This window comes from Orcinus orca, chromosome 4 (assembly GCF_937001465.1).
Source record: "Orcinus orca chromosome 4, mOrcOrc1.1, whole genome shotgun sequence".
NCBI classification, from domain to species: Eukaryota; Metazoa; Chordata; class Mammalia; order Artiodactyla; family Delphinidae; genus Orcinus; species Orcinus orca.
This window is the reverse complement of record NC_064562.1, coordinates 133,003,894-133,292,251: the sequence shown is the minus strand read 5'-3', so window position 1 is coordinate 133,292,251 and position 288,358 is coordinate 133,003,894. Positions and strand designations below refer to the sequence as shown.

At 38.7% G+C, this 288,358-nt stretch overlaps 3 protein-coding genes and 1 long non-coding RNA gene across 34 annotated transcripts; 3 read left to right on the top strand and 1 right to left on the bottom strand.

The window, feature by feature from the left end:
• The first annotated feature begins 76,916 nt into the window (after positions 1 to 76,916).
• Positions 76,917 to 213,712, top strand: PDE5A (phosphodiesterase 5A). 2 transcript variants are annotated; one of them, XM_004265087.3, is made up of 21 exons: positions 76,917 to 77,313; positions 96,212 to 96,800; positions 107,542 to 107,631; positions 135,729 to 135,800; positions 137,464 to 137,553; positions 140,752 to 140,889; positions 143,180 to 143,247; positions 151,457 to 151,565; positions 152,985 to 153,072; positions 163,705 to 163,880; positions 167,072 to 167,131; positions 180,280 to 180,426; positions 185,103 to 185,228; positions 186,652 to 186,746; positions 194,928 to 195,015; positions 198,705 to 198,805; positions 200,491 to 200,568; positions 202,440 to 202,503; positions 207,778 to 207,852; positions 209,383 to 209,466; positions 211,625 to 213,712. In XM_004265087.3, the coding sequence occupies exons 1-21, from the start codon at positions 77,192 to 77,194 to the stop codon at positions 211,760 to 211,762; spliced, it is 2,598 nt and encodes an 865-aa protein (XP_004265135.1). In that variant the 5' UTR covers positions 76,917 to 77,191; the 3' UTR covers positions 211,763 to 213,712. The 2 variants fall into 2 exon arrangements, with proteins under 2 accessions (XP_004265135.1, XP_004265136.1); XM_004265088.3 differs by lacking the exon at positions 76,917 to 77,313 and adding an exon at positions 78,240 to 78,797.
• On the bottom strand, positions 117,053 to 284,479 carry LOC117199543 (uncharacterized). 30 transcript variants are annotated; one of them, XR_007476882.1, is made up of 9 exons: positions 284,201 to 284,479; positions 281,165 to 281,275; positions 251,391 to 251,451; positions 250,494 to 250,581; positions 216,023 to 216,115; positions 212,474 to 212,583; positions 176,218 to 176,344; positions 149,616 to 152,069; positions 148,252 to 149,460 (listed from the first exon to the last, which is right to left on the bottom strand). It is a non-coding gene; the product is annotated as an uncharacterized LOC117199543 (long non-coding RNA). The 30 variants fall into 30 exon arrangements; XR_007476883.1 differs by having other exon boundaries at positions 149,616 to 149,674; positions 284,201 to 284,422; XR_007476889.1 differs by lacking the exons at positions 148,252 to 149,460; positions 149,616 to 152,069 and adding an exon at positions 117,053 to 120,669 and having other exon boundaries at positions 284,201 to 284,421.
• FABP2 (fatty acid binding protein 2) lies at positions 254,874 to 257,907 on the top strand. Its single transcript, XM_004265086.3, has 4 exons — positions 254,874 to 255,015; positions 255,998 to 256,170; positions 257,195 to 257,302; positions 257,696 to 257,907. Exons 1-4 carry the CDS (start codon positions 254,949 to 254,951, stop codon positions 257,744 to 257,746), a joined length of 399 nt encoding a protein of 132 aa, XP_004265134.1. The 5' UTR covers positions 254,874 to 254,948; the 3' UTR covers positions 257,747 to 257,907.
• Positions 284,480 to 284,485: 6 nt separating the features above from the next.
• On the top strand, positions 284,486 to 287,655 carry C4H4orf3 (chromosome 4 C4orf3 homolog). The gene is made up of 2 exons (XM_012531353.3): positions 284,486 to 284,788; positions 286,280 to 287,655. Coding segments are annotated over exons 1-2 (207 nt in total). The 5' UTR covers positions 284,486 to 284,582; the 3' UTR covers positions 286,281 to 287,655.
• Positions 287,656 to 288,358: the final 703 nt, after the last annotated feature.

Below are 288,358 nucleotides of genomic sequence, written 5' to 3'. Positions count from 1 at the left end.
AGAAGAGAGCATTTAAAAAAAAATAAGGAATACGGGTGAGACATTTTACAGTTTCTCAGTTGCAAGGAACAGCACTCCCTTTTCTCATGATGCCAAAAGCTCCCTGCGTGGTGTACTGTGTCTTATTAGATAGAATGTGTCTCTCCCTACAGCAGAGCAGTGATGTTACTTTCCCAAGAGCTGATGGGGTCAGTCTGCCTCAGGGCACTCAGTGGACCACAGGTTATTACATTCCCAAGACTGAAGACCCTCCTTTTCTTTCCCCAGCACTTAATGCATCGTTTCTCTCTTTAGAAATTCAGCCTTCTTCCTCTGAGAAGTAATACGAAAGTCTGCTGAATTATGGCTCTTTCAAACTGGAGCTTGATCTATTTTTTCTTTTTTAATTCCTGGAGAGTAGATGGAAAAAATATGTTTAATTCACGATGTAACTTTGACCTCCATTTAATAGAATGGACGTTTGAAATTTTTGCACTGAAAAAAATTGTTACACAGTTATTTTAACTTTATTTCAAGAATACTAGACTCCTGTTGGATTGAAAGTTATGGGTAAAATTGGGGAATAAACGATTCATTAACCAGGAATTGTCACTAACCTAGTTTATTTTAAATACTGTAGATTCTACAAGAGAAAAACATTCTCCTCCAGTTTACACAGTAATGAATGAAATTATGTATGGTGAGGGATCATTTTTGTGGCTCACAACTCTGGAGCCTGTGGAGCCAGAATGGACAAATGAAGTGAAGGTGCTTTGATGTCTAAATTCCATTGATAACTTTTAAACAAAAATAACAGTAGGGTGAGTTGTGGAAATAGCAGTGGAAGAGAGTGGATGTCTCAAGAAAAATATTCACACAATTGTTTAACATTGAACTGATCAAACAAAATAAAATTGTGAGCCATTTTCTTCTAAGGAAAATAGGATGTTTACATTCTTAATTTTTCTTTTTATCTGAGTCCAAGTATGGAGAATCTAAGAGACTAAGGCTGGCTGGATCTCCCTATAATTCTCCTTCAGAGAAGCCTTCAGTGAGGAATTAAGAAAACCAATATTAGGGAAAGGAAGCTGTTTTAGTGGGAATGTGGAAAGCTGGGAGAAGGGGCTAATAATATAAAACAATAAAGTCTAAAAGGGAAATACGTCCAAAAATCTAAATTCTTTCTTTTTTACTAGCTACTTGACTAGCGTCAAATGACTCGACTCTAGTAAATTTAAGGCAGTAGTTTTTAATCAGGCATAAGCATCAGAATTACTCACAGAGCTTTTTCATAACACAGTTGCCAAGATGCCACCCTAGGCTTTCTGAAACAGAAACCCTGCAAGTGGGACATGGGCAGAGATCTTTTTTTGAAAAGTTCCCCCAGTTACTCTGAAGCATACTTCAGTTTAAGAACTACTTTTCTCATATAGTCCATATTTCCCCCAGGCCTCACCACTCTGTGCTTACAAACAAAACCACAATAACAACTCTGATCACCCTCCAGGTGTAATTGAGGGTCTCATCCACCCATTTCCATAGTCCCCAAAGGCATAGCACAGGGTTGAAGAGCACTCCTCCAAGATTTTTCTGCATGTCCTCCCTTGCTGAGGTCCTGGCTAGCAGAGTCACTTGAGAGTGGGACTTAACACTGGCTCCCTACTCAGAGTGCTGACTCCCATCCTGGTTCTTGCAAAGTAAAACCCCTCAAACCCAAACAGGCTTTGTTATCTCAGAACAAGGCTGTGTTATGCCTAGACATGGTGAAATGATGCTCCTTCACAGTCCAGAGGCACCGGCTCACTGAAAGACTGAGACCTAATCACAGAACTAGAGAACTACTCCCCTCCCTACACACCTCACCACCATATTAATAAAGGTCTATTTACAGCAGTTACTTTTACCACTAAATCATGTTCAGCTCTCAAGAAAAATTACAAGGCATACCAAATGGCAAAAAAACACAGTCTGAAGAGACAGAACAAGCATCAGAACCAGATATGGCGGGGATGTTGGAATTATCAGACCAGGAATTTAAAACACCTATGAGTAATGTGCTAAGGGTTGTAATGAATAAAGAAGACAGCATGCAAGAACAGATGAGCAGTCCTCAAAAACCAAAACAAAGAGAACAAAGAGTGAACAAAACAGAACAGAATATCCAGGGACTTAGGACAACTGCAAAAAGTGTAACATGCATAATGGAAATACCAGAAGGAGAAGAAAGAAAGGAACAGAAGAAATATTTGAAATAATAACGACTGGACATTTCCCCAAATTAATGTAATATGCCAAGCCACAGATCTAGGAAGCTCAGAGAATACTAAGCAGGATAAATGCAAAAAACAAAAAACAAAAACAAAAACCCTACACCTTGGCATATCATTTGCAAATTATGAAAAACCATAGATGAAGAAAAAATTCCTGAAAAAAGCCAGAGGGGAAAAAACACCTTATCTATAGAGGAACAAAGATAAGAATCACAGCCAACTTCTCTGAAGCCATGCAAGAAAGAAGAGAATGGAGCATAATATTTACAGTGTTGAGAGAAAATGATGTTTTTCCCTAACCTCTAACCTGCTTCATCACCTTGGCCCCTAAGCCACATGATAGGTGTCTTGGTGCCAGTGGAAACAGATTCATCTTGCAGTCCGTGTCACCATCAGGATTCATACTAATTCCATGGGACCCGTTAATAGAAGAGACAGCCTCCTGTCCACCCATATCCCTTTCCATTTCTATCTCCAGACACCCTCCTCTTTGAAGAGACTTTCCTTCTATGTAAACTACCTCACCAAAATAGCCTCTTTGAAATTTTAGCTGCACCTTTTCATCAAACACATACCAAAATTCCAAATCCCAGTTTAGGTTGAGATGAGATCCCTATTACACTAGTAATTCTTTTACGACAATACCCTTTCTCTCAAGTTACCTAAAATCTAGCTAAGTCCAAGGGGATCGCAAGGTCTTAGATTAAGTGAGTTGTTAAACCTCTGTGGTTACCCAGAAAATGCAGTTAACATCTGTATTTTCAAACCCAAGGACCAAGTGTCTTTTGGATTGCCCCATGGATAAGGGGAGGGAAAAAGATTGAGAAGGCGTTGGGTAGAAAATGTATACTCAGGTCTCCAATCTTAAAAACTATTTGAAAAAGTCTTTAAAAAATGATACAATGACTTTATCTACAAAACAGAAATAGGCTCACAGACATAGAAAACAAACTTATGGTTACCAAATGGGAAAGGAGGGGGGAGGGCTAAATTAGGGATTTGGGATTAATAGATACTACTATATATAAAAGAGATAAACAACAAGGACCTACTGTATAGCACAGGGAACTATGTTCAATATCTTGTAATAACCTATAATAGAACAGAATCTGAAAAAGAATATATATATATATATATATATATGAATCACTTTGCTGTACACCTGAAACATTGTAAATCAACTATATTTCAATTAAAAAAATAAATTACAGAAACAGAAAAAAATATTAAAAAAACAGAAAACAAAAAATTGCCTGTATCATGTCATCAGTTCCTGATCTCCTTGCCCCCTGCAAGCCTCCTCTGCTCCCTGCTTCACCCCCACTTCCCAAATCTTCTTGTCAGGGTTTTTTACCTTTGCAAGTGTCTCCACCATCAGCCAGGTGTTCAAGTTAAAAGCTAGTTGTCAAATCTGGCTCTTCCTTCTCCTTCCTCTCACCTCCCACAATGGATCTATCACCAAGTCCCATTATACTCTGAATTTCTATTGACTCTATTGTCTCTTTTTCTCCATCCCCACCATCTCTAGTCCAGACTTGACATCATGAAACTAATGCAATAAGCCACAACTGGTTTCCTCAAGTCCACTTTCATACCCTGAAAATTTTTCTGTGGTACAAATGGAGTAATTTCTTTAAATGTCTGCTTCCCTCCCTATTAAAAATCTTAAAATCTCCCTAAATCCTTTGAATGTCAGAGTCTTCAAATATAAATTGAGTATAATGACTTCTACACTGATGGTTATTTTAGTAATTTGAGAGAATGTAAAATATATGTATAGACAACATGTATATAAAAAGCCTGATACTTTACTTGGCATGTATCAGAAGTTATTATTTTTTTCTCTCTAAGGTAATTGAGGGCATTGGATTAAATGGAAAAACAAAAGTCCTTTTCAGCTCTAAACTTCTATGATTGTATGTTACTAAAAGAAGCTGGATGTACCTAAATATTAAATTTGATGCCATACTCTTGAGATTTTCTATTGGTAATAAAATACTGAACCAGATGGATACAGATATGACTCATAATAGGCTATGTCAAAGATGATAAAAATCACTCTTGTCTCCATATTACACTTTGCCAGCCCCAGCTCTGTCATCATTTTTCTCCTGGGTCATAGGTTGCTGAAGGGTTGCTCAGGCTAGGGAGTCAAAAGGGAAGAGTCAGAGCTTCAGATAAGTCAAGCCTTAAAACAAACTGAAATAAGAGATTTAATATAAGCACCACTCATCTTATCTTTGTCTCAAATGGGCAGGGGTTAGAGGGGACAATTTTCCAAAAGTGGAAGTGATGGATCATGTTTTTCATGTTAACCCTGAAGAAAGGAGAGAGGAACAGTCATAGGCATAACAGATGGTCTTCTTAGAAAGCTTATACTTCATAATTTAATCGAACTGAATTGAATTTAACCCCCACTCCCATTCCAGGTTCTCCTCCACAGGAATCTGAGGGTCAAGACACTGGGAAATGAGAAATTTGTAGTATTTCCTCTGGTTCCTAGAACTATTTCATGTCTTCTGAACCTGTATGTATATATATGGTAGCTGGTGAATGGGTTGGCTCCTAAGTGTGGAGTAACTACTAGGCAAGGGATGTGGATAAAGAATACAGAAGGAAAATGGTGTTTCTCAGCACCTTGAGATTCAAAATGGAGCTGTGAAACATACATCTATATGTATATATATATAGTAGCTTCTTCCAAATGCATAAGTCTATGTTCTGCTCTTTCCCTGATCGTCTTCTCCACATTCTAAACTCCTGCTTCATCATTCGTTTCTTGAAAGGGACCCCTTGGATCAATGACCTATCACATACTCAGTCATTCCTGGAATTTCCGCAGACTTGGGAATCACACCATTTCCTTTTCAATCTGTAGTAGATAAACATATCTCTCTCAATGAATGAAGCATGAGTTTATTTGCTTAAGATAAATAAATAAATGAATGAATGAAGTTTGAGAACTCCCCACAAAGTTGGTTCTTACAGCTTGAATCTCAGAGTCTTCATCTGTAAATTGTGGGTAGAATGCCTACCTTGCTGATTGTCACAGGAAACTGAGAGTTAGAAATGAAAAACCTTATACTCTGCTTGGCAGAGAGTAGGCAGTTATCTTTTCGCTTAATAAAGCTCAGCGATATCCCAAATTTGGAAATTAAATTTGCACACAAATCCCTAGGACTAGCATCATAAGGATTTTTTAAATAGTTCATAGCTCATGGTTCCAATATACATGTTTAAAAATGTCACATAATTGATGACATCCATTAGACTTCCAAGGACATACTTGGCTTTCTATTATGAATTCCAATACTTGAAAACCTTGGGGGAATGTCTTCTGTAATAGGGTATGTCAAATACAAGCTCTGTTTTTGCTTATTTATACTAAGTAGCCTCTAACCTCCGGTTCACTATGCTGTACGAGATTTATTTACAAAGTCTTCAGCCAGAGCTAGAGTTCCATGAGTTCTGAGTATACATGAACTTCCCTTTAGCAAATTATTTTGGGTCAGTTTCTCTGATGTGACTTTGATTTCAGCATGTTTGTCCACTTATGTTTAGAAACTACATAGTTATGAACAATTTTTTTCCAATGAGAGCTATTTTCTTTTAAGAGTATACTATTTAAAACAAAAACTAAATTTATTGAATACATTCCCACTTGAGTTATAAATTAAATTCTGTAGACAATGATCATTACATCTTAAGCAAGTCAGGAAGTTATATAATTTTCAAAATGTGTAGTGAACTCAGTTGACCCATATTTTGAAAAGCATTCAGATTTCTCCCTGTGGAATAATATGAATCACACACAAACCCACATTTACCTAGCTTTTTTAAAATGTAGGAAAACTCAGGTTTCTTTTGCTAAGTAAATTACATGTTATTCTTCAAGATAATTGTCGTGTGACTGCTTTAGTTGGCTAACCTTGTGTTCTCACCCAGATATAATATTATTTTAAAAGAAATTGTTTTTGTATGAGGTATGGGGTGGGAGATTCTGAAAGTACAAAAATCCGTATCCAAATCTTTAATATTTAATCAGGTTTTTTCAGCACATTCACAAAAAAAGCAAGGTAAGCATATTTGAAAGTTACATTCATTCTTTTAATTCATTTTGATACTATTCTTTGTAGAGCATTTATAATATTATTTCCAAAGTGACATGTTCACATATGAAACTTCATATACTGAAAATGCTACCTCCTGCAGAAATCTAACTCAACTATAGATTTAGTGATAAGCTGAGACATTGGCTTATCTTGAGACTATCAGGTGTGTGTAATGATAATGTAACCATAAGCACCTGTAGAACATTTTACACTATTGAAAGTGCTTTTACAGTATCATTTAATCACAAATAGTTACAGACTTCAATAAATTTTTTTGGATTCGTCAAAATGTAGAAAAAAACCCTAAATTTATATCTCAAATAACTTTTATTAGTATTTTACTGATAAGGAGATAGAGCATTTAACCAGAAGAAATAAATACAGGTTATGAACAAATATGTCGGAAAAACGTTTTTTCATTTAACTATAAAAGTGCATATACCATGACTACTATCAATTCTATTGAGTTTACTCTTTTGAATATATAACTACATTATAACTTGAATGGGTTCAACAAGGGCACTGGCCAGATGCCACAAAGCTTAGGGACTAGAGCCTGATGTGTTAAAGCTCAGTTAGGAATTCAACAAGAAAGAGCCAAAATCCAGAGAGGAAATGGAGGGTGCAAATCATTGTTCTTAAGAAGCACAGTAGTCACAGCTGGGAAAACCAAGTATGTGTAATAGAACCACAGCCTAGAGCAGGGCTGACCATGAGAGGCTGATCCAAGGGGGCAACAAACAGATCCAACTGGAATGGAACAGGATCCAAAGTCCTGGGATTACTGGGTGTGGAGTTGGAGTGTGAATTGTATGCCCTCATGGGTCAGCTGGTACTCAGTCAGGTACAGGAGGTAGCACTTACTTAAAGGTGCACATTAGGGAAGACGGATAAAATAGATCAAGTCTTGTTGGTCTTCACTTTGTGGTTATGAAACAGTAGGAATAGTGATGCAATTGCTGACTTCTTATTGATTTGGAATATTATTCAGACTGAATTTTTAGGAATCAGTTTCTGTAATTAACATTTATAAGTAATTAGAGAAATTAGAATGATTATTAAATATCTACTGAATTCCCAATAAAATTACTTTTAGGTCATTTTGAAGAGGATAAAGCTTAAATCCTCCATCCTGATTAATAGGAAGAATAAAAGTATTTCATAAAAGTTTTAGGCCTAGCACATTGACATGATAGATATTAAAAATTATTTGTTGATTGAGCATGCATTATTTCTGATTTGTTGCAGTTTGGGGTGACTCCTTTAATAGTCTTTTAGTAAGTGAAAATAAATACTGCATTTCAATATTATTTTTGTTTTGTTTTGTTTTCCTATTTACCTATGTGATTATATAATTCCAGCAAAGCCATTTGCAGGATTTTGAATTCTGATTTTAATTATACATATAGGGTCTTTTTTTGACTAAAAACTGTACTTAATTATCCCCTCTTTTGTTTTCACAGAGGATGTTTCTGCCTTATGTTAGTTTTGATCTTTAATACATACATTTTTCTGAAAAATGTTCTGAGATATTTTTGTGTCTCATGAGGTTAAGGGAAATAAGTCTCCATCAGAGGATGTTGGTTGATACAGGGAAAATAACATGGTAAAATAGCAGGTCAAAGGTAAGTTTTCAAAATGCACACCTCCATTGACCCCATGTGAATTTGTGTGATCCACAGAATCAAACTCTGGAACTGCTGGGAAGCAAAGAAACTACAGAGCAGGCAAAGGAGCAGAAATATGCCAAGGACTCAAGGGAAATTTCAGGCATAAAGAATAATGACATCTAAGGGCCTAAATAAAAAATCAAAAGTTGCACCTTATTGCATTTTGGCACCAGTGTGTGCCTTGAATTAAATATTTGAAATAGCATTTTATTCAGAGACAAGTATATAAATTAAAAAGTGAAATTAAAATGCCCACAACTAATACCAATATAGAAAATCCATTTCTTCTCCTCTTCTCCTGACCCCTACCCCACAGTAGGAGGTTGACCTTTACTATTTGTTGGCTCAGGAAGAGAAATCACACATCACCCCCAGAAGTTGACCTGACCAGGGCAGGAAACAGTTCTCCTGGGAATCATACAGCATTTATAAGTCTCTTGATAACTGCATCAATGGTGTCTAGGTTTGCCTCTTTTAGCTCCTATTTTTCTATGCCCTCCAAACCAGTGCAAGCAGAGAGGCTTTTTTCCTAGTCCCAGTGCAGCCCCAGAATGGCTGCTGTAGAAGTGAGAGATTGGGGGACATGATGTTGATTCAGTTAAGTCTGATAATCAAGACTGGATTTGTGAGAGGATTTGAGGACGTAGATTTCTCTTCTGTGCCCAGAACAATACGTTTTTGCACTCTTAGGTGCCGCACAGTAAATTTAATGGTAACTGTGTGCTTATTTGTATGTGGCTAGGTGTTTTCCAAAATCCTGAGAGAGTGCTGAAAAATACACACACACATAAACCCATACACACTTAGTGGAGAGGCAGAAAGACCAACTGAACTGTAGTAAAGCTTAGCTTAATCTTCAAACTAGAGAAATGGCATCACCATCAATTTAAAAAAAAAAAAACCTTCACAGTCAGACTGCCAGAAACCTCACCCAGGCCAAAGGTCCTCATCATGGCAGCCTTGGAGATCATCAGGAAAATTCTCTTAGAGACTTTGGCTGCTTAGCTCCAAGCGTCAGCAGGGACAGTGATGTTATTTTTTAATATTTTTTTAAAATATATTTTTTGCATTTGCTTTATTTATTTATTTTTTTGCTGCGTTTGTCTTCGTTGCTGTGCGGGCTTTCTCTAGTTGCGGCCAGTGGCAAGAACTCTTCGTTGCAGTGCGTGGGCTTCTCTTGTTGCGGAGCATGGGCTCTAGAGCGCAGGCTCAGTAGTTGTGGCGCACGGGCTTAGTGGCTCCGCGGTATGTGGGATCGTCCCAGACTAGGGCTCAAACCTGTGTTCCCTGCACTGGCAGATGGATTCTTAACCACTGCGCCACCAGGGAAGCCCCAGGGACAGTGATGTTAATCAACAGTTTGCTGTCCCGCCTTTGCCTCACCTTCACCTGCCACCACACCCACACATATACCCACGTGTATTCATGAATAGGAACTGTTTCTCTACAATCCTTAACACCTTCTGTATTGAGGTGAGTGGTCCCACATTTGTCTCCTTTCTGCTCTTTCCTCAGACCAGAGTGTCAAGATATGAGCATATGTACACAGAAACACATGGCAATCTCCTAAATATTCATTTGGCTAACAGTCCAGCAAATTCCAGTACTCTGAGGATTAACTAGTCACTTTATTTCTTTTGGAAAGCTCTACTATAACTGAAGCCCAACATTTTGTTTATGTTCCACTGTTTATCTTCCAAGGAACATGCTCAAATGTACTCATCATGACAAAGTACCTGCTGTGGAAATACATTTTACAATTGTGAGACATGAAGACTTTTTTTGGAGGAAGAAGGGTTATTATCGAATTTTTTAAGATTTTTGATCCCTTGTACGAGTGGACAAAATATAAGATTCTTAGAGATTTTAAACAACCTAACTTTAAGTAGTGTTTCCAGCCCCTCTTTAAAGTTAAGCAGATCTACCTTTATGTTAAATGGATTATTTGAAACCTGTAAATACAAACAAGTTTCATTTAATTGTTTTGACCTTCTCCTCCTGCAACAGCACTTTTTGAAGAACTGCTAACAAACAGTAAAAGAAAGATTTTCATTTCAGAGCCCTTTCTTTCCCCAACCGTGCTCTAGTGTGGGTTCTAATGAATAATGCAAAAAAACTCAGTGGCAGTAAGCCAAAAAGAGAATAAAGAAAAGCAAAGATGGAGATAAAAAACAACTCCACAAACTATCCCATTAATCCTTGGATGACTGGGAATTGATTATTAGTGAGCCCATTTTTTTTGTTTCAATTATTGACTAGAGAAGGCTGGCTTTGCCGAGCATCATAAAGCATGATTGAGCAAAGGCTCTCTCAAAGGCTCAAGTCCCTATTTTTTCCCTAAATGGATGTTAACACTAGAACTATACAAGTCATATAACGTTGAGAGAAGAAATTAAGATTTTAGTTTCTTCTCTAAATCTATTTTCATGAAAGTAAATTGGAAATAAAAGAACTCAGGGACTTTATTGCTTGTCTCAATGGCTAGATTTTGGGCATTTATATTTAAACAACTCTAATACGATGTAAGTGCTATATTCAAAATATGTGCTATGGAAGACAGGCAATAAATTATATCAGTAGTAATTAAGATGTATATTCTTAGCCTTTTTGACCCACATTTTATTCAATTATCAGCATTCAACAAATATTTGTTGAGCACATATTATATGCCAAATATATCCATCTAACAATGCCAACTATTATCTCCAATTCTCTTTTAAAACAAAGATTATTAAATAAATGGGGATTAATAGAGAGAGCAGATGATTTATTTGTCTTAGGAACATGAGAGGGAGAAAGAATTTAGAGACCTGGCTGGACCAGAGGTGTGATGATAAATGTTTAACAACTGGCTGTCCAGGGTTTAAAAAAAAAAAGGAAGCCCCATTTGTAGTGTTTGTTAATTAATGTGGTGTTAATACCACCACCACATTTGATTTCAGTCTACCAACCTGACATCGCTGAATGTGGAGTTGGGAAGAGACAAGCATAATCCATTCTCCTGATCCCTTATGAGCCACTCTAGCACATCATTGTTAGTACTCAACAGTGACTTTCCGGGGTCACCCTGAGAGCCTATCTGTGACTACATAACAGGAAGAACTGGGAGGTTAAATAGCTTTGCAAAGTGACTCATACATGCCCATAGATATATTTATATTTGCCTACATTGTCTTTATCTGTCTTCTGTTAGAGCATCCAGTCTTAATAGCTGTCTTTCTTTAGCCCTCTGCTACACTGAGCAACTGACCTCTGCTACCACAAACAGAAAAACAGCTTCTGCTATGGGAAGCTGGCAGTAACTTTGAGCTACTTCTGCAATATGTTCCACCGTTTTGTCACACAGTATTAAAAAGAGGTGTACTAGGGGATGAGATTTAATAAAATCAGTAAACGTTTCTGCTTCATCAAGGAAATTCTTAAATAAAACTTGCAGTTTTCAATGAGAATATGTTAAAATAAGGAATTCAATGACTATAAGCCTTAATTAGAGCTAAATTTCCAAAAGTTTACCCACTATTGCTTTTGTACCATCAGTACGAATGTCAAAACAATTTAAAGGGCCAATAATATCTTAGTTTTATCATGAAAATAATTTTTACCTTGCAGGCCTCATAAAAGCATCTCTGGGCCTGCTAGGGGTCCACGGACAGCACTTTGAGAACTACCACTCTAGTCTAAAGTCACAAATGTCTCTTGGTTTGGTTATTGCAGTAGGCTCCCCACATCCATTCTGGCTACCTTGTAATCTGTTTACCAACAAACAGCCAAAGTGGACTTGTAATATGGCAAATCTAATCATGTCACTTCCTACTCAAAACCCTCTTATGACTTCCCATTACTCTTAGGATTAAATGAAAACCCTTATCATGGTTGACAGAGCCCTCTATGATTTGGTTCCTGCCTTACCGCTGCAGCCTCATCTCCCTCTGTTCTCCTCTTCAATCTGTTTGCAACAGCTACGTTAGCTTCTTTCTGTTCTTCAAACACAGTAGATTCATTCTAGCCCCCAAAGTCTGCATGTGCTCTTCTTTGTATTTGTAATGCTTTCTCCACTCTCCATTGACCTGATTAACTGGACTTATCTTGCAGCTATCAACTTAAATCTCACTCTTAAGAGGATTTCCTTACCTGTCCCTTGTTAGATCCCCTGTCGTAAAAGCTCACCTTCTTGTAACAATATAATTACTGATGTACTTGTTTTTGAGATCTGCCTCCTCCAAGACCATAACTGTTCTCAAGGAAGAGACTATGTCTGTCATGCTCTCCATAACAGATTAAGGCTTTGAATGTTGTCTGATTTGATTGAAGGATGGTACCTAGTATGAAAAAGAAGGAATTGGAACTTCATCTACACATAAATGTCAGTCTTTCTGCTCCTTTGACTGTGTATAACACTGACCCTTTGGACCTCAACTGAGGGAGCAACAACCTTGAAAAGACTTTTATTATTTAAAAAACATGCAATCTGGAGGTGCAGAGAACATGTCCCTCATTGCCCCTAGGAATTAAGTTAGAGCCAGACCAGCATGGTTGTATTCAAAACTGAAACTCCAATAGTGAAGATTTTGTTATAGGGATAATTTTGTCACACCTAAATTTCTCTTTCCTTTAAGATAATGTCTTTCCAAGGAGATTTCTAAATTCTTCATTGAAAGAGACTTCAAACAATCTATAGATGTGTTTCAGCAAATATCTGAACTCTGGCAGTAAGCGTAGCTCAAATGTGGACTTCCACTACACATTATCCAGTCATTTTATTATCTCATCCATTCCTCCATTTTAGTAAAAATATTGAAGTATGTACTAGCTCTGAGTCAAGTCTATAACTTTTTGACTTTCCGGAAAAATTATCATACTCCCAAGCTTAACACCACAGTAAGTCTTACCTCTAGAAAATATTGTAGCTCTCCTTCTATTAAAGAAAAGTGTGCCAGAAATTAACTCTAGGAGGCTCAAAGTTCTTCTTTGGAGTATGCCCAGTGTGACTTGCATGTGTCTTATGCCAGGTGGATAACCAGCAGGTGACTGTAAACAGCAACCTAAGAAGGTACAATTAGAAGTTAAAAGTTTTATTTATTTTTGGTTGGTTCAAAATAAGGCACCAAAATAAGACTTCCCAAAATACACCTGTAAATATTCTTTATTAATTCTAGTCAAAATGAAATTGATGCATCTTACACAATGCAATGTATGAACAATTCATATTATCAGAATTCCTTGGTGATGAAAAGTGAAAGTTGTGGTTAAATGGCTAAATATTTTATTTAAAATGTCTCAACTACATTTAGAAGCATGTGAGACATTGTTTCCTTTTTGTATTTCCTGCAGTATTCCTCCCAAAGCTAGAGTTTGTTTTAAAAAGATAAAGATTAAACACTGCAGTGAATTACGTCTGCGCTCATGTGCAAACATCTTTTTCTTTTTGCTTGTCTTTGTGAATATTTGAAATCTAATATTTATTACATTGTGTTTGAAAAAGAGACAGGTTAAAATGCAGCTTGAACAAGAGAAGTTGGTAACTGTAAGAGATCTAATTACAACGAACCTCCCATAACTGGGTCAGCAAAAGGCTAGGAATGAATTTATCTGTAATGGAAATAGGAACTTTTCTGGAACATTTAAATAGCTGATACTGTGCCATTGCCTTGGATGTAATCAGTCATTTTTTTAGATTAAGTTTGAGAAAGGAATCCCAGGTTGAAAAGTTCAGAGCAGAAGGGGAGTATCTAGAGATGAGCTAGGAGTTGTGCTTGGAAAAGTAGACATCGCTGATTGCTGAAAGGAAGAAAGCAGCAGGAACCCCAATCCTGTAAGTGTGGAAGCATCAAGGAAAAATTCCATCCTCTGCAGCAGTTGGATGACATTGTTACTGAATGGTTTGGAATTTACCTATGTCCTTTTATATTTACTGTTTCTAATTTCTTTTTCTATTTGTACTGTTTGATTTTAGGCTGTTCACCCAACTGATGAGCCACATAGTGCTCCATAGTTCTATTAGGTCTCCTCTAAGGAAATTTTTGCTCACAATAATTGTAAGACTAAATGACTTATCTATGGTGTATTATACACAGATTTCTTGATCTCAAAAAAGCTGATGGCACAATTTGTACATTATCCTGCTTCTTGCTTTTGATTTTCTCCTTGCTTCCTTTAGGCATACTTTTCCCCATGGTTAGTGCCTTCTCCAGAGCTAGAGCAAGACTTCAAATTCATGCCAGTTATGTTATTAGATGAACACTTTGAGAAAGATATGGAAGATAAGAAATTACCAGCAAAAGTGAGGTTTTTTAATTATCTATGAAGATAATTGATTCATATTATACATTCTTTCTCTAGAATAGCATTGTCTGGTAGAACTTTCTGTGATGGTACAAATGTTCTGTATCTGTGCTGTTCAGTGCAGTTACCATTGGTGCAACTGAGTAACTAAATTTTTAATTGTATTTCATTTTAATTATTTTAAATTTCAATAGTCACTATAAATATAACTGATTCACTTTGCTGTACACCTGAAACTAACACAACATTGTGAGTCAACTATACTCCAATAAAAATTTAAACAAAATTTAAATAGCCACATGTAGCTAATAGCTACTGTACTAGTCAGCACAGCTCTCAAATATGCCTTTCAGTTATCATGCTCAGCTAGCTATACAATGTCATTTCATTAATTCCCAAACTACCAATTTAGAAACCATGATTATTTGACTTGAACTAGTATATCACTGACTTTTTGAACTATGAAGAAAATGGCTGATAATCAGATTAATAATGTAAAAAATTTATAGATCAAAAGATCAACTTTTATAGGGATAGGAACTCATTACAAGACCTAGTTTAGAACTATTAAAACTTTATAAATTAATATAGATAATAAATTTGTTAGATGATAATCACTTTTAGTATTCATTGATGTGAAGCAGGTCTAAATGGACCTTTACTTGGAAACACTCTTGTGATGGTTAATTTTATGTGTCAACTTGACTAGGCTAAGGGAAGACCAGGTCAAACTTATTTCTGGGTGTGTCTGTTTCCGGAAGAGGTTAGCATTTGAATTAGTAGACTGAGAAAAGAGATCCTCCCTCACCAAAGCAGGTGGGAATCATCCCATCAGTTGAGGGCCTGAATAGAACAAAAAGGTAAAGGGAAGGCATCATTCTCTCTTCTTGAGCTGGGACATCCATTTTCTCCTGCTCTTGGACATCAGACCTCCTGATTCTTGGACCTTATGACTCTGGGACTTAAACTATCAGCTCCACTAGTTCTCAGGCCGTTGGGCTCAGACAGAATTATACCACCAGCTTTCCTGTCTCTCCATAACGGCGTAAAGCCAATTCCTATAATAAATCTCCTATATATATATCTGTATATATTCTGTTGGTTCTGCTTTTCTGGAGAACCCTGCCTAATACAACTCTTTAATAGTTATTCATTTATTTGAACTGTATGCCAGACACTGGACTAGCGCTGGAGATTTTTAAAAAGACTTGCCTTCAAGAAGCTCATTTTTGTCCTAGAAATTAAATATGTATCTTTGACTTATTATAGTTTAATATTAACATAAATATTAATATATTTATCACCTTGAAGATATGCAAGGACATTAAACCATTTAATGTCCCCCCAAAAAAGCTCATTTTTAAAGATGTCACCAGCACTTTATCTATTGTATGTCATATGTTTCTGAGCTTTTTCCAGATTAGTACGAAGTAATGTTTTTTAATATTTCATTTAATTGTATTTCATACTGATTATTTATATGATTTATAGTTTATTTAATATATTAGCATATAGTATAGTATATATGTGTGTATAATATATATCTCCAATATTTAAAGTTTTGGCTACATTTTTAGGTAACAATAAATTTAAAACTTTCCAATATTTAAACCATGATTTAGTTTTATATATAGTATATAGCACTAATGTACTAGTGTAAGTACTATATTCCTCATAATAAGTACTATAAGTTTAACTATACTTATATAACCATAAGAATAACTACATGTATTAAAATAGAGATAAGTAATAGTAATTTCTCCTTTTAATTTCTTGCATTATTATTTTAACACCTTATATGTGCTATCATTAATAAAAATGATGAATTGATTTGCATTTAATGAAAGGGACTTAATATGTTAGCCTTTCCAGGAATATTGAGCATTGGCTATGGGGCCAGACTGCCAAATTGTTCAGTTCCTAGCTCTCTCACGTACTAAATATAACCTTGAACAAGTCATTAAACTTATCCGTGCTTCAGCTTCCTCACTGGGAAAGTAGAAAATAATATTTGCCTCTTCATGGAGTCCTTGTGAGAATTACCTTAAAAGATTCATAAAAAGTGCTTTACATAGTCCCTGACACATGATAGTGCTCAATAAAACTTTATCTTTATTATTATTTTTTTTACTGCTACTACTATTGGGAGTATTGCAAGACATAGATACATTTGAGACCCTGTGTCACCTACTTAGAGGAGATATTTGAGGAAGGGGAGCTTGCCAATATTCATGTATTATTATAGTATACCAGGTAGTATCTGTCTTCACAGAAACTAAGCCAGAGTTTAAATATCAGAAGATTTTTACTCTAGGTATCTAAATTTGTAGATAAAATCTTCAAATATTTTCATTTCCTTATAGAAAGTTAATTTACTTATATTTTTCCTCTCAGTACAAGGTTAGAAATTCCACACTTTTGTAATTTTGTACTTTATTTTAAAGAATGTATGTTTAACATGGAGTCATTGCAGAAGATGTCTCCCATGTTGAAAACAAATTTATTTTTCTCTTAAGGACATGTGTAAATGAAGTTTGAAAATGTAGTATTTACCCTTATGCCTCTAAAGCCAAGGAATGGATATATTAAAAATGTGAAAAACTTCTAAGAAAACTTTTCCATAATAAATACTGTCCTAGAAAGGATGTAATATTTGAGAAAGGCTATGATCCAAAAGCATGATCAGAAATTTTCAAATAGAGTATTGAATTAGATCTCTAAATGCCACCATGCACTCAGTAAACAGATTTAGCTGGCAATGCAAATCAAATTGGGAAAACTGAATATCTCAGTAATGCTTGCCAATTTCTCAAGCCTCAAAGATTTGTATCTTTAAATTCATGCTTAAGTCAGTATTATAGTATATGGAATGTTCCATGAGCTTAGTTGAAGCCCTACATTACAAGGTATGCACTTGTAATTCCACTCCTCAAACTATAGGCTTATAGGACATTTGAAGGAAATAATTGGCTCCAGATATAATCTATTTGCCCTGATTGATCTTAACTGTTTAAAAGTACATGCATAGAAAATAAATGGAAAGTAAATTTTAAAAAATATAATAATAATAATTGGCTACAAACTGGAGAGCTAAATAGGGAAATGTGAGCAGTAAGTGTGCTTTTGAACCCCTGTTTCTCTCTTTGCATTAATTTTGAGACCATTAGCTGCTATAACAAATAAACCTACAAATGTATGATAGCTCAAATACAGTAAACATTTATTTCCCACTCATATTAAGTCCAAAATGGGAATTCTTGGTTGACAGATGGTCTTCTTTGAGCAGAACTCAGAGACCCAGGTTTCTTCCAGTTTTGGATCCATTATTTTCAACATGTTGTTTCAATATGTCAGGCTAGTCTTCAGCTAATCAAAATGGGATGGAATAAATATCATCAAGTGGAGTGGTTTCCTGGACCAGGCCTGGAAGTAGACCAGGCCACTTCTACTCATATTCCACTGGTTGGAACTCAGTTACGTGGCCACACCTCACTTCAAAGGAAGCTGGGAAATATAGCCCAAGATATGCCCAGGATGACAGGCAACAGTGCCACCCTCCTCTGGATAATCTGTACCCTGCAGACTATAGTTTCCTCTCCTCAGTCACTAGTGCTCTCCTAGTTGTTTCCATCACCTCTTCAATTGCTGGAGGAAAGTAGTCTATTTAATTCACAGTTATGTGTCAGCCCTGGATGTGCATTTTAAAAGCAGAAGACTGGAGAATGATAACTCCATAAGAAGACAAATGGAGGAGTTTTGTTGTTTTCTTTGTTTTGTTTTTGGTTGTTATTTTGTGGGCTGGGTTGGTTGGTTGGTTGGTAAAACAGGATCAAAAAATAAGCAAGCACCTTAGTCTACAAAAAAAAAGACAAATTCTAAAACCCAGTCAATTTTTTTGGAAAATTGTGGGGGAGAGGATACAAATGAAAGAATAGGTAGTATAAATAGCATCTATTTAATTCTGGCTTTTTTCTCATGTCTTTAGCTATTCACAATGTAAAGTACTGGCACATTGGTGTCTCTACTGGTATTAAGTAAAAGATGTACCTCATCAAGTCAACAATAGAGACCATGTGTCTTAATTCCTACACTGAGTTAGCATATATAAAAGTAGAAATTGTAAGTGCAGTATGTTCCAAAACTGAAATCTTGACTTTCTTTCACAAACTTGCTCTGCCCATAAACTTTCCCTTCTCTGTATTTTTTTAAAATAAATTTATTTATTTACTTATTTTTGGCTGCATTGGGTCTTCGTTGCTGCATGCGGGCTTTCTCTAATTGCGGCGAGTGGGGGCTACTCTTCGTTGCAGTGCACAGGCTTCTCATTGCAGTGGCTTCTCTTGTTGTGGAGCATGGGCTCTAGGCGTGCCAGCTTCAATAGTTGTGGCACGTGGGCTCAGTAGTTGTGGCTCGTGGGCTCTAGAATGCAGGCTCAGTAGTTGTGGCGCATGGACTTAGTTGCTCCGAGGCATATGGGATCTTCCTGGACCAGGGCTTGAACCCGTGTCCCCTGCATTGGCAGGCGGATTCTTAACCACTGCACCACGGGAAGTCTTCCCTTCTCTGTTGATGAAACTTTATCCCAAAGTTGCACAAGACCAAAACTTTAGAGTCATTTTTGACTTCTCTCCTTCTCTCATACCTCTTATCCAAGCTTCTCTCTTCTCTTATCCAGGAAATCCTGTTGACTCTATATTCAAAATATCCAGAGTATGAACACTTCACTGCTGGTTTGAGCCTCCATCCTCTCTCACCTGGATTACTGAAATAGACCCCTAACTAATTTCATTGCTTTTACTTTTGCCTACTCCCCATCATCTAGACCTCCATCTCCCCTACACACACTCAGAGACTACTGTCAGCCCATGGGGTGGGGGAAAGAAGCAAAAGTTGAAGGAGTGAGATTAGTTAGGATCTGCTGCAGTAATCCAGATAAGAGGCAATGAATGCTCCTACCACCTTCCCTCTCAATCAGTCCACTTCAGCCTGAATGTCCTATAAATATTTCATTGTGTTTCCCATCCTCCTACACAGAATTTCCAAAACCTCTTAAACCAATTTTTCATTTTATTTTTTTTAAATTGAGGTGTAATTTACATATAAAATTATGTTAGTTTCAGGTATAAAACATAATGATTCGATATTTGTATATATTGCAAAATGATCACTACAAGAAGTCTATTAACATCCATTACTACACATAGATACCAATTTTTGTTTTCTTGTGATGAGTGCTTTTAAGATCTACTCTCTCAGCAACTGTCAAATATGGAACACACTATTTTTAACTACAGTCCCCATGCTGTGCATTACATCCCCGTGATTTATTTGTTTTATAACTGGAAGTCTGTATTTGTACCTTTTGAGCCCCTTCACCCATTTGCCAGCCCCCACCCCCCACCTCTGACAAACACAAATCTGTTCTCTGTGTCTATGAGCTTGTGTTTTTAAATATTCCACATATGAAATCATATTGTGTTTGTCTTTCTCCGTCTGACTTACCTCACTTAGCGTAATGCACTCAAGGTCCATCCATGTTGTAGCAAATGGCAGGATTCCATTTTTTTAATGACTGAGTAATATTCCATTGTATGTATAATACCATATCTTCTTTATCCATTTATCTGTCAATTAACATTTAAGTTGTTTCCATGTCTTGGCTATTGTAAATAATGCTGCAGTGAACATGAGGGTGCACATATTTTTTTGAATTGGTGTTTTTGTTTTCTTCAGGTAAATACCGGAGAAATGGAAATGCTGGATCACGTGGTAGTTCTATGTCTAAGTTTAAGAGGACCCCTCCATACTTTTTTCCACAGCGGCTGCACTAACTTACATTCCCACCAATGGTGCACAAGGTTTCTCTTTTCTCCACATACTCGCCAACACTTGCTATTTCCACGTCCGGTAGTTTCTTCATAACCATCTTTGCTGTAGACGTGTTTGCCGCAAGCATTCTTGCTGGAAATATTTTCGCCACATAACTACTTAGCCACAAGGCAGTTTTGCCATAATAGTTAAAATAACAAAAAATAAAAGAGGGACATTAAAAGGGACATAAACAGGAAACATCAAAAATGAATAATAAAATTAAAAAGACTATCGCAAAATACAAAATACTTGAATACATTTAAAATCTGTGAAGATTCTTGGCAATACTGTGCAAATAACTTATTTTATTTTGTGGTTTGTACCTAAGCACTTGTCTTCAAAGTCTTTTTTTCATGGTATTTTGTATCTTTTTTCTTTCTTTTTTTTTTTGCTTGTTGATCCTTCTCCTTGTTGAGCATCACACTTTTTCTTTTTCACTAAAATTTCTTCCTTCATTAAGATAGACTTTCCAAATACTAGAATGCATATTTATAACTGAGCTTTGTATTGTGTTGTGAAAGCCTTCCACACTGTTGTTTGTTCTTGGAATATTACGTCACATGTCCATTGAGAGACATTACAAAATTCTATGGGAAATGTGGACCTGGCCTCTTTCTCCTCCCATGTAGTGTGTTTCAAAATGAAAAACCAATTCTTGGTGTAAAATCATCATCATCTGTCATGCTTTTTGTATGTCAAACCAAGCTATCAACCAGTTATTTTATCTTTTACAGCAAAATTGCCTTACAGCCAACTAGTTATGCAGCAAAAATGCTTGTGGCAAAGATGCTTATGGCAAAAGTACCTAGAAACATTATTTCTTGGTTTTTAAATAATAACCATTCTAACAGGTGTAAGGTGATAACTCATTGTGGTTTTGGTTTGCATTTTCCTGAAAATTGGTGAAGTTGCATTTTCCTGATAATTGGTGAACTTTTCATGTACCTGTTCGGCATCTGTATGTCTTCTTGGAAAAATATCTATTCAGATCATCCTTCCCCCCACCCCATTTTTAAATCAGATTGTTTGGGGTTTTTTGCTGTTGAGTTGTATGAGTTATATATTTGGGATATTAACCCCTTATCAGATACATGATTTGCAAATATTTTCTGTCATTCAGTAAGCTGCCTTTTCGTTTTATTGATGGTTTCCTTTGCTGTGCAGAAGCCTTTTAGTTTGATGTAGTTCCATTTGATTATTTTTGCTTTTGTTGCTTTTGCTTTCGGTGTCAAATCCAGGAAATCATCATCAAGACTGGTGTCAAGGAGCTTACTTGATTTTTCTTTTTTGTGTAATATATAGTACTCTCTAACATATCTTATGATTTGCATAATTTTTATGTTCATTGTTTGCCTCTCTTCCAGAATGTACACTCCACAGAGCAGAGATTTCTTTTGTCATTTTTTCCTATTGCTACTTTTCCAGTGCCTAGAAGAGTACCTGGCACATAATAGACACTCTGTGAATATTTATTGTATGTTGAATGAATTTTTCTAGACAGCAATATATAATTTTAAAAATTGATGATCCTGTCAGTTTTAAGCTTTTCTAGGTCACTATTACATGCTAAAGAAATTTAATCAAAATTCTTAGGACCGGGACTTCCCTGGTGGCGCAGTGGTTAAGACTCCATGCTCCCAATGCAGGGGGCCCAGGTTCGATCCCTGCTCAGGGAACTAGTTCCCACGTGCATGCCACAACTAAGAGTTCGCATGCCACAACTAAGGAGCCCATGAGCCACAACTAAGGAACCCACCTCCCACAACTAAGGAGGCTGCCTGCCACAACTAAGAGACCCGGTGCAACCAAATAAATAAATAATTTTTTTTGAAAAAGAGAGACACCTAGTTCTAAAAAAACCAACTAAAAAATTCTTGGGACCAATATTTTTCAAGATGTATTTGATGGAAAATTAATTTCACAAAGTGCTCTTGCCAGACAAGTTTATAAAACATGGCATACCATACCTCCCTCTTGGAGATTTGCAAAGTCTATTAGTATATTATAGTCTCTGAGATAGTATGCTGTAAAGAAACCTATTTAACTCTAATGCAGCTTTTCTCAAATTTACTTAATGTAATTCTTTTTTCATGGAGCAGCTATTAACATCCAATGGAATTATTGCTCTGAAGCTTATATTGGGGAAATATTGCTCTAGACCAATGGTTTAAAAATAAAAATATCCAAATGGGATTTAACCCAGAAATGAAAGATGGACTCAACATATGAAAATCAATCATTGTAGTATACTATATTAACTAAATAAAAGATAAAAGCCACATGATCATCTCAATAGAGTCCCAGAAAGCATTTGACAAAATCCACAATTCTTTCATGATAAAAACACTCAACAAATGAGGAATAGAAGGGAACTTCCTCAACCTGATAAAGGACATTTACAAAAAAACAAAATCAAAACCTCAGGTTACATCATACTCAATGGTGAAAGACTGAATGTTTTCTCTCAATGATCAAAAATAAGAATGTTCACTCTTAACACTTCTGTATAACATTAAACTGGAGGTATTAGCCAGGGAAGTTAGATAAGAGAAAGAAATAGAAGCATCCAGATTGGAAAGGAAGAAGTAAAACCATCTTTATTTGAAAGTTACATGATTTGTATGTCACACAATTAGAACTAATAACCAAGTTCAGCATGGTTGCAGGATACAAAACCAGTTTACAAAAATGATCATTTATATTAATATACACTAGTAATTAACTAGGAAATGAACTTAAGAAAACAGTTCTATTGATAATAGTATCAAAAAGAATACTTAGGAATAAATCTAACAAAATAAGTGCAACGTAAGTACGCTGAAAACAACAAAATATCATTAAAAGAAACCAATGAATACCTAAATAAATGGAAAGACCTGTTCATGGATGGAAAGACTCAATGTTGTTAAGATGGAAATACTCCCCAAATTGACCTACAGATTCAACACAATTCCTATCAAAAATATTAGTTGACATTTTATGCAGAAATTGACATGCTCATTCTAAAATTCATATGGAGATTCAAGGGAACCAAAATAGCAAAAAAAAAAAAAAAGGCTAGAAAACTCACACTTCCGGATTTCAGTACTACAAAGCTACAGTAACTAAGGCAGTGTGGAACTGGCGTGAGGGTAGACAAACAGATTAAAGGAAAATAATTGAGAATTTTACAACAAATTAATTATGGAGCCGAGATTCAAACCCAGATCAGGCATGAAAATCCATGTTTTCCCCACTACCATTTAATTTTTTTGTTGTTCTCTGTATTCTCCAAAATACCTACCCCAGGATCATGTACCTAGTAATCAGTCAATAAGTAACCAATGCGTGAATGAACAATGCTTCTGGTGATGACAGCTATCTTATAAAGGAGTGAGTGGCATGTAAGGAAGGATAATTATATCTTTAAGTACAACCCACCACTTACCCTGAAGCCAAAGAAAGAAATTAAAAGCTATAGTTGTCCGTGTGCTGAATACAAAACACAGATTGGGTTTCTATGCTCTAACATCCTTCACCCTTCAGAATGGATTGGTAAGAATATAAGTAAAAATTATCAGCCTGAAATATAAGACACTAAAACTTAAGATCAAAACTAAAATTAGAATAACCAGGAGACTTTCACCTCAGATTGTAACTTTTCCTGCCAACCTATCATTTTCAGTGAGATTAAGATCAGTGTTGGCTGTCTGGGAGGGGGAACATTACATATACACTAATACACATGAATTCTCCTGGGAAGTCCTGGGAGGCACCGTAACTTTTAAGATCCCTGGAAATTTTTAGTCTTGAAATAGATTCACCAAGAAAACAATCCTGAAGAGTTTAACATCGTCAGTAACTAATGTGCACTCTCTCAAACCTGGCTTCTCTGACACAGAGAATGAAATGCTACCGCAAGCAAGCCTGACAGTAATAGTGTTGAAACACTAAGTGGCTTTCTAACACATTTAGCCTTGACAGTTATTTTCTCTTTCTCTTGTCTAAGTGGATTAGTCCGCAAGAACTCTGCACATTTTCTGGCTGCTGAGGGAAATACACACTAACCTATCTGCCTGCAGGCAGCCATCCAGGATGGATGCCCTGCAGATGGGGCTGGAGGGTGTACTTGTGACAGCTGTTTGACAACAGTGGGGAAGGATGTCCAGAGGAGATTGTGGGTGACTGCTAGGACAAACTTCTCAACTTCTCATTAGTCTCCTTTTATAGACTTAAGAGCTAACCACAAGCAGTTGCATGCTTTGATAAAAGTAGATCATAGAAATGGAAATAAATGCCATATTTGACACACATTTTAAGCTCATTTCTTTGCACAGTTGAATGTGAACCATTGTCTTCTATGGGGCAGTAATGTCTAACAGGTATTTTTAAAGGCTTTATATTTTATCTAACATTATTATATAAATTAAGCCATTTTAGGTAAAACAAATAGCATCTGAATATTGGTATTTCAATGTTTCTAACCTATAAAATCATCTAGAATAATTTGCTTCATTTTTAGAGCCTAAATTTTCCTGCTTATGAAAATAGCAATAATAAAAATCATCTTTCTGTTTCTTGTGTTACCAGGAAAGCTATTGTGCAGATAGTGTAAAATATCCCTCTGGTATGAATTTAGCCTTGAATGAATGATGTGGGTCTGAACTAAAAGAGTACAGGACCTTATAGGGTGCCTTCTTGGGAGCCAAACTTAAAAGGTTAATTTGTCTTCCTCTGCTTTTAGCTTGTTATGTCATATATGTATTTTATAAGAACCTGCCCAAGCCCTTTTGGAATAAAGTGAGGGTATAAATAATCAAATTTTAATTAAACAGTATAATCATTTAGTTGGATTTTCTTAAGCACATGCTAAGTGATTACAGGGATGAAACAAGGAAACAGTAGAAAATTTTAGTGTTTTATTTAGGAACAGCAGATTGTTAACCACTTAAAATGTATAGACCACGTACAGATAAATAAGGCTCTCCTTAACATTGGGGAGAAATTTTAAAATGAAAAAAATACTGGGAGTGAGAATCAAATATTTATTAATACACTTTTGTACTACATGTTATTGCCAGACACTATGCTGGTTGTTTTACATGTATGATGTATGTTCTATTATTACCACTATCCACATTTTACAAATGAGGAAACTGAGGATCAGAATGGCTAAGGACCTTGCCTGAAGTCACACTGGGAAAACGTAGCAGCCAGGGTTTGAAGCCAGACAGATTGGCTACGGGGTCTATTACACAATTAGGCTGCATTACTCCTCCAAACAGCACAAGACAGTTGTGTAAATAGCTCTGTGATTCTCAGTCCTGAAGGCTCAGTAGCATCACCCTGGAGAGGGGTGAGGGAAGGTTAATACACATTCTGACGTATGGGCCCCATTCAGAAATCATCACATATATTTTCTAAAATCCCTACAGGTGATTCTATTCTTGCACCCTATGTTAAGAACTACTGAAACAGATGAACCATCAATTTCAGTTTATAAACTAAAGAGCAGCAAGGACTTTGAAGGGATAGTCTTTTTTTTTTTTTCAACAAAAACTTTTCCAAATATTTATTTTCACTATTTCTTTTTTAAAAATTTTGATTGGAGTATAGTTGCTTTACAATATTATGTTAGTTTCTACTGTACAGCAAAGTGAATCAGCCATATGTATACATATGTCCCCTCTTTTTTGGATTTCCTTCCCATTTAGGTCACCACAGAGCAGTGAATAGAGTTCCCTGTGCTATACAGTAGGTTCTCATTAGTTGTCTATTTTATACATAGTATCAATAGTGTACATATGTCAATCCCAATCTCCCAATTCATCCCACCCCCACCTTTCCCCCATTGTATCCATACGTTTGTTCTCTACGTCCATGTCTCTATTTCTGCTTTGCAAATAAGATCATCTATACCATTTTTCTAGATCCCACATGTATGTGTTAATGTATGATATTTTTCTGGCTTACTTCACTCTGTATGACACTCTCTAGGTCCATCCACGTCTCTGAAAATGACCCAATTTTTTTTTTTTTTTTTGCGGTACGCGGGCCTCTCACTGTTGTGGCCTCTCCCGTTGCGGAGCACAGGCTCCGGACGCACAGGCTTAGCGGCCATGGCTCATGGGCCCAGCCACTCCGCGGCATGTGGGATCCTCCCGGACTGGGGCACGAACCCGTGTCCGCTGCATCGGCAGGCAGACTCTCAACCACTGCGCCACCAGGGAAGCCCCAAATGACCCAATTTTGTTCCTTTTTATGGCTGAGTAGTATTCCATTGTATATATGTACCACATCTTCTTTATCCATTCCTCTGTTGATGGACATTTACATTGTTTTCATGTCCTGGCTATTGTAAATAGTGCTGCAATGAACATTGGGGTGCATGTGTCTTTTTGAATTATGGTTTTCTCTGGGTATATGCCCAGGAGTGGGATTGCTGGGTCATATGGTAATTCTATTTTTAGGTTTTTTTTTTTTTTTTTTTTGCGGTACGCAGGCCTCTCACTGTTGTGGTGGCCTCTCCCGTTGCGGAGCACAGGCTCCGGACGCACAGGCTCAGCGGCCACGGCTCACGGGCCCAGCCGCTCCGCGGCATGTGGGATCCTCCCGGACCGGGGCACGAACCCTTGTCCCCTGCATCGGCAGGCGGACTCTCAACCACTGCGCCACCAGGGAAGCCCTATTTTTAGGTTTTTAAGGAACTTCCATACTGTTCTCCATAGTGGCTGTATCAATTTACATTCCCACCAACAATGCAAGAAGGTTCCCTTTTCTCCACACCCTCCAACATCTATTGTTTGTAGATTTCTTGATGATGGCCATTCTGACTGGTGTGAGGTGATACCTCACTGTAGTTTTGATTTGCATTTCTCTAATGATTAGTGATGTTGAGCATCTTTTCATGTGTTTGTTAGCTGTCTGTATGTCTTCTTTGGAGAAATGTCTATTTAGGTCTTCCACCCATTTTTGGATTGGGTTGTTTGTTTTTGTGATATTGCGCTGCATGAGCTGTTTGTATATTTTGAATATTAATTCTTTGTCAGTTGCTTCATTTGCAAATATTTTCTCCCACTCTGAGGGTTGTCTTTTCATTTTGTTTATGGTTTCTTTTGCTGTGCAAAAGCTTTTTAAGTTTAATTAGGTCCCACTTGTTTATTTTTGTTTTTATTCTCATTAATCTATCTGAGCAGGCTTTTCAAAATCTTTGGAATATAGGAATGATTAAAATGAGTGCAGTGTCACAGTGACAAATACAGTAAAACAGTTTGAGAATAATCACGACCCAAAGAAACCAAGCCACATACATACAGGTCCCAAGCTGTCACTCTCCTGTCAACAAAAGACATCACAGTTGCAGCAGTAGGAGTTAGATTCTATATTCAAGAGAATACAGAAATTTAAGTCCAGAGGTGAAGGAAGGCAGACCAAAGAATACCTCTCTTACCGCATGTGTAGGTTGCACTTTCCATTAATAGAAATGGAAAGAAGTACCATTGTAAGGTAGCCACCCACCAAGCTAAATATACAGCTGCATACTCCATTTTTACTACATGAAAAAGAATATCCTTTTTAACCTATGTTTTATGGTCAAAACTCTGTGAAATATCTTTAAATTTGTGATAGTAGATCACAGAGATTGAAGGTTAATTTATTAAGTTCATTTATTCTGTACTTAAAAACAAGACTTTATTTGGAGGAGGAGAGAGTAAGAGTAAAGGAGCAAAGAAGAGATTAAGTGAAAGAGGCTAAGTAAAGTAGTAACTTAAAACTAACATGTGTATTTACCTTGAGAGTTGTTGATTCCTCATGGAGACATATGATGCAGTGCCTTTCAGTGTCAACCCTCAAACCCTTTCAGTTATTTTAGTTCCTGGAGTTTTCCAGAGGCACAGAGGATTTAACAAATTACAGAGACTACATATGTGAATTATTCACTGGGCATTTTTGGTGTATTTCATTCATATCCACACTGCTAAATGCAATTGTGTTAGGTGCCAAATTCCTGAAAAAAAAGGTAGTTATTTTCTCAATAATGTTTAGACGCTTCAGATCTTTGGGGACATGGTGGGGGTATAAAGAAGTAAATTAATATCTGTGCTCAAAGGCTCCCGTGTTTATTCTTGCACTGATATCAACCTGATTTGCTAATGAGGTGACAATAAAATGGTAGTTATAGTTCCCTACTTATATTTCACTATGAGGTTCTTAACTTTAGGGAATAAACTGCTATTTGTGCCCAGAAACGCATTCTTTCACCTAATTTTATCTTGACTGCCATGTAGTAAAAAAAATCCTTAGCCTTTATGTGGCTGATTTTTTCCTTTCTTTCTCTTCAGGCTTTACAGTTTTTTGGAGCAGTTTTACTGTTTGAAACTATAAAAGAGCTCCTTGAGAATTTGGAGGACTAGCTCCATATCAATATGAATAAGCCAAAGGACAACATTCTGCATCATCCTTCAAAGACTTCTATTTGCGAGGTATTATACCAAGTTGTTTGATGCTAAGGGGAGACTCTACCAAATGATAAGAGAAGTGATAGCCAAAATAATAATAATAATAATCTGTCATTAACGATCATTTGGGCAGGTTCTAGGTTGTCATTTTCTCTAGCCTAAGTAGTTTGAAGAGGCAGGCTAAACAAATTAATACTCTGGGTAAGATTACAGAGCAAATAGTATTTCAAATAAATATTTGCTGGCGTGGTAAAAGCATCTGGTGATCTACAAGGCGTTGTTCGGGGGGGAGTGTTATCTGAGGAGGGTCATTGCACAGAAATCACGAGGGCTCATCTTTCCCTCTTAACCTGCACTCCGCAGCGTCTGAGCTTGCGCGGAAGACCTAGACTCCTCTGTGAGGCAGGTGGGCAAGTGTAGGTGGAGTCAGCTTTGCCGAGCCAACACCACCTGCAGAAGGGCTCCAAGGTGTCCATTTTGAGTCAAAGCTACGGAACACTGCCTTGGGTCTCAGCTCCATTTTCGAATTCAGCTTTAGCAGCCATTAATACACTAACTCTTTCTCAACATTTGTGTCTACTTTCTACCACTTGGAACTCAGAGAAGAGAGGGTGTGACTCATTGACTCCTAACTTTTTTGTTTTTTGAGTCCTAACTTTCAATGGCCACCTTAGGCAAGTTGTTTCACCTCCCTATATTTTTTAGGAATAAAATGCTCAATACTAAGAGTCCCTTCAGCTATTTCAACTTTACTAAGTAATACATTTTTTAAAGCCAGCTGCAGCTGGCCGTAATCAAAAGTAGTAGAATGTGCATGGATGTTGAGAAAAGGGAACCCTTGTGTACTATCGGTGAGACTGTAAATTGGTACAGCCACTATGGAAAACAAAATGAAAGACCCTCAAAAAATTAAAAATAGAGCTATCATATGATCCAGCAATTCCACTTCTGGGAATATATTCAAAGGAAACAAAAATACTGACTCAAAAAGATAACTGTGCAGCACCCTCTGCCCGCTCCCCCCCATTCATAGCAGCACTATTTACAACAACCAATACATGGAAATATCCTAAGTGTCCATTGTTGGATGAATGGATAAAGGAGATGTGGTGTATATATGCAATGGAATATTATTCAGCCATTTAAAAAAAAACAAGAAAATCCTACCGTTTTGTGAAAGCACAGATGGATCTTGAACACATTGTGCTAAGTGAAATAAGTCAGATAGAGAAAGACAAATACTGTATGATCTCACTTATAATCTTAAAAAACAAACAGAAAATGAAACTTACAGAAAAAGAGATCAGACCTGCGGTTACCAGAGGCAGAGGGTGAGGGAGGGGGAATTGGAGGAAGATGGTCAAAAGGTACAAACCTCCAGTTATAAGATAAGGACTAGAGATGTAATGTACAACATGATGACTATGGCTAACACTGAAGAATGATATGCAGGCATATTGTATTATTGTGCTTTGCTTTACTGCACTTCAAAGGTATTGTGTTTTTCACAAATTGAAGGTTTGTGGCAACCCTGCATTATCAGATGATGGTTAGCATTTTTTTTTAATTTTTATTTATTTATTTTATATTTATTTTTGGCTGCGTTGTGTCTTCATTGCTGTGCACAGGCTTTCTCTAGTTGCGGCGAGTGGGGGCTACTCTTCGTTGCGGTACACAGGCTTCTCATTGCGGTGGCTTCTCCTGTTGCGGAGCACAGGCTGTAGGTGCACAGGCTTCAGTAGTTTTGGCACGCAGGCTCAGTAGTTGTGGCTCACGGGCTGTAGAGCACAGGCTCAGTAGTTGTGGCGCACGGGCTTAGTTGCTCCACAACATGTGGGATCTTCCCGGATCAGGGCTCGAACCTGTGTCCCCTGCATTGGCAGGCGGATTCTTAACCGCTGCGCCACCAGGGAAGTCCCTGGTTAGCATTTTTTAGTAATAAAGTCTTTTTAATTAAGATATGTACATTTTTTTAGACATAATGCTATTGCTCACTTAATAGACTACAGTATAGTGTAAATATACTTTTACATGCACTGGGAAACCAAAAAATTCGAGTGACTCACCTTATTGTGATATTCGCTTTATTGCAATGGTCTGGAACCAAACCTGCAATATCTCCAAGGTGTGCCTGTGTAGGCAAGTTGTTGTGAGAGTAAATCCTAAGAGTTTGCATCACAAGGAGAAATTTTTCCCCCTTTTTTTCTTTTTTTGTTTCTCTTCTTGTTTTATCTATATAAGAAGATGGATGTTAGCTGAACCTATTGTGATAACCATTTCACAATGTATGTAAATCAAACCATCATGCTGTATGCCTTAAACTTATACAGTGATGTATGTCAGTTATTTCTTAATAAAACTGGGGGGAAAAAGTAGCCAAATGTGCATTTCTCTAAAAACACCACACTTACGTTCAGGTCTACAAATCTGTGAGACTTTAAAATAGGAATTAAAGATACAAAATAAATTCTCATCTACACTATTTCCTTCTATTCCTTTAAGATAGTAAATCAAATATTAAAATATCTTCTTTCCCATTAAAGGAATTTTACAATTATTATTTTCTTATCCCATTTAGGGTAAAGATTGCATCTAGAAAATTTAAAAGGTAAAAAAAAAAATACTTTATGAAAAGATATATGGATCCAGCATGTATTCATGAAATAAATACTCCAGGGCCTGTCATCTCCAAAGCCAAATCGCTGTGAATCAAAAACTCAAATATGATTGCAAACCATTGCAGCGACATATTTTTGCCTAAAAAGGAAAAGGATAGAAAAGAGAATAATTTCGTCTTTTGAACATCTAGATGTGCTAAATACTATGTTAGAGACATTTATATGTTTATGTAATTGAAACCCCTGCAACAGTTTTGTGATGTTGATATTTTTATCTCCACTTTTATAGAGAAGTCAACTGAAGTCCAGAGAGATTGAACACTTGCTCAAAAACACACTGTTAGGAAGATCTAGAGTTTGAATCCCTATCTGATGACCCCAGAACTCAAGTCTTTTCCAAATCATTCTCACCGTGTGCTGGCATGAGTTACACTGGGTGGTGGCAGTGGAAAGTGTGTGTGCACAGCTATGATGACAGCGTGTTTTTTCACTTCTGACAGGATAAACTCCCTTTATACTCCCATCATCTATGTTTTTTTTCAAAGAGCATCTATTCAGTCATAAGGCTCACATCCTCAGGAAGCAATTGTCCCATCATTCTTAGAGGACTGTTATTTCCTTAAATGTTAGGTGGAATGAGGTCACACATCAGGCCCATGGCAACCAGTCTTTGTTTAATGTTTGATAATGCATTTGTCTTAAGGTCAAATGGGATTATTACCAGAACTATACTGAAACATAAAAGCAAATGGAAAAGGGACACAAAACAGGGTTGGGTCAGAACTCAAAAAAAAAAGAAAGAAAAAAAAAAACCATCACAGAATGGATTTGATATTGAAAAGACAAAACCTGGGGAACAAAAAAGCAGTAATAGAAATATATTTTACAAGTGTCATAAAAATCTGTTTAAAAGACAGATTTCAGTTTTGCAAAGGAATGAAATCAAGAAAATGCTTGCTTCTTTGCTGTAGAGGGAAAAAAACTAGTAACAGATGACATCAAAAACACAGACTTCAATTTTACTCCTTCATATATTACATTTTATTGAAAAAAATAACATACATATAGGAAAGTATATGCATTAGCCTACATATACATAAGTATACATCTCAGAGAATTTTCATAAAATGAGCACACCTGGATAACCACCACCCAGATCAAGAAATAGTACATTTCCAGGATTCCAGAAGTCCTCCTCGAGCCCCTGGCAGTTCCCTGCCCTGCAAAAGTAACTCTCCTGACTTATAACACTATAGATCAGTTTTGCCTGTTTTTGACCTTCATGTAAAGAGATCATAGGGGCTTCCCTGGTGGCACAGTGGTTGGGAGTCCGCCTGCCGATGCAGGGGACACGGGTTCGTGCCCCGGTCCGGGAGGATCCCACATGCCGCGGAGCGGCTGGGCCCGTGAGCCATAGCCGCTGAGCCTGCGCGTCCGGAGCCTGTGCTCCGCAACGGGAGAGGACACAACAGTGAAAGGCCCGCGTACCGCAAAAAAAAAAAGAAAGAAAAAAGAAATCATACAACGTGTACTTCTCTGTGTCTGACTTCTTTCGCTGGACACTATGAGATTTCACCCTTATTGTTACATGTAGCAGTTGTTCATGTTCATTGCTAAATAGTATGTCATTGAATAAAGTGCAGTTTACTTATCCATTCTATATTTATAGATATTTGAATCGTTGCCAGTTGTGGCTATTATGAATGCTTAAGAATATGCATATTCATGTACCTGACTTTCTGTAGTTCACATATCTGCCGTATATGTACCAATGAGTGGAATTGCTGAGTCATTGGCTGTGCATTTGTTCAGTTTTAATATTATGAAAAGTTATTCTGAAGTTGCTGTATCAATTTACATTCCTGCTAATGGTATATGAGAGTTCTGGTTGCTCCAAACCATTGCCTGAGATTGGTATTGTCAGTCTTGTTCATTTTAGAAATTCTGGAGGGTGTGCAGTGATATCTTAGTGTGGTTTTAATTTGCATTTCCCTGATGACAAATGAGGTTGAGAACATTTTCACATGTTACTGGCAATTTGGATACACTTTTTTTTTTTGTCAAGTGTCTCTCCATGTAAGTCTTTTGCAACATTTTCTAATATGTTTTCTATCTTTTACTGATCTGTTGAAATATTTTTTTGTATTCTAATTCTGTTGGTTTGTGTATTGCAAATATCCTCTGCTTTGTGGCTTGCCTTCCTTAATATTATATTTTATCAACATAAGTTTTAATATAGTATGATTTATCAGTATTTTCCTTTTTGATTAGTGTTTTCTGTATCCTGCTTAGGAAGTCTTTCCCTACTCCAAGTTCATGAAGTTATTCTCCTGGGTTATCTTTGTAAACTTTTTTGTCTTACCTTTCACATTTAAATCTTAACATCACTTTGAATTGATTTCTGTGTGTGGTAGGAGTTTCCTTTCTGAAAAAATACCTGTTCTAGTCGGTCATCCAGGACAAGAGGTAGCACAACAGGAAAATCACACTAAAGTGAAAAAAACAATTTAATTGTAAAGCAGTCTTAAAATATTGTATATGTTTAGATTACTTGTACTTGAAGATGGGATCCTTATTTATGAAATATATTGGCAGCTGTCACTATGGAGTCAGCAGCTTTTTTCTGAAAGGATAAGAAAGAAAAATAAAGTGACTTTTTTTGGACACTAAAGAATACAAAGCCCCTAGTTATTTATGGTGGTGAGGGGGTAGGCAACTCCCTATTCAGAATGAGTTCAGGATCTTTAGCAAGGGTTTTACAGTCAAAAAGAACTAGGTTTATATTTCACTCCCACCACTTACCAGCTGTAACTGCTGCAGTTATCTAACTCAGTGTGTGTTCTCATCTGCACAATTAAAGTCATACCCATCTCCCTGGGTTAAAGGGAGGAGACAATTAGATACCATATATGTTTTATTCATTGTTGTGTCTCCAGCACTTACCACAGCATATGTCACACAGTAGGAGCTTAATATTGCACTCCCACCTGTTTACACTGTCATTATCAGTTATCTACACTCTATTTAGAATAAATAGAGGGGCTCCCCTGAGGGTAAAAATCAAGAGGTCATGAAGCAACTTCGAAAACATGAGACTGTCTACTTTCATAATTTGGTCAAAGCAAAATTAGTAAGACAGCTTAATGTTGATACTCAAGAAGAAAGTAGAATATCATTATTTTGAAATGTCCTTGAAAGGCCAGAAATAGAGTAATTAGCATGGCTTTGCAAACCCAAGTAGTGCTGGAAAGACCAATTTAATTTCTTTTCCTTATATATAGCAATGCTGATAAAGGGTAAACTCTTTAATCTAATCACTAAGGGCTTTCATTTCATCCTACCCAACATTCCTGGGAATATACTAAATTCTTGCTCCTCAAAGTGTGGGCCTTAGCCCTGTATCAGCAGTGTAAATATCACCTGGGAGCTTGCTAGAAATGCAGACTCTCAGACCTACTGAGTCAGAACCTGCATTTTTAGCAAAATCCCCAGGGAATTCTTTTTTTTTTTTTTTTTTTTTTTTTTTTTGCGGTACGCGGGCCTCTCACTGTTGTGGCCTCTCCCCCTGTGGAGCACAGGGTCCAGACACGCAGGCTCAACGGCCATGGCTCACGGGCCCAGCCGCTCCACGGCATGTGGGATCTTCCTGGACCGGGGCACGAACCCTTGTCCCCTGCATCGGCAGGCGGACTCTCAACCTCTGTGCCACCGGGGAAGTCCCCCAGGGGATTCTTAAGCACTCTAACTTTGAGAAGCACTGGACCAGATAGCAGATTAAAGTGTCTACTGATCTGATAACCCACACTTAAAAAATAAAGCTAGGAATGGAAGCAAGGATAGAAAGGAGGCGGGGGGGCGGGTGTCAAGCTGAAGAAATGGTAACCATCCTGTATTATAAGGTCAGTTTATTTGTTAGCAAGGCCATTTTGACTGCAAATCCCAGGAACTGGGCACTGCATGCTCTCAGCCAGGGCTATTTATCTTTCCATTTATCACCATTTTTTGGTTCTTTTCTACACACACACACACACACAAATCAAAATGATTGGATCTTACTTTTACTTTTGATTTCTATCTTAGCTTAAAGAGGACTGCAGGCAAACTGAAGGGAAATAAAATGGAGGAAAGGAAGGAAGCAAAGTCTCTAAAAGAAACTGCAGCTGACATGCTTCATGGTCTCTCATTCAGATACTGATTTGGCCAAAAACTGTTCTTCTCATTCTCTGACTTAGAGTCCTAAACTCAGAGTCCTAAACTCTTTATCTATACTTTCTATGTCCTCCCTTTGAAGAGAAAAACAGCACGAATGGATTGGGCTAAGGAGTTTCTACAAAAGTTTTTTTTTTTTTTTTGCGGTATGTGGGCCTCTCACTGTTGTGGCCTCTCCCGTTGCGGAGCACAGGCTCCGGATGCGCAGGCTCAGCGGCCATGACTCACGGGCCCAGCCGCTCCGCGGCATGTGGGATCTTCCCGGACCGGGGCACAAACCCGCGTCCCCTGCATCGGCAGGCGGACTCTCAACTACTGCGCCACCAGGGAAGCCCCTACAAAAGTATTTTTTGTTAGTTGGTTTGTAGAAGTAAACTCTGGTGAACTGAATAAAAGAAATGGGTGGCCCAGATCACTGTAGTGGTCTAAGAACCTAAAAGTTTATGAATTGCTAGGTGGTTAAGTCCATTCTATTAGTGGGTACCCCAAAGACTTACTGTTTACGGTTTAACTATCTTTCTTAAAGAATGTTGGTAAAAATAATGATGATAGTAACAATCATTAGTATGTATGGATTGGTTAATGTATGCCAGGCACTGTGCTAAGTGTTTTGGATATAGTCCCACATTTAGTTTTCTCAATAAGGTAGATGAGTTAGGGAGATTTTATATCAGTATTCATTTACTGAGTCCCAGTAGGTAAGAGGAAAGTAAAAGTCACAATAACACAAAATATTCACTAATAAGTTGACTACTTATAGAACGAATTCCCACTCAAACAAGCATCCCTTCCATTTAATGCCAGCATCCCAGTCCAGGAGCCAAAGTTTTTGTCTCTCACTTTCTTGTTAATTGTATCACACATCCAGCACCACAGTGAAAACCAAAAACAAAGTATAATTGTAGATTTTGGAAAAGGTGAAGTTGATAAAAAAAATACGTTGGGGGCTTCCCTGGTGGCGCAGTGGTTGAGAGTCCGCCTGCCGATGCAGGGGACACGGGTTCGTGCCCAGGTCTGGGAAGATCCCACATGCCACAGAGCGGCTGTGCCCGTGAGCCATGGCCGCTAAGCCTGTGCGTCCGGAGCCTGTGCTCCACAACGGGAGAGGCCACAACAGTGAGAGGCCCGCGTAACGCAAAAAAAAAAAAAAAAAAAAAAAAATGGAACACTGTTCAGATCACAGGCAAAGACATAAACAACTGAGGACCTGGCAGAATTTAGAATAGTTAACAACTGAAAAAGAGAAAATAAGCAAACTTTTAGCAGGTTATGTTCTTCATAAAAGAATAATTAATCAAAAGATTATGATCCTGCTGAAAAGCCAAATGTGAAGTAAAGATTGTCTGTCATGATATTATATAATTTTATCCCCAAAAGTATACCAAAAATTAATAACTGAATCATTCTTTATGCAAAGAAATAACTTTTTGAAATGTTAACTATGAATCAAGAGGAATTCATTTTCATATAGTTTAACTTGAATTTTTAAAGATGAATTTGCAAACTGCATGCAATTTGCTATGAATAATATAAGATGATATTTGAAGTGTATTCATTTTAAGTGGGTTTTCCTTTCAGTATCAATCCTGCTCAGGTAAGAAGGTTCTCCTATTTTATTATTATCCTTTTTTTAAAAATTGAAGTATAGCTGATTTACAGTGTTGCGTTAGTTTCTGGTGTATAGCAAAGTGATTCAGTTATATATACATATTCTTTTCCATTACGGTTTATTACAGGATATTGAATATAGTTCCCTGTGCTATACAGTAGGACCTTTTTGTTCATCTATTTTATATATATTAGTTTGTATCTGCTAATCCCAAACTCCTACTTTATCCCACTCCCATCCCCTTTTCCCGTTGGTAACCATTAGTTTGTTTTCTACGTCTGTGAGTCTGTTTCAGTTTTGTAAATAAGTTCATTTGTACACTTTTTTTAGATTCCACATATAAGTGATATCATATGATATTTGTCGTTCTCTGTCTGGCTTACTTCACTTAGTGTGACAATCTTTAGGTCCATCCATGTTGCTGCAGATGGCATTATTTCATTCTTTTTAATGGCTGAGTAATATTCCATTGTGTATATATACCCCATCTTCTTTATCCATTCATCTGTTGATGGACATCTAGGTTGCTTCCACATTTGGGCTATTGTAAATAGTGCTGCTATGAACATTGAGGTGCATGTATCTTTTCAAATTAGTGTTTTCATTTTTTCCAGATATATACCCAGGACTGTGATTGCTGGATCATATGATAGCTCTATTTTTTAGTTTTCTAAGGAACTTCTACACTGTTCTCCATAGTGGCTGCACCAATTTACATTCCCACCAACAGTGCAAGAGGGTTCCCTTTTCTCCACACCCTCTCTAGCGTTTATTATTTGTAGACCTTTTTTTTTAAAAAATAATTTTTTAAATTTTATTTATTTATGGCTGTGTTGGGTCTTCATTTCTGTGCAAGGGCTTTCTCTAGTTGTGGCAAGCGGGAACCACTCTTCATTGCGGTGCACGGGCCTCTCACTATCACGGCCTCTCTTGTTGCGGAGCACAGGCTTCAGATGCGCAGACTCAGTAATGGTGGCTCACGGGCCCAGTTGCTCTGCGGCATGTGGGATCTTCCCAGACCAGGGCTCGAACCCGTGTCCGCTGCATTGGCAGGCAAATTCTCAACCACTGCGCCACCAGGGAAGCCCCTATTTGTAGACCTTTTGATGATAGCCATTCTGACCAGAGTGAGGTGATACCTCATTGTAGTTTTGATTTGCATTTCTCTAATAATTAATTAGTGATATTGAGCATCTTTTCATGTGCCCATTGGCCATCTGTATGTCTTCTTTGGAGGATGTCTCTTTAGGTCTTCTGCCCATTTTTTGGTTGGGTTGTTTGTTTTTTCAATATTTATTTGTATGGGCTGTTTGTATATTTTGGAAATTAAGCCCTTGTCAGTTGCATCATTTGCAAATATTTTCTCCCAGTCCATAGGTTGTCTTTTTGTTTTGTCTATGGTTTCCTATGTTGTGCAAAAGCTTATAAGTTTGATAGGTCCCATTTGTCTTTTTGCTTTTATTTCTATTGCCTTGGAAGACTGACCTAAGAAAACATTGGTACGATTTATGTCAGAGAATGTTTTGCCTATGTTCTCTTCTAGGAATTTTATGGTGTCATGTCTTATTTATTTATTTATTTTTGGCTGTGTTGGGTCTTCATTGCTGCGTGTGGGCTCTCTCCAGTTGTGGTAAGCGGGGGCCGCTCCTCATTGTGGTACGCAGGCCTCTCACCGCAGTGGCTTCTCTTGTTGCGGGGCACAGGCTCTAGGTGCTCAGGCTTCAGTAGTTGTGGCACATGGGCTCAGTAGTTGCGGCTTGCGGTCTCTAGAACGCAGGCTCGGTAGTTGTGGCACACGGTCTTAGTTGCTCAGTGGCATGTGGGATCTTCCCAGACCAGGGTTCAAACCCACATCCCCTGCATTGGCAGGCAGATTCTTAACCACTGCGCCACCATGGAAGTCCCATGTCTTTCTTTTTTTTTTTTTTAATTTATTTATTTTATTTATTTTTTTGGCTGCGCTGGGTCTTCATTGCTGTGCGTGGACCTTCTCTAGTTGCGGCGAGCGGGGGCTACTCTTCGTTGCGGTGTGTGGACTTCTCATTGCGGTGGCTTCTCTTGTTGCGGAGCACAGGCTCTAGGCACGCAGGCTTTGGTAGTTGTGGCACACGGGCTCAGTAGTTATGGCTCGCGGGCTCTAGAGCGCAGGCTCAGTAGTTGTGGCGCACGGGCTTAGTTGCTCCACGGCATGTGGGATCTTCCCGGACCAGGGCTTGAATCTGTGTCCCTCGCATTGGTGGGTGGATTCTTAACCACTGCACCACCAGGGAAGCCCCCCCATGTCTTATATTTAAATCTTTAAGCCATTTTGAGTTTATTTTTGTGTACGGTGTGAGATTATGTTCTAACTTCACTGATTTATGTGTAGCTTTCCCAATACCACTTGCCAAAGAGACTGTCTTTTTTCCATTGTATATTTTTGCCTCCTTTGTCCAAGATTAATTGATCTTAGGTGTGTGGGTTTATTTCTGGGCTCCCTAGTCTGTTCCATTAATCCATATGTCTGTTTTTGGGCCAATACCATGCTGTTTTGATTACTGTAGCCTTGTAGTATTGTCTGAAGTCTGGGAGGGTTATTCCTCCAGCTTTGTTCTTTTTCCTCAGGATTGCTTTGGCAATTCTGGGTCTTTTAGGGTCCATATAAATTTGAGGATTATTTCTTCTAGTTCTGTGAAAAGTATCACGGGTAATTTGATAGGGATCACATTAAATCTTTAGATTTCTTTGGGTAGTGTGGCCATTTTAACAATATTAATTCTTCCAATGCAAGAGCATATGATATCTCTGAATCATCTTCAGTGTTTTATAGTTTTCCCCATATAGGTCTTTTCACCTCCTTGGTCAGGTTTATTCCTAAGAATTTTTTTTTGGGTGGAATTTTAAAAGGGATTGTTTTTTTACTTTTCCTTTTTGATATTTCATTGTTAGTGTACAAAAATGCAACCAATTTCTGTATGTTTCTCTTGTCTCCTGCTACCTTGCTGAATTTGTTTATTAGTTCTAATAGTTTTTGTGTGGAAGCTTTAGGGTTTTCTATATGTAGTATCATGTCATCTGCATATAATGACAGCTTTACCTCTTTTCTTCCAATTTGGATACATTTTATTTCTTTTTCTTGTCTGATTGCTGTGGTTAGGACTTCCAATACTATGTTGAATACAAGTGGTGAGAGTGGGCAAACTTGTCTTGTTCCAGATTTTAGCAGGAAGGCTTTTAGCTTTTCACCATTGAGTATTATGTTAGCTGTGGGTTTGTCATAAATAGCTTTTATTATGTTGAGATGTGCTCCCTCTATACCCACTTTGGTAAGAATTTTTATCATGAATGGATGTTGAATTTTATCAGATGCTTTGTCTGCATCTATTGAGATGATCATGTGGTTTTTGTCTTTTCTTTTGTTGATGTGGTGTATCACATTGATTGATTTGCATAAGTTGAATGATCCTTGTGACCCTGGGATGAGTCCAACTTGATTGTGGTGTATGATTTTTTTTATGTGTTGTTGGATTCAGTTTGCTAAATTTTTTTGAGAATTTTTGCATCTACATTCATCAAAGATATTGGCCTGTAATTTTCTCTTTTGGTATTATCTTTGTCTGGTTTTGGTATCAGGGTGTTGGTGGCTTCATAGCATGACTTGGGGAGTGTTCCCTTCTCTTCAATCTTTTGGAAGAGCTTGAGAAGTATCAGTATAAATTCTTCTTCATATGTTTGAGAATTCTCCAGTGAAGCCATCTGGTCCCAGACTTTTGTTTGCAGGGAGATTTTTTCATTTTTTTTTTAAATTACAGATTCTATTTCACTTCTAGTGATTGGTCTGTTCAAATTATCTATTTCTTCTTGATTCAGTTTTGGTGGGCTGTATGTTTCTAGGAACTTGTCCATTTCTTCTAAGTTGTCCAATTTGTGGGCATATAATTGTTCATAGTATGGTCTTAATGGATTTTTGTATTTGTGTTGTATCAGTTGTTAGTTTTCCTCTTTCATTTCTTATTTTGTTTATTTGGTGGTGCTCTCCCTTTTCTTCTTGGTGAGCCTGGCCAGGAATTTGTCAATTTTGTTTACCTTTTCAAAGAACCAGCTCTTGGTGTTATTGATTTTTTCAAATTTATTTTAAGTTTCTATTTTGTTTATTTTCTCTCTGATCTTTATTATTTACTTCCTTCTGCTGACTTTAAGTTTTTCTTGTTTTTCTTTTTCTTTAAGGTGGAAGGTTTAGGTTATCTATTTGAGATTTTTCTTTTCTTTTTTCCTTTTTTTTTTTTTTTTGAGGAAGTCCTATATTGCTATGAACTTCCCTCTAAGAACTTCTTTGGCTGCATCCCATAGATTTTGTATGGTTGTGTTTTCATTGCCATTTGTCTCAAGGTATTTTTTAATTTCCTCTTTGATTTCATTGTTGACCCATTGGGGTTTTTTTAGTAGCATGTTTTTAGTCTCCATGTAATAGTTTTTTTTTTTCTCATTTCTCTTTCTGTGGTTGATTTCTAGTTTCATGCTGTGTGGTCAGAAAAGATGCTTAAAATAACTTCTGTCTCCTTAAGTTTGTTGAGGTTTGTTTTGTGTCCTGCTATGTGGTCAATCCTAGAGACTATATCATGCACTCTTGAAAAGAATGTGTAGTCTGGGTTTTGTTTTCTTTTTTTGGATGTAATGTCCTGAAAATATCAGTTAAGTCTAACTGTTCTATTGTATCGTTTAGGATCTCTGTTGCCTTATTGATTTTCTGTCTGGGAGATCTGTCCACTGATGCGAGTGAGGTGGTAAAGTCTACTATTATTGCATTCTCATCAACTTCTCCCTTTATATCTGTTAATATTTTTTTCTGTATTTAGGTACTCCTATATTGGGTGCATATATGTTAATGAATATAATATCCTCTTCTTGTATTGATCCTTTTTTCATTGTATAGTGTCCTTCTTCATCTTTCTTGATGGTCTTTGTTTTTAAAGTCTATTTTGTCTGATTTGAGTGTTGCTACCCCACTTTCTTGTCATTTCCATTTGCATGAAATATCTTTTCCATCCCATCACTTTCAATCTATGTGTGTCCTTTGCCCTAAAATGGGTCTCTTATAGGCAGCATATTGTAGGCTCTTATTTTCTTATCCAATCTGCCACTCTGTGTCTTTTGATTGGAGCATTTAATCCATTGCCATTTAAGGTAATTATTTATAGATAGGTATTTATTGCCATTTTAAACCTTGTTTTCCCATTGATTTTATATTTCTTCTTTGTCCCTTTTTGTTTTTCCTTTTGTGGTTTGATGGTTTTCTTTTGTATTATACTTATGTTCTCTTCTTTTTGGTTTTTGTGACTCTGTTTTATGTTTTTGATTTGTGGTTACCCTGTTTTTCAAGTATGTTAATTCCTTCCTATCTCTATTTTCCTTAGACTGGTAGTCATATAGGCTCAAACACATTCTAGGGGAAAAAAGTCTACATTTTCTTACTTTCCTCCCCCACATTTTATGATTTTGATGTCCTCCTTTACATCTTCATGTTCATCCTTTTGCTGTTCATTGTGGTCATCACTTTCACAGAAATTTTTTTAATTCTTTTTTTTTTTTAATCTGAGTACTGGCTTATTTAAGTGATTTACTTTCCAAATGTGATTTTCTCTTTCCTATAGATTCTTACTTCTTTTCTCTTTAGAAAAGACCTTTCACTATTTCCTTTAGAATAGGTTTAGTATTGCTGTATTTTTTTAGTTTTTGCTTGTCTGAGAATACTTTTCTCTCTCCGTATATTCTAAATGATAATCTTGCTGGTAGAGTATCCTAGGTTGCAGGTTTCTCCCTTTCAGGACTTTGAATATATCTTGCCACTCCCTTCTGGCCTTCAATGTTTTGGTAGGGAAATCAGCCTTATGGGGGTTCCCTTATAATTAACTCTTTATTTTTCTCTTTCTGCCTTTAGAATCCTCTTTATTTTTAACTTTTGCCATTTTAATTATAATATGTCTTTGGTATAGGTCTGTTTAGGTTCATCTTGTTTGGGACCCTCTGTGCTTCTTGTAACTGGATATCTGTTTCCTTCTTTAGGTTTTGGAAGTTTTCAGCCATAATTTCTTCAAGTACTTTTTTGATCCCCTTTTCTCTTTCTTTCCTTCTGGGATCCCTATTATGTATAGATTATAGTGCTTTATATTATCCCCTAGGTCTTGTATATTGCTTTCATTTTTTTCATTTGTTTTTCTGTCTGCTGTTCTGATTAGGTGATTTCCATTATCCTATCTTCCAGATCACTTATTCGCTCTTCTGCATTATCCAGTTTTCTATTGATTGCCTTTAGCTCAGCTTTTGTCTCAGCAGATGGGTTTTCTAATTTTAACTGGCTTCTCTTTATAGTTTCTACTTCCTTTTTCCAGTAATCTGCATTTCTATCAATAGCCTTTCTCAATTCCTTCAGTATTTTCATTACCTCCTTTTTGAACTCGGGATCTGGTAGACTGGAGATGTCTGTTTCACTGTTTGTTCTTTCAGGGGAATTCTCTTGATCTTTTAATTGGGAGTGGTCCTTCTGCTTCTTCATTTTACTTATATTTCTCTGAATCTATGAGTTTAGGAGAAACAATTTTCTACTGTGGTCTTGAAGGGCTATTTTTATGTGGGAGTATTGCCTGCCACGTCTTTCCTCAGTGTGTGTTGGCCGTTATCCCCCTGATAAGGGGTATTTTTGCTGTTGTGGTGACCAGAGCCTGCACTGGATGTTGAGTGGGGCCTCATCTTTGCTCTGTGGTTGTCACAGCCCTGTCAGGAGCAGGGTCTGCTCCCCAGTTGTGGAATAGACACCCCCCCAATCCATTTCTGAATTGCAGTATGAGGTAAGCAGGACTAGAGCATTCCTGCTGGGAGAAGAGTCACTGAGTATTCCTCTGTAGGAGCTGTTCACCAGGAAGTGCACTCCGTGGTGTCACCTGTCACCCATTGTGTGGGCTCACAGAGTACATTGTGTTTGGAACTGCCCTCAGCCCGTGGTCAGGCACTAGGACTGCCATAGTTGTGCACCTGGACCTGCCTTGGGAGCTACTGAGTCAGTCCAGGCCCTGACCCTGCCTCTGCATACTTGACTGCAGTAATCCACTCAGATGTCCCACAGGCACTGAGTTTACAAAGCTGTCTGTGGTACATAAATCCATAGATCACACAGCTGCTGAGACACTCAGATTTCAGCCCTGCTTCTGAAGTCATGCGGCCCCTGGGAATCCACTAGGATTTCAGCCTTGCCTCTGTGTGCAACTTGATGGTGCTTGTGTGCTCCCAGATCTGGTAGAGGTGGAGCTTCACCCAGCGTGTGCACACCAAGAATGAGACTGCTGTGGCTGTCCCTGCCCCTCCCTTTGAGCGCACAACTTAACAATGGGGCTTCAATGGTGGAGCCAGGCTCCTTCCTGATCACACCCCCAGTTGTGGCTTGGACCACACTCCAGCCCCTTCAGGCTGTCTTCATGCAGCCAAGCCCAGTTCTCTCTCCAGGTCTGTTCTCTGAAGCTTGAGTTTCAGCACCCAGGCCCTGCGCTCACCAGCCACCATGAGGCCTCAGGCTGGGGACTGCAGTGAGATGGTCAGGACCTTCTGTGCAGGCCTCTCTCTGTTCTTCCCACTACCATCCAGCTGCTTCACTCTCCTCTGAGGCTCTGAAGCTCCCTTTCTGTCCCAGCTCATCTTACTGCTGGTGAAGGGCCTTCCCAGGGTGAGTGAAACTTTTCTCTTTCACAGCTCTCTCCTAGGGGCGCAGGTCCCACCCTGATTCCTTTCTTTTTTTTTTTTTTTTTTTGTCTTTCATCCTACCCAGTTACGTTGTGATCTGTCTTGCAATTTTGGTTGTATGAGATCTTGTGCCAGTGTTCAGTAGGTATTCTGTGAGACCTGTTCCACATGTAGATGTATTTTTTATGTATTTGTGGAAGGAGGTGAGGTCCACATCCTTCGATTCTGCCATCTTGATCTGGCTCTTATCCATTTTATATACAGGAAAACTGAGGCTTTATATGGCTCTATAAATTGACTAAGATCACAGCCAGACATCCATTCTGCAAGATCCAGTCTTAGTCCTTCAGAGTATTGCTACTAAAGTTAGGATTCTAAAATCATTTCTAATAATAAGAAGTTGAACAATGAAGCCAACAAAATGAGAAGAACTTTAAATTCCTGACCTCTAAAGTTGTTGAAAATAATATGATAATATAAGACATAGAATAGGACCTGGGGAACTCACTGAATTTATTATTTGGGGGTCAAGATGCATCTTCTTCCTTAGAGAAAGTGAATGCAACTGGTAATGAGAGAAAAAGTTTTCTAAAGATATGGTATTTGGTGGATAATTTAGTACAAAGCAAATCTGAAAGATGAGAGAACATCTATAACCATAAAACCATGTCATCCAAGCCCAATGCTACATTCTGCTCAAGTTTATGGACTGTGACCATGTCATTGATTGCACATCCAAATTGAAACAAATGATGCAGTACCTATGGGAACTCAGGATACAACCTTTCATTTATATACATAACTGTAGGTCCCAGACTACACAGGTGTACATGCTAATTGCAGCAGTGACAAATCCCCTCATGATATAAACTGCATGATAAATGGAATATCTGCTGGGCACCACATCATTTAATTCCAGTTGCTAGAATACATAGCCTTGTCTATTCTTACTTTTCATATATTTGAGGAAATTTAATCTGCTCAAATTTTTAGTTAGCTAAACATGATATCCTTGGGGGAGAGGGGAGAGAGAACAATTTTTTATGGTTCATTATCAGAGCTCCCACTGGCTCAAATTAAATGTAATTTTATTAAAGATGTAAACAACAAAAAGCAAGAAAGTTTAATGGTGAGAAAGATGTACTTGAACTGGGGAAGTTGGATGCTTTCCAATATCAATGTCAACTTGAAAACAATCTCAATCCTCTTAGTATAACAAAGAAATCGCAAGACACAAAATGCATACATAATTTGCTTTACTTTTTTTTAAAAAAAGTCACTGTATATTAACAGACAGAAATATGAATGCTTATTACTTTAGACTTCTAGGACAAAATAAAATAATTGTGTATAGTTGGTAAGATGAATTACATGGTGATTAATGTTTAGTTGTGCACATTTGCAAGGGTGAAATGACACTAAGCTGAATGTTCCAGCATGCACTCACATGAGGGTAAAGTTGTAATATTTAAGCTAGGATATCTAAGGTAAGGTTACATAGAATGGGTGGATTAGGCTTTATACAACTATACAAACGTATGATAGCTTGAAGAAGTCAGGGAGGTCTTTGAGGATATAACGCTTTAATAATAATAATAATAATAATGAAAATCATAGGCACACTACTATGGATCCAGGGTGAATTAATTGTGAATGAATGAATAAATGAATGAATGAAGTATTTAGTCAATGACTAAGCTAAAAGCCTACAAACAAAACTGAGAAATGCTTAAAGTGTATGAATGCAAGATCACTGGATGAATATTTATGTAAGCATGGGAAAAACAGAGCAGTCACCCCAACAGAATATATTTGAACATGTCAACAGAAGTCTCTCAAAAGCCCTAACACTGCAGAAAATGGCCTGCAGCATCTGGCCCTAACTTATCAGCTTGGAATATCCATCTGGGCAAATCATTGTCACCATTTTTTTGTGTAAACTAAAATAATCGTCTCCTCAACTAGAGACTAGAGTCCTGGCCACAGTCACAGTCACCTCATTTGAAAGACTCAACCAAAGGAATGTGTGTGTAAAGGTACAAACAGGCACCATAGCAAATGTCACTTCACCCTACCATATGTTCAAATAAATCATCCAATTTGTAAAACCCACTATCTATATTGAATACCATGTTAGGCAACAGAAAGGAATTTATAGTATGTTTATGAAAGTTTTCAAATAATACTAAGACAGGTGGGTTAATTACAGACAAAAACAAGGTGATAGCTAGTTACCAGGAGAGACTGGTTAAGAAAAGGAAAAAAATCTAAAGAGTCACAAAGGACAACAAATTAAACGTGCTATCTCAATCCTTAGCCCTACACTGTCATATAACGCTTACATATAGGATAAATAGGAAGATGGGAGCTAGAAAGCATTTTTCCCTCAAAGTTAATCTGTGTCAAATCAAGAGCTTTGTATTTGGGGGCCTTATATTGCCCCCAAAATTGGGAAACAGGAGAGAGTCTTGGAAGAATCTTAGGAATAATAAATAATTTAAAATATGCTAAGTCCTGTGAAACGTTAAAGATGTTTAGATAAGAGAAAAGAATAGCTGTCTTCTGAGAGTCTTAACCTCACATTTATTTCAGTGTAGAATAAAACAAAATATTTGTTTACTGATTTTAGATAGAATGGAACTCTTTATAACTCTTTTACAGGAGGATGATATTAAACCCTTATAACCACAATGAGCTACCACTTCATACCCACTAAGAAGGCTGTAATAAAAAAAGATGGACAATAACAAGTATTAATGAGGATGTAGGGAAATTGGAATCCTCATATATAGATCATGGAAAAGTAAAATTGTGCAATCACTTTGGAAGACAATTTGTCAGTTCCTTAAAAGGGTAAACAGAGTTATCATGTGACCCAACAGTTCCATTCCTTATATATACCTAAGAGTATTAAAAACGTATGGCCACATAAAAACTTGTACATTAATATTCACAGAAGCATTATTTCACAGTAGCCAAAAGTATCAAAACCCAAATGTCCATCGATTGAAGAATGGGTAAACAAGAAATGATATATCCATACAGTGGAATATTATTCGCTCATAAAAAGGAATGATATGTGCTACAACCTGGGTGAACCTTGAAAACGTTATGCTAAGTGAAAGAAGCCAGACATGAAAGACCACATATTATATATTTCCACTTATAGTAAATGGTCAGAATAGGCAAACCTATAGAGGTGGAAAATAGAGTAGTTGATCTGGAGAAGGGATGGGGTTGGGGAGTGACAGGGAATGGGGTCAGAGTTTCTTTTGGGGGTAATAAAAGTGTTCTAGGATTAGAAACGTTTTGGAATCATATAGTGGTGATGGTTGTACAACTTTGTGAATATAGTAAAAACCAGTGAACTGTACACTTTAAAAGCATAAATTTTATGATAGGTGAATTATATTTCAATGTAAAAACTGTATATGTGAGTAACTAATATTAGGAAAATAGTTATTATATTTTAGAAAAATAATGTTTTATCTAAACTAAACTAAACTTCTGCAGTTTAAAAATATTCATTAAAAGGATAGTGCACATCAGCTGTTCCCTCTTCTTTAGAAAAGATGAAATAAAAATAGTGGACTGAAATGATAAGATGAATTATACAAGGTCACTGCCTACATAGACTTCCCTGTACAGTGGAATAGACAACATGCAGACAAATAATTACACTACATGAAATACATGGGGGAAAAAATGAGAGATCTGTACAAAGTAATATAACATACAAGAGAGAAGGTCTATCTCTTGGTGGCATCAGTGCTTAAGGAGCTTCAAAGTTAGTATAAATTGATCTGCGTCTTGATGGAAGAGTGCATCTTCCCCAGACACACAGGGTGTGCAAACACATGCAGATACAAAGAGCATGTTGGCTTCATGGGTCTGCAAGTCATTCTGTTGGGCCAGAACTTATAGTTTTTGCAGAAGAGCTGATGTGACTCAAAAGGTTTTGTGTTTACAAGGAATGAAACTATGAGCTTTATTCCATAGGAGATGGAGAGCCATCAAAGATAATACTCAAGGGCTTCCCTGGTGGCGCAGTGGTTGAGAGTCCGCCTGCCGATGCAGGGGACACAGGTTCGTGCCCGTGTCCGGGAAGATCCCACATGCCGCGGTGCGGCTAGGCCCGTGAGCCATGGCCTCTGAGCCTGCGCGTCCGGAGCCTGTGCTCCGTAATGGGAGAGACCACAACAGTGAGAGGCCCGTGTACCGCAAAAAAAAAAAAAAAAAAGATAATACTCAAGGAAGTCAATTATTCAGATTTAATTTTAAGCAGATCATGCTGGCAGCAATGTGGGTCAAGGATTGGAGGACTACAAGGCTAGAGGCTGAGATATTCTTAGAGAGTAAATGGTTAAGGCGAGTAAATGATGAAGCACTATTGGCAGGAATAGAGATAAGGTGACCAGGTATGGAGACACTTAGAAAGGCACTGTGAGCTGAGGGAAGAGGAGGACTTGAGAATGACTCATTTCTGACTCAGGCAGGAAGATGTTTGTTTGTGTTGTTTCCATTTCTAATAAAATTACATTTAAATTGTAATGTTGAATTTGAAGTGTTTGCTCCAGGAAATCTAGTTGGTAGAATTTTGAGTTTTCAGTGAGGGGGAGAATGTCTGGGCTGGAGATATATATTTGAGTGGTCATTAGAACATTCCTGAACTAATGGGAGTGGATAAGATTGAGCAAGAAGAACTGATAGGAAAAAGAAAAGAGGGCAAAGGCCAGAAACCATTAGAAGCCTAGATTATGGATAAGACAGCACAGAGCCTGGCACACATTGCTCAGTAAGTATTTGTCAGATGAGTGGACAAGTGAACATCACATTTGCTCCCAAGGATAGCAGGTAGGATGAGGGATTGAATATGGAATCAAGGAAGAAGGATGCCACAGAATCTTCTTTCCTAGTTGTTAGTAGGTCACAATAAGAAATAACAATCAGTGCTCTACATTGGTTGGGCATAAAATTTTGGAAATTTTAAGCAAAGAGATGAGATTGCTGAGGAAATAAGTATGAATAAAAAAGAAGGCTGAAGACTGAGTTCTAATCAGGAAGAGGAGGTAGATCCAGCAACTAAGAGAGACAAGCAGCCAGTGAGATGGGCGTAAAGGGAGATGGGAGTGGTGTCTTGGAAACCAAATGAAGAAAACAGAGAAGGGGTAGTCATTGCTCCAAATGCTGCCGATAAGTCAAGATGAGACTGAGAATTTTATGTTGGATATGGCAGGGTAGAGGTCATTAGTGACCTTAACAAGTGCTCTTCCATGAAGCTGAAATGGCAGAAAACCTAACTGCAGTGGGTTTAAGAGAGGGTGCTGTGGAGGAGTCAAATATGTGGGTTCAAATAAAAGATCCAGGCAGAGAATGAGCAAGTGAAGAAAATAGAAACAGGTATGGAGTTCTAGCACACAAGCGAGTAGAGAAATGGCAGAGCTGGTGTGGGATGAGGAGTTCTTTTTAATGAGATGGGAGATATTCCACATGCTTTTAGCTGGTGGGAATAATTTAGTGCAGAAAGAAAGGATGATGCAGAAGAGAGAAGAGATCAGCCTAGCCTCAGAGAGGTTAAGGAGGAACAGGACCCAGTACACAAGCTGGGGGGTGGGGGGGAGGTGGTTGGTAAGAGCCATGCTACTGCAGGAAAAGCAGAGGATGTGGATCCAGATGTAGGAAACTCAGTAGATTTGGTAGAATTTAATTTTGCAGATAAGAAAAAAAAAAAATAGTAATAAATAACTTCTCAAGAACCAGGAAGCCAGGATAGTTAATTTAATTTCTGTCTAAAAATTGTGACATGTTAAATGTTGGCCTAAAGGAGACATAGTATTATTCCTTAAAAATAATACTATTATTTTCATAAAGTAATTTGTCTCTTAGTAAATGTAAGAATAAAATGCTATAAAAGTTTGAATATAGGAGGTAGCTGGTTTTTACATATCAAATAATATGACAGCAATTATATTGGAATCCATGTAAAGGAAACTTTAACACAACTGGAAGATTTCTAGGGTCACTTAACTATCCTGACATTAAACAGGAAGCCATCAATAGCAATATTTACTTTAGGAATACATATCTAAATCAAACTCAGAGGGGTACATTTCCTTGTAAAATAAACAGAAAATAAATGCCCTAATAGCTATCTTCCCAATAATAGTGTATTTTCACAAAACACTTTTAAATAATTAGAATTTATTAACGTACCTTCACAAAACACTTACAAATAATTAGAATTTATTTTACATAGTAGGCATTCAAAAACAATCCTTTTTAATGAATACACAGATGGATGAAGAAACATTGAGGAGTTTTCTGGATCCTATGAATAGTCCAATTATTCTTCAAAACATGAGTTACCTTCCCTTATATTGGGCAATAGAACATTGCCTATTTGGGTCCTAAAGCAAAAGAAAAAAAGTATTATAAGCTCTAAGTCAATTAGCTTTTGTAGAACTAATTAATATAAGGGATAAATTTATCTGAATAGAGTCATATTTTTATTAGATAGTGGAAAAAGCCTTGAGCAGGCAAGGTAATAGAGATTTCAGAAGGCACTAGGAAACATTTATTTTCTAAATTCAATGCTCAACGAATGTTGGATATGATTATAATTATCACTATTCATGTTTTCACTAACTTGTTTTGCAACTAAAGTTTCTTTACGGTTAGTGATTAGTTTTTCTTTACTGTAAATAAAGCAGTTGGGATACTGTCTGCACCTTATCAGGTGACAATGTGACTTAAACAACCTGGATTTTTATGTCCAACAGGGAAAATAATATTTAAATATTACACTTTGCATATATATATATTCAATAAATATTTGTTAATTTGGTTTAAAGATTGTACCTATTTCACATGAAGTAATAAATGTTTAACATAATAAACCATCAATCCAAGAAAAGGTTAGAAAATAGTTACTATAAAATCAATTGGAGGACTTCCCTGGTGGCGCAGTGGATGCAGGGGACATGGGTTCGTGCCCGGGTTCAGGAGGATCCCACATGCCGCGGAGAGGCTGGGCCCGTGAGCCGTGGCCACTGAGCCTGCGTGTCCGGAGCCTGTGCTCCGCAACGGGAGAGGCCACAACAGTGAGAGGCCTGCGTACCAAAAAAAAAAAAAAAAATCAATTGGAGACGATACTGTGATTATATACGAACAAATTCTGACCAACAGAACAGATGTCCTGCTACTTAAAAACATAGAATTATTGCTTTTTGCAAAATACATAAATACAAAGTAAATGTATAATGCAAAGAAGAAATCTCTCTGGGATGCCAAAAGTCAGTTCTCTAGCTTACATAAGAGCTGGATTGTTTTTACCCCTTTATACCAAATAAATGTACCATAAATGCTAGTTGGGAAGGAAAGCAAGCAAACTTAATCTTTTTTTACACAAAAAGTAAATGCTTTTTTAAAAAAGTTAATAATTTGATTATAGACCATAAATAATCACTTAAACAAATTCATTTAAATTTTAAAAGTACATCTGGTTCCTATTTTTATACTCAAGAGCATTATTCAAGGCACAAGCATACTTTTTAATTTGAGTGTAAGTGAAATGGTATTTTATAAGTGCCAATTAGGCTTCTCTGCTAGATCTTTAAACAACATGGACACATAATTTTAGGTTAATTGCTTGAGTCAGTCTCACTTTGAAATCCCATATTGATAGTTCTGTGATCATTTCAATTCAGAATGCTTGCTAAAAATTATATGTATTGCTGTCATCTTCTCAAGGATCAAATGTTCTTTTTAAGGTACCATAACAACTTGAAACAAATTTTAATGGCTCTGATTCTAGTGATTCTCTTTAACTGTACCTGAAAAGGAACTCATGGTCTTTTCTTAATTTGTTGGATTTTAAAAAATCAGCTAATTTTTAAAAAATTTTAATCATGTCATGTGTTAAAAATATGCAGAGGTTCTACAGCAATTCATACACAAATATATACCCATCTTCACTCTTCACCTTCCTTTGCCAGGTAAATTATTACGTGGGCTTCTTGCTATCACAGGAAACTTGTAATTTCACAAAACACACAATGTACAATGTTAGGGAACTGAAACTTGATGACGTAAGATGAACGGGTATATTTGAACTGGCAAGTTTTTAAACTAATGCGGTCCTTAGGAGGTGTTTATTTGGCTTGGCGGGGCCCTAAGTATAGACTTCTGGGTTTGCATAGGTCTTACTATTTTGATACAACGAGCAAGGACTATCTTTTTTACTTGTGTTATTGACTCAGCACCAGAATAAACTGTTGACAGTACATAGACTAGGATACTTTCAGCAGCAAATGACAGAAAACCCAACTCAAACTAACTTAATCAGATATTTATTGGCTTACTTAGCCAGAACACGAGAAGAAGGAGAGATGTTTTGGTTCCTTTAAACACTCCCACACTTTTAAACATAAGAGGAGATTGCAGATTTCTTTGTGACAGGGATGGGGTGGGGGGTAGAACTAACTCCCCAGAGATCAGGCAAGGTTAAGGGAGGGCTTGGCTGCTGTTTTTTTTTTTTTGGGGGGGGGGGGTGGAGGGGGTACGCGGGCCTCTCACTGTTGCGGCCTCTCCCGTTGCGGAGCACAGGCTCCGGACGCGCAGGCTCAGCGGCCATGGCTCACGGGCCCAGCTGCTCCGCGGCATGTGGGATCTTCCCGGACCGGGGCACGAACCCGTCTCCCCTGCATCGGCAGGCGGGCTCTCAACCACTGCGCCACCAGGGAAGCCTGGCTGCTGTTTTTAAATGCAGTGTTTTTTGTTCCCTTTCTAGAAACCAGCTGCAGCTTTAGGTCAGAGCACATTAAAATGAGCCACTTCTGAACAAGCAGCGCCCAGGCCCCAGGCCCTGCTGTGAAGGCCCCGGCAAAGGTCAGGGCTTGGTCCGCATGACGTTCCTTCCCGTGCTCGTCCAAGCGGTGCTCTGCCTCAGAGTTCAACTTGCATCAGGTCACCTAGCAGAGATCAGCCATTCCTGGGCTCAGTGAGGAGGTTTGTTCATTTCAGGTGCCCTTAGCAAAAGACTCCCAAGACATTTAAGTGGCCAAAGCTCATTGATTAATGAGGAGAGGTATGCCATGTATAACAGAGTTACGCAGTTCCTGGATCAGGAGCGAAGTTTGCTTAAGCAAAGCTTTTGTTACCATTAGCCTGTCGCATCCAGATTTCAAGACTGGAAAGGATTTGCCTCAAAGGGCACTCCAAAAATTGAACTGAGAAATCCCAAGGAAGCTGCCTGAATCTCCCTGTATATTCTTATTCAACATCATGTAAGGGACCAGACAAATCAAATTGGTGGTTTTTGCCATGTGGCTGACAGGGTCTTGGTGCTCCGGCCAGGTGTCAGGCCTGTGCCTCTGAGGTGGGAGAACCGAGTTCAGGACATTGGTCCACCAGAGACCTCCCAGCTCCACATAATATGAAATGGCGAAAGCTGTCCCAGAGATTTCCATCTCAATTCTAAGACCAAGCTCCATTCAACAACCAGCAAGCTCCACTGCTGGACACCCTATGCCAAACAACTAGTAAGACAGGAACACAACCCCACCCATTAGCAGAGAGGCTGCCTAAACTCATATATAAGGTCACAGATACCCCAAAACACACCACCGGACTCAGTCCTGCCCACCAGAAAGACAAGATCCAGCCTCATGCACCAGAACAGAGGCACTAGTCCCCTCCATCAGTAAGCCTACACTACCCACTGAACCAACCTTAGTCCCTGGGGGCAGACACCAAAAACAACAGGATCTATGAACCTGCAGCCTGTGAAAAGGAGACCCCAAACATAGTAAGTTAAGCAAAATGACAAGACAGAGAAACACACAACAGATGAAAGAGCAACGTAAAAACCCACCAGACCAAACAAATCAAGAGGAAATAGGCAGTCTACCTGAAAAAGAATTCAGAGTAATGATAGTAAAGATGATGCAAAATCTTGGAAATAGAATGGAGAAATACAAGAAACTTTTAACAAGGACCTAGAAGAAGTAAAGAGCAAACAAACAATGATGAACAACACAATAAATGAAATTAAAGATTCTCTAGAAGGAATCAATAGCAGAATAACTGAGGCAGAAGAACAGATAACTGACCTGGAAGATAAAGTAGTGGAAATAACTACTGCAGAGAAGCATAAAGAAAAAAGAATTGAGGACAGTCTTAGAGACCTCTGGGACAACATTAAACGCACCAACATTTGAATTATAGGGGTCCCAGAAGAAGAAGAGAAAAAGAAAGGGACTGAGAAAATATTTGAAGAGATTATAGTTGAAAACTTCCCTAATATGGGAAAGGAAATAGTCAATCAAGTCCAGGAAGCACAGAGAGTCCTATACAGGATAAATCCAAGGAGAAACACGCCAAGACACATATTAATCAGACTATCAAAAATTAAATACAAAGAAAAAATATTAAAAGCAGCAAGGGTAAAACACAAATAACATACAAAGGAATCCCCATAAGGTTAACGGCTGATCTTTCAGCAGAAATTCTGCAAGCCAGAAGGGAGTGGCAGGACATATTTATAGTGATGAAAGGGAAAAACCTACAACCAAGATTACTCTACCCAGCAAGAATCTCATTCAGATTTGACGGAGACATGAAAACCTTTACAGACAAGCAAAAGCTGAGAGAATTCAACACCACCAAACCAGCTTTAAAAACAAATGCTAAAGGGACTTCTCTAGGCAGGAAACACAAGAGAAGAAAAAGACCTACAACAACAAACCCAGAACAATTAAGAAAATGGTAATAGGAACATACATATCGATAGCTACCTTAAATGTAAATGGATTAAATGCTCCAACCAAAAGACGTAGACTGGCTGAATGGATACAAAAAGAAGACCTGCATATATGCTGTCTACAAGAGACCCACTTCAGACCTAGGGACACATACAGACTAAAAGTGAGGGGATGGAAAAAGATATTCCATGCAAAGGAAATCAAAATAAATCAAATATCAGACAAAATAGACTTTAAAATAAAGACAAAATAGACTTTAAAATAAAAACAAAGAAGGACACTACATAATGATCAGGGGATCAATCCAACAAGAAGATATAACAATTGTAAATATTTAGGCACCCAGCATAGGAGCACCTCAATACATAAGGCAAATGCTAACAGCCATGAAGGGGGAAATCGACAGTAACACAATCATAGTAGGGGACTTTAACACCCCAGGTCCACCAATGGACAGATCATCCAAATGAAAATAAATAAAGAAACATAAGCTTTAAATGATACCTTAAGCAAGATGGACTTAATTGATATTTATAGGACATTCCATCCAAAACAACAGAATACACTTTCTTCTTAAGTGCTCATGGAACATTCTCCAGGATAGATCATATCTTGGGTCACAAATCAAGGCTTGGTAAACTTAAGAAAATTGAAATTGTGTCAAGTATCTTTTCTGACCACAATGCTATGAGACTAGGTATCAATTACAGGAAAAAAATCTGTAAAAAATACAAACACATGGGGGCTAAACAATACACTACTTAATAACCAAGAGATCACTGAAGAAATCAAAGAGGAAATCAAAAAATACCTAGAAACACATGACAGTGAAAACACAACGACCCAAGACCTATGGGACGTAGGAAAAGCAGTTCTAAGAGGGAAGTTTATATCAATAAAATCCTACCTCAATAAACAAGAAACATCTCAAATAAACAACCTAACCTGACACCTAAAGCAATTAGAGAAAGAAGAAATAAAAAACCCCAAAGTTAGCAGAAGGAGAGAAATCATAAAGATCAGATCAGAAATAAATGAAAAAGAAACGAAGGAAACAGTAGCAAAGATCAATAAAACTAAAAGCTGGTTCTTTGAGAAGATAAACAAAATTGATAAACCATTAGCCAGACTCATTGAGAAAAAAAGGGAGAAGACTCAAATCAACACAATTAGAAATGAAAAAGAACAAGTAACAACTGACATTGCAGAAATACAAAGGATCATGAGAGATTTCTGCAAGCAACTATATGTCAATAAAATGGACAACCTGGAAGAAATGGACAAATTCTTAGAAAAGCACAACCTTCCAAGACTGAACCAGGAAGAAATAGAAAATATAAACAGACCAATCACAAGCACAGAAATTGACACTGTGATTTATAATTTTGCAACAAACAAAAGCCCAGGACCAAATGGCTTCACGGGCGAATTCTATCAAACATTTAGAGAAGAGCTAACACCTATCCTTCTCAAACTCTTCCAAAATATAGCAGAGGGAGGAACACTCCCAAACTCATTCTACGAGGGCACCATCAACCTGATACCAAAACCAAACACAGATGTCACAAAGAAAGAAAACTACAGGCCAATATCACTGATGAACATAGATGCAAAAATCCTCAACAAAATACTAGCAAACAGAATCCAACAGCACACTAGAAGGATCAAACACCATGATCAAGTGGCGTTCATGAACCCAGGAATGCAAGGATTCTTCAATATACACAAATCAAACAATGTGATAAACCATATTAACAAATTGGAGGGGAAAAACCATATGATCATCTCAACAGAGGCAGAAAAAGCTTTTGACAAAATTCAACACCCGTTTATGATAAAAACCCTCCAGAAAGTAGGCATAGAGGGAACTTACCTCAACATAATAAAGGCCATATATGACAAACCCACAGCCAACATCATTCTCAATGGTGAAAAACTGAAACCATTTCCTGTAAGATCAGGAACAAGACAAGATTGTCCACTCTCACGACTATTATTCAACATAGTTTTGGAAATTTTAGCCACAGCAATCAGAGAAGAAAAAGAAATAAAAGGAATACAAATTGGAAAAGAAGAAGTAAAGCTGTCACTGTTTGCAGATGACATGATACTATACATAGAGAATCCTAAAGATGCTACCAGAAAACTAGTAGAGCTAATCAATGAATTTGGTAAAGTAGCAGGATACAAAATTAATGTACAGAAATCTCTTGCATTCCTATACACTAATGATGAAAAATCTGTAAGAGAAATTAAGGAAACACTCCCATTTACCACTGCAACAAAAAGAATAAAATACCTAGGAATAAGCCTACCTAGGGAGACAAAAAAAGACCTGTATGCAGAAAACTATAAGACAGTGATGAATGAAATTAAAGATGATACAAACAGATGGAGAGATATACCATGTTCTTGGATTGGAAGAATCAACACTGTGAAAATGACTCTACTGCCCAAAGCAATCTACAGATTCATTGCAATCCCATCAAACTACCACTGGCATTTTTCACAGAACTAGAACAAAAAAATTCCCAAATTGTATGGAAACACAAAAGACCCCGAATAGGCAAAGCAATCTTGAGAAAGAAAAACAGAGCTGGAGGAATCATGCTCCTGGACTTCAGGCTATACTACAAACTACAGTAATCAAGACAGTATGTTACTGGCACAAAAACCATAAATATAGATCAATGGAACAGGATAGAAAGCCCAGAGATAAACCCACGCACCTATGGTCACCTCATTTTTGATAAATGAGGCAAGAATATACAATGGAGAAAAGACAGCCTCTTCAATAAGTGGTGCTGGGAAAACTGGACAGCTACATGTAAAAGAATGTAGTCAGAACACTCCCTAACACCATACACAAAAATAAGCTCAAAATGGCTTAAAGAACTAGATGTAAGGCCAGACACTATAAAACTCTTAGAGGAAAACATAGGCAGAACACTGTATGACATAAGTCACAGCAAGATCCTTTTTGACCCACCTCCTAGGGAAATGGAAATAAAAACAAAATAAACAAATGGGACCTAATGAAACTTAAAAGCTTTTGCACAGCAAAGGAAACCATAAACAAGACGAAAAGACAACCCTCAGAATGGGAGAAAATATTTGCAAATGAAGCAACTGACAAAGGATTAATCTCCAAAATTTACAAGCAGCTCATGCAGCTCAATATCATAAAAACAAACAACCCAATCCAAAAATGGGCAGAAGACCTAAATAGACATTTCTCCAAAGGAGATACACAGATTGCCAACAAACATATGAAAGGATGCTCAACATCATTAAACATTAGAGAAATGCAAATCAAAACTACAGTGAGGTATCATCTCACACCAGGCTGAATGGCCATCATCAAAATATCTGCAAACAATAAATGCTGGAAAGGGTGTGGAGAAAAGGGAACCCACTTGCACTGTTGGTGGGAATGTAAATTGATACAGCCACTGTGCAGAACAGCATGGAGGTTCCTTAGAAAACTAAAAATAGAACTACCATATGACCCAGTAATCCCACTACTGGGCATATACCCTGAGAAAACCATAATTTAAAAAGAGTCATGTACCACAATGTTCATTGCAGCTCTATTTACAATAGCCAGGACATGGAAGCAACCTAAGTGTCCATCAACAGATGAATGGATAAAGAAGATGTGGCACATATATACGATGGAATATTACTCAGCCATAAAAAGAAACGAAATTCAGTTATTTGTAGTGAGGTGGATGGACCTAGAGTCTGTCATACAGAGTGAAGTAAGAAAAAGAATAATGAAAACCGTATGCTAACACATATATATGGAATCTGAAAAAAAAAAATTGTTCTGAAGAACCTAGGTGCAGGACAGGAATAAGACGCAGACGTAGTGAATGGACTTGAGGACACAGGGAAGGGGAAGGGCAAGCTGGGACGAAGTGAGAAAGTGGCATGGACTTATATATACTACCAAATGTAAAATAGATAGCTAGTGGGAAGCAGCCACATAGCACAGGGAGATCAGTTCCGTGCTTTGTGACCCCCTAGAGTGGTGGGATAGGGAGGGTGGGAGGGAGACCAAGAAGGAGGAGATATGGGGATATACGTATATGTATAGCTGATTCACTTTGTTATACAGCAGAAACTAACACACCATTGTAAAGCAATTATACTCCAATAAAGATGTTTAAAAATAAAATAAAAATAAGGGACTTCCCTGGTGGTGCAGTGGTTAAGAATCCGCCTGCCAATGCAAGGGACACAGGTTCAAGCCCTGGTCCAGGAAGATCCCACATGCCGCAGAGATACTAAGCCTGTGCTCCACAACTACTGAGCCAGTGCTCTAGAACCCGCGAACCACAGCTACTGAGCCCGCATGCCACAACTACTGAAGCCCACCTGTGTAGAGCCCGTGCTCCACAACAAGAGAAGCCATGGCAGTGAGAAGCCTGCACACTGCAATGAAGAGTAGCCTCCGCTCGCCACAACTAGAGAAAGCCTGTGCGTAGCAATGAAGACCCAACGCAGCCAAGAATAAATTTAAAAAAATTTTTTTTAAATAATAATCCTCTTAATCAGTTTGAGTTTACCCTCTATTTTCTTCAGAGATCCTGACTGAAACAATTGTAAATAATCACGCAAGCCAGGTTCTCCAAAATAGTAACTCCTACCGGTAAAACCACATTTCATTTTGTGGGTAACCTTTCCTCTTAAGCACTTCTGGAATCAGAAAGAGGGTAGGGGGCTGTGAGGGGTTTTCCAGACTACAGACCCAGCTAGGCCCACGTAGGAGTGAATGAGCCTTCATATGGTTCCAACCCCAGCCTGCACGTCTTCCACCTGAGACTCCAGGTGTAGTGAATTAGCAACCCTGCTGTACCCCATCTGAATTCCTGACCCACAGAAACCATGAGACATAAAAACTTATTATTGTTTCTTTAAGCCACTACATTTTGAGGCACCTTGTTACACAGCAACAGATAACTAGTATACTTGTCCTCTCCAGTGTCTGTCCACTGAGGAACTCCCAACCTCTTTCTCTTTTTCCCTGTCCATCATCTCTGACACCTGTGAGAAGAGGTGGTACCAGCACTCACTGACCCTAATCACGCAGCAGAGCAGGGTGACTCATTTCTCCCATTTCCTAAGTCTTTCCTGGCAAGACTTCACAGCATAACACAGTGGTAAAGAGTGTACACCCTCTAGCTGAACTGTGTGGCTTCAAGTACTAGCCTAGCTCTGCCACTTACTAGCTGTGAGCCCTTGAACCAGTAATATAATCTCTACATGCCCCAGCGTCTTCATTTGTAAAATGGCTGATAGCGTTATTAGGAGGATCAAATGAATTATTATTTGTATATTGTTCCAGAGCGCCTTAAATATAGAAAGTGTGACATAACTGTTTGTTAAATAAAATAAGACAGTATGCCAGAAAATGACCACTTTCCTCACAAAGCAAAAGAATGGGTAAGAGTCACTGAATCCAGAAAATGTAAAGGATGGCATTAAAAACCTAGTCTATTCTAAAGTATTTCATTAAGGGTAACATACTAATTACCTGATACGACTATATACACATACTATTTTGCTAATTTGTCTCTGGCTTTCTAAAGCATAATTTTGAACCTCCTTACATAGACTGTGTGTAGCTTTCTCCCCTGCTCTTTAATAAATCTTGAGACCTGTATATCAGGTCTGGTATATAACCCAAGATTCTGACAGGAAACAGATGACACTCGGAGAATTTAATTGACTTTTTTTTTGAAAGGTGGAGAAGATTTTTAAAAGGCAATAACAAAGGATAGTACAGCTAGAGATGGCAGGGAGCCGTTAGCTCCCACAGGCTGTAAGGCAAGCGTAGTTCTATGGAGAGGGTTGTCTGGAAGGGACTTTGGCAGAGGGACACAGCCAACCAGGGCTGACCCAGTTGGGAGGTTACCAGGTGTTTGGTTACTTATTGCTGTGAAACAATAATCACGTATTGTGCTCACAATTTTGTGGGTCACTAACTCTGGCAAGGGCACAGCAGAGATGGATTATTTTTGCTTCACAAAAGCCTGGAGTCTCGGCCGGGGTCGTTTGAACAGCTGGAGATGTTTGAGACAGCTTGACAGGGGTCATATATCTGGGGCCTCAGTACGGTTGTTGGCTGGGTTCCTTGGTTCTTCTCCATGATATGTCTGCTGGGATTGCAATATCCTCCAAGATATTGTCTTCACTCACATGTCTGCCCCGGAAGGCTGGAACAGCTAGGGGATGGCCAGCATTGCTCTCTCTCCTCCGGCTCTCCCTACGTCTCCCTCCAGCAGGGAAGTCTCAGGGTAGTTGACTTCTTACAAGACAGCACAGAGCTCCAAGAGTGAGTGTTCCAAGAGAGACCTAGGTAGTGGGGGCTTCAAGGCTTCTTGTGATGCCATAGCCTCAGGAGTCTCCAAATGTCACTGCCGCTGCATTCAATTGTTCAAGCAGGCTACTTAGGCCAGCCCTGATTGAAGGGGAGAGGGGGATTGGACTCCACCCTTCCATGGGAGAAATAGCAAAAAAAACTGATGTCATGTTTCGTTTACCATATCGGGTCATTAAAGATTCTGAGCTCATTTTCCTCCACGCCTGCCATCTCTTTCTGATGCTCCCTGTAAACCAAGGCAGCCAATAGCCAGAGGGCAAAAGAGCTTGTTTTTCTTAATTCTGCTAAAATCTAATAAGCTGAGAAAATTTACAAATTTATAAATACACAAATTTATATTATACTTTTATAATTACATATATTATTAATATCAATACAGTCATATTCATATTACTTTTTAAAATTGAAGTATAGTTGATTTACAATGTTGTGTTAGTTTCAGGTGTACAGCAAAGTGATTGTTTTATATATATGTGTGTGTGTGTGTGTATATATATACACACACACACACACACACACACACATATATATATATATATATATATATATATTCTTCTTTCAGATTCTTTTCCCTTATAGGTTATTATAAAATATTGAGTATAGTTCCCTGTGCTATACAGTAGGTCCTTGTTGGTTATCTCTTTTATATATAGTAGTGTGTATATGTTAATCCCAAATTCCTAATTTATCCCTCCCTCCCCCTTTCCCATTTGGTAACCATCCGTTTATTTTCTATGTCTGTGGGTCTATTTCTGTTTTGTAAATAAGTTCATTTGTACCTTTTTTTTTTTAGAATCCACATATAAGTGATAGCATGTATGTCTTTCTCTGTCTGACTTCAGTTAGTATGATAATCTCTAGGTCCATCCATCTTGCTGCAAATGGCATTATTTCATTCTTTTTTATGGCTAATATTCCACTGTATGTATATATATACATATATATGTGTATATACCACATCTTCTTTATCTATTCATCTGTCGATGGACATTTAGGTAGCTTCCATGTCTTGGCTATTGTAAATAGTGCTGCAATGAACATTGGGGTGCATGTATCTTTTTGGACTATAGTTTTCTCCAGATATATGCCCAGGAGTGAGATTGCAGGATTATATGGTAACTCTATTGTTAGTTTTTAAAGGAAACTCCATACTGTTCTCCATAGTGGCTATACCAATTTACATTCCCACCTATAGTGTAGGAGGGTTCCTTTTTCTCCACACTGTCTCCAGCATGTATTGTTTGTAGACTTTTTGATGATGACCATTCTTCCTGGAGTGAAGTGATACCTCATTGTACTTTTGATTTGCATTTCTCTAATAATTAGCGATGTTGAGCATGCTTTCATGTGCCTGTTGGCCATCTGTATGTCTTCTTTGGAGAAATGTCTATTTAGGCCTTCTGCCCACTGTTTGATTGGGTTGTTTTTTTGATATTGAGCTGTGTGAGCTGTCTGTATATTTTGGAAATTAATTCCTTGTTGGTTGCATCATTTGCAAATATTTTCTCCCATTCTGTAAGTTGTCTTTTCATCTTGTTTATGGTTTCCTTTGCTGTGCAAAAGCTTTTAAGTTTAATTACATCCCATTTGTTTATTTTTGTTTTTAATTCCATTACTCTAGGAGATGGATCCAAAAAGATATTGCTGCAATTTATGTCAAAGGGTGTCCTGCCTATGTTTTCCTCTAGGAGTTTTATAGTATCCTGTATTACATTTAGGTCTTTGATCCATTTTGAGTTTATTTTTGTATATGGTGTCAGAGAATGTTCTAATTTCATTCTTTTACATGTAACTGTCCAGTTTTCCCAGCCCCACTTATTGAAGAGACTGTCTTTTCTCCAGTGTATATTCTTGGCTCCAAAGGAACTTGTTTATATGGTCCTTATAGGTCAGCCTTGTGGGGAACAGAGTAGGACCTGGAGGAACAAACAGAAGATATCCAGCATATCCAATGAGTCTCTTAATCCTCAAATACTTGTTTCAAGGCTTTCAAGCACTGTGCTAGAGTTATATAGGAGTATGTTCTTGAGAACATAGGAATGACCAAGAGGAGAGGATCATATAAGCCCTTCATTACCTACATTTGTATTTCCTATTATTGTACCTTTCATTCTTGCAGTCTTAATCTGTGTTCATATAGAACAGTGTTCTTTGGTTTGGGCTAGAATTTCATTCCCTACGTACCCTCAATTTCTGGTGCTTCAATATCCCCTCCAGTTAGACTCCCCTCCAACTGGAATCCCACCATTAGAATATCCCTGGCAAATCGTTCTTACACAGGGTGGGTAGCAACATGTTAGTCTGTGTGTGCTAGCATGCTGAGGCTTGGGATGCAGTGCATTTGTACCCCAAGAGTCTAGCAATGTCAGATACTATGTCCCCTTCCATCATGAGGTTCTATTTTAAACAAAAAAAAATTTTTTTTTGATGGAAGGCAGGGAATGGTAGAGTATCAGGTGAAGCCCTTAAAATCATACTCTACATCCTTTGCTGTTTAGTTTATCATTGGAATCAAATAGTTAATACCTTTTTCAGCAAAGACTAGTAAAGTAGCATTCTTCTTCTATACCTTCCAGAATTTTTTACTATCCAGTAATTTTAAAACATATTACAGTTTCTTCTTCTTCTTTTTTTTTTTTTTTTGCGATGCGCGGGCCTCTCACTGTTGTGGCCTCTCCCGTTGCGGAGCACAGGCTCCGGACGCGCAGGCTCAGCGGCCATGGCTCACGGTCCTAGCCGCTCCGCGGCATGTGGGATCTTCCCGGACCGGGGCACGAACCCGTGTCCCCTGCATCGGCAGGCGGACTCTCAACCACTGCGCCACCAGGGAAGCCCTACAGTTTCATTTTAAACTAAGTCTCATCACAGTTTTCCAGATTCCCCAAGTCAGAAAGAGCTTTTTTCTCCTGAACTATCCACATACTTCTAGGGACAGGTGGTGTAAGACACATTTATATTTCAACAGGATGTCTGACCCTTCTTGTCCTGAGATTAGGTGATTCTGAAGAATGGGTGGTAGGAATATTCTTATAATTCATTCCTCCAGCAGGGCAGCTAGCAAAAACTTAACAATAAAAATAATTGACTTTGAACCAGATAAAGATATCCCCCTTAAACCAAACTAAATGTATACCTATGAACTTCCTCTTAGCTGGATCCCCAAAACGCCTTCAGCCACTCCAATGATATTACTGAAGAAGTCCGAGGAGGAATTTTGGGTGGAAAGAGTCGGTTGTCTTAATCAGTCAGCAGTTAAATAGTTGCAATGATGTGGTCACATTGCTAGGCACCCACTCAGAGACTCAGAAGGGGTCCTGTAAATGAATGATCCTGGAAGCTTCTGTAACTTCGGGATAAATCCACCTCTGCCCCTTTTGCAGATGATTTTTCCTCAGGGGGAACCATTGCTCTTCTCTGCCTTTGTACCTAGATCAGGGGCATCCTGATTCAGCTTGGCACACTGTACCCCTCCAAGTCCCGCCGCCCCCAGCCGCCTCCCAATGCTAAATCACAGGTAATAAAGATACATGTTTTAGTTCCTCCTTCCAGATGTTCCAAATTCCTTATACAAATTCATTCCATCCCAGGGACCTTTTTTACTCAAGGGGTCCTAGGGCATGGCAGCCTTTTGTTTCAACTGTCATTCCCCCTTCAAACAAGGGAAACCTTCCTATACCACATGTACATAACTAAAGGCAAAATATCCCGTGATTTTTAGCAGAAGACCTGATTCAAAGAAACTGCCTCCTTTCTTACAGGTTGGAAGTGCTCACTTAATTTTTAATTTCCCCTCCTCAAAGTTTACCTACAGGTATTGCCTGCCTCAACAGGCACCCTGTTACTTTTTTTAGGTGACTACAGCAAATACATGTACATATATTTATCAATTACATACTATAATATTTTAGGTTATTATGTGGAGCATACACAATTTACTGTTCTCAAGGACCTTATAATCTGGTTGTTCAATACTTTACTTAACATTAAGCACCCAGCATGTGCCAGACAGTATTGTGGGAGCTGGGACCCAGTGGTGAATAAAACAAACTCAGCTTTACGGAGCTTACAGACATCAGGAATAAACAAACAAATAATAAATATAGAATATAATGTCAGAGTAGATAAGTGTATCAAGAAAAATATAGCTGTGTTTAACAATGGTCTGATCGTGTGTCCTATTTACTTACTCAGAAGACCCTTCCGAGGTGATACGTGAGCAAAGATCCACATCAAGTGAGAGGTTGAGCTGCAGCTCTGGGTTTTTTCAAGTCAGAGAGGGCAGGTGTGAAAGCCCAAATTTGGGAGATTTATTTTATCTTAATAACAATAAAAATCGTTAATGAGCTACAAGAGCAGTAAATAAGACATCAGAAACATTATTCGTTCATTCAATAAATGATTACTGAGCCCTATTATGTTCCTAGGGATATAAATATGAATACAAGGTCCTGGGGTGTTCAACTAAGACTAGCATGAATAAGACACAGGGCCTGCCCTCCAGAAGCTCATGTCTTGATGTGGAAATAAATTTCAAGTAGAGGATTACAATACAGGGCAATGGTTGAGCAGGTGCTATGAGAATACTTAAGAGGTATACCTAAATGAGCCTTGGGTGGGAAGTGGGACCCGTAGAGGGCCTGGGAGTGTGAGTTACCTGGAGAACTTAATCTCTAAATTAAATCCAGAGGGAACAGTAGGAGTTACCCAGAAGCCAAAGGGAGCAAATTTCAGCCTCTTGCAAAGTCCTGGGAAAGTGAGAATATGCTACATTTAAAGAAATGTGGCACTGGTGCTTCTAGAATAAACCAGGTTCAGATCACAAATGGCTTTATATGTCCCACTGAGAAGACTGTCCTCTATCCAGAGGATAATGGGGAAACACTAAAATGTTTTAAGAGGGAAGTGACTCCATCAGGCTTACACTTTGGAAAGATCACTCTGCCTGCAACGTGGAGAATGCATGGCTTCAAGGATAGAAGACAGGAAGTGGGCTGGAGAAAAGGGGATGGATTTAAGAGTCATGATGTATGATCAATCTTCAGGACTCCGTGATTGTTGGAAAAAGAGAAAATTACGAAATGATTTATTTACACCAAAAAGGTGACTTCAGAGAATAGCTTTGGAGTCAGTTTTGAAACTGACTGTGCTGGATTTGAATAGATGGAGTAAGGAGTTTAATAGAAAGGAGAGGGCTAGAAATCCCTTCATGTAGCTATTCTCCAGGTAAGAACTATTGAGCTCTAACTGTGTGCTGGGCACTCTGACTACTAAAGTATATTTATTATATCCCATAATGGAACAAGTCTATGTGAGCCATTGTTACTACTGTTACAGAGAAGGAAACTGAGGCATTGGGCAGTCACACAGCTGGCAAACAGGGTTGTGTAAATTTCCAATCCGGACGACAAAAAGCAGTGTCACTACTTTATAAACATTTCTCATTTTACCAAAAAGAAAAAATGTGTTTCCCACCAGATCATAGATGAAGTAATTTTGGCTATTTAAAATACACAAAAAAACAGGGCTTCCCTGGTGGCGCCTTGGTTAAGAATCCGCCCGCCAATGCAGGGGACACGGGTTCGAGCCCTGGTCCAGGAGGATCCCACATGCCACGGAACAACTAAGCCCGTGCGCCACAACTACTGAGCCTGTGCTCTAGAGCCCGCGAGCCACAACTACTGAGCCCACATGCCACAACTACTGAAGCCCTCGCGCCTAGAGCCCGTGCTCCGCAACGAGAAGCCACCGCAATGAGAAGCCTGGGCACCGCAACCAAGAGTGGCTCCTGCTCACCACAACTAGAGAAAAGCCCGCATACAGCAACGAAGACCCAACACAGCCAAAAATAAAATAAATAAATTTATTTTTAAAAAACATAGTAAAATATACAAAAAAACAAATTCACTCTCAGCATAAAATAAAAACACCAAAATAATGTCACTAGTGAAGAGGTGCAAAAAGTCTAATGCAGACTCTGAAAGCATTCAAAGAGGAATTTCCCAAAATGTTTTGAGCAATGGCAACACAGTTTATAAAAACATATGGCTGGGCTTCCCTGGTGGCACAGTGGTTAAGAATCTGCCTGCCAATGCAGGGGACACAGGTTCGAGCCCCTGTCCGGGATGATCCCACATGCCGCAGAGCAACTAAGCCCGTGCGCCACAACTACTGAGCCTGTGCTCTGGACCCCGCGAGCTACAACTACTGAGCCCGCGTGCCACAACTACTGAAGCCCGTGCACCTAGAACCCATGCTCTGCAACAAGAGAAGCCACCGCAATGAGAAGCCCATGCACCACAAGGAAGGGTAGCCCCCGATCACTGCAACTAGAGAAAGCCTGCGCCCAGGAACGAAGACCCAATGCAGCCAAAGATAAATAAATAAATAAATATTAGAAAAAAACAACATATGGCCTTCCAAGGTAACTATTGCAAAGAGAAAATCACTTGCATTGATCAATTCTAGAGTTTTAAGACATTATTGAAATGTTTTTCAGGTTCCCAGACCTAATATGAAAGAAATTTTGCAGGCTTTACTCTCATGTTGGAATATCTTGCACAATACTTCCAATATATGCACCACCTCAGTGATTTCATTGACAGAGAAGAATGAAAACAAACTGAAGGAATTGGGGCCTGTTCTGTGGAGTATCTCCTTCTTTCGACTGATTTACTGATTACTCTTCTTGGAAGTGCTATTATTTAAAGACAACATTTTATGTAAGCATAGCTGGAAATTTTATCCTAGAACTTCCAAATATTATGACTGCATGTTATCACCTTTAAATATACTTTTCATTTCCCTATAAGAAAGGAATGGGAAAATTGAGTCACTGTGACTATATCTATCAATAAAAGGACTGAACTTCTAGCTTCATCTAGATCTCTGTACAACCTTTGTTTATTTAAAAAACGGAGTATTTTCAAGGCATGTATCAAAGTGGAGTGAAAATTTTTGTACACCTTAAGTATCCCTAATTTGGCGGTCTTGTTTGAGTTTTAATTGATTTTACCAAATTGTAAAATGTTGATTTTTGTTTTCAAAGAATTGAGTCAAAGAAGTTTATCCAAAAGTTACTCCTAAAAGATGAATGTTATCTCCAGTCATGAGGTTCTTTCTTTTTCTCTGGCATAATAATTAAGTCACACTTTTCCTTATATATTTGGAAAGAGGCAGGCTTCACAATGGTGTCTACGCAGCCATCTGAGATTTTTTAAATGAGGCTGAGCACCAACTAAAAAGTTTTTATCTATAACTTATAAAGGAAAGACAAATGATTCTCTAGGCTAGAATCAAGATCAACAAACCTGTATCTCTTGGCTTTCTTGTAAAAATACACATTTTTGTTCCTTTAACCTTCAAAGAGTTTATTTTAAATGACCTACTTTTAAACTGGTTTTTAGTTAAGTGTGTCACACCTGGATACAGTTAACTTAAAAGTGTTTCACTCCTTGCTATTTCTTTCTAAACTAATTATTTTATTTTTAGTCATTCTGACTAGCACAGGGTATTTTCTCTAGGGAATGAAATCTTTTCTTTAGTAGGAAAGTGGATGAAAAAAATATAGAGTTGTTCTGGATGTAGGTGTTTTAGGTTATTTCATGTTTCTGTGACTGGTTAATATTATATATCAATTAAAACGACATCATTCCTCTGTTTTAACATATTCTCCATATGCAGGTGAAAGGGCAGTGAGGAACCTCCAGGTTCCCCTCTAGGGAAAAAGTCCACAGAAGTTTTTCATCATGAATCCATCTGTGTTGCATCCCTGTGTCAGGAAAGTGTGTCTAGTATCTGTCCAAAATCTCTCCTGTTTTAATGTAAGTCCATTTCCTCTATGTGTGACCTTCCTTGATATGAAGAACAGCTGCTTGCCATCGTCTGTGTAATGTCTTTTCACATGGATCAGCCTTTGTATATCAAAGTGAATTCTTGGCTGTTTCAAGAGGCTTGGGTAGAAAACCCTATGTTTGATTTGAGGGGAAAATGCTGTGTACTGACTGGAATCATGGCACTGCACTATAACACAGTTTTATCATTCATCGGTTGGCTCTGTCTTTGAAATTGAGAATTATGGTCTGATTTAAATTCACGCATTTAAAATATTAGGCTGAGCCCTACTGTGCAACAACTTGAAACATGTGCTCCAACACTGTCCTCAGAAAACTGCTATATCACATGAGCCTATTGCTGCTAAGAATAAGCTGATCTTATTAAGTGTGATACGACTTCTAAAGACCACTAAAAGAAATAACCCTTCCCCAGAGATCAACTGCTGACATATTTACATACATACAATAAGCAAAAGTACTGCCAAAGTACTCTAAGAAAAAGCCCACATTTCTTTTTAAATTGACCCAGCAAATATCTACTGAACACATGCTATGTCCCAATCATGGTGCTTTATTATATAATATTATTCTAGTTGGATTCCTGAGGGGGCCTCCACGACCCCCTCATCCTGCTGTTTACACCCTGGTATGATCCCCTCCCCTTATGTGAGGGCAAAACCTTGACTTGCTTCTATCAACTGAAAAAAAGGTACAACCTGAAAGTTGAGAGTTATGTTTTATTTGGTGGCCTTACTGAGGACTATATCCCAGGATACACCCTCTCAAACAGCTCTGAGGAACTATCCCATAGATGTAAGGGAGGAACCAGGACATAGAAGAGTTTCTGCTGGGAAACAAAACAAAACAACAACAAAAAAACTCCCATGTAGTTGAACATCAAAAGACTACTGCTAACTAATCACATACACACACAAAACAACAACAACAAAAAACAGACAAAACCCAGACATTTCATCTTAATGATTTTTAGTGCTTTTCTATTTATGGGAAGATGCAAGAGTCTGGGCTCACAGAAATTGTTCCTTTGTTATGCATCTTAACTACCAATATCTAGGGCCAGTATCCTGCTTTTCTCCATCCTGTATTCCCCTCTGGGCACACTGTTGAGGCAGCTGCAGTGGCTGATGGCTTGATGGCAGGCAACATTCATTGTTTACTGAAATGGCAGGGAACTTTTTTTTGTCCACATTTCCAACAAATAGAATATGGCAAAGGTATGTATGTATTTATGTGATTATGGGTATGTGACTGTTCGATTACATTATTATAAGCTTATACTGCCCATCTTGGTGAAGGCTGCCTCCCTTGCTGGCTTTGAGGAAGCAACTGGCCATGTTGGGAAAATCCGTGTGGCAAGGCACTGACAGTGGCTTTGAGAAGTAGAGATTGGCCTCCAACCAATAACCTGTAAAGGTCTTCAGCCAGAATCCAGCAAGAAAAAGAATTTCTCAGTTCTACAATCACAAGAAATTGAATTCTGCCAAGAGCCTGAGTGATCTTAGCTGAGGATCCTTCTCCAGTTGAGCCTCGGATGAGACTGAAGCTCTGGCTGATACCCCGACTGCCTTGTGAGACACTTCTGAGCAGAGGATCCAGCTTAACCAACCTAGACTCCTAATTCACAGAAACAGAGGTAACAAACGTGTGTCGCTTTAAGCCACTAATGCTGTGGTAATATCATTGCATAGCAATAAATAATGAAGAGCTCCTCAGTCTTTGTCCTTCTTGACCTTGAAATCTTTGAAGCATACAGGCCAGTTATTTTGTAGAATTTCTCAATCTAGGTGTGTTTTATGTAAATCCCTCAATCTCATCCTCATGATTAGATTCATGATTTTGGCAGTAATGACACAGAAGTAACATTGTGTCCTTCTCAGGATATTCTATTAAAAGGTGTACACTGTTGGTTTGTCCCAGTATGAGTGATAATAAATCGAATCACTTGGTTAGAGAGACATCCACAAGGTCTCTCTGTTGTAAAGATACTATTTTCCCACAGTAAGTAATAAGAAACCTGTGAGGAGATACTTTCATTTTATTTTATTTTACTTATTTTTTATTTTTTATTGGAGTGTAATTGATTTACAATGTTGTGTTAGTTTCTGCTGTACAGCAAAGTGAATCAGTTATACGTATACATATATCCACTCTTTTTAAGATTCTTTTCCCATATAGGTCATTACTGAGTATTAAGCAGAGTTCCCTGTGCTATACAGTAGGTCCTTATTAGTTATCTATTTTATATATAGTAGTGTGTATATGTCAATCCCAATCTCCCAGTTTATCCCTTCCCGCCTTACCCCCGGTAACCATAAGTTTGTTTTATACATCTGTAACTCTATTTCTGTTTTGTAGATAAGTTCATTTGTACTGTTTTTTTTAGATCCCACATATAAGTGATATCATATGATATTTGTCTTTCTCTAGAAGTCTGACTTACTTCACTCAGTATGACAATCTCTAGGTCCATCCATGTTGCTGCAAATGACATTATTTTGTTCTTTTTTGTGGCTGAGTTATATTCCATTGTATATATGTACCACATCTTTATCCATTCCTCTGTTGTTGGGCATTTAGGTTGCTTCCATGTCCTGGCTATTGTAAATAGTGCTGCATTGAACACTGGGGTGCATGTATATTTTCAAATTATGGTTTTCTCCAGATATATGCCCAGGAGTGGGATTGCTGGATCATATGGTAGCTCTGTTTTTAGTTTTTTTAGTAACCTCCATACTGTTCTCCATAATGGTTGTACCAATTTACATCCCCACCAACAGTGTAGGAGGGTTCCCTTTTCTCCACACCCTCTCCAGCATTTGTGTGTAGACTTTTTGATGATGGCCATTCTGACTGGTGTGAAGTGATACCTCATTGTAGTTTTGATTTGCATTTCTCTAATGATTAGTGACGTTCAGCATCTTTTCATGTGTTAGCCATCTGTATGTTTTCTTTGGAGAAATGTCTATTTAGGTCTTCCACCCATTTTTGGATTGGGTTGTTTGTTTTTGTGATATTAAGCTGCATGAGCTGTTTGTATAATTAGGAGATCAATCCCTTGTCAGTCACTTTGTTTGCAAATATTTTCTCCCCGTCTGTGGGCTATCTTTTTGTTTTGTTTATGGTTTCCTTTGCTGTTCAAAAGCTTTTAAGTTTAATTAGGTCCCATTTGTTTATTTTTGTTTTCATTTTCATTAGTCTAGAAGGTGGATCAAAAAAGATCTTGCTGCAATTTATGTCAAAGAGTGTTCTGCCTATGTTTTTCTCTAAGAGTTTTATAGTATCTGGTGTTATATTTAGATCTTTAATCCACTTTGAGTTTCTTTTTGGGTATGGTGTTAGGGAGTGTCCTACTTTCATTCTTTTACATGTAGCTGTCCAGTATTCCCAGCACCACTTTTTGAAGTGACTGTCTTTTCTCCATTATATATTCTTGCCTCCTTTGTCATAGATTAGGTGACCATGGGTGTGTGGGTTTATTGCTGGACTTTCTCTCCTGTTCCACTGATCTATATTTCTGTTTTTGTGCCAGTACCATACTGTTTTGATTACTGTAGCTTTGTAGTATAGTCTGAAGTCAGGGAGTCTGATTCCTCCAGCTCCATTTTTCTTTCTCAAGATTGCTTTGGCTGTTTGGGGTCTTTTGTGTTTCCATACAAATTGTAAAAATTTTTGTTCTAATTCTGTGAAAAATGCTATTGGTAATTTGATAGGGATTGCATTGAATCTGTAGCTTGCTCTGGGTAGTATAGTCATTTTGACAATATCGATTCTTATGTGAGGAAATACTTTAAGCTATGTAGATATCCCACCCATCATCACAGTCTCATTAATTAGTTTTAGCAACTATTAATAATTTTCTAATTACTTGATTCCTTTTATATTTATTAGTTGGCATTCTACTGTAAGGAACATTCCTTTCTCTTCTATTTATTTGCTTATCTAGTTTTTTATTTATATCAGTATGGAATCACAGTTTCTTATTTTAGTCAATGGTTTAAAATTTGCTGCTATCAGTATATATTTTGATATTCCAATTGCTTCAGACTTGTACATTGGAAGCCCCTTTCATATACGTCCTCTGTTCTGATATGTTGGTATCATTTTTAAGTCTTTCTTATTTTCTGTCAAAACAAGATTTTCCAGGCATATTTTGTACTTTCCCTGTCACAAACCTGGAATCTTTTCTCCAAAGACTCCTGGTTTCTTTTAAAGTGAAGAGTGGTATTTAGAAACCAAAATCTGGGACTAAGTGTACTCATAGTCACATGAATGTCATTGCTTCTAGTATCTCTCAGTGACAGTGGAATATATACTGAGATAAGTTTATTAAAATATGTGCAAGACATGTACACTAAAAACTATAAGACATTGCTGGGAGAAATTTAAAAGATCAGAATAAATGGATAAATATACTATGTTAACAGATTCTAGGACTCAGTGTTATTAAGATGTCAATTATGAAGATGTCTTCTGCTTAGCATCTCACAAGGCTGCAATCAATTTATTGGCTGGGATCATGGTGTCATCTGAAGCTTGACTGGGGAAATATCTGCTTCTGCACTCACTCCAGTTGTTGGTGGCATTCAGTTCCTTGCCTTTATAAGAGTGAGGAATTCATTTTTCTTTCTGGATAGAGCTCCTTGTAGGCAGTCAGCTGGAGGCTGCCCACAGCTCCTAAAAGCTGCCTGCATTTCCTTGTCATGTGGGATTTCCCCACATGACACATGCACACACACACACACACACACACACACACACACATTTAATTTTTAACCTCCAATTCCATTTCAACACCACAATGTACCTTCTAGGCTTCCTGTTCAACAATGGGAAACCTAGATCCCATTATATGTGCAAATATATTTACTCAATTTTTTCAAGCCTGGAACATATAGGTTTGCTGCAAGGAAACAAAAGATATTATGTGGTATTTGAAAAAAAAAGGCAGGGAAGATGTCATGACTTTTATAATTTGTGTTCTCTTTTTTGGAAAAGGAATTTGATCATCTGTGGTTTTGTTTGTTTTTTCTAGTTGTTTGAATAAAACCTTTAGCAGTAGAGGTCAGTAAAAATCATGCAGAACCTTGTAAGCCATGTTAGAGAGTTTGGGTTTTATTCAATGGGAATACATTGGAGGGCTTTCTGTTAAGTCATTGCATTTGTTGTAAGTAGCATTCACATCATTTTCCAAGTTATTTCCTGGTAATGTTTATTATTTACTCATTCTTCAACTTATTCTAAAACAAGATTTGAGATGGTTAGAGCAATCCATACCAAAAAGTTAGAACATACATAAAATAATGGGGCAAATTGGAATAAAGAATAAATGGAGCTGTAGAACAAAAGGCCAGGGTGAGGCCAGTTCAAAATATGCTTAACTTAAAGTACTTTAAAGTCACAAGAGGTATTGTTTTATCTGAGTTTTCTAGAGACTAGAACATTTTGAAATGCCTCATCCCCCATCCCTTGAGATATACTCACTCAGGTTAACAGGCCTTCACAGTAACCCTCCACCCAACATCTACACCACACAGAAATGAAACTCATGATGCGATAGTCCACAGATTGTTTGTCTTGCACAAACTTTTCGGAAGCCTTCCTGATTTCTGATAATTTAACCCTTTGAAGTTAGGAGAGAAAATGGACATATGGATAATGCCTGTTAATTTAATCATGGTAGCCAGCCAAGGCAAGCAATTCAAGCCAAAAATCCACTCCATCTTTAGTAGGACGTAGAGTTTTAAATTATAATTGACCTCTTGAGAGGAGAAACGCATGGCTTTCCACAAGGAAAAACTGAGCACTTTTGTTCATGAGCACTGTAATCACTATCATAGTAACAAATTAGAAGAGAACTCTGATATAATTTATTATACATTTATTATACATTACTTCATTCTCTACTCCCTTGCTTGGTTTTTAATGGTTTGTGGCTACTTGCATACAACAATGAAGTTTCAAAGAAACTGAAGTTACAAAAGGACAATTATTTAATGCAGGAAGTATAAACCATTGCATTGGGGGATTGGAAGACATTTTTTAAAGTTCTCATATTATCTGTTTAATGATGTGTTTCTATGTGGTGAGTAATGTCTTACATTCTTGCCAAGAATATTTTGAAAGGAGTTTGTAAAAAGTATGTCGGCTAAATCACTTTTGGTATATCACTGCTAATGGTGTCATTCGCACGTTGTGAAACACAGCTCCAGTTTAATTTTGCCAAAAAAATTAGGTCATGGCAAAATACCATACTAAAACTGCACGGAGATGGGGATGAGGATAAAGCAAAGGAAGACACCAATTCTTTTTTGTAAAGCATGATAGGGATTGGACAAAACAGGGTAGTAAGGCTGAGCCCTTTTAAACAGATACTTTTTTCGTGGTGTGTGTGTATTAATTCCAGTTCAGTATAAATGATGAATTAACTTAAAATTGGGCTAACTGGCTGCTCTGATACCTGGGTAGTGCCCGTACTCTCGTTAACCTAATTGTACGGAGACGCCCTTGTTTTCTGACTTCATACACAAACCATCGTGATTATTGTATTTCAATCTACCTTTTTCTTTTTCCAGTCAGGAAAAGGGGCTTAATGCAAATTAAGCCTTTGATGAGAAGGCACTTAATTTATAATTATTATTGTTATTATTAACATTAAATCACGGGAATGGTTTTGTTGGAAGTTACCCACCAGGACCTGCAAATCTATTGAGGTGACACACGCCCCAACTCTCCTTACCCAGGAGTGGTCCTTGGCTGGGGCGCTTTGAGCCACTGCGCTGGTGGAGCTCCGAGGAAGGTGCGTCCCCGCTCCTCCGAGACCCATGCGCTGGGCTGGTGGAAAGCGAGGCGGGACAGTCATTGTTCTCCCAGGCCTGAGGAAAAGTGCCCGGGCTACCACCACCTCTCATTTTCGGGCGAAAATAACCCCAGCTACCGCTCTCTGGGCTTGGGATGGTTCTCCACAGCGCGACCTTCCCTTTCCTAGAGTGGGACGCCCAGCGAACACACCCAGAGTCACCTTTGCGCGCTCCTCTGGAGCCGGCTCGGCACACAGCGCACCCCAGCGGCCGCCTTGGCTTCCTTCTAGTCCTGGCCATTAGGCTTCCGGAGAGCTCGCCAGTCGCCGCCGCGGCCGCCTCGGAATCTTGGGACTGGAGAGACTGCGAGAGCCAGTCTCAGCCAGACCCCAGGGAAAGCGCGGGGCTGCTGCACCCTGCCACACCTGGGAGCGGTGAGGACCGGGAGAGGCGGGGCACGGCAGGAGGGTGGCCCGGTGCCTGAGCAGCTTCGCCGAAAGCCGGCCGGACTGGAGCAGGGCGAACGGGGAGGGTCTCGAGGCAGAGTCCAGCTCCTCCAAGGGAGGGACCCCAGCTGGGGTGGAAAACCAGCACCAGCAAGCCGCAGAGACGCGCCGCGCCGATCATGGAGCGGAGCGGCCCCGGCTCCGCGCGGCCGCAGCAGCAGTGGGACCAGGACTCGGTCGAAGCGTGGCTGGACGATCACTGGGACTTTACCTTCTCTTACTTTGTTAGGAAAGGCACCAGGTAAGAAGAGGACCCACGGAAGACCCTGCCGGGGCCTGGAGCGTGACCTGGGGCTGATCTCTCTCCCCTATTGAATTTTCCCCTTCGTTAACCATTAAACCGTCTCCACTCTCAGGCCCTTTGCTTTTGAAGTAGGGCCATGATCCTGTTACGGTGTAGAGACCTCGACTTTAAGGCCAGTACAGTCGAAAAACCGTCGGATTCGATCCAACTTGCTCACAAAGTTCAAATACAAAAATGAACGTGCCGACTCCCCCCCCCCCGCCACACACACACACACACACACACGCTGGCAGCCCCGGTATTCCCTGGGAGCAAGATTATTTTCATATATCTGCGCTCACAGGCCTTCCTCTAGCCCTTCTCTAGCCTCCTGGTTCCCCTAAAAATCCTTAGCGAAACCAAAACAGTTTTTAAGCCCCTTCCCTGCAGCTCCGGAAGCACCATTTCCAACGCGTTCCCTGTGGCTCCGCTCCTCCCCCGTCTCTCTTCGCCCCGGCCCTGGCGGGGCGGGGAAGCCAGGGTAGGGGCGAGACCACGAAGAAGCCCAAAGGCAGCAACATGCCGGAACCTTCCCAAAGTGAGTGCTGTCGCCTTTTGCCCCCTTCCAGTCCCCTGGCTGTTTCGCGCTCCCCTTTTCCTTCGCTTTTGCGCGCAAGGCGGCGCCGCCGAACGGGCTCCGCGGAGGGGTTCGTGGCGTGCACACAAAGGGCGGTGGGGAGGCGCGGCGGTGAGCGGACCCCGGCGGGTGACAGGTCCCGCGGCCCGAGGCGACCCCAGAGGCCAGCTCTTCCTGGTCCGGAGCCAAGCGCTGGGGCGCCTGCTGCGGAGGGCGGGGAGGAGGGAGCCTGTCCTTTGGGAGGCGGGGTCCTGTCCTTTGGGAGGCGGCTGCGCAGCGAGCAGTCGGGGCGCGCGTGGGAAACGTTCGCGGGAGACTTAGAGAGGAATTGAGGCTGAAGCCGAGGGGCTAGGAGGGTGGAACGGAGAGTGCGTGGCAGGCTGGTGCCCCGAAGCCGGAGGAGTTGGTGCGAAGCCGGGGCGCGGGCAAGGCTGCTGCGCTCGGACTCGGGCTGACTCCCAGACGCACCCCTTTGGAGAAGGGGCCCGAACCTCGCCATCGCCGGCTCCCGGCAGCGGCCTTCGGGCAGCTGACGCTGGCCGCCTCGCCGGGAGGGAGACGCACGCGGGGCGGTGATGGTGAAAGGGCCGGCCGGGGCTGGGCGCTGGGCTCCCACTCGCCGGCGCACCGCTGCGACTCGGCCGGGCGTTCCCAGCCAGGGGCCGGTGCAGCGCGGGGCGAACGGGCGGCCGCGGGCGGTGGCGCGACCGCGGGGGCGGTAGGGGAGCCGGCTTCGAGTTACCGGCCTCACCTGGGCACGTCGTCGCCCCCCGGCGCCTCCTGGAGTCCAGGGTCCGTCGAGGCCGCCTGATCTGCACCTCCAACTCATCACGTTTGCTATGTTGCCTTTTGGGGACAAAACAAGGTACTTCCTTAAGCATCTCCCCGTCTTTCCCACTTTCCCCGGGGGCGCGGTGGGGGCCGGGTGCTGGGGGGTGGCACCCGGGTCACACCGGCGGGCGACGCTTCACTGAAAATGGATTCTATGAGATTTTTGTCTTCCTTTACTTTCCCGTGGATGTAATACTTTGAGGTCTTAGATGGGGCTCTTTTTAACTCTACGTCTTCTAACGAACGTTCGGAGTTGGTGTCGATTTGATCACTTTCGGAGGTTTTTAATAAGAGGCGGTGGCTTCGGCGCAAATCTTATCTCTTCTGTTTAATTACTCCGCCCTCCTTTTAAAATCCTGTTCGCCGCTTTCGCCTTCTATCAAAATCCTAAATCTGGAGCGACCAGAGGATAAACCCTGAATGGAAAGTGTTTTCTTTTCGAGGAGGACTTTTCTGCGAGTTTGGGGTGAGGCACTAAGACCATCTAGGTCTGGAAGTATCGATTTCTGGGAGCCAACAGTTTTTAGAGGTCACCTCCTCGTAGGCCATCTGTCCCCGGTTTGCTTTCACCCTTGCACACTTCCACTCTTCCGCCCTTAATGAGCTATAGCGCATAGAATGGGGAATGGGCAGGAGAACTGGGCTGATATTTTAAATGTGTAGGGGGATGTTCTTTAGAGATGTTCTTCAGGCAGATTATTAAGAAAGAACAAAATTACTTATTTTAAAATCAGAGTAAATGTCCTTTGTCTCCCCCCCCCCCCTTTTAAAGACATAAACTTGGGATTGTTTGGCGGTAGGTTTTAACTCATACGTAAAAACACTTCACTTTGAGAGCCTGCCAAAACTTTGAGTTACTTTTTTTTGGAAAATAAATTGAGTGAGTTAAGTTACATTTCTTTTCACATTACTTTTTTTCCCAAGTAGCATAGGATTAAAATCCCAGTTCTCAAAAGTACACTGCTTAGTGTAAAATTTAGACCTTCAGTTAGGGTTTTTATAGTACAGTTGATGTTGACAAGAGGCTGAGCCCTTTCTGTGATATATATGTGTGTGTATACAATCTTGAGAGAAGAGTTTATGCTGAGTGTAAGCCGGAAAATGAAAGTGTAAGACATTCAAGAGTAGGGCAGGCCCTCAATTTTAGGAGTTACAAGGCGCTGAAAGTTGTCAGTGTGAAGAATATAATCTAAGTCTTATGCGTAGCCAGAGGTTTTTCAAGAAACAGTATTCCAGTTTGGGCTTATATTTGATGGCATTAACTGGAAACTTAAAATAAGAATCAGAGATTGGGCACTAGTTGATTATAAAAAGGCCAACCTGCTGAACATGGTGTGATTCACATGGTTGTGGTCAAATCTTATTACAGACACCTTAACTTTACAGGTAAGTCGTTTGTTTGTTTGTTTGCTTTAACAAGAAGATCACATTACTTTGCTTTTTTCCCTTTTGTTACACAATGTAAAAAATGAATACTGTATGTGATTCAGGAAACCCATGCAACAGAATAGCTCTGTAGAGGCGTTTGGCGAGTTTTAAGATTTTAAATAAATTTGAATTCACTGAGATTGGCCATCTGTGCCTGTAAACAGTCTCATTGATAGAACTATTTCTACCTTATTTGATTTAATTGTTGTTTGACATTCATGCATGCTTCTCTATTCTCTCCCCAGACTGAATGGTCTGCACTCAATAGTAGTCACTGAATAGAAGGAAGGTTCTGGCACTAAATTCTCATTTAAACACCTGTGAATTTTGGTTGACCTTGAAAGCAATTATTGCTGCTGTATTACATTGTTTCCTATAATTATCTTCAAATACAGAGCTAAGCACCTCCTTAAAAGCTATAGCTTGCAGCACACAAATAGATGCTTTTCAGCAATCAAAACCTGTTTAAGTGAATTTTGAGAGTGTCAGTTGAACGATTCGTAACATAATCTATAGGCATAAAAATTACTTGGAGACTAGTAACTAAAACCTATGGAAAACCTCCACCCTTGCTATCATAGAAAACTTTGCAGTCCTACGAGTTTGAGATGCTGCGTTCATTAAGGGCTTTAATGCTTGTGCATTCACAGATGAAGCCTTTCTGGTGCTAATGCCACTTTAACAGCTGTTGTTATTCTTGACAGCTTATTAGAATAACTTACCTTTCATTAGTTACTAATCAGCTCTGTGATTGTGCACGATGTTTTAGATCATTTAGAATTGTAGGGGTAATATGATTGACTTTTTATTGCTTTTTTTTGTACTAGACAAAAGCTTGAGAATATTTGGCATATACTGGAAATAGGAGATACTAAGTGAGGACAACTTTTTGTGACCACTTGGATCAAAGTCCAGAAACAGAAGTTTTACACTCGCATGTAGTTTTCTATGATAGACCTTTTATTTGACACTGCAAAGCTGTGGTGAATTAGTTGATGTTCCAGGTCCTGAGTTTGGGATTCTTTCTTTCTTTCTCTCTCTTTTCTTTCTTTCTTTCTTTTCTTTCTTCTTTCTTTCTTTCTTTCTGTCTTTTCTTATTTTCTCATCTCTAAAAGCTGTAACTTTTTTTGCAAGATATTATCTTAAAGTCAGATGATAGGTGTAAAATAAATATTGCTATTCAATCTTAAAAATGATTGTTTCTATGATCATATAGGAATATAAACTCACAATTTTCAGACACGTTTTGTTAAGCATATTTTGTTAAGCAGTCACTAGTGTTGAAGATAATAAAATCCTGTGGGTATTGACTCAGTCTGGCTTTGATATTATTTCTAATATTTTCATTATGGTAATTCTGGTGTAATAATGTCCTTTTATCCTTGTATTGCTTATAACCAGGGTCCTTATAGCCAGCTCGAAGATACCTTTTAGTGCCCTAAAAGTACTCATGTGGATTGAATTTGGATAGGATTGAATCTGGAAGAATCCGTATGAGCCCCTGAAATGATGTTTCTCATTGCTCTTCTATCACTAGTGTTCTCAAGGTTTCATATTCAGTTCCATTTTTAAAGCCCCCAATACAAGATCATGATTCCTAAAGCTGTGGTACAACTAATGCATTGCAATTAGTCATTCAAAATAAATCTATTTGCTTAGTGTAACACTTAAATAGGCTTGTGGTACAATTCAGTAGCTTTTTTTTTCCGTTTGTGATCTGAAGATCTATTGGAATTGCCAATATTTTCTTAACATCGTCTTCAGTACCTAAAGATGAGCAGTTTTTAGCATTTTGATTATGTTGTACAACAAAATTTCCTTTTTAAATAGTTCCACCTAAAGAAATGACTTGAGTCTGGTCTCTGATATCATTTCTTTTAAAATATTTGAAAGTGCTTTCAAATTGTATGGGTAAAGTTTGTACCTTCACCCTTATCTGATTACAGAGAGTAGTATGTCTTACTAAGTTGCTTCCCTTCCTCTATATTTGAAAATGTGAATTAACTTAAAACTGATTGAACTTCCTGCTACATTTTAATAATGCTTGGAAAAGAGTTCTTTCATACTTGAAAAGGCTTAAAAAAAAGTGCTTGGTGTTTATTAGTTTGTCCCCCAAATATTTTTCAAACTAACAGTTTATTAAACCTGTAACTGTTGTGTTGAGTTAGATCTTTTTCTTTGTTCTCAGGGCTAATTGTAGGATAAAAACTCATCTTAGGATAAAAGCCTTTGGTAAGGACTGCAGGGCAGTTAAATAAATCACTGAGTTGATTGATATTGGAGGGTTGAAAATGACTAATTTTTGAGTTTAGAATGCAGACTAGCTACTGACTTTGCAGGACTTCTTATGAGATTACTTTAGCTGGACAGATGTAGATTCAGTTGAGCAATGTTATAACTGATTGATGTGGCCTTGGAAATATCTGTTAAATCAGGTTCTCAGTAAAAAAAAAAAAAAAGTGCCTGTGAATTACAACATAAGAATAAAAATTGAAGAAAGTCTTTCCACTTGAGTCATTCATTTGATATTTAGTTCTGTAATCTTATTTACCGACTTGGTATTCTCATTTTATTTTGAATCATAGTTTTTTTCATGGTGTGAGTGCTTTATTCATTTTCTCTAACTGGTAGGAATTTATACTTATTGCCAACTAAATATTTAAGGCAGGTAAAGAAAACTGAGTGTTAAGTTCATAAGAGTCATTCTGATGAATATTCTAAAAAGCTTTAAAAAAGCCATATATATGGAGATACAGATATCCAGGTGCCCCATTTGTAGTTTGTAGTGAACATGCTTTATGAAGTCTTAGGTGCCATTGTTAGCTTCTGTGTTCTTTGAGACCTTTCTCTTGATTCTGAATTGTAAAGTAAGATTAACATTTTGCAAATTGTCTTCTCTGAATAATTTTGTTACTTATTATATTTTGTAATAATAAGTATACTGAGGTCATAAGAAGAGAAAAGCTGATTTTTTTTTCTTTTTAACATCTTTATTGGAGTATAATTGCTTTACAGTGGTGTGTTAGTTTATGCTTTATAACAAAGTGAATCAGCTGTACATATACAGATCCTGATTTTTTAAGCTGATGAAATAATTAAAACACACACACAGGATCTTTGAACTTTAGAGTCGGAGGAAATCATGTAGTTCAGTGTCTTTCAAATTTTTTTTTTTTTTTTTTTTGCTCGGGCGTCTCGCTGTTGTGACCTCTCCCGTTGCGGAAAGCAGGCTCAGCGGCCATGGCTCACGGGCCCAGCCGCTGCGCGGCATGTGGGATCTTTCCGGACCGGGGCACGAACCCGTGTCCCCTGCATCGGCAGGCGGACTCTCAACCACTGCGTCACCAGGGAAGCCCAAGAAAGACATTCTTATTGATCCCCAGTATCTTAGTTAAAAAGCTTTTGGTCACAAGTGACAAAAACTCAACTTGAACTCGTACATAATTAACTCACATGATTGACGTTCCTGGAGATTGGTTTGGGTGTGAAATAATCTTGTCAACATTCTTTTTGTCTGTATGTTTATCTAGTCAGTCTGTCTTCCTTCCTTCCTTCCTTCCTTCCTTCCTTCCTTCCTTCCTTCCTTCCTTCCTTCCTTCCTTCCTTCCTTCCTTCCCTCCCTCCCTCCCTCCCTCCCACTCTTCCTCCCTCCATCTGTCCTTTTGGCCCTATGCTGCATTGGCTTTATTCTCCGGTAGACTTCTTCATGAGCTGGAAAAGTTTCTTCTTGGCAAGTTTATGTGGGTCTTAAATTTCTCATGTTTGAAAAGTACCTTCTTATCCATATCAGCCCTCTCAAAATTATTTGGCCTTGCTTGCATCACTTGCCTGCTCTGGGCCAGTCATTGTGTTGGGAAGAATAGGGTTGTCTCACTACTTTGTTGGGGCAGGTAACGCATAGTGTGATATGTCAGTGGGGGGGGGAGGGAGGGGGAGGGGAATTCCCCAAAGAAAGTGATGTGAGTGCATCCAGAAGTTCCAGATATCTGCCATACCTAGTATTGACTTTCTCTCATTTTAATGTGAGTTAAATGAGGAATTCTTAAGAGTAGGTATAATTTAATCATAGCATTTATGCAACTGTAATACCAAAATAAATGTAAAAGTTAATTATGAATAAAATGATAAAACTCTAGCCAAATGCAAATTGACAACATTCATACTTGTACAGTGAATATGGCCCTGATTGGGATGCAGGGGGGTCTGGTAAGGTCAGCTTGCCTTTGCTACAGTTGCCTTGTGATGATTCACTTCTCCCACTGGGTCTCTCGTAACAATCATGAAACTTTTAGTCCTATAGCACAATACACCAGCTTTTGGTTTTTATTTGGCTTGAAAGCACATTTACATATTAAATCTACCTCTTTTATTTTCTCTTTATCTCAGAACCATTGGGCGGCAGTGTGATTGTAAATACAAATATAAACTTGACTGCTAAAATTGAAGGATAGTATTTGATTATAAGGTGGTCATCCCAGTAATTTAAAGTGTAATTTAAAGTGTACATCTTTTACTTTTTTTTTTGGTTTTAATTGTCATTAGTGTGAAAACGCAAAATTGAAGCATTTTCATAGACAAACTACAGATCTTCAAAACATAATTGCTCTGGACTCTCAGGGCTTCTCATACCTCATATTGGGCCATGCCAATCTAGTCCAATCTTTCCCATCTCTAAGCTGCTAAACAAATCGGTTTACATATTTACAGCATAGATTTTGGTTATTAGGTTTTCTTTCAGATGCAAGTAAGTTTTCCTTTAAGGAACATTTTCCATACATGTGATTGTGAATGCATGGAAAATTACAAAACATTTCTCTTCCAACTCTTGGTCAAATTTGAATGTAAAACCATGTGAAGCAGTTCTGCATTTTATTTATATTTGGTCCCAGTAAGCTTCTCAGATGTTTTCATAGCTGGAGAAAACTTGGGAACATTAAATAACTTTAGACAGCATTTGTTTCTAATCCATGCCAGAAGCAAGGGAACTACTCACTGTAACATCAGAGTAGAGATTATTGGAGGAATCACTTGGAGGTGTCCCAGATAGCCCCTGTTTCATTTGATACACTGTTATAGTAGGTTAATCTTTTATTCTTCTAAACTGTTGCTTTTTTTTTTTTTTTTAAATTGAAGTATAGTTGATTTACAATGTTGTGTTAGTTTCAGGTTTACAGCAAAGTGATTAATCTTTTTCATATTCTTTTCCATTATAGTAAACCATTGCTTCTTAAAGGGGATGCTGTTTGGCATTTGGTAGTGATACTTTTTGTTATTGTGAGAAACTGTTCAGCGTATTGCAGGATGTTTAACATCCCTGGGCCCCAGACACTACATGTCAGGAGCACCTGATTATTGTGACACACACTTCCAAATGCCCCCAAAAGCTGGCACCACTACTTGGTTGGGAGCCACTGTTCTGAACTCTTTAAAATTTACTTCAATTTATGGTGATTAAGGGCCCCAGATAGGACAGATTTAAGCTTCAACCCCAGAACTACCTCTTTCTTAAAAGTATGACCTTTAGGTACTTTATTTGCTTTCTTTGTGAAATGGGAATAATAGCATTTACTTCTAGGGTTCTTAAGAAATTTAAAGGAACTAATACATATTTCCTTATCTTTTATAGAGTGATTTTCAGTAGTTTACTATTTATTTTACCTTGAGAATCATCAGTACCTTAATTATAATTGCAAACTTTGAGAGTCATCCCCTTATTCTGATAAGTGGGAATTAGAACAACAGAACAGGGATTTAATAGACTTTGTGTCCTTCTCATTTTTTAGAAGAATTTTTATTAATGGTTTAAACAGAACCTTTTGTGGATTGTGTAAGGTACTGGAAAGGGAATTGGAATGGGAGTCCAGACCTCCCGACTGTGTCCCAAGCTTTGTGACTGGCCCAGGTTAATAAATCTTGGCTTTAAAATGGGAGGTAGGAGGGGGTGAGAAATCAAGGCAGAGAAATTCATAAATGAGTTTAAAAATCTCTTTCAGCTCTAAGTATTCTTGATTCTCACCAGAGGAGCAGAGTATCAACTTCTTAGATTGAATAGTTTCCTTTAAGTATTTTCCAAGTATGAGTGGTGGATCTAGGTCAGATTTTGCAAACAATGCAGCTAGAACTGTGTAAAATAAGGATCCAAGAGCAGGAGAAATATCTAACATTATATTTTATGTGAGTTATTTTTATGTTTTTCCTACAGATAAAGCACATTTCCATATAAATTATCAACCATCCCTTTTTAGACAGGAAACTAACACACTCTTTGTAATTCTGGTTTTAGTGGTTAATTCATATGAATGATGAAAAAAGCACTGGAGAGAAAGAGAAAGGGGTGAAGTTTTAATAGGAGACTTAAAAAACACGATCAGGCGTTGTGTTTTGTGGGCTATTCAGGGCTTGCAACTTTTTCCTCTGTTTTGTTTGAGGCACTCTGCAAATCTCCCCAAATGTTACTGTTCCTGGGTAACCTCCTTGAGACCCAGGCATCAACCTACTTACAGAATTCCCCCAAGTAAGCCCCCTTGGGTAGGAACTGAAATGGATCAACTTTAACCCCCAGATCTCTTGTAGCAGAGTGTTGAAGCATTGTTTTATCAAGTATTAAAATCATTCTCCAGTTTAGAATTATGGTTATTATGAAATATTGCTATGGTTTTTATTATAGATAATTAGTTGTATATCACATTTGTTGTCAAACAGTTTTATGATATCTGTGATATTTTGAAAAAATCGTCCCCCAAATTCTATAACTTATTTTTAAAAATTAAGTTCTGAGTAGTAATAGAAAGTGATTTTTCTCAACTACATGTTCAGCTCTTAATCTTTATGTGTTATTCAGAAAATTTGTTATATGTAAGTGTGGTTATTGGTCTAGGGAGTCTATGTTTTTTCAATTCTAATTTGAGAAAATACCAACATTAAAACAATTTTTTTTTTTTTGCACAAGTGTTTCTATAGAGAAATTAGTGCTTTTAAACTAGGAGCTTAAAAAGAAATAATGGCTAACATCATTATTCTGTAGAAACCCATGAATAAATTATTTTTATTTTTACAAAAAAATTAATTGCTTTTGAAAATATATTCCAGTTAATGTTCGATTAACTTGGGAATTCCCTGGTGGCCCAGTGTTCAGAACTCAGTGCTTTCACTGCCAAGGACCCAGGTTCAATCCCCAGTCTAGGAACTAAGATCTTGCAGTCCATGTGGCACGACCAAAAAAACAATGTTCAATTAACTTAAAAACAGTAACTATCACATATTAAACACTGTGTACCAGACTCTATGCCATCACTGTATAGGCATGATTTCCCTTAATTTTCTTAAGAAGCCTGTGAGGGTTAATGCCGTTATCTCCATCTTATAGAGACAGTAAATAGTGCACCTGAGGTCTTATCTTAGAAGCAGCTCCGGAGTTGAAGCCTAAGTCTGTCCCACCTAGGGCCCTTACCCACCATTTTCTACTGAAGTTCAGTATCACTGTTAATGGAAGCAATGCAAAGACTCATAGATTTAATGCCATGAGGAATTTAACTCAGGAAGAGGCTAAAGACCCTGGTCTAAAGACCCCAAATGTCTGACAATGGAAATGTCGAGCTCAGCCTTTTCCTGCAGCAGCTGCTAGGACCTGGCCGCCTGGCCTTTTGAGTGCATGCACTCATTTAGTTTCGTAGTGTGCTCTACCCACATTGAAGCACTGTCTTGGAGAATGCAGTGCTGTTAGTGCTATAAAGAAGCTTCATGAAATCAAAATGTGTTAAATGTTATTCCTCGTGACACTGATTTTTATATTAAATCATCATTGCATGGACAGTTTGAGCTGCAAGAGTCTTCAGTAAAGTAGAATATGAAGACAGTAAACTTCTGATTGGATTCATTGTTTTAAAAGAGTTGAGATTTAAAATCCAAGTCACATTTATGGTAAACTCATGACAAGTTTTTATCTTGGCTTTATTTCCTGGTGTCTAATTAATATCAATCTTTTGGGTTCGTTACTTGCTCAGTATGGGAAAGGGTTCCTTAGTGAGCGCTGAGCAGCAGCTGTGGTACCCACAAGTTTGAAACCACAGATGGTTTTCACGTGCATGTTACCTGAGAGCAGTAACTCCCAGCATTGATTCTGGTACCCTCCAGGGTTTCTCTAGTTATTTTAAGACATATTGTAAAAGTTTAAAAACAAAACTAAATTGAATTTACCCATTTTAAAAAGATATATAATACAACTCATTTTTGAGGTAAGCAATTTTTTGTGTAATAAAATATGGAAGGAAATAAATGACTGGAGGATAATAAAACAGATTTTGGTGAGGAGAGAAGGAATGATTTGGATGGGATGTTAAACATCAGGATCTTGTCATCGATTATAAATTCTCAGCATTAATTTTTATTGTATTTCCCTTGGCTGTGGCTTTATTTCAAGGGTCCAGGGCCTATTGTTTTTCATTAACAGCCTTGTAAAAGTTAAATCAACTCTAAGACTTCAAGAGGGCCACTCTGCTTGTGATTGCAGGACAGTTAACAAAGACTTGCTTATACATGAAAGCAGAGTCTCTAAGTTATTAGCGCTTGGAGCAGAGGGTAAAATACCTTTGTGGAACTTGCATGCATTTCATTCTTTCTGCTCAAATAGCTAGGATGTAACTTATGGAGAGTTATGATGTAACTCTTCTATCTAGGGGGAAAACTTAGTGGGATTCTATAATAAATGACAATCTGCAGTATCTGCTTTGGACAAGGACTTGGAATGCTCAGGATGCATGTAGCCAGCCTATTTCCAAACGCTATTAGACCCACTCGGCCTGTGGACCCATACCACCTGGAACACGACCTCTTTCCCCCTCACTTCCTCTGATTCTCTTGGCTGGGCTTTATGAGGAAATGAACAGCCATTGCTCTTTACCCCAGCCCTACGTCTCCTTTGGAATGAGTACTAAGGGTCTAGGAGATAGCAACATCTTAAAAATATGGAAGAGATTTTGAAATGCTTCCACATGCATTTTCTTTTCCTTTTTTAAAAACTTTATCTATTTATTTATTTTTGGCTGTGTTGGGTCTTCGTTGCTGCTCGTGGGCTTTTCTCTAGTTGCGTCGAGCAGGGGCTACTCTTCATTGTGGTGTGCGGGCTTCCCATTGCGGTGGCTTCTCTTGTTGCGGAGCACAGGCTCTAGGCACGTGGGCTTTGGTAGTTGTGGCGCACAGGCTCAGTAGTTGTGGCTTGCAGGCTCTAGAGCACAGGCTCAGTAGTTGTGGCGCACGTGCTTAGTTGCTCCGTGGCATGTGGGATCTTCCTGGACCAGGGCTCAAATCCATGTCCCCTGCATTGGCAGGCGGACTCTTAACCACTGCACCACCAGGGAAGCCCCACATGCATTTTATAACTTGTCTCAGACATCAACCCTGTGTGGTGAGTGAAGCAGTAAGAAGTCTTTCCCCTGTTTGAAAATGGGGAAGCTGAGGGGCAAAAGGAGATGACAGGAGTTGACCAAACTAATAATCATCACCTACTGGCCTATTGATAACATAAGAAGTTGTGGGAGTCTTCATGACCTGTTCATACAGCTGACCATTTTTATAATGAAGGACTTGTACTCTGGAGAAAACAGCCTCCAGAGAAGTTGTGATTGGTTCAGCCTCACATCTGTGTATTCTTATAGTTGGAACTAGAGTTGTTTCCTGATGGCCAGTTTGGTATTCTTGACTTTATACTGTGCTGAAGACAGTCAGCACCTTGCACTTCATGAAGAAGGTAGAACAGGCAGTATTTCCCGTATTATGTAGAGGATGAAATTGAAACTCAGAAGAAGAAAATCGTTTGCCACTGGTCACAAATCCCATTGGCAGCAAATGCTAGAATAATGATTGGAATTTTGGATTTATGGCTGAAAAACACAACTTCTCGGGGTGCTTTGTAAGTCCCAAGAATTTTTAGCAATTAGTCAACCTCCGTTTTATAAGTAGATTGCAGTTTGTTTTTTTCTCTATTAAATATATGGTATGGATTGGACAGTAAAATGAAAAGGCTTGATTTAAGAAAGAATTTTATGCCACAAATTATTAATCCAAGAGCTTTCAAAAGGTTCAGTTATCAAACACAGGATCACAGTGTGGTACACAGGATCCTTTGTGCTCTTTAAACGATAAAATTAGTGTTAGTGGTTTAATAGCCTGGAGCTCATTAGTATGCTTCACAGAACCTACCTTTTCTTTGTTGTCTATCTGCCAATAATTTCAGTTGGGAAGAACAGAATATCGAACGACTAGTGTGGCCAGCTAAAATACAGGACACCCCGTACAATTTGAATTTTAGATTCTACTTATATTAAAAAATTATTCATTGTTTATCTGAAACTCAGTTTTAACTGGGTATCCAGTATTTTTATTTGCTAAATCTAGCAGCCCTGAGAATTACTCTTCTCTTGAACACATTTATTATACATTCTTTTCAGTGCATCATTTTAGGTTTATAAACCATGACCTGTTTTCAGAGAAACATAGGCATGGGATTCAGTTAGATTTTTTTCAGAACACAATCCTTAAGAACATTTGTTCTCTGAGTCCCTTGGGGCAGTGTTTTTACCTCAGTGGTTTAGTGTGCCATCCCTTTACGATCTGGATGGAAAGAATTAAGTTAGAGAATGTGTATTATAAGTGATTTTATTCTCTCTATGCCTTATGTGTTTAAATTTGATTTTTGATTCTTTCAGATGCAGCTAGACATTATGAGGTGTCTTCATGACAAACATTGGTGTTCTGGGAACTTTTATAGTCTTACAGGCTGTAAGACTGGGAATAGGAGACCTAGATTTGATTCCTGATTTTGCTGCCAGCTAGCAGAATGTGTGTGGTTCAGCCATTTAATTTAGCTGCATAATTGAGAAAGTAGGATTGTTAGTGTCTGCCTCACCAGGTTGAAATAAAATGGTGCTTTTTTTCCTTTCAGTATCACTAATGTAAATACTTTTCAAAATCTCATAGACTCAAGGAAGAGAAAGAAGGGAAAATAGAGATCCTGTGTCAGGCCATAGAGGTGATTTGCTCCAGTCAGAGCTACCAGCCAGGTTTCTTGAATCTCATCTGGTATATTTACCCTCGTATTTGACATGTCCATCTTTCCATCTTTCTTCATTCACATGCAGTTACGTATAACTTCACATGACAGCGAATACAGTACGTGTATAAATTAACTTCTGGACACAATATAAGCTTCAGTTTAGGGAGGAGAGGTCTGGGCTTGCTCACTCCTGTATCCCTGGTGCCCAGCCTAGTTAGTGCTAGTTAGTGACACTCTCAAGGACCTTCATGAGAATAATCCATTCTAAAGAAAAAAGACACTTAAAAGTGAATCCAGTTAAAAGCGAAAAATATCACTGAAAAGGTTTTGATTGGAACTTGATCTTGAAAAATGGAACCACAGGTTATGAAAGTAAGTTTACCTTATTTTGGACTTAGTAAAATTTAGATTATAATGAAAACTCCAAGCTAATTTGTAAAATACACAATTTTCTGGCAAGACTATGCCATAAACCAATATCTTTACTTCTTATCTGACATTTGCAGCAGGATCATAGAGTCTTTTTCCCCAAATATAGGTTTTTAAAATTAATATTTGAAGATGTCATCAGTTCTTCCAGCAGCCCTTCTTAATCTAGAATGCAGTTATTTGAATAGAATTCTCTTTTCAGGTATTTGTTATGTCATGATCCTTGCTGTTTTTTAATTTTTTGATTGTTAGCAGTTTTTTTATTGAGCTTAACCCTTAATTATCAGTGGCTTTATGTAATATTAGAATAGTTCTCCAACATCACTTTGGTTTACTTCTAGAAATTCTGTATCTTACATAAGAGTTTAAATTGCAGTCTGCAGGTGATTTGTATTTGCAGAGATTGAAGTATTAAAAAACAATCAACAGGAAATGATAGATATTAGTCTTAGGAAGGACGGCCCACTTCATACAGCCACATAGGTCATGCACTGCAAAACGTCAAGGGATGCCTGAAGGGAGAGAGGTGTGAGAGATGATTTAATTTTATTTACGGTTGGTTTATAAGTGATTGTTTTGATGTTACGATAACATATGTTTTCCATACACAGGGATATATCTACAGGGACTCAGGTAATCAATAATGTGGTCATGAGAAAACCCTTTCCCCCATGACTGGTGATTAATAAAAATTGTTGATTGAATCACTGGATATACCAGGTCTGCTGTTCCTGTGTCATTTAATACTGAGTTCATCTCTCCAAGAGAATATCTAGAAATACAACACTTGTGAGACTATTAAATATAATAATACAAAACACCTAACAAAGAATTTTTGGACACTGGCTCTGTTTAAGACATATATTAGGCCCTACAGGATATAGCCATGGTCAGTTATGAGGCTTACATCCAAGGGGTGATGAACATTAATAGCTAAAACACAATGTTGATTTTCTGTAACAAATATATCAGCATTCACATTTTCAAAAGATTGTTGTCCCTTTTAATGCAGGTGATTTAGGAGTCGTCATTTATTTATTCATTCACTTCACTCAGATATTTATCAAGGACTCAGTATGTGACAGGCGTTTTCTAAGTACAGGAATGCAGTCGTGAAGAAGACAGACAAGTATGAAATTTACATCTCGGAGGAGGCAATAAACCAACAGATTAATAAACCAGAAGAATAGATGATAGTAAGAATTCAGATAGTGTGGGGGGAGAACATAACGTGTCGGCACCACCTGAGTTGGAGTGATCAGGGAAGACCTGTCTGCACAGGAGATGGAAGCTGTGATCAACAAGGTGCAGGTGAGGAGAGCTTTCCAGACTGGGAGCAGTCTGACGTGCTTAAGGAACGTCAGGGAGGCATGGGTGAGAGGGACTATGGTAAGGGATTGAAAGAGTTTGAGTTTTATTCTCGATTCAGTGAGAAGCCAAGTAGGGTAGTTAAGATGTTAAGGTTTACTTTGTTCGAAGATGACTCTGGCTACTGTGTGGAGAGTGGATTGAAGGGAGGCTAGTATAATATCAGACCAGTTAAGGGGCTGTGGCCGCAGTCCGAGGTGAGAGATGGTGGGGTTTGGACCAGGGAAGTGGTACAAGAGATAGAAATGAGCAGATTGGACTATAGGGTTTTAGAAGTCAAGGTGACAGAACTTGGCTGCTGGATTAGAAGAGAGAGTTGAAGGAAACAGAAATCCAGAATAATTCCTAGATGTTTGGTTGAATAACTAGGGAGATGATGGTGCTACTTACTAATACGAAGAAACCTGGCAGGGAGTGAGGCTGGTGCAAGATGAAGGATGGGGCATTAGGAATTCTGATTTCACCATGTTAAGTTGTCTGTTTAGACATTCACATGGAGCTGTCAAGTAGGTAGTTGGATTAAAAAATTGATCACCATTTTCCAATGAGAAGGTAAGAAATAAGAGGAGGCTGTGTTTCAGGTTTGTAACTGAAGTAGTTAAAATGCCTCTTTTTATATTGATTTGAGAATTTAAGTTGCATGTACATATTTTTAAATAACATGATATGTTAATTTAAATGTATCACTTTTTTCCTGTCTTACATTTTACAAAACAGTTTATTCAGATGCTTCCTGTACATTTTTCACATGCATGTCTGACATCAGTGTCTTTGGCACTACTACTGTGATTTTGGAGGTTATGTAAGCATTTCCCAAAGTATGTTCCCCTCATTTCTATCGAAGTTTTTGAGATACAGCATTATTTTAATATCAATGTATGTTCTCATCACTGGAAGTTTTGTCTCAAGCCCTGGCATGCATTTATAAAACATTAGGCAATTATATTTTAAACGACTCTGTGCTAGAGGTATACACCGGAGATGTGTACAATATACTTACTGCATTGCTTTTTAAAAAACTTTTGTTTATTATTATTTTGGCCGTGGTGCATGGCATGCAGGATCTTAGTTCCCCGACCAGGGATCAAACCCGTGCCCCTGGCAGTGGGGACGCAGAGTCTTGACCACTGGACCACCAGGGAAGTCCCTACATAGGTTTTTAAAGAGAGCTTTAAAATGTATAACTATATCTAACACTTGGAATTATGAGGTAATCCTGATAATATCTGTGTCATCCTTTTTTGACCCATTTCATTCTAGACCGGTACCATTTCTGGGTAATATATATTTACCAAACAATAGAGTGTTGTTCAAACTAAAATAATTAAGGGAACATTCTATAAGTGAAAGGCTAACTCTTCTTTCCCCCTTCCGGATCTTCTTTTTTCACTTAATAAATTGTTGTGATTATTCATATCAGTATCCATGACCATTTTTAAATCTTTGTCTAGTGTTACATTTATAAATGTGCCATGATGTGTTTTCCAGGCTTCTGTTTGTGGTATTAGGTTTCTTCTCATCTTTGCTGTAACAAACAGTACCACAGTAAATAAATACCCTGGTACTTCCTTTGCCACATGTGGAAAATCTGTGGAACAAAGGATAAATGCATTTTAAAACTTTTTAGATATTGCCTACTTGCCCTCTGAAGAGGTGTTATCAATTTCTACTGCATCCAAAAGGATGAGAGAGTGTCTGTATCCCTACACTGTCCAAAATAGTACACTGTCAGACTTGTTTATCCCAGCTCTTTGGTGAAAATAATCAGTAAGTCATTGTGGAGTGGAGATTGCATTGCTCTTATAGGCCAGTTCTTTTAAATATCCTCAGTGGTAGCAAGTTTTTGTCTTTTGAAAGTAAATTCGAGTTTTGGAAAAAGTCAAGTCTAATGCATAAGCTATATATGAAGTTAGCCATTACTCTAGGTTTTTTGCGGTTTTATTTGCTTGTTTTGAGAGGAAGGCTCAGTGAAAAAGAAGATCTAACTTTCAGATAAAACTAATATTCTTATATGGCTTATGAAATTTTTTAGAAGTTAGTTTCAAAAGAAGAGTTTCAAAAATGTCTAAAGTAATGGCACCATCAGTTGGCATAAGATTACAGCTGCCCAAGAGGAATTATTTCAGTTGAACAACAATCATTTGGATATATATGATCAGGTGTATTTGTTTTAAAAAATCACCCACTGTGAAGACTTTATCTCAGACAGGTTTCTTCATGGGATGGCACATTAACAACATAAATAATTTAAGTTTTCTCGGGCTGAATTTTTTATACTAGTTATGCTTACTTTTTTGTTTTCCTCCTTTATACAAGGAATAGATAATCTAGAAGAAGAGATCATTTTTGCCATTATCTGAACAAACATTATCAGGATGATATTAATGAAAATCTACAATCTTTTTATTACATACCAGATCAAATTGTTTATATTTTTCATTTCCCTTTCTAAATCTAACGTATATATAGCAATATAGATAACAATTATCTAAAATTAAGCATATTAGCTAGCCAAATTCAGATAATTTTTTTTTTTTTTTTTTTTTTTTTTTTTTTTTTTTGCGTTATGTGGGCCTCTCACTGTTGTGGCCTCCCCCGTTGGGGAGCACAGGCTCCGGACATGCAGGCTCAGCGGCCATGGCTCACGGGCCCAGCCGCTCCGCGGCATGTGGGATCCTCCCGGACCGGGGTACGAACCCATGTCCCCTGCATCGGCAGGCGGACTCCCAACCTCTGCGCCACCAGGGAAGCCCCAGATAAATTTTTAAAAATATTTAACTTCGGAACAAATCGTGTGTTTTAAATAGCAAATTAATTTCCATATCTATGTTTTCCTAAGACTATTGTTAAGTTTAGTGTCTTTTACTTTAATACAAATTGATTTTGAGAGGAGCAGACTTGACACTTGATGTGTGGTAAATCAGATATTTGAAAATACATGTATATAGGAGTCAGGCTTTATCAAAGTGTTCATTGAAGCAACTGTCCTCTACAGATTTTCAGAATAAAACTGTCTTAAATAAACCATCTTGTTTTTATTTTCTATGACAGATTGAACCATTACTGCCTCAGTTTACCATGAGAGGATTTTTAGAAGCTTTCAGGGGTAGCAATATTTAAGGAGGGGTGTTCTTCCTTATGTATTTACTGTGTCTACATGTTCTTTTCTGCAGAGAAATGGTCAATGCATGGTTTGCTGAGAGAGTTCACACCATCCCTGTGTGCAAGGAAGGCATCAGAGGCCACGTGGAGTCTTGCTCTTGCCCCTCGGAGCAGAGTCCCCGTGCAGAGAGCAGTGTCCCTGGAACACCAACCAGGAAGATCTCTGCCTCCGAATTTGATCGACCTCTTAGACCCATCGTTGTCAAGGATTCTGAGGGAACTGTGAGCTTCCTCTCTGACTCAGAAAAGAAGGAACAGATGCCTCTAACCCCGCCACGGTTTGATAATGATGAAGGGGACCAGTGCTCGAGACTCTTGGAATTAGTGAAAGATATTTCTAGCCACTTGGATGTCACAGCCTTGTGTCACAAAATTTTCTTGCATATCCATGGCCTCATCTCCGCTGACCGCTATTCCCTGTTCCTCGTCTGTGAGGACAGCGCCAACGACAAGTTTCTTATTAGCCGCCTCTTTGACGTTGCAGAAGGTTCAACACTGGAAGAAGCTTCAAATAATTGCATCCGCTTAGAGTGGAATAAAGGCATCGTGGGACACGTGGCAGCTCTTGGTGAACCCTTGAACATCAAAGATGCATATGAGGTAAATAAACTGTTGGAACAGAGGTGGGGTGAGGGGTGGAACACAGGTGGGGCATTGGACAACTACTGTGAATCGTGGGGATATTTGACACTGAGATGTAATAATGTGTGTACTTATTTAAAATGGGAATATATGGCAAGAACTTTCCCATCTTTTAAATGTCAGAGTTTCTTCGCTAATGTCTGGGTCAAGGATAGAGGCCCGAGAGAAGTCTTGTCCTGTTTTTCTCCTTAATGATAATTTAACATAGGTCATCTCATAGTTGTATTCTTTCATCTTTTTACCTGATCCCTCTACATATCCCCTATCTATGTTATCTCCATGTGAACTTCTGGGAATTTACTAATATTCTAAAATGATAGGTCCAAAAGCCATCAGAAAACCAAACCCATGGTCTTTTTAAGTTCATTCATTCAGTTAATCATGTTCATTCATTTGAACTCCCATTGACAGCAAAGTCTGATTTTCTTTCTTTCCACTCTTTCATTTGTTTTATTAAACAAATAAATTTACGGATAGCTTCAAAAAATGGAAATTTTTGCCCTACAGTATTTCGATGGAAAGATTTGATATTTATTCCACTTTTACTTCAGTTATGGACTTAAAGATTACACTATATGATTCTTGAAATTTCCCAGTTAAAATTAATCTTTTATTACTAGAAATAGAGGTTTTAAACAAAGCATCTTAATTGAATGATACTTACTATGTTTATGAATTATGTTCTAGCTACTTATCACGTGGTACACTATGAAGTTTCCATAGTAATACTAGCGTGAGGCTCCTCTGTGTAATTTGAGGGGTCGTAGATGTTTTAGTCACCCCTGTATTCCTGATGCCTGGAACATAGTGCCTGGAACATAGATAAGTCTTAATAAATAGTGATTGGGAGAAAATTATAGTAGATGAGATAAATAAGTAGAATGGAAAGCAGGTCATAATAGATCCAGGGAAAATGTGTTAGGTTCAGGGAAGCAGGAGATCACATATAATTGGGGAGACGGAGAGAGGTTTCTTTGAGGAAGCAGTGATTGATGTGGACCCTGGAAGATGGGTGAGATTGGAGTAGATTGAGTTGTGTGCATAGTGAGATCCAGATGTAAAGAGAAGTTTGCAGAAGAGACAGGAAGTTGGACCATGTGGTGCTCGTATGGAAATGTGTGGGTGATAGTATAGATGTTGAGGAGCTGCTGGAGATTACTGGGGTCTTGAATGCCAAGCTGAGGAGTATATGTTTGATTCAGAGCTATGAGGAATAACTGAAGATGGTTTGAAAGGGGAACCGGCATGATTCAGACTGTGATTTATTTTATTTTTATTTTTTTGCGGTACGCGGGCCTCTCACTGTTGTGGCCTCTCCCGTTGCGGAGCACAGGCTCCGGACGTGCAGGCTCAGCGGCCATGGCTCACGGGCCCAGCCGCTCCGCGGCACGTGGGATCCTCCCAGACCGGGGCACGAACCTGTGTCCCCTGCAACGGCAGGCGGACTCTCAACCACTGCGCCACCAGGGAAGCCCCAGACTGTGATTTAGAAAGATGAATAATATGGTGGTCATAAAAGGAATTGGGGAAAAATACTGGAAACTGGGAGGATAGGTTATTTTAATAGTCTGAGGAAGTAAGGACCTGAACCAGGGCACTGGCCTTCAGGACCAAAAGGAGGGAATGGATTAACGATGAAGAAGCTGAATCTGCTAGACTTGGCAGCTAATAGGAGATGGAAGTGAGGAGAAGAGAGGAGTTGGAGAAGACTCGGGTTTTGAAGTTGGTTGAATAAATAATGGTAACTGGTGGGGAATACTGAGGGCAGGGATCTGGGGAGAGATGTGATAGTTCGGACAGATTAGATCCTGAGATAGGTGTCAGGATCCACTCTATACCAGCAGTCTTTTCCATTTTGATTCTTCACGGAGCTATCTCCATGACCTCCTTGAGCTCTGTGAGTAACATCACACCATGGTAAACTCCAAGAGGGGTATTAAGGACACAGCTGCAGAATCGCTGCCGAGTTTGCAGAATTCCCTTCCTGTCTTAGGTGACAGCTGGGTTTCCGCTTTTCAATGGCACTATAGTCCCAAGTACAGTAGGACCATAAATATGCTGTAGCTTTGCTGAGAAAGCCTCCATTTGTCTGCATGATCCTAAGTTTCTCCAGCCCTGAGGATTTCTTCATTTATATACAATTTATTTAATCTGTTTACCATCTTTAGAGTTTTGATGGTGTAGTTTTTGTCTTGCAGTTAGTAATAATTTAATTCTTGTACTGCCATCTGAAATAGGCCCGGTGTCCTTGACTTGCAGTGACCCCAGGGTGAAGCCTCTTAGCCTGTGGATTTCTCATGTTGCTGCTTCACCCTTGACACCCTTGATCTGTGTTTATAGAGGCCTTGCAGAAGTTATTCCTGTCCCAGGAATTTCATTAGAAGTTGTGGGATTGATCTGTGACATAATTTACATTGGTATTAACAGTGGAAGTCAGTTGGCTAGTGGCTGATTCATTACTTAGCTCACTCATAGCTTGAATAGTCAAAATACTGTCTCATAGCCTTTTGTGAAAATAATCAGAATATCAAAGTATATTCTATGTTCTCTGAGTCCTACTTCCTTAAATAGGTGTCTGTAAAAATGACACATTTCTTTAGCTTATGTGACCATAGAACACTTAAAAGTTATGATGTAGCAGTAGAAAACCAAGAAGTGGCCATGAAATAGAGTAGTGCTCAGATTGAAGCTCAGAGTGAAATAATAGTCTCCTGGATAGATTAATTGTAAGACATGGTCAACATTTGATTCACTTTTTAAAACTTTGTAACAGAATGATATAAACTTGGAGATTCAACTGTTTTATTACTAATAAAATAACACATTCATATTTTAAAATATAAGACAAGATCAACACCTTAGACCAGTGAGTCTCAGTTAGATCACAGATACCAGTGATGTTCAGTCACACATCATCTCCTCCTTCGTCAGCCCATCATTCTCGCGACTTCCTTGAATATGGCAGAGCATTTCATCATAATAAAATATTAACACATAATAATCAGAGCCACTGTATAAATGTGTTGGCATTGTCCTCATATATAAAAACTAGATATCATCCAGTATCTAGATTGGATTGTGTATCAGTCAGCGTTCTTCAGAGAAACAGAGCCAGTGGGATAAATAGAGGTAAATAAGAAGTGATGTACTCTAGGAATTAGCCACTTGGATATGGAGGCCTAGAAGTTCCACAGTCTGCCTGCCATCTGCACGCTGGAGAATCAGGAAAGTTGATGGTGTAATTCAGAGTCTGAAGGCCTGAGAATGAGGGGGGCCAAGAGTATAACTCTGGTCTGTGTCTGAGGCCAGAAGCTTTAGAACCAGGAGCTCTGATGGACAGCAGGAGGGCAAGAGAAGATGGATATCTTAGAGAGCAAATTTGTCCTTCCTCTGCCTTTTTTGTTCTATTCAGGTACTCAAGGGATTGGCTGATGCCCACTGGCATTGATGAAGATCTTCTTTACTCATTCTACTGATTCAAATGTTCATCTCTTCTGGAGACATCCTCACAGGCACACCTGGAAGTAATGTTTTATCAGCTATTTGGGTATCCCTTAGCCTAGTCAAGTTGACACATAAAATTAACCATCACAGATTGCCTGAACCCCTGGTTCCACGTCTTATGGAAGCCTTAAGACTCCGCAAGATTTCCTATGTCAGAGGATTTCTATTGTCTACACAGCCCTCTTTTTCCTAAGTCAACTGGAATGCAAAACCTGGGCTCTTCTCCTGTTTCCATGGGATAGACTCTCCATGGATACTCTGATTGCTAGGGAGAAAACTTGGAGGATCTTAGGGAAGGGTCACGTTGTCACTCATGTGGCCTTCACCGTGGAGCCGCTACTCCTCCCACTCGCACTTCATTCCTTCCTTTTCAGTCCTTTTCCAGGTAAATAAATCTTCACCATCTCTCATCCTGCAGGTCTCACTTGCTGCTCAAGTGAATTTCTGGTGAATAAAGTTATTTCCAAAATGAATTTCAGAGGAAAGGGATAACAATAGCAACTGTTCTAATTTTGATAATTTATTTAGTTTTGATAAATTATTAAATTTGATAATTTTCTCATGGTGTAATTGTGCCCCAGGGAACACAGTTTGGGAACTGCTATATCTTTGTTCAATGTTCTGATAATCTCTAGGTATTCCACTTTGTGGGAGAAAACCAGTGCATATAATTTGGCAAGTCTACTGTGTTATTTCCTTTTTGTTTCCTGTTATTTTTATTTTTATACCATTTCAAGCTTAAAGAAAAGTTGCAAGACCAGCATCAGAAACTTGTGTATATACCCTTTACCCAGATTCTCCAATCGTTTATATTTTGCCCCATTTGCTTTATTATTTTCTTTTCCTATATATAATACATATAAGTAATATATGCAGATTATTTTTTTCTGAACCATTTGGAGACATTTTTACTAAATATTTCAGTGTATAGTTTATAACAAGAATATTCTCTTACACAACTGTGATACATTTATCAAAATCTGGAAATTTTATGATACTGTACTATTATCAAACATTCCATAGTCAAATTTGGTCAGTTGTTCCATGAATGTCCTTTATAGTTATTCTTTTCACTCTGATCAAGGCTGTAATTCAGGATTACATATTGCACATACTTGTCCTATCTCTTTGGTCTCCATTAAATCTGGAATAGTTTCTCAGTGTTTCTTTATCTTTCTTTACATGTAGTTTGGAAGAATACAGGCCAGTTATCTTGTAGAATGTTTTTCTTGAATTGATTCAAGTCAGGCAGTTTTGGCAGGAATACGACAGATGTTGATCTTGAGACCTAGTTTGGTTTTACAAACAGCAATCAATTCTTTACTTCTCCTACACCAGCTGGGGTGTCCTACAATCCAGCTCAATTCTGACACTAGCTCCTGCAGTTTGTGCAGACGCCACAGGTTAAGGACTCAGTCCCACAGTGCTGTCCCCACTTCAGATACCAGCCCTAAATAGGATACCCAGGCTGGCCACACTTATGTCTGGCTGACTACAAATTCCGGGGTTCCCTGCTCCGGTTTAATAATGTCCTAAAGTGACTCAGAACTCAGGAAAACACTAAAGCACTACTTAAAATGACAGTTTTATTATAGAGGATGCAATTCAGAAATAGCCAAATAGAAGAGGTGCATAGGGCAAGGAGCGAGGCAGGCGGGGGACACAAAACTTCCATGCCCTCTCGGCGGGGGCCGGGGAAGGGAGAGGTGCACCGCCATCCCAGCACACAGTTATCTCCACCAACCCCAAAGTTCCCTCAGATCTGATGGCGCGGTTGATTAAATCATGGCCACTGGTGATCGGACTCAAGCTTCAGCCCCCTCTCTCCTATCCAGAAGTCAGTGGTGGGGCTGAAAGTTCTAAGCCTCTAATCACTTGGCAGCCAGCCCCCATCCTGAAGCTATTTGAGGCCATCCCCCCCTGCCCCCCCACACCCCCGTGGGTCTTCTCGTTAGCATGAACTCAGGTATGGTTGTAAGGGGTTTGTTATGAATATAAAAAGAATCTCCTATCACTCAGGAAATTCCAAGCGTTTGAGGAGCTCTATGCTAGACCAATATATTTTTTATTATACCACAGACCTTCTTAGCATACGTTACTAGGTAGCATATGATGTTACTCTACCCCAGTATTGATGATGTTAAATTTGATAACTTGGTTAAAGCGGTATCCACTAGGTTTTTCCACTATAAAGTTATCATTTTCCCATTGTAATTAAGTATCTTAAGAGGAGATATTTTGATATTGTATAGATATTCTATTCCTCATCAGTACCTTTACCAGTTTTGTCATCCACTGATTTTCCAACTTCATAATACCTTATATATATAGTAGTCGGCATTCCAATGTAAAGAAGGGCTTTGCCTTCTTTATTCATTCGTTATTTATTTATTTCTATCATTATGGACATTTTTATTTTGTTTAATGAGTTATGCTCTGTTACTATCTTTGTTTATTCAAATTCTCAGATTATATCAGATTTACCGGCTCCTATGTCTTTTTGATATGTCCCCATCACTCTTGGCATTTTCTTGCTTTCTAGGGGAGCTGAAAGTTTTAACTACTTAACAAGATGTTCCAGACTCATCTTTTACTTTCCCTGCCCTAGCCCTATGATCATTCTTTTTCCCAAGGAGCCCTGGTTCCTTTCAGTGGAGGGGATGGTATTTAGAAACCAGGATCTAGGCAGTAGGTGTGCTCACTGCTACTAGTTTATCAGCAGACAGAGCTAGAAAAAAATATATACACAGACACACAGACACTTGTATTTTATTTATTCCTATATGTAACTACTCACTATATGATAAGCAATGAATTCTTACCTCCAACTTCAATCTAACACCTCAAGGTATATTTTTTCTTCCTCTTTTCTTAATATATATAATATAATATTATATATATTATATGTGTAATATATATATATATGTTCTTTCTCAGATTCTTTTCTCTTATAGGTTATTAGAAAATATTGAATATAGTTCCCTGTGCTACACAGCAGGTCCTTGTTGATTATCTGTTTTATATATAGTAATGTGTATATGTTAATCCCAAACTCCTAATTTATTACCCTCCCCTTTCCATAAGTTTGTTTTCTATGTCTGAGGGACTGTTTCTGTCTTGTAAATAAGTTCATTTATGTCTTTTTCTTTTCTTTTTTAGATTCCACACATAAGTGATATCATATAATATTTGTCTTTCTATGTCTGGCTTACTTCATGTAGTATGGTAATCTGTAGGTCCATCCATGTTGCTGCAAATGACATTATTTCATTCTTTTTTATGGCTGAGTAATATTCCATAATACACACACACACACACACACACACACACACAACAAATCTCTGACAAAAGAGGCAAGAATATACAATGGATAAAAGACAGTCTCTTCAATAAGTGGTGCTGGGAAAACTGAACAGCTACATGTAAAAGAATGAAATTAGAACATTTTCTAAGACCATACACAAAAATAAACTCAAAATGGATTAAAGACCTAAATGTAAGACCAGATACTATAAAACTCCTAGAGGAAAACATAGGCAGTACACTCGTTGACATAAATCATAGCAATATCTTTGTGGATTCGTTTCCTTATTCTTCATATATTTGTGCATGTGCTCAAGCCATGTTCCAAGCTCTTTACTCCCTTCTGTAGAATCTCTTATCTTTCTCTTCAAGCTGAAGAACTCTCATTAACATTTCTTTAGTACTGGTCTGATGGTGACGAATTCTCTGATTTTGTTTATCTGAAAATGGCTTTATTTTGCCTGTAATCTTGAAAGATATTTTCACTGTCTAGACGATTCTCAGTTAATAGTAGTTTTCTTTTAACACTTAAAAAGTTCTCCCACATTTTTCTGGTTTTCACTTTTCTTATGAGAAGTCTGCTCGGCTTCATTTTTCACCTTATATGTTTCATAGTATATATCATTTTCACACTGTGTATATATTTAAGGTTTTCACTAACTTTGGGAAATTTTTGGTCATGTGTTTAAGTATTTTTTCTGCTCCATTCTCTTCTCTTTGGACTCCAGTTGTATATATGTTAAACTATTTGATGTTGTCCCACAGAACACTGAGGCTCTGTTAACTTTTTACAGGGTTTTTTTTTTTGTCCTCTCAGTCCTTTGGATTGGATACTTTCTGTCGATCTGTCTTCAGGTTCACTGACCCTTCCATTGTTTCCAATCTGCTGTTAAATCCATCAGTGAACTCTTGGTTTTAGACTTTGTACTTTTCAGTTCTAGAATTTATATTTGGCTTTTTAAAAATACTTTTTCTTTCTGCAGAGATTTCCATCTGTTCATTACTACCATATTTTCTCTTCAGTCCTTAAATACATTTATAATAGCTGCTTCGAGGTCCCTGTTTGTTAATTCCAACATCTGAATAATCTTGGGGTCGTTTTCTATTGACTGCTTTTTTTCTTCACGGTGGGTTTCAATTTCCTGTTTCTTCACATGTGTTGTGATTTTTTTTTTTATTGTATGCTGGACATTGCAAATGTTTTGTCGCAGGGCATTTGGATTATATCAACTTCCTTTAAAACAGAGCTGACCTTTGTTCTTGTAGACAGTGGAGTTACTGGAAGACCCTTTCGGTCCTGTCAGGTTTGGTGGTATTATTTGTTAGGATGGATCTACTTTAGTTTTAAATTTAGTCTTAGGGAATGCTGCTCAGGTCCTTACCCCCCAAGGAGTGGCCTTTCTGTGTCTCAGCTGAACGCCTGAGGTGCCTAGTGAGGTATCTCCTCTGGTGGGTAGAACCCCAGTGTCTTCAAACATTTTTAGAATTGGTTATCACCATTCACTTTCAGCCTTCAGCAGGTAATCTTTGCTAGGTCTCTTAGAGTCTTGCCAAATACATGTCTGTGAAGTGACTAGCCACTCGCTCTTCTGCCAATCCTCCTTGACACCCCTAACCCCACCCAAAGCACAGCCTCTCTTATCAGGTACTTTGCCTTGCACATACCAGCCACTTTAGAAGCCCTGAATTCAGTTCTATTTGGAGCTGTTACTCTGCCTGCCCCCAGGATACCACCTGCCTGCCCCCAGGAGGAACCGGATTATTGCAAGGCCATCATGTGTATTCCCTTCTTCACTGTGTGTAGTTTAGTTATTGCATGTATTGGTCTAATCTTGTATTTTTCAGCAGGAGGGCAAGTCTGGTACTAGTTGTTTTAGTATGGGAGATGGATATCTAAGCTTTGTGGTTTTCTTACACTGTCATGTTCTCATAAACAGTGAAAGAAATAATCACAATAATAATGAAATAATAGTGCTCCGTTTTTCTTTCAATGTTTACTTGGACCTAGAGGGGTTAGGAGTTCTCTATGTGTTTATAGCCCCTGCACTGGGTACATTATTAAAGGAAAAATTCTTTGAGATGCCAAAATTCACTTAAAGTGATTTTGAAGTATACATTACTCCTGCCTCCTTCAATGAAGAATGAAATCCAGGGCTGCTGTTTATTTTAAACTTCCAGTATGCACAAAAAAATTCTATGAAAATGCTACTAATTTCAGACTCTTGCTTTGATTAGATAGTTGGGTTTAATCCTCTTTTTTATGAATTGGTCTTGTAATTCAGATATTCATTAACAAAATAATTGCTGAGGATGCATTTCTATTCATATTTTGATTATTAGCTTGTAGAATAATTCACTATATAAAGTCATAATTTTTATCGTCTTTTAATTTGTCCGTGTCAGTATCCTGTCTGCTTTCTTTAGATACCTTGCAATGTAGTATGCTATTTAAGGACTGTTTTTTGGAAACATTGAGCCAAGGTTTTCTCTGTCTTTCAGTATAACTTTGAGCATGTTTGCAGAAAAACTAAAAATGCAGTCGTGTATATTTATAATATAAAATATTTGCATTGATTTTCTACCATTTTATAGCTCTTCTTTTGAAATTGCCTTTAATGCCATGTTTGGTCCTCCCATGGGGAAAATCGGCCTCATTTCTGACCCGAGTTGATGGAATCGTTTACTTCATTCACAGCTTTGGCTTTGCGTGACTTTAGACTAATTAAAAAAAAAAAAAGAAATGACCTTCAAAGATGAGGATTTTTTCCAGTGTGACTATTCCATATTTTCTGAAGGGAATTCCAAAAGCAGAGTTTTTAGAACAATAATGCTATTATTAGGTTGAGCATGTAAATTCCCAAGGCTATTGCTTTGAGGGGAACAATATTCATTCAGATGTTTATGTTCTGGTATGTTTGCTTCCGTTCTAATTGTATCTCATGTACTGGTCTGTGTCCATTTCCTTGAGTATATTTTTCCTCCTACCTATAAGGTTTGCTTTAAACTGTAGTAAGCTAAAAGTGATCATGTTGGATAACTGTGATATCATTTGTTAATGAATTCCTTCATTTGTTTAACAGATGTTTTTGAGTTCCTGTGCTAATCTTGGGAATACAGTGTGGTGAACCAAAAAAAGCCCCTCATAGAATTTACAGCCTACCTTTGATCTTCTCAATCTGGTTTAATGGAAGATAGCCTGTATCTTTCTTTCTTTAACCCAGATTTAGAACTTTTACACCTTTCAGCAGTCCTTTGTGATTATTGGATGTGGGAAGATGTACTTTGTAAAAGGGGAAAGAGATTCAAAAGATTGAGGAATTGTTTGCAGTCTGATGAAGGCCATGCAGTTTTATTATATACAAAAAGAAAGAAAAGATTTTAATTCTTATGAAACACCTGAGATAGAAATACAGAATACTGAGGAAATATATATACAGTCATTACAAGGGAAGTCAAGTCAGTATTGAAAAGGTCATTTTGGAGGTGGTGGGTTTTATAGGAAAAGTTTCAGACCAAAGATGCTTTTCTTTTTCAGAAGAATCAGTGCGATGGGAATAGGCAAATTGTATTACAGAGGAGGAGAGTTGCCACTTTTTCCTGAGTTTAAGTGAGGCTATCTAAATTGGTTAATATTTTGAATGTCCTTTATTTCTTAACATTTGTTTACATCTGTATTTTTTTCGTAAATACTAGCTGCTAAAAAACCCTTAAATTTATCTTTGTCAAAGATGATATGTACTTGTATGCTTTGATGCCTTTTACAATAATAAAATTGTCATTCAGAGCAACAAGGTGAGTCGACAATTAGATTTCTCTAATCCTATAAATCAGAAAAATCAAATCAATCTTTGAACAGGTCAGTCACTAAATTGAATTTCTTCTTCCTTACTAGGATCCTCGGTTCAATGCAGAAGTTGACCAAATTACAGGCTACAAGACACAAAGTATTCTTTGTATGCCAATTAAGAATCATAGGGAAGAGGTAAGCCAATTTTCCATTTTATTCTAAAAGGTCATTTAGAAACATTTTTCTTTTTGAAAACAATTTTTCACTTTGCACACTTACGAAATAATGCTGTAGTGACAGGTTAACTATAAAGTGCTTAAATGTTCTGCTTGATGTTTTTTATTTAGACTTTACTAATAGGGTTGACTCCTGGTACTTTACTTTGACTTAGAAATAAATTTTAGACATGTCATTTCTTCTTATTTAATAAATTTATGTATTTATTTATGGCTGTGTTGGGTCTTAATTGCTGTACATGGGGTTTCTCTAGTTGCGTTGAATGGGGGCTACTCTTTGTTGCGGTGCACGGGCTTCTCGACGAGGTAGCTTCTCTTGTGGAGCACGGGCTCTAGGCTCGTGGGCTTCAGTAGTTGTGGCACACGGGCTCAGTAGTTGTGGCTCATGGGCTCTAGAGCGCAGGCTCAGTAGTTGTGGCACATGGGCTTAGTTGCTCCATAGCGTGTGGGATCTTCCCGGACCAGGGTTCAAACCCATGTCCTCTGCGTTGGCAGGCAGATTCTTAACCACTGCACCACCAGGGAATTCCCTAGACATGTCATTTCTTTACCCCTCTTTCCTGAGGACCTTACTGAATCCTAAGATATATAATTGTGGTTGTAATCTATTTATTTCATGTTATATTTTACACATCTGAATAATGCTTATTTCATAAATGGTTATCCAATTGCAGTGGTAATCAGCTGATTTTTTTGTTTGGATTCAAAATGAGGTTTTGAAAAAATAGAAATTGTATATAACACCAAGCAAAATTTATTGTGAAATTGTAACAAGCAAATGAAAATAGGTTGGTTTATATTTCACCTAACTAGAAGGTTTGGATTCTGTAAGCACTGAATTCTCTCTTCATTTTACATTTATTTGAGAAAAAAAATAGTTAATCATCATTTAAACTGAATGCTTCAATTGAGTGTCCTCAGCCCTGTCTACACATTACAATCAACCGTGAGACTCTAAAATATTACCAATTAAATTAGAGTCTCTAAGGGCAGGGTCTAGATACGGATACATTTTTAAAGATCCCCCAGTAATTCTAAAGTGTAACCAGGGTTGAAAATCATTTTCCTCAGTGAAAACAAATAGATTGAAAGAGCCCATATTTGTGGTTCTTAACCTTGGCTGCACATTAAAATCACCTGGGGAGCATTTCGAAATTCTAATGCCCAGGTTTCACCTTAAATCAGAATCTCTGGTGTTGGGACCTAGGCATCAGCATTTCTTAAAGCTCCCAGGTGGTTATCATGTGCTGCTAAGGTTGAGAACCACTGCCAGGGATACAAGAAACACTTTGCTGGTTCTACTCGATTTATATTCAGATTCTGACATCTTTCCTCTCCGTCCTCCATCCAGTCCTTTACCAAGTCCCATCGATTTTTTTTTTTTCTGTTACTGTTTCTCATTTTGATCTCTTTCTTTTCATTCCTGCTGCCTGTACCATAATTCAGATCTTGAAGTAATGCCTGAACTTTTAAAATATTCTTGTGAGGGGTTTCTGTACTTTAAGTCAATTTCCCTTTAATCCACCCTGCATATGCCCTTGGGAATTTTCCTAAAACACGGTTTTCTAAATCAGTGCTTCTAAAACAATAATGTGCATATGAATCTTAAAATGCAGATTCTGAATTCAGTAGGTCTAGGTGAGACCTGAGTGAGATTCTTTTCTAACAAGCAACAAGTTGATGCTGATGCACTGGGTCTACAGATATTTTGATGAACAGGATCCTAAATCAGTCACTTATCAGTAGTCTAAGATAAGTTCTCAGTGCCTTAGAGTTGCTACATGGTTTTTTAAGAGGGTAGTTACAGCCACAATTACTAAAAATTCCTGCAGCTACAACATGCATATGAGATTCAATAATTAATTAGCTAATTAATTGTGAATGAATAAATAAAATTGAAAAGGCCATGCATGGACCAGTGGTGTTCTTAAGCAGACTGCTAGATAAAGCAAATAAAAAGCATGTCTTATGCAATATTGGGGACATAGTTATACTAAAAAATTATTTGTTGTTCATCTAAAATTAAATTTGACTGGACATCCTATATTTTATCTGGCTGCCCTAGTTATAAACCAAGGATTATGATTGTGTGCACTTAAAAAGATGATGTTCAGCTTTTAATTTGTAAGTATGTTTTAAAACCATGGCCTGAAAAACAACTTTGTACTGGGTGAGAGATTCAGCTTGAATCATGCTCTGGTTAAATATCTCTTTTTAAATAGCATGAACAATGGGGATTGGGGGAACCCATGAGAATGTGCAGCAAAATCAACAGGGTGAAGTAGGTGAGACTGCCCTTCTGTAAGAGAGCAACCTCTGGATACACGCGTTTCTGTCTTTATGACTACCAGTGAGGATGATTTAAACTAAAGCAACAATAACAAAAATCCCCACTGTATTGAGGTATAAATTGCGTACCATAAAATTCACCCATTTTAAGTGTATAATTTGATGAGTTTTTGACAAATGCATGTACAGTTATATAACCACCACTATAATCAAGATACAGAACATTTCTGTCCCCTCAGATATTTCCCATGTAGTTGACCTCCTCCTCCCTCAACCCCCAGCCCCTGAGAATCCCTGATCTGTTTTCACTGTCGTTTTGCCTTTTCTGGGGTGTCATATAAATCATGTAAGTGGAGTCATACGGTATGTAGTCTTGTGTGTCTGGCATCTTTCACTTAGCATAATGCTTGTGAGATTCATCCATGTTATTGCGTGTCAGTAGTGTGTTCCTTTTTATGGCTGAGTGATGATTCCTTGGTATGGATCTGCCACAATTTGATAATCCATTCATCTGTCGATATACATTTGAGTTGTTTCCAGTTTTTGTCTGTTAGAAGAAAAGCCACTGTTTGCATACAGGTCTTTTTGTGGACATGTTTTCATTTCTCTTTGGTAAATATATAGGAGGGGAATTTCCAGGTCAAATGGTGGGTGTATGTTTAATTTTATAAGAAACTTCCAAGCTCCTTTCCAAAGTGGCTGTACCATATTGCTTTTTTACCAGCAATGTATGAGAGTTGCAATTGCTTCATATCCGAGGCAACGCATGGTATGGTCAATTTTTAAAAAATCTTAGCCATTAAATTTGATGGCATGAATGAATGACCATCAGGGGTCATCTGCTCACTAACAGACCTGATTAAAGTGGGTTCAGCAGCAGGTCCCCAGATTGTGATTGTCCAGAGCTCTCCTTAAGATTTCTGCTGGGTTCCTCAGCATCCTCAGGGCGATCTTCCTCCATGCTCCTTCATCCTCTCCTGCTGTCTGTTTCCCCCTATGATAACTTGATACGAAGGCTGAGCTCTTCACTGGTTTCCACAAAAGTTTTTTCACATGAAGCATTTCATGAGATAAACAACCTTCCGTAACTTCACTGGAGTCTTAGTAACTTTACTGATGGGAAGGTTTCCAAACAGCTTTTTAAACATCTTGCTGACCCTCCCTATTCTCTGTCCTCTCCCCCTTGTTCCCTCTCCTCCCACGCTCACCCTGCCTGGTTTGAAATTATTTCCTGTGAGAATTATTTCTTCAGAAAAAAAGGAATGAAGAGAAACAGTCAGAAAAACAGGCATACTCTCAGCATGGCTGTTGAAGTATAAAAAGTACTTTGGCTGACCGAGAACCAAGGCCCCTAAGAAGATGCCACATACGACTTCCAGAATTATCCTTAAATTATAGCTATATAAACAAACTCAGGGCAATGTTTGCTGTTGTGTACACGTAATAGAAAGTACTCTTTCTCCCACGAAGCTTTTGAAATCAAAATGGAGAGTCACAGTAAGGCTTTGGGGAGTAATTGTTAAGATTGCTTGCTCTGGGCTTGAATCCCTCACCACTTACATGATGAGTAACCAGGATGGAGCTGGTTAATCCCTTTGATCCTCAGTTTCCTCATCTGCAAAATGAGGACCTGCCTCACAGCGTTGTTGTAAAGGTTAAATGTGTCCGTGCATGCAAAGGGCTTCCCATACTTTCTGGCACACTGGGAGTGATCAATAAATGTCAGCTGTTATTTTTTAAAGGAGACATAGAACTAACTGAACTCTTATGAGAAACAAGGAATGATAAAGTTGTATGCAGAGGTCATCAGCCACGTAATAACCAAACAGCTGGGATCAAATGACAAGCAGCTCGGTCCCTGACTTACCTGGTCTGTTACCCTGTAACAAACTTTAAGCGTAAAAGAAAAATACTTTTCATTGTTTTTCCTCATAAATGAGGCAAAGTAAATTTGGTTTCTTCTCTTTGTATTAGTCCAATTGTATTGAGTAAGCCAACACTGATTCCAACTAATTACCAAGAAACCTAAGAAGAAATGTCATTACTGACTGTTTATAAAACAGTCCTTGGTACCTTTTAGTGACCCCAGTTACTTAAGGTACCAACTCTGGAGAGCTGCCTGAAGGGAGCAGTTGAATACTGAACACTAAAGTCTGAACTACAACATAGTCCAGAAAATTCAGGAAGATTTTTTAAGATTCAGTAAAATGTATAATCACTTCATCTGCCTCTAGTGAAGTATCTCAACTAATTAAAATTTTTCAGGAGTTCTTTTCATTAGTGTTATAATCATAAGTGTAATAGTGCAATGCTTTTTTAGAAGTCAGGATCATAGATATTCCTAAAACTTCTGTGACAGAGTTTTTTTTTTAAATCACAGAGGATAAGTTTTTGCAATTTTCCCCTCTCCGTACTCCCTTCTAAGACAATGGCGCTAACTGGCAAAGTGTGTGTGTGTGTGTGTGTGTGTGAGTGGGGACTGAAGAAGCTAGAGGAAGCTGAAATAATTTATTTTGGAAAGGTCAGAGAGCTACTGGCTAGAGAAGATGAATGAAGACAAAAAGTAAAGGGGTCTGGGGAGAGAAGAGAGCCAGCCCAGGCTCTATAACAGAATGGCTTGAGGGACGACAGAGTAGGACTTTGGAAATAACTGCCTATCCGGTGGAAACTATTCTAAGGACTTGACATATATTAATTCATTTAATCTTCATAACAACCATAGGAGGTAGTCATTATTTTATCCCCACTTAACAGATGATGAAACTGAGACACGGGACATTTAGGGAACTTGGCCAAAGTCACATAACTAAAAACTGGCAAAGCTGAGATTTAAACCTAGGCAAGAGGGTTTCTTAAAATTCTGCCATGGATGATGTCTACACTCTCCTTTCTTCCCCCTCATGTTTTCTTGAGCCGCTGCAGTAAACATTTAGGTTACTATTGATTTGGGGGTGGGAGGTGCACTGATGTGAGATGTGGCTACGTGTAGAAGCAGGGCTTGAAGGTGGAGACAAGGAGAGCTGGCTATATTCTGATGGCTCTTCAAAGTTCAGTGATGCAACCACCCTGCAGAAGGACTCTTTAAAATGAGAGAGAGTGGTGGCGGGGAGAAAGAAGGGCAGGGAGCAGGGGCGGGGGAGAGAAAGAGGGGTCAGAGTCACATCCTCTATAATGTCTTAAGAGGAGTCCATCCAGTAAACAAGAAGAAATCTTTACCAGGGATAAAAGAGTTACAGGAGCATGTTTGATGTTAATCTGGGCCAGTGTGCTCTGTGATATGCACAGGAAGCATCATGAAAAAAATGTGCAGCAAGTGTGTGAATTTTTAGAGCTGCTGTTAAATTTCTTTCAGGCTTAACACTGGATTTTTCAGACCTGGGCACTTGGATCAATTTTTTTATTTTTGTCACATGCATTAGTTATTTCTATAACCAGATGGTTCTTTTATGTTTAGTAAAGAAGTGCAGGGAAACTCAACTCTTTCTCTCTAATCTCAGATGACCTATTTCTGAAATACTGCCCTCTCTTGAAGTATTGCTTGTTATGACGTGGTGGAGATGAGTGCTTTTTTTTTTTTTTTTTAATTTATAGGGGCTGCACCAATGAGGTAGAAGGCAGGACATTGTGAAATAGTGCAAATTCTGTGAAAATTTCGTATTGATCTGAGGTAGAGATTATATCCAATAATGTCAGGCTAGGCTGATACCTGTTTTCTCTTGATTGAATGTCAACTCCAGTTATTAAGTAAAAATCTAATTTGGAATCAGAGCTCTTATCCTCCTTCTCTGTTTTTAACATTTTGATTTTATTTTATCATATTTGATGATATAATTCTTTGATGCAAATATAGCAGTTGTAATAAAAGAATTATGATAAGGTTCTTTTACAGTGTAATAAAGGGGCATTTTTATCTAACTATCCAATTGTTTATATCTTCTTTTAAAAGAACAGTGAAAAACTTCAAAAAATATCAGTGAATTTTATGAGATTTTTATGAAATAAATATAATGCTTTGATGAATCAGAGAGATTTAATGCCTGCCAAAAATCATAAAGTAAAGCATTAATGGAACCAAATGTGTAATTCCAACGTATATAAAAGTAAATGTTTTCTAGAATTTAAGCTACATAACATTTTTTAAATTTTTATTTATTTTTTAAAAATTTTTTTTAAGCTACATAATTTTATCTGCTCATCCCCTGCCTAAGTTAAAAATATTCTCACCCCCCCACACACACAAATTATCTTGTTTTGAAAGTAATTGTTGAATCACTGCAATATGTAGAGTCCTGGTCTAGGCAGTGAGGATATTAAAAAAATGAAGCAAGGAAGATACTTAGAAACTTTTTTTTCAATTTCAATAAGAGGGGGATCTTATATACCAAAAAGCAAACATCAATACAAGGTAACAAAACAAATGTTAAATGAGTTAAATATTCAGCACCCAAGTTCAAAGGAAAGTCTGTGGATTTCAAGAACTGGAGGAATCACAGGAAGAACAAAAGCTGTGGTTTCGTACAGCAGATCCCTGCTGTGTTTATCCCACAGGCTTAAGAGAGGAAGCTTGAACATGCTTTCTGTGAGAGGGCGGAGACAGGGTAGATGCTTGCCTATGATATTCTGCTCACACTACTGACTAGGGCTTTTCTTAAATTTGTCATGTAAGTTTGGAACAGATGAAGAACATTACAGCTTTATACATAATCCTACAATTGCAAGTCAGACTGGATGAAAATATAGCTATAAGAATAAGCAGAGTTTAATTGCAGACTGTCAGCTGATCTAGATCTATTTTAGTCTTAAAGAATTGGCTAGTTACGTGTTTTTTGAAAACTTATAAATTGTCCATTGCATTTATTCCCCTGTGATATTTTCTCGTAGCTTTGTTTTAGCAACAAAACTAAAATACTCCGAAAAGTTTCCGTCGGTTCTGGACTTGATATGGTGATGGTGAAGATCTTTTCTTTTTCTTTTTCCACATTACCCTTTAAATAATAAACAAGTGTATTTTACAAAGAAGACGGTAACCGCTTTCCTAAGGGAAAAAACATTTCTCAAGAGCATCAGATGAAAAACATAATGCTAGTAGGTTCAATCTCTGAGGTTACTGATCCAGGAGAAGAAGAAAGAGTGAATAAAAGCTTGAGGCTGAAGATTAAGTTAATGGTAGGCTATATTTACCCAAATCTCATTTTGAGTGCTCAGAAAATTTGGTTCAGACTGAATGCTCTGATTTATTCAAGATGTGGTTTATCTTCATTGGCAGTTTTAGAATAACCATTCCAGCACTTGTTGGAATGCATTGCATTTTTAATTTGATAGAGCATTTGTAAGTTTAATTTTGAGAATTTTTATATAGATCCTGAATTATGACTAGTAGAGGTCTGGAACCAGTTGCAGATAAGCATAAACGATTTCTTTGTATAATATCTGACCCAGAACCACATAATTAGACCTGGGGATGGATTTTGATTATTAAATAATTTTCATGCATTCTTAAAGAGTTAAGGTGGTTGTCAGTGAAATTGCTGTGCGCTCTCTCTCTCTCTCTTTCTCTCTCTCTCTCTATATATATGCAAACATCTATATTCATCTAAGAGCCAAGATTATATAGGTAAAGTGCTTTATAAACTATGTACTCTGTATTCCTTCTTATTAAATCCTCATCTAAAAGTTCCTACTTGTTTCTCGTCTACCATAGAGTGGAAATTAATATTCTAGGCAGAATTTAAATAAAAGTATAAATGTTATCTTATAAAATTTTTGAATCATAATTTTCTTTTTTTTTTTGGTGTCACTTGGTAGCAGTGATAAAGTGAAAATGACCTGGATTTAGAATTCCAGATCCATTTGATTATTACAGATTATTTGATGATCATATTAGTGATCTCTTACAGCATAACAAATTACCCTAAGGTTAGTGATTCTGAACGACAGCCTTCATTATCTCAGTTTCCGTGGTTCAGAAATGCCAGAGCGGCCCAGCTGGCTGGGTGCTTCTGGCCCAGATTCCCTGCCTGTGGCCGCACTCAGGAGGCAGCAGGGGGCGCCTGACTCACGCTCGAGCGTGCACTTCTCAGAGGGCTCACTCGCGTGGCTTTTGGCAGGAGGCCTCAGTTCCCGGCCAAGCGGGTCTCTCCACAAGTCACTCCGTGTACTTAGCACGTGGCAGAGTGAGCAAGGAGGAAGCGGCACTGCCTTGTATGACCAAGTCCCCAGACCTGTTCACCTTCGCCTCGCGATAACCATTCATCAGAAGCCAGGCATCAGGTCCAGCCCGAACCCGGGCAGGGCAGTTAGGCTCCACCTCTTGAAGAGAAGAGTATCAAAGAATGTGTGGAGATGTTGTGAAGCCACCAAAAGTACTATGTGCATTTTGAGGCTTTAGTCTCTTTCCTTAAAAAACTGTTCAGGTGATAAATGAGGAACTCTGCTTGTTAATTAAAATAATATCTTAAACAAGGGCCTACTGTATAGCACAGGAAACTATATTCAGTATCTTCTAATAACCTATAATGGAAAGAATCTGAAAAAGAATTGTGTGTGTGTGTGTGTGTGTGTGTGTGTATATAAACTGAGTCACTTTGCTGTACACCTGAAACATTATAAATCAGCCATACTTCAATAAAAAAAATCTTAAAAATTAGTACTTCTCAACCTTTCATATACTAAAAATAATATGAACTACCAGAGGTAACACAGACTAGGTTTAAATAAGGTGGCAAGTTGGGGTATGTGCTCTGCCAGATTGGCTTGAATCAAAGGGAAAAGAGGAAGTAGAATTGAAAGAGGAGGGCTGAGGAGAAGAAGAGGAAGATGCTTGCTGTTTGAGCTGCGGCAAACCATCGAGGTATTAAAAGTCTTCTAAAATGTTATGTTGCAAATGCAGGTCTTCATGAGATCACTGTTTGTGTGTAGCTTAGGTACTTTGCTGCTTTTTTTTTTTTTTTTTTTTTTTTTTTGCGGTATGCGGGCCACTCACTGTTGTGGCCTCTCCCTTTGTGGAGGACAGGCTCCGAACGCACAGGCTCAGCGGCCGTGGCTCACGGGCCCAGCCGCTCCGCGGTATGTGGGATCTTCCCGGACCGGGTCACAAACCTGCGTCCTCTGCATCGGCAGGCGGACTCTCAACCACTGCGCCACCAGGGAAGCCCGGTACTCTGCTTGCCCATGGAAAATGCTCACTGGTGCATCCTTATTATTTCTCTGCACCATTGTTTTCTGCCTCCCTCATGGATCAAGATTGTAGGGAACGTGTCTAGTAAATACCTTAGCACTGGAGGCGAGGCTGTGCAGCCAAGCTGAGGCAAGATCATGAAGCGTCCTCAAGCTGCCATGCGAAGGAGGTGCTGTTTTTTTTTTTTTTTAAGCCAAGAAACATTTGCTGTCATTTAAAGATCTGTGTGGCCATAGCATTAAGGGTGAAGAGTTTTCTTTGTTTAATCTCTAACCAGAGCCACATCATTTGATACTTGATAGGTTTTGATTTCCATATTTGTTCATACATGGAGAAAGCCCTGGGTCTGGAAGCAGGGAAGTTGGTAAGGAGACTTTTGCATAATCCAGACTAGGAGTGGGTTTGTTACACTTCTGTTTAGGTGGTTGAGGGATTGATTGGATGGAGGGTTAAGTAGAAGGAAGAATCTAGAATATTTTCTAGTGGGGAGAATTGTGATATTCCCTAAAATAAAACATGCAACGGAGAGAATTGGTTTGTGGGGATCAAAACCATTAGCTTTTTTGCGGGGGGTGTTGTTTTACTGTCTGTTCCTTTCTCCTCTCTCCTCAAGTCTCGGTGTTGCGTCCCCATCTCCACTTTCATCCGGTGGTCTTGCTCACTCTTCCAGTGAAAAATAAAGCAGTTACAGGAATAATTCCACAAGAGAACTTCCCCATTCTCTTTCCCCCGCTCTTGCGTCTGAGTTTACATCCTCTGGTTTCCCTTTTACATTAACCATCTGTGAAATAGCCAAAGTCAGTCTCGCACTTGTGCACCAGATCTCATCCCATCTCATGTGCTCCAAGACACGGCTCAGCAGCTCTCCCCTCTGTGACCAGAGTCACCAAAATTCCCCTCTCTACCAAACTGGTTTATCAGCATACAGACACGCTGTTATTTCTCCCATCTTAAAAACAAAAGCAAACGCTCATTGGACTGCATATCTCCTTTCAGAGATCACCATTTCTCTGATAACCATCAGAGCTAAACTCTTTGAAAGAGTTGTCCACATTTGCCATTTCCATTTCCTTCCACCCAAGCCTTCACCCTCACCGCTCTGTGGAAACCACTCTTGGCAGGGTCGCGTGGCGTCCATAGGGCAGGAGCTTACGATCATTTCTCAGTGCTCACTTTACCCGGCAGGGTGGCAGCATGTGGCCTTGTTGATCACTCATTCCTCCAGGACAGATTGTCTTCACTTGCTCTCCAGGACCTCAGACTCCCCAGTTTTTTCCTTCCATCTCTCTGACTGCCTCTCTGTCTCCTTAGCTGGGGCCCGCTCATCACAACACTGCTAAATGGCTCAGCCCTGGACCTTCACTCACTGCTTATGTGATCTTATTTACTCTCATAGTTTTAAATACCATTTGTGTGCCAACCGAACTTACATTGCAACTGTATTGTTTCTTCAATTTAAACTCATATATTCAACTGCTTACTTGACTACCTATATGTGTCTAGCGGGCATCGTGAACTTAATATGTCTAAAACATCACTGCTAATCTTCCTTCCCACTAAACCTGCTCTATACTCATCCCCACCACACTTAACTTCTCTGTCATCCCAGCTATTCAGGCTAAATTCCTTCTTTCTTTCTCCCACGGTAGATATCCAGCTGATCAGGAAACACTCTTGACTTTCCCTTCAATCACTGCTCTCCACCTGTACTTCTACCACACTGGAGCTTCAGTGTGGAGCCATCAGTATGGAGCACCTGAATTATTATAGTAGTCTCCCTAACTAGTGTCCATGCTTCAAGCCTTTAACGCCCTTCAGTCTATTCTCAACACAAATTTTAGAAAACGTGCTAGATCTCATCCCTCCCCTGCTCAGAACCCTGCAGTGGATTTCCACTTCACTCTCTAAGAAAGGTCCCCCATGACCTGGCTCCCGAAGCCCCTCTGATATCACCTATTGTCTCCCCCTGCTAATCCTCTAGCACACTGTTGTTGTTTTCTCTGCACCCCAGGGCCTTTGCACTTGCTGTTTCCTTGTCTGAAGTTCCATTGCCTAGTTCTCCACATGGCTCAGTCTGTCACCTCCTTCAGGTTTTTACTCAAATGACATCTCAGGAAGACTTTCTTTGGCCATCCTTATTGACTGTCTACCATTCTGTCTATCCCTGCTGTTTTCTTCATGACACTTAAGCACTTAATCACCATTCGACATACTACATATTAACTTACGGGTTCATTTCTGTTTCCCCTCCCTAGACTGTAGGCTCCATGAGAGCAAGGTGAAACAAGAATGCTTCACAGAGGAGGTGACATTTAAACTGCATCTGTGGTATGCAGTAATGCTAGCTGACCTGAGAACTTCTTTTTCAAAAATGTTTCTCTGCCGTCTTGAAGCATGGAAACCAAAGTAGATTGACAAATTAAGGAATTTCAGGTAGAAATTTAATCAAGGCTATGTGGTAAATAGTAGTAGGACTAGGATCTTCCTGCCGACCCTTAGAGATCAGTAATAACTATTCTGTATTGATGTTATCCTCCCCATTTTAGGTGAAGAAATATGGACTGCATCAAGTTAAGGAAACTTCCTGATATTCCATCTCTATTAAGTAGCAGAGCTGGAATTGATACCCATGTCATCTTATTCTAAGGCTGCATTTTTCTCACTGTGAAATAATTACCTTCTTTCATCTTTATTCATGATTGTACCTGAAAAGCTACCAGCCAACTCTTTACTGTTTTAGTTTTTGAAAATGCAAATTATGGACTGGAATAATAGAATGATAAAATCTACAGTTGCCAACAATGATTCCAAATTAATTGCTTTGTATATTATCTGGCATAGCTGTGTGGAGGAGGGCATGTCTTTTTGTGCTGGTAACACCTACAAGCTAGGAGTTTTGCTAGTGAGACTGGTGTCTGTCTGCATCTGAGCTTTCATATGTGATTATCTTTTCAGGCTCATCTTCCATTTGGAGGAAAAAGCACTTAGAGGTAAAATATTATAAGTTATATTCTCTATATGAAGGATTTGTTGAGTGTAAAAAAATTATAAACACACATACATTTTTCCCCTGGATCTCTTAAGTTAAATGTTAGGAATATCTAGCTTCTATGATGTGAATATCTAACTGGCTATGATGCAGTTAGATGGTCCAGTAGAGGCAAGAACACTGATCTGAACATTTAGTTCAACTCCCACTGAGATGGCATTCCTTTGATACCAACTTGAATTTGCAAGTGAGATTCAGCCTATTCAGTGTTTTGATGCATGAAACTTGCTTTCTGCCACTTTTGCTGTGTTATTTCTCCTCTGTTTGTATTAGGCCCACATTTATGAGCACACCCCTTTACCCTGTAATTATCAGGAAGCTCTCCTAGCACAGCACCTGGCCAGGGTAGAGAGGCATGGACCTGTTGTAAGTGCAGGCAGTACTGGAACAAACTCAATCCTGGGTTAACAGAGTCCAAATCCAACAACACTGTCCAGGGTGTGCTTTGCAGGCCAGCATCTGGCGGAACGCAGGACACCACCCTGAAAATAAATCATAGTTATTAAATAGATCCAAGGCTCTGAAGTCATTTTTGGCAATGTCATGTGTAGTGGTGGGCATAACGGTGATAGAATTATTCTGATACAAAGTGCAGTTTGTACAATATATATTGAGGACACATTTTTTTTAATTGTTATTTTGGACTTATTCCCGAATAGGCAGAGAGATAGAGTTTGAAAGAAAGAGTTCCACTCTAGCAAAACAACTGTCTTGAGTGCTGGTTTAAGATCAGTGATTCCTTGAGCAACTTTCTTCACCAATCTGTGCTTAAGGTGACTTGTCTGTGAAGCTCCAACGTGAGGTACAGACACACAGTGGGGGGTTTGAGAGTGGTCATAGTGAGACAAGAAACGTGACAGTGTCCACCACAGAGCTCGTCACCTAGTGGAGGTTCAGAAAATGGCTGTTCCCTCCCTTTGGAGTGTTGCAAAGCCAGACAAATGGAGGAATGGAAAGTTAAATAAAAATGGTAAACACTGAGCGTACCCTGCCATGGGAAAGACAGCAGGCTCCTTTCTGCTATGTACCCTTTGTGTCTCTGCAGTTTTTAAAGGGCATAGAAGGAGACTCTGCTCGCAATGGTTATGTGCTGCTCTGTCTCAGGCCTGAATCTCTGTATCCCAATGGACAGAAAGATCTGATTAGAAGACAGCAGGTCCCTGTGGTTCTAAGACCTTTACACCTCATTGCTTAAAAGCTGGTGTGGCAGAGAGTTTGGTATTTGGCAAGGAAGAGGAAATTGTGTGTGTGTGTGTGTGTGTGTGTGTGTGTGTGCACGCACGCGTGCAAAGGGATAAGAATAAACACTAGGACTGAGAATTATTCCCAGCTTCCCCTTGTCTGGAAGAAATGCAGTCTCAGGTTGGCACCTCTCCCACTCGACATTCCCAGGGCAGGACAGCTACTGACCCCCAGCGGTGGATTTGTCCTGGCGCCATCTGGGGAGCATCCGTCCTGTCTGATAGCACAGAGCAGATGGTCAGGACCTCAGCACGCTCCAGGACAGCTGAGAGCTCAGCACGTGGACCACCACTTTCAAATGTCATCAGCAATTACAAATTTACTTTTTAGACTTTCAAATACTTTTTGAAAAACAAGGTAAAGTTTACATACAGTGAAATATGCAGATCTTCATGTACAGTTTGATGAGTTTGACAAATGTTTATTCATCTGTATAACACCCCAGTCAAGACAGAGAACACTTTCATCACCTCTGTCAATGCCCACAACCCATGGGTAACACAGTTCTGATTTTTATCATCATAGACTAATTCTGCTTTTTCTTGAATAATCTGCTTATTTTTGAAACTGCATTATTACCTGTTTTCCCCTGAAACATAGGATTCTTTATGTTACGTAAGTAGTTCTTGGCTATAAAAATGTGTCTTTAAGGTTTATAATCGAAGTCAAAGAAAGCAGAACTTTTAGCAGCCACTTTGGATTTGTCTTTGTTTCCTTCTTTCTTTTTTTTTTTAAATTTATTTTATTTATTTATTTTTGGCTGAGTTGGGTCTTCATCGCTGCGCATGGGCTTTCTCTAGTTGCAGTGAGCGGGGGCTACTCTTCGTTGCGGTGTGTGGGGTCTAGGCGCGCGGACTTCAGTAGTTGTGGCACGCGGGCTCAGTAATTGTGGCTCGCGGGCTCTAGAGCGCAGGCTCAGTAGTTGTGGCACACAGGCTTAGTTGCTCCGCTACATGTGGGATCTTCCTGGACCAGGGCTCGAACCTGTGTCCCCTGCATTGGCAGGCGGCCGCGAAGCGCTGTCTTTGTTTCTTAAAGTTATAGTTTTGAAATTGTTCCATTCCCTTTGATGAAAGCATGCCTTAAAAAGATAAGCGTATGGGGCTTCCCTGGTGGCGCAGTGGTTGAGAGTCTGCCTGCCGATGCAGGGGACGCGGGTTCGTGCCCCGGTCCTGGAAGATCCCACATGCCGCAGAGCCGCTGGGCCCGTGAGCCATGGCCGCTGAGCCTGCACGTACGGAGCCTGTGCTCCGCAACAGGAGAGGCCACACAGTGAGAGGCCCGCGTACCGCCAAAAAAAAAAAAAAGATAAGTGTATGTATGGGGTCTGAAGATAGTCTTGGATGTACTGGAAAACCAGTGGTCTTCATGATTCCTCTAGTTTAAACAATAGTGCTTACGAACCTGTATTTTATATACACTAGTGCTGGTTTCACTTTCCCCTGCGGGGGAGTAGCAGGAAAAACACAAGCTTTGGGATCAGACCTGGAGAGCATCTGGGTCTGTACATTCTTGCACTACCTATTTAACTTTTCTGAACATCAGCTGCCCTTGTGATAAAATGGGAATAATAATATCTACCTGAAAGGGTTGTGACAAAGGTTAGATGGATTAACAGACAAAGTGCCTGTTACATAACAGGCCCCCCCTTTTCCTTTTTTTAAGTGGCAAACTTTTTGACATTATAACTTTTTCTTTCTTTCTTTTTTATTTTTTCTTTTTGGCTGTGAATAGGTTTATTAATTAACTATTTTAGGGCCACTGGCCATCAGTCATGTATTTCTGATGCCAGTCATCTTCAGAGCACTGCTCTTTATATCTTTCAACTTCCTAGAAGCTTCCCTTCACCTTGGCTCCCTCTTCCTGGCCACCCAGGCTGTGAGAATAAACTAAAATCATCCACTTCTATGCGTGTTCCTGTCTTGTCTTCCAATCCTGGAAGATCGATAAACATACTCCTCAGAGAAATAGGTGTAGCAGTGCCTGTACATACAGAGGGATAAAATGAGTCCCAACCAAGTAAAGTCAGTCTTACCATTTAAAGAAATAACAAACCTTGATTCTCAAACTCATTAATGAAAGCCAGACAACCCAAAACAACAAAAAGGTCAAAATTGGCAAAGGTACACATAGGCAACACAGAAGAAGAAAACCAATGTAGCCAATAATAACTAAAAAGCAGTAATAATTAAAAAGCTCTCTAGTAATCAGGAAAATGCAAATTAAAGCAATAATGAGATACATTTTTATACCCAACAGATAGACAGAGGTTAACAATTTAGCCTCATAATACTAGGGGTTGGTTAGGATGTGAGGTTAGCAGGAACCCTTATACATTGCTGATAAATATAAATTTCTGTAATCCTTTGAAGATTTCATCAAAAAAGCTCTCGCACATGTGCACAAGGAGACCTATACAGAGATGTTCAATGTGGATTATTTGTAATAGCAAAAAATTGCAAACAACCCAAACATTTGGGGATCAAATGAGCAAAATTTGGCATGGAATACAATGAGACTGGGAAGGAAAAAGTCCAGTTTGTTGTTATCTTAATTGAACTTAAAAAAAAGAGGAAACATTAACAAATATTAATGCTTAGTAGTTCTATATCAATGGCTCTCAAAGTGTTTTTTCTCCCCACACCAGCAGCCTTTGGCATCACCTGAGAACTTTTAGTAAAACAAGTTCTCAGGCGCCAACCCAGATCTCTGACTCTGAAACTCTGGGGGTGGGATCCGCAAGCTGTGTTTTAACAAACCCCATTTTACCACTATTCTAGATGACATGGATACTTACTGTACTTTTGATATTAAAAATTAAAACTAACAATCTCAAGCTTTTCTTTCCCACTCTCCCAAAGCCGTTTTAGGCTATAAGTTTCAACTCCATAAGTAAAGGCTTATTAAGAGTATGTATTTCTTACTCACACACGAAGTTTTTGTATGTGGACAGATCTCTTAATATCAAGCAAAGAGCAGAGAAAAAAATGGGCAAAAAAATTTTTTAACATCTTTATTGGAGTATAATTGCTTTACAGTGTTGTGTTAGTTTCTGGTGTATAACAAAGTGAATCAGTTATATGTATACATATATCCCCATATCCCCTCCCTCTTGTGTCTCCCTCCCACCCTCCCTATCCCACCCCTCTAGGTGGTCACAAAGCACCGAACTGATCTCCCTGTGCTATGCAGCTGTTTCCCACTAGCTATCTATTTTACATTTCGTAGTGTGTATATGTCAGTGTTACTCTCTCACTTCGTCCTGGCTTACCCTTCCCCCTCCCCGTGTCCTCAAGTCCATTCTCTACGTCTGCGTCTTTATTCCTGTCCTTCCCCTACGTTCATCAGAACCATTTTTTTTTTTTTAGATTCCATATATATGTGTTAGCATATGGTATTTGTTTTTCTCTTTCTGACTTACTTCACTCTGTATGACAGACCCTAGGTCCATCCACCTCACTACAAATAACTCAATTTTGTTACTTTTTATGGCAAAATAATATTCTGTTGTATATATGTGCCACATCTTCTTTATCCATTCATCTGTCGATGGACACTTAGGTTGCTTCCATGTCCTGGCTATTGTAAATAGTGCTTCAATGAACATTGTGGTACATGACTCTTTTTGAATTATGGGTTTCTCAGGGTATATGCCCAGTAGTGAGATTGCTGGGTTGTATGGTAGTTCTATTTTTAGTTTTTAAAGGAACTTCCATACTGTTCTCCATAGTGGCTGTATCAATTTACATTCCCACCAACAGTGCAAGAGTGTTCCAGCATTTATTGTTTGTAGATTTTTTGATGATGGGCATTCTGACCGGTATAAGGTGATACCTCAGAGTAGTTTTGATTTGCATTTCTCTAATGATTAGTGATGTTGAGCATCCTTTCATGTGTTTGTTGGCAATCTGTATATCTTCTTTAGAGAAATGTCTATTTAGGTCTTCTGCCCATTTTTGGATTGGGTTGTTTGTTTTTGTGATATTGAGCTGCATGTGCTGTTTGTATATTTTGGAGATTAATCCTTTGTCAGTTGCTTCGTTTGCAAATATTTTCTCCCATTCTGAGGGTTGTCTTTTTGTCTTGTTTATGGTTTCCTTTGCTGTGCAAAAGCTTTTAAGTTTCATTAGGTCCCATTTGTTCATTTTTGTTTTTATTTCCATTTCTCTCAGAGGTGGGTCAAAAAGGATCTTGCTGTGATTTATGTCATAGAGTGCCCTGCCTATGTTTTCCTCTAAGAGTTTTATAGTGTCTGGCCTTATATTTAGGTCTTTAATCCATTTTGAGTTTATTTTTCTGTATGGTGTTAGGAAGTGTTCTAATTTCATTCTTTCACATGTAGCTGTCCAGTTTTCCCAGCACCACTTATTGAAGAGGCTGTCTTTTCTCCATTGCATATTCTTGCCTCCTTTATCAAAGATAAAGGTGACCATATGTGCGTGGGTTTCTCTCTGGGCTTTGTATCCTGTTCCATCAATCGATATTCCTCATTTTGTGCCAGTATCATACTGTCTTGATTACTGTAGCTTAGTGGTATAGTCTGAAGTCAGGGAGCCTGATTCCTCCAGCTCCGTTTTTCTTTCTCAAGATTGCTTTGGCTATTCAGGGTCTTCTGTGTTTCCATAGAAATTGTGATTTTTTTTGTCCTACTTCTGTGAAAAGTGCCATTGGTAATTTGATAGGGATTGCACTGAAACCGTAGATTGCTTTGGGTAGTATAGTCATCTTCACAATGTTGATTCTTCTAATCCAAGAACATGGTACATCTCTCCATCTGTTTGTATCATCTTTAATTTCTTTCATCAGTGTCTTATAGTTTTCTGCATACAGGCATACAGGCTTTTTGTCTCCTTATGTAGGTTTACTCCTAGGTATTTTATTCTTTTTGCTGCAGTGGTAAATGGGAGTGTTTCCCTAATTTCTCTTTCAGATTTTTCATCATTAGTGTATAGGAATGCAAGAGATTTCTGTACATTAATTTTGTGTCCTGCTACTCTACCAAATTTATTCAGTAGCTCTAGTAGTTTTCTGGTAGCATCTTTAGGATTCTCTATGTTTAGTATCATGTCATCTGCAAACAGTGACAGCTTTACTTCTTCTTTTCCGACTTGGATTCCTTTTATTTCTTTTTCTTCTCTGATTGCTGTAGCTAAAACTTCCAAAACTATGTTGAATAATAGTGGTGAGAGTGGGCAACCTTGTCTTGTTCCTGATCTTAGAGGAAATGGTTTCAGTTTTTCACGCTTGAGAACAATGTTGGCTGTTGGCTTGTCATATATGGCCTTTATTATGTTGAAGTAGGTTCCCTCTATGCCTACTTTCTGGAGCATTTTTATCATAAATGGGTGTTGAATTTTGTCAGAATGTTTTTCTGCATCTATTGAGATGATCATATGGTTTTTCTCCTTCAATTTGTTAATATGGAGTATCACGTTGATTGATTTGCATATATTGAAGAATCCTTGCATTCCTGGGAAAAACCCCACTTGATCATGGTGTATGATCCTTTTAATGTGCTGTTGGATTCTGTTTGCTAGTATTTTGTTGAGGATTTTTGCATCTATGTTCATCAGTGATACTGGCCTGTAGTTTTCTTTCTTTGTGACATCTTTGTGTGGTTTTGGTATCAGGGTGATGGTGGCCTCGTAGAATGAGTTAGGGAGTGTTCCTCCCCCCTGTTATATTTGGAAGAGTTTGAGAAGGATAGGTGTTAGCTCTTCTCTAAATGTTTGATAGAATTTGCCTGTGAAGCCATCTGGTCCTGGGCTTTTGTTTGTTGGAAGATTTTTAATCACAGTTTCAATTTCAGTGCTTGTGATTTGTCTGTTTATATTTTCTATTTCTTCCTGGTTCAGTCCCAGAAGGTTGTACTTTTCTAAGAATTTGTCCATTTCTTCCAGCTTGTCCATTTTATTGGTATATAGTTGCTTGTAGTAATCTCTCATGATCCTTTGTATTTTTGCAGTGTCAGTTGTTACTTCTCCTTTTTCATTTCTAATTCTATTGATTTGAGTCTTCTCCCTTTTTTTCTTGATGAGTTTGGCTAATGGTTTATCAATTTTGTTTATCGTCTCAAAGAATCAGCTTTTAGTTTTATTGATCTTTGCTATCATTTCCTTTATTCATTTTTCCTTTATTTCTGATCTGATCTTTATGATTTCTTTCCTTCTGCTAACTTTGGGGTTTTTTGGTTCTTCTGTCTCCAGTTGCTTTAGGTGTAAGGTTAGGTTGTTTATTTGAGATTTTTGTTTCTTGAGGTAGGATTGTATTGCTATAAAGTTCCCTCTTAGAACTGATTTTGCTGCATCCCATAGGTTTTGTGTCGTCGTGTTTTCATTGTCATTTTTTTCTAGGTACTTTTTGATTTCCTCTTTGATTTCTTCAGTGATCTCTTGGTTATTTAGTAGTGTATTATTTAACCTCCAAGTGTTTGTATTTTTCACAGCTTTTTTCCTGTAATTGATATCTGGTCTCACAGCGTTGTGGTCAGAAAAGGTACTTGATATGATTTCAATTTTCTTAAATTTACCAAGGCTTGATTTGTGACCCAAGATATGCTCTATCCTGGAGAATGTTCCATGAGCACTTGATAAGAAAGTGTATTCTGTTGTTTGTGGATGGAATGTCCTATAAATATCAATTAAGTCCATGTTGTTTAATGTGTCATTTAAAGCTTGTGTTTCCTTATTTATTTTCATTTTGGATGATCTGTCCATGGGTGAAAGTGGGCTGTTAAAGTCCCCTACTGTGATTGTGTTACTGTCGAATTCCCCTTTTATGGCTGTTAGCATTTGCCTTATGTATTGAGGTGATCCTATGCTGGGTGCATAAATATTTACAATAGTTATATCTTCTTCTTGGATTGATCCCTTGATCATTATGTAGTGGCCTTCTTTGTCTCTTGTAATAGTCTTTATTTTAAAGTCTATTTTGTCTGATATGAGAGTTGCTACTCCAGCTTTCTTTTGATTTCCATTTGCATGGAATATCTTTTTCTGTCCCTTCACTTTTAGTCTGTATGTGTCCCTGGTCTGAATTGGGTCTCTTGTAGACAGCATATATACAGGTCTTGTTTTTGTAACCATTCAGCCAGTCTATGTCTTTTGGTTGGAGCATTTAATCCATTTATATTTAAGGTAGGTATTGATATGTATGTTCCTATGACCATTTTCTTAATTGTTTTGGGTTTGTTATGGTAGGTCTTTTCCTTCTCTTGTGTTTCCTGACTAGAGAAGTAACTTTAGCATTTGTTGTAAAGCTGGTTTGGTGGTGCTGAATTCTCTTATCTTTTGCTTGTCTGTAAAGGTTTTAATTTCTCTGTCAAATCTGAATGAGATTCTTCCTGGGTAGAGTAATCTTGGTTGTAGGTTTTTCCCTTTCATCACTTTAAATATGTCCTGCCACTCCCTTCTGGCTTGCAGAGTTTCTGCTGAAATATCAGCCGTTGACCTTATGGGGATTCCCTTGTATATTATTTGTTGTTTTTCCCTTGCTGCTCTTAATGTTTTTTCTTTCTTTGTATTTAATTTTTGATAGTTTGATTAATATGTGTCTCAGCGTGTTTCTCTTTGGGTTTATCCTATATGGGACTCTCTGCGCTTCCTGGACTTGATTGACTCTTTCCTTTCCCATGTCAGAGTGACTATAATCTCTTCAAATATTTTCACAGTCCCTTTTTTTTTTTCTTCTTCTTCTGGGACCCCTATAATTCGAATGTTCCTGCATTTGATGTTGTCCCTGAGGTCTCTGAGACTGTCCTCAATTCTTTTCATTCTTTTTTCTTTATTCTGCTCCCTGGCAGTTATTTCCACCATTTTATCTCCCAGCTCACTTATCCGTTCTTCTGCCTCAGTTATTCAGCTATTGATTCCTTCTAGAGTATTTTTAAGTTCATTTATTGTGTATGCATCACTGTTTGTTTACTCTTTAGTTCTTCTAGATCCTTGTTAAATGTTTCTTGTATTTTGTTCATTCTGTTTCTGAGATTTTGGATCATCTTTACTATCATTACTCTGAATTCTTTTTCAGGTAGGTTGCCTATTTCATCTTCATTTGTTTGGTCATGTAGGTTTTTACCTTGCTCCTTCGTCTGTAACATGTACTTTTTTGTCGTTTCATTTTTTTTCTTTTCTCTTTGATGGTGGGGTTGTATTCCTGCCTTACTTGTTGTTTGGCCTTAGGTGTCCAGCGCTGGAGTTTGCAGGCAGTTAGATAGAGCTGGGTCTAGGTGCTGAGATTAGGACCTCTGGGAGGCCTCGGTCTGATTAATAGTCCCTGGGGTCTGAGGTTCTCTGTTAGTCCAGCGGTTTGGACTCGGAGCTCCCAGCACAGGAGCTGGAACCAAGATCCCGCAAACCGGTTGCTGGGGGTTCCTCCCATCCCCTTAGGTGTCCGTGGTCCCCCACTGGTGCCTGGTAGGTGCTCTAGTTGTGCGGAGACACGCATTCTACATCCTGCTAGTCCGCCAACTTGACTCCGCCCTTTGTAACAACTTTAAATGGAGTATAATCTAACGCATACAGATCAGGAAGCTGTCTTAGAGAACAGCATTCTCTGGCCCATTTCAGTTCCTCCTAGATCAACAAGGAGGGTGACCGCTCTGGCCCAGACCAAAGAAATCTACCACCTCGCTGAAGGTGGGGGCTCAGGTCCGGGCGACCATGAGGAGGGGCCAGACCTGTCCAAGGCAACCCCTCTGAAAGCGTGAGCCAAACCTGTCCTTTAATGCGCTCCATACATCCCAGAGCCCTCCCTTAATGCAGGCCTCACCAAGCATACCGAAATGGGCAATTTTTATTAACTATTATTCAGATGTGAATTGTCCAGTAAGTACATCACCTAAATAAAACTTTGATATCTGACACTTCTCCCATTATCATCAAGAACAAATATCTGTGAAGCATTGAGTACATTCAGAGTCTGATGCTTCCTTAAGACATAAGATATAAATCATGTCCTTAGGAAACAATTGAGTTGGATGTGAACAGAGAAAATGAGGTTAAAAATGAGAATACCTCACTGTCAGATTATAGCACCCTCAGCTGCAACACAGAATTTCAGGGGGCTTTGAAGGGAAGCTTTCTGGAGACAGCCTCAACTGAGAAACTAGAAGGAATGACGTGAGCAAAGGTCTTTGTAGCATTCTACTTCAAAGGCCCATGTAAGTGATTTTAGTTCAAGTTGAGCCTGTGGAATGAGAGTCTTCAGTTTTTGTCCTATAGATGGACGCATGGAAGTATTAAAAGCTTTGAGCAATGAGATGACTTGTATGTGCAAAGTAGTGTTCCAGGAAGGGAAATTTGGACTTAAGTGTCATAGACGGACTGAGGCAAGAAAACAATTAGCCATGAGATGCCAGGGCTTTCAAAGAAAGTGAGGATTTAGATGGTGAAACACAAGATATAATGTGGGGTCAGGAAGAGTGAACAAGGAATGGGAGCATGTACGAGTAATTCTAATGGAACATATTAGTTTCTTATTGCTGCTGCCAAAAACTACTGGAAATTTAGTGGCTTAAAACAACACAAATGTATTATCTTATAGTTTTGGAGGTCAGAGTCCAAAATAGTTGTCACTGGGCTGACACAAAGGGTCGGCAGGGCTGTCTTTCTATGTGGAATCTCTAGAGAAGAATCTATTCTCTTGCCTTTTCCTGCTTCCACGGGCTGCCCACATCACTTAGCTTGTGGCCTCTTTCTATCTTCATAACCTGCAGCCACGGGACTTCCCTGGCGGCCCAGTGGTTAAGACTCCACGCTTCGAATGCAGGGGGTATAGGTTCAGTTCGATCCCTGGTCGGGGAACTATGATCCCACATGCCTCGAGGTCAAAAAAGCAAAAAAACATAAGACAGAAGCAATATTGTAACAAATTCAATAAAGACTCTAAAAATGGTCAACATCAAAATAACAAAAAAGATCTTATAAAAAAACCCAAAAAACCCTGCAGCTGCATCTTAAAAAATCTGTCTGACTCTCCTGCCTCCCACTTTCCATCATAAGGATTCTTGTGATTGCATTGGGCCCACTCAGATGATTCAGGATAATCTCCCTGTCTCCATATCCTTAACTTAATCACATCTGCAAAGTCCCTTTTGTCATTAAGGCAGCATAGTCATAGGTTCCAGGGATTGGGATGAGGACGTCTTTGGAGGCCATTCTTTTGCCTATACCACAAGGAATATGACCATAATTTGCTGATTGCCTAGGATTTGGAAGAGAGGTGGAAAAGCCTGGATTGGTCATGTCAACCCTCTCAGTTTCATTTTACCTGTAAAACAGGGGTGGGCAAGAGGATGGGGGTGGGATTCCCTTCCAAGCCTAACACTCTGACTAGAATGTCAGCTCCATGAGTACAGGGATTTGTGTCTGTCTTGTTCACTACTGAGTCATCTTCATTGTCTAGAAAGTGACTGGTATATTAAAGGTGCGTATTAATTATTTGTTGAGTAAAATGTTTGTTGCTGAATGAATGACCGAGTCAAGAGAAAGTTTGAAAAGAGCACTGGGAAGAATTCTCCACTGGCTCCTGTCTACATTAAGTTCTTGTTTTCCTGGTGAAGTAAGGTTTTCAGCTTAGGTTACAGATGGTCTAGAATCCTGTCATTATAATAGAGACATTCTGCAGGTGGGACAGAGGGATAGCTAAGATTTGTAGAGTCTGTTCCTTTTCTCCCTGGCTTTTAGCCTCCATGCTGAGCATCCCCTGGAACTAGGAACAGGGAAATGTATAGTAGGGATTGATGTATGGCCTCAGTAAGGGTCGGGGCAGCTGCTGATTGAAGAAGAAATTGCTCGCTGTGGCAGCGATCACTTGTCCCTGAAGCGACCAGCTGTCACATTCCTCACTGATCACCCAGCGAGAGTCAAGTCTTGCCCTTTGCATTCCTAAAAGAACACTTGACCCTGTGAGGACATAATATTCATTTATGCTCTGAAAAGTGCCGTGAAATAGAAAACAGAGAAGCTTCTTTGTGCTTTAAAAAAAAAAAATAGCATAAAGTATTGGTGTTTGAGAGTACTGCAGGTAGATAGCAGGTAGGCAGAAGTGATTGGGCTTCTGATATGGAAGCTAAAATTTTTAGGGGCTTTGCCTCTCAGATATGAGGTCTGACAAATTCTTGCCATAAAAGCTGTCTTTGAAAACTGACATTTAAAAACCTTGTCTTGAAGAAAATTAATTTGTTTAAAGGAGCAATAGATGGTAGAAGGAGGAAAGACTTTTTATCAACACAAGGAGGCCGGGGGTGCAGGTTTTGCTAGGCTTCTTGAAATTTGGAGAATCAAAGTCTTTTTGTCTTTTACTGTCTTATGTTACCATGGACAAACACTATACCTTTTCTCTGGTTTTTATCTGTTGTTTTTATCAGTGGTATTTTTAAAATGTCATCCAGCTAAGTTTTGAGGCACATGTGAGTACCATATTTATTTTCCTGATCTAATAGTCCCTTGAAAGAACTTGCCTGTTTTTTAAAAAAATAATTAATTATATTTAAATAATCATCCCTTAAACAAATTAACCTCTAATGTCTAAATCTATAAAATTACTAGCGAGAGAAATAATTGGTCACCGAAAAGGGTGACAAATTCTTCACTGGAAGTCTTCATTCCATGAAGTTGCCTAATGATTAATATCTTGCTCTAATGTTAGGGGGACAAAATTAAATATAGTAAAGAGCTGGTGTTCAGGGGGTACAAAGTAGGGTTTAAAGCCTGTGAACAAGACTTCTGATCAGTTTGCCAGACTGAACAGTTGCAGAACACCACCCACCTCCCCATTCTGCCAACAAGTAGAGAATAAAGTTTCACCAAAAGCGATTTTAAAAATTACAGATAAGCTCAAGAAAGGGAAATCCCCAGGTATCAGAAACAAAGAGGGGAACCCAAGGTAAGCAGCGTGAATGACCAGAGTCCAGATGGGCTTTGGAGATGTGAGATTCAGGATGGTAGGGTGAATGCCTGCGGGTAACATCTGCAGGCAGGGGTGATGCGTCCCCTCCATAGGCACGGGTGAGGGCAGGGAGGGGAAACTAAACTCCCAGGGGAAGCCAAACTCCCAGGGGAAGCCTAGGTCTGTAAAGTTTCCATCCGTGGAACCAGGCCTGGAAAACTTTTCAGCAACGAGGAAAGCTTGCCTCTGCCTGCAGCTGCGAGACAAAGAAGAGACACCGGTGAGCCATGAGAGCAGGGCTTGTGCCCCACAGGGTATGGAGTTCAAGTTCATGCCACCAGTGCAGCGCCAGACAAGCAGCAAGTTGCTATGCCTGACACTTCGTGACTCAGGGGACTAAGGCTCCCATGGAAAACAGTCCCTGCTATGGGTGAACTTACACTCAAAACTCAGTATGTTCTAAGAGATGAAGGACAGCTGGCACTAGTATTTAAAGGAAAAAAAAAGAGGAAGAGGGGAAGGAGGAGGAAGAGGTGGGGCTGAGAAAAGAATCAAATAGAAATTCTCGAAATGGAGAACGGTTATTGAACTACGTGAGCAGTGTTGTATTGGTTGAAAATCGTCTTGCTTGTAGTACATTGACTCACACGGCTCCAGGTACAAACAGCACATCAATACATGCTTCTTTTAATACTGTATAGTTATCCGAGAAGGTTTGCATAACAGTCTCTTTATCTGTTTTAATCTCTTCTTCCTTAAAATGAAGATTTAAAAATTTAACTCTTTTATCAAACCGTGTATTAAAGACAAATAAAAACTCAAATGTCATCATTTCTGAGAAACCTTCTCTTTTATGCATATTTGGTCTCCCTTCTGTGCTCTTAACAATCTGTGGGCGCCTGTATCATCAAGTGATCATATGTGTGCTGTAAATATATGTCTATGTATCACCCATTCTTGATTCTTGAGCTCCTTCCGGGTAGTCTTTCTCCCAGTTTTTATCACTCCTTGGTGCACGGTGGTCACCACAATATTTGTTGAGTAAATGAATGAATGCTTAAAATGAAATCACCAAGTTATACTGGTAGCACTATGTATTAGACCCCAGTGACCCTCAAGAGGCTCCCATCAGTTATATTCAAGTGAATGTGCCTGGCTGCAGTCCAGACGTTTTGACCTCAGACAAAAGCTTTTGTAGGCATTTTGTCATTGAGATTGGAGCATGGAGAAATCTGTTAGCCAAGAGCTAAAGAGTGTAAAATAGGTACAGGATAATTGGATGATTCTGCTTTTTAAAATCAACATCTCTTTACTCTGTCGTAGGGTGGGGAGGAAACGTGTTGAGAACAGAAAACTACATCAGACAAGAATGTATTTCTCTGTCCTTGCTCTGCTATCTTGGAAGGGCATTTTTTATATCCATTTCTTAAAGCTATGGGCTAGAGTGAGCTGAGAAAAAACGATGGACCATTCACACAAAACTCAGGACTTTAAAGTTTAACCATTTAGAGGATAATAGCTTTTTACACTGATATTATATTGTAGAAGGAGGAAACAAGTAGGATTTATAAGTAGCAAAGAGGAAGCAAAAGTAAGTTGAAGGTCTTTAAAAGACTAATAAAGTAATAACACAAACTTCAAGTTGGAACTAAATGGGTAAGTAAAATATACTTTTAAGTAGGAAGATGAGAAGTTTCTTAAAAGTCTTGCTAAATGTGTTGTGGAAACTTAAGACATATTCCCAGAGTTTAGCTCAGTCTTCTTAAGATGTAGTTTATCTTTCAAACACCTTCTGATTTGAAATAAGGCGCAGTCTGTTTTTCAATAAAACTTCTTTCCACCAAAGTAAGTCTGTTGAAGGTAAGATAATTTTCAAATTCAGAAATTTCAAAAGAAGTTGGACAACATCCCTACATTAAGAATTATTTTTACCCTAATTGGTCCTCCTGCATTTTCAATTCTGTGACTGGCCATTGGTCCTATTTCACTTTTAGTAAAAGATCATTTAGCCTATTTGAAATATTATATTTAAAAACAATATAAAATGTTCGTTTAATCATATATTCTGTTTGAAATGTGATATAAATTTAATGTTTATTTTTTATTCAAAAGCCATGAAAAATATTCACATAAAAAGTGATTGCCAATAATTTCTTTCACAGGGCAGCATGAAATCCCAGAATGAAATATAGTTTGGGACCCAAGAAGTTAGAAACATTTGAACTCTTATTAGGAAAAAATAATGTACAAAATGATACAGGACTAGTTCAGATGCTGTGGGGTTGGTTTTGATTTTGTAGCTTATCGTTATTGTAAAGCACATGTAGAAATTATTCTGTAAACACGCTTTGGTGAATTTATACCAATAATTTCAGTCAGCGAAATTACCAATGTTCTCTTCTTATACCAGGTTGTTGGTGTAGCCCAGGCCATCAACAAGAAATCGGGAAATGGTGGGACATTCACCGAAAAAGATGAAAAGGTACCAAAACTTGGGTCTGGCATGATCTCAATTTAGGAAGATGCTTTCTCTTTAGAGTTGTATAGACCTCTGGAATTAGTGATTGCTGAAATTGTTGATCACCAAAACATTATGGTTTAAAATGATCCGAAATGTTCAAAAGTGTCTCTTGCCTCTGACTAAATCAGTGCTGACCTGAGTTGTGGAGTAGTTGTGGTCTTCAGTCAACAGAACCCCGTCCCCACTGCCTCCTCACCATGCCACCAGGCCTCCCCCAGGGCTGTGTGCATGTTGCGGCCATCCGGAGGGTGATACGATGTTCTAACTCTCTCATTTACCTTTCATCACTGCTATAAAGAAATTCAACCTTACATAAAATCCCTAAAGCACTGCTCCAAGTTCAGTGCTCCAGGTCAGCTTAAAATTAGAATTGCCTCCTGGTGAAGCAAATGCAGAATGTTTTATAAGCTTTGTATGCAGACGGTGGGGTGCCAAGGTGTGAATTCAGGCTAAATGATGTGAATTTAGCTTCAGAAAGAGTGCAGTCAGCATTATTTCATTACCCTTCTCGTCCAACTCTGAAGGAACACATTCCTCACACCACATCGACATGCTTTCCTTTTAAGGACAGAAGTCCTTAAACCTGTTTATAACTTCATTCTGTCAGTAGGTCTTGTTATTTCTCTCCTTGAATATGCAATTATATGTATATCATGGAGCCCACTGAGTTCTTCCTATTCAAGCCCACTGCTATTTCTGTCACTCCCCTGAAAATTAGTAGGAGCTTTTGGAAGACATTCCAACAAGACAGAGTTATTTTTGTCTCATGTTGTAGGCTGTGTTGGCACTAGTGTTGGTCCCTGTGTCTTAATTGCTTCAGAACATAGCAAGTACCTTTCTAAATTAGTGTAATAGACATCTAGTCTCCTATTCCGTTAATGACACCTGAGGATATTTGGCGGGGAACATGGTTTTAGATTGGCTATTTATTCCACTATTTGTTTGTAGTCCATTAATGTAAACCCCTCTTGAAAGATTTGAATTCTTAGGCTGTATCATCTCTTGGCAAAATAAATTCATGATTGTGAATAAAGTATGCCATGTAAGGATTTCCTTTCATCAATAATTAGTATAATTGTGAGCACATCACCTTCGTATAGTATAATGAGGGTGATAGATCAACTTTGAAATGATATATTTAAACTAATACTAAATTTGCAATTTAGTATGGGACTAATATTGGCTATATTATTGCCAATATTCTCCTAACAAGATTGTGAGCTTTCAGTTTGCCCCAGTAATAAGTTACAGGCTATTTTTATGGTCTTAGCTGAAACCCAAGTCTTAATATCATTTAGAGACTACACCAAATTTTGCATAGAGTGAATTTCAGTTTCACATGGTGTACAGAGATCTGTGTCTCCTCTCTTTCTCTTTGCTAATTTCCAACTACTGTATGACTTTAGGAGACTGTGTTAACAGTTGTCATCTACTGGTTGTACCATTTAGCTAACAGTTGCTTTGCACCAGTTCCTAATTTTATGCAGAATAAACATCTACGCTGTTGGTTTCCAAATAGTTATTTGAAGTGTAAATATTTTTGAATGTTGTTTGTGTTTCAAGCAATATAACAAGACAGGTTATTGACAGTTCTTATTTGGCTGTTGTCTTGCCTGTTTTCTAGGACTTTGCTGCTTACTTGGCATTTTGTGGAATTGTTCTTCATAATGCTCAACTCTATGAGACTTCACTGCTGGAGAACAAGAGAAATCAGGCAAGTCTAATTACTAAAGAGAGAGTGTAGAAATTCTTTTTTAAAAAATGGTTAAATTGTTATCCAAGTTTTATATATATATATATATAATATGTATATTATATATTATATATATATATATTTATATATATCATTAGAAATCCAAACCGTGCAGATTCAATTTCTAAATATTTTAACTGTTTCTTCTAATAGTTATTTTTTCCATTTTGTATTTTCCATGAGCTGTGGCTTTATCACTGTTAACAGATGAAGATTTATTTAACTTACACCACCCTTTACTTTGCCATTATGGTACCAGTATTTTTATGTCACTGTTTAAAGTTATTGGATGAGTTGTGCGTGTAATATTAAGAGTTTTAGTTCTTATTCTATCAGAGACATCATCTCTTTTTTTTTTTTCAGAATATGCTTCTGTATTTTATTATTCATGTTAAAAGATACAAAATGTGAACATTATTGTAGAGAACTTCTAGAAGCATGGGAATAAGCTCAGGAAACACTGTAGAACACTGTTAGACATCATCTCTTATTTCATGCTTTATAAAATGATGATCTTAGCATCCCTCATCTCTCCTTCCTAATTACTACTCCTTACCTCTGCTTTTCCTATCTGGACTTTTTCATTTATATTGCCCACATTGGTAACATATTTACAGATGGTCCTCGACTTACACTGGTTAAACTTACAATTTTCCGACTTTACGATGGTGTGAAAGCTATACACATTCAGTAGAAACCATACTTCGAATTTTTAATATTGACCTTTTCCTGGGATAGTGACATATATCATGGCACTCTCTCATGATGCTGGGCAGTGGCAGTAGCCACAGCTCCCAGCAGCCACGCCATCACGAGGGTAAACAACCAATACACTTAAAACCATTCTGTCCCCACACAACCATTCTGGTTTTCACTTTCAGTACAGTATTCAATAAATTACATGTGATATTCAACACTTTATTATAAACTAGGCTTTGTGTTAGATGATTTTGCCCAACTGTAGGCTAATATAAGTGTTCTGAGTATGTTTAAGGTAGGCTGGGCTAAGCTGTGATGTTCGGTAGGTTGGGTGTATTAAACAGATTTTCAAATTTAAATATTTTCAACTTAACAATGGATTTATCAAGATGTAACCCCGTCATAAATCGAGGAAGATCTGGTATTGTGCTTCAACCATGTTTGACTTTTCTAAAGCTTTGTCTAGGCTAATTCTAAAGTTGCAGTTTAAAATAAAGTGTTTATAAGTACTGTGATGTAAATGTTGTTCTTACTAATTATGTAAATGTTGTTGTTCCTATTACCTTTGTTATATAACTTAGTTTTTCTTGTTGTTTCTGAAATCTCTTCTTTTTTCCTTGAACTGTTTGCTCTAGTGTAGCCTCATGTTGTTGGTCCCCCTCCCCCTGCAAACTCTCCATTATTTAGGCATTCTCTTGAGTTCTTTTTCATGGAGAATCCTCAAATTGAGGTTCTCTCTCTTTCTTCTTTCAAGCAAAACTATTTTTCCCCATGCCTGCTGCAGAGGGGTCATCATAGAACTTTCCTTCAATGCTTTCTTAGAAAGACTCCACTGGTTATCCACTGGATCCCAGAACTTTTTTTTTCTCAGTTTACTCCCTTGTTCTAGTGTAGCACATTCTCAGTTAACTACTTGAGAACCTGTATTGGAGAGGTAAGCTCTCTGAGTCCTTGCATGTATGAAAATATCTATTGTACCATCCTACCAATTTGGCTGGGTATAAAATTCTGCATTGAAAAATTAGTTTCTCAGAATTTAAAGGTAGTACTGTCTTCTATTAGCATTCATATTGTTCTGATTCTTGGTGCTTTTTTTTTTTTTCTATAAGCTTTTTGGATTATTTATTTATTGTTGCTTTTGTAACTGAATTTCACCATACGATTCTTTTTTTCATTCATCATGCTGGTACCTGGTCATTCCTTTCAGTCTGGAGACTTAAGCCCTTGGGTTTTATGTAATTCTTTTTCATTATCTCTTTTTTTTTTGCGGTACGCAGTCCTGTCACTGTTGTGGCCTCTCCCGTTGCGGAGTGCAGGCCCATGGCTCACGGGCCCAGCCACTCCGCGGCATGTGGGATCTTCCCGGACCGGGGCACGAACCCGTGTCCCCTGCATCGGCAGGCGGACTCTCAACCACTGTGCCACCAGGGAAGCCCTTCATTATCTCTTTGATAATTCATCTCCCCCACCCTTTAATTTCTCTGTTTAGAACTTATGTTAGATTGTGGACCTTCCGTGGACTTCAACTTCAGCATATTCCTGACGTCTCCCTGCTCCATTTTTGCCACCCATTAATCCAGTCCTCATTTTTACAAACATACTTGTGATTCTTGTCACTTCTCTCCTGCAATCCATCACAGTCCAAACTGCTTGAAAAGAAGATAGGACTTTTGAGGTTCTTTCTTCACTTACCTCTGCAATTTCATCTCCCTAGTTCTCCTCTTTACACTCTATATTCTCATAAAATTTGATCAAAACTTGCAATATGCTACTTTCTCTCAATTCAGTTCTTTTTGATTGAGATATTTTCCTTCCCCACTTAACCTGAACAATTCCTGCTCATCTTTCAGGCCTCAGCAAGGATAGTATCACCTCCAATAAATTTTCTATAATACCCTTTCTCCCCCACTCCTTGCACAAATACTTTGTGAGACTAGATGAAATCCTGTGTAAGTAAAGAAAAGAGAAATTATCAGGAAGAACACAAAAGGAACTCTTAAAACTTTATTTTGGACAATATTTGCTGTGCTCTGTGAAAATGTTGATAAATGTTGATCTCAGAAGTTTGGATCACCAAAAACAACAGTATATTTTATGTATCAGACACTGTTCAAAATGCTTTATAAATATTAACTTATTTAGTCCTCACAACAGCTCCATGATTTTGGTACTATTATTATCCCCATTTTCAAGAAACTTGCCCTAGATCACAAAGCTAGCAGGAGGGGAAGCTGGGATTAAAAACGGTTGGCTTTGGCTTCAGAGTCTGTGATCGTAACCAGTGTACTAATTCTACTAACAATCAACAGGGAAATTTTGTTAGTAAGCAGAGACTTATGTATTTAACACTTGAATGGGAACTTGGTTGTAACTTGTTAGATTACAACCCATATAAATCATTGTATTGCTTTAATAATTACAAACAATTACTAATAGTAAGCTCTTAATTTTTTTGTCTAGGTGCTGCTTGACCTTGCTAGCCTAATTTTTGAAGAACAACAATCATTAGAAGTAATTCTAAAGAAAATAGCTGCCACTATTATCTCTTTCATGCAGGTGCAGAAATGCACCATTTTCATAGTGGATGAAGATTGCTCCGTGAGTACAGAGTATGACTTTTTTATTTTTAGAAAGACAAAAATTTATATTCCTTAAAACACTGCTTTAAACCTCAGGTTGGCCTCAGAACTCTCTCTCAAATCCAACTGAATATGGTTGTTTATGTAAAGCCAATCCAAGTATGAGCTGTTCTGGTTGAAAAGGGGTAGAGGTGAGGTTGGAGGATGCCTTCAATGCACCCTTTCACCTTGTTGACCCTCCACTAAGTATTACAGTTACCATTGGTAATGTCAGTGTGTTGCTTTTGTCAATGGCTACACTACCTTGATGGAGAAATACATTGTCACTACAGTGTGCAGACCTTTTTTGGTTGAGAATAGTTGTGCTCTATTGCTATGAACAGGTAGACCACCTTCTGAATGGGTTGGCTATAAAAATTTCTTTTTACCAGCGATTATGTAGAAACCAAAAGGCATGGCCCAATGGAGGCAGTGCTGCTAAAGGTACCTATTAGTCCCAAATTCTTTTTTTTTTTTTTTTTTTTTGCGGTACGCGGGCCTCTCACTGTTGTGGCCTCTCCCGTTGCGGAGCACAGGCTCCAGACGCGCAGGCCCAGCGGCCATGGCCCACGGGCCCAGCCGCTCCGCGGCACATGGGATCCTCCCAGACCGGGGCACGAACCCGCGTCCCCTGCATCGGCAGGCGGACCCTCAACCACTGCACCACCAGGGAAGCCCAGTCCCAAATTCTTTACCCACCGTGGAAAGCCACTAAACTGTTCTGATTGGTAGATTTCAAGCCATTGATTTGTAATGTAAAGAGACAGGATGTGTGTGGAAAGATGGAGTGTTCTCATACAGTGCTGGTTACTTCAAGACAGGCCAACTGAGTTTGCTGTTAGCATCAGGGCCTTTAGCCCAAGGTTGTTTTCTTTTATGCAGTTTCTTTTCCTTCTCAACCAATGAACCACTGTTTTTGGTATATTTCTTTTTGATGTAGTTGTTTGCTTCCTTTTTCATTTAGACCCTGAGAACAGGCTCTTCATTGGTGGGTTAGGAAAAAGAATGGGAATTCTCAAGTGTATAAAGTCAATTACAGTCCACATATGATATCTGAATTGATGGTTTTTTGGGAAGTAGAATAATGAAAGATATTTAAAACTTATATTTTATATTTTTAATTATTTTATTAGATAGTAAGACCGTACTGTGTGATGCAACATTATCTGAATCATCGTGTGTGTGATTCTCATTAATAGGAAATCAAATAAGAATTCACTATGCTATGAGATAGTATTCTCATGGATATTATTTAATATTTTCAATCAGTTATAAGCTCCTTAATATAGAGATAATTACAAGATTGGAACTATCCTTTTACAGTTCAGGTCAGAACTCTTTAATGCAGTATGTCAGTTTATCATTTTTGCTCTGTGACCTGCTCTTTGGCATTTAATTTTTGAAAGTTATACATAAGGACACTCCTTTTTTTTAGACAATTTAAATATCACTTTAATTAACATTCAGCTTATCCAGTTAACCCCTATCATGGCAGCAATTGACTGGTATCAGTGTTGCTTTAAAATATAGCTCAGCAGTATGCCCATTAATATTTTTGCTCGCTTTTTAATGACTTAATTTGGTGGGTGTAGCAATTAAGTGACTTGATGTTCATTTATACTGTAATTATTTTTTGATTAAAAATATTTCAACACATGAGCAAAAATCCAAATGTGAACAAGAAAAGAAATGTACTTAGTTATTCTGTCCCCAAATTAAACTGATATCATTGTTTTATTTGTGTTTCCTTCTAATTTTTTATTCAGTTGTAAATATAGTATGGGTTCGAATGTTGCTTTTTATTTTAACTTCAATTTAATTTAATTTAACTTCAATTTAACTTCAAAAATACTTCTCTATGTTGTTAAAATCTTCATAATTTAATGATCTCATAAAATATTACTGAATTAGTGTCTTTTCAAAAGACCCAACAATAGCAATCAATGTATGCATAAAAGCTAAAACTTGAGGATTTTGAATAAATATAGAGAAAATTTGAAGCTAATTATTTATTAACAGCTGGCAGAAGAACGAAAACTCAAATAAGCATTTTTGCAAGTCAGTATCAGAAACAACAGCAGCATGTTCTAAGGAATAGGTAGATTTGAGGATGTCGTGAGCACTTAGGTCAGTTTTGTCTGAAAAAGTGAAAAGAAATTGCGAGGATTGGTGTCTTCAGTCAGTTCCACAGGCTCATATGTCTGTATTTAGATAGTTTTCATTACATTCTCAAACTTATTTCTCAGTCTGTGTCGTTGCTCTGTTTTCAGGATTCTTTTTCTAGTGTGTTTCACATGGAGTGTGAGGAAGTAGAAAAATCGTCAGATACTTTAACAAGGTAAGAAAACTTAATTATCTGTCTGTCTTTATCACAAGTATGTAATTCTGGCTACATAGTTATTTCACGACCTATTTAATTTAAGGCATAGAAGCTACAGCTGCTTTTTTCCTCCCACAAATAATTTCATTTGTGAAAATACTTTACTATTTGATGTTATATGTCCAGGGTTTTTTCCACTGCATTTGACATGTTGGAGAATTCTTTCATAGAGTGAATGGTGTCACAATTAGTATAGGCCTGGGTACAGTGTGTTTTGTGAACTGACTCATTTAAGACCCACAAGTGCTATATTTCAATTATATTTTTTCATTGCATATTAGACCCTCACTGGAAATTTGACAGGCTTCTGAACACATTTTTTTCTATGAGTCTGTTCTGCTTTGGAATCAGCCATAGGATTTAACTAACACCAGAAGGAAGCCTGTGATCTCAGTCACACCAATACATGTACCCTATGGCTAGAATCAGACCAGATCTCTATTGTAGTTCATTTTTTTTCATGTTTTTTTTTTAAATTTTAAAATTAGTATTCATTTTTTGGTGGTTGTTAACTGGTACGCAGGAACAATAGAAAGTATTAACATATCAAGGTTATACTTGTTACTGGCCCAATTGTATATTTGCTTTCTGAAGAATTTTAAAAAGGATTTAGAGTAAATTACCAAGTGTTCTTGTCATATTTCCTTTTGCACCCTTAGCAAAACAGTGGTGGTTTTTGCTTAAGCAATAAAATAGTCTAAGGAATATAAGTCTGCCAGGGTAAAGCGTCAGGAATTCTTGGGCATAATGCTGGTTTTATCACATTATTCCTTATTCATTTGTTTCAAATTATTTCACTCCCTAAAATAATTTGTGTCAATTTATATTACTCCTAATTATTGATATTATAACCGAAAAGCCTCATATGATCATGGAAATAGAACATTCTTTTAGCTTTACTATTTGACATTAAAGTTCCAGATTTTTTATTCTTCAGTTGACTTATCAGAGAATTATTTCATATAGGTGAATGACGCCACAGTTAGTACTGTCCTCAGTAACCAAGCTCCTTGGTGGTGATACTTTAAAAATAACCTCTGTGCAAATCTAAACTATAGAACATTCTATAGGATAACTGGCCTGGTCTCTTCAAAAAGTCAATGTCATTGAATAAAATGGAGGCAGGGACTGTTCCCAGACCTAGCAGCCAAATGCAGTATGTGAACCTTGATTAGATCCTGGTTAAAAACAAATAGCTATCAAAGACATTTGTTAAGCCAGTTGGAAATCTGAATATGGACTGGATACTAGGTGTTGGTGGGGAATTATTCGTACCTTTTCTTTGGAATTAGGAAGATATTGTGGTTAGTAGGAGAAAATGTTCTTATTTTTAGGAGATTCAGGCTGGTGTATTTAAGGATGAAGTGTTATGATGTCTGCACCTTAGTTTAAAATGGTCTGCCAGGGCGGGGGTGGGGGTGATAAATTAGAAGGTCGAGGCTAACATATACACGCTACTAAATATAAAATAGATAACCAGCAAGGATCTACTGCATAACACAGGGGCCTATACTCTATATTTTGTCATAAACTATAAGGGAAAAGAATCTGAAAAAGGGAAAAGAATCAGTTATACATATATATGTATATGTATAACTGAATCACTGTGCTGTACACCTCAAACTAACATGACATTGTAAATCAACTATACTTCAATTAAAAATTCCCAACAAAAAATAAAATAAAATACGGTTCAGCCAAAAATAAATAAGTAAATATATCTAAATTAATGTATTTAAACAAATAAATGTTTGCACATACATATACAGATATAGCTAATGTGGCAAAACATTAAAAATAGTTGAATTTAGGAATAGGATATTCATTTTACTTTCAACTTTCTTATGTATTTCAAAAGTCCATCATAAAAAATTGGAAGAAAATGTTTGTGATAAAAACTTGGAAACAAAGTAAAATGAAAATCACCTCTGTAGATCATATAAAGTGCCTGAGTTTGCAACTGCAAGAACAAAATACTTAAGTGCACAGCCTGGTTTTGTTCCGACCCTCCTAATTAAGACTGACCCCATGGATCAGTGTGAGGTCTGCAGAAGCTGTCTTCTGCCCTCTGTACCCTTTCCTTTCTTCTCTTATCTTTTCTCGCATTTCCTGTCCTCTTCCGTGTTCCCCATCAAGATGGAGAAACTGTTGACTACAGTGATTTAGAGTTGTTAGTTTAAGTGATTATATTTAAATCAAAACTCATTTCAAGACTGTTATTTTAACAATATGATTATTTTAACAATATGAAAGACCTTTTCTTCTATTAAAAGAATTTCAGGAATTAGCAAAGGAGCAAATGTAACTTGGGGGCAGGTAAGGAATGGGTTTGACTCAGAAGGTACACCTAACTTAGGCCTTGACTGGTGACTTGGGCGTGGGATGGGTAGTCAGGGTACCATAAACCATGGTATCTGTACCCAGAGATTTTCTGCTACGCTGGAGTTTTTGGTTCACAAAGTTAGAACAGAATAGCTGATCTTTATTTCCCTCTTGGCATTGCTGGTAGTGAACTGAAGTTTATATCCCGTCTCCACATCTATTCTTTTCTAAGCTTCTGTGTGTATATTTTCTGGCATATTTGACATTGTTTTAGTTGAAGTTGAATCCTTTTTGAATATGTGATAATATGTACATGTCCTGGAGAGTATGTATGTATCTTTCTTAAATACTGGTATTGGGCTATACTGCCTAGGTCAGTTATGAAGTCTTATTCTTAAGAGGAGCATTAATAGATACTATTTTGATTTTATGATACCATACATTTTTGTTGCTTTTTATAAAGAACATTTTAGAAAGCTTCTAAACCTGTAAATATATGATTATTTTACTATTTGGCTTGCATAAATAATAAATTGCTATATAGACAAATAAAAAAAGAAATATATACATGTATATTTATGAATTTACATATATCCAGAGGACAGTAGGAAAATCAGTATGATAATGCATATTAAATGTATAAAATGATGGGAATTCCCCGGCGGTCCAGTGGTTAGGACTCAGCACTTTCACTGTTGGGGCCTGGGTTTGATCCCTGGTCAGGGAGCTAAGATCCTGCAAGCCGTGCAGCATGGCCAAAAAGAAAAATATTTATATAAAATGATGAATTATCTACATTTACCTTTGAATATTTGTGTAGCAGCATATGCCTGTGTAATTTTATTTTATTTTATTCACATTTGATTTTTGTTGTGAAGTCAGACAAGTCCTCTTATTTCTCTGATAGCTGAACAAGCTCGTGACTTGGTATGATAGTGACCTCTACTGGTCAATATGCATTAAAAAAAAACTGAGGTCCTACTATATATATATTTAAGTCTTAGTATTTATTTATTTATTTATTTATTTATTTATTTATTTCATCTTGATCTTTTGTTAGCACTTTTACTTTGTTTCTGATGAATATCACGTTCCCTCTCTGTAGGAAAAATGGAAGATATCTTTCCACTTTTAAAAATTATACCAAGACAGTCTTAGTATAAAGATTGTTTTATAAAGGATAAATAGGTCAGTGTGGTTACCTTAAAAGAGACTAATTTACATGGATCATTTAAACTGATTCATTAACTGATTTTACAGTAACGAAAATTATTCAACACCAGTGCCTTACATTAGCTAATAGTTAGCCTTTCTTATAATGATGCAATAAAAGTCCTCTTAGTGATGTAAATATGGTTTTATTTTAATAAAATTAGATTTCAGGCTTAATTTTGTGAAAACTCCGAATTAAAATGGTGTTTAGTAACTTCAGCTTTTTGAAGGACTAACTGGTATTGACACTTGACCAGCAGATTCTGTATTATGTTTCTAAAATTGCTTATTGATAGAATTTAGGCCTCTCCAATTCTCATTATTAACCACTTTGTCAATCCAAACACTCTTCCATGAGATGAAGTGCTAGGCAATTGGATGATGTTAGCAGTAAGCAAATCATCCTTTTTAGGCAGTTATGTATCTGTTTGGTATTTTTCCAACCAACCCACTAATTACCTTTTATAAATTAAAATAATTTGTTGAAGACAGTTTTGAAATGTTAAGTGTAAAAATAAAAAATATTCAGGGTGAACATTACACATAATTGTTAGAATCATATCATCACTGGGATAAAGCACAGTAAACTGTTGGAGTTTGGGTCACCCAAGAATTCAGAAGGGAAGCTCATTTCTAGATGGTGGGAGATTTTAGAGTTTCTATGCTTCGATTCAAAGGAAAAAGTGAGTGTGATGGGGTACAGTTTATGTTAGCTCTTAATTTTAAGAAATAGGTATTTTAGTGCTATAATTCCATATCAGTTAACTTCATGTTAATTTTAAATGCACATTTTGTCATACAATGACAAATACATAGAATTACTCCTTTAAGCTCACTTTCTTGGAATACATATACTAGTTAATACTTATTAGTTATAACTATATTGGAAAACAATTATAGTTAAATACAGTAACACCTACTATTTTTAAAATAGTAGAAAGGTTTTTACTACTTTAAAAAATGGTAGATACAGAGTGTAAGAGTATAGACTCTGAAATCAGACTGATTGTATTTAAACTTAAGTTCCACCACTTACTAGCTGTAGCGCTTTGTGTGAATTATTTAACCTCTCAAAGCCTCAGTTTCTTCATCTGTAAAATGGAGATACTGATGGCAGGATTGTAGAAAGGACCAAATGAGTTAATGCGCCATAAAATGCTTCAGAAAATTTCCAGCACATAGTAAGTAGTCAGTAAGTGTTAGTATTTCTGTGTCTCTTTGATGTGTTTTTTCTGTCTTTGGTTCACATAACCTGAAGTGATTCCCATTTACATCTAAAAGCACAGAAGTTTCTCAGCGTTTCCAAGCTTCATGTCCCTGACTGTCTTCCCAAGGATGTACTCACGTACACCTCCCTCGATATCCACTGTGCAAAAAACCTTAGAGGTCTGCGTTAGCCCAGGCCTTCCAAGAAGCAGATGCCAAGACTAGATTAAATGTGTAAGACATTTATTAGGGGAACCCCATGTGAGAGTAAAGGGGGAGGGAGCTGGGAGGGGATGAGAGAGCCGTGGGCTCCCCACACAAGTCTGACCCAGAGTGAAAGAGAGGGTAAAGAAGGAAAGAGCATTGTGTGGAAGTGTCTTAGGCAGCCGAGCAGTTCTAAGGAAAGTTTGGCCAGGCTGCTGGGGAGTTCTGTAGCCAAAGCCTCCTGTCAGAAGCATCCTGGGTCTCCCAAGCCTGGGCTACTTTAGTGCCCCTGCTGTGTGTGCTCCATCTTTTTCCAGGAGCTGCCCTGGGAAGAGTGTCTGCAGTACAGACACAGTCCTGGGTTTCAGAGCACAGTGACTAGAGACACTGGTCATTTAGGTCTCCTGCAGTTGTAGGTCTGAGAGGCACATTTGCAAGGCTACCAGAATATTCCTGTTATTTAAAGAAAGATCTTGTCCCTTTGCATTGCACTTTCAAAATCATCCACTACCTGTCCTAACATCTTCAGCCTGAAACCATCACTTTATTCCTAACAATCTGTAGCTGTTTAATGTTTCCCAAATATACCTAGAACTCTTCCATTTCAGCAATGTTTTTATACTGTTTTTCACCCTCCTTTTCATTCTTGATGTCTTTCTATGCATCCTTAAATCTTACCAGCCTTTTGCGCATTTCCCTAATAGCCCGTCTTCTCCAGCCCACTCCACCAAGGGGTTATCTGTCCATCTTCTCCACATGTGGCGCTTTCATTGTTACCAATTGTATTAGTCAGGATTAGGTTTGAGTGTGAATCATAAAAACCCCAAGTAAAAATAGCTTAAATAAGAATGCAATATTATTACTCTCTCCTGTAAAGACCCAGAGGCAGGCAGTTCAGGCTCTGTGTTGCTGCTCTGTTCTACAAAGGCCTCAGGGACCCAGGTACCTGCAGGCTTTCTACTCTGCATCTCTAGGGAGTGGCCCTTCCCTTCAGCGTCCAGGATGCAGCTCCAGCCTTCATATCCACGTTTCAAATGGTAGGATGGGGGGCAGGGAAAGAAGGCGCAGAGAGCATACATCAGCTGCCTTTTAGGTAAGCTTTCTAGAAGCAGTCACATTTCCTGTTGCCTAGAACTTACATTCTGTTGCCTAGAACTTAGTCACATGATGATCCCAAGCCACTAGGGTGGCTGATAAATGTAGTCTTTATCCTCAGCGGCCATGTGTCTAGATAAAAAGAAAGGGAGAAGAGTTACTGAGGGACAGCTGGGGGCTTCTGCTCTAGACTCTGCTCAAAGAGGACATGCAACTAGACATTGTATTATTATTCATTCTCTCACAGTCCTCTACGAGATTACAAGCGCCTTATGACAGCTACTGACCTCTAGAAGTTTGTCTCCCCATGATGCTAAGGGTGACTCTCATGGACGAAGTGCTCAGTCTTTTGTTATTGAGGGGAGGAAGTAAGAATTTATTAGCACTTTTTACAGAGAAAGAAATAAGATGCTATCACATAACCTTAGTAAATCTAATACTAATTTTTCACTAAAATAACCATCAGGAAAACTTAAAATTTTCAGGGAATTGAAAAAAGAGTTAGGTTTCTATTGACTTAAAAGTAATTTTAATACTCCTGCTTCTCTGTATCAATGCCTATACATGTGAATTTATGATCTCTGGCAAGTTGCTTAACTATTTGGGTTTCATCTGTCTCCCACTGTTGACATAACGATGATGATAAGAACAATAAAAGTCATCATCATCATCATCATTTTAAAAGAGGTTTGGACAAAGATATCCCCTCCCCTCCAGTGTATTTCTTTCTCTCTGTAACTACCTTTTCATTTTTCTTATCTTTACTGCAGTTTCTTGTTTTCTTTTCGTGAGACTTTTGCTGTCCATGAAATATTTGTGGTTTTAAAATAGTTTTGTTAACCTACATCCTACACTTATAACCTTTTCTTGGGATTCTACCCAAATAATATGTATGAAATAGAAACCCAGGAATGTCCTAGGTCTGATGTGTCTGACATTTTGCATGCCTTCCCACATTATCAATCTAGGCTCAGAAAATGTTCAGTCTGAAGTTGATGTATTCCTGTGTTACTATTGTCATTTCCCTTTCATTCTTTATCACTTGTATATAATACTGGACATACGGTCAGTACCTGATTTGACCAAATTACTATTAACCTAAAATGTACAGCAAAGAAAGGAAAGACTCAATTATCTTGGCCAGGAATGAGGCCACGACTTCAGGAATCTTTGTGGAATCACAGTGATTGAGAACGTCATCTGAAACCACTGTCCTAGAAGCAGTTTGGCAGGCTGAGCGGGAAGGATGGAAGACAGGAAAAGATCAGCACTTGGAGAACTCAGACCAAGTGGACATTTTTCCTGAGGCACATATTTTATTTTGAAATGTCTCCCACTATTAGACTTTCCTATTTTCTTCAGTTAGTGATCTTACAGTTAATACAGGCACATACTTATGGCTGGAGTAAATTTCTATAACTTGACCCTCTTTGTGGAATTCATCCCCATCACCAAGGAACATAGGAAGTTTCCGGATGAAAAGATGCGTTCTGTTCTGTTTTCCCAACTCCATTACTGGCACTGCACTTATGAACCCTGTGACATCAGGTTAACCTTTTGTGATCAACCTGTTAAGCAAGAAACTGGGAAAATGTTGTAAGTTCAAAAAATTTTTTTTCAATTTAAAGCAGAAAAAAGAAGAGAGAAGAGCTTAATAAAATTCTTCTAGGCCTGCTCGATTTTTCCCTTGGTCTGAAATGTGTAAAAAATTGTTTTATTGGAATGGATAGACTAAATAAATAACTGAGGAAGTAAAAACAGACACTAGACTTTAGTCATTCTATAATCTGATGAGAAAATAAGACATAGGGAAAATTCATATGGATTTTAAACAGCACAAAAACCAACATGCCCATTAACAGTGGTAATAAGATTACTTAATGACGTTTTAAACTTGTTTTAGATAGCTGAAAAATTGTGGGTCTTTGTTTTTTCAAAGCATTTCAGTTATAGTAACTACCAAAGTTGTAAATCATCAAATATGTTTAAAGCTGCATTTTCCAACTAAGATACACGCTTTGCTCTATAATTTAAGACTGGTATGTTTCTCTTATAATCATCTATTTGACTCTGTTTTGCCTGCGTTTTTTCACTGCACAGAAAGAACTCATCTCTGTTATCTCCACAGGGAACGTGATGCGAACAGAATCAATTACATGTATGCTCAGTATGTCAAAAATACTATGGAACCACTTAATATCCCAGATGTCAGTAAAGATAAAAGATTTCCCTGGACAGTAAGTAACCCAATTTTAGACTTGGAGCTTGAAGGTTGTTTTCCTATCAGATCTGCACTTAAACTAGTTACTCTTTTTTTTTTCTTTAATTTATTTATTTATTGATTTTTGGCTGCGTTGGGTCTTCATTGCTTTGTGTGAGCTTTCTCTAGTTGCAGTGAGCGGGGGCTATTCCTCGTTGCGGTGTGCGGGCTTCTCATTGTTGTGGCTTTTCTTGTTGCAGAGCACGGGCTCTAGGCACGCGGGCTTCAGTAGTTGCGGCACGTGGGCTCAGTAGTTGTGGCTCACAGGCTCTAGAGCACAGGCTCAGTAGTTGTGGCTCACGGGCTTAGTTGCTCCGAGGCATGTGGGATCCTCCCGGGCCAGGGCTCGAACCCGTGTCCCCTGTATTGGCAGGTGGACTCTTAACCACTGCGCCACCAGGGAAGTCCCAAACTAGTTACTCGTAACTGAAGGACTGGCCCTAGAATTGGCTCTTTGGGAGTGATCTGTGCTTTCCGTGATCTGAGGAAGGAGAATAAAACAGCTTATAACATCTGTTGAGAGGTTATCATCTGTACTTGAGTATTTTTCTCTGTACTTTTATTAGTTTTTTAAACATGTATTAATGAACTATCATAAACTAATTTTGAGGTAATTTAACTATTACCTACTTAATGACATTCTTTAGATAGTATGGCTGGAGTTCCTGAGTTTACCCTCAACAATTAAGTTTCATATGGCTTAAATGCCTATAGTTGGTAATCTACCGCAGTGAACAGCTCTGTGGAAAACTGAATATCTGTTTTCCTCGAGAGCAAAGCTACAAGGGTCAGTTTCTCAGACACTGAAAACTTTGAATTCTAGTATTTTTTCTCATCTAACTTCAGAAAAGCATTGCAGTTTGAGGCAGCTGCCTTGACTTTGTTATTTGCCTACCTAGGAGACCTTTTCAGAACGTTAGCGATATGGGCAATAGATAACAGTGGGAAAACTAAACAAGGACAAATTTGTAACATGTAGAATCCTAGGTGGTGTAATGCTTTTGACTTCTGCCCCTCTTGTTAAGTTATTTCAGACATCCACTACACAGGGATAGTAGAAACTGAATAAATACTTTGCTTACTATTACTGTAAGCTGCTTGGAGAGTTTAAAATGGAAAATAAAAGAAATACAGGTAAATAAAATGGAAAATATGAAAAAAATTTTAAAGAAAATAGGATATTTAGTATTTTTAATAATGTAAAGACTAATTGCTTTATAGTACATTTATGTGAACTTCATTATAATTTGTACATTTTCTGCACTCTGATGTTATCTCCAGCTAATAAAAGATGAATATATTAGTGGCTTCCGAGGTCCAATATAGTTTCTATAGCATCTAATGGACAAACAGTCTTCTCATAATATTTAGCTGTCTTGTTTTTGTTTTTGTTTAGAATGAAAACACAGGAAATGTAAAACAGCAGTGCATTAGAAGTTTGCTTTGTACGCCTATAAAAAATGGAAAGAAGAATAAAGTGATAGGTAAAGCCTTTTTGTTGACCTCTACTCTGCACTTATTAAAGAAAAACATGTATTCTCAGAAACGTCTTTCAAGTGTAAATTTAAAGACTAAAATGTTTGAAAAAAGATAAAAATTGGAATGATAAAAGAATTTTGAGATAATTTTATATTGATAAATGTCAACAAACATTTCTTAAATATCTTATTAACTATGATGTATTTTGGTAATTGTAATCCTGTTTCAATAGAAGTTTGGTTTAAGAATGACATGTTGAAAGTTAGCAAACAGGGAGATCAAGTCGATGATGTATATTGTTTTAGGGCCTTACTTCTTGGTTTCTGGTTTTTCTTTTTTGAATACATGGTTTAGATTGTAGGTTGTATTCATTGAACACTCCGCTGCTTTAGGCACTTGGGATAAGTCAGTGAACAAGCAAAAACCCCTGCCTCAGGGAGTTTACATTCTTACATGAAGTTTAGTAAAATACGTCTACTGCGGGAATGGTGGAAGGAGGCATTCTCAGAAAAATGAGATGATGTTTCCTGTTATCGACATATTTATTTCTTGGCATTGCAGGTTATATTAAACGTAGAACAGAAAATGTGAGGTTTTATATGCCAATCGTGCATGATTGACACTGTGAAAACAGTCTGAACTGTTAAATATTCTCCCAAGAACTTGGAACAGAGGCTAAACTTTTAAATAAAAACCCTAACGGAGCAAGGCTTAGCTATATAAATTTACCTTAAAAATTCTGATGAGTTTCCAGGTTGTAAGATTTGACTGTAATTTTATTAAAGAAGAGTGTTGGTCAGAAAGGTGTGGGGGTGGGGGGGAATCGTTCATGAAAATGGGAGGAAAAAAGGACAAATATTGAAAGTGCCTCTCCAGTTGTGTGCAGTAGTCAGGGAACCTTTGCCTCTCACATGGAGATGGATGAAGAAGGTTGTAGCAGTGTATAGGGTATGCTGACCTCTTGGCAAGGCCAGCACTTGCGTGGCGATGGATGCAGCAGGTTGTAGCTGGTACTGCTCGGTGATTCCAGTCCGTCTGCTGGCATGCGTCCTCACTGTGAGATGGATACATGGGCTTATGCCATTAAACAACCCACCAGTCTGACTTCCCTTGTTCTGATTATTTTCTTTCCAAGATACGTTAACTCATAGGAAGAGAATGCATTCTTCATATCCTCTCGAATACACTGCTCGCTTTGCCAGTTGTTTCTCATTGTAAATCGGTGAACTGGGCTTGAGGCAATGGGCTGAGTTGCAGGTGCGCGTACTCGGGTTCCTGGGACAGATCTATTTCTTGTTGGACATTGATACTATTCTGGTTTTATAAATCAGTCTTGTGAACTTAGGTACTGTTCTCTACCCCAGAGAGTGGGATCTGTCCTCAGCATGGTAAACTAGTTTGTAACCCTACAGGGCTGGGCTTGCTGACTCCAGTGCATTGCCTCATAAAGCCTCTTGGAAACCAGCCTGGCGATTCCCTGAAGGCTGTTCATCACCTGCACGCTTCTCAGCTCTCAGAGAAAAAAGTAGAGCCTAGTGAATCCATATGTCAGCTCTCTTTTCAAGATTATCACCGATCAGATCTCTAATATAAACAACAGAAGAAAACTGACAAGGGTGCCCTACAATATGAAACTACATAAATGTTTAGGATATAAAATTTTATATTCTAGGAGTTAGGTGAAAACTACATTATAAATGTTATGCTTCCTTTTTTTAAAATTTTTTTTGAATTTCATTTTATTTTTTTTACAGCAGGTTCTTACTAGTTATCTATTTTATACACATTAGTGTATTTATGTCAATCCCAATCTCCCACGTTATACTTCTTTAAAATGCTTTTTCATATAAGTATAGAGCTTACCACAAGATGCCTTTGACCTTTGAAAATGTGAAATGGATTCCAGAAGCAATGCATCATTTACTAATAAGTTCTGATAAGAAGGAGGACAGAGTGGCAACTTGCCACATCAAGGCACATCATCGCTTTTTCTCAGCAGCATCTCTTTGGAATAACTGGGAATGGGGAGTGGCCGAAGGAAGTTATACATTAGGCTTTTTCATCACTTTACACATGTGATAAGTAAGAGGATTTGGGGGAAGTGCAAAGGTCCCTGGATGGGAATAGGGCTCACAACATCCGGCTGGCTCCACTCTCCCTTTAAGCATTTAAAAGGTTATGGGTGCTTCCCTGGTGGCGCAGTGGTTGAGAGTCCGCCTGCCGATGCAGGGGACACGGGTTCATGCCTCGGTCCGGGGGGATCCCACGTGCCGCGGAGCGGCTGGGCCCGTGAGCCATGGCCGCTGGGCCTGCGCGTCCGGAGCCTGTGCTCCGCAACGGGAGAGGCCACAACAGTGAGAGGCCCGCGTACCACAAAAAAAAAAAAAAAAGGTTATGGGCTTCGAGCCCTGGTCCGGGAAGATCCCACATGCTGCAGAGCTACTGAGCCTGTGCGTCACAACTACTGAGCCTGCGCTCTAGACCCCGCGCGCCACAACTACTGAGCCCCTGTGCCACAACTACTGAAGCCCACATGCCTAGGGCCCATGCTCCACAACACGAGAAACCACCACAGTGAGAAGCCCGCGTACCTCAAGGGAGAGTAGCCCCCGCTTGCCGCAGTTAGAGAAAGCCCGTGCGCAGCAAGAGCCAATGCAGCCATAAATAAATAAATAAATTTATTTTTAAAAAAAAAGGTTATGGCCACATTATTCAACTAACTAACCTTTCAGATCCCTTCAGAATCCACATTCTGTGTTCCTGTCACTGTTTCAGACAAGTGAACAAAGAAAGAAATACCAGTTGAAATAATCAGACTTCTCTTGGCATACATTTTGTGTCACCCTGCTTGATAACAGAGTCAAAAGTAAGTAAATGTTGTCTTTGGAAAGGAAAAATTCCCTGCCAATAAAAAGAAAGAAAGAAAGAAAAAATGATTTCCCTGGTGGGGTTTCTGGGGGGGCATTTTCAGGTTAATTTCAAGAGGGAATATTTCCAGTGTTCCCTGCTGTCTTTATAAGTGTGACAAAACAGAGAATTTGAATTCTCAACTATACTTTGTACTCACAGATGCAGCATGGAAAGTATCATGGCCATAGATCATTTTTCTTACATGTCACACAGACCAGATTCTGCTAGTATGTAATTCTAATACAGAATCCCCACAGAGTTTCCATGCAGAAAGACAGACGGGCCCATGTGTTTTTGGTAATCTTCTTTCCCTTCCTTTTTTTTCCCATTACTGACAATTAGATGAAATTATAGACATTAGACCAGTATGGGGCCTGTTGTATCACCAAATGTATTCCCTGAGGTATTTTTTCATATCAAATGTTTTCTCAGTGCTCTGGCTAACACAGAGTGTTTCCACCACTTTGTTTTCAACACTATTAAGAAAATACTTCCTCATTCAAATTCACTTATTTTAACCAATTATATCCCCTATTTATTAGACTAAATTTTCCATGTCAATTTCAGGGCATATTTTGAAGAAATTAGTTCCATTCCCATCCAAAAAATATTGTTGAGAACATCTCCACTTTAAATAGCTTACATTTTCATCTTTTTTTTTTTTTAGTGAAAAAGTAATAAAAATCATAGTGTTATACCACACGTTGTTTGACAGTGAAGTATGAGAGGGGAATATGTATTTCTTACTGAATATATTTTCTAAACTGATTTCCGTCCTAATGCTCTGCTCATCTATGTGTTGCAATATGATCCCAAGGCATAAGTAATATTGTAAAATTATGTAAGTTTAAATTTGACTTCTTAATTTTATTTTTCATATTAAATTATATCATTTGGCAATATCACTATTCATTTGTTTTTAAAAATATTTGCTAGGATTTTCCTAATGCAAATATTACACTGTGCAGTGTCGTCCATGGTACATACTGCTTATATTGCTTAAAGTATACAGTTTTTCCCAATTAAAGAATTGTTAATTATGATCAGTGATAAGAAGTGCCAGGAAATAAGGCTGTAGGGGCAGTAATAATGGGAAGAAAATGACAAAAAAATAAAACTAGGAGATTATAGCTTGAAATTATAAAAGTGAAAATCTTTAAAATAAAAATAAATATAAGGATTATAGTTTCAAGAATTGATTGAAGAAATAGAAAAATAAGAGAAACCTCATAGTAGCCCTGGAAAACAGAGACGCTTACCTTTATTGGACCAGAAACATTGAGGAATTTCTAGAAGATAGGAAGAATATACTATTTGTAAGAATACATTTTACACAGAATGGGAAAAATTTGAGTAGAGATATCAATATCAGACAACGTAAATTTTAAGGTAAAAACATATAATATACAGAATCACTTTGCATTGATTAAGTTAAATTCACAGAGGAAAGTGTAATTGTCATAAATGCTTCTATAAAGTAAATAACATCACTGACATACAAAAACCAAAGCTATTAAAAATACAAGGAGAAATGGACAAAATGGTGATCATAGTGAGAGTCTTTAGTACCCTTTTCACAGAATGTTAAAGTACAGGAAAATATAAGGAAACATTAGAATTGATTAATACAGAAAATGAAATGGATTTAATTGGCATATAAATATTTACTTTTATATTTCATAGTTTAAAAACACAAATTCCTATCAAATATTCATCAGAAATTTACAAATATTAGTGATACACACACATGCAACACAAACTTAGTCATTTCTGAAAAGTAGAATTGACAACCACTGTCATGGATCACAGTGCATTAAAACTAGAAATGGGTAATAAAAGGATAAACTGGAGGGAAAAAGCTCACTTAGAAACTGAAAAACATTCTTCCAAATGACAAAGAAGAAATCAAAAGTCAAAATGAAAGTATAGCATTTTAGAAAATTAGTGGTTGTATCAATTTAACATAAAAACTCAAGGTACAAGGTCAAAGCTATATATATAGGAGTTATATAGCTTTAAATATTTTGCCATTATTAATTAGGACATAATGAAGTTATTTGAACTAAGTGTTCAACTGAAGAAATTAGAAAGACAGCACCTTTCTCTTTCTCACCCTCTATGCTGCCCCCAAAGTAAACAAATAAATAGGAAGAAAGTGAGCAAAGAAATTGAAAAGATAAATTTATGAAATGAGAGGGGATAGTAAAACGAGATAATGGGCAAACACAATAATAATAAACACAGATAATGAGGGAAATAAAAGAAACACAAATAGGAATGAGAAAGGAAATGTAATTACAGATACAGAAGAAACTTTAAATTTAAAAGATGTTAGATAATACAATGTACCAAAAAAATAATATGTTTTGATGGAATGGAGAAATTCTATAAAAATTGGTAATAACCAGTACTAACAGAAGGAGAGTTTAAAATTTTTCATAGAAGAGGGTGTGGGGAAAAGGGAACCCTCTTGCACTGTTGGTGGGAATGTAAATCGATACAGCCACTATGGAGAACGGTATGGAGGTTCCTTAAAAACCGAAAAATAGAACTACCGTATGACCCAGCAATCCCACTCCTGGGCACATACCCAGAGAAAACCATAATTCAAAAAGACACATGCACCCCAATGTTCATTGCAGCAATAGTTACAATAGCCAGGTCATGGAAGCAACCTAAGTATCCATCAGCAGATGAATGGATAAAGAAGATGTGGCACATATATACAATGGAATATTACTCAGCCATAAAAAGAAACGAAGTGAGGTGGATGGACCTAGAATCTGTCATACAGAGTGAAGTAAGTCAGAAAGAGAAAAACGAATACCGTATGCTAACACATATATATGGAATCTAAAAAAAAAATGGTTCTGACGAACTTAGGGGCAGGACAGGAATAAAGATGCAGACGTAGAGAATGGACTTGAGGACATGGGGAGCGGGGGAGTGTAAGCTGGGACGAAGTGAGAGAGTAGCATTGACATATACACTACCAAATATAAAATAGATAGCTAGTAGGAAGCAGCCGCATAGCACAGGGAGGTCAGCTCGGTGCTTTGTGACCACCTAGAGGGGTGGGATAGGGAGAGTGGGAGGGAGACGCAAGAGAGAGGGGATATGGGGATATATGTATACATATAGCTGATTCACTTTGTTATACAGCAGAAACTAACACAACATTGTAAAGCAGTTGTACTCCAATAAAGATGTTAATTTTTTTTTTCATGGAAGTAGTTGAGAAAGTTATATTTTTAAAGTCACTAACAAAACAAAACAAAACAACTCTTGCCCAAAGTAAATTCTTACCAAAGCAATCAGAGGACAGGAAAGGATGAAATAAGGTGAGGCATGGAAAACGCAAAGGCAAAATAACTTAAAAAATGATATGATTGTTGAATGAAAAAACCTAAAAGAATCAGCTGAAAGTACCTATCTAAAAAGAGACTTGTGGAAGTTCCTGGCTATCAAATTATTAAAAGAAAATAACTTTTTACAAGCCAAGACAAATTTGTTAGAAAATAATAATGGAAAAATCATCCTGTTTACAATAGTAACAAGGAATAAACTTGGTCAGAAATAGGAACATCTATATGAGGAAAACTATAAAAGTCTACTAGATAACTTGAAAGTCTTTAAGTTATCTTTAAGTAAGTGAACTGATATAACATTTCCTGACAATAAGAATCTATTATTTAAGATGTTAACTTTTTGCAGATCAGATTTATATCAATTTTAATACATGTCCTTATAAGATTTTTTTTTGAGGGGGTAGAGGAGTTCTTGACCAACATATATAAAATTCATCTGGAAGAATAGCATAAAAATAATCAGAGTTGATGGATAGAGAATTGCCTTGTCAGAAATTAAAATAATGCTGTATAAGTAACATTATTAAAAGTATTATATGTGTGCTAGAAGAGATGGCAAGATTGATGGAACACAGTAGAAAGTCTAAATGCAGACTCAAGTCTGATATAACAGTTGTGTTACTGTGCATAATAGAGTATATTTCATTGTTTCTAAGGTGCCATTGGTTGAAAGACACCATTTTATATATCTTTAAGAAAGAGAAAAATGATTTCAATTACATAATGACAAGCAATTGATTAGGATGCATACTGATTTCATAACATTTAAATGTGAAAAAAGTACATAGTTGAAATAAGTATGAATTTATTATTTAAGGTGACAATTCAAATTATTAAAGAATGGATAACTATTTATGTTTTGCAAGAATCCAGTAGCAATTTAGGGAAAAAAGTAAGTAGAATTAAAAGATTACATGTGATAGAATGAATCTGTAAAAGTGCCAGAGGAAAATATAGGTTTGTATGTAACTTTGAAATGGGGAAGCTTCTTTTAAAAGCAAGACACTATAGTTGAAAACTTAAAAGATAACTGTTTTAGTTACTTGAGAAATGAAATCTTTTCTACAACCAAAAAACTCCCTAAGTTAAGATAATTGACAAATAACAAGTGGGAAAAAATTATTTGCAAGGTAGGTGACAAGGGTAGAAGGGTAAGTCTTACACATTAACAAGACAGGATGCTAATTTTGGAGCCCATGTTGTGCAGGAGAGAGGACAGGAGACCACAAGCAGGATATAAGAATTGACCCCCTGCTCTGCCAAGAGGCCAAAAGGAAAACTGTGGTTGGTAACAACATCTGATCCCTGGAATTATAGAAAAGGAAACATAAGTGTGTGTTTAGAAACTGTCTAGTCCCTTCAGCATAATTTCCAAAGATGCCTTCAGTGCCAACTAGCTCTCAGAGCTGCTGTGATGACCGCGTGAAATAATGTCTGGACAAGTACTTTGTGAACTCTAATATTAACACTGATAGTTTGCTATCTAACTGTACTACTTCTTGGTTTTCTCCTAATATATTTTTGAATATTTTATTTTATTTTTGTATATAGTTATTGGTTTTTGTTGAGTGATTTTGTTTTATTTTTGGTTCTGCAATAACTACTTTGTTTTTATATATAAGTGATTCTGATTTTATATGGTTTACTAGTAGATGTGGCATTTCAAATGACCAGTTTTAAATTTCATTATTGTACTCTTCATCCACTCTTCCAGATCTTTAATGAATAAGTTGTGAAAAACATCTGTAAATGGGCCCAAGCTTTACATTTTCTCAAAGAACCCTATTTGTTTGTTATGAACCTTTTCTTCTTCATAGCTTTTTTTTTTTTTCCGACTTGGGTATTTTTGTTTGATAGAATTAAATTTTATGAAGGGTGTAAAGAGATCAACAGGATTGTCTTGAATGCTGTATAAACGTGACTGCTTTCAAAGAAGGATTAAATTATATTCCTAAAGGGATAATTTGTCTTTACCCATTTTCTTGCCCTGAGCGTAACTCTGTGTCTGCGTGTCTGTATCTATAGAGGTGGATTGTGACACAGACACACTTTAGCTGTTCTGCCCAGAGCTGTGGTTGTTACAGCCAACTCTTCCTACTTGTACACTTAACATGCCATTTTAGTACCTTTCAATTCCTGAGGTATTAGTTAATACCGCTTAATATATTCATTCACTGACTGTTGGCTGAGGCCCAGATTTGAACCGCTGTCCAGGAAAGAGTTCCTTACCTCGGTCCCAGGCCCAGCAGACTGCCTGATGGCCACGTCTCAACCCCTCCGGGTTGTCTTTTCCTTCCCATACGTGCAATCAATCTTATGCAGTGATATAAAGAAAAATCTTGGTTATGAAAAATGGCCATCAACTAGGAGAAAGCTTTAGTAAAGATTGAAAGGCAGTCACATTGTGATGTGAGGATAAGGCACAGAATGCGTGACCCTCAAGAAAATGTGATTTGGGAGATAGCCAGAAGCCTATATAAACAGTTCCATATTTATAATTTGGGGATTCACAAAGGTTGGCGGATATAACCCAGGCGTTTCTACCGTACGTGGGACATGGTCTTTTAAGGTAATGAATACCGGTTGCCATATTTACTCACAGTTTTTACTTGCAGTGTCCAGATTCATTATGTCTTGTTTAAAATTTTTCTTGATAATGGAATGTGTTAGAGAAGTAATCTCTGCCATACTAATACAGATAGATAAGGATGCCTTTACTGTCTAAAGTAGAAAAACTCCCACAAACAAAAAAGAGCAACATGAGAATACAGATAATTTGTAGGGTTAAAAATAAAGTGCACACCAGTGGTAATAAAGGGATTTCATATGCAACCATGCATCGTCACGGACGCTATAAAATCCTTTTGTGCTCCAGGAAAAATAAGAGATAACAGAATATAGTCTTCATGGGAAAGTGGTTTGGGTCAGAGCCGCAATCCTTCATTCTTTCATTAACTCAGTAAACATTTTTTGAGTCCTGCTATATGCCAGGCATTGCTGGCTGAGGAAGTGGAACTGAAAAAATAAAATCTCTAAGCCCAAGATATGTACGTCCAGAAAGAAAGACAGAAATAAAATCCCCCATGATACTCCAAATGATAAAGTTAAGGAGATAGAAAGGAGAAGTGGCCGCCTCACCCGGGAAGTGGGAGGCCTGTGGGAGCTCGCTGTGAAGGGCATGTAGGGATCTATTGGACAACAGGAAAGAGAGCAGTGGGGAGCAGAGTAGGCCAGCGGGAAAGCATAGGCAAAGGTGTGGGCAAGCAAAGTGCAGTCAGGGAACTGCTAGCAATGATCTGACAGGGGTGAAAAGGCACAGAGCAGCAGTGTGGTAATAAACTAGCCTTTGGGGCTAGGCTGAGCTGGGGTTTCAATTTTAGACATAAGCGTACTAGCTAAGTGACCTGGAGCATATGACTTAACCTTCCTGAGACTCAGTTTCTTCATCTGTAAAATGGGCGTGGGCACACCTTTCTCACAGTATAAACTGTGCAGACTAGAGTTCATGTGTGTATTAAAGCACTGTACCTACATGCACATGATGGAAGTCTATATTACATATGCAGAGACAGAAGAGATGAGGACTTTAACAACAGTGTGTTACCCAGAGGTAGGAGGTCATCAGACTCCTCACAGAGACCACTAGGCTCAGAGTCCCATAGAACAACTAGTTCAGTAAAGATTTGATGTAATCTTCTATTCATATCGACTACGTGTTTGACTTTCTAAGAAAGGCCAGGATTTGGGAGGTTAGGTTACGATTGTCTCCAAAGATTAGTTCTGCTTTTATTTCTCACTAAATAGACATTTCTATGTGCATTTATTTGTAGTATCAAAAATGATTGGAAATATGATTCTCCTGGATGCAGAGGTGCATATTTGAAACTTTAGACTGTCTATGTAAATTGTCTGTTTCATCCATTCTATTTTGTATGTAATTGTGTTATTTAACTTCTGGTTTCTCAGTAAGGAGAGGCAGTCTGTGTGACCCAAAATTCTGATGTGCATCAAAATTGCTCTCTTGGCAAATGTACAAAAATCCAATTAGTCTCCAAAGGACAAATTGTCTTTGGGGACTCAGCTGATCTGAAATTCGCGACCGAGTCTGGAAGAAAATAGTACTCTAGGATTTTTTGAACACAGACAACATACATTTAGGGCTGTGTGAAACAAGTTCTCATGTAAATTGATTCAGATGACTTTTCTAGCTTATATTTGTGAGGATTCATTTGCTTATTTGGAGATACCAAGCATTCCTAAGAGAAAAGTGTAAGACAGTCGTGGTGGGGGGGGTCTTAAAGTCAGTGAGAACTGTGATGATGAAGAGTAACATTTGCTTGACTTCTTGAATTCTTACAGGGGTTTGCCAACTTGCTAATAAGATGGAGGAGACCACTGGCAAAATTAAGCCTTTCAACCGAAATGATGAACAGTTTCTGGAAGCTTTTGTCATCTTTTGTGGCTTGGGGATCCAGAACACACAGATGTACGAAGCGGTGGAGAGAGCTATGGCCAAGCAGATGGTCACGTTAGAGGTGGGCTGACACGTACGGGACTTCTCAGTCTCTATGGCCAAACTCTCAACTTACACCTCTCCCTGTAACAGCTCTTGGTGTCTGTTACATCACTGTATCCTTACGACAGTCATGTGCTTTAGATGATCAGATCCTTCTCTCATTTAAACAGCTGAGGAAACTGAGACCCAGAATATTTTAGAAACTTGTCAGGGGCCTTATGACCAAACCAAAGCTCCAGCCGTTGGTCCCTTCAGTCCTCTGCTTTTTCGGCCAGAAGCAGTCCTTGACCTTAATAATCCATTCACACAGATGTCTACTGCCACTGCACCCCGTCTGTCCCTTCCCCATTGCCTGAGCCTCCCCATCTCTCCTTGTGAGCAGTTGTATTCACACGTTTTAAAAAACAGAAACAGAAATCCTAAGCACTCAGAATCAGAAATGAGGAAAAGTGAAAGTCTTTCAAATTACAGATTTGTGGATCCCACTTCTGAAAATTCTGATTCAATAAGGCTTGGGTAGAGGCTGGGAATCTGCATTATTACAGAGCTCGCCCAGGTGACTGTGAATGTGAACCACTGGCTTGGGGCACTGACCTCAGGCAGACTCCCTCCCAAGCAGGACAAGCCTACCCAAGTGGGCCAGCCCTTTCCAGATGTACTTCACTAACTGCCTGAAGATGTTCACTTCGTGTAACATGGAAATTTCTTACATCATAGACCAACTTAGGGAAATAGACTTCATAAAGGGCATTACTTCGTCCTTTATACACTGGTGTGAAATATACTTTAATGTTTGCCTACTCTTAGCTAGTAGGGATCAGTGGAAATCAATGTTTGGGATATGGATCATTAACTTTTCCTCCAACCCCTAATAAACAGATACCTAACCTAAAGAGCTAGAAGGATATATAAGTCAAGATTTACCAATAACCAAGATGGTATGCTTTACTTTCTAATGTGAATATATAACACTAATAGTTTTGCTATAGTGTTACATAAGAGACCTTGGCTTAGAAACCGGTAGAAATCTGTTTCAAATACACACACACATATGTATGTGTGTGTATATATACAAACAAATATACATATATTTCAAATTACATATATGCACACATGTACATATATGTACGTGTGTGTGCATATACAATTTTTAAGCAAATTTTTTTTTACTGTTTCCATGGCTTTGCACTGAAGAATTGAATCGAAGCCAGCTATCAATTAGAAGTTATCTCTTTTTAAAAAAACTTCCTATTTGGGAAATATCAAACATAATGCTAAAGTAGAGAGAATAGCTAAGGAGCCCCCACGTGTTCATTAGCTGTCTTCGGTAATTACTGACCTGTGGCTACTATTATTCCATCCATACCCTTGCTCACTTCTCTGCACTCTTCTTCCCTATTAATCCATTGATTATTTTGAAGCAAATCCCACATATCATATCATTTTATTCAAAATCTCTGAATATTTTCCTGGTTGAGATTTATTTCTATTTTTACACTATAGTTTTACTTGAGTTAAATATGAGTCATTAGGCTTTCACTTAATGTATACATTTCAATTTCAATTCATTATAGGAAGGCATATGTACAATCACAGGTTTAACCTTGAAAAAATTTTTTCTTCTGATGTATTGGATAAAAGCTAAGGACATGAACCCCTCATGTTTTCTTATGACAGGGAATTATTTTGACCTGGAAAACATCATTATAATGACAGTAAAACAACAACAATAATAGCTAACCTTTATCAAATGCTTACTCTGTGTTCTCACTTGTGTTAACAAAATTAATCCACACAACCCTACGAGTAAGGTGCTATTTTTATCTTCAGTGTGTGATGGAATTAATTTTTTTAACTTAGAATGTCCTGTTATTCCTTTATTCACTTATCCATGTTGCATTGCACTGATTTATATTAGACTAATTCATGGTCATAGCCTTAGCCTTTCTCAACAAACCACCTCTGTGGTGTCAGCAGCAGCTTAGCCATGACCTGTCCATTTCACAGGAGCAGGAGACAGCAAGTCCAAGGTTCCTGAGGTTTCCTAGTGATTAATGGTTCAAACACTAAGACAAATCAAGTGTATCATAGTATTATAACATTCTGAATCACAAGATAGTAGATGTATATACCATTTGGCTTTAGATTTTGAATTGCTTAAAATTTTAAAAACTAGTTCAAGGGAAACTAGTTTGGGCTGCTGAATTACTTGGCTCACCATTTAAAGTCTGAACATGGGATGCCTTTTTATCACTGATTTTAAAACTTTGAGGGATTTTAGTAAATCTGTGTTGACTCTGTCAAAAATGAAGTTTTAAAAATGTGTTTTTAAAATATGATAGTTTAAAATGCAATCACTACCTTGGTTTAAAAGAATGTCTAAAATATTATTCCATTACTTAAAAGTTACCACTTTTGAAAATGGGAATGAATGATTCTCATGTTAAGTTATAAGAAGACAGTAAACCTGCCTTACCATCTTCTTACAACTTAACTCACTAGGGCGATGGGAAGTGTACTAAATTGGGAGTTGAAAGCTGGGTTCTAGGCCCTCTTGTCTTCCCACTGGGTGTGAGCTCACAGCCGAGTCATGAGGATCCCTGAGCCTAGGTGTCCTCAGCTGTTAATGGATAGATTTATAGACCAGCCCTACTCTTCTCAGTTTTTGAATCATATGAGTGTAAAAGGATCCTTGAGTCTGTGTGACATTATATCTCCGCTGTGCAGTTTTTCCTTATGAATTCTGCAGTGGTTACATACTTCATCTGAGAGCCACTTCTAGGCTACTTTCTTTCCAAATATCAACGTTAAAATGTCAGTTTATGCAGAGGTCTTTTATCTTGATTCTGTACACAAGTAAAAATAACTAAAGTCAGTTTTTTTTAAAAGAAAGTGACCCAAAATTTTCTGTCAAGTTTGACCTAAGAGTGTGGCTTATACATAATGTGTTTGTTATATCAACAATGTCAGAGGAAAAGTGACAGTTTTCTTTGAACATAGGGAGTATAACTTTCTGTTTCCGTAATAAGCATTTGAATCAAAGTCTGGGATTTTCTCTCTGTTGAAGAAAGCAGCAAACAAGATATGATGTTCTGAGGAGTCTAGCCGTCTCTGCAGGAAGTTTTAGCAGAATCTCAGGCTTGAAACTGTGGTCTGTGTTTGGTAGTCCTCTCTTGTATAACCTGCATTCCTTCTTTTCTCGCCCTGTAGGTTCTGTCATATCATGCTTCAGCCGCAGAGGAAGAAACACGAGAGCTCCAATCCTTAGCGGTAATCCTCCTCCTCTTTCTTTGTAGAAATGAATAACTAGAGGCATCTAATTAATACATAAATATGCTTCTCTCAGGACAACTGCTTCTAGTGGTAATGGTCCCCTAGATATTTAATTAAATGTGGTACATATTTATATGGACATTTATAAAAATATCTAATCAAATCTACTTTCTTGCAGGGCTAGAAATTCACTGATAACACAGCAAAGGATAGCATCATATTGATTTTGTAATACATTATATGATTCTGATATTTTTCCAATAATTGTTATAATCTTTACATCTTTCTTAAGCCAAAATTAAATTTAGTTTTCAGTTCATGGGGAAGTGTGGACAGGCGACTGCAAGGTGGTTGGTTGGTTAGAGTAATAACAGCAAAGATTTTATAGCTTGTAACTGATAATGTACTCTGTGTTATTAAGAATTGAGAGTGATTTTAATTTCTGATCATATAGCTTACAGAATGTTACTTGAAATTGGGTTCAAATAAGGTCAGTTGCTGAATTCTCACTACATTCTTATTTAGGATACTATGAGAGAAAACCACATTGATATGTAAGTGGAATATCACGTGTTCTAGGTCTTGATTGAGATTGCCTTGGATGAGATTAATGAAAATTCGAGCCACTTACACATTGACAACCAAGACTGACCCTCTGAGTTTAAATTTACTTGAGACAACATAAAGTCTATATGAGATTTGGTGAGAGTCAAGTAAGGAATGAGAAGGGTCACTGAGATCATTGAGATTCTTTTTCTTTGTCGTCATCATCATGGCTTGCCAAATGTTCACCCTCCGTGCCCTTACATACATTTTCTCATGTAAGCAGGACAGCTGTGCTATGAAGCAAGGGACGTGCTCACGGTCGCAGTGGCAGGAAGTGGAGAGTCAGGATACAAACTCACACTGTGTCTCTCCAGAATGCATGCATATAATCACTGTCTTATCTATGATGGGCTATTAGGGAGAGAGAAGGCTAAAGATGATTCAGATATCCTGACCTTGGTAATTCAGAGAGTGATCATCCCATTCATTAACAAAAGTGGAAATATTAAGAAAGAAAACGGATAGATTTGATTTAGAACATGGTAAGTTTGAGGTAAGTGAACAACCAAATAGACATCTTCAACAACCAGGAAGGGCAGGTCTAGAGTGGGGAGGGGCTGGTGGGCAGAACTAGAGGCGGTGATTTGGAAGTTAAATCACGGGATCTGGGGGAGTCCCGTGGTAGTGAAAGACTGGGAATGGAGCAAGTTGGGGAGAGTGCAGAAAGATGTGCAAGGCTGCAGGCAGAACTCTTGTGGGTATAGGTTTAGATGGAAGGTGTAGGAAAAGAAACCAGCTAAAGCAGCGAAGTGGGAGTTAAACTGGGAGGAAGGTTTAGGCTAGGCAGTGGCACAGAAGGCTAGTAGAACAGTTTTTACAAGAAAGGAGATCCCATCATTTGTCATAGGAAGGTTGAGAAATAGGACTGAGAAGGCTGCTGGATTCAGTGATGAGGTGATTGTTCAGAAGGCAACTTCAGGAGTGAAACTGCAAAGGGTATGAGTAAATGGTGAGAAAATGGAGGAAATGAATACAGACTATTTTTAAAAATATGGTTTGTATGAAAGAGAGTGAAATAGCTAAGACAGGTGTTGGCTGCATCATGGGAAGTTTTTTACTTGTTTTGTTTTGTGTTTGTGAGCAGGGTTTGCTCACAAGCAGGAAAGCCAGCATGTTCTTGGACAAAGGCGTAAGGTCCAGGGTGAGTGTGAGACTAAGAAATTTAGTCAATTTCTTTCAAGCAATTGAAAGAGGTCTGGACCTTGAAGTGGCCTAGATATTAAAGAGACATTTCTTTGGCCAAGACGAGAGAAAAGGGATAATAATAATAGTAGTAATAGTAGTAATAGTAAATAATAATAGCTACGCTTAATTGAGCACTTACTATATACCTGGCATGTTTGAAGTTCTTTGTGTGTGTTAACTTAAGTGCATTAAATCCACAGCCATACTATAAGGTCAGTTTTAGCATTTTGAAAATGGAATTTGAGGTTGAGAGGGTTTAGATTGTCCTCCTCAGGATCTCCCAGATGGTGAGTGATGGTGCCAGGACTAAATCCAGGCAGTCCAGACCCAAAGCCCACACGTCATTGCACAGCACTGGAGAGAATGCGCTAGGAAAGAAGGAAAGAGAATCAGGACTTGTAGATGTTCTTGATTAAATCACCGAGTAGGAAGCTGAGTCATCTGCCAAGAACAGTTGAAGGAACTTGAGATGATTTCATCTGAAAGATTAAGCTTCTCTAGGGGTTAACCTCATTCGAATTGGCTGTATTTCTTTTGTTCACGGTGACGTTTGAAGGAATGAGACGTTTTTCAATTATTTACAAAGGTTTAGAGGTTTAAAGTATTTCTCACATCAGACTTAATTGCCCGTTTGTGTAATCCTCGTAGAGTGATAAAGTTTTGAACTAACAGTATACTGTGAGCTGGAAATGATCGCATGGAGAGATACATTTTGAAGTGCTTGCAGGCTTTGTGGGATTATTAAGTTAGCTCTAAAATGAGGGCAAGGGTACACTTTGTTGTTTTAGATAAATAAAAACTAGCAAATAGAGTCATTTCTAAAGATAATGCTTAAAAAAATCCATTAGGATATTAAACTTTGCTTTTTACTTTGAAAATAGCATAGTCTTTCAGAAAAATTTGAAAATTATTTTCTCAATTATGTTAATAATTTTAGCCAGAGAAAAACACTTTGGAAAAACTGAGAATTGCTATATTGCAGTATTGTTCAAAACCATCTGTTGTTCCGTTTGGAAAATAGATTTCTGGCAGCTGCATTGAGAAATTTAGGATAACATAGCTTGTAGGTCAAATAATTCATTTGAATTGGTTGGAATTCAGCAACTGATTTCAATTCTGTTTTCTATCATCCTAATAAAAATTCCTTTGCAGCCCCAAATACACAGGTGTCTGCATCATCCAGAAATTACCAAAATTGCTGTCTTAGTCATGTGTCTGATGGTTTATCTCAATTTAAAACCTAAAATAAATTGAAAAGCTGTCAAATGCTTCTCAATTTTTATTTTTAGAAATCAGTTCTTGAAAGAATTAAATAATGTGCTTAAGTATACTAAATATTTATGCCTATATTCAGAAAAGTTTTCTAGTCATAAAAGTATAACAAAGTTGATAGGAAATTCAGAATCCTTTTTTTCCCTTGCTTAACTTGAGTTTTTATCCCATTTTTAATCTTATTTTCTCTTGGCTTAAAATTGGGTGTAGCAGAAATAGGGCCTCAAACAAGCATTTTGCCATATACCTTTTAATGATCCTTACAAGTTACTGAGCTAAAAATAAAAGGACCCCAGCTGACCTGGTTATGGTTATTAGAAAGTTGTTAGTTAAGGTATCAGAATGAAGTAAATGTTTATGTATTATAAGTAACTGAATATTTGATTGATTGATTGCCTTTTCTGCCTTCTCTTGCTAGAAGAACAGTAAATAAATACGTTTTAGAGTTTAGTTTTTTAAAATAAACTTCTCAGTTTTGTCATGGAGTCAGTGCTGATTCGGTTCCAATCCCTACAGCTTCTGCTTTATAGCAGTTTCTTTAATCACACGTAATGTATCTCAAAGCAAACTGAGACCCTGTTGTGATCCTGAAAGGTCTTCTGTATCAAAATAGAGAGAGAGGGAAAAGCTGGCCACTTAGGCAGGATTTCCTAGGACAGAATTTATACCTCATCTTGACCTTAACCTTTCAGAGCCAGAAACTTCAAGTGAACCCTCTTGATCAGGCATGTGTGTGAATGCTGCAGGTAACCGCAGTAAGGGGCAGAGCCAGATACCTGACCCAAATCTCTATTGCCTAAGGCAGCGTTAGAGTATAGAGCCACTTCCTTATGTCAAGATGATCATCACATTCCTTCACTTTGGGGGAAAATCTCTATGGATAGTCAAATTATAAATGGAAAATTTTGAGCAGATAATAATAAAGAAGAGTTGACCCTATGATCTAGATAACTAGTGTCACCGAACTGTAGCCAACAAGGCATCTTCTTCCTTAAAAAGTGCTAGAAATACTCTGGAACAATTTGGGTCCTTTGGACTTCCTGTACACTGTCAGTTGATGCATTCATTTTTATAGACGTCTATAACATGAATATATCTTTTCCACATTGCAAGATTTAATAGATTCTGTTTGGTTCTTCCTACTTTCATTTTGACAAGCAAATCTTACCTATTTTGCTTTGATTTTACTAGTGGATTACTTCCAGTGGCAGTCTTAGCTCCAAAGTATGTTGGCACTGTTCTTGAGCTTCTTATATACTAATTAGATGCTAACCAAATCTGAGTGTATTAGTCCCAATTGTAGTCATACATTTTCTCTGAAGTTTTACTTATAAGCATATATGTATTTTATTGGAATCTTAACATTATTATGTGCCTTCATTACATGGTTTTGAAAAACCTTATGCTCATTATTCAAGTTGTTTTTATAGTCTGTGCCTCTTCCCTATTGAGATTTAAAGGAATCCATTTATATAATGTTAGAAAGAAGGAAAAATAATAAAATATGTTAATATAGTTATTGAAGAAAATATGCTAATCTAGTCCTGCTAGGCCTTATTCACTTCTTTATTCTCTTTAAGATTTGGTTCCACATGCTGAGTTGGAATATTCACCTCTCTTTGTATTAGTAGGTTTCTTTCTCATTCATATTTGGATCCAATTCCTTCTTAGAGAAAGATATATTCTAACAGCCTTGTAAACTAACCGTGTGGGGTTTTTTCTTTGAAAACACATTTTCTGTGCATGTTAAACGTGGGGAAGAGAGACATTAGCCTTCTGTAAAGTGTAATGTGATGGCTGTCAGCGTGGCTTTGTTCAAAGACCCAGACCCAAACTGCTCTGCATAAAAGAGTGCCCGAAGAGGCAGGCTAGTGATGGGGACTATTTAAGGAGAACTTAAAATACCTGACTGAGCATCTCTCCTTGTGGCTACCAATAAACTCATCAAATACCTACATTAATTTTATTCCTGAAAATAATTTCCTTAAAGAATGGATCTTTGAGGAAAATCTCCTTCCCTCTTAACATCTGTATCGAATAAACATCAAGGAGTAATGTAACAAAATGCCTTCATAAAACACTGAAGCTAATTAGAAGAATTTGACATTTTATGGAAGACCAAGTTCAGTGGCTGCCTTTCTTTCAGACTGAATTTAATAAATAACTTTCTGAATAAGGGCCTTTCTTAAGAGTTGACAATTAGGAGTTGTTTCTGTAATTTCTATTTTAGCTCTTGAGATTTGATACTTCAGACCTCAGGCAGGCAGAATGCCTTTGATTGCAGTGTGACCTTTTTTGTGTAAAGATTATACAGTTGAGCAAATTGTGTAGCCACATGTCTTTATTTTCCTCCAAGGTTACCAGAGACTTTGCCACAGGCTAAATATATAAACCTTTTTCATGAGACATCTGCCAAAAATGTGAAACTCAATAATTTTTAAATGACCCTTATATTTACCATACCCAAGTGTATTATTTTCCATGAACATGTGATTTATGGGCTTCAAGGAGACTATACATTTTATAAACGTATTATTTCCTATAAAGTTTCATTTCCACGCTTGTGTAAAAGGGACCCCAGTGTGTCCCTTTTTGTTGTGTAAATGGACTTATTTCATAATAAGAAATAGTTGAATAAAAGAAGGGCTGTCATTTGTCTTAAGTAAGGTACTGATAAAGCTCAGGAACAATTCTCTTTGACTTTAGAAAAATAGGTGACCTTACTAGTCAGGATTCTCCAGAGAAAAAGAAGCAGAAGGAGATTTTATATATGCGTAAATGAGAGAGAGAGAGATTCTGAGGAGTTGGCTCACATGCTTGTGCGGGCTGAGAAGTCCACAGTCTGCTGTCTGCAGACTAGAGACCCAGGAAAACCAGCGGTGTCATTGAGTTGAGTCTAAAGGCCTGAGAGCAGGGGAGCTGATTGTTGAAATCCCAGGCCCAGTGCCTGAGAAGATAGGAGATACCCCATTCCAGTGGGCTTGGAGGAAGCAAGAAGGGGCACGTTCCTCCTTCTTCCATCTTTTGTTCTGTCGGGCCCTCAGTGGATTGGATGATGCCCTCGCACGTTGGGGAGTACAGTCTCCTTTACTGAGTCCACAGATTCCAATGCTCGTCTTATCCAGGAACACCCTCACAGACACACCCAGAAATCATGTTTCATTTGGGCACTCTGTGGCCAGTCAAGTTGCGACATAAAATTAACTATTACAAGTGACTAAAAAAGGTAGTTAAATGTGTACTTACATTCTCTGTCATTGTGTTGTTAGGGATCACTTACGCAAACTTATTAGCATCCTTGTGTTGTTGCACTTAAACAATATATTTCAATTTTTTGTGTGTCTATCTTCTCCATCAGACTGTTAGTTCTTGAGTCATAATAATAATAGCTACTATTTAGTGATTGCTTAACAGGAACCTGGTTTACATGTTTTGTTGAGTAACTGAGTGAATGATTCTGGAAAATTCAGACTTTTAGGAAGCCTATAATCTAGCATGAAATAACACAATTCACGATCCTTCAATGCATTCAACAAGATTATGCTTTCTTTTTTCTTAAAGTGATTATGAAGCTAGAAATAATTTAATAGTTGATGAAATGAATAAAACAGCGGCTAACTGGTCATAGAGCTTTCATTTTCATGAATATAGCATGATGGTTAAGAACGTGAGTCTAGAGAGAGATGTCTAGGTTCAGATTCCAGCTCCGTGATCTCGGGTAAATCTGTGACTTCTCTGAGCCTCAATTTCTTCATTTGTAAAAAGAGAATAATGAAAGAACTTAGAGAGTTGTAGTGACCAGAGTTCCTGGTACATATGCCTCCCCCCCTATTACGTGTCAGTTATTATTAGTAATGGTGATAGTGGGAGGAAAAGCAGTTCTCCTAATGTAGTAGGAGCAATGTTGAGGCCTTCATCTTCTCCGTCATGTTCCAAGCCTTTTTGCCCAAACCATTCTAATTATGCACCATCAGGAAAGTTGTTGGGGGATGGAGGGAATGAAAAGTGCCCACCAAACTGAGAAGGTATCTTGAGACTGAAAAACAAGGCAGGCAGCTCCACACAATCAATGGATCAGTTCATCGTAGTGTAACTTACAGGGCAGGATCGGATGGACAACAATTTGGAAGCATTCACAGCTGCACTCCACACCACCGAGGGGCCACTGGGACAATTTTATGGTTAATCTAGGGTATACGGGTATGTGCTTGGAAACAGGGAGTGCATTCCTAAGTCAAGATTTATGAATGGGTAGCTAGTCTCAGGGGTGCTGGGAATTCGTCAGTGAAGGTCTTCATCATTGTTTGGAGCTAACAGAGCATAGAGGCCACCTGGACCTAATGATTGTTAAAAATATCTATTAACTACAAAGCCCTTGATGACGGAGAAATGATTTACCATATAGTACAGCCCTGGGGAGGGTCAGTGGAAGGACAGGAGGAACTGTATGGGCCCAAGATGGTGTCAGTTATGCTAACAACCATACAAAAGTATGCACTCATTTTTGAATTAGCCAAAAAAGAACAACAGGTGGGTGGAAAACAGGTAGGAAGAAAAAAGCACCATGTGTTCTAAAATAAATGTAAGCCTTTTGTTTGTGAAGTGTAACCAATTCTCTACTTGAGGGGAGTTATCTAGAGTTGACCATTTTAAGTAACATCCTACCCAGAGCTGCTAAAAAGTAGAAAACTTTTGGTCATTGCTTTCCCATCCCGAGTTTCCAGTGTTCTTGCAAGTGAATCAATCAAAATTTAATGACACTTAAAACAAGCTGAAGCTGAGTTTTTTAAATTACAGTAGCGAAGTATTCATTGTGCAGATGAAAGAGGGAATTCAGCTATAAAAAATTTTTCAAAAGTAAATAAAGTGAATAATTGAACTGTAAGAGAAGAAGTCATAGTCTATAATTTATCCGTTGTGTCTCACTCAGCATGGTTCATTACTAATGTTTGTGTTATAGCTCTTTGCCAAATTAAAGTAAATATTATGAAGAACTGACTAGATGCTTGATGATCACAAAAAGTTTTTCATTTATACATTCACATTTATCTCCTATTTTATGTGGGTATTATATTAGGTGTTACAAATATAACAAGAAGTAATCAATCTCTGTCCTCTTGGAACTTAAAGAATAGTGAAGGACTATATGTATAACTTAATTATATAATATTATATAATTATCCGAAAAAAAAGCTATGACTGTAAAGTATAGGCATCATGAAATTATATACTATAGACGTAGTCTAGAGTGAATGGTTTGGGATATGTGTAGTTATCCACATCTTCTTAAATGTCTCAGTTCCATTCTTGGTGACCCACTTGCTCCTGATCAATGCTCTAATGTTCACATAAGAGATACGGCAAGTCTGTGATTTCATCCTGCACCGTCATTCAGCAGCCTACAGGATAAGAATGTGTGTGGGTTTCGAGATCTGGCTCACTTTGGAAACTTTCATGTAAGCCAGAATCAGAAAGCCACTAGGCCATCTCCTTCCAGAATGAACCATCGCAGCATATTTTGGGAGTGAGAAAGCTGCTGCCAGAGCTGAAGTCTCCACAGCTGCATAACACCCTCTGGAACCACATTTTAGAAAAATGGGTTCCTCGTGTGGTAGGCACTGTGTTAGTTTGAAATTCAGGTATACCTCATTGAAGAAACCAAATTTCATCTGGAACCCTAGCTGAAAGGGAGTCAGCGAAATACATTTTTGAGCTTTCTTAACTCTTCAGAAAATGAAGGCTCACTAGGAAAAGGTTGAAATAGATGTTATGTTAATGGAGTCTTGCTACAGTATCTACCACAGAGACCCGGAAGTGAAAGAGACAGCATTAATTAACCTTGAAAACAAATGGCAAAAACATAGACACCTCTCCCCACCTTGCATAAAAAAGTCAAATGATGGCAATTTCCAAAAACTCAATTTTTCATTTAGAGCATTATTGCAGTAAGTATAGAGGCTACCACGTACCCATGAAAAGCATAGCATCACCGTAACAGCTAAGGAGCACCATCCATTTACCTTAAATGGTGAGAGAGTCAGAGACGGAGCTTGGGCCTGTACAGGAAGGTCGCTGGCAAGATTTAGATGCCACTCACAGGGTGGCCTTGGATTCCAAAGTGAGAAGGCAGTTATAGATCCTGGAGTCCTGTGGACACAGAGATAAATGAAACCTTAGAGACAACCCCCTCATTTTACAGGTGAGAAAATGGGCAGAGGTTGAACATCTTGTTCAGGGTGACAGAGTCAGTGGGGCATCGGGACTAGAACCCCTAATAGCAAACATTCCTTTACCGTGTGCTTCACCTTGCTTTCAGGTTTCTCTTTTTATGATCATTATCTAATGCCAGATGCAGATGTGGTAGCTGATCTAGGATAATGCCGGCTGGTGATCAGTTTATTATATAGATCCTCATCAGTCAGACGGTACTCAGAACAGCTGGTTTTAATTAAAGATCACTGAGCAGTTAAAGTATTTTTGTAGCTCTGAATACTGCTTCCTTTAACCCAATCCAGTCCTACTCCCAAGGATATGTCCAGTTCCACCCTTAGTGAATTTCACTTCCAGAGTTTTGTTTTGTTTTGTTTAATTTTTGCAAGAATGGTGAAAAGGGATCAAGACTTTAGAAAAAAGAGTCATAAAAAAGGAACTTGAATGAAGAATTTCCTCTAAAGAGTCACGAGAGGTAACTAGTTTCTTTATGAGTTTGAGTGGCAGATATAATTAAAGAACTCAGAAGAAAAATGACTTTGTACTACCAAACGGTTTGCCAGGTTGAATCTTTAACCCAGGGAGCTTTGTATATTCTTTATATCCCGTATTTGGTTAATTTGACACAAATTAGAACTCCCAACCCTAGAAAGGCTTAACTATATTCAGATGAAGCACTAAAATATCTAATTGCTATTGCCTGAGAATTCACAGGCACTGTGCTTTCATGTGGGGAAATAAGCAGTATTGTGCAGTATTAGGTGGTATCGTAGTTCCAGAAGTTCGAATTGGATTAGTCAACCATAATACATATACACATTTATAGCTTTACAGAATCTATAAAATATGTTACTTGTTTGTCTTCAGCATCATGATGCAATAAGTTATATTATCCCCCAAAGAAAAACAAAGTCAGAAGTCTCACTTTGCAAATTCTAACAAATCAAACGTTCAGTGAAGGAAGCTATAAAAATCCAGAATTGTATATACATAACCTCTCCCAGAAATACCACATATTTTTTCCCTGCTATTAGTAAGATGTAGACTATTTCGTTTTATAAAATGGTAAGTTAGAATGACAGGCAATATGTTTTACTTAAAATCCCCTTTATCCCAAGCCCTTTCAGGGCAGACAGAAAGTTGAATTCTCTTGTGATGGTCAGAGAAGCAGTTTACGAGAGCTTTAAATGATGTGTGACTTTCTCATGGCTTATTAGCAATCGATCCCGAGAATTCCGAACCTCTGTATCACTGACCACAAGGTTCTGAAGGAAAATGTCTGCACATCCCCCCAGGTCAGCTTAGAAAGGTTGAGTCGTGGTGTGACGTGGCTGAACAAGCAGAAGAGAAGCGTCTTTGCTCTCAGGAGAGAGCGGTCGGGAGTTAGAGTGTATAATGGGGCGAGGCACAAGCCATGTTGGCCGTCTTCATCCCGTTGTGTTTAGAATATCCGTTGTGGAAGGAAAGAGGGAAAACTTCCTGCTCTAAGAATAATGATGCCCTAAGGAACAAACATCTGTTCTCTTGTGCAATATTTAAGGGAAGCAGCTGTCATCTGCTCTGAGTTAAAAGGTGGGCCTACTCCCACCTCCACACTTCCCCGGTCCCCTCAAGCTGTCTGCTCCGTCTCGATGTTGGAGGCTGGTGTAAACAGCGCTACCCTTTCTCGGTGCATTTTCAGCCCTCCTTTCTTCCCCTAGTTCAGCCCACGCGTTAGCCTGTCGAATTGACTGAACAGAAGGCGTATTTCCTCATGAATTTTGGGCTTGGGCAAAAGAGTCTTGGTTTGGAGTATGAAGAGGGTGACATTCTTTTAAAGTTTAATCAGGTCTGGTATATGTAAGTAAAACACGAGGGTCCTGATGAGCAGAGAATGTGCGCGCGCCCTCAGGCTGGTAGGGAAAGTTCTAGATTGCTCCATAAAGTTTTAGTAGTTTTGACCTTTTTACTTCATAAAAGATGGAGGGAAGGCAGAGAAGTGATATACCAGATTCTCAGAAGAAATTTAAGGGGTTTGGAGGGAATCAAGGAAAAAACATTGGAAAGAACCTGGTTTTCTTCCCTCTGCCCCACACCAAGTTAAAGCCTCTTTTCATCACGTCAATCTCAGCCACATCTGGCTAAGGCAGTTACAGTGCTGGCAGAGTGAATAGTCAAGGGGATGGAGAAGTGGGGTTCTTACAAGTTCTCATGCCGGCAGGGGCACGGCAGGAAATCTAGGAGAGAAGCCTGACAGCTTTGCTCAGTATGAGGGAGCCGGGGGGCCTCGGCTGTGGCCAGCATTGCTTCATGGGAATTGGGGCTCAACGTGGCCGGATTTTCCAGGAGACGCCAGAAATCCTGTTTTATTTTTAAAACTCTCCCAATTTTTAAATAGTATAACAAATTCGGTGGTTTTTAAAAAATATTCAGTACCAAACCAAACGAATTGGAATGCATTTGCCAGGTCTGCTAGTTTTCTAACTCAAGTTAATGGGCTCCACTCTCCTAAGAAGTTTTGGGACCTTAAAACCAGAACTTATAACTCAAATTAAGTGAAGGGAATAAGATTTTCCCCCTTCCATTCATTTAATAAATATTCATATTAACAAATATCAAAACTGTATCCATCAGTAGACACAATGGATACAAAGATGTGTAAGGTACAGCCCCACCTGTCAGTCGCAGTGTATTTAGGAGACAGATAAACAAGAAATTACATTATAGTGAACTTCGTGTAATTAAACAGGTATTCCCAAGGTGGGATTAGCTCTGAAGGGCATTTAACTCTTCTTTGGATGGGAACTGTGTCTTAAGTTCTTTAGTTAAAGAAAGTAGGAGAAGCAGGAGGTAAAAGGAACATTGATTTAAAAAAAAAAAAGAGCAAGGTGTATTTGAAGAAATTGCAAGTGTTTTACTACAATTAAATGACTAACAAATCAAAACTGAGGATGTTAATTAAAACACAGATCCCCCTCCAAAACACCAGTTTCTTAACCCATCCCAGACCTACTGAATCAGAATCACTTATTTTTTTTTTTTTTTTTTTTTTGCGGTATGCGGGGCTCTCACTGTCGTGGCCTCTCCCGTTGCGGAGCACAGGCTCCGGATGTGCAGGCTCAGCGGCCATGGCTCACAGGCGCAGCCGCTCCGTGGCATGTGGGATCCTCCCGGACCGGGGCATGAACCCGTGTCCCCTGCATCGGCAGGCGGACTCTCAACCACTGCGCCACCAGGGAAGCCCACTAATTCTATTTTTAATAGGCACCCTAGGTGATTCTTGTGGTCAGGCTTGAGTAAAGTAGGTTCTGTTAGTCTCTAGATTAGAGATTGTGTCAAATCTGAGAGCAGCATAATCTGTCTGCACTGGAAGCCAGGCTCCAGTCCTTACCTGGCTGTGCCACCATGGGTAAGGAAGTGTTCATCCATGCTCACGTTTCTGTACTTGAACAATGGAGCTAGAGTATCGATTTCATAAGGTTGTCTTGAGGATTAAATGTAAAATGCTTAGAACATTATCATTATCCTGCTCACCACTTATCCTCTGGGACGGGGCCAATAATTACTCAATAAGTATCTGTTGAACGAATAACACTGAGGAGGTATAAAGGGGCAGGATCACTGGAGTCCTTAGTTCTGCCTGCTGTTCTAGGTACAGTTACCCTCTCTCCTCCACCTGGCCTACCTGGAACCATATTAGTTACCCACATGTGGCTCAGTTTAAAAAAAAAAAAATGGAGTAACTTCTACATTAAAAGATTTCTAGTATATGACATTAAAAGGAAAAAAAATAAACACAGTGTGCTATTTCCCCATAGCAAAGCAAGAAAACTTTGTGAATCACTGCTGCTTTAACAGCTTTATCTCACTTTCTTCTTCTCCCCTTACCTAAGGCTGCCATGGTACCATCTGCCCAGACACTTAAAATCACCGACTTCAGCTTCAGTGACTTTGAGCTGTCTGACCTGGAAACGGCACTGTGCACAATCCGGATGTTCACTGACCTCAACCTTGTGCAGAACTTCCAGATGAAACATGAGGTAGGAATGCAGTGGTGTCCTCTGGAAAGCGTGTGTGTGTGTGTGTGTGTGTGTGTGTGTAAGGGAGAGAATTAGTTTTGGACACTAGTATGGAATAAGGATTTTTAAGTTTCAGAGATTCATATACTGTCACCTAATGCATACCCAGCGTGTTTAAAGAAAAGTTATCAACCATTAAAAAGACATGTATTGGGTTCCCACATGTATCAAGCACCAGGTTGAAGAATAGGGGAGAATATTCCCAACAGTGAGAGCAGCGTGTGCAAAGGCAGGATGACAGAAAGCGGGGTTGGAGGCATGGAGCACTGGAGAGGGGCTGAGAAAAGCAACCAAGAAGCAGATTCTGTAGAACCTTGTACACTATTCAGAGGAATTTGGATTTTATCCTGAAAACAATGGTGAGTCACTGAGGAATTTTAAGTAGGGAAGTAACGTGATCTGATTGTGGAGGTTACGATAACACAGTAGAAAGAAGGACCAAAACAGAGTGAACTCCTTTGGAAGTGAGGGAGTGAAGAGGTTGATGTGAAGCCAAGCTCTTGGTTCAAACAGGGTCACCCATATGGAGTGAAGATGAAAACTGATTTTAACCCCCGTCGATTACCTTATTCGCCTCTCAGAAAATAGCAAGACTGAAATCAATACCTTCTAATACCAGTTGGGAGATATCAGGGAATTCTATTCTGTTTCATAATGGCTACGTGTATCTCATCAAAGAATAAGGGAGAATAGAAAGGCCGATATGAAAAAAAAAAAATCAGTAATTTGCCTTTAAAACTACTTTTTTTCCAGTCAGGTGAATGTCTAGTCTCCTCGTACAGATTTCCTATCTGGAAATGTAAATACCTTGAAGGCCTCCACTATCCAGCAATCCATTCATTCATAAAATGAATATTTATTAACAGTAAGCAGTGTATCCTGTACTGTGCTAGGTACACATTTCAGTGATGATTCGTCCCTGCTCTCAAAGCCTCACTGAGGCATGAAAACTGAGGGCTAATATAGCTAAGGTTAATACAGTGTCATTTCTGGTATTACTGGGGGCCCGAATCTAGTTCTTTCTTTAATTTAACCGGTTTATATTACTCTTGGGTGAAAACAAAGACCAACTGTCTGTAGACTCTTCTCTAGTAATACTTCACTCCTATAAGAGCGTGTTGATTAAGAGATCATATCATTTAATTATTTTAAGAAGCTCTCAAGAAAGGTTCTTTGGTTGTTATTGTCCCTGTTTTACAAATGAAGAAATTGACATAGCATGGTGGAGTAGAAAGTTCATGGATTTTGAGTCATAGCTCAACTAGTGATTACCTCTGACTTCTTTGGGCAGTTAATCTCTCACATTCTCAGTTTTGTAATCTGTTCATTGGGAATAGTGGTACGACCTCCCCAGCGGGAGTCCTGTGAGAATTACACATGCATCTGTGAGATTGTCTATTTGCATGCATGTGTATGTGTGCACCCTTGTATATTTCGATTAACACACAGGTGTAGAGTACATGTCAGTTATCCCTTCCTTAGACCAAATTTGACCATGGTTATATTTCCCTATCAGATTTCTCTGTGGTAGGTTATAGGGCTCATTTTAAAAAGCCTCTTCTATTAATGGAATGAAGATCTCATTTAGAGCCAGAAGTTCTAAACGCAAATCTCAGTTCTGCTTCTTGCTAGTCACGGAACTTCTAAACCTAGATAGCGGCTCAAATCCCTTTCCATTCCTGAGATCGCCCATACTTTACACTAGTGCTGATTCTGTTGAAAGGGCCTGGACAGAACAGGAATATGATCCTTGTACCTATTTATGAAATTCTTATATAAGTTGATTTATTTCTTATTTCTTAAAAACATAAGCTTTTAGATAGCATTTGAGTGTTGGGTATGAAGATAGTCACTGAGAATTTCTTTTACAGTCTTTTATTTTTACCTTTCCTTGAATGTTTATCCATTAGGCAGACATTTCTCCTCGATGTCTCATTCATCTACTCTCATTTTCTGTTTGAATAACTCCTATTCTAATTCCGGCCAACATCAACACGAACATTGCTATTATTCTGGTTGGCCTTCCTGCCTTAGTGACTCTTCTGGTTTTGTTTATTTGAGATATTATTGTCACTGTACATTTCAGATATAATTTTAGGATGATAAAATTAAAATGTGACTGCTAGAGAGGATGTTAAGCACCATGAAGTGCCCCGACAAAGAATATTTCCTACTGAAAGTTATGTCAGATCTTCCTGTCTCTGCTTGGCTTCCAAATCTTGAGTTACTCTCCTATAATTCTTGCTGATCTCTGAAGCAGATTCTTCAACTCTACTCCAACAAATCTGCGTGTGCTGTACTTGTTTTCCTTGACCTTCTGTCTTTTACGTGTCGTTCCTCCCCTGAATGGACAGGATGGCTCCACTTCCAAGTCTGCTCCAAGTATGTTGTGCCATAACATACTTTTCCTCAGAGCCTGACTTAAAAATCTCTATTTCTGGGAGAACCCTAGGATTGACTTCATGCCACTTGGAATGCTATTGACAGTTTATAAATTTGTGCTCTCATTTTTATGTGAATTTATTTCCTTTATATGTGTGCTTTTGTTACTTTCACTCACTACTGATTGAAATTCTTGAAGGCAGGAGCTAAGCTGTGTTTTTTCTTTCTTCGCTTTCTCCCATAGCATCTTAAGGATGCCGTGCAGGACTTAGGGAGCCTAATGTTGGAGACTGATTCAGTGTATTGAGCATGCTCCCTAGGGTCTTCCAAACTGCACATAATTACTCAGTAGTCCTGTACAAAAGATTGTACTACAGATTTGAACACGCCAGGCATATCCACCAAGCATTAAGCAGATCTGACCATAATTTTCCTAAACGCTGTTAAGAACATTTGATAACAGAATCCAAAACTGTACTTGAATCTAGTTATTAATTAGATACAGTTGGGTATCCATTGGGTTACCTAGTTCAATAGGCCCATTTCCATAGAAGCAGTATAGGGAGTTCCCTGGCGGTCCAGTGGTTAGGACTCAGTGCTTTCACTGCCATGGCCTGGGTTTAATCCCTGTTCGGGGAACTAAGATCCCACAAGCCACGCAGTGTGGCCAGATAATAAAAAGAAGCAGAATAGAGTAGTCCATCAGGAATTAGGTTTCATAAAGTCATTTTGGTCATTATTTCACATTATATGCATAAGTGCCTATTTAATTATATCTACAGATTTATGATTAGTAAAGAGATATGTCCATAGGTTAAATTTCTGGGTTTTCCTGCTTATTTTCCTTGACTCTTTAATTAATCGCCAGTAATTTTCCATGACACTTCACTTTCTAAGCATATCAAAGAAAATTAATTGCTCTTACTTAAAATTCTCCTAATTAGATAAATCTATCATCTTCGGGGTCGACTTTGTTGAGAAATGGTCATGCTGCAGTGTACTTCAGGTTAGCACGTCAACCTTAGGCATACGGAAATCCTCTGGGAAATATGGTTACTCGGGGGTGAAAGAGCTAGGGGACATTTGGGTTCTTTTTATCAGAATTCCCTGTGAACTGCGTCATAGAACAGGAACAAAGAGACCTGAAAAGAAAAGGGAGGATATGAAAGCATTGATTTTTCTGCCAAATCCTCTATAAACAATTTCTACCAACAAAGAAGAAACCTTGTTTTTGGCCTACTTTTGCAGCCAATCAAACTGTGTTGAATATTGTTAAAGCAACATTCGTTTCCCTGGTACTTTTTCTATTCCCCAGGGCAATGCCCTTTGTGTTTGAAATATCTCCAGTGATACACGTAGGGAGAAGCACATATTTATTTTTAGAGATCCCCAAAAGTATAGTAAATCATTCAGTATTGAAGAGAGGCAGACTCTGATGCTAACACAAACACAAAATTATCAAACTTACAGCCCATGAATCCCTGGGGATTTTACTGAATACACCACTAAGGAGTTGAATTAAACCCAGCTTGTGAGATTTTTCTGAAATCTATCCTTTTTTTCCCCATCTTTTAAAATATGTGTATAACACACACACACACACACACACACACACACACGCCAGGGCTTTATGTTGCATATATTATTTTTTGTTAATTACTTCTTGGTAACCAAGCAGTAACTCTGCCTGAATATTTAAGCATAGTTTAAAAGGGACAAAGATTGGGACTTGGAGCTCCAGTTTGTCCTTGGACATGTGCTGTGTGCCTTGCCCCCAAGCCATCCCCAGAGCCTCACACCATTACTTTTGCAGACATACAGAATGGGAGCATGAGAAGAACTGGAGACTGGCTGCTTGCATGGCTCCCTGAGAGTGAATTCATGCACATGTGACTGCCTACTTGGACTCTCCTAATTGATGACACATGGACATAATATCTTTTAAAAAGCTAGTCTGTGCCCTACCCATGACAAAAGTACCTTTCTTCGAGCTGCCTTGCATTTCACATCTAATTTAGTTAGCACGGTGGTTTGCATGGTAGGCTCTGAAGTCAAACTGCTGAGGTTACAAGCACTGTGACCTTGGGCAAGTCTCTGAATGTCACTTTCCTCATCTGTACAATAATCAAAATGGTAGTGCCTCCCTCAGAGTCCCGGGAGTTCGATGTAAATGCTTTGTACATTGCGTGAAGATTAATAAATGTGTGATAAATGTCAGCAGTTATTTTTACTACTTAACGCTTTATTTCCTAAAGGTTCTTTGCAGGTGGATTTTAAGTGTTAAGAAGAACTATCGGAAGAATGTTGCCTATCATAATTGGAGACATGCCTTTAATACAGCTCAGTGCATGTTTGCCGCACTAAAAGCAGGCAAAATTCAGGTACTTCTTAGAGCCATTTATATATTTAAGACATTTTGTTGCTTTGCTGCAAGAATACAGCATATTCTTTCAAGTGTTTTTTTAATGTGCACTAATGACGATTGAGAATAATATTTAATGCCACTTACAAAATAAATTACATTTTGTTAATTAAGGAAGACTGGTATGGCAAAATAATTTCTAATTTTCTTTCATATATAATATATATGGCCTATTTTTAAAAATCTTTAAAATAGCTTCATGTTAAACTAAATAGCCTTTGGGCAAATAAATGCTTCCTTCAGAAGAAAACTCTACAATATAAGAAAAGTATCAAATTTCTCATGTTCACATTCAACCTGCTCCATAGTAGAATTCCTCAAAAACCACTCAGGTCCTGAACTTGGCTCCATAGATGAGTCCAGGGTTCTCTGTCACATTTTCTCTGGAGCACTCTGTTAATTTTATAAGTACTATTTCATGGAAACGGTTTTGGTTTCATATACATTGACCAGAGACTGTTTACAGGAAGATCAATGCAGGAAACGTTCAAGTAATTCGTTCTTTTCTGGGCCAAATTTTTCATATCTCTGTCCTTAGATTCTAACTTCAGTGGGAATCGACAAGTTATTCTATGTCAGTGATTCCAGGCATACATCATAAAACTGTTTTTAATTCAGAGCTTCCATGCTCTTTTTTATTTAATAAATTCTAAAAATGTTATTCTCTGTCTCTACTTTCATAGAGTGCACATTTTAGCTGGCTAGAGCTAAAAAAAGTGATTGTTGTCCAAGAAGCCATATCAGATACCATAGTAGTACTTTCCTGCCATAGCAAACATTTATAAGAAATAGGGTGGGGCTTCCCTGGTGGCGCAGTGGTTGAGAATCTGCCTGCCAATGCAGGGGACACAGGTTCGAGCCCTGGTCTAGGAAGATCCCACATGCCGCAGAGCAACTAGGCCCGTGAGCCACTACTACTGAGCCTGCGCGTCTGGAGCCTGTGCTCCGCAATGAGAGGCTGCGATAGTGAGAGGCCCGCGCACCGCGATGAAGAGAGTGGACCCCACTTGCCACAACTAGAGAAAGCCCTCGCACAGAAAACGAAGACCCAACACAGCAAAAATAAGTTAATTAATTAATAAACTCCTACCCCCAACATCTTCTTTAAAAAGAAATATATATATATATATAGACTATAGGTGGACAGGTTATTGATTATTTGAGGCATTTGAACTTTTTCGGTTGATAATGATAATCCCATTCTGAAAACAAAGTACGACTGATTGCCTGCAGAATAGGATTCTAGCGTGAGTCCTATGTGACTAGAAAGCACATATGTAAAGCACTAAGGAGAAAACCACGTGATTGGTGGAAAGAGGTGGTATAATGCGCTTTACCAAATTGTTCTTTCTCTTTCTTTCTTCTGCTCTTCGGTCGTGCAGAACAGGCTGACTGACCTGGAGATACTCGCACTGCTGATTGCTGCCTTAAGCCACGATTTGGATCACCGCGGTGTGAATAACTCTTACATACAGCGGTAAGGCATTCACCCCAGCAACAGAAGAGATTGTTTCTTTTAAATTGTAGTTTTAAAAGTAAAAGCCACAGCATAATTTGATGGTACAAAATTTCAGTTGGTCAAGGTCCCATAATATACTCTGGTTTTATTTAAGGGAAATGGAAAAAATAATGCAAGTCCAATATTGTGTTGGTAACATCTCTGGCCTGAAGTTCAAAAACTATTTATGTTGAGAATCTTATTTCATTAGATAATTACCAAGCGTTTTGCTTTTGTTTATATACACCCAGCTTAGGAGCTTCATTGGAAAACTGTTAAGAGTAGATCAGAAAAGGTAGAATTTCACCCTGGAATAAAAGATAATATTTGAAAAGTGCTTAGCTCTATCCTAAGTACTTAGTAAATGCTGCCTAGAAAGAGGCTTTTGGTCTTAGCGAAGGCAATGGAACACAGTGTTGGAGACTTTGGGCTCTGGGGTCAGACTTGGATTCAAATCCTACCTCTGCCACAGAGTTCCTGTGTGACCATGGGCAGGACACTCCTCTCTCTACACCTCCATTTCCTGGCTTGTGAAATCGAGATAACAGCATTCCTACCTCATAGGGTTCATATAAGTTTTAAGACATAACACACATCACTACCAGGTAGAATGCCTGGTACATATCTAAGTGTTAAATAAATCTTAGGAGCTGAAGCCTGCATCTTGGCTGATGTTGCGAGTAAGATACTAACTCTTCAGACAAGCTTTTCAGGCTCCCTTCTGAACCACGCTTAAGTAACATTTGCAATGACAAATGAGATAATAAAGGTGATATCACTTTTCATCAGATTTTTGAGCCACTGTGACATTTTTATTTTCTTGAAGCAAGTTAGTTGAAAGGCATACGTTTTAATGGTGAAATCTCTTACTACAGAGCATTTTTAAGGTATGCAAGTGATTCAACTAAAGCATAGATCTCTCTAGGAAATTCCACATGTCTGATATCTTGAGGGAATTTCAGAAAGCTCTCTAATCACATTCCCTTTATCTAAATACAGTAAACGGAAAACTTCATGCAAAAAGAATTGTAGCGATGTAGCAACCGTGTCCTCTGCTGACCTTTGATGGGAGAAGATAGCAAGCTCTTGCCTGACTATCAGAGGCTTGCTGTCTCCTCTTTAAAGTCTAATGTTTTGGAGAACTGACTGGGTGACATGTCCTTTGTACCCTGTGCTTTGTCATGTGATTGTGGTCCTGAGCCTCCCATCAACACAGGAGTAATTATGGAAGGAAACAACGACGTGAAAAGATTTACAGCGCAGAGTTAAGCACGGCCTAAGGATGAGAGCCAGCGGTGCTGCCTTCTCTTCCTGCCTCAGCACTGAACATCATATCATTAGGATATGGATTATTAGTGTATGGATTGCCATACTGCCCTGCTTTGGAGTGAAAAAAACCACTAAGCTATTTTTTCCTTTGTTTATTTAAAAATAATTACCCGGAAAAACATCTGGAGAAACGTCATCCTCTCTTTGAAAAAAAAAAAAAGTCCTGGGAAAAAGTCAGACCACACAATCTTGCTTTCACATACACCGCAGAGCAGACTTACACTAAGTAATAATAACTTTTAAAAAAATTAAAGGAGTTTCAGAGATATTTATTTCTTCCTACATCCTTGTGGTTTGAGTAAAGGAAACCAAGAATTTCCCAGGGATGTTTCTTTTTTTCCTTTCCCTAGTGGTAAACGAGTGATACCTCCAGTAGGATTTTCTTAACCAGGGGACTCTTTGGAGACTAAGAGTATCAGAAACATTTCCATATAAAGAACTAACTTCTAAAAAGGTGTACTGTGTCCAGACCTCATCAGATATTCAAACACTCTATAAAGAAAACCAAAACAGTAAGACACAAAAGTAAAAGTAATATATCAAAAAGACAAAAAAGCCCTCATATGGTAGCAAAGTTAGAAACTGAACTCTGTCATTTGTGCTTGTTGAACATCTTTTCAGAAAATTAAATTGAAGTAAGATTTTCCTTGTTTAGGAAACTGTGTTTCGATTCAGTATCTGATTCTTTGATTCCTTCTTGGCCTAGGAAGATTGCCATTGTGAAGAGCGCTTCAAGTACACCAGTGAAATCTTTGAGAGAAGAGTTCACTGCTTGTGCTTTCTTCTCCCACATGGGTGGATGGAGGCAAGAGTGATTCCAGATAGTTATTGAATTATTCTTTTAAAAATAGGCAGTCATAGGAACAAAATGGCTGAAGCGCAGACATCTGCTTATGTGGAGAAATTTCCCCACGTTAGGCCTGCCATCAATATAAGAGGACTCTTGTAGATGCATTTATTTGGTTAGAGTCAGGATTGGTGTTTTATAAATATAGTGAAATTATCCTACATTTTAGGCAAAGAGATAATGTGCAGTTACTGGGGCCTGGTACTTTGCTAGGCAGAAAGAGAGCTATAAAAGTATAAAATTCGGCTTCTGTTATCAAGGAGTTTGCACAGTTTCATGAAACAATGGTGATTAATGCCAGAAAGTATCTAGTAAGTCCTGTGTTGTTTGATAACGTGGGCTATAAGTGGTCAGTAGAGGAGACTGACGATGATCAGTGTAGCCCATCCTTACTGTTAATGGAGGAGGTGAGACTGCAGCCGGATCTCTGAAGTGTGTAGGATTTGGAGAGGGGAGAGCATGAAGGTACTCCAGGAACACCATGAAGTGGGCATATTCATGGAACAGACATGATGGCTAGTCTGACTGGTCAGAAGGCTCACTGACTAGGGATGGAAAGTAAGAGGATGAACAAGTGGAAGTTAGAAGACCCTTCCGAGGGAGAGCTGGAAAACCAAGCCGTGCATTTTATATTCGGTGTAGTGAAAAGACAAGGAGCCATTGCTGCAGTGGGTAATGAAGACATTGTTTAGGAAGAAAAGTCTGTAAGTAAGGTACAAGGTAAATGGGTAATAATTAGAACCACAGAGTTCCAGCCAGAAAGCTGTTAGGCAGGGAAAGCCAGGTGTATGTGAACATCACATATTAGCTAGAGAAAGGAAGAGACTGAAGGAGAAAATTGTTTCAATATTGAACAGCTAGTTATATGCAGGAACGAAGGGGTAAAATCATGACTCTGGGTCCAAGAAATTAACACTGATGCTGTCACTGACAACAATGAAGAACTGAGAAGTGCGTACGCATGCGTGTGTCCTTTGGGAGGGAGGATGGAGGGGAAAGGAGTTTTGGCAATGAGGAGAAAGTAATACATAGTATGGAGGTTAGAAGAGGTAAAATGACCAAATGAATGTTTTTTTCAAGATTAGAGATTCAGCAAAATCAATAAAAAATTTCCTGGTACCGACAATCAGATCATGTATAGTTGTCCTGGAAGAACTTGCCCTGTACCATGGTCCTCTCTGCTCTGTGACAGAGGAACAGGAGTGAGCTGAGGTCATGAATAGGCACGGTGGTAACAGGGTCAGCAGGCTCCTAGAGGCTTAAAAGAGCAGTAAAGACAGCACAGGAATCACAATTTGTGAAGTTCACACTGAGGAGAGTCTATTTTAGCCAGTGAGATCATCCTTGGTAAGGTCGGAGGGCTTGAGAGACTAGAGATCTGAATATGAATAAAGTGCAAGTTCAGTTAGTCACTAATAATAATAGTAATAATAATAATAGAAGCTAACACTTAATATAGGTCTTATCCCATGGCATTTGGAACTCCTTCTAGCACTTATGTACATGAGCTCATTTGGTCCTTAGACGACCACGCAGGAGCTGTGATGGTTATGGTGCAAATTTGAATCCTGACTCCTCTCACCTTGTGACCTTGGGCAAGTCATTTAAACTCCCTCTCTATGTTTCCTTCTCTGTATAGTAGAATAATGACAGTGCCTGTCTCACAGGGTTTCTTGTAAGGATTAAGGAGTATAAGATGTAAAGTGCTTGGAACAGTACCTGGCACAGACTACATGCTCAACACGTTTTAGCTATTTTCACAGGGGGATACTGTTAAGGATAGATGGGAGTTGAAGATCTTGCTTTTTTTTCCCCAGGGAGGGACAGGGAGTAGCAAAGAGACTATGCCTGGTAGCAGCTAGGAGCTGTGGAACAAAGAAGGGACTGTCTATTGTTGATGTGAAAAAAGGGCAATCAGCAGAGTCAAGAAGGTCCAAGAACTGGGATCACAAGGTCAAATGAATCATCAACTTGAATATCTGTGATCACAGAGAATAGGAACATAAAATAACCCCTGACTCATAGAAGGCAATAGTGATGATTTGCATAGAAATTGTGAAGTTAAGAATTAAATGGGTTGGGACTTCCCTGGTGGCGCAGTGGTTGGGAATCCGCCTGCCAATGCAGGGGACATGGGTTCGATCCCTGGTCCAGGAAGATGCCACATGCTGCGGAGCAACTAAGCCACAACTACTGAGCCCGCATGCTGCAACTGCTGATGTCCGTGCACCTAAAGCCCGTGCTCTGCAACGAGAAGCCACTGCAATGAGAAGCAACAAAGAGTAGCCCCCCGCTCACTGCAACTAGAGAAAAGCCCGTGTGCAGCAACAAAGACCCAATGCAGCCAAAAAATAAAAAAAAAAAATTTTTTAATGCCAAATTTAAAAATAAATAAATACATTACCAAAAAAAAAGAATTAAATGGGTTGACATGGGTCACAAAGAGTAGCTAAGAGATTTGAGCCCAGAGCAATATATATGGATGAGAAGCCAGATTAAGGACCATTGTCAGAATCAGTGAAAAGGAGTACTGTGCTGGGGTGGCTGTGTTTTTCTCACAGAACTTTCATTTTCTATTGATTTCTAAGGTTCTGTACTCCTGAGACATTGGTTTGATTTCTGCATTGGCATCCTTACGCCACTCTCAGAGATGGACCAACAACTGCAGGACAAGAGGAGATGCAGGGAGGGCGTGCTAGCCCATGACTGCTCACTGACGTGTGGGAATAACCCAGCAGCAGGAGTGGTTTAATGGGTCCTTGTGACACACCCTCAAATAAAGAGGCAACGAAGCCTTGTGTTTGAAAGAGTAAAAAGTAGCAGGATATAGAATGCATTGGTTTCCATGAATATCTTTGTAAATGGAAAATTTGGGGAATTTGTCACCCTTTCATTGATTCATAAATCCATATTTTTAGAAGTAAAGGCAAACACATAATTTGCATTCATCTATCTCACAAGCCAAGAATTTTCTCTAATGTGAAACCGTCCTTTCTGCACTGTCTAAAAATGTAATGTGCGTTAGAAGTTTTAAACATGTCTGTGTTATATCCACCTAATCGCATTTCTAGTCCAGCTTCTAACTGGGTTGGTGAGTGGATACTGTGTGCAGAGTGCTGTGGGTCACAAGCCAGTGTGATGCAGTGAAAAGGATGCATGTGAATCCCGGCTCTGCCTTTTCTGTTGACCTTGAACAAGTTAGATAATCTCTCTGTACCTTTGGTCATCTAAAAAACAAATGCTAAAATGCCAGTTTTAGAGGTCTCAGCCTGGGTCACCCAGGAGGCACAGCCTGAGACAAAAGCTGGCGTGCATATAGCTTATTAGCGCGTGCGATCCCAGGGAGCAGGAATGCAGGCCTGGGAGTGGGAAAACAGAGAAGGGAAAGCCAGGAGAAGGACGAGGTATCCAGCTGTCCACCCATGCAGGCAGCTGGTGCTCAGTCCCACCAGGCGCTTTTGAGAAGTCTTACGACATGAGACCCAGAACTGTTCGCAAAAGGACAGAGACTGCAGGGGGAGGGGCAGCTCCGCAGGCTGCCATACCCCACTGGTCACAGGGGACCTCCAGAGGCCTTAACTCCACACGCTCCAGGCTGAGTGAGAGTGAGTGCAGAGAGCCCTCCTGTGGGCAGAAGTGAGAGGTGTTCTCGGCGGGCCAGGGCAGGCGCCTTCTGACGGGCTCCTCGTGCAGTTAGTTAGAGCAGGCGTGAAGCTGGACACTACATCAGTGGCTGCAGTATGAGGTGGGACCGAAGATTCTGATGTGGTGAGCTGAAGTGTCCTACAGAGGACTATTGTAAAAATTAAACGCAAACTACTTAGCACAGTGCTGGACATGGCATAGGCTCTCAGTAAATAGTAATTGGTAGATTCGTTTTCCCTAATGATAACAAACTCAAAAGGAATACAGGCTGACAGGGTAACAGACTTATAAACACCTAGCAGAATAAAACTGATACTAAGCTAATATTGGATGTGCTTGGATTCCTCGTATAAACGACAATAACATACTCTAGAAGCTTTTCCTTTTCTAAGTGAAGGGAATGAGGAAGGCGGTAGCTGTACTGAAGTTGACTTGAGCTTATCCGGTCTGAGTGATGAGAAAATGCTATTGCCAAAATAGAGACTATAGAATACAGGCAGGATTTGGAGGGAGATCATCGATTCTGTTTATGCTGGGCCCTCTCTTATCCCGGGCCATCTCCCTGGAGCACCTCATCCACTCCTGTGGCTTGGATTTCCAAGCATGTTGATGGGATCCACATCTCTCTCTCCAGCCCAGACCCGAGTTCAGACCGTTATACCCATTTGGTTGTACCTCAGGCACCTTAAAATTAATAGATCCAACACTCAACTAGTCCATCTTCCCCTCCTTCATCCCCCATCTCTAATCATCTTCTCCCTTTTTTCCTATGTCAGAAGTGACAAAGCAGAAGGTTAGCCTCCATACTTTCCCCCTTCATCTCCCGCATCCCCACTAGCTCCCAACATCAGGATTCATTGCCAGCTCCTAACTAATCTACCTCCTAAGCAGCTCTTTTTATTTGGGATTCCACCACTGTAACCCAGGCTGTCTCTTACCTGGGTTACTAGAATGGTTTCCCACTAGTCTCCTAACTAAATCCCAGTAGTCTCCATGCATCTCCAGTCTTGGTTCCAGCAAATTTATCTTTTCTTACAAATCTGCTCATTTTAGTCCATCCATTGCCTTCCCACTGTCCAGTGATAAGCACAGTATCTGACCCATGGTACAACTCACTAAATACGGAAGGAACGGAGAAGACAAGGCAGGAGTTCACTTGGGAAAGGTTACAACAACAAAACATGGCAGTTTGGAAGTCAGCAATATCCGTGGTGGGTTAAACACTAGTAGATGAGATCACCCATTCTCTTACCTTTATTTTCGTTTTACTGTTTTTGTTTTCCCTTAAGCTTCTCTCACTCCAACTCATTTTTTCCTGTGTTACATTTCTTGTCTTGGGTAGGTTCTCTATCTTCAGCAAATTAAGTGCAAAGTAAAATAATGATTCATGTACTAGTACAGAGGAATAACAAATCAATTGTATTATCTAACACTTGTATCGTGCTTTACAATTCATAAACCTCTGTCCTATTAATTCAAGAAACAGACTTTCAGGAGCTATAACTTTCTGTCTTCCTTTTAAAGAACAAAGAGTGCAAATGGTGCTTTATGTTCACATGTGAAGGGTCATGAGAAATAGGTGGAGGACTCTGCTTGTCATGCTTTAGAACTTGATTTGTGACTCTGTTACATATAATGAATTGACTATAATATTCCTCCCCTCACTTCACTCAGCCAAACGGTCTTTACCATTTTCCCCAAGTTCATTTTAGAGCACCGCCAGGATGTCCTGCATTGAAATAACCTGGATCCCACACTGGGAACTTTTTCTGACTCAGCTGTCTCCTTCCTTCCTCCAGAAGGGGATGTGCACCCACTGTCCCCCATTTCCTTGCCTCTCATCACTCACACCTCAGCTAATTCCATCTCAGTTGACTCTTTTCTTATATACAGGCACACATAGGGACGCTGACCTTCAGCCTTATTTCAGAAGAAAGGCTTGCATGGAAATTTATTTCAGATTTTAAATTAATTGCACTTTTGAAATTGAAAACTATTATTGGCACAGCTATTTCAGAGATTTTTTGTGTGTGTAGAGAAAGTAATCCTTTGTCCTTATTCCTTCTACTATTTTAATAAATATTAAAACGAATCAAATTGTTCATACTTTGAACCAGCATCAGTTAACATTGGTATTTGAAAACAGTTTGACTCTTTATATGTATTTCCCAGAGATTCCCTCACTCTTCTTAGCAAAAGGAGAGAAAATTGTTAGATGGATTAATTTTTGTGAAGTAGCCTCTTTTTCAGTTAACCAATAATAAGAAGACATTGATAACTGATATACTGGGGAAACTGATAATTTTTTTAAACTTTCTTCCTTTCTTCAACAAACCCAGAAGTGAACACCCCCTTGCTCAGCTCTACTGCCATTCAATCATGGAGCATCATCATTTTGACCAGTGCCTGATGATCCTTAATAGCCCTGTAAGTACCTAATTTATGGTTGTAGAATTTTAACAGAGCGCTTTATAAATTCAGTTTTATTTTTAAGTTTTGGATTTATTCCCAGCAACATAAATTCTTGAGCATGCTTTATTCCTTTTTGGGTAAGAAAGGCAAAGCCAAAACATTTGAGATCTTCGCAGCCTCACTTCTCTAGAAACCAAAAACTGTCTAAATGTTGCCTGAAAAGGGAAAACTGGTTACTCACCTCCATTTGGTTATTCCAAATTAGAAACAAACAAAACTGGTATTTTATGGCTCTCAGTTCTGTTTTTGTTTTTGTTTTTGTCAAATGAAGTGGTTTATACTACTCTCAAAGGTTTTCTTTCATAAGGCAGTACCTTTTCCTCTTTTTATGGAAACTTTTGACCACTAATAAACATTTTCATTAAGGAATAAAGCTATTCAACAGTTTGGCCAAATGAATATTTATCAATGTAAGAAAGCATATGGTATGTTACTCTAGTCATATTTATGTTAAGGAAAATAAGGTTAAAATGATATATGCCAAAATGTTCGCAACGGCTTTGTCTAGTTAAACTATTAATACTTTTTTTATTTTCTAGTTTTGATTTGTTGTTCATTATTCACATTACCCATTGTATGCGTGTATTACCTTTATAATAAGAAAACAGTGAAAGTTGTAGACGATTACGTTGAACAAGCACAAACGCATGGTATATAATTTTAAAGCAATTTTACCTCCATCTCTTTACATTTGCCCAGTGGCACTAGTTCTTCCCTGAGGCCCAGAAAACACAGGTGGCCCATGACTTTTGTGGTCACTCTTTGATAAGTTTTACCCTCTAGTTACTACTTCAGGTCCTAAAATATAGCATACAGTTCTCAATTTAGAAACCAAAATGTGCAGCCCTATGTAGTAGTCCAGATGTGGGGCTTGATTTAGTTTCAGGTTCTCTCTTCCCACCCTGGTTGGCTCCTTTCGTCCCTCCCTTATGTTTCTTCTGACTCCTTCCTCACCCCCAAACCCCCATGTCCCTTCCTACTCCCCCAGACTTGGAGAATAGGAAACAAGAGACTGGTAGTGTGATGAGTGTCCCCCTGTTTGTGCCTGGTAGGTGTTTAAACCTAGTTCTTTTCTTAGGAGTAATTCCATGATCCTGGCTGAGCGCCTTAACTGTGTGGCTTTTCCACTGACGTCGCCTTAATATGAGTGATCGTCTCTGTCCAGTTTATCACCTTAGGGCTCCTTCCTCAGCTCCCGGAACTCTGATTGTTGGCTTTCAGCTCCTTTCTGCTAAGGTTCTTTTGCCTTCTTTGTGGTCCTCTTGAACAGGACAGGACTTAAACCAACCCCATGCCTCCAAAACTCAGAGAAGGCAGCCCGTCCTGTTCAGTAGCAACCTCTCCTTCACTGCTCCATCAGAGCATCTAGCCAGCCTGTGTCTTGCCTTGTAGATTTTCCAGACAGGAATCAGACACAAGGGTACTGGAGCCCACCCCACCCAGCAGACTCCAGCAGGCATACGCCGTGACTTCAAGCCACTCTCTCTTACTTGAGTGAAGGGGAACGCAATCGCACCTGTTGGTGCAGGTGAAGGGATAAGAGTTATGTGGCCAGTTTGGGCACCTCCTTATAAATTCTGCACATGCTCTAGTACAGACTGCTACAGATGTGACTGTTTAACGTGAATTAGTTGATGTATGATTGGGAGGTAGGGGAATGATGTCAGTAAAATGTGTAAGTTGTACTGTTTCATGAACAAGTTCTCTTGGGTGAGGTGCCAGAATTATGGGAGTTGAATTTTGACCTTCAGCAAGGAAGGAAGAAGCCCTCTGCTTGGCTCCTGCATGAGCAACCCTTTCGGTTCTGTTTTAGGAATATTGAAAATGGGCACTTAGCCCTGAGGCGCTCCCCCTCGCCTTGGGCTGCTCTGGGCCCACGGGAAGGAGGTTGCTCTTCCTTCAGCACCTCCCTCAGTACAGCCCCATTGTCTCCGCCATCCGTCTCCGCCATCCAGTTCCCCCTGTGCTGCCTCTGGGCTTCCACAAACCACCGTTTCCACTCAGCTGTTTCCGTGCTTCTTTAATGTCCTCAGAGGCAGCCCCTAGGCTTGCTAGCCTGGCCTGTCCAAGTTGCCTTCAGAGGTGCCAGTTCTTGATTTGGTTTGTGCTCTGGTTATAAAGTCACATAGGCTTTGAGTGGTCTGCCCTAACACTGTTTCTCCCAAAAACCATGTTATTTTTAGTGTGGGGTTTTTCCGAACTGAGACTTCTCAGGAATGTGTGTGTCGAGTTATAGCAGCAACATCTGTACCTTCATTGGAATTTGCTGTCTTTGCCCTTCAGCTCAAACTTCATTTTAATATCCTATTTAGTTTTAAACAAAATATGCTAACCTTTTAAAAAAAACCATATTTTACAGTACGCCTATCATAGCTCTCTCTGTTATTAGATAACATAAAACTTATGTAATATACTATTACTTAACATAAAAGGAATCTGGTTGTATATATGGCTGGCCTCACATTATAAGGCCCATCTATATTCTGTCTTTGTAAGCACCAATACACAAGAATTTACAGCCTTTGTTTTTGGAAGGGAAAATAAAAATACAATACCAAAAGACATTTCTACTTTTCCACTTGAAATAGTTTTGTCTTAAAATAAATAAAGTATCAGAATATAGTTTTGTTTTGCCCAGAATCTAAAGTGGCTTAATATTTAAAAATAATGTTTCTTGTGTAATCACAGATTCATTAATTAGACGTATACCACAATTTCAGCATCAGTTATCCTCTAACCAATGTTTGAACCTGGCTCAGCAGTTTCCTTTCTTCAGAGCAAATCCTTTACCTCCAGACCCTATTTCTAAGCTTCTGGGTTTTTTTCTCAGCCCTGAGGTTTAGGAAGCACATCTGACTCAATTTACAGATGTTGTTTTGAGTATATTCTGGGTACCCAAGGTATGTTTTACTTAGTTCAAGATTAGAGAGTCACTGTGCTTTAAATTACAGGCAAGAAATAAAAAATGATTATAGAGCAAAAACTTTAGATAACTTGCACATGGATTAGCCACCTCTGAAATATTCCTTATAGATGTTTCAACTCTTGCTTTCTTTATACCACCAGTAAGCACATCATTGCTCACACCCTCTACCCATCTGTCTTGGCATGTTCCTGAGGAATACACACTGTTCTCAATATGAAGTTAAAATTATATGAATCTGCACCAGAAATGTTATTGGATTTATTACAGAAGCCATAGAGAAATGATTTTTAAAATAATCAATTGTTTACAATTTCCTCACCCTGTTCTTCACATCTATTAATACAGTTTTTGATTTTTCAAAGTTTTACTTGTTCTTAGATCATAGCAGTTAGCCTGCCCAAAGGAAAAGGTATATAATTATTAGATTTGGGGCCTGGACTAAAGCCTAAGGAGTAGAAGAGTTGGAGAAACATGCATACTTCGGCCCATGAACCATCATGAAGCTGTTTTTTCTTGTATGACAAGGCGATGAGGGTGGGTGCATAGAGAGGAAACATTATTTCACGGTATTTACTTTATGTAAGCAGGTGTCCTCTATCTTCCTGAGTTCAGAATACTAGGCATGTGTTTAAGAGATGTGACTATTTTTTCAGATTTTGTTCTTATCAGCAGCTTCTCCAGGTGGAATGCTAATGATGGTTTTCTTTTTTTTATAAAGGGCAATCAGATTCTCAGTGGCCTCTCCATTGAAGAATATAAGACCACGCTGAAAATAATCAAGCAAGCTATTTTAGCTACAGACCTAGCACTGTACATTAAGTAAGTTTTAAGAAATATGTTGATAAACAGGTCTTGGATGTGTTTGCATTGTTTCAAACTTTAAAAATACACACTGGGGTATTTTTAGATTATAAGGACAAATGTCCTGGCAAAGCTGTCTGTCAAACTATGGAGCAGTTTCTCAAAGGAAGCCAGAAAAGTCTACTTCTTCTGCTTACTTAATGCTATAGAAATTACAGAATACAGAGTTATTTCTGATGTTTGTCTCTGAAATAATGCGCAAAGCAAATAACCATCTCAAGGTCATTCCAAGCTGGGTTGGCCAACCTAAAGATTATGTAGGCCATTTGCTTTTCCTCCTTTCCTTCTCTCCCCCAACTTCTGACCATTTCACAATTCCTTTATACTGTCATCCAAGCTTACGTGGGCTGGAAAAGGAGCTGAGTGCCAGACAAGTAAATTTTGTTTCTTTTTATTGGATTTTGGCAAAAGAAGGATATTAATGCAGAACTTTAATGAAGTTAATGATTCAAAAATTAAAGTATGCATTAGAGTGTATTAGGGATGTAGGTATGTTTGCATCATTAAACTGCCTTTCTAAAAGCAAGGAAAGATGTTGCTGCCTTTGGACAAGCATTCATTTCCCACACAGAGACTGAGGTCTTTGCTGCAAGTTTGGGAGTGAGGGGAGTCCGGCAGTCACACTCAATGGATTTCCCAGGAACACAGGCCTCTCTCCCTCTGTACAAGGATGTGCATTATGGTTTTAGCCACTCTTTTGAGAAGTAAAAACAAACAGAAGAAACACACAAAACCATATACCAGATATCCACTGCTGTGCATCTGAAAGTAACTACATCTAAAAGAGTCTGTTTCCTTGGATTTTGGAGCACTTTAAAGTTAATTAGGGTAAAAGAAAATATAGTAAATTTCAATGTATTCAAAATGATTGCAGAATAAAGATTATCAAATTACCAAGAATTTGAAAAATACCTGTAACCACAAAGGCTTCCCGACCCTTGTGGAGACCCACATGGGTCTCCCCTCTGAACCCTTTTGAAACCTCTTTTCATTTTTGGTACTTATTCACAGACGGGCGGTTTTGTTATGTAAGTTTCTCTTATGTTTGTGTCTTTGACTAGATTTTAAACACTGAAAGGAACTCATGTCTAATAATTTCCCAAGACGCCTAACAATGTTGAGCACATAGAGGTATTCACTATACAGTGAATGAATATTAGTTTATACTTTACTTGGTCATTCTTTGCTTCAGAAGGACTTCACAACTTTATAGTGAAAGAGTAATTATTATGAACATTTTTTACCCTATACCATAATATATGTGAATGAGGTATATGAAATTAAACTGAAAGCATATAGATCTTATTATGCCATATGCAAAATTTCTTAAATCATTCTTGGCATCAGACTTTTAACTCATATTGGTTCATTTTCTTAAAATCATGTTCAAGAATTGAAATTTCCATTATTTGTGATTCGTAGTTAAAAACGAGGTGAGATTTAATGTTTCAACCAAAGAATATGGTAGAAGAGCAGAAGGTAAGGTATTTAAGATTTTTAAATGATAATTTTTATTCTAAGATGAGAAAAAACCATTAGAGATTTTTTCCCCCAAAATTTTACTCCATGAGTCTTTCTAGACCAAAGGGATAAGAGCTTGGGGGACTCATCATAACTACGAAATATTTTTCTTTATTTTAAAGGAGGAGAGGAGAATTTTTTGAACTTATAAGAAAAAATCAATTCAACTTGGAAGATCCTCATCAAAAGGAATTGTTTTTGTAAGTAGGATTACTATCCTTAAAGCTGAAGTTTTGCTACCTAATTAATTTTATTGCAATTATTTGTTACAATGTGATGATCTTAGAGGCTGTCAGAATTCTTGAGTGTTGTACAGAAATGAATATTTACTTGAAAAGAAATGCATTTGCAAATTCAAGTGAATGAATCACTTTTGTCCTAGAAGGACCTTTAAAATGTGGTAGAGTATCAGTACCAGGCTATAGAGTTCCCTTGTTCATACTCACAATTCTTTGGAATTGAAGACCTGAAAATAGCATCCTAAAGAATGCAGGAGCGGGAACATGGCTGTGAAGTGTTTACTTCTCTTACGTGATAGCAGAGTAGCACTGTCAGAACTTAAGGGTTTCTCTTTTTTCTCACCTGTTCCTCTGTCCCTCCCTCCCATCCTTTGCTATTACTATCACTGCCTTTGTCATGACAAGAACTGGATCAATAAAAAAGAGCTAAGTGTCAATAATAAAGAAAAGACAGAGGTAGTAATACTAAGGATAGTGCTGTATTACAATTTTATAACCAACATTTCTTTAAATAGATTGGTATTACTTCACATGCAAACAAAGATGCAAATTATAAGGAAACATACAAATGCCCAGCTGTCTGTTCTCTCTAGTCATGCTTCACCTAAGAGTCTCAACGTGTTTTTAGAACAGCCTTAGAAAAGTACAGACACGCTACTGTGATTCGTGAACAGTTTCTCTCAATGACAAAAGTGGAATCTGACCACAATTCCAAGACTGTGCCACAGTTTTCACTGCTCCACTCTCCTAACTTCTGACCTGTCGGCAGACAAGCACTCAGGACATCTAGTGCTTGCGTTGCCTCTTCCACTCTTCACAGTCCAGATTGTAGTTAAGCTCACACAGGTGCATAGTCTTCTTTGGGGGAGGCAGTTTGTATTGGCAAGTATTATTGAAATCCTTCATGATTAAAGATTTCTCTGGTGCACTCATTACTTGCGAGGGAGTTGGTATAAGAGATAGAATTAGAGGCAGAAAACTATTTTCTTTGTGGCCTAATATGGTTAGGGAGAATGTACTTTTAGGTTGGGTTTCCCGAGAGGGACAAGTGATACAGTCCTTTACCTTGAGTGCTTCTATATGACAGTGACGGCCTTTTTGCCTATGTCTTCAAACAAATTAAAAGGATTAGATGGCAGGTATTTGGACCTGACATGGGAAAACACTGCACTAAAGAGGGAACTATTTTCATACAGTAGTTTTATACAGTATTGAGTTGTAGAGCGCCTTGTCACAGACTCCAGACTCCAGTATGGTTTTCAACTTCTCTAACAAGCGAAGGAATAACCAGCATCATCCTCTCATTTCCCTCTTTTCTCCAGCAGATACTGTTCAATAATTCAAAGGCTTTTCACATAGGAGTCACTACATGTGTTGAGGGAATTAGGATGACCCACCATAGTTCTTGCTGTCATGGAACTTTTATCAGTAGGACAGCTGAAGTTATCCTTTAATGGTTAATTATTAGTAATCAGTGTGTTTTCATCATACTGTCACTGAGACTGGAAGACCAAAGTAAAAAAAAAATAATAATAGCAGGCAAGTTTTTGCTCAAAGGTTAATAACTTCTCTCCTGCTGCTAATTTGGAGATAAATGAGGCAGTGTGAAGGCAAATTCCAGTAGTTCACTGGGTAACCAAAACAATGACACTGTGATATCACTGTATCAGCCCTGCTTCTATGTAAATTCTATTTCTGTTTCTTTAGTCTATAAACTGCCATCCTTGTAGTTTAGAGGGTTTTAATTTAACTTTTTTATTAGTAACTATTTACTAGGGTTTATATTCACATAAAAGTAAACAGGAGTATTGGGCTTCTTTTTCCCTTAACAGAGCGATGCTGATGACAGCTTGTGATCTTTCTGCAATTACAAAACCCTGGCCTATCCAACAACGGGTATGTTGCTTAGTGATGATAAAAGTAATAATTAAAAAGTCAAAATAAGATAAATCTTTGCTCTTAAATATAGTTTTTGAAGTATTTGGGGAACTTTTTATCTAAATTTTACGTAGTATTAAAAGCAGATAATTGGACATAAACAGGTTTTCTTTTTTAGAGGACTCATTAGCACTTAATAATATTTGTAAGATATATTAAGAAAGAAAGCATCTGTATTAACACAGCAAAACCTAGCTGTTGATAAAGCTTAATTCCAATACGACTGCTGGCTTAGTTGGGGATTTGTTTTTTAACACAGCCCTTTAATAATATTAAAGTTTAGAAGAAGCAAACTTAAATTTTCTTACAGTTAGCGTATTAGGCTATACCTCAACTCCAAATAGGCATTAACAAGTAGAACTTAAACACTTCTGGTGCTTAGAAGTATAGGACATGTTGATATAAGATGTCAGGAAGGATCTGATCAGGGCCTGCGGCTAGGAGGCTAGAAATACATCCTCTCTCTAAATAAGTAACTGCTGTAACATTTTGCAGTGGCGATAAAGGCCCTAAGCTAAAAGAAGGGGTGGGTATATATGCAATGATGTGTATGTTGTGGTTTTGTTTTTTGAGATTACATCTTGAATCCTAAATGTACTACCTGAGATTATTGACCACTGCTGTTGGTCCCAGCTCTGGGCTGCATAGTCATGGAGCCCAGTAATGACAGGCTCATCTCATGAAACAAATGCTGAGAAAACAGTATCAGGAATGCACTCTCCAAAGTGCCAAAGCTGACATGCCACAAGCACTCAAGAAATGTCTTTATAGACCTTCCTGCTCCATAATAAAAGACTATATACCCATTTCCAAATAGGAAAGAGAATGGAAGAGGGAACAATCTGTCTTTTCACTTACTCTTTCTTTTTTCTGAATGAAACCCTGAAAAAGTACAGCAGTGAAGTTGGGGTCCAGACATAAAAAGCAACACTATAAAGCCTCTATAATTAAAAGTTTGGTATTGGTGTCAGACCAGTGGAACATAATAGAACATTTAGAATTGCATAGAATGTTTAATATATAATAAAGATAGCATTTCAAATAACTGGGGGAAAAATAGACTTTACTAAATAAGGTTAGGATGATTTTCCCATCTCCATAGCCGGATGGCAAAAGACGAAATTGGATCTATTCTGCATACTTCCAAATGGGGCATAGAGTTCAGTGCAGAGAATTAAACCATACAAGTACTAAATAAAAACGTTTGTGGATTCTTTTATAAACAAGGAGTGAGAAAAGTTTCCTAACCATGGCTCAACATGCAGAATCAATAAAGGAAAAGACTGACAAATTTGATTACAAGAAAATTAAAAAATTAAGAAAATTTTTTGCATGGCAAAGACACTATAAGCAGAGAAAGACAATGAAAAACAGGTAAAAATATTTGCAACTTTTATCTGATAGATAGTTAATATCCCTAATATTAAAGAACTTCTTAAAAATAGAGAAGAAAAAGGCCAACAACCCTACCGGAAAATGGGCCAAAGATTTGAACAAAAAGTTGATAGAAAAAGAAATGTGAATGGCTCTTACTCATTTGAAAAGGTTCTCAGAACCTCAATCATAAGGAAAGATGCAAGTTAAAACTACACTGACACATGGAACTTCCCTGGCAGTCCAGTGGTTAAGATTCCGTGCTTCCACTGCCGGGGGCAGGGGTTCGATCCCTGGTCAGGGAACTAAGATCCTGCATGCCACGTGGTGTGGCCTTAAAAAAATGAAACAAAACAAAAAACCAAACAATCAAAAACTACACTGACACAAAAGAACTTGTACAGAATCTCATTACAATAAGAGCGTTACTCCTAATAGTCAGAAACTAGAAACAATCCAAAAGTCTCTCAACAGGAGCGTGGATAAATGCATTGTAATACACTACTCCTTCACACAGCGGAGTACTGCTCAACAGTGAAAAGAAACTGAAACTGATACAGGCAACTACATGGATTAGTCTCATCAACACTAAACTGAGCAAAAGAAGCCAGATACAAAAGAATACTGTTATGTCATTTATGTGGTGTTCTGGAAGAGGCAAAAGTAATTGATAGGGTAGCAGTTGGCTGGGGAGGGAGGGAAGAAGGTGCAGGGATTCACTGTGCAAGGGCCTGAGGGCACCTTCTGGGTGACAGAAATATTCTGTTTCTTGGATGGGGTGTGTGTTACCTAGTTACATGCATTTATTAATATACTGAACTGTATACCCATGGTCTATGCAATTCACAGTATGTAAATTCTACTTCATTTAAAAAAAGCACTGAGACACCATTTCTCAATTGTCCAATTGGCAAACACCCAAAGGTTTCACAACATACTCTGTTGGGGAAGCTGTGGGAAAAAAAGGAATGCAAAATACTATAACCCTTTGGACGTATATGAATACACAAATTCATTTACCATTACTCCTAAGAATGTTATCCCAAAAATGTACTGGCAAGAATATAAAAAGACATTTACACAGGCCTATTCATTTTAGTGCTATTTGTAATAACAAACACTGGAAATAACCCAAATGTTCATTAATAGGTTACTGATTGAATAAAGTGTAGTACATTTACATGATGAATCCTCTGCAACAGCAAAAAGAAATAAGAATTCTCTATATACTACCAGGGAGTGATTACAAAGATATATTATAAGTAAAAAAAAAAAAAAAAAGCAAGGCAGAGAAAAATGGGTATGGTATCCTACCATTTATCTGAGAAGGAGATGAAATAATATATGTACATATTTGCTTATATTTTAAAAAAACAGAAGGATTAATCACAAAAAAGTTAATTTTTTCCCTCAGGGGAAGGAGGGAATAAGATAGAGGGAACAGAGATATAACTAGAGTTGCTTGCATGTACTTGTTTTGTAGATTTAATTTAGAACCATGTAAATTGCTCTTATAGTTATAAAATAAATTGAATTTTTAAAAAATCACTTAACATTGAAAGTAAAATGAAACAAAATGATTTTGGTTGCAGAAACACACTGAGAGGGACTGTTTTATTCCAAGTGACATTAAAACAGTAATTTGACCATATAACTCTGGTGAGATGTACACTGAGAACAAAAAGAACTCCAAAAAAAAGAAAGCTTTAAAACTGCTTTTAATCATATTAGTGGTAATTTTGTATAGATATTCAGTCATCATTGTGGGTGATGTGGGATAAAAGCAAATGAAAAATTATATGGGTATTGTTGAGAAGTAGGATTTTCAGCATGAGTAGAAAGATGAAGATCTAAGGTGGATAAGGTTTTGCAGAAATCCTGTAGTTCTGAATTTGAATAAGAAATACTGTATGAACTTACGTTGTATCTTAGCTCCATCCATTAAAAGGGCTTAAAAAACAGTGATCACCCTGGTAGTAATGAATGAACCTAGTGCCCAGATTGAGGTCTCCAAATACCTCAGTTTAAAGGAATTAGGCCTCCACAATGAAATGGCTGATTGTGGTTCCAAAGCAGGCAATGTACAGGATGAGCCTAGAACATCATGTTATAGCAGAAAGCAAGGAAGCTATCAAAGACTGATGAAGCCATGTCAAAAGAACAAAGAAGCCAACTTAATATGCTCTCAACTGGCCAAAATGGAACAACGTCTGAGTGTCAGTGAGGATTGAAATACATTATAATGTTTAAATCCAAGAGTTCAAAATAATAATAAAAACAATAAAACAAAACCTTCCATAGCCATCTTTGGTGGATGCTTGAGAACCAAGTTATTTTTTTTTTAATAGTAACTAAAGTAGAGAAAATCAAGTATTTCTCGTGCTTTACTTATACAAATTGTACTTTAGGGCAGGGGTCCCCAACCCTCGGGCCAAGGACTGGTACTGGTCCATGGCTTGTTAGGAACCGGGCCTCACAGCAGGAGGTGAGCAGCGGGTGAGCGAGTGAAGCTTCATCTGTATTTACAGCCGCTCCCCATCACTCCCATTACCGCCTGAGCTCTGCCGCCTGTCAGATCAGTGGTGACATTAGATTCTCATAGGAGTACGAACCCTACTATGCTCTGCGCATGTGAGGGATCTAAGTTGCATGCTCCTTATGAGAATCTAATGCCTGATAATCTGAGGTGGAGCTGAGGTGATGCTAGCGCTGGGGAGTGGCTGCAAATACAGATTATCATTAGCACAGAGGTTTGACTGCACAGAGACCATAATAAATCAGTTGCTTGCAGACTCATATCAGAACCCTATCAGTGAGTGACAAGTGAAAACAAGCTCAGGGCTCCCACTGATTCTGCATTATGGTGAGTTGTATAATTACTTCATTATATATTACAATGTAATAATAGAAATAAAGTACACAATAAATATAATGCACTTGAATCATCCCAAAACTATCCCCCCCCCCGACCCTGGTCCGTGGGAAAATTGTCTTCCACGAAACTGGTCCCTGGTGCCAAAAAGGTTGGGGACTGCTGCTTTAGGGTAACTAAATAATTGATATGGGGAACTTTATTTTATTTCAGCTATAAAGGAAAAAGGAATGATTGCTTTGCATATTACCTTTTTGCAGCCTCTTAATTAGTGAATCTAGACAAAGATCATGAAGGGTTGTTAATCTCACAAAGAGAAGCAACCAGGCATTATACAGCCCTTGAGAGAAGTACAGGGCACTGCCTGTGAAACAGTCATGGCAGAAAAAAAAAAAATCAAGTCTCAATCTAATCAAGTGTCTAGATCTCACTACTGGTGTATGGAAATACAGGGTACAGAGAAACATTAAATTTCATCATGCGAACACAACAAAATCCAGACAGTGGAATACTGCAGGATTAACAACACAGTTTATTCAACAACAACCAAAATTATAAGGAATATTTTTAAAAAGTGAAGAGGAAGAACTGGTAGATTAAAAGAAACCTAAAAGGCATATCAATCAGTCTCAGTATATGGACCTATTTGATACTGTGTTTTACACAGCACCTCATACAACAGATGCTTAATAAATATATCGTTGATTATGCATACAGATGGGCACGCGGTACTTTTTTCCCACTGATTGATGAAGTTGAAATAATGTTGCTTTTTTCTGTGTAATTATAGAAGATTACAAACTAGCCTTTGTGATTAGGTACACATTAAAACAAATAAAATTTCTATTAGTTGTTACTGCTTTATTCTAATTTTACTGATGTGGTTGAAAGCTACAGCTTTGATAGATTTTATCTTCATTTAAAGCCTCTGTTTTACAGAGTAATATGCTTTTATTTACCCAAACTTAGTCTGTTATTGATTTCAGATAGCAGAACTTGTTGCCACTGAATTTTTTGACCAAGGAGACAGAGAGAGAAAAGAACTCAACATAGAGCCTGCTGTAAGTATGAGACCTTGCTGGTAGGAATTATTCATATACATTTTTTATTGTAGACTCTTTTTATGCTTCTATGAGATCTTAGGAACAGAATTTCTCGTTATTTTTAAAAACTTTTCTTACTAGAAGATTATACATGTTTGCTACAGAAAACAAGCAAATAACAAGTCATCATATTGTACCTATATTTTGTAATTTACTTTTTGCATTTAAATATCATAAGCCATTTTTCATTCTAACAGATGCTGTCTTGTATATCATATATAATGGTTACATGAAATAGATGTAACCATAATTTACTTTTTGGTACAATGGTTGCAGAGTTCACTATTACAAACAGCACTTTGATAAACATCTTTGTTGCTAAACATCTGTGGGCCATTTTTCATTACCTTGTTAGGATAAATTCCAGAATTGCTGTGTTGTAGGGCACACAGATTTTAAAGATTTTTGGATACATACTGCCTTTTTGTATAGTGTAGGGAATCTCGAATACAAGAAGATTCTTCTTAAACCACTGGAGAAGTTTTTCCTGGAAATGAAGCATAGAGTCTTTTTTTCAATTCAAATGAACATTTACTGAGCCCACATTAAATGGGACATGGTTACGAGATGCCCCTCCTCCGTCTGTGTACCATTCCTTCCACTCTGCTTTTTTTTTTTTTTTGTGGTACACGGGCCTCTCACTGCTGTGGCCTCCCCCGCCGTGGAGCACAGGCTCTGGACGCACAGGCCCAGGGGCCACAGCCCACAGGCCCAGCCGCTCCGTGGCACGCGGGATCCTCCCGGACCGGGGCACAAACCCACGTCCCCTGCATCGGCAGGCGGACCCTCAACCACTGTGCCACCAGGGAAGCCCTCCATTCTGCTTTTTATCCTCCACTGGGTACATCCTATGTCTCATTAGTCTTTTGCAGTTATTCAGTCTCCTATTATGTAGTAGTGGGCTTGTTCAGAAGCTCAGAATCTTCTCAGGAAATGGTGGGTAGCAGAGTGATGGTCGCAGCTAATGGAGAATTTGCTTCATTTTAAACAAGCACTGACACATACTCTTTGCTCCCCATGGAGGTGCTGGGCTTGTCCGCTGCACCAGTCATGAGCTCCTGGGAATAAGCAGCAGTGACATCTGCATAATCTTCACTCAAAAAGCTCTCTGTGTGAATTGAATTGTAATCAACTGTGGCCTCAGTGGCTTTTTCCACAAAGCTGAGAGTGTTTGATTCCACATCAGTAGACAGTTTGAAAGCATGTGTGTTCTCCAAATACATGTCAGCAGTGGACTCTAGGTCAGTGCTTGACTGTAGGTCAGCAGTTGATTCTAGGTCAGTGATCAATTCTGGGAGTCATGTGGGGAAAGTCACAGCCGGGGCGAACACGGGAGAGAGGACCAGGGCCTTCCTGAGTGTGGTAAGAAGGTAGGTAGGCAGGTATATAGCCTTCCTCAGCTAACCCAGTGATTCATCTTTTTAGAGCCAACTTGCATTGTGTTCTTTAAGTAAATGCAGATCTGTGTGTGTCTGTTTCTGTTTTCAGGACCTAATGAACAGGGAGAAGAAAAACAAAATCCCAAGTATGCAAGTTGGATTCATAGATGCCATCTGCTTGCAACTGTATGAGGTATTTATTATGAAAACTAGTAGACTTGCTAAAATTTGACCATGTTATGAATTAAAACCTAAAGTAAATTGAAGCGACTAACACCAGGCGTATATTTTTTGTGTCTTAATCAACAAACTAGAAATAAAATTATCAGGATAATTTCTTTTGCTAATGAACATGCTGTTTGTACTGAATAAGGAACACATTTTATATTTACTGTTTCTCAAAAATGTTAATTCATTAATGTATAACTACCTAGCGAGTGCCTACCACATGCTGGGATCCAGCAAATTCGTGTAGGGAACGCTAAGAAAAACCATGTGCGAGCGCTACTGCCCTCCAGGAGGTACACTGTGCATACTCTATGTTCTTTTTAAGAGCATATTATTTTTAAGTCTGACTTTTGGCCTAAATAAGGAAAAATAGTTATCTAACTTTTTCTCATTGTCATAGTGTGGCTTAAGAAAATTTTATGACGATTAGAAGGCAGCGGCTAGAAGAATATTGCAGGTTCCCATTTCCATATACCTGCTGGCTTGGGGTTTTGTTTTGGGTTTTTTTTTTTGCTTATTTATTTATTTTTTGGGTAAAGATATTCTCCCTAAAACATCCAATTTACTAGTTTTGATGTTCATGCCCCAAATATAGAAAGTAGATGCTGTCCTTGTCTTTAGAAGTTTAAACAGGAAACTGTCTTAAGTTTTAAGTATTTGGGAAAAGAACATTTATCATGGTGTAATCATAGACTGTCAAGACCAGAAGAAACCCTAGAAATCTTCTAATCCAGACATCTCACAGATTCCGTCACTGAATCTGTAAAAAGTCCAACTTCCAGGGAGATGAAATGTTTGTCCCAAACAGGTAATTAGTGGGAGAACTGTATTTAGAATCCAGTTCTCAGCCTGAGTCCAGGGTTCTAGCCAGTGGATGAATTTAAGAAAGAAGCTGTGGCTGAGGAGGGAAGGACAGGAGAGACAGCAAAAGAAAACAGGACAGAAGAAACTGGGTGTCAGGCCTCTGCACCACTGTCTCCCCATCTTTCTCGGCAATCTGTGCAGAAGTGTGTTCAGAGCAGTGTCTCCAACATCCCTGAATATCTCATTCTTTCTATAACAGATGCTTTTCTTGTGGATTGGATTAATAGTTCCTCAGTTGTAGACACTAATGTCTCTCTTGATTTTTTTTCCCCATGCCTGTAAATATAGTCAAACTAACAGTCAAATCACCCATTATAGATTTCATCCTTCTACATTTCCTATTTGTGCAAGGATTCATTTTATTTGACTCCCCTGTTGAATTCTATTTGATATAGACATGCATTTTTACCATTATTACAGAAGTAATATGTTGTTATAGAAAAATCAGAATACAAAGAAGCAAAAAGATAAAATCACTTATAATTCTACTACTCTGAGACAACCACTGTTATCTCCTTTCAGTGCATATGCTTTATGACATTTTCACAAATTTTTCATTTAACAAAAATTGCTCTTTGCAATCCATAATATAAGATACATCTTTCTGTTTCAAATGTGTTTCTATGACATTTTTAATGGCTGCCAAATAGTAACACGATATTCCTAACCCCGTTGTTGGGTATTTAAGTCATTTTCAATGTTTGTCTATTACAAAGAAATCTGCAGTGAACATTCTTGTAGCTAAATATTTATGGCACTGTAGTTGGTAAATAATAATGTTGTTACATTAAACATAATAATGTTGTTACATTAAACATATACACAGTTATAAATTAACCTTTATTATAATCTTGGATAAAAACCTACTTAAGTACATTGAATAAAGTCATTTTATAGAAAAACAGAAAAACTAAGCAGCTCTCAAGGCAGTCAACACTTAGGGAGAACCATTTGCACTACATAAAAGCAAATGGATTATTTCTCTGCAGAGCCGATTCCACACAGATCTGCCTCCATAGCTCAATAATGTTATTTTGGAATGTGTGTTTGCTCTCTCTCTCTCTCTCAGCATGTACTCCCTGTCTGTATAGCTTAAGAGGAATCATTCATAAATGATCTGTGCTCACACAGTTTGTGAGAATCCCAGCAGTGGGCCTGCTTATGAAGTGAGTGTACAATGTGGCCCTTTGCGTCAGGCCTGGGGAGAGGGCTTATTTCCTAGCTGCCATCTAGTTGTTGGCTTTCTTTTCTTTCTTTAGGCCCTGACCCACGTATCGGAGGACTGTTTCCCTTTGCTGGATGGCTGCAGAAAGAACAGGCAAAAATGGCAGGCTCTTGCAGAACAGCAGGAGAAGACATTGATTAATGGGGAAAGCAGCCAGGCCAAGCGGAACTGAGTGGCCTATTCATGCAGAGTTGAAGTTTACAGATGGCGTATTCTGCAGTATGCCTAGTTTTGCTATACACTGTACAGATTTGGTGTATACTTTGCCACTGCTGTATTTTTATTTTTGCACAACTTTTGACAACACAGCATGAAATGTTTTTAGAGGACTATTGCATATTTTCTGTATATTTGTTTTATGCCACTGAACTGAGATTATCAATGACACCTACTCTTAGCACATGGATAAGAGCTCTGTTTGTGATATTTTGTGTACTGCGAGGTACAAGTTGCATTCTTGCACTGAGGCTGGTTTTTTTGGGTTTTTTTGTTTTTTCTTGCTGGTGATTTTAAATAATTGGTTTTGTGTTTTCTGAATTACCAATCTTTCAAGAATGTTTGGAATCGTTTTTCTTAAAAACAGGCTAGGAGCAAAGTGAATATATTCTGTGACATTTAAAACCTTCATAGAATAGAGAAAAATATTGGCTGAGTGGATTTTAAGAGGAATGGGGTATATTTGTCAACACTGTATTACCTTAACAAAAAAAAGTTAAAACTCTAAACAAATGGAAAGTACTATAAGGTAGTACTGTAAAGAAAAGGCATTATTTAATTATTTTGCTTTTTTTGTTGTTAGAGAACAGGCAGGAGAGAAATTTCTCATTTCAATGCAATAAATCTATCCAAAGGCTACCCGTAAACTCGCTTTGATCTAACCTACCTGATGGAAAGCAGGGGAAACCTTGGGAGAAGATCCAGTCACTGACTTTGAGGGATGAGTGTGATGCAGAAACGGAACAGCCAAGGATGGCTGTCAGTGAAGAGAACGTTCTGCTGGAAGACACTTCTGACAGTCAGTGAGTGTTTTGAATACCGAACTTCCTTTTTTAAATAACTTCCTTATCATTCACCTTATAAGCCATAGCTTGTAAGTCAACACTTTAAAACTCAACAGGAGAGCGAGAAAAAGTAATCATGGGAGCATTAGCCTGAGGTGAGAGATGACTGTATAAGATAAGAGGGTACAAACTGAATCATATTTTTTTCTGTTTGTTAAATGGAGTACAGAGAAAAGTACAAAGAGCAAAGGGCTATGCTTGATATTAGGGTCAAAAATTAAATCGAGGGAACAATATGGTAAGAAACCTTAAACTTGAGTAAACCTTAAGCTTGAGTAAACTTATTGAGTTTGTGACTGAGAAACTGCCATATCTTGGTTTACAGGACTAGTCAACCCAGAATCACAGAAGTTTGGGTATGCACCCTAAACACTGGCCCTGAGCTTGTAGTTAGTTAGTGGTACCTACTTCTCACAGCTTTTAGTACATTTAGAAAATGTTAACATTTTCTTAGAATTTGAGCCCATTTAATTGTACTCCCACCGTACATGTGTGCCCCTAAAGACACTTTTATTACATATTGGAGAAGTAGAAAATGAACTGAGAACCTAGTTCAGGAAAAGAAAATCTGCTCTAAATATGCAATAATGTTTGTGGGCAACAGTAGGAAGAGAGGTATTTGTTTGATTTGTTCACCCCCCTCCCCACCCCTGAATAAAGTTTCTAAGTTTCTATAACTAGTTTGTATAGAAAAGCTCTTGGGGATATGATAATGCAGCATTCTCAAAGACTTTTCATTAAAACATGTTTTCCATTCATAACCATTTGTTCCCTAAACTACCTAAAATTCAACATATTCGTTAAGTTTTTAAAATTCTGAGTGTGTATACGTATCTTGACATAAAGTGGCTTTATTCTTACCCTTCAGGTTTTAAAAAGAAAGCAAAACAAATTGTATTGCCATTACTTTGTAGCGGTAAGGGCTATGTATTACTGTTGTGACACCTGTATTTTCAAGATGTTATTCTGTTTTATGTAATATACATGAGGTCTGTGAGGTTGCCTCTTGGTGGCACTGGTGTGTAACTTACAAAGACTGTCACTAAAATAATGTATCTACATACTGGTATACACCTATGCATGCAGACACAATTCCTTAGTACAGAAAAACTGTCTGAAGAATAGCAGTCTTTAATAACCTATCTTTTTGTCGTACACATTGTGATTTAGCAGTTATGCTAAAATCGGTAGTCAAATACTTTAGTAGTTTGTTTAGAGCCCTCTAATATATGTCACTGAGATTTTTAAAGACACAGTAGACTATGTGCGGAGGATCTGTATGTGTGTCATTTTCAAAAGCAAGAAAGTGTATTTAGATTATAAATTTTTGGTTTACTTTTAGATAATGGCTTATTTTACCTTACTAGTTTAGAAACTGAAAGAAGTGGGGCAGTGACATACCTATTTCATTTTTGGGTATTTTAGTTCATACAGAAGAAGAATGCTTCTTTAGGACTGGTTACTTGGTTCAAATAATTCTTAATTTTTTAGGAAAATCACTCCATACATGGATTATTACCTGGTACATGGGCACAAATTTTCTTCTTATGTGGATATTTCCTTTCCAGTATCTTCTCAAGTTGGAAAAAATATATATATGTAGTCTTCTCTCACCCTACCCTATATTTATATTACCTGTAACCTAGCAAGAAGTTGTTTTTGCTCTAGATTAGTTTGTTTGTTTTCATTACAGCTGAGTACCACGATACCATTTCATTTCAATTTTCAGCCCCAAAAGTTCCCACTATTTTACTAAGTTGTGAGAAGATGTCTATAAAATTGCCTGGTCTTGTACTTTTCACAGGATTGGCCTTTGCCAGCCACAATCCTGTGTGAACTTGTGTAAGTCTCTTTAACCTCTGTGAGTGTGAACAAGTTGTGCTGTTGAAGGAGTTATGTTTGGGCTAAGCCTTGTCTCAGAGGAGGATGTCACAGAAGGCAGCTACTGTGTAAGCCCTAATGGGCCCTGGAGACCACTGTCAGAAATGGGATAGCAGGCCAAAGAGCAAGGTATCTAATCCCTTAAGTCATTTCCTGTGTTAAGTTTCCAAGACTGAGAAAAAGATAGTACATTTCTTTGGCTTCTCATGCAGATCACTAGATGTGTGAGATTTAGAACTGTTTGAGCACCTCATCTCACGGTACAAACCCTGGACGATGTCATGTTTCACCACTGATCTCTTTACTATGAAGAATGGTTTCCTTCCATAGGAGTGTTGGAGAAATGAAAGTGTACTGGAAATAATGGATTGCGGGAGGAAACCGGTTACAGATATATTCTTGCCTAGCAGTGAAGTGCCTTTATTTTCAGCACAGAGCACAAATGTTAGACCTACTCCAATCTGATGTTCAATTTTCCTGTGTTTCCACCTGATTGTACTCCTAAAGCTTTACAGGCCATCAAAAGAAATGCTGCTTGTTTTGTTTTACAAGATTGATTTAAGAAGGCGGGGTGGGGGGAGGGATGTAACTGCTCTCCTCTCCTGGGAACAACTACAGTTAAAACAAGGTGGTATAATGTAACTGCTCAGTGTTAGACATGCCTCGATCCACCTTTTATTGAGTTCCTGCTGCATGTCAGGCACTGTGCTCCACTGGGGAGAGAGAGCAGTGACCTCAAGGAGCTCACAGTCTCTGCAGGGAGTGCTGGATAAGAGACCTACCAGCTTCTGATCCTGCCGATTTAACATGAAAATATAGGGTACAGTTATCACTTTCATTTCCATCTATAACATATGTATTACGTAGTTTTCCAAGGACCTTCTTTACCTGGAACTTATTAAGAATCTGTCAGTCAGTGAACATCTTGTCTTCTTGCAAGCATGAATCACTTAGCCTGCTGATAGCTTACAGAACACCTTATGTAAGTAAGGAGTCATATATTCCACTATGTAGATTATTTTTCCATATGCTAGCCAGGTAGAGATTACTCAAGAGTTCTCTTAGACTGTTAAATTGCACATAGTTTTGGACCCCTTCTGCTCCAGCGTAGGGAGTGAGGAAGAAAGTATTAAAGCTCACTTTGCCCTTCTCAAAAGTCTGTGTAAACATATCTTAATAGATGTTGAACACCATGTAAATAGTTGAAAATATAAATTTCTATTTCAGTTTAAGAAAAAGCTTATGAATCATCACTAGCCACTGTTAATATCTATTTGTATTCTTACACCTTTTCAATACATTTGAACAAATATATAGTTTCTGGCACTATTTTTGTACTAGGATAAAGGAGTTACTATGTATATTATGTTTAGCTTTTAAGTCATTTTAAATAATTGTGAATGTTGATTTCTTGTCTTTCCTCTCCCCCCACCATGAGAACCATTTCATGTCACTCTCCTATGACAAAATCACTTTAAAGGAACACTTACCCACCTACGATCCCTGTAAAGTCAAGAGACGGTCAGGGTGGTTCTCCACTGCGCAAACTCTTCGCTTGTCAGTTGCCTCCTCATTTTGCCATGCTTTGTAAGAATAAAAAGAAGAGTGAACAAGCAGGTATAAGTGTTGTGTGATTATTAGGGACTCTGAATTTTAGGCAGGGAGAATGGGCCCATAGTTTGAGAGACTTTAATCAAGCTAACCTGTGGTCCTGTTAGCTGAAAAAGATGTGGTTTAATAAACTCCTTTCTTTCCTCAGCCTAGACACCTCAGTAATAGTCTTCTTGTTAATATTCTTTGCTACCAGTTTGAGGGCAACATTTTCCATACACCTCACCACTTCTCAAGTCCCTAACAATTCTATAGAGGGTGATGATTGTTACCATCCTCAGGTTGCATGCGGAGCTAAGGCTTAGGAATTAAATACTTGCCAAATGGCATGAGCTGGATTCGATCCCAGATCTGTCTAGTTTGAAAGCAGGTGTTTATTCCACTTAATTCTCTTTTTGAATTTTAATAGTAAAAGGTCCCAAATCCACTCTTAGTGGATCAAATGGGCTACCTAGAAGCATTAGATACAAGATTTCCCACACCCAGCAGATCTGGTTTTGTTTGGGATTTTAGAGTTAACGTTCCTTTAGTTCATCTAGTAATAGCTAATGCCGTGCCATCACAGGATCCCAGGTACCACCGTGCTTCAGTGCTGCTAGTCTAGAGGCATGGAGGTATAATTAAATGCAAGATTTCTGACTCGTTATTTACTTTTGCCACTAGACAAGCCCTCTTCACGTGGAGCAGAATATCTAGGCTATGCCTAATTCACAAAGCTAAAGGCAAAAGTAAAATGAAAGCTCATGTAAAACAATATTTTAGACCTTCTGATCACTAGAGTGCGCCAGTTTCAGCTGTATTTAAAGAAGTAATCTTACTGGGTACAAACAATGAATAAAACTGCTTTTTTAAAGATTTTTACCAGCTAAAGAAAAACAAATGGAAAAAATCAATGGGGAATTAAGATTTGCTTACTTTCCTTTGTTCAGGATCATTTCTTTAAGATTTTCCCCAAACAATAACTGATCACCTGAAGTCTCTCTGATTGATACTCAATATTCCATCCACAGAGACATCATCCCTTCTTGTAGAAAAGGGAGGCATTTGACAACTCTCTTGAACCCACATTCTTGCTATCCGCTGTGCTGCCTTCTCAGCAAACAGGGATATATTTGATATATGCAAATGTCAGTATATAATTTTCTGTTTTTTTAAGGCATATAACAAATTAACAGAAACACTTTGAACGTGCAGAGAATATTCCTTGATTTTAAGCTATATTCAGCCTTTGCAGGAGAAAGACTCTATGTTTCTAATTTACAACCCATTTTTTCAAAATAAACATCCACAAGAATTATGAATGGAATCAAAATAATTATTTGAATCAAAAGAAATCTAATTAAATGGCGTGTTTGCCTCATTTTAAGTGTACGTATGAGCGTGCATGTGTGTGTATGTGTGTGGTGTGTAAATATTCAGGAACTGAGTTGACTCAGTCATCTGACAGAATCCCAATGGCACATTCTAGGATTCATCTTTCTAAGTGAATTTAAGGGACAAGACTGCATGGCTAAGGGGGAGAAAAAAGGAATGAACATGAACTATCACAATAGCTTTAAACGTTAATATCCCCTATATTACTTTTAGAGCCATATTTCACTTCATATCACTGTTTCCCCTACCCAACAGGAGTGTTTTTTAGGCTTTATATGACGCCAATCCAGCATATATTCCTCTAAGACACTAGCTTCCCCCTTTACCAACCAGCTCTCTGAAAATCACGAATTCCCTGATCTCGCTGATGTACCCTGACCAAGGAGAAAAAGTATAAAACATGCTCAACAACTACCTCGGCTACAGCTGCTCTCTCTCCAGAAAAGCCAACAGAAGTAGTTACTAAGGGTGCTCTACCAAGTCTGTTAGAATGAGTAATGCACTTGGAGGAGTGTATGAAGGCAGGACCATGTCCTATCATTATTTCCTCTGTTTCTTAAACCTCTGCTTCTCTTTTTCTGTTCTGGCTCCATTCATAAGGGCTTCAAACATACTTGATTCTCCCCTGCTCTAAGAACACCTACCTGAATCACACAGCCCTCCCACCAGCATCTCTGTACTCTGTCTTGTACTTTGAAGGTACTCAACAAACACTGAGTGAAAGACTAGACTTCTCTCCTTTCCCATTTGACATAAAATTGAATTTTTTATAAAGAAAGGAGAAGGTAATTCCAATGAAGGACAACAGAAAACTCAATACAGCACTTTTAGAAATTCTCAGTTGGAAAAGAGCTGAATTTTAAGATGAAAAAAAAAACTGAATAAAACAATTTGGGGTAAGAATATTTGTTTTCTATTGTGAAAAATTAGTTACCAGGCTTTAATTCATAAATTGATAACCACTGGTGGAGTTACTCCCAAGGAGTTTTACCATATTGCTAGGAGCCAAGGAAAATTCACAAAGGCTAGAGGCCAATGATCTTGTGGAAAAGACAAGATTTACATTTAAAAATAAAAATAAGCAAACAGAAGACATTCATTCATTCATAAATACTTGATTCTCTCCTGAGTGTCAGGCTGGGGTAAACTAATAGGCATGGTCTCACAAAGCATCTAGTCCAGAGGAGGCTACACACCAGGGCAAAGAGACAGCCATGTCTATGCACTGAGGATGGGAGTGGAGGGTTTACAGATGGTTCTTTAAGTGTGTGACAACTGGTTTATAGCTAAGTGAAAAGGAAGAAGAGTATTCCTAGGCAGAAGAAAACATGTGAAGACCTAGAAGTAGCAAACTTGAGAACTCGAAAGCCTTCTCACAATTTATTTAAATAATTATAAATTTTATATTTTTAAATGATAAGGGTTAAAAATATATTTACAAATATTATGAATACTTATGAATGTTATATAAAATAAAGCAAATGTCATTTTTTTTTAAATTGAAGGTAGCTGATTTACAATATTATGTTAGTTTCAGGTGTACAACATGATGATTCAGTATTTTTATATATTATACTCCAGCTAATGTCCTTTAAATGTATATTTGAGCTTTTAAGAAAATAAGAGAAATCCCCACAGACCAAAATAAAGCAAATTAAAAATCCAATCAGCAAGCATGTGAGCTGATACTATGTCAGGCCTGGGAATATTTGCAGATCTATATAATGAAGGGGTTTTAAATCAGACCAGGAAACATGGTCTTGAGATCCAGTGAAGCACTTGGGGAATGGCCCTCCAAGAAAGACTGAAAACTCTGAAAGCTGTGCTCTCAACATGTAGAAAGGGGAGGGGGTAAAATTCACTCAGAGACACAGGACAACTGAAGGACGCATGCCTGTCTTAATCTGAGCTCTGGTTTAAGAAAAAAAATTGTAACATTGAGTCCATCCTCACATTAACACAGATTTGGGGTTTGAATGTGATGCAGGACTACCCAAGTTATTGATAAATAGCAGAAAAAGAAGTCTCAGGCAGGTAATATCCCTGAACAACTGGCAAAAGCAAAGGCAAAATGTCTTTGGAAGAACACAGCCTCAAATAGGCCCATGAAATTTCCACAGAAATAATGCCACTAAGAAAAATTCGTAATTGCAAAATACATGAGGAAACAATTCACAGTGTACAAAGTCAGAAGCCACAAGACTGTACGATCATATACCCAAGAAATTCAGGCAACAGAACTCTTTGATAGAGGTGCTGGGGAGGAATCATTGACTCCTCACTCTTGTGTTTCCAAATGAAGGGAGACCCCTAAAATGGCACTCTTGGTCTCCTGTTCCACCCTTAATCCAGTCAGATATGTGACTGGAGGGTGACAGCCATCAGTCCACAGTCCTAAAACGGGTGTGATTAATCTAATAAAAACAGTAAACACTGGGGATTTGTTTCTTTCTACCCTGATCCAGTGCAAGTTGAAAATCCTAGGTAAGTGTGTTCAGTATGTGCGCTGTCCTAAGGTATAGCCTACAGAGGGGTGGGGGTCAAGGCAGGGAGTGTCAGTAAACCCATCTGACTACAGCATGCTCTCCAAAGGAACTTATTTACAGGACCACCTCCACAAAGCTCCATACGAGCCACTGTCGCCATGATGTTCTTGGAGAGCTATGCCTACCTCCTGTTAGGGTTTAGAGACTTGCTCATACCAATGGGTCTTTTCAATCAATGTCCTCTCCTGTGTCTGATGAATGTGGTAAATCAGCGCTTTCCTGGGTCTGCTTGTAAGCTGTGCCCTTTGAGAGCACAGAGAATGTGCAAATAAGAACATCTTCCTCCTCTCTCCTTCCTGCTGGTGGCTGTATAGAAGGCAGGAGTGAAGTCAACACTGAAAGAGATCCCATTTTAGGAATGCAGTGAATTCACTAAAGAATTCGAGAGAAGCATAGTTGGAAGATATGTTGTTCTATTTTATATTAGAAAATTCTGAAAAGTAAATTTCACACGACCAGAACTTATCATTCACATTTTTTTCCCGCCTATCCTGTTTAAGACTTGCATCTGTGATAATCAGCACTGAAGCACACGAACAAACTTTGAGTCATTGGAAGCGAGTATTCACAGGCAGCACAATGAATGAGGCAGCGTCATGAGTAATCATATAACCAATAAAAATAAATGGTATTAGGGAACTGCAGAGGCAAGAAGATCTACACTATTTTTGTACAAACTGGTTTTAAAGACCACAGCATTGTGAGTATAACAGTCACTATTTTCTTCTGTCAGTGGGAGTTTTGAAGTTAGAGACAAAGAACACATTTGACAGTAAAGAATACAAGCAGGTGGTTCCTGAAATTGAACACTATCAACATGAATTGATTTTTACATGGTAATGAAATATGTACATATCTCTTCTGTATTCAGTTTCTTAAATTTTCATTGAAAAAACATGATATTAGTTTCCTACTGCTGGTGTAGCAAATTACCACAAATGTACTGACTTAACACAAATTTATTATCTTATAATTCAGGCGATCAAAAGTCTAAAATGTGCTAGCAAGGCTACATTCCATCTAGAGGCCATTTCCTTGCCTTTTTGAGCTTTCAGAGGCTGCCTGCACTGCTTAGTTGATGACCTCTTCCTCCATCTTCAAAGCCAACAGCATAACATCTTCAAAGCACTCTCCTCTCTCACAGTCACACATACACACACTCCCCCTGACCCCCGCTTCCATCCTCACATTGTCTTCTCTAACACTCCTGTCTCCCTCTTATAAGGATCCTTATGATTACATGTGGCCCACACAGATAATCCAGGATGAGCTTCCTATTTGAAAATGCTTAACAATCATATCTGCAAAGCTCCATTAGCCATGCAAAGTGGCATAGTCACAGGTTCCAGGGGTTAGGATGTGAACATCTTTGGGGGCCATTATTCTGTCTAACACAGTCACTCTCACATGGACTCACGAATTATGTAATACATTTTTGGTGTGTTCTTTTAATAGACCATTTTTCAGAGCAGTTTTGGGTTGGAAGAGGATTGGCCAAGATAGCAGAGTAGAAAGACCCTGAGATCACCTCTCATGAGCACACAAAAACCACAACTAATTGCAGAACAATCACTGATGGAAAAGACTGCACCTACCAAAAAAGATCTTCTACAGCTAAAGACATAAAGCAGGAACCACAGTGAGACAGGTAGGAGGGGTGGACTCATGATATAACCAAGTCCCATAGCCCTAGGTGGGCAACCCACAAACTGGAGAATAATTATACAGCAGAGGTTGTCCCACAGGAGTGAGAGTTCTGTTGGGCTCACCAGCCCAGGGATCCTGCACTGGAAAAATGAGCCCCCAGAGGATTTGGTGTTGAAGGTCAGTGGGGCTTAATTTCAGGAGCCCCACAGGACTGGGGGAAATAGAGACTTCATTCTTAAAAGGTACACATAAACTCTCACACCAGGACCCAGGGTAAAAGCAGTAATTTGATAGGATCCAGGGCCAGACCTACCTGCTGGTCTTGGAGAGTCTCCCGGATAGGCAGGGGTGGCTGAGGCTCACCCTGGGGACACAGACATTGGCGGCAGCCACACTGGGGAGCTCCTTCTACCACACGGACCTGCCTGCTGGTGGCCGCCATTTTGGGATCCTCCCTCTAGCTCATTAGTGCCAAAACCTGGCCTTACCCAACAGCCTTTAGGGCACCAGTGCTTGGACACCTCAGGTCAAACAACTAACAGGGCAGGAACACAGCCCCACCCATCAGCAGACAGGCTTCCTAAAGACTTCCTGAGCCCATAGCCATCTCTTGACACTCCCCTACACATGGCCCTGCCCATCAGAGGGCCAAGACCCAGCTCCATCCACCAGTGGGCAGGTACTGACCGTGCCCTCCAGGAAGCCTGTATTAGCCTCTAGACCAGCCTCAACCATCAGGGGGCAGACATGAGACACAAGAAAACCACACTCACACAACCTGTGGACACAGCCTACCCACAGCAGGCCAGACCCCACCCTGGGACAAGCCAGGCCCTGGCTGTGCCCACTAGCAGGCCAGCACAAGCTTCCCCAGACCCCATACCCAACTGTGTCAGGAACTGGTGCCCCCCACCCCCCACCCCTGCCTCTGCCCCAGTGACCTGACACCAGCTCCAGGATTTCTGGGCCCTGCAGCAACTTCAGGACCTGGCTCTGCCTGCCAGTAATCTGGCACTAACCCCAGGACCTGGCTTTATCCACCAATGAGTTGGCACCAGCCCTGGAGTCTTCTGGACCCAGACTCCACCCACCAGTGAGCCAGGACTAGCCCCAGGGCCTCCTAGGGTTCTGCAGCCAGCCGCCTTATGACCAGGCCACACTAACTAGCAGCCAGCAACATCCACATGAGGCAGGGCCTGGCAACCAACCAGGCTGGGGGTCACCCAAACCTGTAAGACCACCCACATAGTCAGCCCATCAAAACAGAAGGACCCACACAGCCCTCTTAGGGGGAACCCCTAGAGCATATAGCTTGAGTGACAAGAGGGGAGTGTGCTGTTGTGAGGCATAGGGCATCTCCTACAGAAGGCCACTTCTCCAAGGTTGAGAAACATAACTAACCTACCACATACATAAAAATATAAATAGCAACTTAAACAAAATGAGGCAGCAGAGGACTATGTTCCAGATGAACGAACAAGATAAAACCCCAGAAGAAGAACTAAGTGAAGTGGAGACAGACAACCTACCCAAGAAAGAGTTCAGATGTAAAGATGATCAAAGAACTCGGGAGAAGAATGGATGCACAGAGCAAGAAGTTAGAAATTTTTAACAAAGAGTTAGAAAATATAAAGAACAACCAAACAGAGGTGAAGAATACAATAATAGAAATGAAAAATACACTAGAAGGAATCAACAGTAGACTAAATGATACAGAGGAACACATCAGCAAGTTGGAAGACAGAGTAGAGGAAATCACTGCCACTGAACAGAAAAAAGAAAAAAGAATGAAGAGAAATGAGGACAGTTTAAGAGACCTCTGGGACAACATCAAGCCCACTGATGTCTGTATTATAGGACTCCAAGGAGAAGAGAAAGAGAAAGGTGCTGAGAATATAGAAGACATAATAGCTGAAAACTTCCCTAATCTGGGAATGGAAACAGTTGCCCAAAACCAGAAAGCGCAGAGAGTCCCATACAGGATTAACATGAAGAGGAATAGAGCAACACACAACATAATTAAAATGACAAAATTTAAAGATAAGGAGAGAATATTAAAAGCAGCAAGGGACAAAAAAAACCAACAAATAACATAAAGGGAACTCCCATAAGGCTATCAGCTGATTTTTCAGCAGAAACTCTGCAGACCAGAAGGGAGTGGCATGATATATTTAAAGTGATGACAGGGGAAAACCTACAACCAAGAATACTCTACCCAGCAAGGTTCTCCTTCAAATTTGAGGAAGAAATCAAAAGCTTTACAGACAAGCAAAAGCTAAAAGAGTTCAGAACTACCAAACCAGCTCTACAACCAATTAAAGGAAATTTTATAGGTGAAAAAGAAAAGGCCACAACTAGAAACAAGAAAATTACAAAATGAGAAAGCTCACTGGTAAAGGCAAACACACAGTAAAGCTAGGAAATCATCTACACACAAAGCTAGTAGGGAGGTTAAGACAAAAGTAGTAAAATCATCTATATCCACAATAAGCAATTAAGGGATATACAGAACAATGAGATGTAAAATATGATATCAAAAACAGTAATCATGAAGGGAGGAGAATACAAATGCAGGGTTTTAAAATGCATTTGATGTTAAAAAAAAAAAAACTGAAACCTGGGGATATATGTATACATATAGCTGATTCACTTTGTTATACAGCAGAAACAAACACAACACTGTAAAGCACTTATACTACAATAAAGATGTAAAAATGAAGAAAAAAGAACACATGCTAAGCCTCGGGCTCTAGACCTCTTTCATTTTCACTAGTTGCTTTGTTCTTAGCCAGCTTGCTTTGAAATTAAGAGATCAGCAACTTAAAACAATCATGTGTATATATATATATATATATATATATAGAGAGAGAGAGAGAGAGAGAGAGAGAGAGAGAGAGATTACTATACAAAAACCTCACAGTAAACACAAATCAAACATCTATAATTATATATGCACACAAAAAAGAAAAAGGAATCCAAAATAACACTGAAGATAGTCATCAAATCCCAAGAGAAGAGGAAAATAAGGGGAAAAAAAGACCTACAAAAACAAATCTAAAACAATTGATAAAAAGGCAATAATGACTAAATATAGATAATTACCTTAAATGTAAATGAACTGAATACTCCAACCAAAAGACACAGAGTGGCTGAATGGATACAAAAGCAAGACCCATATACATGTTGCCTACAAGAGACTCACTTCAGATCTAGAGACATACACAGACTGAAAGTGAGGGAATGGAAAAAGGTATTCCATGCAAATGGAAATCAACTGAAAGCCAGAGTAGCAATACTTATATCAGACAAAAGAGACTTTAAGATAAAGACTGCTACAAGAGACAAAGGACACTACATCATGATCAAGGGATCAATCCAAGAAGAAGATAGAACAATTGTAAATACATATGCATCCAAGAGAGGAGCACCCAAATATATAAGGCAAATATTAATGGACATAAAGGAGAAACTGACAGTAACACAAGAATAGTAGGGGACATTAATACTCCACTTACATCAAGGAAAGATCATGCAGACAGAAAATCAGTAAGGAAGCACAGTCCTTAAATGACACATTAGACCAAATGAACTTAACTGATATATAGACAGCATTCCATCCAAAAGCAACAGAATACACACTCTTTCCAAGTGCACATGGAACATTCTCCAGGATAGATCACATGCTGGGCAACAAAACAAGCCTTGTTAAAATTGAAGAAAATTGAAATCTTATCAAGCATCTTTTCCAATCACAACACTATGAGACTAGAAATCAACTACAAGAAAAAAAACTGCAAAAAAAACACAGACACATGGAGGCTAAACAATATGCCACTAAACAAGCAATGCATCAAAGAAATCAAAAAGGAAATTAAAAAATACCAAGAGAGGGGGCTTCCATGGTGACACACTGGTTAAGAATCCGCCTGCCAATGCAGGGGACATGGGTTTGAGCCCTGGTCCGGGAAGATCCCACATGCTGTGGAGCAACTAAACCCCTGCGCCACAACTACTGAGGCTGTGCTCTAGAGCCCATGAGCCACAACAAGAGAAGCCACCGCAATGAGAAGCCCATGCACTGCAACAAAGAGTAGCCCCCACTCACCACAACTAGAGAAAGCCCGCGCACAGCAATGAAGACCCAACACAGTCAAAAATAAAATATATAAAATAAATAAATTTTTAAAAAATACCAACAGACAAATGAAAATGAAAACGCAACAATTCAAAACCTATGGGACGCAGCAAAAGCAGTCTAAGAGGGAAGTTTATAGCGATACAATAAAAGAAATAAAAGAAATGCAAATTGGAAAGGAAGAAGTAAAACTGTCACTGTTTGCAGATGACATGATACGACACATAGAAAATCCTAAAGATGCCACCAGAAATCTACTAGAGCTCACCAATGAATTCAGTAAAGCTGCAGGATAAAAAATTAATACATAGAAATATTTTGCATTTCTATATACTAACAACAAACTAAAAGAAATAGAAATTAAGGAAACAATCCCATTTACCACTGCATCCAAAGGAATAAAATACCTAGGAATAAACCTACCTAAGGAGGCAAAAGACCTGTATACAGAAAACTATAAGGTGCTAATGAAAGAAATCAAAGCTGACACAAACAGATGGAAAGATATACCATGTTCTTGGATTGGAAGAATCAATATTGTCAAAATGATTATTCTACCCAAGGCAATCTATAGATTCAAGGCATCCCCTATCAAATTACCATTGGCATTTCTCACAGAACTAGAACAAAAAATCTTAAAATTTGTATGGTGACACAAAAGACACCAAATAGCCAAAGCAATCTTGAGAAAGAAAAACAGAGCTGGAGGAAATCAGGCTCCCTGACTTCAGACTATACTACAAAGATGCAGTCATCAAAACAGTATGGTACTGGCACTAAAACAAACATACAGGTCAATGGAACAGGATAGAAAGCCCAGAAATAAACCCATGCACCTATGGTCAATTAATCAACAACAAAGGAGGCAAGACTATCCAATGGGAGAAAGACAGTCTCTTCAATAAATGGTGTTGGGAAAACTGGACAGCTACATGTTAAAAAAAGTGAAATTAGAATATTCTTTAACACCATACATAAAAATAAACTCAAAATGGATTAAAGACCTAAATGTAAGACTGGATACTATAAAACACCTAGAGGAAAACATAAGCAGAACACTCTTTGACATAAATCGCAGCAATATTTTTTTGGATCTATCTCCTAGAATAATGGAAATCAAAGCAAAAAAAAACAAATGGGACCTACTTAAAAGCTTTGGCACAGCAAAGGAAACTATCAACAAAATGAAAAGACAACCTACTAAATGGGAGAAAGTATTTGCAAATTATATGATCAATAAGGGATTAATATCCAGCATATATAAATGGCTCATACAACTCAACATCAAAAAAAACAAACAACCTGATTAAGAAATGGGCAGAAGACCTAAACAGACATTTTTTGAAAGAGGAAATGCAGATGGCCAACAGACACATGAAAAGATGCTCAACACTGCTAATCACCAGGGAAATGCAAATCAAAACCACAATGAGATATCACTTCACACCTGTCAGAATGGCTATCATCAAAAAGAAAACAAATAACAAATGTTGGCAAGGATGTGGAGAAAAGAGAACGCTCATATGCTGTTGGTGGGAATGTAAACTAGTGCAGCCACTGTGAAAACAGCATGAAGGTTTCTCAAAAAACTAAAAATAGAACCACCATATGACCCAGCAATTCCACTCCTGGGTATATATCCAAAAAAACACAAAAACAGTAATTCAAAAAAAGATACACACACCCCAATGTTCACAGCAGCATTATTTATAATTGCTAAGATATGGAAGCAACCTAAGCATCCATCAATGGATGAATGGATAAAGAAGATGTGGTGTGCGTATATATACACACACATATACAATGGAATATTACTCTATAAAAAAGAATGAAATTTTGCCATCTGCAGCAACATGGATGGACTTGGAAGGCATTATGCTGACTGAAATGTCAGACAAAGACAAATACCGTATGCTATCACTTATATGTGGAATCTAAAAAATACAACAAACTAGTGAATATAACAAAAAAAGAAGCAGACTCAAAGAGAAGCAACTATTGGATACCAGTGGGGAGTAGGGGAGAGGCACTATAGGGGTGGGGGAGTAAGAGGTGCAAACTATTAGGTATAAAATAGGCTACAAGGATATACAACATGGGTAATATAGCCAGTATTTTATAATAACTATAAATGAAGTATAACCTTTGAATATTGTGAATCACTATATTGTACACCTGTAACTTATATAACACCATACAGCAACTATACGTCAATAAAACACGCACACACACGCAAAGGAAATAGAGCAGTTTGGGGTTCACAGCAAAATTGAACAGAAAGTACAGACTTCCCAGATACCCCCATACCCACCCACGCACAGTCTCCCCCACCATCAACTTCCCTTACCAGAGTGGTTCATTTGTTACAGGTGATGAACCAACATTGACACATCATTGCCACATAAAGTCCAAAGTTTACATTAGGGTTCACTCTTGGTGTTGTACATTCTATGGTTTGGACAAATGTATAATGACAAGCATCTATCATTGCAGTATCAAACAGTAATTTCACTGCCCTAAAAGTCCTCTGTCCTCTGCCTATTCATCTCCCCCAACACCTGACAACCACTTATCTTTTTTTTTCAATTTAAAGACTATTTTTTTAGAGCATTTTAGTTTCACAGCAAAATTGAGAGGAACATACAGAGATTTCACATATACTCCCTGCTTGTATCCATCACTATGGTAACATACAAAGTAGTTCCACTGCCCTAAAAACCCTGTGTGTCCTACCTATTCATCCCTCTCCCCTCCCTCAGCCCCTGGCAACCACTGATTTTTTTTTTTTTTTTTTTACTGTCTTCACAGTTTTGCCTTTTCCAGAATGTCACATGGTTGGAATCCCATACTATGTAACCTTTTCAAATTGGTTTCTTCCACTTAGTAATATACAGCTAAGTTTCTTCCATGTCTATTCTTGGCTTGCTAGCCCATTTCTTTTTAGTTCTGAATAATATTCCATGGTATGGGTGTACCACATGTAATACATTTTTAGTCATATTGCTTATATAGACAGGGGCCTCACACACCCAAGGAGGCTGCCCTGCCCTGAGGCCTCAAGAAAAATTTAAATTCTGTCCAGTATACTCCTTTTAGATAGGCAAAGAATTTACATGATAAAGTAGATTTTATGAGGTTTTTGAAAGACATAAAGAAAATGTGTTAAGTGCCCAGTACAGAAAGTGCAATGAGTAGACTAGCAGACTTCTATCAATATTATTGTCACTGTTATTATGATGGTAACAATGAAAGACTTCTATCCCAGAAGTTAAAATAAAAGCTTTCATTTTTAAGATAAAAGTTGACTATTAGAAGTATATCTAGGATGAATTAAACTTAGATTGTGTTTTGCCATTTACCAAGCTCTTTCACATACATGAACTTATCTCACCTTTATAGCAATTCTGTGATGCAGGCATTATTTTCATTCCTGATTATCAGATGATGAAACTGAGTCTGAGAGACTCAGTTGTTTCACCTTTTATAATTTGCAAAGTTGCCAACTGAACCCATATCAAATCTGGTATACTTTGCATTACAAAATAATTCCACTCTCTAAGGTTCCAAATGGTCAGGTTTTTATTATATAAATCAGTAATTTTCAAAGTGTGGTTCCTGGACCACCAGCATCAGCATCACCTGTTGATGCAAATTCTTGAGCCCTATGCCTGACCTACAGAGGGTCAGGCTGAGCAATCTGAGTTTTTTATTAGCCCTCCATTTTATTCTGATGTACGCTGAAGTCTGAGAACCACCGATCTAAGACACTGCTCTTTTCTTCTAACTGCTAACAATCCCAAGGTTAAAGAGAAATAAGATATCGCCACACAAAGCCATTTAAGCAATGATTTAATGATTAAAGTAACAGTTTTATTCAAGAGAAATCTGAAACAGCAAACTCACTGAAACTTTGTTCACTCTCTAATTATTTGGATTTTTCATCTTAACAAAAGCACAACATATTCCATCTATGTAGGGAAGAGAGAAGTCAAAACATGGGGGGTTTGGATTGAGTTTCAGCAGGGCAGAAGTAGGATAATCATGATGGTTTCCAAGGTTTCCTCTCCTCCTGTATTATCTACAATTGCTTAAGCAGGACTTTGAAAGATTAGCATAGATCATATCTTTGGAGAACACTTAACTGCCAAAGGCCAGGATGATGAAATTAAGTCCTCTCACAGTTGGAACAAAGACAAATTGGATGTGGCATGTCATAGGCTGAGATGGGCAAAGGGAGAGCTGACATTTCATATTTTACGGATACTGCTTACCGATAATTCTCCCCATTGTTTCTAGATCTGGGAGAAGAGGGCAAAGGTGCTCTTTCTGATTTATCATCTAAATATGTCCAGATGGCTTGGATCAACATCCAGGAGCAATTTGGGAGGGCAAAGATTTCTGCCAGCTTCCGCCCCACAAGTCTTGACAGTCACTGTGCATTACCAGAACCAAGGGATCAGTCCAGCTTTGAAGAAGGCCCTGGCAGAAGACCTGGGAAAAAAGCATCCCTGAGCATGCAGTCTGTTCCAAGTCTATCAGAGACACAAGCATTTCAAAGGAGATTTAGGAGAGGAGGTGAAGCCAGTGGTGCTTTCATCAGAAGCCAAAATCTGAGGGGGGGTGCTGATCTCCTGCTCAGCCCTAGGCCTTCCTAGCTGCTCTAGTTTACAGGCTCTTCAAAACCCAGGGTAAACTCCAGATGAGGATGGGGCCGTCCCAACTACGCAGAGAAAGAGAGCTCTACCTTGGCAAGGGCGGAGGTCCTCAGGACCATCCTGCTGCAGGTAAAGTGAAGTATCTTTCTGGCCTGAGCCCTGCCCCTTAGAGGGCTCTGAAGAGCTGTGAAGTCTGTGTCCTGGGCACAACTGGCAGATGATTTCACACTAAAGAGGCCTTTCCTATAGAATTACCAGAGGACAATTCTTGGTGTTACAGAAAGGCCTTCTAGCAGAGTGGAGGGAAGGAGGTGAACGTTTATTGAGCAGCAACGATGTGCCAGGCCCTTTCCATACATTAACTCATTTTATCCTTACAACAATCTTATTAAGTAGATAATTTTGTCCCCAGTTTTCAGAAATGAAAACAAGGCAGAGAAAGGTTACCTACTCAAAGGCACACAGCTTGCAAGTGACATAGCTAGAATATGAACTCAGGTCTGGCTTCAAAGTCCCTGCTCTTGTCACTACTGTGCTGTGACAGGAGAAGTGACCCAATGGGCTAATCACCTGTCTCTGAGAGGCCACCTCAGGCCTTCCTGTGTGAGCTGTGGCCCACAGATCAATGGCGAGTACAGTGTATATCTCACCTGTGCCATCTTTCTTGGCCTGCAAACACACATCCTAATTATCCTGTCCAGAGAGAAGAGTCACTATGCACTTCTACTATCTCAGAGGGCACTGGAGATCAAAGGCAGCTGAGCTGGGAGTCCTTCTCATGGATGATCCGAATGTGTGCTGTCTACTCCTCTTTCTCCATCCAAACCTCCTTCCTCCAAATCACTCCCACACATCCCAGTTAAACAGAAATCCATCATCTTTTTTTTTTTTTAATCTCTTACGCAAGGGAAAAAAAAAAGGCTGAGGTGAGTGAGCTTTTTATTGCAACGGTAACCAAAGAGCATTTGCTGCAATCTGCTTATTTCAGCACAATCCCCTAAGTGCTCTCTTACTTCCCCTGATCAAGCTTGATATACAATACAGTCATAATCATCAATGAGATTTCGGCCAGTTAATCATTCATTTGTGATTGCCTAAGTCATAAGAACCGTTTCCCACGAAGTTTGTTTTCCCATTTTCAAGCTGGCCAAACTAACTTCTTGTAGAAACAGACTCTTTTCCTGGGGTATATATCTGTCATTCCCCATTGGAGATTTGTTTAACTATTACAGAAGAGTGAAGTTATTACCGAATACTTCAGTTTGTATTTGTCACCTACAATAATATCCTTCCCTTAATAATCTATATGCCAGGACAATTCCATGATAGAATCCAGTCCCCTACGGCAGGGTTCCTGCACAGCACTAACCCAGGGTACTGCTTACCAGGCAGAGCAAACAATTTGGAATGGAAAGGGGGTGGTGGGCATTTGTAGGCAGCCCAGTGTGTTCTGTCATGGCCTAGACGTAGGAACACTTACCCTCATCTGTATGAGAGCTGATTTTACTGCGACCATTTGGCCAAATAAATACACTTTATCAATTTCTCCTAAGGAAATAAAGGTATGCATACACTGCAAGGGTGGGGATCAGTCTCCAGGGTATAGTATACTTATTAATAAACATTATATGAGACTCTATCATCGATAGGTAGAATATCCGGTGCTGGGAAATAAAGAGTAAAAGTAGACGTTGCCGTTTTGCCATCACTTCCCACTCCTTCAACTCTGGCTTCAGCAAGTTAGGAATTCTATTTCCCAAGAGACCAAGACAAGGCAAGAAGTCACCATCCTAGCAGGAGTAATCAACCCCGAGTATCAGAAGGAAGGGTTGCTCTTACACAATAGGAGGAGGAAGGAATACGTTTGGTATCCCCATGACCCACTGGAGAATCTTTTAGTATTTCTTTGCCAAATTTTAAAAGAAAATGGATAAGTGCAGCAGCCACAGTGAAAGAAGGGCATGACTGAAAGCTTTTAAAGAAGCAGATAAATTCCCAAATGGCCTTCTCTATACTACACCCATGAGTAATTGCCTCTCACAGCCAGCAGAATTATTCTACGGAGAGGGTAAACAGAAGAACTCTTGACTGAGGGATACTAGACACAATTGAGATACAAAAAACATGAAGAAACAGGAAGATTGATTGAATGTGTGCCTATTAAATATTGAGAGACCCACCCAATTCCCATTTTAGAACACTAGGAGCCAAGCCCTGACTTTCTTTTTCTTTTTTTTTTTAATTAATTAATTTATTTATTTTTGGCTGTGTTGGGTCTTTGTTGCTGTGCACGGGCTTCCTCTAGTTGCGGTGAGCAGGGGCTACTCTTCATTGTGGTGTGCAGGCTTCTCATTGCAGTGGCTTCTCTTGTTGCGGAGCACGGGCTCTAGGCACGTGGGCTTCAGTAGTTGCGGCACGCGGGCTCAGTAATTGTGGCTCATGGGCTCTAGAATGCAGGCTCAGTAGTTGTGGTGCACGGGCTTAGTTGCTCCGAGGCATGTGGGATCTTCCCAGACCAGGGCTCAAACCTATGTCCCCTGCATTGGCAAGCAGATTCTTAACCACTGTGCCACCAGGGAAGTCCCAAGCCCTGACTTTCTACACAAGATTTTGGAAGAGTCTTCTCTGTGGGAGCTGACCAGCCCATGTGGAAAGACCTAAAGAAAACTACATGGCACTTTTCCCAACAAATGGCCCACCCAGGTCACTCTACAGGGAGTTCACGGTTGGCAAGCTCACCAGGCCTCTAAAAATGAACATTTAATCAAGGAGACATTTGAGAAAAAAACTCTAATATGAAAGATAGAGAGCAAAACAAATAGATGAAATGATTTTAGATATATGTGGGAAGTATAAAACCTCGAAAATCAAAACAGGAATATATCTATAATTAATATACTCAGATATAAGAGAATATATGTATCTCTGGGAAAAAAAACAGGATGCCATGAAAAATTAAACAGAGAACCAAAAAAACAGCTCTTGGAAATTAAAAATGTGATGGAAGAAATGAAATACTTAGTAGAAGAGTTAAGTGATAAAGAAACATTTCAGAAAATGTATGAGGGGCTTCCCTGGTGGCGCAGTGGTTAAGAATCCGCCTGCCAATGCAGGGGACACGGATTCGAGCCCTGGTCCGGGAAGATCCCACATGCCGTGGAGCAACTAAGCCCATGCGCCACAACTACTGAGCCTGCGCTCTAGAGCCTGCGAGCCACAACCACTGAGCCCGTGTTCCACAACAAGAGAAGCCATTGCAATGAGAAGCATGTGCGCCACAATGAAGAGTAGCCCCCGCTCACCACAACTAGAGAAAGCTGCATGCAGCAACGGAGGCCCAATGCAGACAAAAATAAAAACAAACAAACAAATAAATAAGAAAATATATGAAAGAGACAAAGAAAAAATATGCTGCTGAAGGATAAAATATGCATATAAAAGCTGGATTAAAAAAACTTTAAAGTATATTTTAAAACGGGGAAATATAATACTGAATACTTTTTCAAAGTGAAATATCAATCTACCTTCCCTAAAACAGTGTACGTAAAAGTTCCCTTAGGCCACATCCTCATCAATAACTATTTTTCCTTTAGAAGTTTGTTATAATTCATTGTAAATCTGTCTGAAGCTGATATCTTCTTCATGAGAAAAGTTTTAAGACAACAATTTAATTATAATAATATACAGTATATATGTAATAAAACAATATATAGGACATATGATATAACATATGTAATATATATATTCTATCTATATGTATATTCTAATCTCTTCAATCAATTCACTATATTTCAGCTAACCCCCTTTATCCCATCTTCCAGAGGTATCAATCATGGAGTCTTTTGAAGATTCTGCAGTATAAATTAAGTTGGTTCCCTGATTCCCATCCACTGCCCCTCACCCCATCCTAGATTTGGCTTTCTCAGTTCTACCAAGTAATTCGCCACTTACCATCTACTTTCCAGGTTTAAAACTTGCATTGATATTGTCTCATCTTCTCTTTTCCCCATCTCTATGGATTTTTGAAAAGCTTTAGTTGGGTTTTGAAAGAAAATAAAATTGGACTTATGTATTAAATCTACTGTCTTTACTAGGAAATGTGACTTTAAAAAAAATGAAAATGCAGATTCTATGACTAAACAGTTTTGCTCCTAGGTAAACTCTTGACATGTGTACCAGGAGATATGTGCAGAAATATTTACAGTAGCATTGGCATAATGGCAAAAATCCAGAAGTAACTCATGAATGAATCTTAGAAACATAATGGTTAGTTTTAAAAAACTGCAAAAGAATGTGAATAGTATGAAATAAATTTAGTCAGTTCAAACAACATTAAAGAAAATCGAAGTAGTAGTTAGCCTTGGTTGGGGAGAGACAGAGTTGAAATTGGGGATGAAGATGAGGAGCTTCAACAGTACTGGTGATTGTTAGAATACCTCAGGAGCAAACTCTGATGCAAGAATTTGGGTGTAATTACAGTTGACCCTTGAACAACATGAGTTTGAACTGTGTGGGTCCACTTACACATGGATCTTTCTCCACAGTACATATTATAGTGCTATATGATCCAAGGTTGGTTGAATCTGTGGATGTGGAACCAGGGATATGGAGGAACCGCGAATATGGAGGAACTGCAAATACAGAGTGCCAATATAAGCTATATGTGTGAATTTTTGACCGTGCAGAGAGTCTGCACCCCTAACCCTGTGTTGTTCAAGGGTCAACTGTAGCTTATTTGGGAGACTATCCCAGGAAACACTGGTAAAGGAGTAGGGAAGTGAGATGGGAAAGGAAAGGTAGGAAGTTATAAAGGGTGAGTTAATAAGCAGATTATTACCATGAACAACCAAGGCTCAGTTTCACTGGGACCTCTTGGAGACTGTATAGAATATATCTCAAGGTCATCCTACCTGAGGGGCAAGGAAGCTTAGATATTTATTTACCACCTCCGTCCATTATTAGTTGAGGGCTGCTCTTGGTGGCCTTGATCCTCTGGCACTTCCAGCATACCATATTTGCAGGGGCTAAGCATATTTCTGTGACCAGAGGAAAGCCTGAAGGCAAAGCACCTCAGGTGCTTACAGCAGATGCCATTAGTGCTTTTCAGGAATACTGAGCACTAATGGGATAGGCCTGCTGCAGTACCACTCTACTTTTTAAACTAGAAGGGGCTAAAATGGGATTTATTTGGTTACTGTTTGTACTATATACGTGAAATATATTTTCATATCAGTGCTAATGTTAATAAAAATATTAAGTAAACGTACATGTTTCTTGAATTCCCATTTTATTCTTTGCAAAATGTTCTGTTAGAAATGTGGACTTTATAGTATGTGTTCATTCTTCATTTTCACTGACCTTCTGCTCACATGCAGCAACAGGATCACAGACTCCCTGGTGTCATTGGGCCCTAAATCATTTTTTGAACAAATGAGCCTTTCACTGCAGGAGGGATATTGTGATTAGATTTAAATATGGCCATTTATATAGCAGCAGGAACTGATTTGCAAGAACCCTTTAGACAGTATATTTTAGGAAAACATCCTGGTGTGAAATTCAATTCAACTTATGTGTTTGTTTTTTTATTATATGGATCATTTTTACATAGTAAGATTTTGGCATTTGGGGTCTCAGAGGCCATACGCCTTGGGCTAAGACAACTTTTTGGATTATAATTAATTCAAACCCCAATTATGCTCTTCCAAGCAGGAATGGTTCTATAAAGTCCTAGCTTCTATGGCCAGCATGTTACAGTTTAGTTTATTTAATATATTAAGCCAAATGCACTATAGGCTGTGCTTACGGAGCAGGGTCATTCAATTGACCAAGGCAACTAGAGCAGACAACTGGACACTTTACAGAACAATACACTGCAGCTGGACTCAAGAAGGAAACTCACTAATTTGTACCTGGTTACACAAATAGGCTGAAGGTGACCGAATTGATTTTAGAGAATTGTCTTTGACCACTCAAAATCAATGGAGCCAATTGCTCTGTATGAAGTAAGCTAAATAAACAGATAACAAATGTTTACTGATTAAATTACCCCTTTAATCCATCAGCTTTAAAAAAAAAAAAGCTTTGAAAATAAATTTCAAAAAAAAAAATCTCAATGCCTACAATGACATACATATCTGTACTCCTTGATACAAAGTTTGAGTTAATCCTTTGTTAACAACTACCTCTAAGGCAGCTGAAGGGTAATAAAAACACTCCTTACAAAGGAACTGACAATCCACTAGCTTGAAGGGCCCTTAATTTTTCTCTGAACAAGATCAGGCTCATCACTCTACTTCTGAAGATCTCTATTTACATTGACAAACCAATCAGAAACCATGAAATGAGCTGTTTCAAAACAGCTCACAAGGGCTAACTCTACACAGATAAGCAGAATAGAGGAGTTGGTAACATGAAAATGTTTTATGGGACATTTCTAACAGGAAAGTAGAACGCATTGCAGATCCCTTTAATTTTACAAATCTATCTCACGGCCTACTTGGTGAGGCAGATCAATTTGGTATTCCCTTTGTAACTGTAAACATTTCCATTTAACAGTCATTAGCTTTAATCATCTCTTAAAATGAATTAATCATTAGCATTTGAAGATTGTTTTTACTCTCCTTCATACAAAAGCCCATTAAATGAATGGATAGATGGATAACTATAATTTAAACTGGAAATTTTGACTGATGCAACAATATACAAAAACACATTTCAAAGTGAGCTGTTAGAACACAGAGACTAAATTTCAACACAGATATAAAAAATGATGGCAACTGAGAATTTTTTTTTGGCGGTATGAGGGCCTCTCACTGTTGCGGCCTCTCCCGTTGCAGAGCACAGGCTCCGGACGCGCAGGCTCAGCGGCCATGGCTCACGGGCCCAGCCACTCCGCGGCATGTGGGATCTTCCCGGACCTGGGCACGAACCCGTGTCCCCTGCATCGGCAGGCAGACTCTCAATCACTGCACCACCAGGGAAGCCCGAGAAAATTTTTTGAGGAATACTTCATTGGAAAGAGAGAAGTGCTATGGGGGAACAATGATGAGGCTTGTTTGCAATGCACCTCAAGACAGTCACAGAACTCAGTAAGCATCTCCTGTACTAATCCTGTCTTTATTTAAAGTTTTGATATCTTGTTCATCATGCTTTTTTGCATTAATATTTACTTTAAAAATATTTCATTAAAATATTGTTTACCTTGACTGCTGAGGTTTTTGGCACTCTCTTTAATTCTGCACTCAAGGTGAGTGCCTCACTAGCTTCACAGTAATCCCAGTCCTGACTGATGGGCACAAGGTAATAACGTCTGACCCTCACCTGTATCTGCAAAAGCCACCTATGACAGCAGGACATAGGTGGGTGACTAGGAAGGTACTGCACTCTCCTCTAGTAATGGGTCAAAAGTATGGGAATTCCAGGGACTAGATGAAAAATAGTGGTCTAAATATCTGCCTGGGGTCACTTAAAAAGGTATCCTCTCCAACAGGATGGTTGACACCGAGAGAGTTGACAACGACCTAGGAGAAAGGGACTTTGGGAAAACTGCTGCAAGGGAGAAGCCAAGGGGCACTGGGGTGACCAACTGAAGATGAGGCACTGCTGCATGTGGAGAGTTAGGCTGAGGGCCAGGGCAATCAGAGGGGCCACCTTTCCACCCTCCTCCCAACTGTACAACACTAGGAGTTGAGCAAGAAGGTTTATAGCATACTCTTCCCGGAAGACTGCTGGCATGCCTGTAGCCAGGCCGTGGGATGAAGGTGGGGTGGGGAGGAGAAGTCTTAACTGAAGAAGAGCAAAATATTCTTTAATATATTACACAAAACCTAAATACTAAATTAAAACTATTATTTTGATATTCAAATGACCCTAGGACTCAAGGCCGTGTTGCAAAACTCCAGCGGTACCATTCCCATTATAATTTATCGGAGCTGGGCTCCAGGAGACTCATTTACAAAGATTACAATGCAAATGGTACCCCCGAGAATTGTGCAACTTGGAGGCCCCGGTAGAACATTTTATTACTTGAATGGTCAGAAAAATCATGGGACTGCATAGGTTTTTATACAGGCACAAGAAAAACTCCCAGTGAAAGTTAGAGACAAAAATGAATTTGCATTTTAAACTCCATAAATTATGCTTATTCCACTTAACCGTTACAGAAGGATGGATGGGGGGAGAATGAAATGAATTAAAAAATAGATAGTAAAAGGAAATTTAAGTTACTGAAGAGAGTGATTCTATTTAAATTAATCTGTTTCCTTAACAGTGAGTTGATTTAAGAAGAAAATTCCTGTTGAAAAGGGTAGAAACATTCATTGGGGGCAAATTTCAATGTCTGATTGACTGATGTTATTTAGAGACTTTATCTGTATTTCAAAGGTTGTTCTCCCATATAGATGAGCTAGCTGAAAAGAGAATACTGTGCCCTGATGACCTTGGGAAATACCATACCCATCTGGTACAGCTGTCATCTACCGTCTTGTTTGCTATTCTAGTCTCTGATAGCACCAGGGTGTTCCCACATATCTGTGGTTATCTTTTCTCCAATCTCATTTTCACCATCTTATTTTCAGTCCTCATTTCTCACCAAGATCACAGTAATATTTAATTAGCCTTCTCTTCCAGATGTGTGCCTCAGATCTTTTCTATATTTTGTGCCAAATGAAGCCTTCTAAAATATAAATCTGATCAAATGAAAATATGTGTGTAGGTATCCACACACACACAAACATATGTGAGTATACACATATACATACTTATGTATTCGTATACATACAAGATGTATATACATACATATACACACATGTATGTACATGGAATACATGAAAATATACATATATGTATGTGTGTGTACATACACATATACTTAAAACCAGAAGAATCACACATAAGTATTACAGTAATTATGTTCAGCTGGTAGGATTATGAGTCCTTGATTAAATTTTTCTTTATGCTTTTTTACATTTTCTAAGTTACTGCATTGACTGTTCATTAATATAATTTTTAAAAATTTCTTAATGATATAGAGAACATTTAATGAAATGAGAAAATTTTAAATAGTTGTTAATTTTTGAAGTGTTTACGAAATAGTATATATAGTATGAACCCATCTATCTGTGTAAAATGTATATTTTATACACAGTAAGTCCCCTACATATGAACCAGTTCTGTTCCAAGAGAGTGTCCGTAAGTCCAATAAAGTTAGCCTAGGTACCCAACTAACACAATCGGCTATACAGTACTGTACTGTAATAGGTTTATAATACTTTCCACACGAATAATACCTAAAAAAAAATAAACACAAAAATTAAGAAAACATTTTTAATCTTACAGTATAGTACCTTAAAAAGTACAGTAGTAGAGTACAACAGCTGGCATACAGGGGCTGGCACTGAGTGAACAGGCAAGAAGAGTTACTGACTAGAGGAGGGAGAGGAGGTGGGAGATGGTAGAGCTGAGGGATCGTCAGCAACAGGAGACGGAGGGCAAGCTGCAATTTCACTCACGCCTGATGTGGATGGCACAGGTTCTGGTTCCTTGCTGGATTCAATTCTATCTACCCGCCTGAGAAAACGATCCAGTGATGTCTGGGTAGTAGCTCTTTTTATCTCATCATAGATGACATGGTAGCACTGGATTACATTCTGAACGGCTGCTGCAAACTTTGTGTACCGTTCTATGTTCAGGTCCTGCGCCTCAAAAACTAACAGTGCCTCCTCAAATAGCACCAACTTACGTGACTGGACACATGAACGCATATTCGTATCTTTGAAAGTTCACAACTTGAAGGTTTGTATGTAGGGGACTTACTGTAAATGAATGGTGTGTGTATATACATATATATACATATATATATCTATAAACACATACATGTAAATGCTAGCACTGATTACCTTCGGAGATGATACCTTGAGTAATTTTTACTTCTCTTTGTGCTTAGCTATATATTCAAAATTGTCTACAGTGAGTATATATAGTCATGATAGTCTCCCCACTAAGTGTGATTCTCTGTGGCAAGGAGGTAAAGCTATATAAAAGGTATAGCAAAGCCCATTGATGCTTTTCCTAAAACTGGTAACATGTTCTTTATTTCTGAAATATTACTTCTGCCAAGCCTAAAAAGTAGCACTTTGGCAACATCATTCTTTCACTCTGAGATGAAAATTCACTTCATTTCATCAAGGAGCCAAAGTCTCTTGTAGTATTTTACCAACTAGATAGCTTTTGAGCCAATTATCTGCAACTAACTTTCTTTTGGAAAGCTTGCAAATGCATGCTCCTCAGTTAGGCTGCAAAGTAGGCAGGGAGTCAAAATACTACACAAGGTAAACCCATGACCTTAGCGTCAGAATAGAAAGCAGTGAAGTAGAGCAGGGATCAAGATGGCAGAGTAGGAGGACGAGGAGTTCACCTCCCCCCACAAACACATCAAAAATACTTCTACACGTGAAACAATTTTCATGGAAAATTAACTGGAAACTGGCAGAAGAACTCCTGTACAACCAAAGCTGCGAGAAAGATCTCCATGTAATCAGGTAGGACTGGGAAAAAAAGGCATCAAGCTGGGACCTGCGCCCCCTGGGGGGATCTGTAAGGAACAGAAGGTCCACATGGGTGGACCCTTGCCTTGGGGAGAGACCAGGTGGAGCCACAATCTGGGAATCCCAGTCCTAGGGTCCTACATGGAGGAGACAAGCCCCCTTGCCTGCTGGGAAATCCACTGAGACAGATAGGGCTGGAGAAGCCTAGACTCTACTCACAAGAAGTGCACATGTGCTGGCTGCTAACAGTCAGGGTGGAGAGAGCCTTGCACTGGCAGCTGCTGCCTCACCGCACTTCCCAATCCAAAGGGGCAAACATCCCAGCCCTGCTCACTCCACACTACAGCCTGGCACGAGATGTGGGCAAAGACTCGGTCTAGTCACATGGAGACAGACCAGGGCGCCTGGGGAATGATCCAGGTGGAGCCATGAAGGCCACTGTCAGTGCACACATCTGGCAGCAGGTAGGGCCACAGTAGCCATTGTTAACACATGTAGGGACAGCACCACAGAGCACTTAGCAGCTAACTGCTGAATCTCAGGCAGAGAGCCCTGGGAGAGAACTCGTCTAGCTACACAGAGACAGCCCAGAGGGCCTGAGGTATTGTCTGAGTGGGGTGGCAGAAGCCACTGTCAGCACACTCAGGAGTACAGAGCAGCTCCTCTCCCATGGAGAGCTCCCTGGCACCGCCTACTCCACACCACAGCTTAGCACTAGATCTGGGGTAGACAGGTCCTGGGAGAAAACTGCCACAGAGGCAGCCCAGATCTCAGACAGCAGCACAGCTACCTCAATTCCTGCAGCCACAACACCCCAACCCCCAGCCCTACCCTACTCCTCACAACACTTTGCACTAACTAGGTCTGGGACAAACACAAGAGAGAAAGAGATGTGACCCTGGGCTGCTTCTGAGCAGAACTGCAGATGCCTACACACATGGCGCATAGGTTCTCAGTGATCACACAGGCCTCACTGCTTCAGCAATCACCTCCTTTGAGGCAGGGCACACACTCAAGGGCAACAGAGCCTGATCAATCCCAAACTTCAAGGCTTCTACTTCAACATCTGGGGAGCAGACACTGGCCCTGACAGGGTGACAACAGCTACAGATCAGAGAGGAAGCCCCGCTTCACATCCAACACAGGCTCTAGACACTACGACACCAACCACTCCCCCTATCAAGAGGTAACAGCCAGCACACCCTGAGGAAAGGCATGGCTGGCATCCATACCAAAACCAGTCCTCACACCAAAAACATTAGACACGCACAGTGTACACAGGGACTCTCCCACATAAAAACACTCCTTCAAGGCCACAGTAGATAACTGTTTTTCCTAAATTCATAGAGACAGAGAAGCTTAAGTAAAATGAAAATGGAGAGGAACTACTCCAACTAAAAAAAACCAAAGAAATCCCCTGAAGAACAAATGAAACAGAGCTTACCAGTGTACTAGACAACAAGATCAAAAAGGAGGTAATAAAACTGCTAACTGAATTTAAAAGGATTATTGACAGAAACACAGATCACTGTAACAAGGAACTAGAAACTATAAATGTGAACCAATCAAAAATAGACAATTTAATTGTAGAGATGAAAACCAATCTAGAGGCACTGAATAGCAGACTAAATGACACAGAAGAATGAATAAGTGATCCAGAACAGCAGACAGAAAGACAAATGAAAAGAAATGAAAGCAACATATGAGATCTACAGGATAATATAAAATGTGTCAATCTACACATAATAGGGGTTCCAGAAGGAGAAGAGAAAGAGAAGAGGATTGAAAATGTATTTGAAGAAAGTAAGGCTGAAAACTTCCCAAATCTAAAGAAGAAAACAGATATACAGGTACAGGAAGCAGAGGATCCCAAAATAGATGAACCCAAACAGACCCAGACCAAGACATATCATAATTAAAATAACAAAAGGTAAAGAGAGGATTCTAATGGCAGCAAGAGCAAAACAAAGAATCTGTTACAAGGGAATTCCCATAAAGCTACCAGCTGATTTCTCTGCAGAAACGTTGCAGGCCAAAAAGGAGTGATATATTCAAAGTCCTGAAAGGGGAAAACCTGCAATCTAGAATACTTTACTCAGCAAGATTATCATTTAGAATAGAAGGAGAGATAAAGAATTTCTCAGTTTTTTAGCAAAAACTAAAAGAATTCAGCAATACTAAACCTATCCTAAAAGAAATATTGAAGGGTTTTCTCTAAATAGAAGAGAAGCAAAAATCTATAGAAGAGGGAAAATCACAGTAGGAATGAAGGAAATACATAAAAGGAATGAAGATCACTTAAACAAACCAGTGCATACAAAAAAAAAACAATCAAAAAATTGTAAAAACGATTATAACTGCAATTAATAGTAAAAGGATAAGCATGAAGATGTAAAATAGTACTTCAAAGTCACAAAATGTGGGGGAAGGGAGAATAAAAATGTAGATCTTTTAGGACTTGTTTGAACTTACATGACTGTTAATTTAAAGAAAGTAGATTTAGTTACAGGTCAACATACGGGTCAACATGGTAACCACAAATCAAAAACATAAAATAGATTCACAAAAACCAAAAAAGAAAGGAACTTAAGCATACTACAAAAGAAAGTCATCAAACCACAAAAGGAAAAACAAAAAGAAAGAAATAAAGAAAAACTACAAAAACAACCAGAAAACAAGGATTAAAATGGCAATAAGTACATACCTATCAATAATTACTTCAAATGTCAATGAACTAAATGCTCTGATCAAAAGACATAGAGTGGCAGATTAGATAAACAAAAACAAGAACCTAGAATATACTGCCTACAAAAGACTCACTTCAGGGCAAAAGACACACACATAGACTGAAAGTGAGAGGATGGAAAAAGATATTTCATGCAAACATAAACAACAAGAAAGTGAGGGTAGCAATACTCATACAAGACAAAAAAGACTTTAAAACAAAGACCATAAAGAAAGACAAAAAGGGCATTATGTAATGATAAAGGGATCCATACAAGAGGATACTTGTTAACATATGTGCTACCAATATAGGAGCACCTGAATATATAAAACAATACTAACAGACATAAAGGGGGAAATAATACAATAATAGTAGGAGACTTTAACACCTCACTGACATCCATGGACAGATCATCCAGACAGAAAATCAATAAGGCAACAGAGGTCCTAAATGACACAACAGACTAGTTGGACTTAATTCATACCTACAGGACACTACATCCAAAAAAATAAAACCAAAAGCAAAAACAGAATATACATTCTTTTCAAGCACATATGGAACATTCTCTAGGATACAGCACATACTAGGTCACAAAACAAGCCTCAACAAATGTAAGGGGACAGAAATTATTTTAAGCATCTTTTCTGACCACAATGGCATAAAGCTAGAAATCAACCACAGAAAGAAAAACAGGAAAAGAATGAACACATGGAGACTAAACAACATGCTACTAAAAAAACCTATGAGTCAATGATGAAATCAAAGGAATCAGAAAATACCTTGAGACAAATGAAAACACAACCTTACAAAATTTACAGGATGAAACAAAAGCAGTTCTAAGAGGGAAGTTCATAGAGATACAGGCCTTCCTCAAGAAATAAGAAAAAACTCAAATAAACAACCTAACCTACCACCCAAAAGAATTAGAAAAAGAAGAACAAACAAAACCTAAAGTCAGCAGAAAGAAGTAAAGAATAAAGATCAGAGAGGAAATAAATAAAATAGAGATTAAAAAATAGAAAAAATCAATAAAACCAAGAGCTATTTTTTTGAAAAGATGAACAAAATCAACAAACCTCTAGCCAGGCTTACCAAGAAGAGAGAGGACTCAAATAAACCAAATAAGAAGAAATAACAGCTGATACCATAGAAACACAAAAAATTGTAAGAGAATAGTATGAAGAGCTATATGCCAACAAATTAGACAACCTGGTCTAATTTGGACAAGTTTCTAGAAACATACAGCCTGCCAAAACTGAGTCAAGAAGAAACAGATAATCTGAACAGACTGATCACTAGACGTGAAATAGAATCTGGAATTTAAAAAACTCCCTGCAAGGCTTCCCTGGTGGTGCAGTGGTTGAGGGTCCGCCTGCTGATGCAGGGGACACAGGTTCATGCCCTGGTCTGGGAAGATCCCACATGCTGTGGAGCGGCTGGGCCCGTGAGCCATGGCCGCTGAGCCTGCGTGTCCAGAGCCTGTGCTCTGCAACGGGAGAGGCTGCAACAGTGAGAGGCCCATGTACCGCAAAATAAATAAATAAAATAAATAAAATAAAATAATAAAATTTAAAACTCCCTGCAAACAAAAGTCCAGGACTGGATAGCTTCACTGGGGAATTCTACCAAGCATACAAAGAAAAACTTATACCTATCCTTCTCAAACTATTCCAAAAAATTGAAGAGGAGGGAACACTCCCAAATTCATTCTATGAGGCCACCATCACCCTGATACCAAAACCAGAGAAAGACACTACCAAAAAAGAAAATCATAGGCCAGTATCTTTAATGAATATAAATGTGAGAATCCTCAACGAAATATTAGCAAACCAAATCCAACAATACACAAAAAGGATCATATATCATGATCAAGTTGGATTCATTCCAGGGCTGCAACGATGGTTCAACATACACAAATTAATCAGTGTGATACACCACATTAACAAAAGGAAAGACAAAAGACACACGATCATCTCAACAGATCAGAAAACGCATTTGACAGAATTCAACACCCATTCATGATTAAAACTCTCACCAAAGTGGGTATAGAGGGAACATATCTCAATATAATAAAAACCATTTATGACAAATCCACAGCCAACATAGTACTTAACAGTAAAAAGCTGAAAGCCTTCCCACTAAATTCAGGAATAAAGCAAGAAGGCCCACTCTCACCACTTCTATTCAACATAGTATTAGAAGTTCTAGCCACAGCAATCAGATAAGAAAAATAAATAAATAAATAGAAAGATAAAAAATAAATAAAAGGTAGCAAAATTGGAAGGGAAGAGGTTAAACTGTCTCTATTTGCAGATGACATGATACTCTGTACAGAGAACCCTAAAGTCTCCACATAAAAAACAATCAGAACTAATAAATGAATTCAGCAAGGTAGCAGGATACAAGATTAATATACAGATATCTGTTGCATTTCTTTATACTAATAATGATATATCAGGAAGAGAAAATTTTAAAAAAATCCCATTTAAAATTGTGCCAAAAAAAATCTAGGAATAGAAGGAAAAAAACAGGAAAAACTAAAACTACCTAAGGAAACTTGACCAAGAAGGTGAAGGACCTAGATGCTGAGAACTATAAAACATTGATAAAGGAAAGTGAAGATGATTCAAAGAAATGGAAAGATATCCTATGCTCTTGGATTGGAAGAATTAATATTGTTAAAATGGCCATACTACCCAAAGCAATCTACAGATTTAATGCAATCCTTATCAAAATACCCATGACATTTTTCATAGAACTAGAACAAATAATCCCAAAATTTATATGGAACTACAAAAGATCCAGAATTGCCAAAGCAAGTCTGAAGAAAAAGAACAAAGCTGGAGGTATAACCTTTCCAGACTTCAGACTATACTCAAAGCTACAGTAATCAAAACAGCATGGAACAGAACAGAAAACCCAGAAATAAACCCACACACCTCTACAACAAACGAAGCAAGAATATAAAATGGAGAAAAGACAGTCTCTTCAACAATTGGTGTTGGAAAAGCTGGACAGCCTCATGTAAATCAATGAAGTAGAACACTGCCTCACACCATATACAAAAATAAACTCAAAATGGTTTAAAGACATAAATGTAAAACATGACACCATAAAACTCCTAGGAGAAACACAGGCAAAACATTCTCTGATATATATTGTAGCAGTATTTTCTTAGATCAGTCTCCCAAGGAAAATAAATAAAAGCAAAAATAAACAAATGGGACATTATCAAATTTAAAAGCTCTTGCATAGCAAAGGAAACCATAAACAAAATGAAAAGACAATCTAGAGAATGGGAGAATATCTGTAAATGATGTGACCAAAAAGGGGTTAATATCTAACATATACAAACAGCTCATACAACTCAATATTGAGAAAACAAACAACCCAATCAAAAAATGGGGAGAAGACCTAAATAGATACTTTTCTAAAGAAGACATACAGATCGCCAACAGGCTCATGAAAAGATGCTCAACACTGCTAATTATTAGAGAAATACAAATCAAAACTGCAATGAGGTATCACCTCACACAGAAGATTATACTTAGTGAAGTAAGTCAGACATGTATTATACTTTGTGAAGTAAGTCAGACATGTATCAAATACTACATGATATGACATATGTGGAATCTAAAAAATAATACAAATGAGTCTATATACAAAACAGAAACAGACTCAGACATAGAAAACAAATTTATGGTTACCAAAGGGGAGAGGGAGGGTGGGAGGGACAAATTTGGAGTATGGGATTAACAGATACAAACTACTATACATAAAATAAACAACAAGGATTTACTGTATAGCACCGGGAATTACATTCAAAATCTTGTAATAACCTATAATGGAAAATAATCTGAAAAAAAACTGAATCACTATGCTGTACACCTGAAACTAACACAATATTGTAAATCAACTATACATCAATAAAAAATCTAAGAAAAATACAGCATTGGTGTACTGTTCATTATCAAACAACCTGTTAGCTAGTCAATATTCACATCCTGTAACCAGAGTAGGAAAAAGTGACACTTCTAAAGGGGCAACAAGGGCTTTAATTAGAATACATGAACTTATTTCATTCATACTATGTATCCATTTTACGTCATCTCTACCCTCAAATCTGAAAGTAGAAGAGTAGAAGAAACAAACAGGGTAACAGACTATTACAATCAATACAATAAGTGTAAAGAAATAGGGTTATGATGATGATACTGATATGAAGGAAAGTTAGCCCAGGCAAGGAGGAAGGACATAGGCAAGTCAGGCCTATTGGAGAGGTGACACTGAGCCACTTCTTAAAGGCTGAGTGGATGTTAGGCAGGAAAAGCATGGCAAGAGGGGTGGGATTTCCATGCAGAGGAAAGAGGATGCACAAAGAGAGATGTGAGAGATGATAGCATCTGGTGAAGGAAGAGTAAATGGGGGTGAACAGGAGAGGTAAGGAATCTGGAATTTTATGCTGATAGCAATAGGGTATCAGTGAATGTTAATAGGCAAGGACAGGATATGGTCAAATTAGCATTTTATAAAGATATTCTCTGGATAAACTGGATTCTGGGAGAATAGAGAGGGGAAAATCATTTAGGAGATTATTGCAGTCACCTAGGTGAAAAATGGTGATTATCTGGGAATACAAAGGAAGAGGGGATATATTTAAGTGATATTAAGGAGTAAAAATTGTATTGATTTGTTGATAAAATGGAAAGCCAAGGATAAAGGAGAGGAAAGACTTTAAAATGATTCCTAGGATGGCAGTATCATTCACTGATACCAGGACATACAAGAAGAGAGAACAAGGCTGAGTGGACCATCAAGGTCCTTTCCAGTTTGTGGAGTTTGAGCTGCCAATTGAACATGTACACAGAGCAACTTGGTAAGGAATAGGTCCCTGGTAGGAGAGAGATCTGGGTTGTACCTTAAAATTTTAGAGTCACATAGACGGAAACTGAAGCCATGGGAATGGCAAAAATAGCCCAGATAAATTGTGTGGAATAAAAAGAGCTCTTAAGATGCAACCTCAAAATATAAAGTGTTGGTTGAGAAAGAGTTGCCTGTGCAAGAGCCTGAAAAGGACATTCAGAGAAGTAAGAGGAATATCAAGAAAGAATGAAGTCAAGAAAAGAAAAGGAGAAATTTCAAAAAGGGAGGAGTCAATAGTCTGGAATGCTGTAATGACATAAAATAAGGGCCAAGGGGTGTGCACTGGTTTTGACAACAAAAAAATTCAGCAATGAGCTTAGTAAGTAGTTTCAGTGGAGGGGTGAATATGAAAGCCCCACTGCAGCAGACTGAGGCTCTAACAGAAGATAAGAATGAGGAGACAGTATAGATTACTTTTTCAAGAAGCCTGGCTATCAGGGAAAGGAGAAAGATTGAGTAGGTTCTAGAAATGTCAATAGAAGCCAGGGAGACTTTTTTCATTTCTTAAGATGGGACAGACTGGATTACCTTAATGTGAAGAAGAAAAGATCCCACCTCAGCCAAATAAATAATTAAAAGGGAGATATGGAGATAGGAAAAAAAATCTTTATATGTACCAAATTATTGTAATTTCAAGCCTTGCTTCTCCTGAAACTGTATGTGTTCATCATTCTATCTCTATAATTTAGCATAGTGCCTAGGTTATAGTGGGAATTCTAATATATGTCGAATGAATAAGTGCATGAAAGAATTTATAGAAGTAAAGTAGTAACAGATAACACTGAAAAGGAAAGCACATAAATTGGGAGAATTATTGCTTGCTGTTTTATTTCCCCTGTGGAGTAATACCCAGGTCATCTGCTGAAGGCAAGGGAAGAAGACTATAGGAGAACGATTAAAGATCCAGTCACTGTCACAAATGAGGGAGTTGACTGAGGTACACAAAAGTCTTGCCAGGCAGGGCAGAGGATTCAGTTGAAGCTGGAAACAGTGCATGTGTAATAGCACCTGGAAGAGCACAGGAGTTATTTTATTTGCAACAGGTATTGACTGGATAGAGAATGTAAACAAACCAGGAGGGGATTCCAACTTGGGGGAAAACGGAGGCGACAACTGACTGAAGTTCTCTCCCAGCTAAGAGCTGATACTGTGGGAGAAAATGAAGGAGCTGAGAGGATGAAAAGTTGTGGCCGGAGAGCGGCATGTTAAATTTCACAGAAGGAACAACTCTAGTAGTGACAAACCACAGGTTACAGCCCTGGACGTAACTGGATAAAGTGTAGAGGTAAAGATTATTAGAGATGAGGAGGTTAAGGTACTGTGAAGCCAGAGTGACAAGTAGCTTATCCACATGGACTTTGAGCTCACCCAGGATGATGGCAAGACAAAGAGGATGATGGTGAGCCTGGTGCCATGATTTTCCGTGATAGATGGTAGATGACAACGATAGATGGGATAGATGGTAGATAATGATGATGAAGTTGGCTGGAAGGTGACAGCCAAATGGAAATGGTCTCAAAGGAAAAGATTTTCTTTAAAAAAAAAAAAACGGCAGAAACATAATGGATGTGGGAGGCGGGAGCTGAGATAATGCACACCTATCTTCCTCTGTGATATGAGGGGTATAGGAGTTGAGAAACCTCCCATTCAAATTGCTTGAGGGAGACTCATTATTTGGGGGAACAGACCCAGATTAAAAAAGATAAGACAGAAGATGAAGTCATAAATCCTTCATGCAACATCATTCAACTGCCACTGATGGCTGTCTTGTTATTAATGAGAATCAGCAAGTTGCACTCACCATTATTTGGTAGATACCTCCCTATACACTGCTGTAACTCTATAGTCTTTTCGGAAGAAAATCAACCAGCCATCTCAGGTACGAAATCCTAAAACATAATTTAAAAGGTCTTAATATTTCTAAAATTTAGAGGCTTATGGTTAAAACAGAATGAAGTAAACTCTTTAGGCAAACTTTACAATTCTCCCTCATTCCCCATTCACTGCTAGGGATTGGACAGTAACCTTAAGAATTTCCTGTTGCTCTTTCCATCTGTCCCTCAAATCCTTCTCTTACATGGCCCTAATAGAGACCACTATTTTTTTCTGACATGTAAAAGTTAAATAACTTGGGACTGAATAGGAGGATTCAGAAATTCTGAAGTGGTTAGTAAATGCCTGAAAATGCTATATCCCATAAATTTTATATATATGTGTATATATATATATATATATATATATATAAATGCTCTATAAAAACTTTCCCTTCTGGGCTTCCCTGGTGGTGCAGCGGTTGAGAGTCCGCCTGCCGATGCAGGGGACACGGGTTCGTGCCCCGGTCTGGGAAGATCCCACATGCCGCGGAGCGGCTGGGCCCGTGAGCCATGGCCGCTGAGCCTGCGCGTTCAGAGCCTGTGCTCCACAACGGGAGAGGCCACAACAGTGAGAGGCCCATGTACCGCCAAAAAAAAAAAAAAAACCAACTTTCCCTTCTGCTTTACAATGGGGTAAAAGGATTTCTGTGATCTCCAGAAAGCTTTTCCTTTGAAATGAGCTTGAAACATCATATTGCCCCTCCTCGTGATATCTCTGGACTTCATGATGATACTGTTTTCCTGGTTATTATGAATCAGCTGCTTTTACTATGAGCTATGCTGAGACCTTTAGAAGGTCATTGTACTTGGGAGAAGTGACTTACGTGACCCATTCTTGGTGGTTCAGGGCAGCCTTCTTAGAGCACTCAGTGACCAAGCTGTGACCTGAAGCAACAGAAAGCAAGCACATTTAACAGACTGAGGACTACAAGAAGTTTGATATATTTAGATTTTAGAGTACACAGTAAGGAATGGCAGGAGACTGGAGATATAAGTAGGGGCTTCAGAAGCCACGTTAAGGAATGTGGTTTGTACTTTCTCTTGGAGGAATGGGATAGGGATGAGCAGGAGTTTCTGCTGATTTCCACTTCTTCCATACCACTCAGTGGCTGATGCAGACCGCAGAGTCCACACAGAGAGTACAACTCTACCTCCACAGCATCTGCAACCCCCCCAAACACACGCCTAATCCACCCACTTTCCCAAGCTGCAGGACCTTAAATCTTCAAGTATTATCAAAGAAGAAAATAAAGGACTGGGTCTGTCCTCAGCTGATTAGCCCAACTGTATCATCAGTACGAGAGGTCTGTAAGGGAAACTGGTCCATAGGTTCTGTACAACCTTTTCTAGATGGGGTCCAGGTAAGTGATAAGAATTGGGGAGTTACAGAGTTCAGAAGCTGCAGAAGGAAAAGTGTAATGTTAAACATTTGATCTAATCATTTAAAAAAACTCCAATGAAAAAAAAAAAAAAACTCCAATGATGCCACACTGCAGAGATAACAGGGATTCCTTACCGACTTTAAATTAGGTTACTGCCACTGATAAATGGAAGACTGAAAGTTTAACATGTCCATTCTGTTAGCAGATTTGCATGAGACCAAGTGCTATTTGCTTTCATCTGATCCTATTCTGCTCCTCCTGGGAAGCTCAAGGTGGCCACAAGAAAAAGGGCACTGTTAGGTGAAAAATGGTAAGAAGCCATTCTAGTTTCCTCCTCCCCACCTTCCTGAGTGAGGCACTTTTACTTCCATTGCTGTGAGATCATAGAGAGAAAAGTTGTATTCCCAGAGGGGTCTGAAGTATCATGCTAACCTTAACAGGCAAATCCAAGTCATACCTAGCCCCAAGTTAATCACTAGTGCAAATCAAAAAATACCTAAATAAATAAATTTCAGTGACTTTCTAATAAACAATTGAAAGACATAGATTTCCCTTCTCAAATATCAAAGTGGTTTGGGACCTGGGATACTTCTAAAAATTTATTATTGAGATTGATTTTCTTTCTCAGGGAACAAGAAGAGAAGCAAAGGTTTATTGAGTACTTGACGTCTATCAGTTGCTCAGGCTCATGCTTTATATAATTTTTGCATTGATCATATACCTTGATCATATCACTCACTCTGAGCCTCAGTTCCTCACCTATAAAATGAGAATAATTATTAATTATTAGTAATTATTTAGGCTCAGAGAGATTGAGTGATAGATCGAGGTCCTGTACAGTGTATAATGGGTTTTGCAGGCAGTACTGAAACCAAGTCTTTTTGTTTCTAAAACACATGTTCTTTTTACTGCACTACACTTCTATTCCAGTGACCAGATACATCTATTTTTTCTAATCTAGAAAAAAAAAGATTGGATCCATTATCCATGGCCTTCTAAATTCACAAATCACCATAAGTAGTGGATTACCTGAGAGACTATTTAAACCCTGGCTCTAGAGTAACCATAAACTTTTCTTCTCTTCTCCAAGTTGAAAGTACGCTACGGTGATGGTTCCCAAATAATGAGGTTTTCATTATCTTTGGCAAAAGAGAGAAGTACAAAGATAAGGTAGTCAATTTTTTTCATATGTAAAGGACTTCCCATTATTCTCAAATTATGATCTCTCTTCCCTGACCCACCCACTTTCTCCCTCTCTTTCTCTGTGTGTGTGTGTATGTCTGTGTGTATATTTGGATGTATTTTCCTTTTTAAATGAATAACGGATTTGGTTGAAGGTAGTTTACTGTTTAATGTGCTTGAGAAAATAAAAAGTGGGCAACTCCACTGAAAGAGTGTGCCCAATAGATATCAAAATTTTAAAAACGTGGACTTCCCTGGTGGTCCAGTGGTTAAGAATCTGCCTTCCAATGCAGGGGGACGTGGGTGCGATCCCTCATTGGGGAACTAAGATCCCACATGCCGTGGGGCAACTAAACCTGCGCACTCTAGAGCCCACATGTTGCAACTACTGAGCCCGCACTCTCTGGAGCCCACGCACCACAACTAGAGAGCCCATATGTCACAACTACTGAGCCTGCACACTGCAACTACTGAGCCTGCACGCTCTAGAGCCCGGAAGCCACAGTTAGAGAGAGAAGCCCGCACAGCACAATGAAAGATCTCACATGCCACAAAGAAGATCCTGCATGCTGCAACAAAGACCCAATGCAGCCAAATAAACGGATAAATATTTCTTTAAAAATTTTTAAACTTTATTCTATTTCCCAATGTCCTGTTCAAATCTGTTAGATACGTCCCTCCACTGACCCTGAATGAAATCTTGGGCACGCTCTATAGTTTCTCTACTGAGCTTTAGTTAATAAGAGGTTCTCTGGTCACATTCATGCACAATAATAGTCTCTTTTTAATAATGAGCATGTTCGGGCTCACTAATAATCAAAACTGCACACTTCACACTAAGTTAATGGTTTTTCCCGCACCAGCTAGAGCATGCTCCAGGTTGGAAGCCTGCAGTGGGGGCAGGGACAGATACGGTGACCTTCTGCTCTCTTCACCTTTCTAGCTACCCTCTATACGCCCAACCCACCCAACACACACATTGAGTTTTGGCTTAGGACAGCACCAGGTTTGGGGATGAGAGGGAGTGAGAGTAAAACAAAGGAATGGTTTTAGTTAATAGCATAGCTGACATCTGGCTTTTGTTTTTTCTGCACGTGGCAGATGTTTAAAGATGTTCTTTCTCTTATGGGAGTTGTCATGTTATCCAGCCACATTGCTACCTCTTGAAATTTTTCTCAGTGGCCTATCACCATTCAAGACCAAAACAAAAATATAATGGGTCCCTATTGTGTGTCACACACTGTACCAGGTGCCAGGATATTTACCCAAAGCCCTGGCAATCCAAAAACACAATGCAAAAGGACATATTAGAAAAATAAATAAATATTCAGTATCAATATCCTATTAATCTTAACTTTTCAGCTGTGTTCGGTCATGAAGTCTTACTTTACAAGGTAATTGCTATTGTAAAAAAGGGGTACGTCATTAATAGTCTCACTTCCCAGATGTTATTTGATATATGCTCTAAATTATGTTACATTCAACACAGTGTGCACTTTGAACTTGTAAGTGGAAAAACTATCTACAGACAATATGCATTCTAATCCTTGAAATAAATGTGCCCACAATCATAGTTTAAGACACAGTAGGTATGCTTATCATGCTTTAATACAGCTGAATTTCAGGAGAGGAGCTAAGGAATTTATAGAAACTAGGGAAACTATGATGGTTTGGCATTAATGTAGTTAAGTGACCTCTTGAACTTTAAACTTCCACATCACAGTATGAAGTTGGTTCTAAGATAAGAAATAGCATAAATTCTCTCCTAAGGTCAGCCCTGAATCTCTGATTGCCTAGAGGCTCAATCAGCTGGAGACCATGGCGTTCGATGGTACTTGGAAGATAGACCGAAACGAGAACTATGAAAAGTTCATGGAAAAAATGGGTAAGGGCTTAATACTTTAATGGTTTGTACTTTTGTTTCTCACAGACATCTTTCTAACTCCTTCTAAACCTTAAGGCTTAGAGAATGACACCTGCTGTGACGATGCGGCTCAGGAATGGTCGATGGTTCAGAGTAGCAAAAACCATATTCCCACTTCTTACATTGGAAGGAATACACGGTCTCACCACTGGAAGAAAAGATTCTTGGGTGCTATCCTCTGAAACACAAAAAACATCCAGATACGTTTCATTCACGTTAACTGCTGATTGAAAATTGATAGTTTTTTTGTTTGGAAAGTAAAATATGGCAGTGTGTAATGATAACTTCCAGACTTTAAAACATTAAATTCTAGGGAATGGAAAAGCAAAGTCCATAAAATAAAGCAATGAAAATGAGTTCTATCAAAAGTCACAGCTCTGAATAAATGAGACTTAATTCTCTTTTCCTCTGACATAATAAATGACTGTAATGTTTGCTAATTTTCTCATTTTTGAGACAGTCGGAAATGCCACAAAAAACAAAGAGAATTATGAAGTTCAAAATTTTAAAGCCATTATGGAAAGCAAAAGGACATTAATAAAAAAAAAAAGAGTACCATACATGTAGAATTAAAGTTGTATATCCTTATAAATATATAAATATACTTTTAAAATCCTTCACTTGACACTCCTGGAATTTGGTTCACTTAACACTGAAACAAAAATATTGATAATTTTTAAAAACTTACTCAGTTCTAAGATTCAATAATTCTTGCTTCATTTAATTTTTCTTAAGTTTTGGAAAAATAGCTTGATATGATTGAGCCTGAACTTTTTCTACAGAAGCAATCTGGATGCTCTTGTGCAAAGTCAATGCTATCAGGTTTTCTTCCCCCCTCAAAATATTAATTGGTTAATTAACTAGTTAAAACAAAACTTGGAAAAGTAAGCATTTTCCGTGGCATTTTTTAACTTTATTTCCTTAAATCTCTTTCCCTTTGCAGGTATTAATGTGGTGAAAAGGAAGCTTGCATCTCATGACAATTTGAAACTGATAATTACACAAGAAGGAAATAAATTCACAGTCAAAGAATCAAGCACTTTTCGAAACATTGAAGTTGTGTTTGAGCTTGGTGTCACTTTTAATTATAGCCTCGCAGATGGAACTGAACTCACTGTAAGAAATTTTTTACAAGCAATGTATTCTTGATTTTTCTACACAATACTAAAATAATCTCTGCTTTCTGTCATTGAATGGTTTAATTAATGTAGGTCTCCTTCATTTACTGAAGCAGCCAATGGAGTTTATCCATATTATATATCAAACAAGTTAGTTAGTTAGCAGATTATTTAAACATAACATTTTGATTTTCATACACATCTGTAAAGGATTAAACAATAAGAATTAGAAAAATATCTTTGAATGACAGTATACACCTCTTCATAAAGAAAACTAAAGTTCAGTGTTTTCAACTTCACATATCTGACAGCAACAAAAGCTTTTAGAGTTATCTAACGTAAACATAATAGACATTTAGTTAATGTAACTGAAATAATACAATAAATGAATAAATTAGTGAATGAATTGTGACCAAATGGAAAGGCCTAATGCTACAATCTAGGTCATTGGGAATTCAACGTTTAATATTTGAAATAAAATTTTATGGAGTCACATTTTTCAACTGAGTTTTGAAAAACTTTTTTGCCCTTAGAACTTTTCTGGTTAAATTAAACATGTTTCCAATGACAATTACACTGTCAAATATTTTATCCATTGTGGTTATGTTTTAATTACTACAACAATTACATAAATTAAAACAAGCACAAGCTTGTTAGCTTCTCCATGAAACTAATATGAACTATGACTAAATTTAGAACACTCTTTTTAATGTGAAAGGTTTAGAAAAAAGAAGCCCTGATGATCTGCCTTAAAATCTGACATTTGGGAACAACTGAGTGAGGACAGCATGACGGTTACCAGCACATACTCTAGAGCCCAATAACCTAGGTTCAACCCTGGCTTTGTGACTTTAGGTAAATTACTGTATTTCAGTTTTCTCATCTGTGAAATGGAGATAATATTTACTTCATAGGGTCATAGTGAAGTTTGAAGAAGTAGACCTGTAGGCCTCAAAACAGGGCCTGACACATGTAAGACCCTAAAAAATGCTATTTTATTATTTTTTTTAAATTTTATATAGGGGACTTGGAGCCTAGAGGGAAATAAACTTGTTGGAAAATTCAAACGGGTGGACAATGGAAATGAACTAAATACTGTCCGAGAAATTGTAGGTGGTGAAATGGTCCAGGTGAGTGGTTATTATAGTTATTTTCCAAAGGCGAAAATAATCACACAGCAATGATTTTGTTTTGGGGGTTGTTGAGTTATATCATCAATAAATAGACTATTACTTTTCTCATTAATCTTACTGATTTTTAAAATACAGATATTTTCTGATGCCTATTTATTGAAGAAAACGTATATATGTCAATACATTGAGCCTATTTTAACTAAAAATGTGACTAAAAACCAAAACATGTTTTTAAATGGATGTATCCTGTATCTGTATAAAGTGTTGTTATCAGGTACAAGAAAAAAAAAACTATAAACTTATTTCAAAGCTATAATACTACTAATATTTTTCTTAATTTAGCCTTTAATCTTAATGGCAAATTCTTCTATGTTTGTTAACACGTTTCAGACTTATGTATATGAAGGAGTGGAAGCCAAGAGGATCTTCAAAAAGGAGTGAGCATTGTTCCTGGAACAGAGCCCAGAACACATATGAGATGGAAAATCTATACTGAACCAGAACTTATTTTCCTCTCCTCACCAAGTGTAAGGTTGCTGACTGATTAGTCCTTTTATGAACATTAGCCAATGGCTTATATTTCCAGTCTTGCTAAAGCAAAACACGTAAAAGCTAATTAGGATTTAATTTGTTTTACATTCTCTAAGATGTACATTTATTGGTGTTCTAAAAGAATTTGTCACATTTTAAAAAACAGATGAATAAATATTGTTCCCACATTGCTTTATAAGTCGTCTCTCCTTTAAAAAAAAAAAAAGCTATGCAGCATATGCACTGATAGACGGTTTTGGGTTTTTTCCCACATTTGGTAAACTAAAAACATACATTGCATGGAGGTCTTTAAAATCTTGTACTGGTGGTAAATATTTTCCTTAGTAACATTTATTATAAAAATAATATACATTCAACCAGAAAATTTAGAGATAAAAAAGCAAATGAAAAATAAATATTTCCATAAACCCATAATCCAGAGATAATCACTATTCTGATTTTAATAGATAACCTCCCAGTCCCTTTCTCCCGGTGTGGATTTGTATATTTCCCCATACATACCACTTTGAATAATCTGGTAGGAAACAAATGATGTACTAGGGTAAAGAACTGTATTATATTTTTCTACATTGTCAGTGATTCCTAGACCTGGGTAAGCATCAGGATAATCTGAGAAACTTAAGAAATGTTTGCATGCTTAGTCTCCACTGTTATCCTATTAGATCAGAATTTCTGAAAATAGAACCAGGGATTTTAGAAAACTCTCAAGTGATTCTGATGCAGCAGGTACACTAACCTGTCTATGAGAAAAAGCGGGCTATCAGATACCAAAAGTGTCACCTTCAAGTGGCATCCCCCCTTTACTCATAAACGCATATACATACAGACAGATTTTTAGGGCCTCAAAAGTTTTCTTTCACTCATATGCTCACATGATATACTATTTTATGTATTTCAAGCAATTGCATTTTAGGTGGTTGTGTATTACAGGGCACAGAGGGTGGTCAATTTTTTAAGCATTTAACTCTACGGACTTCTGTTTTGACTAATTATTTTTCACACTGCAGAAGGTAACAGCTAATATTTATATAGTTCTTACCAAGTTCCAGGTATCATTCTAAGTTGTATATAAACATGGCAGATACATTACAATGTGGGAAGAAAAATGTTTGGCATACATGATGAAGATGAATAGATTAGAGAATATGTAATCTTTTGCAAAAACAAGAACTTAAATCCACTGTTCATTTTAGTATATGTGCTGCCGAAGCGAGCACCACTGTTCATGTTATAACTTCATTAAAAACTTCACATTGAAAATAGTAATGATTCAGATTTTTCACACACTTTTTAAAAATAAAGGTTCAGGGCTTCCCTGGTGGCGCAGTGGTTGAGAGTCCGCCTGCCGATGCAGGGGACACGGGTTCGTGCCCCGGTCCGGGAAGATCCCACATGCCGCGGAGCGGCTGGGCCCGTGAGCCATGGCCGCTGAGCCTGTGCGTCCGGAGCCTGTGCTCCGCAACGGGAGAGGCCACAACAGTGAGAGGCCCGCGTACCATAAAAAAAATAAAAAGAAAAGAAAAAACAAAGGTTCAAAGTGCTTCTACCTCTCTGATCTTATCTACGTATGTGAAATAGGAATAGGGCAGGTATTAACCTCACCTGAAAGTGGAGAAACTAAGGCACAGAGAGGTTTATTAGCTTGTCTAATGTTGTACAGAGTCCATGAGGAACACAGGAATTAAATGTAGGTCTTGACTTTTAGTCCAGTACATTATGATCTATGCTATTACTCAGCCTATTATAAACAAAAATATCTTAAGGAAAAAAAGTCCCTTAATTCCTTAGTGGCACCCAATAATAGCACTCCAAATGAGTCAGGTCAGACTGTAAAATAATGGCAATTAAGTGATTAGGCACTTATCTATTTCTAGCCTCACTGCAGGCTCACTTTTTTTTTTTTTTTTTTTACAATTTATATCCTTTCTAGCATTAAATCTCCACTATTTATTAGTATTGGAGAGCAGCCTATTGTTTGCTAAGTGACTACCATTGCTATAACCCCTCTTTGGGAAACTGACCTTGATATCATGCCAATTTGATTGACCAAGAGAGGGTGCCTGAGCCAAGAGCAGCCAATCTAACACAGTTTGGCCAGTTTATGTTCCTTCTCTGTGCAGAAGGAACAACACAATGAACTGAACCTAGAAGAACCTCCCTTTAGGGAGTTTGAATGTGAGAAATACACAGTTATCGGTAGAAGGAAAAAGGTTTCCGGAATTCCCTGGCGTCCAGTGGTTAGGACTCCACGCTTTCACTGCTGAGGGTGCGGGTTTGATCCCTGGTTAGGGAACTAAGATCTCGCAAGCCGCGCAGCACAGTCAAAAATAAAAAAATAAAATTAAAAAAAATGTTGAAAAGGTTTAAAGAGGACAAAGAGGGCAGGCAGTAAGTAAAAGACATGAGTATGCGAAGCTATGAACAAGCAGGAGCCACAGGGTAAACTGCAGGATACAGGAGCAGTTAGAAGCAGCTGGGGTAGTAAAAGCTGAAATATTTACACATGAAATATAGTATCTGGGGTCTCCTTCAAATTGCTTCCTCCCCAATCTAGGGTCAGGGAGGTAGTGGGGAGGAGTATAGAAGAAACAAGATTGGTCACAAGTTGACAACTGTTGCAGCTGTTGAAAAGTGCCCGACCCATGCTGACACATGATAGGTTCATGGGGTACCTAGTAGGAACATGGCAATTCATTAAACTTTTCTCCCTACTTTTGTATGTATTCGATATTTTCCACAACAAAAGGTTAAAAATTTTAACATATTTCATTTCCACTGCTATCACCTTGGTCAGTCACCATTTATCCTTCCCTTGATTACTGTAATAATCCCTAAAAAGCCTCCTACTTTCTTTCTACCTTCCTTACTCCACCCACTTAGTCTCTTTTTCAACACAGCGTCAGAACGATCCTTTAAAAATCTAAATCAGATCATGTCACTCCTTTACACAAAATACCGAAATGTCTCCCATTTCATTCAGAGAAAAAGCCAATGTCCTTACAATGGCCTGCAATATCCTATGTGATCAGATCCCCTATTACCTATCTGACATGTGTTCCTGTTTTCATGGAATATCTGGAGGAAGAATGTTTCAGGTGGAGGAAATACCCTGGAGCAAAGGCCCTAAGGCAGGAGCAAGGCTGGTAAATTTGAAGAACATGGATTACCTCGTAAGAGTCCCCAAGATCATCCAGAGATGATCAAAAACAAGACTGATGTTCAGGAAATATAGGCTGACCCAGTCTTCCTATAACTCAGGAATGATGTGGTAAAAAAGGAATGGGTTTTAGAATAACACAGACTTACCTAAACACTTATCTTTCCAGTTACTAACTAAGATTCAAGTTCTGAGCCTCAATTTTTCTCACTTGAAAAATAGGGAAAATAGCAATGATTTTCTGAGAGTGTTGTCAACTGAGGTATTATATATAAAACATCTAGCACAGTGCTCAGCACAAGGCTGGTACTCAATAAATGTTACTAAGTAATACAAACCTGTGCCCTACTCTTGAAGAGAAAACAGAGCAAAGTCTGGCTTATGTAGATGGGAAAACTTTTCTTAAAATATCTCTCACAGGGCCTGTGTGGTAGATGGAGCCTTGGCTGGTAGAGCTTTGGGCAAGTCACTTCACCTCTTTGGAATTTAGTTCAATCATCTTTAAAATGAGTTAACTGGACCAGATGATCTCTAGTGCTAAGATCCAGTGCTGAGATTCTGTATCTGAATAGCAGTCAGTGACTCCTCCTTTAAGTAGCCCCTTGGGTATGTATCACAGGGAGGTGTTGCAATGACAGAGGGTGGGGTGGGGAGAAGGAGATATCTTCTAAATTCTGAAGCCTGGCTTGCTTCATGGGTGTGTGACCTGTCTAGGCTCAGAAGGGCTGTGTGCTTAATTTAATGCTCTGCTGCTAGTGTCTCAAAATTCTCAATAAATTTTGAACAGGAAGACCTGCAAATTATGTAGCCAGTCCCGTTCCTAGGAGATGACTATGAATAAGTAAGTATAAAAGATATTTTCCTGTGATTAATTAGACACTAGCAGTAAGACAACCCTGGGCACCTGAAGAGAGGTGACTAGATGGGTAAGATAGTTGTCTGGGATAGAATTGAAGTGGGAGGAGGTTTTGTGGGGATCAGGAGGGAAGGATGATGATGGATGAACATGTCAAAGTACAGTTGACCCTTGAACAACAGTAGGGGTTAGAGGCGCCACCCGCTCCCCAGTCGAAAATCCAAGTATTACTTTACAGTTGGCCCTCCGTATCTGCAGTCCTGCAACCACAAATTCAACCAACCGATCGCTTAGTATGTATTTATTGAAGAAAATCCATGTATTAACTATAGCATAAGACTGCCATCTACTGGTTAATGATATGAATTCTTTCAAAGATTTCCAATGCAAGGTCTTTGCATTTCAGTATCTAGAGGGTTCCAGAAAGGTTTGACATACTATATTGTACAGTTTGAAATAATTATTAAATGCTTCCTCAGTTCCAACTTCCAAAATAATCAAAGACTCCTTTTCTGTTTTCCTTAACAGTTCCCTAAGGCTGCTTTCATTTGTTCAAAAAATAACTTTTAAAAAGTACTATGTGCCAGGTATCAAGTATTCAAAGATGAATGCCATTGGTAGAGATATTTAGGTCATTAAGAACTTCATCAAATAGATTCAAATTGTCAGGTTCATCCTGGGTCTGAATCAGAATATCTAGAATAGCATCATCTTCAAAACTGGATGGTCATTTAGGGGTAGGGTTATGCTTTCATTCAATATGAAATGCTATGAAGAGCTTTGGGCAAGTCACTTCACCTCTTTGGAACAATATGAAGTGCTAATATGCACGGTGATGTTCAGGCCCAATGACCAACATTCAGGCTACTGGCTTGAACAGACATTATTGGAGAATTGACTGGAAAAGAAGAGTAAGCAAGGCTGTGATAGAAGATGAAGGAAGTTAGGGGCATGGGGCAAACTAATAGTCACAGATAAAGAACAGTTTTCCAGGGGGCTTCTCTCATCCATAAGCATCCCCACTGAGAATTCCACTAGAATAAAGGGTTACCAGAAGTCCTCTCTTCTACAATATCTAGATTACCAGGAAGAAAAGAGGGAATTTAAATACTCAACCAGTCATTAGTGGTTAGGACCGCTGTGAAGGGAGAAGAGTAGCAGAAATCTAAAGAAGGGTGAGGAAGATCTCTCAGGATCTCTGCCCAGTTTTAAGTCCACATCCCTCATATTACAGGTAGTGTAACTGGTTCTTTTCAAATAATTCTGATATACTCACTACACTAACTGTAGAAAATATCTGAGAGCCAAAGAATAATACTCTCCCTCCACTCAACAAACAAGAAAAAGTCCTTTACATAAACGATTATATACTCAATGCCATTTCTTGTTTTGCTTTAGGTAATTTTTTAAACATCAAGATAACAAGGATATCAAAGGACATAAATGTTGACACTGAACTTCCTCTCTTTAACATATACTTAGGGCAGAAAAACCTGAGTGAGGATGGGGCTTATTTCACACTCCCAGACCCCACTGATTCATCTGTGTTCCCATAGCACAATGTACTCACCAATATCATACCATTTTTCTGCCTTCAGTTTGCTTGCCTGTCTCCTCTTGTCTGTGAGTTCCGTGAGGGCAGGACAGTCTTATATCTATACCCCTCCCTCCACTATATCCCTTTAACACATAGTAAACATTAATAATTGCAGTGGAGTAAATAAATGGGGCATGCTGGACAGTCTCAGACTCAGCAACCCAGCCTTCCCATCCTATGTTCTGAGAACTTACACACAGAAGCTCTACTGAAGGAATCAGCCCCAGCTGTTTTTATACACAGATAATCTTATTCTGAACCAGACCAACACTACCTTGGCCATAACAGATTAGGCCACTTGCTCCAAGGGCAGTCAATCTATATACTTAAGAACAGCCTATGAGAACTTTATTCAAGACCAATAATTCTAATTAGCTAAACCAGTTAGGGTCTGATTCTTGGGAATTTGACTTCAATACACAGAAAAAGTCATCAGCTAGTAATGATGGTTACAATGATGGGAACAAAATTTGCCACTCCAAAATGTATCTCTTTGGCATTATGATTAATTTAGGCTGATTATCTTTAAGAAACAGAAGACTCAGAAAGCCTTTCTTTTTACTTCCTTCTTAGCTGCCTAAAGTATTTAAATAAAGGGCTTATTCCCAGAATAGAGGTATCACCAGAAATACCTGCAAAGAATATGGGCTAGATGTGGTGGGGGAAACTCAGTGTGGTCTAGAGATCAGAGTCCATCCAAAAGGGGCCTAGAGACCAGAGTCCACCCAAAAGGGGCCTAGGGACCAGAGCACACCCAAAAGGGGCCTAGGGACCAGAGCCCACCCAAAAGGGGCCTAGGGACCAGAGCACACCCAAAAGGGGCCTAGGGACCACAGCCCACCCAAAAGGGGCCTAGGGACCAGAGCCCACCCAAAAGGGGCCTAGAGACCAGAGTCCACCCAAAAGGGGCCTAGGGACCACAGCCCACCCAAAAGGGGCCTAGAGACCAGCGCCCACCTAAAAGGGGCCTAGGAATCAGAGCCCACCCAAAAGGGGCCTAAGGACCAGAGTCCACCCAAAAGGGGCCTAGGAATCAGAGTCCACCCAAAAGGGGCCTAGGGACCAGAGCACACCCAAAAGGGGCCTAGGGACCAGAGTCCACCCAAAAGGGGCCTAGGGACCAGAGTCCACCCAAAAGGGGCCTAGGAATCAGAGCCCACCCAAAAGGGGCCTAGGGATCAGAGTCCACCCAAAAGGGACCTAGGGATCAGAGTCCACCCAAAAGGGGCCTAGGGACCACAGTCCACCCAAAAGGGGCCTAGGGACCAGAGTCCACCCAAAAGGGGCCTAGGGATCAGAGTCTACCCAAAAGGGGCCTAGAGATCAGAGTCCACCCAATGTCCCATTTTCTCTGCAGGGCCCAGCAAACATTTGTTTATCAAACATTTGCTTTTTCATCTCCATGAGCACTGCCTTCCTCCCCTCTGAAGTCCCAACATCCTCTTTTATCTCTAGCTGACGATGGCATTTATGGTGAACTTTTGGCCAATTTGGCAAGTTACTCCATGTTCCTGGGTCTCTCCTATGTCTACATGTTATTTAATTTTTGTTTGATTTTCTCCTGCTAATCTGTCTCATGTCAATTTAATTCTTGGACCAGCCAGAAGAACCTAGTTGGGTAGAGGAAAATTTCTTCCTCCCAGACAATGGGCAAAAGTAGAAAGGTACAGAAGGAAAGGCAGACAACAGAGGCCATGAGGCAAAAGGGATCATGTTGAGTTCTAGTAAACAGAAACTGGATATAAGAAAAGAGGGTGAAATAATAGCTTCTTGGAAATGGAGATAATGAAGTCTTGCTTCTGATGAATAGAAATATAACTTGTTCACTATAGCTTCCTTGGATCCTGAGTGGCCAAAAGTACGTATTTCTTAAACAAATATGAATTAAGCACCTACCAGGTGACACATATGACATGACTTTTATAGGTAAACAAATCAATTTGGTTCCCATGGAGATTTGAATCCAGCTCAGAAACATAGCATCTAGAGTTTGAAGACTGACATTAAACAAGTAAAAACAATTGTGATAAGCATTACAAAGAAGTAATGTAGGCTCTCACAGAAACACATAGTATCTTGAATTATATTTTCCATTGGCCTATCTTTCCTAAGTTGCCTGATTATACAGCCTTTCCTGAATTCTACGAGGCCTAACTTACATCTGAGATTCTTTTCATCCTTTTTTCACCTGTAACCATACATAAAAAGGCTACTTCCCAGGGTCTACAAAATCTTCAAAATACAAATTGGCTCCAAATTCAAAGAGAAAATCGTAAAATCTAAGTAAGTAAATGTTTTATCCTCAAAACATAGCACTAATTCGAACACACTACAATTAGATGCTCCAGCCAGGCGTCAGGGCTGTGCCTCCAAGGTGGGAGAGCCAAGTTCAGGACACTGGTCCACAAGAGACCTCCCAGCTCCACTACAAGGTAACACGTACCACGCTTACAATGTACCAGACATTGTTCAAAATGCTTTATAAAAATCAACTCATGGGCGGAGCTTCAAGATGGCAGAAGAGTAAGACGTGGAGATCACCTTCCTCCCCACAAATACATCAGAAATACATCGACATGTGGAACAACTCCTACAGAACACCTACTGAATGCTGGCAGAAGACCTCAGATCTCCCAAAAGGCAAGAAACTCCCCACGTACCTGGGTAGGGCAAAAGAAAAAACAGAGACAAAAGAATAGGGATGGGACCTGCACCCATGGGAGTGAGCTGTGAAGGAGGAGAGGTTTCCACACACTAGGAAGCCCCTTCGCGGGCCGGGTGGCGGAGCGGGGAAGCTGCGGAGCCGCGGAGGAGAGCACAGCAACAGGGATAAGGAGGGCAAAGCGGAGAGATTCCCGCACAGAGGATCAGTGCCGACCAACACTCACCAGCCCGAGAGGCTTGCCTGCTCACCCGCCGGGGCGGGCAGGGGCTTCGCAGATCGGACCCCAGGGAGAGGACTGGGGTTGGCTGCGTGAACACAGCCTGAAGGGGGCTAATGCGCCATGGCTCGCTGGGAGGGAGTCCGGGAAAAAGTCTGGAGCTGCCGAAGAGGCAAGAGACTTTTTCTTGCCTCTTTGTTTCCTGGTGCGCGAGGAGAGGGGAATAAGAGTGCCACTTAAAGGAGCTCCAGAGACATGCGCAAGCCGCGGCTATCAGCGCGGACCCCAGAGACGGGCATGGACGCTAAGGCTGCTGCTGCCGCCACCAAGAAGCCTGTGTGCGAGCACAGGCCACTATCCACACCTCCCCTCCCGGGAGCCTGTGCAGCCCGCTACTGCCAGGGTCCCGTGATCCAGGGACAACTTCCCCGGGAGAACGCACAGCGCTCCTCAGGCTACTGCAACGTCACGCCGGCCTCTGCCGCCGCAGGCTCACCCCACACTCTGTACCCCTCCCTCCCCCAGGCCTGAGTGAGCCAGAGCCCCTGAATCAGCTGCTCCTTTAACCCCCTCCTGTCTGAGCGAAGAACAGAGGCCCTCAGGCGACCTACAAGCAGAGGCGGGGCCAAATCCAAAGCTGAACCCCAGGAGCTGTGCGAACAAAGAAGAGAAAGGGAAATCTCTCCCAGCAGCCTCAGGAGCAGCGGATTAAATCTCCACAATCAACTTGATGTACCCTGCATCTGTGGAATACATGAATAGACAACGAATCATCCCAAAATTAAGGAGGTGGACTTTGGGAGCGATGATATATTTTTTCCCTTTTTCTCTTTTTGTGAGTGTGTGTGTGTATGCTTCTGTGTGTGATTTTGTCTGTATAGCTTTGCTTTTTTACCATTTGTCCTAGGGTTCTGTCTGTCCGTTTTTGTTTTTTTTTTCTAGTATGGTTTTTAGCACTTGTAATCATTGGTGGATTTCTTTTTTGGTTTGGATGCTCTATTCTTTCTTTCGTTTTTCTTTTACTTAAAAAAATTTTTCAATAATTATCTTTTATTTTATATTTTAATAACTATTTTATTTTACTTCATTTTATCTTCTTTCTTTCCTTCTTTTTTTTTCTCCCTTTTATTCAGAGCCGTGTGGATGACAGGCTCTTGGTGCTGCAACCAGACGTCAGGGCTGTGCCTCCAAGGTGGGAGAGCCAAGTTCAGGACACTGGTCCACAAGAGACCTCCCAGCTCCACGTAATATCAAACGGCCGAAATCTCGCAGATATCTCCATCTCAATGCCAAGACCCAGCTCCACTCAACAACCAGCAAGCTACAGTGGACACCCTATGCCAAACAACTAGTGGAACACAACCCCACCCATTAGCAGAGAGGCTGCCTAAAATCATAGTAAGGCCAGACACCCCAAAACACACCACCAGATGTGGGCCTGCCCACCAGAAAGCCAAGATCCAGCCTCATCCACCAGAACACAGGCACTAGTCCCCTCCACCAGGAAGCCTACACAACCCACTGAACCAACTTTAGCCACTGGGGACAGACACCAAAAACAACAGGAACTACGAACCTGTAGCCTGCAAAATGGAGACCCCAAACACAGTAAGTTAAGCAAAATGAGAAGACAGAGAAACACACAGCAGATGAAGGAGCAAGGCAAAAACCCACCAGACCTAACAAATGAAGAAGAAATAGGCAGTCTCTCTGAAAAAGAATTCAGAATAATGATAGTAAAGATGATCCAAAATCTTGGAAATAGAACGGAGAAAATACAAGAAACATTTAACAAGGACCTAGAAGAACTAAAGAGCAAACAAACAGTGATGAACAACACGATAAATGAAATAAAAAATTCTCTAGAAGGGATCAATAGCAGAATAACTGAGGCAGAAGAACGGATAAGTGACCTGGAAGATAAAAAAGTGGAAATAACTACTGCAGAGCAGAATAAAGGAAAAAGAATGAACAGAATTGAGGACAGTCTCAGAGACCTCTGGGACAACATTAAATGCACAAACATTTGAATTGTAGGGGTCCCAGAAGAAGAGGAGAAAAAGAAAGGGACTGAGAAAATATTTGAAGAGAATACAGCTGAAAACTTCCCTAATATGGGAAAGGAAATAGTTAAAAAAGTCCAGGAAGCACAGAGAGTCCCATACAGATAAATCCAAGGAGAAAAACCCCAAGACACATATTAAACAAACTATCAAAAATTAAATACAAAGAAAAAATATTAAAATCAGCAAGGAAAAACAACAAATAACACACAAGGGAATCCCCATAAGGTTAACAGCTGATCTTTCAGCAGAAAGTCTGCAAGCCAGAAGGGAGTAGCAGGACATATTTAAAGTGATGAAGGAGAAAAACCTAAAACCAAGATTACTCTACCCAGCAAGGATCTCATTCAGATTTGATGGAGAAATTAAAACCTTTACAGACAAGCAAAAGCTAAGAGAATTCAGCACCACCAAACCAGCTTTACAACAAATGCTAAAGTTACTTCTCTAGTCAGGAAACACAAGAGAAGGAAAAGACCTACAATAACAAACCCAAAACAATTAAGAAAATGGTCATAGGAACATACATACCGATAAATACCTTAAATGTAAATGGATTAAATGCTCCAACCAAAGGACACAGACTGGCTGAATGGATACAAAAACAAGACTCGTATCTATGTGGTCTACAAGAAACCCACCTCAGACCTAGGGACACATAGAGACTGAAAGTGAGAGGATGGAAAAAGATATACCATGCAAATGGAAATCAAAAGAAAGCTGGAGTAGCAATTCTCATATCAGACAAAATAGACTTCAAAACAAAGACTATTACAAGAGACAAAGAAGGCCACTACATAATGATCAAGGGATCAATCCAAGAAGAAGATATAACATTTGTAAATATTTATGCATCCAACATAGGAGCACCTCAATACATAGGCAAATACTAACACCCATAAAAGGGGAAATCGACAGTAACACAATCATAGTAGGGGACTTTAACACCCCACTATCACCAATGGAAAGATCATCCAAAATGAAAATAAGTAAGGAAACATAAGCTTTAAATGATACATTAAACAAGATGGACTTAATTGATATTTATAGAACATTCCATGCAAAAACAACAGAATACACATTCTCCTCAAGTGCTCATGGAACATTCTCCAGGACAGATCATATCTTGGGTCACAAATCAAGCCATGGTAAAAACTGAAATCATATCAAGTATCTTTTCCGACCTCAATGCTATGAGACTAGATACCAATTACAGGAAAAAATCTGTAAAATATACAAACACATGGAGGTTAAACAATACACTTAATACCCAAGAGATCACTGAAGAAGTCAAAGAGGAAATCAAAAAATACCTAGAAACAAATGACAATGAAAACACGATGACCCAAAACCTATGGGATGCAGCAAAAGCAGTTCTAAGAGGGAAGTTTATAGCAATACAATCCTACCTTAAGAAACAAGAAACATCTTGAATAAACAACCTAACCTTACATCTAAAGCAATTAGAGAAAGAACAAAAAAAACCCAAAGTTAGCAGAAGGAAAGAAATCATAAAAATCAGATCAGAAATAAATGAAAAAGAAATGAAGGAAATGATAGCAAAGATCAATAAAACTAAAAGCTGGTTCTTTGAGAAGATAAACAAAACTGATTAAACCATTAGACAGACTCATCAAGAAAAAAAGGGAGAAGACTCAAATCAACAGAATGAGAAATGAAAAAGGAGAAGTAACAACTGACACTGCAGAAATACAAAGCATCATGAGAGATTACTACAAGCAACTATATGCCAATAAAATGGACAACCTGGAAGAAATGGAAAAATTCTTACAAATGCACAACCTTCCAAGACTGAACCAGGAAGAAATAGAAACTATGAAAAGACCAATCACAAGCACTGGAATTGCAACTGTGATTAAAAATCTTCCAACAAACAAAAGCCCAGGACCAGATGGCTTCACAGGCGAATTCTATCAAACATTTAGAGAAGTGCTAACACCTACCCTTGTCAAACTCTTCTAAAATATAGCAGAGGGAGGAACATTCCCAAACTCATTTTACGAGGCCACCATCACCCTGATATGAAAACCACACAAAGATGTCACAAAGAAAGAAAACTACAGGCCAATATCACTGATGAACATAGATGCAAAACTCCTCAACAAAATACTAGCAAACAGAATTCAACAGAACATTAAAAGGATCATACACCATCATCAAGTGGGGTTTACCCAGGAATGCAAGGATTCTTCAATATATGCAAATCAATCAATGTGATACACCATATTAACAAATTGAAGGAGAAAAACCATATGATCATCTCAATAGATGCAGAGAAAGCTTCTGACAAAATTCAGCACCCATTTATGATAAAAACCCTCCAGAAAGTAGGCATAGAGGGAACTTTCCTCAACATAATAAAGGCCATATATGACAAACCCACAGCCAACATCATTCTCAATGGTGAAAAACTGACACCATTTCCACTAAGATCAGGAACAAGACAAGGTTGCCCACTCTCACCACTATTATTCAACATAGTTTTGGAAGTTTTAGCCACAGCAATCAGAGAAGAAAAAGAAATAAAAGGAATCCAAATCGGAAAAGAAGAAGTAAAGCTGTCACTGTTTGCAGGTGACATGATATTATACATAGAGAATCCTAAAGATGCTACCAGAAAACTACTAGAGCTAATCAATGAATATGGTAAAATAACAGTATACAAAATTCATGCACAGAAATCTCTGGCATTCCTATACACTAATGATGAAAAATCTGAAAGGAAATTAAGAAAACACTCCCATTTACCACTGCAACAAAAAGAATAAAATATCTAGGAATAAACCTACCTAAAGAGACAAAAGACCTGTATGCAGAAAATTATAAGACATTGATGAAAGAAATTAAAGATGATACAAATAGATGGAGAGATATACCATGTTCTTGGATTGGAAGAATCAACATTGTGAAAATGGCTCTACTACCCAAAGCAATCTACAGAGGCAATGCAATCCCTACCATACTACCACTGGCATTTTTCACAGAACTAGAACAAAAAATTTCACAATTTGTATGGAAACACAAAAGACACCGAATAGTGAAAGCAATCTTAAAAAAGAAAAATGGAGCTGGAGGAATCAGGCTCCCTGACTTCAGACTATACTACAAAGCTACAGTAATCAAGACAGTATGGTACTGGCATAAAAACAGAAAGATAGATTAATGGAACAGGATAGAAAGCCCAGAGATAAACCCACACACATATGGTCACCTTATCTTTGATAAAGGAGTCAAAAATATACAATGGAGAAAAGACGGCCTCTTCAAAAAGCTGGGAAAACTGGACAGCTACATGTAAAAGAATGAAATTAGAACACTCCCTAACACCATACACAAAAATAAACTCAAAATGGATTAAAGACCTAAATGTAAGGCCAGACATTATCAAACTCTTAGAAGAAAACACAGGCAGAACAGTCTATGACATAAATCAGAGCAAGATCCTTTTTGACCCAACTCCTAGAGAAATGGAAATAAAAACAAAAATAAACAAATGGGACCTAATGAAACTTCAAAGCTTTTGCACAGCAAAGGAAACCATAAACAAGACGAAAAGACAACCCTAAGAATGGGAGGAAATATTTGCAAATGAAGCAACTGACAAAGGATTAATCTCCAAAATTTACAAGCTGCTCATGCAGCTCAATATCCAAAAAACAAACAACCCAATCCAAAAATGGGCAGAAGACATAATAGACATTTCTCCAAAGAAGATATACAAAATGCCAACAACCCATGAAAGAATGCTCAACATCATTAATCAACAGAGAAATGCAAATCAAAACTACAATGACATATCATCTCACACTGGTCAGAATGGCCATCATCAAAAATATCTACAAACAATAAATGCTGGAGAGGGTGTGGAGAAAAGGGAACCCTCCTGTACTGTTGGTGGGAATGTAAATTGATACAGCCACTATGGAGAACAGTATGGGGGTTCCTTAAAAAACTAAAAATAGAACTAACATACGACCCAGCAATCCCACTACTGGGCATATACCCTGAGAAAACCATAATTCAAAAAGAGTACCAAAATGTTCATTGCAGCTCTATTTACAATAGCCAGGACATGGAAGCAACCTAAGTGTCCATCAACAGAAGAATGGATAAAGAAGATGTGGCACATATTTACAATGGAATATAACTCAGCCATAAAAAGAAATGAAATTGAGTTATTTGTAGTGAGGTGGATGGACCTAGAATCTGTCATACAGAGTGAAGTAAGTCAGAAAGAGAAAAACAATTATTGTATGCTAACACATATATATGGAATCAAAAAAAAATTTCTTCTTGGTCATGAAGAACCTAGGGGCAAGATGAGAATAATGACACAGACCTACTAGAGAATGGACTTGAGGATACGGGGAAGGGGAAAGGTAAGCTGGGACAAAGTGAGAGAGTGGCATGGACATATATACACTACCAAACGTAAGGTAGATAGCTAGTGGGAAGCAGCCGCATAGCACAGGGAGCTCAGCTCAGTGCTTTGTGACCGCCTGCAGGGGTGGGATAGGGAGAGTGGGAGGGAGGGAGACCCAAGAGGGAAGAGATATGGGAACATATATATATGTATAACTGATTCAGTTTGTTATAAAGCAGAAACTAACACACCATTGTAAAGCAATTATACTCCAATAAAGATGTAAAAAACAAACAAAAAAAACAAAAAAAAAAGAAACAAAAGGATATAACCAATATGACTCATAGCAAATGAGAGGACATAGCCAAACGTCATATTCCAGGCTTCAACTTCCCTTTGGTGGCTATTGTCTGGGTCTGTAATGCTTTATTGTAAGAAGAAGGAAGCAATGAGAAATGTGTCTTCAAACTACCTGTCTTGGAGAACCAGAATAATCTACCATGCCTGTGGAAAAGAGCAAGAGAGCCTCATGGTCTTGATGCACACAACAGGGCCCTGTCTTGAGAAACAATCACAGATTTGTTCTTTGTCTTATTCTCTTATATTTCAGACAACTGTGAACTAAATTTGAAAAAGTTGGCTGGAATATCAGCTATTTTTTCTATTGAAAACTCTAGTTGTTTTGCATCATTTTGATTCATGGACCAAAAACACAGCTAGAAAGTTTACTTACTCTATGGTAACTAAGCAATAAAGAATTTTTTTTCTTCATAAAAGAGTTTCACACAACTACGTTCTTCATCATTTAAGAGCAAAATTCTTTCATTTTTCGTAAATAATCCAAATAATAACTAACACTAATTATGCTCCAGGTATTACTTCTAGTGCCCTTCTTAAACTATTTCATTTAATTCTCACAACAACTCTATGGGTTAAGACTAATATTAATTCTATTTTACAGATGAGGAAGCTGAGCCTCATAGAGGTTAACTAATTTGCTCATGCGGATACACTCAGCAAGTCGTAAAGTTGGGATTTTAACTCAAGTAGGGTAGATCATGAGAGTTCGCATTTTAATCACTCTGCTACACAGTCATTAAATAATTTATAATGCTCAAGGTCAAGCTCAGTATTTCACTCCTCTTCAACCTTTTCCTCATTCTTTTTCCTATATTTGAATACCTCACAACCAACCCCTCCAACTACATCTAAGCAGTCACCAAATCTTACTGTTTTTTTCACCTTTATCTTTTTCAGGAGGTCTATGCTCATATATACATCTGCCTAATAAAATTTTCCACTCAAATATCCCACATGTACTTTAAACTCACCATAACTCACCAGTATCTTATTCATGTATTTCTTATTACAGTGAATAATACCATTATCCCCTCATTTGAGGAAAAAAAAGTAATTTGATGGACATCAGAAATTAGATAATTTCTGCCTCTTGGACTATCTACCCACCAAACACATATGGGTTGCATACACACACACATGCATGCAAATACACACAGATACCACCCCACCCATCTGACCAAATCACTAATCCTTGCTAATTATCACCTAAACTATCACAAGTGTCTCTTTACTGATTTTCCTGCTTGCTTCTTATTTCACTCCACATCACCTCAATCTAACTTCTGTACTGCTGCGGAATGGCCTTCATGGTGTAAACATCTTCTGTCTTCTTTTTGCTTGCATTTTCATAATGGACTATAAGATAAATTCTAAACACTTTCACAAAGAATACAAGACTTCAGAATCTGACATCTGCCTATCCACTCAGATAAATTTTCCAATTAATTTGAGTTTCCTTTGTCTGGAGTATCTCTTCTCTGGGATTCCCACAAATCCTACAAGCTTCACTTGAAATGCTGCTTCCTTCATGAAGATTCCTTGTCTCTTGAAGGCATGTTTAGATACTACTGCTCGCCTTTCAGTATTTTTTTTTAACATATCACTATTATAACTACAATATTGTTATATTGGTTGTTCACATGTCTGTCTTTTCACCAGGGTTTTGGGAGGCAAAACAATATATACACTTTAAAATTAGAAAAAAAATTTAAATGTGATATACTGACACTACAGACACTTTAGAAAATTCAATAATGTCTAAAGAAGAGTAAAATTATTTATATTTCTTCCACAAAGAGGATACCATTATTTTAAAAATATTTATTTTTTTCATACACATACAACATAAGTTATATATTTTTTATTTGTCTAGAACATTCATGGTTTGGTTTCATTTTTTCCTAACAGCTAGCACAGGGCTCACAGCTAGCACATACAAAATAGTCTATTTGGTGAGTAAATGAATGATTCTAAATGTATGCCCTTTTCCTCTATTTCCCCAACTACTGTCTTATAATCATTCTTCTGAGCTACTCTAATTATATATTCAATTGGTCTCATTGTCTCCAGTTTCTTCTCCCTTTAATTCATCCTCCACATTGCTGCCATGGTTATAATATAAAATAAAAATCTTGCCACATTATTGTCATATTTATGAATCCTTTGATGACTTTTATTTCCCATGAAATAAAATGTAATTCCTTATCAATCCAGACTTTTCACAATTTAGTCCTAATCTACTTTCTTGATTCTTCTTCTGTTATTTCTACTTCCTGTTTTGGCATCAATCTAGTCTAGTTACACTAGACAATTCACAGTTCTGAAAGATTCGCCATGGAGTCTCACTCTTGAGCCTTGACTCATGCTACTTCTGTCTAAAATATCCTTCCCTAGTCTTCCTCATCAGGCAAATATTTGATTCATCCTTCAAAGATAATTTTTAAAAAAAAAAAAAAAAAACCTCTTCTGTGAAGTCTTCTTCAACCCTACCTCCATTTTTTTTAGCCAAATAACTTGCTCTCTCAGCTGTTTCCAAAGAAGTATTCCCCAGAGCTAAAAGTACAGTTCTGTAAAACTGCATTCCCTCACCTCCCCTTATGCACTCATGGAGGTTCAGATTTGGTAGGTCTGGAGTGGAGACAGGAATACATTCTTTTAAAAACACGCTACATCCCAAACCAAACAATGCGACTTCAGGGCCAGACTGAACTCTGGGTTGCTAAGTGCTAAACATTCTTTTTAAAGCATGACTCAGAATTGTGCTAGAAACAGAAGCAGAGCATGTTGGGGTCCATGCTTTCAGGTATAAACAAAACCAATCATTGTTTTTGATAGGTTTTATGGGTATGAGTCCTTAGGAAGTGAAATCAGACTCTTATTTCTAAGTGTTCAAAATACCAGAGAAACAGAAGGATCGAAAACAAAGTGAAACAAAGGCATACAACTATTAAATATTAAAAAAAAAAAGAGGAAAGGACATGAGGCCACATAAGCTGCTTCTATTATATTGTACTCATACAAAAGTGAGGAGATGAAGCAGCACAATGAAACTAGTTATAAGAAAATATGATATGTGCCCAAGAAGCCATCAAGGGCCTTGGCTCATTCAAATCCTAGAATGGCATTACTGGCTCTAAATAGGTCACTTAGCACAAAATGCTTGAGATTTTCCTCATTCACAAAGACATGCAACTCCTTTTAAAGATTTCAGTTCCAAGCAACTCTGTGTAAAACCCATCCCCATTTTCTCTTGCATACAATATACTCATTCACTAAACAAGTGCCCAGAGAGGAAAAGTGCATTAATAGTTAATTTTTAAAATCAAGAGTTTTAGAGACAGAAGGACTGTTAGAGGATCATCTAGACCACGCTTCTTAACCTTTTTCACAACATAGTGCACATGGAAAATTATGACTGTCTGGCACTGGGATAAAAAGATGAGACCGCTAGGGACTAACAGTGATTGGCAAAGAGTTCATGCTGCTCCAGGCCACACTTGGGGATCATAGAGATCAAGATGTCATACAACCTCTGTAACCCATATTGCTTGAGAAGATATACTAGATAAACCAATACATCATAGAGATGAGGAAAAAACCAAGCCCCAAAGGGTGGCTTAACAGCAGAGGGGTTAACAAAATCACTTAGTGGGAAAGCGAGTATTGGGTTTTCACAGGCCTCATATGAACAATGATTCTAATGTGTGCTATTCAGAATTCATCAATTCTGAGCATTGATGGCGTCATTTTGAGCGGTACACCAATTCACTGAGGTACTCAACATTAGCAATAGAAAAGACAATGAAAAGACAATGGTCTCTCCCACAAATATCTGTACCATTTTCCAACTGTATTTAAATGCTACTTGAAAAAATAAAAGAGAAATCCATTAATAATTCTCTAAATTCATTGAAAAATTGCTAGATGAAATACTAGAAACAATTTTTAAATGAATGCAAGAGGCTTCCAGGAAAGCAGTGGTAGGAATATAGGGAAAGAAGTGAGAACTGAAGCAGTTGGGTGCCCTGGGAGAACCTTTATACCCAGGCTGCCCAGAACTGTACATCTTCCAAGAGCAGAGAGCTCCATCTAGCATAAAAGCCATGCTCAGGAAAAGCCATTCACAAGGAAAAGAGTTCACTAGAAACAAGTGAATAAATAACCCTTCACAGAGGTAAGCAGGAAAGAAAACTGTCTAGAAGAGAAGGAGAGAAAAGCTCTCCTGAGAATTTATAGCCACTGGAAGGTTCAGACATGGATTTAGGATCAAAATTTATACTGTTTACGTGGTAAGGAATATCATACACTAAAATTCTTCATTTCTGGACTCATTTAAACTGGACTCAGGTCTGTAATGTCCTCATACCCATGGCAGAAAGAAACACAAATCCTCCCTTGAGGAATGAATTTATTCTTCCCAGTTTCTAAAATCAATACACTCTCTATTTTAGTCTGCCTGGGTTACCAACTGATGTAGTGTACTCTGCAGTTTTTGTGTGGAGTATTCTATATATGTCTGTTACATCTCATTGCTTTATAATGTCCTTCAAGTTCTCTATTTTCTTTTCCTTTTTTTAAAATTGAGGTATAGCTGATTCACAATATAAGTTTCAGGTGTACAACATAGTGATTCAAAGTTTTTAAAGGTATACTCCATTTATAGTTATTATAAAATATTGGCTATTTCCCTGTGCTGTGCAATATATCCTTGTAGCTTATTTATTTTATACATAGTAGTTTGTACCTCTTACTCCCCTAGCCACTATATTGCCCCTCCCTGCTTCCCTTTTCCCACTGGTAACCACTAGTTTGTTCTCTATATCTGTGAGTCTGTTTCTTTTTTGTTATATTCACTAGTTTAGTTTTCAGATTCCACATATAAGTGATATCATACAGTATTTGTCTTTATCTGAAAGTCCTCTATTTTCTTATTGATCTTCTGTCTAGATCAGATGTGTCGCCCATTACTGAAAGTGGAGTATTGAAATTTTCAATTATTATCGTAGATCTATTTCTCCCTCAGTTCTATCCATGTCTTCACATATTTTGACTAGGATTTGCTTGGTTTCTGTAAACCTTTGACTGTTTCCAGAGTTCGGGCAAACTTATTTCAGTTTGTTTCTGCTTATTTTCAATGTTTCGTGGAGGGACAGAGGCGTGGAGCTGCCTACTCTACCATTCTGAACATGGGTCTCCCAAGGTGATTTTCTGACAGAGTTCTCATCAGAGCAGAAAAAAATAAATGTTTTCTAACAGGGCATATTTATAGATATGAACATAAAAGCTGAGTTTCTCCAGTAGAGGCTTGAAGCCTCATTCCCTGCATCTATTCCTCCATTTCATGTTGGTCCCTGAGTTCTCCCTGAGGAAACATGGAGCTCCATGAAACACAGTTTGAAAAACACTGTTATAAATCATTATAATCCCCTGATACGTATGTGCCTAGTGCCTGTGATCTGATGTTAGAAATACTTAAGTGATCATTTTGACCTAGATTTATCTCTTGCTTGTTTCCTAACTTATTTCAAAAAACTTTCTTCCCATCTTCCCAACTTTGTGAAAAAGCACAAAGAATAAAATGATCTGTCATTCCATCTCCCAGAGTTAACTGCTGTTAACATGTTGACATTTCTCACACCTATAAAACAAGTGTAATTCAGGTTAATATTTTATATATAGCAGTTATCACCTGGGCCTCCATTTGCTTAACACTGTTATTCTAGCTCACACCTATGTCAATATTGTCATGTCTACTCTTGGAAGCCTATTACGTGACTTTATGAGAGAAGATGTGTCATGTATTGACTAACCTTTCAATCTGCACCCTCAATGACCATCCCTCCAACACCTTTCAATAAAACAAAGGTTGATTGCTCTATTGGTTAGCATAATGAGACTTCAAGGCTGTGGGTTTTAACATCTTTGTCATCTATGACTACCAATTAAGCTTGGCCATATTGAAGTTGTTTTTAAACTTCAAAATGCAGCAGAATGCCCTCTTTATTTTGAAATAAAATCTTTTATGAAACCCCAAAATATAAAATAAACAAAACTGAGCTCTTAAGGTTGAAGTCTGTATGTGTGCGAGTAGGTAGGGGGAAGAGGGTAGGCAGTTTATTCACAGCCAATCCTGCTTAGCCTTCCTAACATCCCAAGCATGATGCAGAACCCCAGGGCTCTGGGACAGAGTGTTTGAATATCCCATATCTGTGAGATGTCCTCAGCCAGTACTTCTAAAGAATTGGATGACTATTGCATCTGTATCTCCTGTGGCTCCTCAGATAGTGCCTGACACACAGTAGGCATTCAAGGAGTATTCACTGAAATAAAAGACATGAAATCCAAAATGGGGGAATGGATTAGTGTATATCCATTACTGGTACTTGAGAAAAATCTCAGAAAGTATCCTCACTGACAGTGGTAGATCAGTAGTGGTAGATCTCAATGGTATCATTATACTACTGTGTTACAAAAGAGATAATTAAGATTGTATTAGTGGCTGCAGAATACAAGAAACATAACTGAATAAATATTTAATTTCTTCCACATTCAAGGTACGGTTTGAGAGACTATAGAGGCTGCAAAGATGGTAAAAATATAGGATAGGTAAAATATCCTGAAGAATATTTAATACTCTGATAGGCGAGATAATTTACATAAAATTTTGCTACAAAGCAAGCCAACGTACCAAACTATGTCAAGAAAATTTCAATGTTTTTTGAGCTGAAGGTAGAGAAGTTTTGAAAAATGACCAGTAGACACCTCATCAACAGGTGGCTGTTACAGAATGTAGAGGGTAATTGATGCAGAAGAAAGGCAAAAAACTATGGGAACAAATACTCACTGCATAATTTTCAGAAGATAACTCTCACCCTAAGAAGAAAGCATGACATATGAAGTAGTTGGAGATGAGTTAAATGTGAACTTTTTTGCAATTGGTGTGTTAAAAATACTGAGAATGGAGAGATCAACGTGAACTGTAGCGAGGGAAACTTTATGAAGTTGGCAATTTGAACTGAAAAAAGATGGGAAGGATTAGAATAGGTGGGGAAGCATTTCAGTTTAATGAAGACAACATGTGCCAAAGCCCAAAGGCCAAAAGGAGAAGAGTTTCCATGAGGAAGAAGAAGAAATCAATCTGGCTGGAGCAAAGGGTGTTTGCTGGGCACCAGGTTGGCTGAGTGGGGTGGAAACAGATTAATAGCGGGAGCTGCTAAAGGTCAAGATGAAGATAAAAGAGAAGCTGCGGGCTTCCCTGGTGGCGCAGTGGCTGAGAGTCCGCCTGCCGATGCGGGGGACACGGGTTCGTGCCCCGGTCCAGGAGGATCCCACATGCCACGGAGCAGCTGGGCCCGAGAGCCATGGCTGCTGAGCCTGCGCGTGTGCTCCGCAATGGGAGAAGCCACGACAGTGAGAGGCCCGCATACCGGAAAAAAAAAAAAAAAAAAAAAAGAGAAGCTGCAACAAATAGCAATTAGTTTTGATGACTGTACAACTCTCAAAGAAGACTATCATAGGTGTGTAAAGTAGTAATGATGGAAAAGAAATAAGAGAAATGAAAGTCCTAAGGATATTGAGGTGGCCTGAGATGTGGACAGTGAAATAGATTACCCAGAGAATTCGACAGCTTGAATAGAATCAGGGGTGACAGAGATAAATCCTCTGACTTGACGGTAAAGTTGCACCAGTGTCAATTAAGAAATCCAGTTTCTGATTCTCTACTGTAAGTTTAATGGTGAGCTCTGGGGTGCAGCTGAGGATCAGTTGACCCTGTCGTTTGATGGGGTACTGTCCCTCAGAGGGGTAAAAATATACCCTCTGAGGGTGCTGGGGTCTAGGGAGATTGTTTTTTAAGCTTTTCTTTCTCTACAGCCATTAGAAATAGAAAACAAGAGTATTCATAACAGAAGACACCAGAGTCACTATAACCCCCCCAAACAGTTCAAACAAATGTTTTCTCCTGTTAATCTAAATTCAGAAAGAGAAAAAGACAAGAAGAGACTCTTACCATTCTCGTTTATTGGATACTACAGGCAGTAATCTGGGAGACTGACTGGTAGAATTCTCATCTTCTGCCGGCTTATGTTAGAGGTCCCAGGATCTGTCACCAGCAGCAGCCCTGGAGTGAGCAGTGTCCAGTTAGTGACATCCATCCTTGATACCAGAATTGTGGGCAAGGAAATGTTCTCTACCACACTGTCCCCTGCAGGACTCCAAATGGATTTCACAGTTTTACCTCCAGCTCTAGGCTAATCCCAGTGGTTTACTGTCTGTACACCTAGTAGATGGACTAAATGCTATCTGACTAGACATGACACCACCACACAGCAGTGAATAAATTAATAACTAGATTATTTCTCATTTTGGTATTCCTTTATGGATTGAGTCAGACCAAGGAACTCATTTTATAACAGAAATAAACTACGTGCTTGCAAAAACTTTGGGGTACTCATTAAAATTTCATGCCCTGCACCGTCCCCAATTCTCAGGGCAAATAGAACATAAAAATCTAGACATCAAAAGGACTTTAGTGGCTTCCCTGGTGGCGCAGTGGTTGAGAGTCCGCCTGCCGATGCAGGGGACACGGGTTCGTGCCCCAGTCCGGGCAGATCCCACATGCCGTGGAGCAGCTGGGCCCATGAGCCGTGGCCGCTGGGCCTGCGTGTCTGGAGCCTGTGCTCCGCAGCGGGAGAGGCAAAAGGACTTTAGGAAAAGTCTATCAAGAAACTGGACTTAATGGCCAGAAGCACTACCTCTGGCCCTCATAAAAATCCAGAATACTCCAAATAGAAGGTGTGGATTAACCCCTTTTGAAATAGTGTTTGGTCACCCTATGCCTACTGGCGTCTCTAAACCTCCCATTTCTGGATTGAGTGAACACTATAGGGACTTAAGTGAACAATATGACACTACGACTAGCCATATACAGGAACTAACTAGTATACTTGGGGGATATTATCGACAGTAAAAAGGGCGTGGAATGCACTGACTTGCTATCCCCTTTGACCAGGAGATTGGGTATACATCAAGGTTTTTAGAAGAAAGCATGCATTGTCATCTTGCTGGGAAGGCCCTTACAAACTGCTGAGCACTTACACTGCCATCAAAATAAAGGAAAAATCCTCCTGGATTCATGCGAGCACTGCCAGCTTTGACCCAGATCAGCAGCACTCCCAGGACAACTGGAAGACCATTCCTAAGGTGACCTTAAACTAAGGATTTCCAGGACCAATTTCCAGGTCCCAGAAGCAGACAAAATCATGAAGTAGACAGTTGTTCCCAAGATCACAGATCAAGAAACTTCCTTCTACCTATTTTCTCCCCTATTGCATCTCCCTAGTCCCAGATGAAAAGAAAAAAAGTGCTTCCTTGTCACAAAGCCCTCCCTTTCTTTAGCCATTTATTAAAAGCCTGACTGGAGGGGCTTCCCTGGTGGCGCAGTGGTTGGGAGTCCGTCTGCCGATGCAGGGGACACGGGTTTGTGCCCCGGTCCGGGAGGATCCCACATCCTCTCATCCCACAGTGAGAGGCCCCGTACTGCAAAAAAAAAAAAAAAAAAAACCTTTGGCTTCTTTGTTCATAAAGTAGCGCCACATAAACACACTAGACCAGATATTATAGAAAACTGGCTTGTATACACAAGTCTAAGTTCTTTTCAGTACTAAGATCCTTTTTCTTAGCCTTTGGAACTTATGAGGTGGAAACGGCAGTTCTAAATCTTTCCATAGTAACAGAACAAGAGTTCAATATTGGTATGCAAATGTCAGAAGTCTTTCAGTCAAAAGTTAGTAGCCTCTGCTGGACTTGAAAATCTTCTTGCCCCGGACACACTGACAGCCCAAGAAAGAGGAGCTTGTGCCATCACTGATGAAGCATGCTGCTTCTATGTAAATCACCTGGGACAAATAGTGTTTAATCTGCACCTTTTGAAGACAAGATAAACACCCTCCATCAGATAAACGAGGCTCAGACATTCTATTGGACTGACCTATTCCCAGGGATGGGAGACTGATTTAATGGGATATGGGGAAGTGTGCTTAGATGTGTTGTTTTCTGTTTATGCATCCTCATTCTAATCTATGTTCTTCTCTCCCTTTGCAGATCCCTTGCCACTCTGCTGCTAACCCAATTCTTCTCTCCACAGCCACTAACTCAGAGTTTATGTGAAACCTCTAGGGAAGTTTCAGACAGGGGAATGAAGGAGTTCAGAGCATGTCACCCCAAAATATGTCACTTTGGCATATTGAATATTTTCAGTTAAAGGCATTTGAGAAACAGCTGGTGCTAGAAGTGCACTCTGACCTTCCTTTTTCTTCCTGAAGGAGATAAAATTCCCATGTAAAAGATGCCCTCCCTACATCAGGAGGAAGAAAAATATTTTTATCACCAGAGATGGGAAATTGGACCAAAAAATCCATACAAACAAACCTTGTTAAACTAACCCTTATCTTCCTCGTCATTTCTCCACAATTAACTACCCTTAACCAAACCTCTTTGTCTTACTTGTTTCTTTTTCTAAAAGGTAGAAAAGCTTTCTGCGCTGGTCACTTCCTCAGGTCTTCATTCTCTTGTGAAGGTTCCCATGTACATGTAAAAAAAAAAAAACCCTAAAAACCACTTCTATGCTTTTCTCCTGTTAACCTGTCTTATGTCAATTTAATTCTTATGCCCAGCTGGAGACCCAAAGAGAGTAGAGGAGAATTTTCCCTTGCCTACAATGGTAAATCATTTTCTTTCTGCTAACATTCTAATGTCATGGGGGATCACACTCCCAAACCCTTGGATTATTCTTAAATTCACTCCTTTGAGGTACATACAAAACTCTCACGTTTTGCTCTCTGGCCCCTTTAGAAACTTACCCTCACACTTATGATGTCAACCTCATTAGAGCTGTTTACAGAATTTAATCAAATAAGTGTAACATGTTAGGGACAGTACAAAACCCATTAGAGGAGGCTCTTTTAAAACCTTGGCATAAGGACCCAAAAGGAATACAGGGATAAGGAGGGGCGACCATGGGCACTTCCAAGGTGGAATCAATCACCTGTCAGGAATGGGACGTGAAGTGACTTCCGGTCCGGCCAGAGAGTATTTCTTCTAACGAAACCTGAGTAACCGGCTTCCCACCTGGACGCTGCAGGGCGGAACGGGCGGACAGCTTCCCCCGCCTCCAAGTGGAGACGCCGCTGTCCGTCCGCAGTCACGGAGGTAGCGGGCCGACGGGCGACGCCTGCGCACTGGGAGGGGCGGGTACAGGGCTCACTTCCGGGGCGGGTACAGGGCCCATTTCCGGGGCGGGGAACAGCGCATGCGTTGTGGGGCGGGGGGGGGTCGGACTTCGTCCACTTTTCCGGCGAGGTGAACGCGGAAGACCGGGAGCTGAGGATTTCCGACTACTCAGATTGTGGCGTGGCGACTGCTGCAAGATGGAGGTGGGCTTGGCGGCCGAAGATGGTCGGGATGGTCCCCGGGAGCGGCGAGGCTTGGGTGAAGCCGAGAGGCCGCAACAGAACCACGAAGTGAGGCCTCAGTCCGGGGCAGACCGGTTACCAAAACATTCCTACTGGTTGGATCTCTGGCTCTTCGTCCTCTTAGACGTGGTGTTGTTTTTCTTCGTGTATTTTTTACCCTGGTGAGTACTCTTAACGCATCGTTGAAATGGTAAGGGGCTTAGAGACCATCTACCCCAGTTTGGGGAGGTGGGTGCGGGAGAGGCGAGGAAATTGCATTACGGAAAGTTACGGCCTGTCCACCATCATCCAGCTGGCGAGTGGTAGGATAGGGTAGGCGCGGGAGTGGAACGAAGACCAGAGTGAAAATGTCCTTCCTTGGCACCTCAGTTGAGGGTGTTCAGATGAGGTGTAGAGGAAACTTGGCTTCATAATTTTTTTGTTCTATGTTGGGAGGAAACCGGCTGGGTTTGAGTTCCTGCACTACCACGAAGAAACTGGAGACGTTATTTGGCATTTTGGAGCTTTATATTCACATTTACCATTTGGGACCAATAGTAACCAGGTCATAGGGGTGTGGTGTGGCGTGATGTTTCAGATAAATCGCCAGCTTATCTAAAAGCGATTTATTTGCATATTGCCTGGCAGCAGTCAGCGCTCCGCTAAAGCTACTGTTACTGTACGACGGTTTGACCGTGAGCAGGCCGTGCACGGTTATCTCACATGGGTCCAGAACTGGACTCTTGACTTCGTACTCAGATGACCTTACTTTTCAGTGTCCCCATTTCAGTAAATGTTAACTTTATTCACTCACTTCTCCTCCCGGAAGCCTGGGTCTCATTTTCTGATTTCCCGCATTGCTTTATATACACACCCGCACACTCCAAAACACCAACTGATGAGTCACAAAACTCTCTAGATTCCCTTTGGAAAATCCATGCTCTCCATTTTCATTGCCACCCCCTCTGAGAAGACTGTTTTGGCAGAGGATAAAGGAAGGGGACTTAGAGAAGGGGCTTGGGGGAGCAGAACAAGAAGGAGGATACAGGACTGAGATGATACAAGGGACAAGTTCAGGAGAGGAGCAGTGAGCTGAAGGAGGAAAAGCGGTGCAGCTCATTTAGTCATTAAACAGCTCCTTTGGACTTCGGAGCTAATCCTTTAGCACTGTAAGTTAATTTCACTCAGCCATCATGCTTATTGAATTTGCGGTAATTATGTCTTCTTCTCTCACCCCCAGCCCCCAATTTTGGCAAAAATTTGGGCATAAACTCACTGTTGGTGAGGCCCCATTGTCTCTGATTCCTTGGATTTCTTGAACGGTGTGGCCGAGGGTTCAGTGGGACCAATGGAAGATGGGTGTTTCTGTAAAATCCTCTGTCAAGTCATTTGTAAAGGAGAATCTTTCCACCCACTCCTCCTGATATTTGGTAGAGTGATACTTCAAATGCAGTGTTTTTTGGTTTGTTTTTTTTAATGATCTGAGTTTTCAGCTCTGGATAGAAAATGGAAGACTTATAAAGAATAGTCAGGCCTTTTTTTGCTCTTATCAGTATGAAAATCATTTAGGAATAGGCAAATGACTAAGACAATCAAAGTTTTCAAAAGTTGGCATAAAGTATTTAAAGGGAAAGAAAAAGGAAACATTGTTGACAATTATTTGGTTTTTACAGAATGGTTTGCCTGATACCTAAATTAAGAATTTTGGCTCCTGGAGTGGATCCTGAAAATGACTACAAACTTCTTGAACAAAGAAGGCAGGATTGTGCACCAGAAGAATTTCAAACTCTAAGGGACCTTCATTTCATTTTACACATTCTGTTATTCTTTGCGGGAACTATATTAAATGGGTAATGATCTCAGCCATTCATAGCTAAGTTCTTAAAACTCGGCTCTGATTCACATTTTAAAACTTTTTACAGATTATTTGGTGGCTTTACAGGGGCTGAACATAAAAAGTATTTATACATGAAGGTTTATTATACTTATTAGGAAATAGATTGTTTTTCCTTTAACATTTTAAGGGTTGGCCAAGGTTTAGTATGATGCAGATAATATGGTGAAATAATAAGGTGAAATATTTAGAAATAAATTATACAAAAGCAAGGGAAGAATTTTGAAAAAAGGAGTTAAAAGCTATACAGAAAATGCAGGCCCACAATATATTTGCTGTAAGTGCCAGTTTAATTTTTAGATTAAGTGGACCTCTGTTATGGTTGCTAGGTTGGTACAATCTTAGAGAAAGTATATAATATCCAGTAATGGAAGGCTAGAGTGCATGGGGTCTTACCTGGATGCTTCCCCTCACTTTTAAGCTCTTGAACTCTGTAAAGTAGGACTGTGTGTTTCAAACCTAATTTTTATTGTGGTTGCATTAAGAATGTTTGTGGCCAAAACATGTTTATTATAATGTCTGTAACTTACTTTAATACTCCAGCAAAGTCACCATATTTACTCTTTGAGCAAATGTTTGAGCACTTACTGTGGGCCAGGTACCGCACTGAACGAAACAGACAAAAATCCTTGCCTTTATGGAGCTTACATTCTTTTTTATATAAGTATGTTAACAAGAATTTATTTCCCAGGAGTGATCAGCTAGTATTTAGTCAAAAAGGTCACATTCCCAAAGCAGCTACTATAAGCCCTTCAGAAGCTATTCCTATTATATAACAGATGTTAGAAATGGGCTCTTGTCCTTGAAATTGGTGACATTTTATATATTGGAATTGCCTAAATATTTTTCCCGTCCCTTAGAAGCAGGGCATAGATCTGGTAAACTCTACATCCTCTGTTCTTTAGAATGGCATTTAGGGTTAGTGTGAAATCTGGGATTGATTTTGGAGGCTTTTAGCCTAATGCTGACTATAAGTTTAACAATTACGCCTTCAGAGAACCTAACAAACCTGCCTGAGGAGAACTTTTTAGGCAAGGTTGAAGCATCTAGAGAAACAGAACTGGGATTTCATTGAGGGTACCAAACAGATTGTATGAATTGTTTTGTGCTACTTGCTAGTAATTTTGTCCAATAAATGTTGATTATACAGGTAAATTGGGTCTGATTTCCTTTCATTTTAACAAATTACTTGTGTGTTAGGTCACACACAAAGATTTATAATCCATACTACCTTTCTGAGCCTAGAATCAGCCTTCTACCACAACTATTGAATATTCTGAAAATTTCTAGTACAGGGAAGATACTACTAAGAAGAAAGACTGTAGTATTGTGACATGACTGTAAATGGTATCCAAAATGGTGGCAGTATGAGGTTTGAATATTTCCTACAGATGAAATTGTGCCTACCACTGAACTGTGCCATCTCAGGGTAACATAGTATACTTGAAGGCTTTTAACTGGGTAAATGGGACACCAAGAAGAATTGGCAAACTTGCTGTGATAAAAATAGAGACATCAAAAGTATTTACATCAATGTGATTTTAGTCTGGTAAATTCCTTTGTAAATTTCATATAAGTGAAATGATTGTTTCAATAACCGTTTGAAATCAACTGGCCAATGAGCAATTGTGAGGAAGTCTTTAGAGTTCTGTTAACCTGAAAATTTTAGGATGTGAAGTGCTCCATATACCTAGTCCCTACATGTAATGGGAATACATTCAGAGACTACAGAATATTTAGTAAGGGCATTTAATGTAGAGGTAATTATGCTCTAGGAAAAGGGTCATCAAACTACACTAATGGGCCAAATCTGGCCCACGTGCCTCTCTTTAAAGGCCTGTGAGCCAAGAATGATTTT

What these genes read in the sequence shown, in the direction of transcription:
- PDE5A (XM_004265087.3), top strand. Translation starts at nt 77,192, where the DNA reads ATGGAGCGGAGCGGCCCCGGCTCCGCGCGGCCGCAGCAGCAGTGGGAC. An exon ending in TCGTCAGATACTTTAACAAG is followed by an intron (nt 143,248 to 151,456) that starts GTAAGAAAACTT and finishes TTATCTCCACAG; the next exon opens with GGAACGTGATGCGAACAGAA. An exon ending in TAAAAGCAGGCAAAATTCAG is followed by an intron (nt 185,229 to 186,651) that starts GTACTTCTTAGA and finishes TCGGTCGTGCAG; the next exon opens with AACAGGCTGACTGACCTGGA.
- FABP2 (XM_004265086.3), top strand. Translation starts at nt 254,949, where the DNA reads ATGGCGTTCGATGGTACTTGGAAGATAGACCGAAACGAGAACTATGAA. An exon ending in AAAGTTCATGGAAAAAATGG is followed by an intron (nt 255,016 to 255,997) that starts GTAAGGGCTTAA and finishes TTCCCTTTGCAG; the next exon opens with GTATTAATGTGGTGAAAAGG. An exon ending in TAGGTGGTGAAATGGTCCAG is followed by an intron (nt 257,303 to 257,695) that starts GTGAGTGGTTAT and finishes AACACGTTTCAG; the next exon opens with ACTTATGTATATGAAGGAGT.
- C4H4orf3 (XM_012531353.3), top strand. Translation starts at nt 284,583, where the DNA reads ATGGAGGTGGGCTTGGCGGCCGAAGATGGTCGGGATGGTCCCCGGGAG.